At 43.9% G+C, this 257,953-nt stretch overlaps 5 protein-coding genes, 1 long non-coding RNA gene and 2 pseudogenes across 36 annotated transcripts; all 8 read left to right on the top strand.

Moving 5' to 3' along the window:
• The first annotated feature begins 24,872 nt into the window (after positions 1-24,872).
• LOC123993294 (protocadherin alpha-C2-like) lies at positions 24,873-252,961 on the top strand. Of its 26 annotated transcripts, XM_046295267.1 has the most exons (6): positions 53,461-53,987; positions 54,105-56,102; positions 130,946-131,023; positions 222,521-222,579; positions 230,551-230,639; positions 249,466-252,961. In XM_046295267.1, the coding sequence occupies exons 1-6, from the start codon at positions 53,622-53,624 to the stop codon at positions 249,765-249,767; spliced, it is 2,892 nt and encodes a 963-aa protein (XP_046151223.1). In that variant the 5' UTR covers positions 53,461-53,621; the 3' UTR covers positions 249,768-252,961. The 26 variants fall into 26 exon arrangements, with proteins under 26 accessions (XP_046151242.1, XP_046151227.1, XP_046151246.1 ...); XM_046295271.1 differs by lacking the exons at positions 53,461-53,987; positions 54,105-56,102 and adding an exon at positions 27,965-30,394; XM_046295270.1 differs by lacking the exons at positions 53,461-53,987; positions 54,105-56,102 and adding an exon at positions 38,016-40,490.
• LOC123993813 (protocadherin alpha-7-like) lies at positions 31,855-34,467 on the top strand. The gene is made up of 2 exons (XM_046296283.1): positions 31,855-34,340; positions 34,423-34,467. The coding sequence occupies exons 1-2, from the start codon at positions 31,980-31,982 to the stop codon at positions 34,465-34,467; spliced, it is 2,406 nt and encodes an 801-aa protein (XP_046152239.1). The 5' UTR covers positions 31,855-31,979.
• On the top strand, positions 34,882-36,828 carry LOC123993298 (protocadherin alpha-13-like). Its single transcript, XM_046295294.1, has one exon. It carries the CDS (start codon positions 34,958-34,960, stop codon positions 36,719-36,721), a length of 1,764 nt encoding a protein of 587 aa, XP_046151250.1. The 5' UTR covers positions 34,882-34,957; the 3' UTR covers positions 36,722-36,828.
• Positions 50,458-52,834, top strand: LOC123993812 (annotated as a pseudogene).
• LOC123993297 (protocadherin alpha-3-like) lies at positions 69,311-72,000 on the top strand. The gene has a single exon (XM_046295293.1). The coding sequence runs from the start codon at positions 69,498-69,500 to the stop codon at positions 71,871-71,873; it is 2,376 nt and encodes a 791-aa protein (XP_046151249.1). The 5' UTR covers positions 69,311-69,497; the 3' UTR covers positions 71,874-72,000.
• LOC123993811 (protocadherin alpha-7-like) lies at positions 72,670-75,063 on the top strand. Its single transcript, XM_046296282.1, has one exon. It carries the CDS (start codon positions 72,688-72,690, stop codon positions 75,061-75,063), a length of 2,376 nt encoding a protein of 791 aa, XP_046152238.1. The 5' UTR covers positions 72,670-72,687.
• Positions 85,596-92,958, top strand: LOC123993299. Of its 6 annotated transcripts, none has more exons than XR_006831430.1 (9): positions 85,596-85,907; positions 86,674-86,764; positions 87,777-87,910; positions 88,082-88,218; positions 88,335-88,426; positions 88,749-88,860; positions 88,991-89,186; positions 89,351-89,503; positions 89,600-92,958. It is a non-coding gene; the product is annotated as an uncharacterized LOC123993299 (long non-coding RNA). The 6 variants fall into 6 exon arrangements; XR_006831429.1 differs by having other exon boundaries at positions 88,737-88,860; XR_006831431.1 differs by having other exon boundaries at positions 88,317-88,426; positions 88,737-88,860.
• LOC123993810 lies at positions 161,295-168,411 on the top strand (annotated as a pseudogene).
• Positions 252,962-257,953: the final 4,992 nt, after the last annotated feature.

Below are 257,953 nucleotides of genomic sequence, written 5' to 3'. Positions count from 1 at the left end.
TTAACTCACCCTCTCACCTTCCCCCTACTCACAAGGCAGGCAATGACGTGGACCTCATCTTTACTAGATGCTGTTCTTCCACTAACCTCATTGCAACTCCCCTCCAAGTCTCCGAACTACCTTGTATCCTTTTCCCTCTCGCTCTCATCCAACACTTCCCACACTGCCCCTACTCGGATGGTATCGCGCCGTCCCAACCTTCGCTCTCTCTCCCCCGCTACTCTCTCCTCTTCCATCCTATCATCTCTTCCCTCTGCTCAAACCTTCTCCAACCTATCTCCTGATTCTGCCTCCTCAACGCTCCTCTCCTCCCTTTCTGCATCCTTTGACTCTCTATGTCCCCTATCTTCCAGGCCGGCTCGGTCCTCCCTCCCGCTCCGTGGCTTGACGACTCATTGCGAGCTCACAGAACAGGGCTCCGGGCAGCCGAGCGGAAATGGAGGAAAACTGCCTCCCTGCGGACCTGGCATCCTTTCGCTCCCTCCTCTCTACATTTTCCTCCTCTGTCTCTGCTGCTAAAACCACTTTATACCACTCTAAATTTCAAGCATCTGCCTCTAACCCTAGGAAGCTCTTTGCCACCTTCTCCTCTCTCCTGAATCCTCCTCCCCCTACCCCCTCCTCCCTCTCTGCAGATGACTTCGTCAACCATTTTGAAAAGAAGGTCGACGACATCCGATCCTCGTTTGCTAAGTCAAACGACACTGCTGGTTCTGCTCACACTGCCCTACCCTGTGCTCTGACCTCTTTCTCCCCTCTCTCTCCAGATGAAATCTCGCGTCTTGTGACGGCCGGCCGCCCAACAACCTGCCCGCTCGACCCTATCCCCTCCTCTCTTCTCCAGACCATTTACGGAGACCTTCTCCCTTACCTCACCTCGCTCATCAACTTATCCCTGACCGCTGGCTACGTCCCTTCCGTCTTCAAGAGAGCGAGAGTTGCACCCCCTTCTGAAAAAACCTACAATCGATCCCTCCGATGTTAACAACTACAGACCAGTATCCCTTCTTTCTTTTCTCTCCAAAACTCTTGAACGTGCCGTCCTTGGTCAGCTCTCCCGCTATCTCTCTCAGAATGACCTTCTTGATCCAAATCAGTCAGGTTTCAAGACTAGTCATTCAACTGAGACTGCTCTTCTCTGTATCACGGAGCGCTCCGCACCGCTAAAGCTAACTCTCTCTCCTCTGCTCTCATCCTTCTAGACCTATCGGCTGCCTTCGATACTGTGAACCATCAGATCCTCCTCTCCACCCTCTCCGAGTTGGGCATCTCTGGCGCGGCCCACGCTTGGATTGCGTCCTACCTGACAGGTCGCTCCTACCAGGTGGCGTGGCGAGAATCTGTCTCCTCACCACGCGCTCTCACCACTGGTGTCCCCCAGGGCTCTGTTCTAGGCCCTCTCCTATTCTCGCTATACACCAAGTCACTTGGCTCTGTCATAACCTCACATGGTCTCTCCTATCATTGCTATGCAGACGACACACAATTAATCTTCTCCTTTCCCCTTCTGATGACCAGGTGGCGAATCGCATCTCTGCATGTCTAGCAGACATATCAGTGTGGATGACGGATCACCATCTCAAGCTGAACTTCGGCAAGACGGAGCTGCTCTTCCTCCCGGGGAAGGACTGCCCGTTCCATGATCTCGCCATCACGGTTGACAACTCCATTGTGTCCTCCTCCCAGACTGCTAAGAACCTTGGCGTGATCCTGGACAACACCCTGTCGTTCTCAACTAACATCAAGGCGGTGGCCCGTTCCTGTAGGTTCATGCTCTACAACATCCGCAGAGTACGACCTTGCCTCACACAGGAAGCGGCGCAGGTCCTAATCCAGGCACTTGTCATCTCCCGTCTGGATTACTGCAACTCGCTGTTGGCTGGGCTCCCTGCCTGTGCCATTAAACCCCTACAACTCATCCAGAACGCCGCAGCCCGTCTAGTGTTCAACCTTCCCAAGTTCTCTCACGTCACCCCGCTCCTCCGCTCTCTCCACTGGCTTCCAGTTGAAGCTGCATCCGCTACAAGACCATGGTGCTTGCCTATGGAGCTGTGAGGGGAACGGCACCTCAGTACCTCCAGGCTCTGATCAGGCCCTACACCCAAATAAGGGCACTGCGTTCATCCACCTCTGGCCTGCTCGTCTCCCTACCACTGAGGAAGTACAGTTCCCGCTCAGCCCAGTCAAAACTGTTCGCTGCTCTGGCTCCCCAATGGTGGAACAAACTCCCTCACGACGCCAGGACAGCGGAGTCAATCACCACCTTCCGGAGACACCTGAAACCCCACCTCTTTAAGGAATACTTAGGATAGGATAAAGTAATCCTTCTCACCCCCTCCCCCCTTAAAATATTTAGATGCACTATTGTAAAGTGGCTGTTCCACTGGATGTCATAAGGTGAATGCACCAATTTGTAAGTCGCTCTGGATAAGAGCATCTGCTAAGTGACTTAAATGTAATGTAAATGTAAAACTGGTGCGGTGTGTATGCGTGGCATGAGTTGGTGTTATCTGGTGCGGTGTGAATGAGTGGCTTGAGTTGGTGTTAACTGGTGCGGTGTGAATGCGTGGCTTGAGTTGGTGTTAACTGGTGCGGTGTGAATGCATGGCTTGAGTTGGTGTTAACTGGTGCGGTGTGAATGCATGGCTTGAGTTGGTGTTAACTGGTGTGGTATGAATGAGTGGCTTGAGATGGTGTTAACTGGTGCGGTGTGAATGAGTGGCTTGAGTTGGTGTTAACTGGTGCGGTGTGAATGCATGGCTTGAGTTGGTGTTAACTGGTGCGGTGTGAATGAGTTGCTTGAGTTGGTGTTAACTGGTGTGGTGTGAATGAGTGGCTTGAGTTGGTGTTAACTGGTGCGGTGTGAATGCATGGCTTGAGTTGGTGTTAACTGGTGCGGTGTGAATGCGTGGTTTGAGTTGGTGTTAACTGGTGCGGTGTGAATGAGTGGCTTGAGTTGGTGTTAACTGGTGCGGTGTGAATGAGTGGCTTGAGTTGGTGTTACACTGGTGCGGTGTGAATGAGTGGCTTGAGTTGGTGTTACACTGGTGCGGTGTGAATTAGTGGCTTGAGTTGGTGTTACACTGGTGCCTTGTGAATGAGTGGCTTGAGTTGGTGTTAACTGGTGCGGTGTGAATGAGTGGCTTGAGTTGGTGTTACACTGGTGCCTTGTGAATGAGTGGCTTGAGTTGGTGTTAACTGGTGCGGTGTGAATGAGTGGCTTGAGTTGGTGTTACACTGGTGCGGTGTGAATGAATGGCTTGAGTTGGTGTTAACTGGTGCGGTGTGAATGAGTGGCTTGAGTTGGTGTTACACTGGTGCGGTGTGAATGAGTGGCTTGAGTTGGTGTTAACTGGTGCGGTGTGAATGAATGGCTTGAGTTGGTGTTACACTGGTGCGGTGTGAATGAGTGGCTTGAGTTGGTGTTAACTGGTGCGGTGTGAATGAGTGGCTTGAGTTGGTGTTACACTGGTGCCTTGTGAATGAGTGGCTTGAGTTGGTGTTACACTGGTGCTGTGTGAATGAGTGGCTTGAGATGGTGTTAACTGGTGTGGTGTGAATGAGTGGCTAGAGTTGGTGTTACACTGGTGCTGTGTGAATGAGTGGCTTGAGATGGTGTTAACTGGTGCAGTGTGAATGAATGGCTTGAGTTGGTGTTAACTGGTGCGGTGTGAATGAGTGGCTTGAGTTGGTGTTAACTGGTGCGGTGTGAATGAGTGGCTTGAGTTGGTGTTAACTGGTGCGGTGTGAATGAGTGGCTTGAGTTGGTGTTAACTGGTGCGGTGTGAATGCGTGGCTTGAGTTGGTGTTATCTGGTGCGGTGTGAATGAGTGGCTTGAGTTGGTGTTAACTGGTGCGGTGTGAATGAGTGGCTTGAGTTGGTGTTAACTGGTGCGGTGTGAATGCATGGCTTGAGTTGGTGTTAACTGGTGCGGTGTGAATGCATGGCTTGAGTTGGTGTTAACTGGTGTGGTATGAATGAGTGGCTTGAGATGGTGTTAACTGGTGCGGTGTGAATGAGTGGCTTGAGTTGGTGTTAACTGGTGCGGTGTGAATGAGTGGCTTGAGTTGGTGTTACACTGGTGCCTTGTGAATGAGTGGCTTGAGTTGGTGTTACACTGGTGCGGTGTGAATGAGTGGCTTGAGTTGGTGTTAACTGGTGCGGTGTGAATGAGTGGCTTGAGTTGGTGTTACACTGGTGCTGTGTGAATGAGTGGCTTGAGATGGTGTTACACTGGTGTGGTTGAATGGTGCGGTGTGAATGAATAGCTTGAGTTGGTGTTACACTGGTGCGGTGTGAATGAATGGCTTGAGTTGGTGTTAACTGGTGCGGTGTGAATGAGTGGCTTGAGTTGGTGTTAACTGGTGCGGTGTGAATGAATGGCTTGAGTTGGTGTTAACTGGTGCGGTGTGAATGAGTGGCTTGAGTTGGTGTTACACTGGTGCGGTGTGAATGAGTGGCTTGAGTTGGTGTTAACTGGTGCGGTGTGAATGAATGGCTTGAGTTGGTGTTACACTGGTGCGGTGTGAATGAGTGGCTTGAGTTGGTGTTAACTAGTGCGGTGTGAATGAGTGGCTTGAGTTGGTGTTACACTGGTGCCTTGTGAATGAGTGGCTTGAGTTGGTGTTACACTGGTGCGGTGTGAATGAGTGGCTTGAGTTGGTCTTACACTGGTGCGGTGTGAATGAGTGGCTTGAGTTGGTGTTAACTGGTGCGGTGTGAATGAGTGGCTAGAGTTGGTCTTACACTGGTGCGGTGTGAATGAGTGGCTTGAGTTGGTGTTAACTGGTGCGGTGTGAATGAGTGGCTTGAGATGGTGTTAACTGGTGCGGTGTGAATGAGTGGCTTGAGTTGGTGTTAACTGGTGCGGTGTGAATGAGTGGCTTGAGTTGGTGTTAACTGGTGCGGTGTGAATGAGTGGCTTGAGTTGGTGTTACACTGGTGCGGTGTGAATGAGTGGCTTGAGTTGGTGTTACACTGGTGCGGTGTGAATGAGTGAATGAGTGGCTTGAGTTGGTGTTAACTGGTGCGGTGTGAATGAGTGGCTTGAGTTGGTGTTACACTGGTGCGGTGTGAATGAGTGGCTTGAGTTGGTGTTAACTGGTGCGGTGTGAATGAGTTGCTTGAGTTGGTGTTAACTGGTGCGGTGTGAATGAGTGGCTTGAGTTGGTGTTACACTGGTGCGGTGTGAATGACTGGCTTGAGTTGGTGTTACACTGGTGCGGTGTGAATGAGTGGCTTGAGTTGGTGTTACACTGGTGCGGTGTGAATGAGTGGCTTGAGTTGGTGTTACACTGGTGCGGTGTGAATGATTGGCTTGAGTTGGTGTTAACTGGTGTGGTGTGAATGAGTGGCTTGAGTTGGTGTTACACTGGTGCGGTGTGAATGACTGGCTTGAGTTGGTGTTAACTGGTGCGGTGTGAATGAATGGCTTGAGTTGGTGTTAACTGGTGCGGTGTGAATGAGTGGCTTGAGATGGTGTTACACTGGTGCGGTGTGAATGAATGGCTTGAGTTGGTGTTAACTGGTGCGGTGTGAATGAATAGCTTGAGTTGGTGTTACACTGGTGCGGTGTGAATGAATGGCTTGAGATGGTGTTAACTGGTGCAGTGTGAATGAATGGCTTGAGTTGGTGTTAACTGGTGCGGTGTGAATGAGTGGCTTGAGTTGGTGTTAACTGGTGCGGTGTGAATGAGTGGCTTGAGTTGGTGTTAACTGGTGCGGTGTGAATGAGTGGCTTGAGTTGGTGTTAACTGGTGCGGTGTGAATGCGTGGCATGAGTTGGTGTTATCTGGTGCGGTGTGAATGAGTGGCTTGAGTTGGTGTTAACTGGTGCGGTGTGAATGCGTGGCTTGAGTTGGTGTTAACTGGTGCGGTGTGAATGCATGGCTTGAGTTGGTGTTAACTGGTGCGGTGTGAATGCATGGCTTGAGTTGGTGTTAACTGGTGCGGTGTGAATGAGTGGCTTGAGTTGGTGTTAACTGGTGCGGTGTGAATGAGTGGCTTGAGTTGGTGTTAACTGGTGCGGTGTGAATGAGTGGCTTGAGTTGGTGTTACACTGGTGCCTTGTGAATGAGTGGCTTGAGTTGGTGTTACACTGGTGCGGTGTGAATGAGTGGCTTGAGTTGGTGTTAACTGGTGCGGTGTGAATGAGTGGCTTGAGTTGGTGTTACACTGGTACTGTGTGAATGAGTGGCTTGAGATGGTGTTACACTGGTGCGGTGTGAATGGTGCGGTGTGAATGAATAGCTTGAGTTGGTGTTACACTGGTGCGGTGTGAATGAATGGCTTGAGTTGGTGTTAACTGGTGCGGTGTGAATGAGTGGCTTGAGTTGGTGTTAACTGGTGCGGTGTGAATGAATGGCTTGAGTTGGTGTTAACTGGTGCGGTGTGAATGAGTGGCTTGAGTTGGTGTTACACTGGTGCGGTGTGAATGAGTGGCTTGAGTTGGTGTTAACTGGTGCGGTGTGAATGAATGGCTTGAGTTGGTGTTACACTGGTGCGGTGTGAATGAGTGGCTTGAGTTGGTGTTAACTGGTGCGGTGTGAATGAGTGGCTTGAGTTGGTGTTACACTGGTGCGGTGTGAATGAGTGGCTTGAGTTGGTGTTACACTGGTGCGGTGTGAATGAGTGGCTTGAGTTGGTCTTACACTGGTGCGGTGTGAATGAGTGGCTTGAGTTGGTGTTAACTGGTGCGGTGTGAATGAGTGGCTAGAGTTGGTCTTACACTGGTGCGGTGTGAATGAGTGGCTTGAGTTGGTGTTAACTGGTGCGGTGTGAATGAGTGGCTTGAGATGGTGTTAACTGGTGCGGTGTGAATGAGTGGCTTGAGTTGGTGTTAACTGGTGCGGTGTGAATGAGTGGCTTGAGTTGGTGTTAACTGGTGCGGTGTGAATGAGTGGCTTGAGTTGGTGTTACACTGGTGCCTTGTGAATGAGTGGCTTGAGTTGGTGTTACACTGGTGCGGTGTGAATGAGTGGCTTGAGTTGGTGTTAACTGGTGTGGTGTGAATGAGTGGCTTGAGTTGGTGTTACACTGGTACTGTGTGAATGAGTGGCTTGAGATGGTGTTACACTGGTGCGGTGTGAATGGTGCGGTGTGAATGAATAGCTTGAGTTGGTGTTACACTGGTGCGGTGTGAATGAATGGCTTGAGTTGGTGTTAACTGGTGCGGTGTGAATGAGTGGTTGAGTTGGTGTTAACTGGTGCGGTGTGAATGAATGGCTTGAGTTGGTGTTAACTGGTGCGGTGTGAATGAGTGGCTTGAGTTGGTGTTACACTGGTGCGATGTGAATGAGTGGCTTGAGTTGGTGTTAACTGGTGCGGTGTGAATGAATGGCTTGAGTTGGTGTTACACTGGTGCGGTGTGAATGAGTGGCTTGAGTTGGTGTTAACTAGTGCGGTGTGAATGAGTGGCTTGAGTTGGTGTTACACTGGTGCCTTGTGAATGAGTGGCTTGAGTTGGTGTTACACTGGTGCGGTGTGAATGAGTGGCTTGAGTTGGTGTTACACTGGTGCGGTGTGAATGAGTGGCTTGAGTTGGTGTTAACTGGTGCGGTGTGAATGAGTGGCTTGAGTTGGTGTTACACTGGTGCGGTGTGAATGAGTGGCTTGAGTTGGTGTTAACTGGTGCGGTGTGAATGAGTGGCTTGAGATGGTGTTAACTGGTGCGGTGTGAATGAGTGGCTTGAGTTGGTGTTAACTGGTGCGGTGTGAATGAGTGGCTTGAGTTGGTGTTAACTGGTGCGGTGTGAATGAGTGGCTTGAGTTGGTGTTACACTGGTGCGGTGTGAATGAGTGGCTTGAGTTGGTGTTACACTGGTGCGGTGTGAATGAGTGGCTTGAGTTGGTGTTAACTGGTGCGGTGTGAATGAGTGGCTTGAGTTGGTGTTACACTGGTGCGGTGTGAATGACTGGCTTGAGTTGGTGTTAACTGGTGCGGTGTGAAGGAGTTGCTTGAGTTGGTGTTAACTGGTGCGGTGTGAATGAGTGGCTTGAGTTGGTGTTACACTGGTGCGGTGTGAATGACTGGCTTGAGTTGGTGTTACACTGGTGCGGTGTGAATGAGTGGCTTGAGTTGGTGTTACACTGGTGCGGTGTGAATGAGTGGCTTGAGTTGGTGTTACACTGGTGCGGTGTGAATGATTGGCTTGAGTTGGTGTTAACTGGTGCGGTGTGAATGAGTGGCTTGAGTTGGTGTTACACTGGTGCGGTGTGAATGACTGGCTTGAGTTGGTGTTAACTGGTGCGGTGTGAATGAATGGCTTGAGTTGGTGTTAACTGGTGCGGTGTGAATGAGTGGCTTGAGATGGTGTTACACTGGTGCGGTGTGAATGAATGGCTTGAGTTGGTGTTAACTGGTGCGGTGTGAAAGAATAGCTTGAGTTGGTGTTACACTGGTGCGGTGTGAATGAATGGCTTGAGTTGGTGTTAACTGGTGCGGTGTGAATGAGTGGCTTGAGTTGGTGTTACACTGGTGCGGTGTGAATGAGTGGCTTGAGTTGGTGTTAACTGGTGCGGTGTGAATGAATGGCTTGAGTTGGTGTTACACTGGTGCGGTGTGAATGAGTGGCTTGAGTTGGTGTTAACTGGTGCCTTGTGAATGAGTGGCTTGAGTTGGTGTTACACTGGTGCGGTGTGAATGAGTGGCTAAAGTTGGTGTTACACTGGTGCTGTGTGAATGAGTGGCTTGAGATGGTGTTAACTGGTGCAGTGTGAATGAATGGCTTGAGTTGGTGTTAACTGGTGCAGTGTGAATGAATGGCTTGAGTTGGTGTTAACTGGTGCAGTGTGAATGAATGGCTTGAGTTGGTGTTAAATAGTGCGGTGTGAATGAGTGGCTTGAGTTGGTGTTACACTGGTGCCTTGTGAATGAGTGGCTTGAGTTGGTGTTACACTGGTGCGGTGTGAATGAGTGGCTAAAGTTGGTGTTACACTGGTGCTGTGTGAATGAGTGGCTTGAGATGGTGTTAACTGGTGCAGTGTGAATGAATGGCTTGAGTTGGTGTTAACTGGTGCAGTGTGAATGAGTGGCTTGAGTTGGTGTTAACTGGTGCGGTGTGAATGAGTGGCTTGAGTTGGTGTTAACTGGTGCGGTGTGAATGCGTGGCATGAGTTGGTGTTATCTGGTGCGGTGTGAATGAGTGGCTTGAGTTGGTGTTAACTGGTGCGGTGTGTATGCGTGGCATGAGTTGGTGTTATCTGGTGCGGTGTGAATGAGTGGCTTGAGTTGGTGTTAACTGGTGCGGTGTGAATGCGTGGCATGAGTTGGTGTTATCTGGTGCGGTGTGAATGAGTGGCTTGAGTTGGTGTTAACTGGTGCGGTGTGAATGCGTGGCATGAGTTGGTGTTAACTGGTGCGGTGTGAATGAGTGGCTTGAGTTGGTGTTAACTGGTGCGGTGTGAATGAGTGGCTTGAGTTGGTGTTACACTGGTGCGGTGTGAATGAGTGGCTTGAGTTGGTGTTACACTGGTGCCTTGTGAATGAGTGGCTTGAGTTGGTGTTACACTGGTGCGGTGTGAATGAGTGGCTAGAGTTGGTGTTACACTGGTGCTGTGTGAATGAGTGGCTTGAGATGGTGTTAACTGGTGCAGTGTGAATGAATGGCTGGAGTTGGTGTTAACTGGTGCGGTGTGAATGAGTGGCTTGAGTTGGTGTTAACTGGTGCGGTGTGAATGAGTGGCTTGAGTTGGTGTTAACTGGTGCGGTGTGAATGAGTGGCTTGAGTTGGTGTTAACTGGTGCGGTGTGAATGCGTGGCATGAGTTGGTGTTATCTGGTGCGGTGTGAATGAGTGGCTTGAGTTGGTGTTAACTGGTGCGGTGTGAATGCGTGGCTTGAGTTAGTATTAACTGGTGCGGTGTGAATGCATGGCTTGAGTTGGTGTTAACTGGTGCGGTGTGAATGCATGGCTTGAGTTGGTGTTAACTGGTGTGGTATGAATGAGTGGCTTGAGATGGTGTTAACTGGTGCGGTGTGAATGAGTGGCTTGAGTTGGTGTTAACTGGTGCGGTGTGAATGAGTGGCTTGAGTTGGTGTTAACTGGTGCGATATGAATGCATTGCTTGAGTTGGTGTTAACTGGTGCGGTGTGAATGAGTTGCTTGAGTTGGTGTTAACTGGTGTGGTGTGAATGAGTGGCTTGAGTTGGTGTTAACTGGTGCGGTGTGAATGCATGGCTTGAGTTGGTGTTAACTGGTGCGGTGTGAATGCGTGGCATGAGTTGGTGTTATCTGGTGCGGTGTGAATGAGTGGCTTGAGTTGGTGTTAACTGGTGCGGTGTGAATGAGTGGCTTGAGTTGGTGTTACACTGGTGCGGTGTGAATGAGTGGCTTGAGTTGGTGTTACACTGGTGCTGTGTGAATGAGTGGCTTGAGATGGTGTTAACTGGTGCAGTGTGAATGAATGGCTTGAGTTGGTGTTAACTGGTGCGGTGTGAATGAGTGGCTTGAGTTGGTGTTAACTGGTGCGGTGTGAATGAGTGGCTTGAGTTGGTGTTAACTGGTGCGGTGTGAATGAGTGGCTTGAGTTGGTGTTAACTGGTGCGGTGTGAATGCGTGGCATGAGTTGGTGTTATCTGGTGCGGTGTGAATGAGTGGCTTGAGTTGGTGTTAACTGGTGCGGTGTGAATGAGTGGCTTGAGTTGGTGTTAACTGGTGCGGTGTGAATGAGTGGCTTGAGTTGGTGTTAACTGGTGCGGTGTGAATGAGTGGCTTGAGTTGGTGTTAACTGGTGCGGTGTGAATGCGTGGCATGAGTTGGTGTTATCTGGTGCGGTGTGAATGAGTGGCTTGAGTTGGTGTTAACTGGTGCGGTGTGAATGAGTGGCTTGAGTTGGTATTACACTGGTGCGATGTGAATGCATGGCTTGAGTTGGTGTTAACTGGTGCGGTGTGAATGAGTGGCTTGAGTTGGTGTTACACTGGTGCGGTGTGAATGAGTGGCTTGAGTTGGTGTTAACTGGTGCGGTGTGAATGAATGGCTTGAGTTGGTGTTACACTGGTGAGGTGTGAATGAGTGGCTTGAGTTGGTGTTAACTGGTGCGGTGTGAATGAATGGCTAGAGTTGGTGTTACACTGGTGCTGTGTGAATGAGTGGCTTGAGATGGTGTTAACTGGTGCAGTGTGAATGAATGGCTTGAGTTGGTGTTAACTGGTGCGGTGTGAATGAGTGGCTTGAGTTGGTGTTAACTGGTGCGGTGTGAATGAGCTGAGTTGAGTTGGTGTTAACTGGTGCGGTGTGAATGAGTGGCTTGAGTTGGTGTTAACTGGTGCGGTGTGAATGAGTGGCTTGAGTTGGTGTTAACTGGTGCGGTGTGAATGCGTGGCATGAGTTGGTGTTATCTGGTGCGGTGTGAATGAGTGGCTTGAGTTGGTGTTAACTGGTGCGGTGTGAATGCGTGGCTTGAGTTAGTATTAACTGGTGCGGTGTGAATGCATGGCTTGAGTTGGTGTTAACTGGTGCGGTGTGAATGCATGGCTTGAGTTGGTGTTAACTGGTGTGGTATGAATGAGTGGCTTGAGATGGTGTTAACTGGTGCGGTGTGAATGAGTGGCTTGAGTTGGTGTTAACTGGTGCGGTGTGAATGAGTGGCTTGAGTTGGTGTTAACTGGTGCGGTGTGAATGCGTGGCATGAGTTGGTGTTATCTGGTGCGGTGTGAATGAGTGGCTTGAGTTGGTGTTAACTGGTGCGGTGTGAATGTTGAGTTAGTATTAACTGGTGCGGTGTGAATGCATGGCTTGAGTTGGTGTTAACTGGTGCGGTGTGAATGCATGGCTTGAGTTGGTGTTAACTGGTGTGGTATGAATGAGTGGCTTGAGATGGTGTTAACTGGTGCGGTGTGAATGAGTGGCTTGAGTTGGTGTTAACTGGTGCGGTGTGAATGAGTGGCTTGAGTTGGTGTTAACTGGTGCGGTGTGAATGCATGGCTTGAGTTGGTGTTAACTGGTGCGGTGTGAATGAGTTGCTTGAGTTGGTGTTAACTGGTGTGGTGTGAATGAGTGGCTTGAGTTGGTGTTAACTGGTGCGGTGTGAATGCATGGCTTGAGTTGGTGTTAACTGGTGCGGTGTGAATGCGTGGTTTGAGTTGGTGTTAACTGGTGCGGTGTGAATGAGTGGCTTGAGTTGGTGTTACACTGGTGCCTTGTGAATGAGTGGCTTGAGTTGGTGTTACACTGGTGCGGTGTGAATGAGTGGCTTGAGTTGGTGTTACACTGGTACTGTGTGAATGAGTGGCTTGAGATGGTGTTACACTGGTGCGGTGTGAATGGTGCGGTGTGAATGAATAGCTTGAGTTGGTGTTACACTGGTGCGGTGTGAATGAATGGCTTGAGTTGGTGTTAACTGGTGCGGTGTGAATGAGTGGCTTGAGTTGGTGTTAACTGGTGCGGTGTGAATGAATGGCTTGAGTTGGTGTTAACTGGTGCGGTGTGAATGAGTGGCTTGAGTTGGTGTTACACTGGTGCGGTGTGAATGAGTGGCTTGAGTTGGTGTTAACTGGGCGGTGTGGTGTGAATGAATGGCTTGAGTTGGTGTTACACTGGTGCGGTGTGAATGAGTGGCTTGAGTTGGTGTTAACTAGTGCGGTGTGAATGAGTGGCTTGAGTTGGTGTTACACTGGTGCCTTGTGAATGAGTGGCTTGAGTTGGTGTTAACTTGTGCGGTGTGAATGAGTGGCTTGAGTTGGTGTTAACTGGTGCGTGTGAATGAGTGGCTTGAGTTGGTGTTAACTGGTGTGGTGTGAATGAGTGGCTTGAGTTGGTGTTAACTGGTGCGGTGTGAATGAGTGGCTTGAGTTGGTGTTACACTGGTGCGGTGTGAATGAGTGGCTTGAGTTGGTGTTACACTGGTGCGGTGTGAATGAGTGGCTTGAGTTGGTGTTAACTGGTGCGGTGTGAATGAGTGGCTTGAGTTGGTGTTAACTGGTGCGGTGTGAATGAGTGGCTTGAGTTGGTGTTAACTGGTGCGGTGTGAATGAGTGGCTTGAGTTGGTGTTAACTGGTGCGGTGTGAATGAGTGGCTTGAGTTGGTGTTACACTGGTGCGGTGTGAATGAGTGGCTTGAGTTGGTGTTAACTGGTGCGGTGTGAATGAATGGCTTGAGTTGTTACACTGTGTTACACTGGTGTTAACTGCGTGTGTGAATGAGTGGCTTGAGTTGGTGTTAACTGGTGCCTTGTGAATGAGTGGCTTGAGTTGGTGTTACACTGGTGCCTTGTGAATGAGTGGCTTGAGTTGGTGTTAACTGGTGCGGTGTGAATGAGTGGCTTGAGTTGGTGTTAACTGGTGCGGTGTGAATGAGTGGCTTGAGTTGGTGTTAACTGGTGCGGTGTGAATGAGTGGCTTGAGTTGGTGTTAACTGGTGCGGTGTGAATGAGTGGCTTGAGTTGGTGTTACACTGGTGCGGTGTGAATGAGTGGCTTGAGTTGGTGTTACACTGGTGCGGTGTGAATGAGTGGCTTGAGTTGGTGTTAACTGGTGCGGTGTGAATGAGTGGCTTGAGTTGGTGTTACACTGGTGCGGTGTGAATGAGTGGCTTGAGTTGGTGTTAACTGGTGCGGTGTGAATGAGTTGCTTGAGTTGGTGTTAACTGGTGCGGTGTGAATGAGTGGCTTGAGTTGGTGTTACACTGGTGCGGTGTGAATGACTGGCTTGAGTTGGTGTTACACTGGTGCGGTGTGAATGAGTGGCTTGAGTTGGTGTTACACTGGTGCGGTGTGAATGAGTGGCTTGAGTTGGTGTTACACTGGTGCGGTGTGAATGAGTGGCTTGAGTTGGTGTTAACTGGTGCGGTGTGAATGAGTGGCTTGAGTTGGTGTTACACTGGTGCGGTGTGAATGACTGGCTTGAGTTGGTGTTAACTGGTGCGGTGTGAATGAATGGCTTGAGTTGGTGTTAACTGGTGCGGTGTGAATGAGTGGCTTGAGATGGTGTTACACTGGTGCGGTGTGAATGAATGGCTTGAGTTGGTGTTAACTGGTGCGGTGTGAATGAATAGCTTGAGTTGGTGTTACACTGGTGCGGTGTGAATGAATGGCTTGAGTTGGTGTTAACTGGTGCGGTGTGAATGAGTGGCTTGAGTTGGTGTTACACTGGTGCGGTGTGAATGAGTGGCTTGAGTTGGTGTTAACTGGTGCGGTGTGAATGAATGGCTTGAGTTGGTGGTACACTGGTGCGGTGTGAATGAGTGGCTTGAGTTGGTGTTAACTGGTGCGGTGTGAATGAGTGGCTTGAGTTGGTGTTACACTGGTGCCTTGTGAATGAGTGGCTTGAGTTGGTGTTACACTGGTGCGGTGTGAATGAGTGGCTAAAGTTGGTGTTACACTGGTGCTGTGTGAATGAGTGGCCTGAGATGGTGTTAACTGGTGCAGTGTGAATGAATGGCTTGAGTTGGTGTTAACTGGTGCGGTGTGAATGAGTGGCTTGAGTTGGTGTTAACTGGTGCGGTGTGAATGAGTGGCGTGGCTTGAGTTAGTGGTTAACTGGTGCGGTGTGAATGCATGGCTTGAGTTGGTGTTAACTGGTGCGGTGTGAATGCATGGCTTGAGTTGGTGTTAACTGGTGTGGTATGAATGAGTGGCTTGAGATGGTGTTAACTGGTGCGGTGTGAATGAGTGGCTTGAGTTGGTGTTAACTGGTGCGGTGTGAATGAGTGGCTTGAGTTGGTGTTAACTGGTGCGGTGTGAATGCATGGCTTGAGTTGGTGTTAACTGGTGCGGTGTGAATGAGTGGCTTGAGTTGGTGTTAACTGGTGTGGTGTGAATGAGTGGCTTGAGTTGGTGTTAACTGGTGCGGTGTGAATGCATGGCTTGAGTTGGTGTTAACTGGTGTGGTGTGAATGAGTGGCTTGAGTTGGTGTTAACTGGTGCGGTGTGAATGCGTGGCTTGAGTTGGTGTTACACTGGTGCAGTGTGAATGAATGGCTTGAGTTGGTGTTAACTGGTGCGGTGTGAATGAGTGGCTTGAGTTGGTGTTACACTGGTGCCTTGTGAATGAGTGGCTTGAGTTGGTGTTACACTGGTGTGGTGTGAATGAGTGGAGTTGGTGTTACACTGGTGCTGTGTGAATGAGTGGCTTGAGTTGGTGTTAACTGGTGCGGTGTGAATGAATGGCTTGAGTTGGTGTTAACTGGTGCGGTGTGAATGAGTGGCTTGAGTTGGTGTTACACTGGTGCGGTGTGAATGAATGGCTTGAGTTGGTGTTAACTGGTGCGGTGTGAATGAGTGGCTTGAGATGGTGTTACACTGGTGCGGTGTGAATGAATGGCTTGAGTTGGTGTTAACTGGTACGGTGTGAATGAGTGGCTTGAGTTGGTGTTAACTGGTGTGGTGTGAATGAATGGCTTGAGTTGGTGTTACACTGGTGCCTTGTGAATGAGTGGCTTGAGTTGGTGTTAACTGGTGAGGTGTGAATGAGTGGCTTGAGTTGGTGTTACACTGGTGCTGTGTGAATGAGTGGCTTGAGTTGGTGTTAACTGGTGCGGTGTGAATGCATGGCTTGAGTTGGTGTTAACTGGTGCGGTGTGAATGCGTGGTTTGAGTTGGTGTTAACTGGTGCGGTGTGAATGAGTGGCTTGAGTTGGTGTTACACTGGTGCCTTGTGAATGAGTGGCTTGAGTTGGTGTTACACTGGTGCGGTGTGAATGAGTGGCTTGAGTTGGTGTTACACTGGTACTGTGTGAATGAGTGGCTTGAGATGGTGTTACACTGGTGCGGTGTGAATGGTGCGGTGTGAATGAATAGCTTGAGTTGGTGTTACACTGGTGCGGTGTGAATGAATGGCTTGAGTTGGTGTTAACTGGTGCGGTGTGAATGAGTGGCTTGAGTTGGTGTTAACTGGTGCGGTGTGAATGAATGGCTTGAGTTGGTGTTAACTGGTGCGGTGTGAATGAGTGGCTTGAGTTGGTGTTACACTGGTGCGGTGTGAATGAGTGGCTTGAGTTGGTGTTAACTGGTGCGGTGTGAATGAATGGCTTGAGTTAGTGTTACACTGGTGCGGTGTGAATGAGTGGCTTGAGTTGGTGTTAACTAGTGCGGTGTGAATGAGTGGCTTGAGTTGGTGTTACACTGGTGCCTTGTGAATGAGTGGCTTGAGTTGGTGTTACACTGGTGCTGTGTGAATGAGTGGCTTGAGATGGTGTTAACTGGTGCGTTGTGAATGAGTGGCTTGAGTTGGTGTTAACTGGTGTGGTGTGAATGAGTGGCTTGAGTTGGTGTTAACTGGTGCGGTGTGAATGAGTGGCTTGAGTTGGTGTTACACTGGTGCGGTGTGAATGAGTGGCTTGAGTTGGTGTTACACTGGTGCGGTGTGAATGAGTGGCTTGAGTTGGTGTTAACTGGTGCGGTGTGAATGAGTGGCTTGAGTTGGTGTTACACTGGTGCGGTGTGAATGAGTGGCTTGAGTTGGTGTTAACTGGTGCGGTGTGAATGAGTTGCTTGAGTTGGTGTTAACTGGTGCGGTGTGAATGAGTGGCTTGAGTTGGTGTTACACTGGTGCGGTGTGAATGACTGGCTTGAGTTGGTGTTACACTGGTGCGGTGTGAATGAGTGGCTTGAGTTGGTGTTACACTGGTGCGGTGTGAATGAGTGGCTTGAGTTGGTGTTACACTGGTGCGGTGTGAATGAGTGGCTTGAGTTGGTGTTAACTGGTGCGGTGTGAATGAGTGGCTTGAGTTGGTGTTACACTGGTGCGGTGTGAATGACTGGCTTGAGTTGGTGTTAACTGGTGCGGTGTGAATGAATGGCTTGAGTTGGTGTTAACTGGTGCGGTGTGAATGAGTGGCTTGAGATGGTGTTACACTGGTGCGGTGTGAATGAATGGCTTGAGTTGGTGTTAACTGGTGCGGTGTGAATGAATAGCTTGAGTTGGTGTTACACTGGTGCGGTGTGAATGAATGGCTTGAGTTGGTGTTAACTGGTGCGGTGTGAATGAGTGGCTTGAGTTGGTGTTACACTGGTGCGGTGTGAATGAGTGGCTTGAGTTGGTGTTAACTGGTGCGGTGTGAATGAATGGCTTGAGTTGGTGGTACACTGGTGCGGTGTGAATGAGTGGCTTGAGTTGGTGTTAACTGGTGCGGTGTGAATGAGTGGCTTGAGTTGGTGTTACACTGGTGCCTTGTGAATGAGTGGCTTGAGTTGGTGTTACACTGGTGCGGTGTGAATGAGTGGCTAAAGTTGGTGTTACACTGGTGCTGTGTGAATGAGTGGCCTGAGATGGTGTTAACTGGTGCAGTGTGAATGAATGGCTTGAGTTGGTGTTAACTGGTGCGGTGTGAATGAGTGGCTTGAGTTGGTGTTAACTGGTGCGGTGTGAATGCGTGGCTTGAGTTAGTATTAACTGGTGCGGTGTGAATGCATGGCTTGAGTTGGTGTTAACTGGTGCGGTGTGAATGAGTGGCTTGAGTTGGTGTTAACTGGTGCGGTGTGAATGAGTGGCTTGAGTTGGTGTTAACTGGTGCGGTATGAATGCATGGCTTGAGTTGGTGTTAACTGGTGCGGTGTGAATGAGTTGCTTGAGTTGTTGTTAACTGGTGTGGTGTGAATGAGTGGCTTGAGTTGGTGTTAACTGGTGCGGTGTGAATGCATGGCTTGAGTTGGTGTTAACTGGTGTGGTGTGAATGAGTGGCTTGAGTTGGTGTTAACTGGTGTGGTGTGAATGCGTGGCTTGAGTTGGTGTTACACTGGTGCAGTGTGAATGAATGGCTTGAGTTGGCGTTAACTGGTGCGGTGTGAATGAGTGGCTTGAGTTGGTTTTACACTGGTGCCTTGTGAATGAGTGGCTTGAGTTGGTGTTACACTGGTGTGGTGTGAATGAGTTGCTTGAGTTGGTGTTACACTGGTGCTGTGTGAATGAGTGGCTTGAGTTGGTGTTAACTGGTGCGGTGTGAATGAATGGCTTGAGTTGGTGTTAACTTGTGCGGTGTGAATGAGTGGCTTAAGTTGGTGATACACTGGTGCGGTGTGAATTAATGGCTTGAGTTGGTGTTAACTGGTGCGGTGTGAATGAGTGGCTTGAGATGGTGTTACACTGGTGCGGTGTGAATGAATGGCTTGAGTTGGTGTTAACTGGTACGGTGTGAATGAGTGGCTTGAGTTGGTGTTAACTGGTGTGGTGTGAATGAATGGCTTGAGTTGGTGTTACACTGGTGCCTTGTGAATGAGTGGCTTGAGTTGGTGTTAACTGGTGAGGTGTGAATGAGTGGCTTGAGTTGGTGTTACACTGGTGCTGTGTGAATGAGTGGCTTGAGATGGTGTTACACTGGTGCGGTGTGAATGAATGGCTTGAGTTGGTGTTAAGTGGTGCGGTGTGAATGAATAGCTTGAGTTGGTGTTACACTGGTGCGGTGTGAATGAATGGCTTGAGTTGGTGTTAACTGGTGCGGTGTGAATGAGTGGCTTGAGTTGGTGTTAACTGGTGCGGTGTGAATGAGTGGCTTGAGTTAGTGTTACACTGGTGCGGTGTGAATGAGTGGCTTGAGTTGGTGTTAACTGGTGCGGTGTGAATGAATGGCTTGAGTTGGTGTTACACTAGTGCGGTGTGAATGAGTGGCTTGAGGTGGTGTTAACTATGCGGTGTGAATGAGTTGCTTGAGTTGGTGTTACACTGGTGCCTTGTGAATGAGTGGCTTGAGTTGGTGTTAACTGGTGCGGTGTGAATGCGTGGCATGAGTTGGTGTTATCTGGTGCGGTGTGAATGAGTGGCTTAAGTTGGTGATACACTGGTGCGGTGTGAATTAATGGCTTGAATTGGTGTTAACTGGTGCGGTGTGAATGAGTGGCTTGAGTTGGTGTTACACTGGTGCGGTGTGAATGAATGGCTTAAGATGGTGTTACAATGGTGCGGTGTGAATGAATGGCTTGAGTTGGTGTTAACTGGTGCGGTGTGAATGAGTGGCTTGAGTTGGTGTTAACTGGTGCGGTGTGAATGAATGGCTTGAGTTGGTGTTACACGGGTGCTGTGTGAATGAGTGGCTTGAGATGGTGTTACACTGGTGCGGTGTGAATGAATGGCTTGAGTTGGTGTTAACTGGTGCGGTGTGAATGAGTGGCTTGAGTTAGTGTTACACTGGTGCGGTGTGAATGAGTGGCTTGAGTTGGTGTTAACTGGTGCGGTGTGAATGAATGGCTTGAGTTGGTGTTACACTGGTGCGGTGTGAATGAGTGGCTTGAGGTGGTGTTAACTGTGCGGTGTGAATGAGTGGCTTGAGTTGGTGTTACACTGGTGCGGTGTGAATGAGTGGCTTGAGTTGGTGATACACTGGTGCGGTGTGAATGAGTGGCTTGAGGTGGTGTTAACTGTGCGGTGTGAATGAGTGGCTTGAGTTGGTGTTACACTGGTGCGGTGTGAATGAGTGGCTTGAGGTGGTGTTAACTGTGCGGTGTGAATGAGTGGCTTGAGGTGGTGTTAACTGGTGCGGTGTGAATGAGTGGCTTGAGTTGGTGATACACTGGTGCGGTGTGAATGAATGGCTTGAGTTGGTGTTAACTGGTGCGGTGTGAATGAGTGGCTTGAGTTGGTGTTAACTGGTGCGGTGTGAATGAGTGGCTTGAGTTGGTGTTAACTGGTGCGGTGTGAATGAGTGGCTTGAGTTGGTGTTAACTGGTGTGGTGTGAATGAGTGGCTTGAGTTGGTGTTAACTGGTGCGGTGTGAATGAATGGCTTGAGTTGGTGTTAACTGGTGCGGTGTGAATGAGTGGCTTGAGTTGGTGTTAACTGGTGCGGTGTGAATACGTGGCATGAGTTGGTGTTATCTGGTGCTGTGTGAATTAGTGGCTTGAGTTGGTGTTAACTGGTGCGGTGTGAATGCGTGGCTTGAGTTGGTGCTAACTGGTGCGGTGTGAATGCATGGCTTGAGTTGGTGTTAACTGGTGCGGTGTGAATGAATGGCTTGAGTTGGTGTTAACTGGTGCGGTGTGAATGAGTGGCTTGAGTTGGTGTTAACTGGTGCGGTGTGAATGAATGGCTTTAGTTGGTGTTAACTGGTGCAGTGTGAATGAGTGGCTTGAGTTGGTGTTAACTGGTGCGGTGTGAATGCGTGGCATGAATTGGTGTTATCTGGTGCGGTGTGAATGGCTTGAGAAGGTTGCCACTTAGGGCTGTATTCCAGTGTTCCGTCTCCCTCCTCCTGACCCAGATGGATACTCCCACCCTGCCTATGCTGCCTAAATACCGCTACACTGCTGCTGTGTTGCTGTGAGCCACTAACACGCTAAGAACACACAGCCAGCAGCAAAGATCACAGGCTAATTGCAGAATACCTCACTTTGAGCGTCTCTCCTCACTCTACTTGAGCCTGTGTGGTTCTCCTCTTACTCAACCAAACTATACGGAAACCATTCATACACTAAATATACAAAATAATATTTCAAATGAGTGGATTCGCAATTTCAACCACGCTCATTGCTGGCAGGTGTATAAAATCGAGCACACAGCTAAGCAATCTCCATAGACAAACTTTAACAGTGCCTTACTGAAGAGCTCAGTCACTTTCAACGTGGCACCATCACAGGACGCCACCTTTCCAACAAATTTGTCAAATTTCTGCCCAGGCCAACTGTAAGTGCTGTTATTCTGAATTGGAAAAGTCTTGGAGCAACAACGGCTCAGCCGCGAAGTGGTAGGCCACACAAGCTCACAGAACGGGATCGCCGAGTGCTGAAGGATGCAGCGTGTAACAATTGTCTGTCCTCAGTTGCAACACTCACTACCGAGTTCCAAACTGCCTCTGGAAACGACGTCAGCACAAGAACTGTTTGTCGGGAGCTTCAAGAAATGGGTTTCCATGGCCGAGCAGCCTCACACAAGCCGTAGATCACCATGCGCAATGCCAAGCTTCGGCTGGAGTGGTGTGAAGAATGCCAGCTACCTTCCTGAATGCATAGTGTCAACTGTAAAGTTTGGTGGAGGAGGAATAATAGTCTGAGGCTGTTTTTCATGGTTCAGGCTAGGCCCCTTAGTTGCTAGGAAGGGGAATCTTAACGCCACAGTATACAATGATATTCTAGACGATTCTGTGCTTCCAACTTTGTGGCAACCCTTTCCTGTTTCAGCATGACAATGCCATCGTGCACAAAGTGAGGTCCATACAGAAATGGTTTGTCGAGATTGGTGTGGAATACCTTGACTGGCCTGCACAGAACTCTAACCTCAACCCCATCGAACACTTTTGGGATGAATTTGAAAGCCGACTGTGAGCCAGGTCTAATCGCCCAACATCAGTAACCGTCATCCATAATGCAATTCCACGCAGCAATGTTCCCACATATAGTGGAAAGTCTTCCCAGAAGAGTGGAGGCTGTTATTACAGCAAAGGGGGGACCAACTCCATATTAATGCCCGTGATTTTGGAACGAGTAGGTGTCCACATACTTTACATGCATTGTAATTTAAAGCCTCTTCAAGCACACCAAACACTAGTCAATATCCTTGTGTTCTATCCTCTGTGACATCATCGCACAGCAGGCCCACGATGCCTCCATCCACACTGCCTCTGTATCTATCTCCTGATTGCCACATATGAGCCTTCACACACAGGGGAGGGCTTGATGCTTAGGGCAGGGATCGAGTGACAGAGGGGGAAGTGAAGGTGGGATAGTGCAGGATAGAACCACAGGTCCCAGAATGGTGCGTTATGGGGGTTTATGGTAAGTCTTTGGTAGCTTGGGAAGGTTGTGTATGGTTTTAGTTTCATACATGAATAGCAAGGCCATCAAACATCTAGGCTTATACTGTGCTGAAACCTTGCATTGAGTTACACAAGCACATATTTATCTTCCCTTGGCCAAACAATAGCGGGATTCATTCTCCCTGTATCCAGGCGACGGCAGTATGTCTCTTAAAGTGCTAAATCTAAGCGGAGCGGAGGGGGGATATAAGAGAGTGAGTGGACAATTGAGGAATATTTTACACAAACCTTGTAACATTAATGAGGAGAAGCGTGAAAGAGAAAACATACCCGTAAATGTCATTGTCTACCGCAGGCATTGCCCCTTCATCCCTCTCCCTTTTTTCTTTCTCCCACCGGGCCTGCTTTCTTTCAGCACCAAGGACAGCGACCTGCCTCTCCGAGCTCAGTTGCCAGGGCAACGAGCTGCAGGGGCTGGTGGTGTGCTTTGAAGCAGCCTGTAATTTGATAACGTGACAAGCCTCAGCTCGCGATGTAGCATCCTGGTAACGCATATATCATCTGCAGAGCTTTCAGTGCAGTGATTTAACATTTAAATTCAGCAGTGTTGTTGAAAATAAGTATACAATCATTAACTGGCCGTTTCAAAATAGCAGAATACACACGTCATTGCAGTACTCTTTCGAAATGGCAGTGTTGAAGAGCTAGGGACAAAATAGAGAATAGAGGAGCGAGAGAAATGCAGACACCAGTGTGTGTGGGTGGGGGTTGAATTTGGGTTGTTCAGACTGCTATGGTTCAGCCATGCAGCCAGTTACTATACTGTCACACATGTGACGGGCAAGGAGACAGTCAATTGGCTCTACTGAACCTACCACTCTCAGCCATAGGGTGTCGCTGTTTACCGTTGCAAAAGCGGAACATGACAGGTGGCGCTAATAGCCCTGTCTAGAACAACACAACACAAACCTAGGGAAGTTAAGTGGCATTACAGCGATTGTAACATTGTGACTTACTGACTATATTTCTTGTCATATGACATTTAGATGTTATTTTGGCTATTATTTGAATATTAAGAGCAGTGATTGACTTCTTAAAGTCGTGGTATAAAGAGGCTACCCCCTACTCAAAGTATAAAATAAATAATGTATATTGTAAGAAGTGGTACAATTAGGTTGATCAGTAATGGAAAGCTTGTTAAATTCTAAAGTACTTCCAAGCCAGGGCATGCAATCCACGACATGCATCATGATATCCACGACATGCACCATGATATCCATGACCTGCATCATGATATCCACGACATGCACCATGATATCCACGACATGCACCATGATATCCACGACATGCACCATGATATCCATGACCTGCATCATGATATCCACGACATGCACCATGATATCCACGACATGCACCATGATATCCATGACCTGCATCATGATATCCACGACATGCACCATGATATCCACGACATGCACCATGATATCCACGACATGCACCATGATATCCATGACCTGCATCATGATATCCACGACATGCACCATGATATCCACGACATGCATCATGATATCCACGACATGCATCATGATATCCACGACATGCACCATGATATCCACGACATGCACCATGATATCCACGACATGCACCATGATATCCACGACATGCACCATGATATCCACGACATGCACCATAATATCAACGACATGCACCATGATATCCACGACATGCACCATGATATCCATGACCTGCATCATGATATCAGACACAGTGATGAAGGAGTTAGACGATACTCGTTGGTGTATTGTAATAATGACTTACAGTGTGGCAAAAAAAGTATTTAGTCAGCCACCAATTGAGCAAGTTCTCCTACTTAAAAATATGAGAGAGGCCTGTAATTTTCATCATAGGTACACTTCAACTATGACAGACAAAATGAGAAATAAAATCCAGAAAATCACATTTTTAACGAATTTATTTGCAAATTATGGTGGAAAATAAGCATTTGGTCACCTACAACCAAGCACGATTTCTGGCTCTCACAGACCTGTAACTTCTTCTTTAAGAGGCGCCTCAGTCCTCCACTCGTTACCTGTATTAATGGCACCTGTTTGAACTTGTTATCAGTATAAAAGACACCTGTCCACAATCTCAAACAGTCACACTCCAAACTCCACTATGGCCAAGACCAAAGAGCTTTCAAAGGACACCAGAAACAAAATTGTAGACCTGCACCAGGCTGGGAAGACTGAATCTGCAATAGGTAAGCAGCTTGGTTTGAAGAAATCAACTGTGGGAGCAATTATTAGGAAATGGAAGACATACAAGACCACTGATAATCTCCCTCGATCTGGGGCTCCACGCAAGATCTCACCCCGTGGGGTCAAAATGATCACAAGAACGGTGAGCAAAAATCCCAGAACCACATGGAGGGACCTAGTGAATGACCTGCAGAGAGCTGGGACCAAAGTAACAAAGCCTACCATCAGTAACACACTACGCCGCCAGGGACTCAAATCCTGCCGTGTCAGACGTGTCCCCCTGTTTAAGCCAGTACAGTGCCTTGCGAAAGTATTCGTCCCCCTTGAACTTTGCAACCTTTTGCCACATTTCAGGCTTCAAACATAAAGATATAAAACTGTATTTTTTGTGAAGAATCAACAACAAGTGGGACACAATCATGAAGTGGAACGACATTTATTGGATATTTCAAACTCAAATCAAAAACTGAAAAATTGGGCGTGCAAAATTATTCAGCCCCCTTAAGTTAATACTTTGTAGCGCCACCTTTTGCTGCGATTACAGCTGTAAGTCGCTTGGGGTATGTCTCTATCAGTTTTGCACATCGAGAGACTGAATTTTTGTCTGTCATAGTTGAATTTTTGTCTGTCATAGTTGAAGTGTACCTATGATGAAAATTACAGGCCTCTCTCATCTTTTTAAGTGGGAGAACTTGCACAATTGGTGGCTGACTAAATACTTTTTTCCCCACTGTATTTGTCACTTAGTAGGCTAATAATTTGTGGTTATAATTTCCCCTATTTGCTTTTAGATTACAATTCCCCTCTAAGAGCACCTGTGGTTGTGTTGGAATAGATGAAGCGTATGTTGGCCTACAGGTGATTGAACATTCAGAACCACACTGTGCTCAGACGCATGGTGGCGCTTTTACATCATGAGCGCGTTATAGAGGCGCGTAATAACACGGTTCTTGGAGGGGTGAGGTATTCAGTAGCTGCCAAGACACAGCAGCTTTAAGACGGATGTTAAATAGTGCTATTAAATGGCTAAACGATGGAAATAACAAACAGTTATAGTGGGATCCTATGAAACGGAAATCATTTGTGTTATTTAATATCTTGTCAGTTCTGCGTTTGGCCAATAGTTTTTCTGCCAAACAATGGCGATGCAAAACCGAAAAAGACGGTGGCTAAGCGGATGGGCATTTTGTCATTTAGCTCTTATTTTTATTAATTTGAAAGGAATCTCAGCGCAAATACGATACTCCATTCAAGAGGAATTAAAAGTCGGAACAGCAGTTGGGAATATAGCTAACGACCTGGGATTCGACACGTCGAGACTGGCGGACCGGAATCTTCGTATCGTGTCTGGAACAAAGCAGGACCTCTTCCAGGTAAACCAGAGAGATGGCGCATTGCTAGTGCACCACAGAGTAGACCGAGAGGAACTGTGCGTAAAAACGGCGCCGTGTTTCATCAACTTGAAAGCGGTGATAGAGAATCCGCTAGAAATGCACCAAGTCACAGTCGAGATAATGGATGTAAATGATAACTCCCCTACCTTTCCAGATGAAACCTATAACTTAGAGATACTAGAGTCTGCTACCACTGGAGCCCGACTCCAGTTGGAAGGAGCTCACGACCCAGACACTGGCGTATATTCTTTGCAATCGTATAAATTAAGCCAGAATCAATATTTTCGAGTAGAAATTGAGGACTTTGGCGAGGATGGCAAAATTCCGTTTTTGATTTTAAAAAGCCCTTTGGATAGGGAACACATAGCCCGATATGATTTGACGTTAACGGCCTTAGATGGAGGCAAGCCACCAAAATCAGGAACTCTTAATGTTACAGTTACTGTGTCTGATGTAAACGACAATACTCCTGTGTGTGATAAGCAGAAATATACCGTAACAGTAAAAGAAAACGTACCTAAAGGTACATTTCTATTGCGAGTTAATGCCTCTGATTCGGATGAAGGCGTGAATGGCGAGGTGGAGTATTCATTGCGAAGTAAATTCAGAGGTATGGCTGCTGAGCCATTTGAGTTGGACAGCAAAACAGGGGAGCTAAAAGTGAAGGGAGGCCTTGATTTCGAGGAGAAGCAGGTGTATGAGATGAAGATATTGGCCTCGGACAAGGGAGCAGTATCTCTCTCCACGCACTGCAACGTGCTCGTCAGAGTGGAAGACGTGAACGACAACAGGCCTGAGATTGACGTCACATCTCTGTCTAGCCGGATACCAGAGGACGCAACTCCCGGAACGGTGGTGGCTCTGATGGGGATGAACGACCTGGACTCCGGTGTAAACGGACAGGTAGTCTGTTCTTTACCGGAGGATTTACCGTTCGTTCTGAAGCCTTCTCTTGATGGAAATTTCTTTTCGTTAGTCACCAATGATTACCTTGATAAAGAGTCGATGCCTCGCTATGATATTACAATCACGGCTAAAGACTTAGGAATCCCTCCTCTGGTGTCAACTAAAGTCATTCAAGTGGAGGTAGTGGATGTTAACGATAATAGTCCGCTATTCACTGAAACCCCATATACATTTTATGTCGTTGAAAATAATAAGCCCGGTATGCCCATTTTCTCAGTAAGCGCGTCTGATGTTGATGATGCTGAAAATGCAGAAATTGTATATTCTCTGGACCGTGGGAGCACTGGACAACGCGTGACATCCTTCCTGAACATAAACGAAGGCAACGGTACCATTTACGCACTAAAGAGCTTTGACTTTGAAACCCTCAAAACGTTCCAGTTCTGCATCATTGCCAAAGACTCTGGAACTCCGTCACTAAGCAGCAACGTCACAGTGAACGTGTTCATTCTGGATCAGAACGACAACGCTCCAGTGATCTTGTATCCAGTCAGCGCTAACGGTTCTGCTGAAGGTGTGGAGGAGATTCCCCGCAATGTGAACGCAGGCCATTTGGTGACTAAAGTGAGAGCCTATGACGCTGATATAGGATATAACGGCTGGTTATTATTTTCACCGCAGGAAGTTACTGACCACAGCCTCTTTGCTTTGGACCGCTATACGGGACAGATACGGACACTTCGGTCATTCACAGAGACAGACGAGGCTGAGCATAAACTGGTCATACTGGTAAAAGACAACGGGAACGTTTCACTCTCAGCAACATCTACTGTGATTATCAACGTTGTGGAGCCCAAAGAGGCTTTTGCAGCTTCTGATGTTAAAAGTTCAGTAAAAGACGAGGAGGAAAACAGCGTTACATTTTATTTGATCATTACTTTGGGGTCCGTTTCAACACTTTTTCTCATCAGCATCATCGTGTTGATTGTAATGCAGTGCTCCAAAGCCACAGACTATTCCTCCAAGTATTTACAAGATACGAATTACGACGGGACACTGTGCCACAGCATCCAGTACAGATCCGGAGACAATCGGTACATGTTAGTTGGACCAAGAATGAGTATAGGTTCTACTATAGTCCCGGGCAGCAATGGAAATACTCTAGTGGTTCCCTCAGAACACAGGAGGAGAGCTTCTGGAGAGGTAAGAACTCTCTCTCTATTCTTTGCAGCCTATTAAGTCGGATAAAGAGAACTGTGTTGGATGAATTTGTTGCTTGTTGTTTTGTCTCCGCATAATGTCCGAGTGTGCAAACTCGCTGTGATGGTCGCTGTCCACGGCGCCGAATTACCACAAACTCACTGATTAGCATGCTAGGCTACTACCTCGGGTTTATTATCTGTTCTTTTGCGGTGTAACTCTTCAATTCAGTTTCTTCCTCTACCTCCCATATCTATCCATCTTCACCTTTATTCGTTCTTATGATGGTCGATTTGGATCATAATTGGTATATTAATTGGGTTTGATGCAACACGTAAACAACGAGTATCGCTTCCTCGGAGCGTTTGCAGTGTTTGTGACTTCCAGAATCCCGGACCACAGGGTGTCAGTGTAACACAAGGAGAATATCTGGTACTTTGTAGACTAGGCCCCTTCTCTGGTCTGTTTTGTTCCACACATTCAGAGAGAGTATTGCGGACATCAGAACAAGACGTGATGTGATCGTCAGAGAATAGTTGTATTCCTTTACAGTGCTGAAACGTTGGATTCGTTACGGATTATCATGAGTTGGTCATCTGATAAATAACATATATATTTTTTGGTCATTGAGGATTTTGCTTAACTTTCTGTCTAACCATGGGAGGAGGAGGACAAAGGCGCAGATGGGTGTACTGGTGGGTTGCTGTGCGTTTCTCTCTTCTGCTGTGCTTCGGAGAGCAGGTTTCAGCACAGATAAGGTACTCTATCCCAGAGGAGGTGAAAGAAGGATCCGTTGTTGGAAATGTTGCTAATGATTTGGGTCTTGACGTCAGTACTTTGGTAGAGAGGCGGTTTCGTATTGTTTCTGGATCCAAGGACGCTCTTTTCCAGGTAAATCAGAACAATGGCGTCTTGTATGTTCATAAGAATATCGACAGAGAGGAGGTCTGTGATGGTGATAGCGCCTGCTTGATTGACCTGAAAATGGTTGTTGAAAACCCTCTAGAAATCCATTACGTTGGTGTAGAAATTACAGATGTGAATGATAATTCTCCCAGTTTCCCAGAGATAGCCAAAGGGCTGGACATTTCGGAGAGCACACACGCTGGATCGCATTTCCAACTACCAGCTGCGCGTGATCTTGACTCTGGGATTAATTCCATTCGCTTGTACAAATTAAGTCAAAACGCTAATTTTGAATTGGAAGTTAGAGATAGAGGAGATGAAAAGGTACCCTTTTTAGTTCTACAGAAAACTCTGGATAGAGAGCAGAAATGTGAGCACAGATTATTACTGACAGCAATCGATGGAGGGAATCCGCCGAGATCAACCAATCTTAATTTGACGGTCACAGTGCTAGACATAAACGACAACCGACCTGTATTTAGTCAGGAGGTGTACACTGTAACGCTGGAGGAAAATGTATCTATCAACACCGTTGTGATACAAGTAAAAGCGATTGACTTGGACGAGGCTGTCAATGGTGATGTTGAATATAGTCTTGGCAGAGATCTGAACCGTAAAGTTTACGAGGTGTTTAATTTAGACGGTGTCACTGGAGAAATTCGAGTCAAAGGAGAGGTCGACTTTGAATCGACAGACGTTTATAGACTTGACGTGCAGGCTTCGGATAAAGGACAGCCTCCCATGACTGTGAGCTGTAGAGTTATCATTAAGATAATAGATGTAAATGACAACCAACCAGATATAGAGGTCACATCCCTCTCAAATTTAGTTCGGGAAGATGCAAAACCTGGAACTGTTGTTTATCTTATTAGTGTTACAGATAAGGACTCGGGTATAAATGGAAAGGTGTTGTGTAGTCTATCAGATACTGTACTGTTTGAGTTAAAACCCTCATACCAAGATAATATGTATTCTTTAGTGACCAAACAACGTTTAGACAGAGAACTCGTGTCCCATTATGACGTCACAATAACAGCCACTGACTGTGGTCAGCCTCCTCTGTCCACACTCAAAACTCTGAGTGTACAGATATCAGATGTAAATGATAACAGTCCAGAATTCTCCCAAAACCCCCTTCAGCTGTACTTAGTGGAAAATAACGCCCCTGGTGCATCTATATTCTCTGTAAGCGCTTCTGATAAAGACTTGAATGAAAATGCTGTGATTTCATATCACATAATTAGAGGAGAAGGGACACTGAATATGGCATCTTTCCTCAACATCAATTCGGATAATGGACATATTTCCGCGCTCAAAAGCTTTGATTTTGAATCCCTCAAAACGTTCCAATTCCAAGTTGTAGCTACAGACTCTGGAACTCCGTCACAAAGCACCAACGTCACAGTGGACGTGTTCATTCTGGATCAGAACGACAATGCTCCAGTGATCTTGTATCCAGTCAGCGCTAACGGTTCCGCTGAAGGTGTGGAGGAGATTCCCCGTAATGTGAACGGAGGCCATTTGGTGACTAAAGTGAGAGCCTATGACGCTGATATAGGATATAACGGCTGGTTATTATTTTCATTGCAGGAAGTTACTGACCACAGTCTCTTTGCTTTGGACCGCTATAGTGGACGGATAAGGACACTTCGGTCATTCACAGAGACAGACGAGGCTGAGCATAAACTGGTCATACTGGTGAAAGACAATGGGAACGTTTCACTGTCAGCAACAGCTACTGTGATTATCAAGGTTGTGGAGCCCAAAGAGGCTTTTGCAGCTTCTGATGTGAAAAGTTCAGTAAAAGACGAGGAGGAGAACAGCGTTACATTTTATTTGATCATTACTTTGGGGTCAGTTTCAACGCTTTTTCTCATCAGCATCATCGTGTTGATTGTAATGCAGTGCTCAAATCCCCCAGACAATTCCTCCAAGTATTTGCAAGATACGAATTACGACGGGACACTGTGCCACAGCATCCAGTACAGATCCGGAGACAATCGGTACATGCTAGTTGGACCCAGAATGAGTATAGGTTCTACTATTGTCCCGGGCAGCAATGGAAATACTCTAGTGATACCCGGACACAGGAGGAGAGCTTCTGGAGAGGTAAGAGCTGTCTCTATCATTTTCTGCCTGTTAAATCAGATAAAGAGACATGTTTTGAGGGAGTTTGTCCGAGTGTGCAAACCAGCCGTGTCAATCGCTGTCCATGGTGCTGAATTATCACAAACTCGCTGCTTAGCATGCTACGCTACTACCTCGGGTTTATTATCAAATCAAATGTATTTCAAATCAAATGTATTTATATAGCCCTTTATACATCAGCTGATATCTCAAAGTGCTGTACAGAAACCCAGCCTAAAACTCCAAACAGCAAGCAATGCAGGTGTAGAAGCACGGTGGCTAGGAAAAACTCCCTAGAAAGGCCAAAACCTAGGACGACACCTAGAGAGGAACCAGGTTATGAGGGGTGGCCAGTCCTCTTCTGGCTGTGCCGGGTGGAGATTATAACAGAACATGGCCAAGATGTTCAAATGTTCATAAATGACCAGCATGGTCAAATTATAATAATCACAGTAGTTGTCGAGAATGCAGCAAGTCAGCACCTCAGGAGTAAATGTAAGTTGGCTTTTCATAGCTGATCATTAAGAGTATCTCTACCACTCCTGCTGTCTCTAGAGAGTTGAAAACTGCAGGTCTGGGACAGGTAGCGCGTCCGGTGAACAGGTCAGGATTCCATAGCCGCAAGCAGAACAGTTGAAACTGGAGCAGCAGCACGGCCAGGTGGACTGGGGACCACAAGGAGTCATTATGCCAGGTAGTCCTGAGACATGGTCCTAGGGCTCAGGTCCACCGAGAGAGAGAGAGAGAGAAAGAAGGAATTAGAGAGAGCATACTTAAATTCACACAGGACACCGGATACGACAGGAGAGATATTCCAGATAGTCCCCACACCACTAGAGGGATATCTTCAACCACCGATTTCCCATCCTGAGACAAGGCTGAGTATAGCCCACAAAGATCTCCGTCATGGCACAACCCAGGGGGGGGGGGGCGTCAACCCAGACAGGAAGATCACGTCAGTGACTCAACCCACTCAAGTGATGCACCCCTCCTAGGGACGGCATGAAAGAGCACCAGTAAGCCAGTGACTCAGCCCTGTAATAGGGATAGAGGCAGAGAATCCCAGTGGAAAGAGGGGAACCGGCCAGGCAGAGACAGCAAGGGCGGTTCCTCTGTTCTTTTGCTGTGTACTCCTTCAATTCCGTTCTTCCTCCACCTCCCATATTTATCCATCTTCCATCTTCACCTTTACTCGTTCTTTGATGGTTAATTTGCGCTGGAATGTTATTTTGGGGGGGATTTGGATCCAAAACGTAAACAATGATAACAACTCTCGGGGGTTGTGTAGTTGTTGTGATTACCAGAATCCCGGACCGCGTGGTGTCAGTGTAACACAAGGAGAATGTCTGGTACTTTGTAGACTCGTCCCCTCTCTGGTCTGTTTTGTTCCACACATACAGAGAGAGTATTGCGGAGATTGGAACAAGACGTGCTGTGATTGTCAGATTTTTTATAATTATTCGTTGCCTAAACATTAGATGCTGTATGGATCATTACGAGTTGCCCATCTGATCCTCAGGATTGCATTCTTTCATTATTGATCGTGCTTATTTTTCTCTATTTAACGATGGAATATGGAGGACAAAGGCGCAGATGGGAGTACTGGTGGGTTGTTCTGCGTTTCTCTCTTCTGCTGTGCTCCGGGGAGAAGGTTTCAGCACAGATAAGGTACTCTATTCCAGAGGAGGTCAAAGAAGGATCCGTTGTTGGAAATGTTGCTAAGGATTTGGGTCTCGACGTCAGTACTTTGGTGGAGAGACGGTTTCGTATCGTTTCTGGAACTAAAGAAGATATTTTCCAGGTAAATCAGAACAATGGAGTCTTGTATGTTCATAAGAACATCGACAGAGAGGTGCTCTGTGATGGCAATATTGCATGTTTGATAAACCTGAAAATGGTTGTTGAAAATCCGTTAGAAATACATTACGCCGGAATAGAAATCACGGATGTTAATGATAACTCGCCCAATTTTCAAGAGAAATACAAACTAGTTGATATTTCGGAATCTACTCTTTCTGGCAAGCGACTCCAGTTACCAGCCGCGCGTGATCCTGATGTTGGCGTTAATGCAGTACGTGTCTATAAATTGAGTCACAATGAACATTTTGATTTGCAAATAAGAGAAAGAGGAGAAGATAAAATTCCCTTCTTAGTTTTACAAAAACCCTTGGATAGAGAGAAACAATCTGAACATAGACTAGTTTTAACTGCAGTCGATGGTGGAAGTCCACAGAGGTCAGGGACTCTTAATGTCACTATCACTGTTCTCGATTCAAATGACAACAATCCTGTATTTAGTCATGAGGTATACTCGGTCACATTGCCTGAAAATGTCCAACCCGGAACTATTGTACTCAACGTCAAGGCAACAGATTTGGACGACGGTTCCAATGGTGACGTTGAATATTTATTTGGTAGTGAACTTCTTCCCAAGATATATGACGTATTTAGTTTAGATAAAGCTACAGGTGCAATTCGTGTTAAAGGTTACGTTGACTTCGAGGACATTGACACATATAAACTAGACGTCCATGCCACTGACAAAGGGCAGCCCCCAATGAGTACGGATTGTCGAGTCATTATAAAGATACTCGATTTAAACGACAATAAACCCGAAATAGAGGTGACATCCCTCTCTAGTATGGTGGCCGAAGATTCAAAACCAGGAACTATTATTTCTCTAATTAGTGTGACAGATAAAGACTCTGGTATTAATTGTAAAGTTGTATGCAGTCTTTCAGACGATGTACCTTTCGAATTAAAGCCCTCATACCAAGATAATATGTATTCTTTAGTGACCAGACAACGTTTGGATCGTGAACTCGTGTCCCATTATGACATCACAATAACTGCCACTGACTGTGGTCAGCCTCCTCTGTCCACATTCAAAACTCTGAGTGTCCAGATATCAGATGTAAATGATAACAGCCCAGAATTCTCCCAAAACCCCTTTGAGTTGTACTTAGTGGAAAATAACGCCCCTGGTGCATCTATAATCTTTGTAAGCGCTTCTGATAAAGACTTGGATGAAAACGCTGCGATTTCATATCACATTGTTAGAGGTGAAGGGACACAGAATGATATGGCTTCTTTTTTAAATATCAATTCGGATAATGGACATATCTCCGCGCTCAAAAGCTTTGACTTTGAAACTTTAAAAACATTCAATTTCCAAGTTGTAGCTACAGACTCTGGAACTCCGTCACAAAGCACCAACGTCACAGTCAACGTGTACATTCTGGATCAGAACGACAACGCTCCAGTGATCTTGTATCCAGTCAGCCCTAACGGTTCCGCTGAAGGTGTGGAAGAGATTCCCCGCAATGTGAACGCAGGCCATTTGGTGACTAAAGTGAGAGCCTATGACGCTGATATAGGATATAACGGCTGGTTATTATTTTCACTGCAGGAAGTTACTGACCACAGTCTCTTTGCTTTGGACCGCTATACAGGACAGATAAGGACACTTCGGTCATTCACAGAGACAGACGAGGCTGAGCATAAACTGGTCATACTGGTAAAAGACAATGGGAACGTTTCACTCTCAGCAACATCTACTGTGATTATCAACGTTGTGGAGCCCAAAGAGGCTTTTGCAGCTTCTGATGTGAAAAGCGCAGTAAAAGATGAGGAGGAGAACAGCGTTACATTTTATTTGATCATTACTTTGGGGTCAGTTTCAACACTTTTTCTCATCAGTATCATCGTGTTGATTGTAATGCAGTGCTCCAAACCCACAGACTATTCCTCCAAGTATTTACAAGATGTGAATTACGACGGGACACTGTGCCACAGCATCCAGTACAGATCCGGAGACAATCGGTACATGTTAGTTGGACCCAGAATGAGTATAGGTTCTACTATAGTCCCGGGAATCAATGGGAATACTCTAGTGGTTCCCTCAGATCAAAGGAGAGCTTCTGGAGAGGTAAGAGCTGTCTCTAAACAATTGCACCTCAAAATATATGTATTGGCATGTTTTGTCCGTGGCTAACGCAACCTCTTTGCAGCAGCGGATGCTGGCCATGGTGCTGAACTACCAGCTCACCGATTAGTTTAGCTGGGGAAAGCATTATACTGCTAGGCTAACTACTGTACCTCAGGTTTATCACATGTTCTTCTGCTGTAGTCCTTCAATCCAGTCTCTATCTCTTCTGCTCACATCTACGCACCTTCATCTTCATACTAGACCTTCTTAAAGATTATTTACTGGAGTTTGTGTTTTTTGTTGGTTAGGATGCAAAACGTAAGTTGATAACAACTCTCTCGGTGCCTATCTAGTTGTTGTCGATACCAGAATCCCGGACCACATGGTGTCAGTGTAACACTAGGGTACTGGTGCTTTGTAGATTAGGCCCTTCCCTTCTCTGGTCTGTTTTGTTCCACACATACAGAGAGAGTGGTGCGGACGTCAGAACTAGACGTGTATGTTAGGGATAATCGTCTTTTATTTCGGTGCTGACTTCGCATGGATGAGAACGAGTTGGCCATTTGATCATTAGGATTGTGTTTCATTGAGGATTGTGCTTACTTTTATGTCTAACGATGGGAGATGGAAGACAAAGGCGCAGATGGGAGTACTGGTGGGTTGCTGTGCGTTTCTCTCTTCTGCTGTGTTTGGGGGAGAAGGTTTCCGCACAGATAAGGTACTCTATTCCAGAGGAGGTGAAAGAGGGATCCGTTGTTGGAAATGTTGCAAAGGATTTGGGTCTCGACGTCAGTACTTTGGTCGAGAGACGGTTTCGTATTGTTTCTGGATCTAAGGACGCTCTTTTCCAGGTAAATCAGAACAATGGCGTCTTGTATGTTCACAAGAATATCGACAGAGAAGCGATTTGTAACGGCAAGGTAGCTTGCGCGATAGACCTGAAAATCGTTGTTGAAAACCCGCTTGAAGTCCATTATGTAGGTTTAGAGATAACGGACGTAAATGACCACTCGCCAAGTTTCTCCGAGAAAAATCTACACATAGAGATAGCTGAAAATAAACCTGCAGGAGCTCGATTTGAACTCCAGCCTGCGCGTGATTTCGACTCCGGTATTAATTCTATACGTTCCTACAAGTTAAATCCAAATGAACATTTCGATTTAGAACTGAGAGATAGTGGGGAAGGGGATACAATCCCGTTTTTAATTTTACAGAAAGCCTTGGACAGGGAACAGGAGACCAAACATTCATTACTATTGACTGCATTGGATGGGGGGAATCCACCTGGAACAGGTACTCTAAACATCACTGTCACAGTCCTCGACGCAAATGATAATCAGCCTGTATGTAGTCAGGACGTCTATTCAGTTACATTACAAGAAAATGCTGATATCGGTAGGTTTGTAGTTAGAGTGAATGCAACCGATGCAGACCATGGGTCAAATGGCATGGTGGAATATACTCTCGGTAGAAATTTAAAGCGGAGAGTACATGATATGTTCCTATTGGATGGGATTACTGGGGCAATTGAGGTGAAAGGCCCGGTAGATTTTGAAGAAAATGAGATGTACAGTCTAAATGTACAGGCTTCTGATAAGGGCCAGCCTCCACTGACAACTGATTGCAGAGTTATTGTTAAGATACAAGACGTGAACGACAACAGACCACAAATAGAGGTTACGTCACTCTCCAATACCGTGTCTGAAGATTCTAAACCTGGAACTGTTATATCTCTCATCAGTGTGACAGATCATGACTCTGGTATTAACGGAAAAGTTATTTCCAGTATAACTGAAAACGTGCCATTTGAATTAAAACCCTCATATAAGGATAACGTGTATTCTATAGTCACAAAGGGACGTTTAGACAGAGAATTCGTGTCCCATTATGAGATCACAATAACTGCCACTGACTGTGGTCAGCCTCCTCTGTCCACATTCAAAACTCTGAGTGTCCAGATATCAGATGTGAACGATAACCGTCCAGAATTCTCCCAAAACCCCCTTGAGCTGTACTTAGTGGAAAATAACGCCCCTGGTGCATCCATATTCTCTGTAAGCGCTTCTGACAAAGACTTGAATGAAAATGCTGCGATTTCATATCACATAGTTAGAGGAGAAGGGACGCAGAATGACATGGCATCTTTTCTGAATATAAATTCGGATAATGGTCATATTTCCGCGCTGAAAAGCTTTGACTTCGAAATCCTCAAAACGTTCCAATTCCAAGTTGTAGCTACAGACTCTGGAACTCCGTTACTAAGCAACAACGTCACAGTGAACGTGTTCATTCTGGATCAGAACGACAACGCTCCAGTGATCTTGTATCCAGTCAGCACTAACGGTTCTGCTGAAGGTGTGGAGGAGATTCCCGTAATGTGAACGCAGGCCATTTGGTGACTAAAGTGAGAGCCTATGACGCTGATATAGGATATAACGGCTGGTTATTATTTTCACTGCAGGAAGTTACTGACCACAGTCTCTTTGCTTTGGACCGCTATACAGGACAGATAAGGACACTTCGGTCATTCACAGAGACAGACGAGGCTGAGCATAAACTGGTCATACTAGTTAAAGACAATGGGAACATTTCACTGTCAGCAACATCTACTGTGATTATCAACGTTGTGGAGCCCAAAGAGGCTTTTGCAGCTTCTGATGTTAAAAGTTCAGTAAAAGACGAGGAGGAGAACAGCGTTACATTTTATTTGATCATTACTTTGGGGTCAGTTTCAACGCTTTTTCTCATCAGCATCATCGTGTTGATTGTAATGCAGTGCTCAAAACCCACAGACTATTCCTCCAAGTATTTACAAGATGTGAATTACGACGGGACACTGTGCCACAGCATTCAGTACAGATCCGGAGACAAACGGTACATGTTAGTTGGACCCAGAATGAGTATAGGTTCTACTATTGTCCCGGGCAACAATGGAAATACTCTTGTGCTACCTGAACACAGGAGGAGAGCTTCTGGAGAGGTAAGAGCTGTTTCTAAGCATTAAACTTTGAAAGCATATTGGTGGATATTTTTAAGAATTTATCGTGCGTAATGAAATGTGTGACTGATGATGAAGCGGTTGCTGTCGACCCTGGTTGTGCTGAATTCGTCTTGCTTTTTTTTGGAGTTATATATGCATTAGTTATGATGACCTCTCTCAAATAGGTGGATAGTCATAGACCAGGCCCTTACAAGACTCATTAGTGTAATTCCCCTGTCTACAAACTGATTTTCTGTGCGTAATGGAGAAATTAACTCGTTCATGCGGTTGCTGTCCACTCTTGTGGTGCTGATTTACAAAGTGAATTGTTTTCCTTGCAATCGAGGTATTTACTATGTCAGTCTGTTACATATGTAGTCATCCAATCCATTTATTCCTAATTCATTTCCATGTACTCCCCCTCAACCTTTCCTCATCCCACGCCTGTAACTATTATATTGCGCTGGTACTTTTGCTGATGCTAATACAGTAATGTACAATCATTCTAGAGTCTTGTGTACTCGTGGCAAGCAGTAGTTCGGTCCGCATGGTGTCGGTGTCACACAAGGAGAATGACTGACTGTCTGGTGTTGTGTATATTAGGCCTTGCCCCTCTCTGGGTTGTTTAGTCCCCAAATGCAGAGAGAGCTGTGCGGACATCAGAACAGGACGTGCTATGATAGTCAGAGAATAATTGTATTCTTTTTCTGTGCTGAAACATTGCATTTCGTTATGGGTCATCACGAGTTGGTCATCTGATCATTAGGATTGTGTTTTTTCATTGAGGATTGTGCTTAATTTTCTGTCTAACGATGGGAGATGGAGGACAAAGGCGCAGATGGGAGTACTGGTGGGTTGTTCTACGTTTCACTCTTCTGCTCTGCTTCAGAGAGCAGGTTTCAGCACAGATAAGGTACTCTATTCCAGAGGAGGTGAAAGAGGGATCCGTTGTTGGAAATGTTGCTAATGATTTGGGTCTTGACGTCAGTACTCTGGTGGAGAGACGGTTTCGTATTGTTTCTGGATCTAAGGACGCTCTTTTCAACGTAAACCAGAACAATGGCGTCTTGTATGTTCATAAGAATATCGACAGAGAGGAGGTCTGTGATGGCAATATTGCATGTTTGATTAACCTGAAAATGGTTGTTGAAAACCCTTTAGAAATTCATTATGTAGGTGTCGAAATCACCGACGTCAATGATCACTCTCCTGTTTTTCCTGGAAATGAGCAGTATTTGGAAATAGCGGAACATACCATGCTAGGGACGCGCTTCCAAATCCAGGCTGCACGGGATCCAGATATAGCGTTAAACTCTGTCCGTTTGTATAAATTAAGTCAGAGCGATCATTTTGAAATTGAGATTAGAGACGATGAAGACAAAATACCTTTCTTAGTCTTGAAAAAAGCTTTGGATAGGGAGCTCAAAAACAAACACAGATTACTTGTTACTGCAGTTGATGGAGGTAGTCCACAAAGATCAGGGACGGTCAACGTCACTATTAATGTACTTGATTCGAATGATAACCGTCCTGTTTGTAGTCAAGACACCTATTCAGTGAGACTACGGGAAAATGCCGCACTTGGTACTGTGGTTGTTAGGGTAAATGCCACTGATTTAGATGAGGGTTCGAACGGTGAGTTGGAGTACACTTTAGGCAGAAACCTAAAGCGTAAGGTATATGATATATTTGAACTGGATAGCCTAACTGGAGAAATTAAAGTCAAAGGTGAGCTGGACTTCGAGGACACAGAAGTTTATAAACTAGATGTACAGGCTTCAGACAAAGGACAACCTCCCTTAACTGTGGAATGCAGAGCAATTATAAAGATAATTGATGTTAATGATAACCAACCAGAAGTAGAGGTGACATCACTGTCCAATGTCGTTTCAGAAGATTCAAAACCCGGAACAGTTATTTCGCTCATTAGTGTGACAGATAAAGACTCAGGTATTAATGGTAAAGTTTTGTGTAGCATCTCCAACAATGTACCGTTTGAGTTAAAACCGTCATATGAAGATAATATGTACTCCTTAGTGACCAAACACGGTTTAGATCGAGAGCTAGTGTCTGTTTATGACATCACAATAACGGCCACTGACTGTGGTCAGCCTCCTCTGTCCACATTCAAAACTCTGAGCGTCCAGATATCAGATGTGAACGACAACCGTCCAGAATTCTCCCAAAACCCCCTTCAGCTGTACTTAGTGGAAAATAACGCCCCTGGTGCATCGATATTCTCTGTAAGCGCTTCTGATAAAGACTTGAATGAAAATGCTGTGATTTCATATCACATAGTTAGAGGAGAAGGGACACTGAATGATATGGCATCTTTCCTCAACATCAATTCGGATAATGGACATATTTCCGCGCTCAAAAGCTTTAATTTCGAAACCCTCAAAACGTTCCAATTCCAAGTTGTAGCTACAGACTCTGGGACTCCGTCTCTAAGCAGAAACGTCACAATAAATGTTTTCATTCTGGATCAGAACGACAACGCTCCAGTGATCTTGTATCCAGTCAGAACTAACGGTTCCGCTGAAGGTGTGGAGGAGATTCCCCGCAATGTGAACGCAGGCCATTTGGTGACTAAAGTGAGAGCCTATGACGCTGATATAGGATATAACGGCTGGTTATTATTTTCACTGCAGGAAGTTACTGACCACAGTCTCTTTGCTTTGGACCGCTATACGGGTCAGATAAGGACACTTCGGTCATTCACAGAGACAGACGAGGCTGAGCATAAACTGGTCATACTGGTGAAAGACAATGGGAACGTTTCACTGTCAGCAACAGCTACTGTGATTATCAAGGTTGTGGAGCCCAAAGAGGCTTTTGCAGCTTCTGATGTTAAAAGTTCAGTAAAAGACGAGGAGGAGAACAGCGTTACATTTTATTTGATCATTACTTTGGGGTCAATTTCAACACTTTTTCTCATCAGTATCATCGTGTTGATTGTAATGCAGTGCTCCAAACCCACAGACTATTCCTCCAAGTATTTACAAGATGTGAATTACGACGGGACACTGTGCCACAGCATTCAGTACAGATCCGGAGACAATCGGTACATGTTAGTTGGACCCAGAATGAGTATAGGTTCTACAATAGTCCCGGGCAGCAATGGGAATACTCTAGTGTTACCAGAACAGAGGAGCAGAGCTTCTGGAGAGGTAAGAGCGGTTTCTATGCATTTCATTTTGAACGAATATAGATTGAGATTTTGAATGTCTCCAGTGCTTAAATTAAAGACTTTATGACTGACGATGGAGTTGCTGTCCACCCCGATGGTGCTGAATCGTTAACATCCTATTTGTGTCGTTGGCAGATATGCTCGTGTTTAACATTTATTTATTTATTTATTATTGTTTAGATAAGCTGATCTCTCTTTTTTTAATGTGTGACTTGCCAAAACCAGGTCCCAACAAGACTCATTGTTGTACGTGATTCTGATGTTGTACGACATTTCTGTGCATAATTAAGAACTGAACTCTGATGCGGTAGCTGTCCACCCTGGCGCTGTTTAATTACAAGCGCATTGTTTGATTTGAATAGCGTTGTATCTACTTTCTCAGTCGTCTACATTCCTGCTTCCCATGAACATATTAGTCTTGTTCCAGGTCCCTTTACTCTCTCTCAACCTTTTCTCCACGAGTGTCAATGATATCGTGCAGGTACTTTTGCTGATGCTAATACAGTAATATACAATCGTTCTAGAGTCTTGTGTACTCGTGGAAGGAAGTAGCTCGGTCCGCATGGTGTCGGTGTCACACAAGGAGAATGACTGACTGTCTGGTGTTGTGTATATTAGGCCTTGCCCCTCTCTGGGTTGTTTAGTCCCCAAATGCAGAGAGAGCTGTGCGGACATCAGAACAGGACGTGCTATGATAGTCAGAGAATAATTGTATTCTTTTTCTGTGCTGAAACATTGCATTTCGTTATGGGTCATCATGAGTTGGTCATCTGATCATTAGGATTGTGTTTTTTCATTGAGGATTGTGCTTACTTTTCTGTCTAACGATGGGAGATGGAGGACAAAGGCGCAGATGGGAGTACTGGTGGGTTGCTGTGCGTTTCTCTCTTCTGCTCTGCTTCGGAGAGCAGGTTTCAGCACAGATAAGGTACTCTATTCCAGAGGAGGTGAAAGACGGATCCGTTGTTGGAAATGTTGCTAAGGATTTGGGTCTTGACGTCAGTACTTTGGTAGAGAGGCGGTTTCGTATCGTTTCTGAATCTGATGAAGCTCTTTTCCAGGCAAATCAGAACAATGGCGTCTTGTACGTTTGTAAGAATATCGATCGAGAGGAGCTCTGTGGTGGCAATGGCCTGTGTTCGATAGACTTAAAAGTCGTTGTTGAAAACCCCTTAGAAGTCCATTATGTGGGTATAGAAATAACGGATGTAAATGACCACTCGCCTAGTTTTGCTGAGAAATATTTACATTTAGACATAGCAGAAAATACCCTTCCTGGGACACGCTTTGAACTCCAGACTGCACGTGATGCAGATGTAGGTTTGAATTCTGTGCGCATTTACAAGTTAAGTAGTAATGATCATTTTGAATTGGAGTTAATTGATAATGGGGACGAAGACAAAGTTCCATTTTTAATCATAAGGAAGGCCATTGACAGAGAACAAAATGCAATGCATTGGTTCATTTTGACAGCTATAGATGGAGGCAACCCCCCAAGATCAGGTACCATAAACGTCACAGTAACTATTCTTGATACAAACGACAATCGTCCCATTTGTGGGAAAGATATTTACACTGTAACAATCCAGGAAAATGCACCCATTGGAACACCTGTATTAACCATAAACGCCACTGATACAGATGAGGGACAAAATGGCGAAATTGAATATGCACTTGGTCGAAACATTAAGCGCAAAGTATATGACACGTTTCATTTGAACAGTCTTACTGGTGAAATTCGTGCCATAGGTCCAGTAGACTTTGAAGAGAATGAGTTTTACAAACTAACGGTGCAAGCCTCTGATAAAGGACAACCCCCATTATCAGTTGACTGTAGAGTTGTCATCACGATAACGGATGTAAATGATAATAAACCAGAAATAGTGGTGACGTCATTGTCTAGCATGATATCTGAGGATTCGAAGCCTGGAACGGTCATATCTCTAATTAGTTTAACGGATAAAGACTCTGGTAACAACGGTAAAGTCCTACTCAAAATATCGGAGAGTATCCCTTTTGAGTTAAAACCGTCATTTAAGGAGAATGTCTATTCCTTTGTCACAAAGGGGCGTTTAAATCGAGAACTTTTTTCTTATTATGACGTCACAATAACAGCCACTGATTTTGGTCAGCCTCCTCTGTCCACATTCAAAACTCTGAGTGTACAGATATCAGATGTGAACGACAACAGTCCAGAATTCTCCCAAACCCCTCTTCAGCTGTACTTAGTGGAAAATAACGCCCCTGGTGCATCGATATTCTCTGTAAGCGCTTCTGATAAAGACTTGAATGAAAATGCTGTGATTTCATATCACATTGTTAGAGGTGAAAGGACACTGAATGATATGGCTTCTTTTCTGAACATCAATTCTGAAAACGGACATATTTCAGCTCTAAAAAGCTTTGACTTTGAAGCTACCAAAACATTCCAATTTCAAGTTGTAGCTACAGACTCTGGAACTCCGTCACTAAGCAGTAACGTCACAGTCAACGTGTACATTCTGGATCAGAACGACAACGCTCCAGTGATCTTGTATCCAGTCAGTACTAACGGTTCCGCTGAAGGTGTGGAAGAGATTCCCCGCAATGTGAAGGCAGGCCATTTGGTGACTAAAGTGAGAGCCTATGACGCTGATATAGGATATAACGGATGGTTATTATTTTCACTGCAGGAAGTTACTGACCACAGTCTCTTTGCTTTGGACCGCTATACGGGACAGATAAGGACACTTCGGTCATTCACAGAGACAGACGAGGCTGAGCATAAACTGGTCATTCTTGTAAAAGACAATGGAAACATTTCACTGTCAGCAACAGCTACTGTGATTATCAAGGTTGTGGAGCCCAAAGAGGCTTTTGCAGCTTCTGATGTTAAAAGTTCAGTAAAAGACGAGGAGGAGAACAGCGTTACATTTTATTTGATCATTACTTTGGGGTCCGTTTCAACACTTTTTCTCATCAGTATCATCGTGTTGATTGTAATGCAGTGCTCCAAAACCACAGACTATTCCTCCAAGTATTTGCAAGATGCGAATTACGACGGGACACTGTGCCACAGCATCCAGTACAAATCCGGAGACAAACGGTACATGTTAGTTGGACCCAGAATGAGTATAGGTTCTACAATAGTCCCGGGCAACAATGGGAATACTCTAGTGATACCCGAACACAGGAGGAGAGCTTCTGGAGAGGTAAGAGTTGTTTTGAGAGTTGCTCTTTCAAGCTTTCACAAGTATTATATATTGTCTGTTTTTTTGTTCTGTCCTACCTTGTATCAGTAAAGATGAGTCATTTGTTGAAATGGCTCTCATGTTTATTGGAATGTTTTGTCCGTGCGTAATGGGGAAGGTTATTTTAAAATATCCAGGGGAAACAATAGCTGTCCACTGTAGTTGTGCTGAATTCTAGTCGGGGGGTTTTACGTTGGTGAAGTCATCCACTACGGTTGCCTAAATACGTTTGTTATTTTTGCCCTATACACTTCGGTCTTAGCGATGCAATACCATTGGTTTTTCCCATTCATCCTTTCACATTGTTTAGCTGGTACTACAAGTATAAGTGGCAGTGTTTTTACATATCTTCACATGGAATCTCTTAACAGTTAAATCTTCACGTAGATGTGGTAACCAGAACCTAGGTACGCAGGGTGTCAGTGTAACACAAGGAGACTGACGTTGTGGTATTGTGTAGAATAGGCCTTGCCCATCCCTGGGCTGGTTTGTTCTACGGATACAGTGAGAGTGGTGCGGACATCAGAACAAGACGTGCTATGCTGAACAGAGATGATTTTGTATTGTTTTCTTGCTGAAGAATGTGTTTGAGTATGGATCATAACGAGTTGGCCGTCCGATCATAACGAGTTGGCCGTCCGATCATAAGGATTGTACATTTGGGGATCGTGTTTGGTTGTTTTTACAATGGGAGACGGAGGACAAAGGCGCAGATGGGAGTACTGCTGGGTTGTTCTGAATTTCTCTTTGCTGCTCTGCTTGGGGGAGAAGGTTTCAGCACAGATAAGGTACTCTATTCCAGAGGAGGTGAAAGAGGGATCCGTTGTTGGAAATGTTGCTAAGGATTTGGGTCTTGACGTCAGTACTCTGGTGGAGAGACGGTTTCGTATTGTTTCTGGATCCAAGGACGCTTTTTTCCACGTAAATCAGAACAATGGCGTCTTGTATGTTCATAAAAATATCGACAGAGAGGAGGTCTGTGATGGCAATAATGCTTGCTTGATAAACCTCAAATTCGTAGTTGAAAATCCGCTTGAAATACACTACGTCAGCGTAGAAATAACGGATATAAATGATCACTCTCCTGTTTTCCCTGAAAAAGATCAGCATCTAGAAATGCCGGAAAATACATTTCCAGGTGCCCGATTCGAACTCCAGACTGCGCGAGACGTAGACGTTGGACTCAATTCTGTTCATTCGTATAAGTTAGGTCAAAATGCACATTTTGAATTACAGTTAATTGATAGTGGGGAAGGTGACAAAATACCATTTTTAATTTTGCAGAAGCCATTGGATAGAGAGCAAAACACCAAACATATGCTATTACTTGCAGCGCTAGACGGAGGGAATCCACCTAAGTCAGGCACCTTGAATATCACTGTTACAGTTCTTGATGTAAATGACAACCGTCCCATCTGCACTCAAGACGAATATTCAGTAACATTGCCTGAAAACGCTCGAAATGGAACTATTGTCATCAGAGTAAACGCCACAGATGCTGACGATGGCCAAAATGGAGTAGTGGAATACACACTAGGCAGAACTATAAAGCGTAAAATACATGACATCTTTGAATTAGATCACGTGACCGGTGAAATTCAAGTCAAAGGCCAGGTGGATTTTGAAGAAAACGAGGTTTACAGGTTAAATGTACAGGCGTCTGATAAGGGACAACCTCCAACAAGTGTTGATTGTAGAGTTATTATTAAAATAGGAGATGCTAATGATAACCAACCAGACATAGATGTGACTTCCCTCTCGAACACGGTGTCTGAAGATTCTAAACCAGGAACTGTTATTTCTCTCATCAGTGTAACAGATAAAGATTCCGGTATTAATGGTAAAGTTATTGCTAGTATATCTGAAGACATACCATTTGAATTAAAACCTTCATTTCAGGAGAATGTGTATTCTATCGTCACAAAGGGGCGCTTAGATCGAGAACTCGTGTCCCGTTATGACATCACAATAACAGCCACTGACTGTGGTCAGCCTCCTCTGTCCACATTCAAAACTCTGAGCGTACAGATATCAGATGTGAACGATAACCGTCCAGAATTCTCCCCAAAACATATTGAGCTGTACTTAGCGGAGAATAACGTCCCTGGTGCGTCCATATTCTATGTAAGCGCTTCTGATAAAGACCTGAATGAAAATGCTGCGATTTCATATCACATAGTTAGAGAAGGGACACAGATTGATATGGCATCTTTTCTGAATATCAATTCTGACAATGGAGATATTTCCGCGCTAAAAAGCTTTGACTTTGAAACACTTAAAACATTCAAATTCCAAGTTGCAGCTATGGACTCTGGAACTCTGTCTCTAAGCACGAACGTCACAGTCAACGTGTACATTCTGGATCAGAACGACAACGCTCCAGTGATCTTGTATCCAGTCTGCGCTAACGGTTCCGCTGGAGGTTTGGAGGAGATTCCTCGTAATGTGAACGCAGGCCATTTGGTGACTAAAGTGAGAGCCTATGACGCTGATATCGGATATAACGGCTGGTTATTATTTTCACTGCAGGAAGTTACTGACCACAGTCTCTTTGCTTTGGACCGCTATACAGGACAGATAAGGACACTTCGGTCATTCACAGAGACAGACGAGACTGAGCATAAACTGGTCATATTGGTAAAAGACAATGGGAACGTTTCACTGTCAGCAACAGCTACTGTTATTATCAAGGTTGTGGAGCCCAAAGAGGCTTTTGCAGCTTCTGATGTTAAAAGTTCAGTAAAAGACGAGGAGGAGAACAGCGTTACATTTTATTTGATCATTACTTTGGGGTCAGTTTCAACGCTTTTTCTCATCAGCATCATCGTGTTGATTGTAATGCAGTGCTCAAAACCCACAGACTATTCCTCCAAGTATTTACAAGATGTGAATTACGACGGGACACTGTGCCACAGCATCCAGTACAGATCCGGAGACAATCGGTACATGTTAGTTGGACCCAGAATGAGTATAGGTTCTACTATTGTACCGGGCAGCAATGGAAATACTCTAGTGATACCCGAACACGTGAGCAGAGCTTCTGGAGAGGTAAGAACTATACGTTTTGTAATTGCATAGCTCGTCTGTTTGTATGTTCCGAATTAATTGCATTCAATTTTGGTCTGTCTAATATGTTGCTTCGGTCGGAGTATGGATGTGGCATTAAGAACTGTACTCTAGGAGGGTTTCTCATAGGGGTAGCGCATCACTGCTTTTGTAAGTGATCGCTGTCCACGACAGTGGTGCTGAAACACTGTACAGTTCAACGTGCTGTTTGAGTTGTTGCAAATGTTGTGCACACGGTGTCGCCGCTCTTCAGTGTTAGAAACATGCATTTGGTTTATATCCCTCCCTCTCTTTGTCCTGTTGGCTCATTGCAAATCACATGAGTCTAGTGAAACGGGCACTGGCTTTCTGGAAGGGAGAATGCCCAACACATTAAAGGTTGCTTGGATATGTTTGGTGGATAATCTTGTCACCTTGATTTTTCTGGATAAATGGAATGTAAATGCTCGAAAATAACATAACTTTTCAAAATGGTAGACGGACAGAGAAGAGCGGCGCCTCTCCGGGCGATGCTGTTGTTTGTATTTTCGTTGTGCTTTTGCCGTGGAGCTTATTGTCAAATACGCTATTCTATCGCGGAGGAGTCGAAAAAAGGTACTTATGTGGGAGACGTAGCAAAGGATTTGGGGTTCAGTGTGGATAAACTGGCGGAACGAAGGTTTCGGATTGTATCGGGCTCCAAGGAAGGTTTTTTGCAGATAAACCAAGACAATGGAGTGTTGTATGTGGACAGAATCATCGACAGGGAGGAGCTGTGTGAGAAAAACATTGTGTGCTTGATAAACCTAAAAACCGTGGCCGAGAATCCGTTGGAAATACACTATGTTGAGGTAGAAATTACAGATATTAATGATCATTCTCCCAAATTCCCGGAAAAGGTGAAACATTTGGAAATATCCGAGAGCGTTATGCTCCAGGGGACGCGCTTTCCTCTGGACGCTGCGCGTGACCCTGATGTTGGAGCGAACAGTCTCCGTAAGTACACTCTCAGTCCTAACGAGAACTTTGAGTTAGATGTTAAAACTCGCGGCGAGGATAAAATCCCCTTTTTGATATTGAAAAAGCCGCTCGACCGAGAACAGATGTCTGAAATATTGTTAACCTTGACTGCGTATGACGGGGGTAAACCAGAGAGATCGGGCTCTGTCAATATAACCGTAAACGTTATCGATATGAATGACAATGTTCCCGTTTTCGACCGACAGGTGTATACATTAACATTAGATGAAAATGCTCCCTTAGGTACCTCTGTTTTGAGGCTTCACGCCACGGATCTAGATGATGGCGCAAACGGACAGGTTATATACACATTTGATAACAGCCTTAAAAACAGAGCGTTCGATTATTTCGAGATAGATGCGGTTACAGGGGAAATTACAATCAAGGGGTTAGTAGACTTTGAAGAGCAGAGTGTTTACGAAATTGACGTGCAGGCATCTGACAAGGGCCAAGTCACATTGACAGGTCATTGCAGTGTCGTTATCAACGTGAAAGACGTAAATGACAACGCACCTGAGATGGACGTTACGTCTCTGTCAGGTCAAGTCCCAGAGGACGCACGACCCGGTACAGCTGTAGCTCTAATCAGTGTGTCTGACATGGACTCTGGTGAAAACGGCTTGGTTATATGTACACTCTCGGACAACATCCCTTTCGAATTAAAACCGTCTTTTCAGAAAAATATGTATACTTTGATTACTAAAAGTGGATTGGACAGAGAGTCGGAGCCTATGTACACAGTGACTATAACTGCTACGGATAAAGGAGACCCATCATTGTCTTCCCACAAAACTGTCACGGTCCATATCTCAGACGTCAACGACAACAGTCCGGTCTTTTCCCAGAGTCCATATACCTTCTATGTACCAGAAAACAATGCTCCAGGCGAGTCGTTGTTTTCATTGAGTACATCAGACAGAGATCAGGATGACAACGCTCGTGTGTCTTATCACATTTGGAAAGGCGATGGTGACACTCCTATTGTATCCTACCTAAATATTAATTCTGATGGTAACATTTACGCGCTAAAAAGCTTTGACTTTGAAGCTACCAAAACATTCCAATTTCAAGTTTTAGCTACAGACTCTGGAACTCCGTCACTAAGCAGTAACGTCACAGTGAACGTGTTCATTCTGGATCAGAACGACAATGTTCCAGTGATCTTGTATCCAGTCAGCACTAACGGTTCCGCTGAAGGTGTGGAGGAGATTCCCCGCAATGTGAACGCAGGCCATTTGGTGACTAAAGTGAGAGCCTATGACGCTGATATAGGATATAACGGCTGGTTATTATTTTCACTGCAGGAAGTTACTGACCACAGTCTCTTTGCTTTGGACCGCTATACAGGACAGATACGGACACTTCGGTCATTCACAGATACAGAAGAGACTGAGCATAAACTGGTCATACTGGTAAAAGACAATGGGAACGTTTCACTGTCAGCAACAGCTACTGTGATTATCAACGTTGTGGAGCCCAAAGAGGCGTTTGCTGCTTCTGATGTTAAAAGCGCAGTAAAAGACGAGGAGGAGAACAGCGTTACATTTTATTTGATCATTACTTTGGGGTCAGTTTCAACGCTTTTTCTCGTCAGCATCATCGTGTTGATTGTAATGCAGTGCTCAAAAACCCCAGACGATTCCTCTAAGTATTTACAAGATGTGAATTACGACGGGACACTGTGCCACAGCATCCAGTACAGATCGGGAGACAATCGGTACATGTTAGTTGGACCCAGAATGAGTATAGGTTCTACAATAGTCCCGGGCAGCAATAGAAATACTCTAGTGTTACCCGAACACAGGAGAAGGGCTTCTGGAGAGGTAAAAGTTAAATACGTTTCTATTTACTAATAGTTTGCTGGTGCAGTCCCTGACATTGGAATATGCCTATAATATTATTTCATGGTGTATAAATGTGTCAGATAAAATGTTGTTTAGTTAAAGGGTAAGTATATTGGATGTAACATGATCTCATCACATCGCTTCATCGAAGTCGCTTGCCTGCTCTTTCGCAGCCACATGCTTTCAGTGCTTGTCGCTGTCCACGGCTGTGGTGTTGAAACGCCAGTTTGTTCAATGTCTGTTTGTCTGGGGAAGTTTTGCCAACATGTGATTGTGGTGTACATGCACCTCAAGTAGCTATCCTCTTTATTGAAACAAATATTTCTCAATCTTTATTTCTGTCTGGGTGGGACACTTGTTGAATACGTCAGTAAATGGTGTCCCTGGCTATGCATCATGGTACGCAGATCCCAGGTAACTGTATCCTTACTTTCTTCATCCACACAACTTCTTGAGTAAGATTTTCTGTTCGATATTTTCTGTGACAAAATACTATTAATCATTTTAAACTATAGTGTAATGTGAGGTATAATCACACGGTGTCAGTACACAACTAGAATAACGCTCCGGGTAGACATCCTCACGTCATACTTTTGAGTCCGCCCCCCTTGCTGGTTTCGTATCTTATTCAGTTGCTGGAGGAGCACAGTCGTGATCTTAATGAGAAGAATACAATCTCAAGTTTACATTCAGAAAACACGATTGGATAATGAGCTTTGGACATATTTGTTTATGTATTGGATAGACAACTGTCACCAATGAAGGAATAGTGGAAGTGCGGTGGATTATTGTTATTTATCTTGAAAACATGGAACAAAGAGGATGCGGGGCAGCTGGAGGGACGGCAGTGGGTTGTGTTCATGGTTGCTTTGGTTCTCTTTTGGAGCGGAGCTTCTGCTCAGATAAGATACTCCATATCTGAAGAGCTTAAGGAAGGAACTGTAGTGGGGAATATAGCTAAGGATTTGGGAATAGATCTGAGTACCTTGACTGAAAGGGGATTTCGAATCGTTTCTGGTTCCACCGAGCCCCTTTTCCAGGTAAACCAGAATGACGGCATCTTGTATGTGAATCGAAAAATAGACCGAGAGGAGGTGTGTGAACGGAGCAGCGTGTGTTTAATCAACCTGAAAACCGTTCTAGAGAACCCGCTGGAGATCCATTATGTTGCGGTGGAGGTGGTAGACGTTAACGACCATTCTCCCAGTTTTCCAGAGAAAGAAAAACGTTTAGAGATTTCAGAATCTGCATTACCGGGAGCGCGATTTCAGCTCCCAGCTGCGCGCGACTGGGATGGTGGCCAATTCTCTGTTCAACAATATAAATTCAGTCACAGTGAACATTTCCGTGTTGAGGTCAGAGACCGAGGTAAAGATGGTAAGATGCCGTTTTTGATTTTACAAAAGCAACTAGATAGAGAAGCCGTAAGAAGCCATAAATTACTCCTCACTGCCATTGATGGTGGAAATCCCCCGAGATCTGGAACTATTGAAATAACTGTAGATGTATTGGATGTTAATGACAACACACCTCTATTCACTAAAGATGTGTACTCTGTCATGTTAAATGAAAACTCTCCCTTAGGCACAACGGTTATTCAGGTGAACGCCACTGATTTAGATGACGGTGTCAACGGACATGTAATATACTTGTTCGGTAATGACGTGAACAGCAACATACAGAAGCTGTTTGATTTAGATGCCAAAACGGGTCAAATAACGGTTCGAGGGCAAATCGATTTTGAGATACAAGATAGCTATGAGATCGACATACAAGCGTCAGATCAAGGAGCTGCTCCACTAACAACAGACAAAAGTGTGATCATAAAGATAGTTGATGTTAACGACAATGAACCCGAGATAGAGGTGACGTCCTTTTCCAGCGCCATTCCCGAGGATTGTAGACCCGGAACTACTGTCGCATTAATCAGTGTTAATGATATGGACTCTGGTCTCAATGGGAAAGTGACCTGCTCTATAAATGACGAGGACGTCCCTTTTAAACTGATGCCGTCTTTACAGGATAACATATATTCCGTTGTCACCAAGTCACAGCTGGATAGAGAGAAACAGGCTCATTATGACGTTATAATTTTAGCTAAAGACTCAGGCCAGCCTTTCTTGTCATCTGTAACGACTATCAGCGTTGTTGTATCAGATGTGAATGATAACAGTCCAGAATTTTCACTGAGTCCCTATACTTTCTATGTCCTTGAGAATAACGACCCAGGAGGCTCAGTATTTTCAGTTAGTGCCTCAGATCGCGACATAAATGAAAACGCACTGATTTCATATCATATTCCAAGAGGCATCGAGGATGATAACAAATTGGCATCTTTTCTTAATATTAATTCTGAAAATGGGAATATATTGGCGCTAAAAAGCTTTGACTTTGAAACGTTAAAAACATTCCATTTTCAAGTTGTAGCTACAGACTCTGGAACTCCGTCACAAAGCAGCAACGTCACAATAAACGTGTTCATTCTGGATCAGAACGACAACGCTCCAGTGATCTTGTATCCAGCCAACCCTAACGGTTCTGCTGAAGGTGTGGAGGAGGTTCCCCGCAATGGGAACGCAGGCCATTTGGTGACTAAAGTGAGAGCCTATGACGCTGATATAGGATATAACGGCTGGTTATTATTTTCACTGCAGGAAGTTACTGACCACAGCCTCTTTGCTTTGGACCGCTATACAGGACAGATAAGGACACTTCGGTCATTCACAGAGACAGACGAGGCTGAGCATAAACTGGTCATACTGGTAAAAGACAATGGGAACGTTTCACTGTCAGCAACAGCTACTGTGATTATCAACGTTGTGGAGCCCAAAGAGGCGTTTGCAGCTTCTGATGTTAAAAGTTCAGTAAAAGACGAGGAGGAGAACAGCGTTACATTTTATTTGATCATTACTTTGGGGTCAGTTTCAACACTTTTTCTCATCAGTATCATCGTGTTGATTGTAATGCAGTGCTCCAAACCCACAGACTATTCCTCCAAGTATTTACAAGATGTGAATTACGACGGGACACTGTGCCACAGCATCCAGTACAAATCCGGAGACAATCGGTACATGTTAGTTGGACCCAGAATGAGTATAGGTTCTACTATAGTCCCGGGCAGCAATGGAAATACTCTTGTGTTACCCGAACATAGGAGGAGAGCTTCTGGAGAGGTAAGAAGTTAAATATTTTTCTAAATACTAACCGTGTGCATATATTTTGCTTGAGCTTGGAAATGGCCTATATAATTATTTTATAGTGTATACATGTGTCAAAAATGATGTCTTGTTAAAGGGTTAGCCTATTGGATGAAACATGATCTCATAAAATTGCTAATCGAAGTAGCTTTCCAACTCATTCTCAGCCACACGCTTGCAGTACTGTCGCTGTCCGCGGCTGTGGTGCTGAAAAGCTATATATTACAATGCGCTGTTTGTCTGGTGAATGTTTGCCAACATGTGATGGTGGTGTACATGCACGTCAAGTAGCTATCCTCTTTATTTATACAAATATTGCTCAATCTGTTTTCCTGTCGGGATGGGACACTTGTTGAAAACGTCAGTAAATGGTGTCCCAGGCTATGCATCATGTATGTAGAACCTAATCCACACAAATTCTTGAGTAAGGTTTTCTGTTCGATATTTACTGTGACAAAATACTATTAATACATTTAAACTATAGTGTAATGTGAGGTATAATCACACGGTGTCAGTACACAACTAGAATAACGCTCCGGGTAGACATCCTCTCGTCATACTTTTGAGTCCGCCCCCTTGTTGGTTTCGTATCTTATTCAGTCGCTGGATGAACACAGTCGTGAGCTTCGTGGGGAGAATAAGATTTCAATGATATATTCTGAAAACACTATTGGATAATGAGCTTTTGTCATGTTTGTTTATATAATGGACAGGCAACTGTCACCATGAAGGAATAGTGGAAGTGCTGTGGATTATTGTTATTTAACTTGAAAACATGGAACAAAGAGGATGCGGGGCATGGCGGGAGGGACGGCAGTGGGTTGTGTTCATGGTTGCTTCGGTTCTCTTTTGGAGCGGAGCTTCTGCTCAGATAAGATACTCCATCGCCGAAGAGCTTAAGGAAGGAACCGTCGTGGGGGATGTAGTTAAGGATTTGGGAATTGATCTGAGCGCCTTGAAAGAAAGGGGATTTCGAATCGTGTCTGGCTCGACCGAGTCCCTTTTCCAGGTAAACCAGAATGACGGCATAATGTATGTGAACCGAAAAATAGACCGAGAGGAGGTGTGCGAACGCAGCAATGTGTGTTTAATCAATCTGAAAACCGTTCTAGAGAACCCGCTGGAGATTCATTATGTCGCGGTAGCCTCCCACTCCTCTCCTCAGGACCGTAACAAATCCCAACTCCGCTAGGAAGTCCCTCTCCCCATAATCTTATCCCTCCCAGCTGCATGGGCTCCTCAAAGCCAAGGGAAACGGGTGGAGGTGTTAGATGTTAACGACCATTCTCCCAGCTTTCCAGAGAAAGAGAAACGGTTAGAGATGTCAGAATCTGCGTTGCAGGGGACGCGATTTCAGCTGCACGCTGCAGACGACCCAGACAGTGGCCAATATTCAGTTCAACAATATAAACTCAGTCAGAATGATCATTTCCGTTTGGAAGTTAAAGATAGAGGTGATGACCGCAAAACACCTATTTTGGTTTTACAAAAAACACTGGATAGGGAGGCTTTAAAAAGCCATAAGCTAATTCTCACAGCCCTTGACGGTGGGAAACCTCCTCGGTCTGGAGAAATTAGAATAACTGTAGACGTATCAGATGTTAACGATAACGCCCCAGTCTTTACAAAGGAGGTATACTCAGTATTGCTGAATGAAAACGCTCCTTTAGGCACCACCGTGATACAGGTTAATGCCACTGATTTGGACGAGGGTTCTAATGGTGAAGTGACCTATTATTTTGCCAATGACGTGCAAGGGAAGGTGCGGAAACGTTTCAATTTAGACCCGAAAACTGGTGAAATAATTGTAACAGGAGTTATAGATTATGAAGAAAATAAAATATATGAAATTGATATTCAGGCATCAGACAAGGGGACAGCTGCATTGACAACTGAAAAAAGTGTTATAATCAAAATAGTTGACGTTAATGACAACGCACCTGAGATAGAAGTGACATCATTTGCTAACGCAATCCCCGAGAATTCTAGACCCGGAACTACTGTAGCACTAATCAATGTTAATGACTTGGACTCTGGTCTCAATGGCAAAGTTCTGTCTTCTATAAGTGAGGGCGTCCCGTTCACTCTAACGCCGTCATTACAGGACAACATGTACTCTGTAGTCACCAAGTCACCACTAGATAGGGAGAAACAGTCTGAATATGATCTAACAATAGTAGCCAAAGACGCAGGGGAACCGTCCTTGTCATCTATAAAGACTATCCGCGTTGTTGTGTCAGATGTGAATGATAACAGTCCAGAGTTTTCACTGAGTCCCTATACTTTCTATGTCACGGAGAATAACGACCCAGGTGGCTCAGTATTTTCCGTCAGTGCCTCAGATCCTGACATAAATGAAAACGCTCTTATTTCATATCATATTATCAGAGACAGTGTCGAGGAGAACAAATGGGCGTCTTTTCTAAACATAAATTCTGAAAATGGGAACATATTGGCGCTAAAAAGCTTTGACTTTGAAACTTTAAAAACATTCCAATTCCAAGTTTTAGCTACAGATTCTGGAACTCCGTCACAAAACAGCAACGTCACAATAAACGTGTTCATTCTGGATCAGAACGACAACGCTCCAGTGATCTTGTATCCAGCCAACCCTAACGGTTCTGCTGAAGGTGTGGAGGAGGTTCCCCGCAATGTGAACGCAGGCCATTTGGTGACTAAAGTGAGAGCCTATGACGCTGATATAGGATATAACGGCTGGTTATTATTTTCACTGCAGGAAGTTACTGACCACAGCCTCTTTGCTTTGGACCGCTATACAGGACAGATACGGACACTTCGGTCATTCACAGAGACAGACGAGGCTGAGCATAAACTGGTCATTCTTGTAAAAGACAATGGAAACATTTCACTTTCGGCAACAGCTACTCTGATTATCAACGTTGTGGAGCCCAAAGAGGCTTTTGCAGCTTCTGATGTTAAAAGTTCAGTAAAAGACGAGGAGGAGAACAGCGTTACATTTTATTTGATCATTACTTTGGGGTCCGTTTCAACGCTTTTTCTCATCAGTATCATCGTGTTGATTGTAATGCAGTGCTCCAAACCCACAGACTATTCCTCCAAGTATTTACAAGATGTGAATAACGACGGGACACTGTGCCACAGCATTCAGTACAGATCCGGAGACAAACGGTACATGTTAGTTGGACCCAGAATGAGTATAGGTTCTACTATTGTCCCGGGAAGCAATGGGAATACTCTAGTTCTACCTGAACCCAGGAGGAGAGCTTCTGGAGAGGTAAGAAGTTAAATCTGATTCTAAATATGAACCGTTTGCTGGTGCTCTCCTTGAGCTTGGAAATTGTATATGTTATTATTTCATAGTGTATATATGTGTCAAATGACTCATTGTGGTCATTAAAGAGCCCATGGCTCTTATCATAAGAGTACTAACCCCGGTGTGGCGGCTAAACTTCCAATATGGCCCTTATACCATAATGGTCACCTAATCATCCCCAGCTTCCAATTGGCTTATTCATCCCCCCTCCTCTCCCCTGTAACTATTCCCCAGGCCGTTGCTGCCAATGAGAATGTGTTCTCAGTCAACTTACCTGGTAAAATAAACATATATATATTTTTTATGGCAACATGATATCACAGGAACACGTCATCCTGGAACGTTTTTAATAAAAAGGTAAATGTTTTTCTCAATACAATGCAGTCAATGTAAAATATGAGGTTCACAGGGTTGATGTTTATCTCATTACATCTCAACTGCAAGATCGTTGTGTACAATTGAGGTAAAAAATGCTTTTGGATCAATTGACTTGAAATTTCATATGCTGGGTCATGACAGTCCCCCAGACCTGACTGCCCTCGACCAGCACAAAAACATTCTGTGGCGGACTGCAATAGCATCGAATAGTCCCCGTGATATGCAACTGTTCAGGGAAGTCAGGAACCAATACACACAGTCAGTCAGGAAAGCTAAGGCCAGCTTCTTTAGGCAGAAGTTTGCATCCTGTAGCTCCAACTCCAAAAAGTTCTGGGACACTGTGAAGTCCATAGAATAGAAGAGCACCTCCTCCCAGCTGCCCACTGCACTGAGGCTAGGTAACACGGTCACCACCGATAAATCCATGATTATCGACTTCAATAAGCATTTCTCAACGGCTGGCCATGCCTTCCGTCTGGCTACTCCAACCTCGGCCAACAGCTCCACCCCCCCCACAGCTCCTTGCCCAAGCCTCTCCAGGTTCTCCTTTACCCAAATCCAGATAGCAGATGTTCTGAAAGAGCTCCAAAACCTGGACCCATACAAAACATCTTCAATCGAAAATCAAATCAAGAGTCGGCTTTCTATTCCGCAACAAAGCCTCCTTCACTCACGCCGCCAAGCTTACCCTAGTAAAACTGACTATCCTACCAATCCTCGACTTCGGCGATGTCATCTACAAAATGGCTTCCAACACTCTACTTAGCAAACTGGATGCAGTCTATCACAGTGCCATCCGTTTTGTCACTAAAGCACCTTATACCACCCACCACTGCGACTTGTATGCTCTAGTCGGCTGGCCCTCGCTACATATTTGTCGCCAGACCCACTGGCTCCAGGTCATCTACAAGTCCATGCTAGGTAAAGCTCTGCCTTATCTCAGTTCACTGGTCACGATGGCAACACCCATCCGTAGCACGCGCTCCAGCAGGTGTATCTCATTGATCATCCCTAAAGCCAACACCTCATTTGGCCGCCTTTCGTTCCAGTACTCTGCTGCCTGTGACTGGAACGAATTGCCAAAATCGCTGAAGTTGGAGACTTCACCAACTTCAAACATCAGCTATCTGAGCAGCTCGCTGCAGCTGTACATAGTCTATTGGTAAATAGCCCACCCATCTTCACCTACCTCATCCCCATACTGTTTTATTTATTTACTTTTCTGCTCTTTTGCACACCAATATCTCTACCTGTATATGACCATCTGATCATTTATCACTCCAGTGTTAATCTGCAAAATTGTAATTATTCGCCTCCCTCCTCATGCCTTTTGCACACATTGTATATAGACTCCCCCTTTTTTTCTACTGTGTTATTGACTTGTATATTGTTTACTCCATGTGTAACTCTGTGTTGTCTGTTCACACTGCTATGCTTTATCTTGGCCAGGTCGCAGATGCAAATGAGAACTTGTTCTCAACTAGCCTACCTGGTTAAATAAAGGTGAAATAATAATATATTTTTTTTTTTGTAAGTAGAGGATGCCTGGATATTTAAAAAAAATGCCTTCCTAACCATCTTAAATAAACATGCCCCATTCAAGAAATTTAGAACCAGGAACATATATAGCCCTTGGTTCTCCCCAGACCTGACTGCCCTTAACCAACACAAAAACATCCTATGGCGCTCTGCATTAGCATCGAACAGCCCCCGTGATATGCAGCTGTTCAGGGAAGCTAGAAACCATTATACACAGGCAGTTAGAAAAGCCAAGGCTAGCTTTTTCAAGCAGAAATTTGCTTCCTGCAACACTAACTCAAAAAAAGTTCTGGGACACTGTAAAGTCCATGGAGAATAAGAACACCTCCTCCCAGCTGCCCACTGCATGGAAGATAGGAAACACTGTCACCACTGATAAATCCACCATAATTGAGAATTTCAACAAGCATTTTTCTACGGCTGGCCATGCTTTCCACCTGGCTACTCCTACCCCGGTCAACAGCACTGCACCCCCAACAGCAACTCGCCCAAGCCTTCCCCATTTCTCCTTCTCCCAAATCTATGTTCTGATAGAGCTACAAAATCTGGACCCCTACAAATCAGCCGGGCTAGACAATCTGGACCCTTTCTAAAATTATCTGCCGAAATTGTTGCCACCCCTATTACTAGCCTGTTCAACCTCTCTTTTGTGTCGTCTGAGATTCCCAAAGATTGGAAAGCAGCTGCGGTCATCCCCCTCTTCAAAGGGGGGGACACTCTTGACCCAAACTGCTACAGACCTATATCTATCCTACCATGCCTTTCTAATGTCTTTGAAAGCCAAGTCAACAAACAGATTACCGATCATTTCGAATCTCACCATACCTTCTCTGCTATGCAATCTGGTTTCAGAGCTGGTCATGGGTGCACCTCAGCCACGCTCAAGGTCCTAAACGATATCTTAACCGCCATCAATAAGAAACATTACTGTGCAGCCGTATTCATTGATCTGGCCAAGGCTTTCGACTCTGTCAATCACCACATCATCATCGGCAGACTCGACAGCCTTGGTTTGTCAAATGATTGCCTCGCCTGGTTCACCAACTACTTCTCTGATAGAGTTCAGTGTGTCAAATCGGAGGGTCTGCTGTCCGGACCACTGGCAGTCTCTATGGGGGTGCCACAGGGTTCAATTCTTGGACCGACTCTCTTCTCTGTATACATCAATGAGGTCGCTCTTGCTGCTGGTGAGTCTCTGATCCACCTCTATGCAGACGACGCCATTCTGTATACTTCTGGCCTACTGCTGCCAAACATACCCTTGTAAAACTGACCATCCTACCAATCCTCGACTTTGGCGGTCATTTACAAAATAGCCTCCAATACCCTACTCAATAAATTGGATGCAGTCTATCACAGTGCAATCCGTTTTGTCACCAAAGCCCCATATACTACCCACCATTGCGACCTGTACGCTCTCGTTGGCTGGCCCTCGCTTCATACTTGTCGCCAAACCCACTGGCTCCATGTCATCTACAAGACCCTGCTAGGTATCTCAGCTTGCTGGTCACCATAGCATCTCCCACCTGTAGCACACGCTCCAGCAGGTATATCTCTCTAGTCACCCCCAAAACCAATTCTTTCTTTGGCCGGCTCTCCTTCCAGTTCTCTGCTGCCAATGACTAGAACGAACTACAAAAATCACTGAAACTGGAAACACTTATCTCCCTCACTAGCTTTAAGCACCAACTGTCAGAGCAGCTCACAGATTACTGCACCTGTACATAGCCCACCTATAATTCAGCCCAAACAACTACCTCTTTCCCAACTGTATTTAATTAATTAATTTATTTTGCTCCTTTGCACCCCATTATTTTTATTTCTACATTGCACATTCTTCCATTGCAAAACTACCATTCCAGTGTTTTACTTGCTATATTGTATTTACTTTGCCACCATGGCCTTTTTTGCCTTTACCTCCCTTCTCACCTCATTTGCTCACATTGTATATAGACTTGTTTATACTGTATTATTGACTGTATGTTTGTTTTACTCCATGTGTAACTCTGTGTCGTTGTATCTGTCGAACTGCTTTGCTTTATCTTGGCCAGGTCGCAATTGTAAATGAGAACTTGTTCTCAACTTGCCATCTGGTTAAAGAATCTTTTCCTATTGACGGCAATGTACTGAGAAACACGTCAACCCTGTGACACATCCTTTCCCATTGACTGCAATGTATTGAGAAAAACTTCAGCTGCCCTGACGGTTGACCTTTTTGTAAAAACGTGCCAGGATTATGTTTTCAGGCTGATAGTGGGCGGCAAATGTTATGTTGTCGATTAAGAGGGTTGTCCTAGAGCCCAATATAGAGAGAGTTAGGCCAATACGATTGAACGTTCCGAGAGCGCCACTTTCTCCTCCATAGATGTGGTAAAGGACTCTATGGAATGCAGACCTTTCCATTGACCAGATTGGCACACATTCAACAAATCTGATCTAACAAAGTAGATATTCCTCAAATCCATTATGATTGATGTGTTGTAACAGGCCCACAATGTGGTTACTTAAGTCTGATATGGATATATTTGGCTGTTTTCACTGCACAACATTTATATGTTGTCCCTTTTCAGGTTTAGAAGAAGTGACATGCTAACTACTGTTTGTATAAGTTGGTGAGCATGGCAATTCCCCAAACGTTTCCATTATAACGACATGGTTAGAGTTTCTGATATTTATTAATAGACAAGGGGCCGGCAATTTTTATTTTATTTTTTATTTTACCTTTATTTTACTAGGCAAGTCAGTTAAGAACAAATTCTTATTTTCAATGACGGCCTAGGAACAGTGGGTTAACTGCCTGTTCAGGGGCAGAACGACAGATTTGTACCTTGTCAGCTCAGGGATTTGAAATTGCAACCTTCCGGTTACTAGTCCAACGCTCTAACCACTAGGCTACCCTGCCGCCCCTGCAAGAGGCAGGTCGAGGACAGGCAGAAGTTTGTAAACTAGGTCAGAGTCAGATGGGTACAGGACGGCAGGCAGGCTCAGGGTCAGGGCAGGCAGAATGGTATGGCAGGCGGGCTCAGGGTCAGGGCAGGCATAATGGTATGGCAGGTGGGCTCAGGGTCAGGGCAGGCAGAATGGTATGGCAGGTGGGCTCAGGGTCAGGGCAGGCAGAATGGTATGGCAGGCAGGCTCAAGGGCAGGGCAGGCAGAATGGTATGGCAGGCGGGCTCAGGGTCAGGGCAGGCAGAATGGTATGGCAGGCAGGCTCAAGGGCAGGGCAGGCAGAATGGTATGGCAGGCGGGCTCAGGGTCAGGGCAGGCAGAATGGTATGGCAGGTGGGCTCAGGGTCAGGGCAGGCAGAATGGTATGGCAGGTGAGCTCAGGGTCAGGGCAGGCAGAATGGTATGGCAGGCAGGCTCAAGGGCAGGGCAGGCAGAATGGTATGGCAGGTGGGCTCAGGGTCAGGGCAGGCAGAATGGTATGGCAGGTGGGCTCAGGGTCAGGGCAGGCAGAATGGTATGGCAGGCAGGCTCAAGGGCAGGGCAGGCAGAATGGTATGGCAGGTGGGCTCAGGGTCAGGGCAGGCAGAATGGTATGGCAGGTGGGCTCAAGGGCAGGGCAGGCAGAATGGTATGGCAGGCGGGCTCAAGGGCAGGGCAGGCAGAATGGTATGGCAGGCGGGCTCAAGGGCAGGGCAGGCAGAATGGTATGGCAGGTGGGCTCAGGGTCAGGGCAGGCAGAATGGTATGGCAGGTGGGCTCAGGGTCAGGGCAGGCAGAATGGTATGGCAGGCAGGCTCAAGGGCAGGGCAGGCAGAATGGTATGGCAGGTGGGCTCAAGGTCAGGGCAGGCAGAATGGTATGGCAGGTGGGCTCAGGGTCAGGGCAGGCAGAATGGTATGGCAGGTGGGCTCAAGGGCAGGGCAGGCAGAATGGTATGGCAGGTGGGCTCAGGGTCAGGGCAGGCAGAATGGTATGGCAGGTGGGCTCAAGGGCAGGGCAGGCAGAATGGTATGGCAGGCGGGCTCAAGGGCAGGGCAGGCAGAATGGTATGGCAGGCGGGCTCAAGGGCAGGGCAGGCAGAATGGTATGGCAGGTGGGCTCAGGGTCAGGGCAGGCAGAATGGTATGGCAGGTGGGCTCAAGGGCAGGGCAGGCAGAATGGTATGGCAGGCGGGCTCAAGGGCAGGGCAGGCAGAATGGTATGGCAGGTGGGCTCAGGGTCAGGGCAGGCAGAATGGTATGGCAGGTGGGCTCAGGGTCAGGGCAGGCAGAATGGTATGGCAGGTGGGCTCAAGGGCAGGGCAGGCAGAATGGTATGGCAGGTGGGCTCAGGGTCAGGGCAGGCAGAATGGTATGGCAGGTGGGCTCAAGGGCAGGGCAGGCAGAATGGTATGGCAGGCGGGCTCAAGGGCAGGGCAAGCAGAATGGTATGGCAGGCGGGCTCAAGGGCAGGGCAGGCAGAATGGTATGGCAGGTGGGCTCAGGGTCAGGGCAGGCAGAATGGTATGGCAGGTGGGCTCAGGGTCAGGGCAGGCAGAATGGTATGGCAGGTGGGCTCAAGGGCAGGGCAGGCAGAATGGTATGGCAGGTGGGCTCAGGGTCAGGGCAGGCAGAATGGTATGGCAGGTGGGCTCAAGGGCAGGGCAGGCAGAATGGTATGGCAGGTGGGCTCAAGGGCAGGGCAGGCAGAATGGTATGGCAGGCGGGCTCAAGGGCAGGGCAGGCAGAATGGTATGGCAGGTGGGCTCAAGGGCAGGGCAGGCAGAATGGTATGGCAGGTGGGCTCAAGGGCAGGGCAGGCAGAATGGTATGGCAGGCGGGCTCAAGGGCAGGGCAGGCAGAATGGTATGGCAGGTGGGCTCAAGGGCAGGGCAGGCAGAATGGTATGGCAGGTGGGCTCAAGGGCAGGGCAGGCAGAATGGTATGGCAGGCGGGCTCAAGGGCAGGGCAGGCAGAATGGTATGGCAGGTGGGCTCAAGGGCAGGGCAGGCAGAATGGTATGGCAGGTGGGCTCAAGGGCAGGGCAGGCAGAATGGTATGGCAGGTGGGCTCAAGGGCAGGGCAGGCAGAATGGTATGGCAGGCGGGCTCAATGGCAGGGCAGGCAGAATGCTATGGCAGGTGGGCTCAGGGTCAGGGCAGGCAGAATGGTATGGCAGGCGGGCTCAAGGGCAGGGCAGGCAGAATGGTATGGCAGGCAGGCTCAAGGGCAGGGCAGGCAGAATGGTATGGCAGGCAGGCTCAAGGGCAGGGCAGGCAGAATGGTATGGCAGGTGGGCTCAGGGTCAGGGCAGGCAGAAAAGGTCGGAACCGGGAGGACAAGAAAACGGGGACTAGAAAAACAGGAGTACGGAAAAACACGCAGGTAGGCTTGACGAGGCAAGACCAACTGGCACCAGACAAACAGAAACCACTGGTATAAAAAGACAGGGGATAATGGGAACAAATGGGAGACTCCTGGTGGGGGGTGGAGACAAGCACAAGACAGGTGAAACCGATCAGGGTGTGACATCCGTGGCAATTCCATTGTTTTGGTCGAGTTCAATTGACCTCTTTACAACATCGATTAACGTTGCTAAGTGATAATTGACACTTCCGCGCTGTGCTGTTTATTTCTGAATGTTTTCAAAACCTATGGAGATGTCTACTGAAAGCAGATATGCAATTTGTTGACACTACAACACAGTGAAAACTTGGATACACATTATCCAAGTTTTCAAATGCTAATTTAAAAAAAACATCTGTTAAATTCGCTGCATTGTTTTGCATGTTTACAGCGGGTCATTGCTACATCACCAACATTTTAAGAATAAAGTTCTGTATGGGCGCTAATATGGAGGCCGTTCTAGCATATGTGGGAACTCCTTCAAGACTGTTGTAAAAGCATTCAAGGTGAAGCTGATTGAGAGAATGCCAAGAGTGTGCAACGCGCTCATCAAGGCAGAGGGTGGCTACTTTGAAGAATCTAAAATGTAAAATATATTTTGATTTGTTTACCACTTTTTTGGTTACTACATGATTCCATTTATGTTATTTAATAGTTTTGATGTCTTCACTATTGTTCTACAATGTAGAAAATCGTCTAAATAAATAAAAACCCTTGAATGAGTAGGTGTTTTGACCAGTAGTGTTTATGGTTGTGGGTTAGCATATTAGATAAAACATGATTTCACAACATCACTCATGAAAGTTGCTAACCGGCTCATTTGCAGCCACAGCTTAACCCTCCTGTTGTGTTCGTTTCATGTTAATTCATTCTGTGTTCCAGGGCCAAAATTACCATCCTATTATTGCTGATTACAAATCCATAATAATACATATACTATTACCTAATGTGGTGTTCGATCTTTTTATCAATTTAAGTTCTTGTGAACATTACAAGGTTTGAACTTCTTTTTGCGATTTATGGCCTGGTCTGTAGGCCTCTTTCACCTGAGCTAATACAACTCATTTTTTAGAAGAAAAAAAAAGCATAATGTATGGATTATTTTGACTATAACAAATACTCAGATGAAACATATTGTACTATTTATCACAGACTACTTCGTGTCAAAGTTTAACAAGGTCTCTCTCCTCCTCACCAGTGTCATGATCAAGGATATGATCAAGAGCCTCACATACAGTATATCGTTTGGTCATTGTGCTGCCACAGAATGAATTGTGAGCAAGGCCTCAAAAAAAGCTTTATATACCAGAGCTGCGAGAAAAGTTCTATATATTATTGAAACATGTTGCGATTGTTTGTGTGAATGCCAACAGGTGTGGTTCCCATGGGGGAAAAATTATATTGAGGAAAGGTTCCCGTGGGGGTCGCCATGGAAGCCAAGAAGGGGAGTGAGGTGTGTGTGTGTGTGTGTGTGTGTGTGTGTGTGTGTGTGTGTGTGTGTGTGTGTGTGTGTGTGTGTGTGTGTGTGTGTGTGTGTGTGTGTGTGTGTGTGTGTGTGTGTGTGTGTGTGTGTGTGTGTGTGTGTGTGTGTGTGTGTGTGTGTGTGTGTGTGTGTGTGTGTGTGTGTGTGTGTGTGTGTGTGCTCAAACACACATGCATGTGGGGGTCTGGGAGAGGAAGTGTGTCCATCTGATGAATGGGCATGTGCCCATTACATTTCATTACATTCTAATGTATTTTTTTCCCGGGAACACCACAGGTTTACAAAAGTTAAATAAAACACCCAAAATGTTATGAAAATCATCCAAAATGTATTTTGTGTGTTCAGATGCCCCGCGTGGACAAAGTCATGGAACCTTATGACAATCGTATTAAATGAACTACATTTTTCAGAGAGAGAACTTGTAAATCGGTTCAAACCACTGGTCATAGTCCACTACAATAGTGCTGAAATGCTGTTGATTTCCACGCGATGTGTGTCTGGTGAAGGTCTGCCAAAAAGTGATGACATATACGCCCACATGCATGTCAAGTAGATATGCTCTTCATCTCTATAAATATATCTCAATATTTACTTCAGTCGGGGTGGGACGCTTTGTTACACATTCCAGTAAATGGTGTCCCAGGCTATGCATCATGGTTTGTCGACCTCTGCATTCCGACTTTCTTAATCCACACAACTATTTCAGTAAGGTTTTATGCGATTTGTATTTTTACTATATACCATGAATAAGCTTGAACGATAGTGCACTCTGAGATAGAATCGCATGGTGTCAGTACACAACTAGAATAACGCTCCGGGTAGACATCCTCTCGTCATACTTTTGAGTCCGCCCCCTTGTTGGTTTCGTATCTTATTCAGTCGCTGGATGAACACAGTCGTGAGCTTCCTGGGGAGAATAAGATTTAAATGATATATTCTGAAAACACTCTTGATAACGAGTTTTGGTCCTATCCGAATATAATGGATAGACAACTGTCACCATGAAGGAATAGTGGAAGTGCTGTGGATTATTGTTATTTAACTTGAAAACATGGAACAAAGAGGATGCGGGGCATGGCTGGAGGGACGGCAGTGGGTTGTGTTCATGGTTGCTTTGGTTCTCTTTTGGAGCGGAGCTTCTGCTCAGATAAGATACTCCATCTCTGAAGAGCTTAAGGAAGGAACCGTCGTTGGGAATGTAGCTAAGGATTTGGGTATAGAGCAAAGCACATTGAAGGAAAGGGGATTTCGAATCGTATCTGGCTCGACTGATCCCCTTTTCCAGGTAAACCAGAATGACGGCATCTTGTATATGAACCGAAAAATAGACAGAGAGGAGGTGTGTGAACGGAGCAGCGTGTGTTTAATCAACCTGAAAACCGTTCTAGAGAACCCGCTGGAGATTCATTATGTCGCGGTGGAGGTGTTAGATGTTAACGACCATTCTCCCATCTTTCCCGAAAAAGAGAAAAGGTTAGAGATTTCAGAATCTGCGGTACCTGGGGCGAGATTTCAGCTTAATGCTGCTCATGATCGAGATGGAGGCATTTACTCTATTCAACAGTATAAACTCAGCCCCAATGATCATTTCCGTTTGGAAGTTAAAAATCGAGGCGAGGACCGCAAAACCCCTACTTTGATTTTACAGAAGGCGTTAGATAGAGAGGCCATACGGAGCCATAGATTATTTCTCACTGCTATTGATGGAGGTAAACCTCCTAGATCTGGAGACATGAGAATAACTGTAGATGTATTAGACGTAAACGATAACACCCCTGTCTTTACTAAGGAGGTATACTCTGTAACGCTGAATGAAAATGCCCCTTTGGGCACAACAGTCATACAGATGAACGCGACTGATTTGGACGAAGGTTCAAATGGCGAAATAATGTATTCTTTCGCCAACGACGTGGGCGGTAGAGTACGGAAACGTTTTGATTTAGACTGCATTACCGGGGAAATAATTGTAAAGGGTGTTATTAATTTCGAGGAAAATAACAGCTTTGAGATTGATATTCAGGCATCAGACAAGGGTACAGCTCCTTTGACAACTGACAAAACTATTATTATCAATGTAATTGACGTTAATGACAATGCACCGGAGATTGAAGTGACATCTTTCTCTAACGCAATCCCCGAGGATTCCAAACCCGGAACTACTGTAGCACTGATCAGTGTTAATGATTTGGACTCTGGTCTCAATGGCAAAGTTCTTTGCTCGCTACTTGAAGATGTACCTTTCAAACTAATTCCCTATTTACAAGATAACATGTATTCTGTAGTCACCAAGTCACCACTAGATAGGGAGAAAGAGACTGAATATGATCTAACAATAGTAGCCAAAGACGCAGGGGAACCGTCCTTGTCATCTATAAAGACTATCAGCGTTGTTGTATCAGATGTGAATGACAACAGTCCAGAGTTTTCACTGAGTCCCTATGCGTTCTATGTCACTGAGAATAACATCCCAGGCGCCTCAGTATTTTCTGTGAGTGCGTCAGATCCAGACATGAATGAAAACGCACTTATTTCATATCATATATTGAGAGATGGTGGCGAGGAAAACAAATGGACATCCTTTCTCAACATAAATTCTGAAAATGGGAACATATTGGCGCTAAAAAGTTTTGACTTTGAAACTTTAAAAACATTCAATTTCCAAGTTGTAGCTACAGACTCTGGAACTCCGTCACAAAGCACCAACGTCACAGTGAATGTGTTCATTCTGGATCAGAACGACAACGCTCCAGTGATCTTGAATCCAGTCAGCGCTAACGGTTCTGCTGAAGGTGTGGAGGAGATTCCCCGCAATGTGAACGCAGGCCATTTGGTGACTAAAGTGAGAGCCTATGACGCTGATATAGGATATAACGGCTGGTTATTATTTTCACTGCAGGAAGTTACTGACCACAGTCTCTTTGCTTTGGACCGCTATACGGGTCAGATAAGGACACTTCGGTCATTCACAGAGACAGACGAGGCTGCGCATAAACTGGTCATACTGGTAAAAGACAATGGGAACGTTTCACTGTCAGCAACAGCTACTGTGATTATCAACGTCGTGGAGCCCAAAGAGGCTTTTGCAGCTTCTGATACTAAAAGTTCAGTAAAAGATGACGAGGAGGAGAACAGCGTTACATTTTATTTGATCATTACTTTGGGGTCAGTTTCAACGCTTTTTCTCATCAGCATCATTGTGTTGATTGTAATGCAGTGCTCAAAACCCACAGACTATTCCTCAAAGTATTTACAAGATGTGAATAACGACGGGACACTGTGCCACAGCATCCAGTACAGATCCGGAGACAAACGGTACATGTTAGTTGGACCCAGAATGAGTATAGGTTCTACCATAGTCCCGGGCAGCAATGGGAATACTCTAGTTCTACCTGAACACAGGAGGAGAGCTTCTGGAGAGGTAAGAAGTTGAAAACTAACATTTCATTTTTAATTCTCCTCTACCCAGTGTTGACAATGCACGGGGTCTTGTGCTGATAGTGTACAGTATGTGTTACAGAGTTAAGCACGTAACGTAAGCTCACTCCACAGCTAGCTTGAAATGTTCCTTACAGAGCCATCCAATTGGTACAGTAACCCGTTGGAACGTTGTTAATAAGATTTGTCACGTGTGTTGCGAAGCAGAGGACCACTGGTTCGAACACAGTATGAGCAGTCGAAAGCTAGAGGAAACTAATTTGTTAGCAGCATGCTGGCCCCGTTACATCCTACTGGGCACGAACGTTAATTCAAATTCTATTCCACTTCGGTTCAACGTAATGCCATTGCATATATGTGGATTCAACGAGTGGGATAAGCTTGAGTTCTAAAATTATTTGGACTATTCATATTGCTTTTGGAAGTATTTCAGGTAATTGTTTTAATTTACCAAAATGGTAGTGTGAATTTGTAAATTATGTTTTTGGCAGTAAGAGATTTGTTGGCTGTCATATGATCTCACACCAGAAGTAGCAGGCTCATATACCAGCGCATTAGCCTGCCACTCCCAGCTGGTCGCTTTCCACGATAGTGGTGCTGAAATGTTTTGCTGTTCAACACCCTTTTGCCCTTGCGTATTTTTGCCAAAAAGGAATAACATACAAACGCAAGTGAAGTAGCTATCCTCTTTAAAAAAAAATCTTCCTTTTTCCTTGTGGGACACTTGTTGCATTCATGAGGAACGTTTTAGTTGCTCTTCTGAAGATATGGTTTGTCATGATTATCCTGATTTTATTTACCCATGCATCTGTTGCAGTGACCTATTCTCTGATATGTGTCATGTGTCAAGACAACATTCAATATTGAAAAAGGAAACATAAATACACTTGAACGATAGTGCAATGTGAGGGAGAGTCGCATGGTGTCAGTACCCAACTATAAAAATGCTACTTACAGATATGATTTTCATGCTTTTCAGTCCTCCCCCTTGCTGGGTTCGTTGCTTGTTCAATCGCTCTGCGAGGAGCAGTCATGCAGCATCGAGGAGAGAATAATATCTAAAATTGACATTCTTAAAACACTATTGGATAATGAGCAGTGATCCTACTCGGAATGTAATGATAGAAATGGCTTATCAATAGAGGATTAACGGAAGTGGTGTGGATTATTGTTATTTATCTTCAAAACATGGAACAAAGAGGATGCGGGGCATGGCTGGAGGGACGGCAGTGGGTTGTGTTCATGGTTGCTTTGCTTCTCTTTTGGAGCGGAGCTTCTGCTCAGATAAGATACTCCATCTCTGAAGAGCTTAAGGAAGGAACTGTAGTGGGGAATGTAGCTAAGGATTTGGGAATAGATCTGAGCACCTTGAAGGATAGGGGATTTCGAATCGTGTCTGGCTCGACCGAGCCCCTTTTCCAGGTAAATCAGAATAATGGCATCTTATATGTGAATCGAAAAATAGACCGAGAGGAGGTGTGTGAACGGAGCAGCGTGTGTTTAATCAACCTGAAAACCGTTCTAGAGAACCCGCTGGAGATCCATTATGTCTCGGTGGAGGTGTTAGACGTTAACGACCATTCTCCCAGCTTTCCCGACACAGAGAAACGATTAGAGATTTCAGAGTCCGTGTTACCAGGCGTGAGATTTCAGCTACAAGCTGCACTCGATCCAGATAGCGGGCAATACTCTGTTCAACAATATAAACTCAGTCATAATGAGCATTTTCGCCTGGAAGTTAAGGACCGAGGCAAGGATGCGAAAACTCCTGTTTTGAATCTACTGAAGCCGCTAGATAGAGAGACAACAGGGAGCCATAGATTACTACTTACTGCCATTGATGGCGGAAAACCTCCAAGGTCTGGGACTATAGAAATAATTGTGGACGTTTTAGATGTAAATGATAATATGCCTGTTTTCACTAAAGAGTCATACACTGTAAAACTGAACGAAAATTCTCCAATTGGCTCAAATGTTGTACAGGTAAATGCTACTGATTTAGACGAAGGTTCAAATGGTGAGATAGTTTACTCCTTCGGTAATAATGTGAATAGGAAATTACGTGAGCTTTTCGATGTGAATATCAATACCGGTGAAATAACTGTAACAGGAGGGATCGATTTTGAGATAGAAGACAGCTATGACATTGATATTCAGGCATCTGATAAGGGACCTGCTCCTTTTAAAACGGACAAAAGTGTCATTGTAAATATTGTTGACCTGAACGACAACGCGCCTGAGATAGAGGTGACATCATTTTCTAACGCAATCCCCGAAGATTCTAGACCCGGAACCACAGTCGCGCTAATCAGTGTACATGACTTGGACTCTGGTCTCAATGGAAAAGTTACGTGTTCTATAAGTGAGGGCGTCCCATTCACTCTAACGCCGTCATTACAGGACAACATGTACTCTGTAGTCACCAAGTCACCACTAGATAGGGAGAAACAGTCTGAATATGATCTAACAATAGTAGCCAAAGACGCAGGACAGCCTTCCTTGTCATCTATAAAGACTATCCGCGTTGTTGTATCAGATGTGAATGATAACAGTCCAGAGTTTTCACTGAGTCCCTATACTTTCTATGTCACGGAGAATAACGACCCAGGAGGCTCAGTATTTTCCGTCAGTGCGTCAGATCCTGACATAAATGAAAACGCTCTTATTTCATATCATATTATCAGAGACAGTGGCGACGAGAACAAATGGGCGTCTTTTCTAAACATAAATTCTGAAAATGGAAACATATTGGCGCTAAAAAGTTTTGACTTTGAAACTTTAAAAACATTCAATTTCCAAGTTGTAGCTACAGACTCTGGAACTCCGTCACAAAGCAGCAACGTCACAGTCAACGTGTACATTCTGGATCAGAACGACAATACTCCAGTGATCTTGTATCCAGCCAGCCCTAACGGTTCTGCTGAAGGTGTGGAGGAGATTCCCCGCAATGTGAACGCAGGCCATTTGGTGACTAAAGTGAGAGCCTATGACGCTGATATAGGATATAACGGCTGGTTATTATTTTCACTGCAGGAAGTTACTGACCACAGTCTCTTTGCTTTGGACCGCTATACAGGACAGATACGGACACTTCGGTCATTCACAGAGACAGACGAGGCTGAGCATAAACTGGTCATACTGGTAAAAGACAATGGAAACGTTTCACTGTCAGCAACAGCTACTGTGATTATCAACGTTGTGGAGCCCAAAGAGGCTTTTGCAGCTTCTGATGTGAAAAGTTCAGTAAAAGACGAGGAGGAGAACAGCGTTACATTTTATTTGATCATTACTTTGGGGTCAGTTTCAACGCTTTTTCTCATCAGTATCATCGTGTTGATTGTAATGCAGTGCTCCAAACCCACAGACTATTCCTCCAAGTATTTACAAGATGCGAATTACGACGGGACACTGTGCCACAGCATCCAGTACAGATCCGGAGACAATCGGTACATGTTAGTTGGACCCAGAATGAGTATAGGTTCTACTATAGTCCCGGGTAGCAATGGGAATACTCTAGTTCTACCTGACCATAGGAGGATAGCTTCTGGAGAGGTAAGAAATTGAAAAATACCCCGTATCCCACAAATGTTTTGTGCCAAGCATTGACCAATGACATTAACATGAACATTTCAGGCCAATACTTAATTGACCAAAATGATCCTGTGAGTGTGTCAAGAATGTTGTGTTTTAGTTAGAGGGTTGTATGCAATAACCTTATCTCCCACCTGAACTAATTCACAGCCTCTTCGGGATGGTCGCTGTCCATGGTAGTGGTGCTAAAACGTTGCGCATTGTACAGTATATTTGCCATAAAGCGATGAAGTCATAATCTCACGTAAAGTTAACGCATCACCCAAAAGCTTTCATCTTACTTTGTATGAACCTTTCTCGATGGTATATACTTGTGGACACTTGTTGCATTCTTGAATAATTATTTATGTATTGTAAATACCATTATGATTTGATTCCAAGGGTATCCATGTTTCCCATAGCCATACAACGTTGGAGTAACGTTTTCTCTCGTATGTAATTGTGTCAAGATAGAGTTCAACATAGGAGAAATACAATTTCAAGTTTTAAACGATAGTGTAATTTGAAGTGGAATCACATGGTGTCAGTAACCACCTAGAGTAATATCCCTGGTAGATATCTTCTCGTCATAGTTTGAACACTCCCCTTTGCTGGTTTTGGTAGCTTATTCAGTCGCTGGAGGATACAGTCGTCCAGCATCGTGGACAGAATAAGACCTGAAATGTACATGAATAAAACTAGTGTTAGCTTTCTAGTTTTGGTATTCGGCTGATATAATGGATAGACAAGGGTAACCAATGGAGGAATAGTGGACGTGTTGTGGATTATTGTTATTTATCTACAAAACATGGAACAAAGAGGATGCGGGGCATGGCTGGAGCGACGGCAGTGGGTCGCCATCATGGTTGCTTTGGTTCTCTTTTGGAGCGGGGCTTCTGCTCAAATAAGATACTCCGCCTCAGAAGAGCTCAAGGAAGGAACTGTCGTGGGGAATGTAGCTAAGGATTTGGGAATAGATCTGAGTACCTTGACTGAAAGGGGATTTCGAATCGTTTCTGGTTCCACCGAGCCCCTTTTCCAGGTAAACCAGAATGACGGCATCTTGTATGTGAATCGAAAAATAGACCGAGAGGAGGTGTGCGAACGGAGAAGCGTTTGTTTGATCAACCTGAAAACCGTTCTAGAGAACCCGCTGGAGATCCATTATGTCTCGGTGGAGGTGTTAGATGTGAACGACCATTCTCCCAGCTTTCCAGAGAAAGAGAAGCGGTTAGATATTTCAGAGTCCGTGTTACCGGGGGCGAGATTTCAGCTACTAGCTGCGCATGACCCTGATGGAGGTCCATTCTCCGTTCAACAATATAAACTTAGTCACAATGATCATTTCCGTGTTGAGGTGAAAGACCGAGGTGAAGATGGCAAAATGCCGTTTTTGGTTTTACAGAAGCCACTAGATAGAGAAGCTGTAAGAAGCCATAAACTCCTCCTCACTGCTATTGATGGTGGAAAACCACCAAGATCTGGAACAATTGAAATAACTGTAGATGTATTGGATGTTAATGACAACACACCTCTATTCACTAAAGATGTGTACTCTGTCATGTTAAATGAAAACTCTCCCTTAGGCACAACGGTTATTCAGGTAAACGCCACCGATCTAGATGGTGGTGTAAACGGGGATATAATTTACTCATTTGGCAATGATGTGAAGAGCAAGCTGAAGAAACTTTTTGATTTAGACACCTTAACGGGCGAAATAACTGTTAAAGGACCAATCAATTTTGAGGAAAAAGATAGCTATCTGATTGATATACAGGCATCAGATCAAGGACCCGTTCCCCTGACAACAGAGAAAAGTGTATTAGTAAAGATAATTGATGTCAACGACAACGCGCCTGAGATCGAAATTACATCGTTTTCTAACGCAATCGCTGAGGATTCTAGACCCGGAACCACTGTAGCTCTAATTAGTGTAAATGATTTAGACTCTGGTCTCAATGGGAAAGTTATCTGTTCTATAACTGAGGACGTCCCTTTCAATCTAATGCCGTCTTTACAGGACAACATGTACTCGGTAGTCACCAAGTCACCGCTGGATAGAGAGAAACAGGCTCATTATGACGTCACAATAGTTGCCAAAGACGCAGGGGAACCGTCCTTGTCATCTATAAAGACTGTCAGCGTTGTTGTGTCAGATGTGAATGATAACAGTCCAGAGTTTTCACTGAGCCCCTATAATTTCTATGTCAGTGAAAATAACTACCCAGGCGCCTCAATATTTTCCGTGAGTGCCTTAGATCATGACATAAATGAAAATGCTCTTATTTCATATCATATTCTGAGAGACAGTGGTGAGGGGAACAATTGGGCATCATTTCTTAATATTAATTCTGAAACTGGGAACATTTTGGCGCTAAAAAGCTTTGACTTTGAAACGTTAAAAACATTCCATTTCCAAGTTGTAGCTACAGACTCCGGAACTCCGTCACAAAGCAGCAACGTCACAATAAACGTGTACATTCTGGATCAGAACGACAACGCTCCAGTGATCTTGTATCCAGTCAGCACTAACGGTTCCGCTGAAGGTGTGGAGGAGATTCCCCGCAATGTGAAGGCAGGCCATTTGGTGACTAAAGTGAGAGCCTATGACGCTGATATAGGATACAACGGCTGGTTATTATTTTCACTGCAGGAAGTTACTGACCACAGTCTCTTTGCTTTGGACCGCTATACAGGACAGATACGGACACTTCGGTCATTCACAGAGACAGACGAGGCTGAGCATAAACTGGTCATACTGGTAAAAGACAATGGGAACGTTTCACTGTCAGCAACAGCTACTGTTATTATCAACGTTGTGGAGCCCAAAGAGGCTTTTGCAGCTTCTGATGTGAAAAGTTCAGTAAAAGACGAGGAGGAGAACAGCGTTACATTTTATTTGATCATTACTTTGGGGTCAGTTTCAACACTTTTTCTCATCAGCATCATCGTGTTGATTGTAATGCAGTGCTCAAAACCCACAGACTATTCCTCCAAGTATTTACAAGATGTGAATAACGACGGGACACTGTGCCACAGCATCCAGTACAGATCCGGAGACAAACGGTACATGTTAGTTGGACCCAGAATGAGTATAGGTTCTACCATAGTCCCGGGCAGCAATGGAAATACTCTTGTGTTACCCGAACATAGGAGCAGAACTTCTGGAGAGGTAAGACAGTAAATACGTTTCTATAATTACCGACCATTTTCTCATAGTGTTCCCGAGCTTGTAAATTGTCTTGATTATAATTGCATAGTGTAGGCCTATCAAGTAGTCAGATGGTTATTGGATGTATAAGACTATGCCTCAACTTCGTTCATGGAAGTACCTTTACAGTTCATTCGCATCCACTGCTCTCGGGCCTGGTCGCTGTCAATGACAGTGGTGCTGAAACGCTGTGCAATTCAACGCGCTGTTTGCCAGGTGAAGGTTGGCCTCTTTCATTGTATACATCTTTCTCAACACTATGTCCAATTGGACACTCGTTGCATACTTGAGTGTTGTTTTATGTTCTCATAAACAGGCGTTTTCCATAATGGTTTGTGATGTCTAGCCTAACCTCGTCCCCAGGCTATTACGCATTTCGTCGGAGGGTTCTGGGAATGAGATTACGTGTATCCTGACTTTCTATATTCATACAAGTGATGCTGTAAGCTAACGTTTCCTCCGATACGTCCAAATACCCGTAATACGATTGAATTACAGTGTAATGTGAGGTTGAATCGCATGGTGTCAGTACCCAACTAGAATAAAGCTCCTGGTAGAGTTCCTCTCGTCATACTTGTGAGTCCGCCCTTTTGCAGGTTTGGTGGCTTTTATTCAGTCGCTGGAGAAATACAGTTGTGCATCATCGTGAAGCGAATAAGATATAACATTGACATTATTAAACCACTATCGAATAATGAGTATGAATCATATTCTGGATGTAATGGATAGACAACAGTCACCAATGAAGAAATAGTGGAAGGGGCTGTAGATTTTTGCTATTTATCTTGAAAACATGGAACAAAGAGGATGCTGGGCATGGCTGGAGCGACGGCAGTGGGTCACCTACGTGGTTGCTTTGGTTCTCTTTTGGAGCGGAGCTTCTGCTCAGATAAGATACTCCATCTCTGAAGAGCTTAAGGAAGGAACTGTAGTGGGGAATATAGCTAAGGATTTGGGAATAGAACTGAGCACGTTGAAAGAAAGGGGATTTCGAATCGTGTCTGGCTCGACCGAGCCCTTTTTCCAGGTAAATCAGAATAATGGCATCTTGTATGTGAATCGAAAAATAGACCGAGAGGAGGTGTGTGAACGGAGCAGCGTGTGTTTAATCAACCTGAAAACCGTTCTAGAGAACCCGCTGGAGATCCATTATGTAGCGGTGGAGGTGTTAGATGTTAACGACCATTCTCCCAGCTTTTCAGAGAAAGAGAAACGGTTAGAGATTTCAGAATCTGCATTACCGGGAGCACGATTTCAGTTACAAGCAGCGCGCGACTCAGATAGTGGCCAATTCTCCGTTCAACAATATAAACTCAGTGACAATGACCATTTTCGTATAGAAGTTAAAGATAGAGGTGAAGACCGTAAAATACCGTTTTTAATTTTACTGAAGCAGTTAGACAGGGAAGTTACTAAGAACCATGTGTTATTATTTGCAGCCTTGGATGGAGGAAAACCAGTGAGGTCTGGCACCAGCGAAATAAAGATTGAGGTATTGGATGTTAATGACAATTCCCCCATTTTTACTAAAGACGTATACTCTGTAAGGCTTAGTGAAAATGTTCCTGTCGGTGCAACTGTCATTCAGGTAAACGCAACCGATTTAGACGAAGGTGCAAACGGTGAAGTTAGATATTCATTTGGTAATGAAGTAGATAGAAAGGTACGGGAGCTTTTTATTTTGGATTCGATTACTGGTGAAATAACAGTCAAAAATGTGATAGATTATGAGGAAAATAATATATATGAGATTGATATACAAGCATCAGACCAAGGACTTGCTCCCCTCACAACCGACAAAAGCGTCATAGTAAAGATTGTTGACGTCAACGACAATGCGCCTGAGATTGAGGTGACATCCTTTTCGAATGCAATACCCGAGGACTCTAAACCCGGAACCACAGTCGCACTAATCAGTGTTAATGATTTGGACTCTGGTCTCAATGGGAAAGTTATTTGCTCAGTACTTGAAGATTTACCTTTCAAACTAATGTCGTCTTTACAAGATAACATGTATTCTGTTATCACAAAGTCGCCACTGGATAGAGAGAAACAATCTGAATATGATTTAACAATTGTTGCCAAAGACGAAGGCCAGCCTTCCTTGTCATCTATAAAGACTATCAGCATTGTTGTATCAGATGTAAATGATAACAGTCCAGAGTTTTTACTGAGTCCCTATATTGTTTATGTCACTGAAAATAACGACCCAGGAGGCTCAGTATTTTCCGTCAGTGCCTCAGATCCTGACATAAATGAAAACGCTCTTATTTCATATCATATTCTGAGAGACAGTGGTGAGGGGAACAAATGGGCATCTTTTCTTAGTATTAATTCTGAAAATGGGAATATATTGGCGCTAAAAAGCTTTGACTTTGAAACTTTAAAAACATTCAATTTCCAAGTTGTAGCTACAGACTCTGGAACTCCGTCACAAAGCAGCAACGTCACAGTCAACGTGTACATTCTGGATCAGAACGACAACGCTCCAGTGATCTTGTATCCAGTCAGCGCTAACGGTTCCGCTGAAGGTGTGGAGGAGATTCCCCGCAATGTGAACGCAGGCCATTTGGTGACTAAAGTAAGAGCCTATGACGCTGATATAGGATACAACGGCTGGTTATTATTTTCACTGCAGGAAGTTACTGACCACAGTCTCTTTGCTTTGGACCGCTATACAGGACAGATACGGACACTTCGGTCATTCACAGAGACAGACGAGGCTGAGCATAAACTGGTCATACTGGTAAAAGACAATGGGAACGTTTCACTGTCAGCAACAGCTACTGTTATTATAAAGGTTGTGGAGCCCAAAGAGGCTTTTGCAGCTTCTGATGTTAAAAGTTCAGTAAAATATGACGAGGAGGAGAACAGCGTTACATTTTATTTGATCATTACTTTGGGGTCAGTTTCAACACTTTTTCTCATCAGTATCATCGTGTTGATTGTAATGCAGTGCTCCAAACCCACAGACTATTCCTCCAAGTACTTACAAGATGTGAATAACGACGGGACACTGTGCCACAGCATCCAGTACAGATCCGGAGACAAACGGTACATGTTAGTTGGACCCAGAATGAGTATAGGTTCTACAATAGTCCCTGGCAGCAATGGAAACACTCTAGTGCTACCCAACCACAAGAGGAGAGCTTCTGGAGAGGTAAGAAGTTGAAAATGACCTCGCATTTTAAAATGCAATTTTCTTTGAAAGCCTCTCTGGCTGATATTTCATCGACCAAAAAGGGTTATGTGGTAATGTGTGAAGTACTTTTTATTATTGAGCAAGAGATTTGTTTGCTACAACATGATCTCCCAGTTTCGATGATAGAGCCATTGCTCTCAGGACTGGTCGCTGCCCATGTTTGTGGTGATGAAACAATGTTTTGTTCAACGTGCTGTTGACTGGTAAAAGTTTACCAAAACGTAATAACATATATAATATAATACATGCTGGTTTAAGTGGATATTTTATTCTTCTTCATTCGTATTTGATTGTTTCGCTGTTGTTGCATACGTGAGTAGGCAACATTTTGCTCTATGGTCGCCTGAAGACAATGGCTTGTTATATCTGTGCTGACTTTTTTTTTAGACAGTACAACTTTTGTAGTCACGTTTATCTCGTCAAGATTCCATTAGTAAGCTTCAAGAATAGTGTAATTTGAGGTAGAATCGCATGGTGTCAGTACCCAACTAGAAAAACGCTACTGATAGAAACAATTCTCGTCATGCTTTTGAGGCCGCCCCCGTTCTGGTTTCGTAGCTTATTCCGTCGCTGGAGGAGGAACACAGTCGTGAGCTTCGTGTGGAGAATAACATTTCAATTGTATATTCTGAAAACACTATTGGATAATTAGCTTTGGTAATAATTGTTTATATAATGGATAGGCAACTGTCACCATGAAGGAATAGTGGAAGTCCTGTGGATTATTGTTATTTATCTTGGAAACATGGAACAAAGAGGATGCGGGGCATGGCTGGAGGGACGGCAGTGGGTCGTCTTATTAGTTGCTTTGCTTCTCTTTTGGAGCGGGGCTTCAGCTCAAATAAAATACTCCATCTCTGAAGAGGTTAAGGAAGGAACTGTCGTGGGGAATATAGCTAAGGATTTGGGAATAGATCTGAGTACCTTGACTGAAAGGGGATTTCGAATCGTGTCTGGTTCGACCGAGCCCCTTTTCCAGGTAAACCAGAATGACGGCATCTTGTATATGAACCGAAAAATAGACCGAGAGGAGGTGTGCGAACGGAGCAGCGTGTGTTTAATCAACCTGAAAACCGTTCTAGAGAACCCGCTGGAGATCCATTATGTCGCGGTGGAGGTGTTAGACGTTAACGACCATTCTCCCAGCTTTCCAGATAAAGAGAAACGGTTAGAGATATCTGAGTCCGCATTGCCAGGAGCACGATTTCAGCTACAAACAGCGCGCGACCCAGACGGTGGAATAAATTCTGTTCAACAGTATAAACTCAGCCACAATGATCATTTCCGTTTAGAGGTTATGGACAGAGATGAAGATGGTAAAATTCCTATTCTAAATCTACAGAAACCGCTAGATAAAGAATCAACGAGGACCCATAGATTTCTGCTCACAGCTATTGATGGAGGTATACCTCCTAGATCTGGTACTATCAACATAATTGTCGACGTTTTAGATGTAAATGATAATATGCCAGTTTTCAACGAAGAGTCATACTCTGTAATGTTGAATGAAAATGCCCCTGTTGGCACGACAGTTGTACAAGTAAACGCTACGGATATAGATGACGATTTGAACGGTGAGGTTATTTACTCCTTTGGTAATAATGTAAATAGTAAGTTACGTAATCTATTTGATGTTGACACTAATACTGGTGAAGTAATTGTGAAAGGACTGATAGACTTTGAGGTTAAAGATCGCTATGAAATTGATATACAGGCATCAGACAGGGGAGCCGTTCCCTTGACAACTTACAAAAGCGTAAAAATAAAAATAGTTGACCTCAACGATAATGCACCTGAAATAGAGGTGACATCCTTTTCTAAGCCAATCCCCGAATATTCCAGATCCGGAACCACTGTCGCTCTTATAAGTGTTAATGATTTAGACTCTGGTCTCAATGGGAAAGTTATCTGTTCTATACGTGAGGACGTCCCTTTCAAACTAATGCCGTCTTTACAGGACAACATGTACTCTGTAGTCACCAAGTCACCACTAGATAGAGAGGAAGTATCTCAATACGATTTTACAATAGTTGCCAAAGACGAAGGCCAGCCTCCCTTGTCATCTGTAAAGACTATTATTATTGTTGTATCAGATGTGAATGATAACAGTCCAGAATTTTCACTGAGTCCTTATACGTTCTATGTCACTGAGAATAACGACCCAGGAGGCTCAGTATTTTCCGTCAGTGCCTCAGATCGTGACATAAATGAAAACGCTCTGATTTCATATCATATTCCGAGAGACAGTGTCGAGGAGAACAAATGGGCATCTTTTCTCAACATAAACTTGGAAAATGGGAACATTTTGGCTCTAAAAAGCTTTGACTTTGAAAGGTTAAAAACATTCACATTTCAAGTTGTAGCTACAGACTCTGGAACTCCGTCCCTAAGCACCAACGTCACAGTCAACGTGTTCATTCTGGATCAGAACGACAACGCTCCAGTGATCTTGTATCCAGTCAGAACTAACGGTTCCGCTGAAGGTGTGGAGGAGATTCCCCGCAATGTGAACGCAGGCCATTTGGTGACTAAAGTGAGAGCCTATGACGCTGATATAGGATATAACGGCTGGTTATTATTTTCACTGCAGGAAGTTACTGACCACAGTCTCTTTGCTTTGGACCGCTATACAGGACAGATAAGGACACTTCGGTCATTCACAGAGACAGACGAGGCTGATCATAAACTGGTCATACTGGTAAAAGACAATGGGAACGTTTCACTGTCAGCAACAGCTACTGTGATTATCAACGTTGTGGAGCCCAAAGAGGCTTTTGCAGCTTCTGATGTTAAAAGTTCAGTGAAAGACGAGGAGGAGAACAGCGTTACATTTTATTTGATCATTACTTTGGGGTCAGTTTCAACGCTTTTTCTCATCAGCATCATTGTGTTGATTGTAATGCAGTGCTCAAAACCCACAGACTATTCGCCCAAATATTTACAAGATACAAATTACGACGGGACACTGTGCCACAGCATCCAGTACAGATCCGGAGACAAACGGTACATGTTAGTTGGACCCAGAATGAGTATAGGTTCTACAATTGTCCCGGGCAGCAATGGAAATACTCTAGTGATACCCGAACACAGTAGACTTGCGTCTAGAGAGGTAAGATGTTGACCACTTTGCCATGAGTAGCAACTATTTGGTTCTCAGTATTTTCTAAGTGATATTCCTGATGCTTACAGGATCTGTGCCTAAGGGGTTGAATGTATGAGTATAGCTTATGGAGTGTCAAATATGATTGCCAGTATTGTAGGTGACAACAGAACATGCACTTGTCTGTGTTATGACAATAATGGGTGTATTAGCAATATTCGTTTTACTTCAGAGGGTCCTGTCCTACGGTTTTTTCTCTTCTAAAGTCACTGCACTTTGTGGTTTCGCTGTCCATGGTGCTGAAACATTGCAGAGTTCATTCTGCATCTTCGTTTTGGCAAAATTCTCCTGGAATGGTTAACGATCATTTATAGATTCACTACGGCTATATTAGCAGCATTTTCTAAACGTCAACATACACACCCTGACTTCTCATAAAGATATTTCCCATTCATGTCTCATCTTTGCCTAACCAGAACAATGGTTTTTAATATTGTTGTATTTTATTGCACGTTTCTGTTTCGAAATAGCACTCGGTATTGGGGTAGTAATGGTTCGTAAAGGGTATAATTACCCTACGAAATCCTGCAATATGAGGTGGAAACGCATGGTGTCAGTGCGCAAGTAAAATAGTGCTTATGAAATAAATCTATTGGCCATACTTTTGAGTCCGCCCTTTAGAGCTGGTTTGCTATTTCGTCAGTAGCAGAATTCAGCCGTGAGCATCGAGGATACATTGTTATTTAAAACCTTTCATCGCCAACATACTGTAAGTTAACGAGCTGTGATCATATTTGGGACTGCAATGGATAAGATTAGTTTACCATTAGAGGCATAGTGGAAGTGTTGTGGATTTTTTTAAACCATAAAACATGGAACAAAGAGGACGCGGGGCATTGCAGGAGCGATGCCAGTGGGTCGCGTTCATGGTTGCTTTGGTTCTCTTTTGGAGCGGAGCTTCTGCTCAGATAAGATACTCAATCTCTGAAGAGCTTACGGAAGGAACTGTCGTGGGGAATGTAGCTAAGGATTTGGGAATCGATCTGAGCACCTTGAAGGATAGAAGATTTCGAATCGTGTCTGGCTCGACCGAACCCCTTTTCCAGGTAAACCAGAATGACGGCATCTTGTATATGAACCGAAAAATAGACCGAGAGGAGGTGTGTGAACGGAGCAGCGTGTGTTTAATCAACCTGAAAACCGTTCTAGAGAACCCGCTGGAGATCCATTATGTCGCGGTGGAGTTGTTAGATGTTAACGACCATTCTCCCAGCTTTCCGGAGAAAGAGAAACGTTTAGAGATATTTGAGTCAGCGTCACCGGGGGCGAGATTTCAGCTACAAGCTGCGCGCGACCCAGATAGAGATCCATTCTCCGTTCAACAATATAAACTTAGTCACAATGACCATTTTCGTTTAGAAGTTAAAGACCGAGGTGAGGATGGCAAAATGCCGTTTTTGGTTTTACATAAACCACTAGACAGAGAAGCAGTAAGGAGCCACAAACTCCTCCTCACTGCCATTGACGGTGGAAAACCTCCTAGATCTGGAACTCTTGAAATATCTGTTGATGTATTGGATGTTAACGACAATAACCCAGTGTTCACTAAAGATGAATATACAGTAAGGTTGACTGAAAACGCTCCTTTGGGAACAATGGTGATACGGGTAAATGCCACCGATTTAGACAGTGGTCTGAACGGGGATATAATGTATTCATTTGGGAATGACGTCAACAGCAGGTTAAGGAAACTGTTTAACTTAGACACCGTAACCGGTGAAATAACTGTGAAAGGACAAATAGACTTTGAGGAAAAAGATAGTTATCTGATTGATATACAGGCATCAGATCAAGGACCCGTTCCCCTGACAACGGACAAGAGTGTAAAAATTAAAATAGTTGACTTCAACGATAATGCACCTGAGATAGAGGTGACATTATTTTCTAAGGCAATCCCCGAAGATTCCAAGCCCGGAACGACTGTAGCACTAATCAGTGTTAATGATTTGGACTCTGGTCTCAATGGGAAAGTTACATGTTCTGTATTGGAAGATATACCTTTCAAACTAATGCCGTCTTTACAAGATAACATGTACTCTGTAATAACTAAGTCCCCACTGGACAGAGAGAAACAATCTGAATATGATCTAACAATATTTGCTACAGACGCAGGCCAGCCGTCCATGTCATCTGTAAAAACTGTGAGGGTTGTTGTATCAGATGTGAATGATAACTGTCCAGAGTTTTCACTGAGTCCCTATACGTTCTATGTCACTGAAAATAACGACCCAGGTGCCTCGGTATTTTCGGTGAGTGCGTCAGATTTAGACATAAATGAAAACGCGTTTATTTCATATCATATTCTGAGAGACAGTGGTGACGAGAATAAATGGGCATCTTTTCTCAACATTAATTCGGAAAATGGAAACATTTTGGCGCTAAAAAGCTTTGACTTTGAAACCCTCAAAACTTTTCAATTCCAAGTTGTAGCTACAGACTCTGGAACTCCGTTACTAAGCAGCAACGTCACAGTGAACGTGTACATTCTGGATCAGAACGACAACGCTCCAGTGATCTTGTATCCAGTCAGCGCTAACGGTTCTGCTGAAGGTGTGGAGGAGATTCCCCGCAATGTGAACGCAGGCCATTTGGTGACTAAAGTGAGAGCCTATGACGCTGATATAGGATATAACGGCTGGTTATTATTTTCACTGCAGGAAGTTACTGACCACAGTCTCTTTGCTTTGGACCGCTATACGGGTCAGATAAGGACACTTCGGTCATTCACAGAGACAGACGAGGCTGAGCATAAACTGGTCATACTAGTAAAAGACAATGGGAACGTTTCACTGTCAGCAACAGCTACTGTGATTATCAACGTTGTGGAGCCCAAAGAGGCGTTTGCAGCTTCTGATGTTAAAAGTTCATTAAAAGACGAGGAGGAGAACAGCGTTACATTTTATTTGATCATTACTTTGGGGTCAGTTTCAACGCTTTTTCTCATCAGTATCGTCGTGTTGATTGTAATGCAGTGCTCCAAAGCCACAGACTATTCCTCCAAGTATTTACAAGATGTGAATTACGACGGGACACTGTGCCACAGCATCCAGTACAGATCCGGAGACAAACGGTACATGTTAGTTGGACCCAGAATGAGTATAGGTTCTACAATTGTCCCGGGCAGCAATGGAAATACTCTAGTGTTACCTGAACACAGAAGAGCTTCTGGAGAGGTAAGATGTGTATTGGGCTAAGGGAGTTCAACACTGAGTATATGAGAGTCTTAATGTTGCCTTTTTTTGTACTGTTGTGTATGCCTCAATTAGTTGAACTTCTTACATGATTTGTGTAGTTGAGTGGATAGAGATAGCCTTTTACGTTATTGGGACATGACTGTCATACACTTACATGAGATTACATGGTGCTGAAATGTGAAAATAGTGAAGAGGGAATATGTCCATTGGTTAGTGTTGTGAGTTACTTACAATGTAATCAGAAACTGTTGAGTTGTCCTCAATTCCATAGGATCCTATTTCATTTGATATCTTCTCAACCAGTTGACACATCTGATTCAACCAATCAAATAACTATCAATACCTTTGTATTGGTCGTATGGTGGGTTGATTCTCTGGTTAGACGTCACTTACACTGGAGCTGCATTCAACAATGGAAATAGTTCGCAAACGTTGGCGAACATATTTCATTTGTTTTGTGAAGGTTAGCGAACAGTCTTTGGAGATATTGTGTGGCGAACATAAGTGTCTGTTCGGGTCTAAACTGCTGCTAAAAATAATAATGTGGCTATGTGGACTTTCTACTATTTTTTAGTAGGAATAGCTGAGTCCTTTTCAGTGTCAGCTAAAAAGCCACAGTAATCCTTACAAAAAGTAGCTGTTTGATGTTTCAGCGTAACATGTTAGAATATGAATTCAAATCATCGAATTGAAATTGTTACTCTGGCAACAAGTTCGCTGCAAACATAAGCCTTGTTGAACTCGCCTCTGGAGCGGCAAAGATGACATGGTCGCTACAATCTGCTCATTCAGGAGGGTCAGCCTGAGTTTGGCAATGTATTGATAATCCAATCTATCAAGCATACAAACAAGTTAGCATGAAATACTGTATATATGATTCATAGATTAGTGAACCAAAGGTACAGCTCCAGTAGGAGCCTGGCCCTCAATGCAGATCTACACAGTAAAAACTGGAGAGTGTTTTTTCTGGAGGTAAAGTGATTTTCCTCTCAAGTAGTGAAAATTAAATCACGTTAGAGTCTAGTTATTACCAGCAGCAGCTGGACTGGGAGCTAAAATAAAGATGAAATTCTATTGGAGTAAAACAGCATGACCACGCCCACTAATGTTGGTTAAATTTAGATTTCCCGCCATTTGTCTATTTGCAAGTGTCTCGTGAAAGGAAAGAGTGGACAGATCGAGAGCGTGGATCCGCCGAACATCCGTAGTCATTCATTGAACCACAGCATTTCTTCACTTCTGAACTTAATCAGAGTTCCAGGTAAGTTCACTGTTACTGGTTAACTTTGTGTGCAAATTCAAACTGTTGAGCATCATTACAGCTAGCTAGCTAGCTAGCATTGTAGTGTAGGCTTTCTGTTGCCACACTATTTGCGTAGTAAGATGCTAATGTGGGCATCTAGCTAGAGCTAATTAGCTAGCTATCTGCAGCAACATTAAGTTACACCACTTTTAGTGGTTTATGGACAGTATGTACGCCCAGTGGATCGATGCATTACCTGTTTTACATTTTCAGCAGAGCGGTATTAGCTATTATCTGTAGCTAGCGCACTTTACTGACTAAGTATCGGGCAACAGGTTAGTCGATGCAACATGTGTTTTACTCTGAAAAGCGAGCTGTTATTTGTTAGTAGACAGTATTAAGCGTCAGGCAGATCGATGAAACACATGATTTACTCTAAACAGAGCACTGCTCTGACAGTTAGCGGCAGTTGGTCTGTGTTACATGTGTGTTTCACTCAAGTTTAGGGCTATTAGACAGTTTTTAGCTGCAGTTTGGTCGGTGCAACACCCGCGTTTTACTCTGAACTCTAGAGCTAGACAATTTTTAGCTGCTGTTTTGTCGGTAAGACACGTGCGTTTCACTCTGAAAAGAAAGCTGTTAGCTGTTTGTTGTTAGTAGACAGTATTTAGCGTCAGGCAGGTCGATGCAACACATGTTTTACTCTAAACAGAGCACTGCTCTCTTGTAATTTGTGCATGTTTGTCTTAATGCAATTTAAATGAACCATTTTCTTGTCATCAAGGATGCAGGCTGTACACGAGTGAAGTACAGGGATTGTCAGAAGTACATTTGTTATGAGGTGCAACTGACCTTCAAATCCTTTTTGGATTGAGGTGAGTGAAAAGTTTCACATTTCACACAATATCCAATGGAACAACATACTTACACTTTAAATATACTTACTTTATATTTACTGTCAAATTGAATGCCAACTTCCTTGCTGATAATGAATACAAAAGCAAACATGCGCCTCCCCAAAGCACAGATCAGTCAAAGATTGGTTTATGTTTTGGGAGTTGTCTAATTATGCTCATCTGTAGCTGCGCTCATTGTCTTTGCCTGTCATGAATGGTTTTAAAGAATAAGTGATACTAACATTTGTATGCTGCCACAATATGTGTTGATAGCTATCTGTGGCGTATTGCAATAGTACTCAGACTGCTGTTATAATAATTCAGTACGTGGCTGTAGATGGCATATAATTGGAATTGACGTGGAAAGATGTGGCAAGGTGCATGAAGTCAGTTTTGGGGTTACGATGTTCACGTAAAGATGACCTCTTGATTTCTGTCTTCTGTTCTGGTTTTTCTCAAGAAAATACACAACATATTTAATCAATACGGTTGTGCAACTATATTTTGTCGTGACAGTTGCCAATAAATTTGACATTCCAACCTTGGACTTAAAAGTCTATGATGAATCGGAGACTGAAGTTGATGAGGAGGTGTTTGAGTTTCTTCTAAAGAAGCAAGACCTTGGTGTGCTGGAGATTTGTTTACCGCAAGACCCAAATCCTGATGGGTAGTTGCTTATTAGCTTAGTGCTTCACATTCATCCATACAGTCCTAGCTAGCCTAACACATGTTCTGAATATGTGAGACAAGCAGATATATCTGCTGATTTTCTTTTCTCATTTTGATATTTTAAAATGATCTTTGTTTCTGTGCTCACCTCTCCCACCCCGTTTAGAACAGTAGTGGGTCCTAATCAATTCAAAATGTTACATTTTTGCATTCCGCTTGTCATTAACAAATGTCCTCTAATCATAATAATGGATGTTTCCACCTAAATTGTGTTATAATTACAGTGTTAATCACACCAGTTAAATGTTAACATGATTGCTAGATTCGTTGAGCTCTTCTGCAAGCAGCTCCTTATCAAAATACAGTGGATACAATGAGGGGGACTCCAATGACACCATTATATTGCAGCAGAGTCCTGCTACAAGAAAGACAGCTGAGGATAATCGTCTATCTCATGTAAGTACTGCAAATTTCCAGTTTAAACAAATGCCAAACTTGAAGATTGAGTGATAAATTACATCAATGAAAGTTGTGAGATGGTGATCGTGGTGTGTTTTATTATACTTGCTATTTCATCACTGTTTTAGAAGTGTTAATGTGTTCCTTTTTTACATTTCTCCGACTTAGATGATTGAAGACATTCTGAACAACAAACCTGGAGGAGAGAGGATCATGATTGATTATGCTCGGACAAAAAGCCTAACAGATAGCAGAAGACGTGATATGGCCAAGATATTAGTTGCACAAATGACAAGTGAACATGGGTATATGTCATATACTCATTACATACCTTACCACCTAACACAATTTTTAGCAGAAGTTGTGATTTACACATGAATACTTCTGTTTGGATCTCAAACAGTAAAGTGTGTGTGTCTAGGACAAGTCCTTCAAGGCGTGTTAGAGGACTACGCAAAGGGCATCATTGCCTTGTTCCCATACCTGGCCAATCCTAGGAGCAAATTTGGTTATGTAAGTACATTAAAAACAATGTCTAACCTTTTAACTCTCTGCGACTGTTAAACCTTACAATTTTTCCAGAATGGCAATATTTACATTGTTTTACTGTTGGGTGATGTTTTTATTTAAACTATAGATCTGTTAACATGTCTGTATGCCCACCATCTCTGCCATCTCTCCTAAGCTCAACTCTGGTGGTATAAAAGCCCAGTTATGTTCTGCACTGCGAGGGTCAGACCTGTTGATCTTCATCTATGGGCACATCTGTAGTTTTAAGGATGAATATGAAGAGATTTTAACCTGCTCCGTCAAACTGAATTAGACTTCACTTTAGGAGCATTATTACAGTGCAGAAGATGGGAGTGGATATCTAGCATGGAGACTGCAATTTGTGCAAAGGGAAGAATCAGAGGGACGACAGAAGACCATGCATCAGTCACTGACGTGTAAGTGATTGTAGTTAGTCTCATTCATGACACATGACCAGAGAATAATTGTATCTGAACATCTGTATAAGCAAGGGTTTCTTAGTCTCTTACTCTTTTAATATTTCTTAGTATTAATTCTGTTTCTGAGGTGGTCCAAAAGCTGATGGGCAGTTTTCCTCTCTGAAGGAGTCTCTAACATACAGCTGAAGCATACAGCTGATGAAACAATTGTAAAGGAGAAGATGAAGCAGATGTTCGCTTATCGTCAAAATATGGTTCATGAACCAGTGAAGTCCTCTGAAATATTCACAGCGTTTCCAAGATTCCAAGACATAGCAGCGATGGTATGTGGATCTTCGACTGCCTTGCCTTAAAACTGTCAGGACAATTGTTTTCTGTTCTACGACAGTCTGATTAGGACTGTGATATATTACATGACGATAGTGCCACACCATAATGTTTACTGTTCTGTCTTGACTTGTTCCATCTTGTCTGCGGATTGAGCAAGATTTTAGTCTGATGTTTGGTGATGCAACCTCTGCAAAGTTCCTGGAGACGTGGCCTACTCTCTACAAGGAGAAAGTCATTGACCAAAGCAGTGGCCTCACACAGACAGGCGACCTGGTTCAAAATGCTGAATCCACAACAGAAGTGGAAAATGGTATGCTGGAATAAAATGATTATACTAATGGAAGGGAGCATTGTTTTTGAAAGCAAATGGGATGATGTAACTTTCAGTGAAAATGTGTACTTTCAGGATGGGACAGTGACATGTCCTCCATTTTGGTCCTTGTCCACCTTCTGCCACCGTCACCTCATGGCTGCAAGAGACCAGGAACAATCTCAGCCAGACACACCAGTGAACACATTGAAGTTTATCACGGTGTCATTACAGTTGACTGTTCTGTCCCCATTCCTAATCCTAATAACTACTTTTAAGATTATGGACAAATCATGGTAGGATCATGTGTAGCTGTAATTTACATTTTCACAAAATGTTTGCGAACCGTGAATAATTTTAATAGCACACTAATGAAGTCCTTGTGTCACAGACTGGGACCACGTCATGGATAGCCTTCAGCCCTATCCACTGGGATTCACATGTACTCCATTGTGATTGACAAACATGCAATACCTTGTAAGTCACCAGACTCTATTGCCTGTTTTGATGAGCTTTTCAAAGCTCATGTTTGTCTTTGGTACCTTGTACAATCAGGATCTGGTAAATGTGTACAACTTTTGCAAACCACAATTTATGAAATTGATGTTGATACCACCAAGGTTAATCCTAGGGCTGCAGAGTTGAGGGCTCGGATGCTGCATTGAGTTACTAAAAGTTTTGAAGTTGCAAAGGGTTAAAACGCAGCATAGGAAATAACCTTTTTCCTTTCACACAAACGTTTTCATATCATTCATCTAAAATGTTGTGTTTTGCTTGCAAAAGCCCACAGGCAAATGCCAATTCCTTGAGAAAACACTTAAAGTTGGTCCACGGACTTTGTCAAGGAAAGACACTTGGTCTTAAATGCAGTCAGGCTGGTTGTTCACAAGTTTATGGCACTTTGTCTGGGTTCAGAAAGGATCTTTATACAGCACATGAACCTTGTTCTGATCACGGTGAAGGCTCCTGAATATGTAGCAGTAAGTCATGTTGATGACCTGCCATCAACTAGTCCCCCTTCTGACTCAGTCTTTGCCAATATGAGTCTTGTCGACAGCTGCGCTGCAACCATAGCTGAACTTATAGTGGCAGGTGTAGGTGAAACAGCCATTAACTCTTTGGTCATTTCCAATGAAGAGATAGTTGATGATATTCATATTCAAGCTAATGGATCTGGGAAGAAGTGTCTGTCTATACAGGAGCCCATTAAAAGTGACATTGAGTGTAAAATTGATCAGTGTTTTGAAAAAATGTAAAATCCCTTTGGTGTATTAAATTCTGAAAGTAAGAGAAGGCAGTATTTTACAGAAAAGTGGGGAAGGGTAGACCCAGTTGAATGCGTTCTTGGTACAAGATTTGATACACAATGCAATCGGACTACGGGAGGCTACGATCAAATTATTGTTACTGATATATTTGTTTACATCCCAATTTTGAAAACATTAGTTTATTTACAAACACTCTAATATAAAGGAAATGATGCAGACTGATTCCAGTTCAAGAGAACTTTATGACTTATGTGATGGAGATCTGTTCCAAGAGCCATGCTCTATTTTCAAAACAGAAGCAATTCAGATACAGCTTCTCTGTGATGATTTTGAATCTGTAAATCCTCTTGGATCAAAACAGGGAAAACAAAATAAATTAGGAGCAATCTATTTCAACTTATGTAATTTTTCTCCCAAGTTCAAATAATTTCTGCTTAATAGTCATTAAAACATAAAACATATGGCTTTTCTAAAATACTTGATCCAATTGTGCAGGATATTAAAATTACTTGAGGGATGGATTTATGGTTCCCTTGTATGATCAACCAGTGTATGGAACTATTGTCCAAGTCACAGGTGACAACCTTGGTCTTCACTGTTTATTTGGTTTTGTCGAATCATTCATTGCCAGATATTGTTGTCCCTTTTGTCTTGCTGAGACAGACGACTTTCAGACTGAATTTGATGAAGATTCACCCAAGATAGTTATGCGAACTCGAGCACTCCATGCAGAACACTGCCCCCAAAAAAGGTGACAAATCCCAGTCTTCCCTATGTGATGGGTGTTAAACATTCTTGCGTTCTAAACTCCTTGCCGTACTTCAATACACGTGAGAACTTCTCTCTCGATACTATCAATGATATCTTGGAGGGTGTGGCACAATATGAAATGAAACTGCTAGTACTGCACTTGATAGTACACAACATCAAATGAAATAGACAGGAGAATAAAGAGCTTTAACTATGGTTACATGGAGCAAAACAACAAACCTCCTGCAGTGAAGTTAGGAGAGAACTCTAATGACTTGGGGTTAAATGCTATCCAGTCCTGGTGTTTACTTCGCAATCTACCACTTCTCTTTGGAGACTTAGTTTGTCCAAATGATCTACACTGGTATTTACTGTTGCTGTTGCTTCAGTGATATCTCCAATGATATCAAAGGGTGTTACAATTTTTTTTAAACACTTAATCGCAGAACACCACAGGTTATTCAAGCAATTGTTTCCAAAAAAGAGGCTGCTACCGAAGCATCATTTTATGGTGCATTACCCCACATGTATGCTTGATATTTGACCAATTTGACATAGCTGGTGCATGTGCAAAATGAAGCAAAGCATAATTCCTTTAAAAAACAATTAAAAAGCTTAAATGTAACAAACATTGGCAAAAAGAACACAAGTCAAACAGCATACAGTTGGTAGACATTTGACACCAACAGAGTCATGATTAGTCCAGGTAAAATGTTATCTTTAAATGTCATGGACTGGGACTGTAAGATGGCTGAGACTCTTCCGGTACCAATTAACACCACGGTTTTAAATGTTAAATGGACCAAACACCATGGAAATATGTATAATTTAGTTGTTTGTCTTAAAGTTCATTGTGAGATGCCAGTTTTTCAGAAAATCCACCATGTTGTTGTTAAAGATGAGTGATTATTGTTGGTTACTTTTGCCCTATAAATAATGTCTTTATGAGCATTTTAATGCAGATAGAGTTGGTGTGCAACAGAGGGACATTATGTAGTGGATGTTAAAGAGCTTTTCTGTTACAAAGCATTTGATATACAGATGTCTTACAGTTGTGGTGATTCAAGTTTGTTTATAGTCTCATACTGTTTCCCGTGACTCTAAAAACGGCACAGTAAGCTCTTTAAAACCAATATGTATTGTATTGCAATATTGGCTTTTTGAATTACTTTTAAAGGAGGGACAGATGCCAAAATGTCATTTTACAGAGGCCACAATTTGATTTGATCATCAGTGTTTTTGATATCTGAGATGCTAGTTTCACAAAATCCTCCATGTCATTGTTAGATGTATTGAATTGCAATATTGAGCTTTTCTATGTACATGTATTCAAGTGAACAGAGGCCAACATTTCATTTCAGTCCACAATTGTATTTTATTATCATCAGTATTTTGATGTATGTATTGCAAATGTCTTACATTTAAGAATAAAGTGCTTTGTTAAATACTGACTTCTGATTTATTGATGTTTAGTTGTACAAATGCTACTCTTGACTGATAATATTCAATTGCATATATTGAGTGAATTGGCAGAGTTGTTTCCATAATGATAAATATGGCTCGGTTCTGTGGCTCGGTTGGTAGAGCATGGCGCTTGTAACGCCAGGGTGGTGGGTTCAATCCCCGGGACCACCCATACGTAGAATGTATGCACACATGACTGTAAGTCGCTTTGGATAAAAGCGTCTGCTAAATGGCATATATTAAATAGAGTAAATTACAGTTTGTAGAAATAACTCTGAAAATTGATCTCTGCAACAAGAGTACGTTTTTACTCTATTTAGACTGGGACCAGTTTTACTCAGATAAATTTACTGTGTAGAACCAGCTAATCCTAAACCATCCATATCTTAACCATTAGGAAATGCAACGCTGATCTTAGACCAGTGGATTGGGGCAACTTCAGCCTTGTATTTACAGGGCCTTGTTACGTGTTTCCCTGTTGGGCTTGGGTTGTGGCCGTGAAGGAATCCATTTCAGCAGTTAGAGACTTTTCATAATCCTTATTTGGCGCTACACCCCATCAGAAAGACAGTCGGTCTATTGGCGATTGAATGCAACCTTAAAGCCCACGACACTGTCACATAGGACGACATTTCAGCCAGTCAAATTGTTTTCGTTTCTAACATTCTACATGTGCCCTTTAATAAGGATGTCAATTAAACAGATGGGTTGTCTTATGTTCATTGTTCATGTGTATGCCTACCTCTTTGACAAATGCAGGTTAAATAAAGCATGTGGTGTTTGCATGCATGCGTGTGTCTGAAGACCTGTGCACCATGGTGGTAACTAGTGATTGATTATGCGAGCCGCGTGTGGCTGAGGCTGAGAGAAGAGTTGCCTGTCTCTTGCACACGCTGACACCCGTCACCTAGCCAGTCCGGTGGTGTGAAAGTGCGCTGCTTGGCTTCGCTAGCGAGCTGCCATTCATTATTTACATGTTCCTTTCCAGTTCCCTCTCCGTTGTGTTCTAATGCTGCGGCTGCGCGGTTGACGTAATAAAGGTTAGCTCCGGTGCCCTTGTTTTGATTTTCACAAACGGCCTCATGTTATTGGCTAACAGATACCTTGTGTTTCATCCGCTATGAGAGTGTGGCTGAATGAGGCAGATTTTAGGCGATGATGCTGTTTCCCTAGCAACGCACTGGCAGAATTACCTCTCTGTATTCGCTGGTTTTCCACCGCATGTTGGAGAGTCTCGCGTGTAGTGCAGTGGTCTCAGCAACAGGGGTGAGGGAGAGGGAAAGGGAGGAGGATGGGAGGGGGAGGGGACGTCGTGTCTTTTGTATGGTTCCTCTTCTACCATCTCTCAGTATTTAATGAAAATGGGTTTAGTTTTGATTGAAACACGGATTATGTTAGCGAATTCCTCATTGTAATATTTGGTCAACAGATGGTGTCGACAGAGAAGCAACAGTATATGTGAAAATAGATCAACACATTATTAAATATATTGCATTATGGCAATTTTCTATTTTTACTCAACTAGGTCACTTCAGATTTCATACTTGGATAATTCCATAGGCTAGTAATAAGAGTGAGTGTAATTGGAACCAAGATAGCAGTGCAGTACAATAGATCATTACTATTCAGTGGCACTAATACTCATATAGAATGATTGAGAGGAATGTGAAACAATGCAGAAGATGGAGAAAGACAGTGAGATATCAGTACTCAAAAGCCTGAAATGGGTGGGTCGGTGGTGAGTGAGATGGACAGTAGCAACAATGAGAATGCTCCATGAAGATTTGATAGCAGCCTTCCCATTTGTAAACGGTGATGATATCCCCTTCAGTGTTTCTGTTCAATGTCCAATGCCTAATGCCCAGTTTGGTGATTAGTGTGTGTGTGTGTCTGTGTCTGTGTGTGTGTGTTAGTGTGTGTGTCAGTGTGTGTCAGTGTTGTGTGTCAGTGTGTGTGTCAGTGCATACACAGTGGCAGTGCCAAGCCATGCTAGGACAGCAGATGCCAGTGTGAGCAGCAGGTGCCAGTGTTACTGCTCTGATTGAAAATGGGAGTGTGTGTCTCATTTAGCCAACAAGTGCTGTCATGACTTCAACGGGTCGCATGGTTTTTGTTGTGAATATACATGGTTTCACTGGGCCACATTTGCTCCCTCCATCCATAGTGTGTGTGGTGTAGCTATTGGTGTCTATCATGACGTGTAAGTTAATCTATTGGGACTGTGGTTGGCACATTCCCTTTTGGAACAGAAGGTTGTGATTGTGAAACATGCAAACAACCTTGCTAAATTCACAACAGTATGTTGGTTGATGTGTCTGAGCATGTAGCCTACTTCATCATAGTACAATGTGCACAGCACTTCATTCACACATTGTATTTTTGGAGCCGTGGTATAGCTTTGCCTAAGCGTCTCTTTGTGTGTGCTTGCTTAGTCTGTAATTGTGTTAGTATGCCGAGTGTCTAAGATCAAGAATGCTCCAACTGTAATGCACCTTTGTGGTGTGTCAGTGTGTCGGTTGTCTTGGTTAATTGTGTGAGAGTGTTCTCCCTGTGAGAGTGTGGTCTGTGTCATAGGGAGAGAGTGTAGCAGAAGCAGGGAGGAGTATTATAGCCAGCCGCTAAAGCTTTTAAGCGGTATTGTACCTCATTTCAGCAGGCGGAGAATTGGCCTTATTTTAGATGGCTGCACACACACTACCTTCTCCCGAAGCTCCCTTCCGTCAACCCCTCACTTGTACTTTCTCTCTGTCTCTCTTTCTCTGTTCCTTCTACAAGTTTCTTTGGTTTTCAGACTGTGGCCTATCCCATTTGCAACTAGCTCCCACAGACTCACGTCAGAATTAGACGTTCATCCATGTTTCTCAAACATTACATGTAGAAGTTGTTGCAAATGTCATTTTTCAACGTGTTTAAGTTTAGGTGTTAACTCTGAATTTTTAAGGTTAGGGTTAACTCTCGATCGCTGGAATCGAACTTTGCAACCTTCCGAATTAGATGGCAGATGCTTACACCTATCTGCCATCCCTGTCCACAACGCCCTAGCAAAACTGAAACCTACATGAAGTTAACAGTCGCCGGTTTCCACGTAATCTCCTGACGTCCTCATACATGGATGGATGTCAAATACTGACTTGTATCACGGGTGACCTGGCTGCCCATTTGCCCCCTCCTCTCTTTTCTGTACTCTCCCATTCACTCCAATTTCCCCTCATCCCTTACCCCGCTCATTGTTCCTGCTCCCCATTTCTGTCAACTTCCCTTCTCCCCCTGTCTCAACGTCTTCCGTCTCCACCTCTGTCCTCTCTCACTACCACTCTCTCTCTGTCCTCTTTCTCTACATCTCTTCCTACACGTCCATCCCCATGTGCTGTTTCTCTCCCTCCCTCCTCCTGCCCCTCCCTCCCTCTCTCTCTCTCCCTTCCCCCATTTCCCCGCTCCCTTCCCTCTCCCTCCCCATCTCTCTCTGCCATGCCCCTGGGGTTGTGGTTGTGGATGGGGATGTTGTTCTGTATGTGCTGGAAGCTGTTGTGTGTCAGTAAGGCACACATTTTGTTCACTGTTTCTTTGTTAGTACTCAGTGTCACTCACATCCAGGTCAAAGCTGTGATGGTAATCTCATTTACACACACAGCCACTCAGAGCAGTGTACCGCAAAAGCGCACCCATCCTATATTGTACACACACACACACACACACACACACACACACACACACACACACACACACACACACACACACACACACACACACACACACACACACACACACACACACACACACACACACACACACACACACACACACACACACACACACACACACACACACACACACACACACACACACACACACACACACACACACACACACACACACACACACACACACACACACAAATGCATTTAAAATGGTTAAGGTAATCCAATTTATAGACAAGCACTCACACCATGTATCCACAGGGACACACACACGCACAAACACACAGATGACACAGGCTCATCAGCGTCACTCCCTCAGCTATTCAGTCATTCTGTGCAGCACCAAAGGAACCTATCAAACTAATGACAGTGCCTCTGAGACAACCCACTGCCCCACACACACACACAGCCAGAGGGTTAGTTATGCAACCGCCCCTCATGCCAAATGAACACACATTCAGCACCCAGAAATATCGACTCTCCCTAGCCTTCCCCCTGATCCTTCTGGGCAGATAAGGACAGGAGATGAGGGGAGAGGTTTGAGTGAATCTGGTTACACAGTGGAGCTGCCCAGTACTGGAATCAGGACTGCTTATTCCACTGTACTTCTCACGTATCAGTGAATTCTGCACGACGTGTCTCTGCAAGATGCTTATCTCATCTGCTGTGGCATCATTCTCTTTTCTCTGTATTTCTTTCTCTCTTCCCCCTCTCTTTCTCTGTCACAGTCTGTTGAGCTCATTAGTAATCACACAACGTTTATTCAACAAAGTTTATTCACCACAGTTATTAATAACATAAGACTTATTTCAGTGTGGTTGTGGTGCTATTGTGAAGACTTTGCGTTCAGTTTTGCAATGGTGCTGTGAGTGTGCCTGGACTCTGGCGTTAGGCCAGGCCTAGAAAACAGTGAGTCCTGAGCATACCCTGGCTGAGTACTGTTAGATTCAGCACTTTGTGGTCCTATCCAGGTGATGTGGGCGTCTATGAACTAGCAGGCTGTATTAGTGTTGACGTCAGCAGGCCTCGTTGGACACTGCGGCAGAGCTGAGGTGTTGGCCCACAGACCCACTGTGTTTGTGTGTGTGTGTTCTTCCCTACTGTAAACACACAGTATACAATCAATCATCAATCAAATGTATTTATAGAGCCCTTTATACATCAGTTAATGTCACAAAGTGCTGTACAGAAACCAGCCTAAAACCCCAAACAGCAAGGAATGCAGATGTAGAAGTTGTGTCATGGCAGAGATGGGCGACGAGTATGGACTAGTATTGACTGCAGAGTCATTCATTGTTGTAATCACAGAGAGAATAGAGCTGTAGCCTTATATGACTCAACATGTGAGGACATGCATTGACAATGGAATTTACACTGACTCAACAAGGAAAAACATTCAAGCTAAGTATCAATAAAGGAGTCTGTTTATTATCAGTTTATTATCTCAGTAATTACATTATGCCCAAGGAGCAGTTATACATTTTTTTTTATACCAAGTTGCTTTAGTTCAGGGTGGGTAGGTCCTTGTCCAGTTAGTTCTGATTCTAAGTGGGTCGACCCTGGTAGGTTCCACTGTGAAGGGTAATATCAGTTCTGTTTGGTTCCGCTGTGAAGGTCATGCCAGTTCTAGTTGTGTATCGGTCATTTGGCCGCCTTTCGTTCCAGTTCTCTGCTGCCTGTGACTGGAACGAATTGCAAAAATCGCTGAAGTTGGAGACTTTTATCTCCCTCACCAACTTCAAACATCTGCTATCTGAGCAGCTAACCGATCGCTGCAGCTGTACATAGTCTATTGGTAAATAGCCCACCCATTTTCACCTACCTCATCCCCATACTGTTTTTATTTATTTACTTTTCTGCTCTTTTGCACACCAATATCTCTACCTGTACATGACCATCTGATCATTTATCACTCCAGTGTTAATCTGCAAAATTGTAATTATTCGCCTCCCTCCTCATTCCTTTTGCACACAATGTATATAGACTCCCCTTTTTTTCTACTGTGTAATTGACTTGTTAATTGTTTACTCCATGTGTAACTCTGTGTTGTCTGTTCACACTGCTATGCTTTATCTTGGCCAGGTCGCAGTTGCAAATGAGAACTTGTTCTCAACTAGCCTACCTGGTTAAATAAAGGTGAAATAAAATTTAAAAAAAAAAAAATAAAAAAAATGTGACCCCTGACCCTGTTATCTCTCTACAGTTAGCAGTTAGCCAACACCCAGAGGTTAGTCTACTCTCTAAGCCTTCACTCTTACAGTCTCCCTCTGCCTCTCTCTATATATATATCTCTCTGCCTCTCACTCTGTCTGTCTCTCTTTCTTACATATTTTCTCACTCCATCATTATCTCTCTCACAATCTCCCTTGCTCTCATCTCTCTCATTCATCAGTATTGTGTCTGTTTCTCCTTTCATCCACTCCACTGACCGTCTCTCCTCCACTCTTCTCTCTGATATAACCTCTGGTTTCATTAAGTCTCAGTGGTTTGGGTGCATGGTAATGCGGGTGGGTTCTGTATGTTTGCCCTGCCACAGTCATGCCTGCCTGTCTCTCCACTGCAGCGGAATCACGAATCAGGGTCAGGGTCAGAGGATGCTCCTCAGGACTGGTGTATGTCCACTCTATTTGTCTACAAGAATAGTAATGCTGCATTTGTGAATGTATTAATGTAAATAAGGTATTTCTGTTTTAAATCTTTTATACATTTGCTAAAATTCCTAAAAACGTATTTTTGCTTTGTCATTATGGGGTATTGTGTGTAGATTGATGAGGAAAAACATTAATTTAATACATTTTAGAATAAGACTGTAACGTAACAACATATGGAAAAAGTGAAGGGGTCTGAATACTTTCTGAATGCACTGTAAATATACAAATGCTTGTGTATATAGTACCGTACCTATATTAGTACTGTATAATAATATTCAGATCTCTAGAGTATGTATTCCACAACTGTTCCTATACCAAGGGAGCAATGTGTAACGATGTGCGCTGAGAGTCGGGAAGCAAGTTCAGGGAGTGAATACATTTAATAAATACATGAAACAAACACAGACATGATACAGATACAGATACAATGATGACTGGGGAAGGAACCAAATGGAGTGACAAATATAGCGCAGGTAATCAAGGAGGTGATGGAGTCCAGGTGAGTATCATAATGCGCAATTACGCGTTACAATGGCGACAGGTGTGCACCATGACGAGCAGACTGGTGGACTAGTGGCCGGAGAGGGAGCACACGGGACACAATGTATAACGCTTTCTGAGTCAGCTGTCTATTTTGAGCTCATATGGGAGTGGAATGTGAGCGCAGATTTGCAGTAGCAGCCTTTACTCTTAGTTAATATTAAAGTAGTCTATACTCTCAGCTAATATTACAGTAGTCGTTACTTTTAGCTAATATTACAGTAGTCATTACTCTTAGCTAATATTACAGTTGTCGTTACTATTAGCTCATTTTACAGTAGTCTTTACTCTTAGCTAATATTACAGTAGTCTATACTCTCAGCTAATATTACAGTAGTCGTTACTTTTAGCTAATATTACAGTAGTCATTACTCTTAGCTAATATTACAGTTGTCGTTACTATTAGCTCATTTTACAGTAGTCTTTACTCTTAGCTAATATTACAGTAGTCTATACTCTCAGCTAATATTACAGTAGTCGTTACATTTAGCTAATATTACAGTAGTCGTTACTCTTAGCTAATATTACAGTAGTCGTTACTCTTAGCTAATTTTACAGTAGTCATTACTATTAGCTAGTATTACAGTAGTCTATACTCTTAGCTAATATTACAGTAGTAATTACTCTTAGCTAATATTACAGTAGTCTTTACTATTAACTAAAATCACATAAGTCGTTACTCTTTGCAAGTATTAGAGTAGTCTATACTTTTAGCTAATATTACAGTAGTCTTTACTCTTAGCTAATATTACAGTAGTCGTTACTCTTAGCTAATTTTAGTCATTACTAATAGTAGTCATTACTATTAGCTAGTATTACAGTAGTCTATACTCTTAGCTAATATTACAGTAGTAATTATTCTTAGCTAATATTACAGTAGTCGTTACTTTTAGCTAATATTACAGTAGTCTATACACTTAGCTAATATTACAGTAGTTCTAATTATTAGCTCACATGACAGCATTCTTTGCTATTAGCTAATACTACCGTAGTCATTACTCTTAGCTGTACTCTTACAGTCTTTATTACTCTTAGCAAGGATTACAGTAGTGTATACTTTTAGCTAATATTACAGTAGTATATTCTCTAAGCTAACATTGCAGTAGTCATTACTCTTACCAAATTTACTCTTAGCTAATATTACAGCAGTCTTTACTCTCAGGTAATATTACAGTGGTCTTTACTCTAAGCTAATATTACAGAAATCTTTACTCTTAGCTAATATTACAGTAGTCTTTACTCTCAGTAATTGTTACAGTGGTCTATATTCTTAGCTAACATTACAACATCCGTTACTCTAAGCTAATATTACATCAGTCTTTACTCTCAGCTAATATTGAAGTTGTATAAACTCTTATCTAATATTACGGTAGCCATTTCTCTTAGCTATAATAACAGAAGTCTTTAATCCTTGCTATTATTACAGTATTTTTTACTCTCAGCAAATACTACAGTAGTCATTAATCATTGCTAATATTACAGCAGTCTTTACTAGTAGCTAATATTACAGTACTCGTTACACTTAGCTAATATTTCAGTAGTCTTTACTCTCAGTAATAATTATGGTGGTCTATACTCTTAGCTAATATTACAGCAGTCTTTACTCTCAGGAATTGTTTCAGTTGTCTATACTCTTAGCGAAAATTACAGTAATCGTTACTCTTAACAAATTTTAGTGTTGTCTTTACGATTAGCTAATTTTCAGTAGTCGTTACTCTTAGCTAATATTTCAGTCGTCTATACTCTTGGCTAAAATTACAGTCATCGTCACTCTTTGCTGGGATAATAATAGTCTATACTTTTAGCTAATATTAAAGTTGTCTGTACTCTCAGCTAATATTAGAGTTGTATCAACTCTTAGCGAATATTACGGTAGTTGTTTCTCATAGCTAAAATCACAGAAGTCTTTACTCTTTGCTAGTATATGACAGTAGTCTTTACTCATAGCTAAAATCACAGAAGTCTTTACTCTTTGCTATTATTACAGTATTTTTTACTCTCAGGAATTGTCACAGTGGCCTATACTCTTAGCTAAAATTACAATGTTCTTTACGCTTAGCTGATATTAGAGCAGTCTTTACTCTTAGCTAGATTTACAGCTGTATAAACTATTAGCTAATATTACAGTTGGCATTCCTTTTAGCTACAATCACAGTAGCCTTTACTCTTTGCTATTATTACAGTAGTCGTTACTCTTTGCTAATATTACAGTACTCTTTGCTCTTTGCTAATATTATAGTAGTCTTTAATCTTAGCTTATATTACAGTAATCTTTACTCTCAGTAATTGTTACAGTGTTCAATAATCTTAGCTAAAATGACCATTTTTGTTTACTCTTAGCTAATATTACAGCAGTCTTTACTCTTAGGCAATTTTACAGTTGTATAAACTCTTAGCTAATTTTACAGTAGTCGTTACTCTTAGCTAAAATCACAGATGTCTTTACTCTTTCCTATTATTACAGTAGTCATTACTCTTAGCTAATATTACAGCAGTCTTTACTCTTATCTAATGTTTCAGTAGAATGTACTCTTTGCTTATATTACAGTTGTCTATACTCTCAGCTAAAATTACAGTTGTATAAACTATTTGCTAATATTACAGGAGTCGTTACTCTTTGCTAATATTACATGATTTATTACTCTTAGCTAATACTACAGTAGTTGTTAATCTTAGCTAATAGCAGTCTTTACTCTTATCTAATGTTTCAGTAGAATATACTCTTAGCTTATACTACAGTTGTTTATACTCTCAGATAAAATTACAGTTGTATAAACTATTTGCTAATATTACAGGAGTCGTTCCTCATAGCTAAAATCACATTAGTCTTTACTCTTTGCTATTATTACAGTACTCGTTACTCTTGGCTAATATTACAGTAGTCTTTACTCTTTGCTAGTATACGACAGTAGTCTTTACTCTTTGCTAATATTACGGTAGTCTTTACTCATAGCTATAATCACAGAAGTCTTTTCTCTTTGCTATTATTACAGTATTTTTTACTCTCAGGAATTGTTACAGTGGCTTATACTCTTAGCTAAAATTCCAATATTCTTTACGCTTAGCTAATATTAGAGCAGTCTTTACTCTTAGCTAGATTTACAGCTGTATAAACTATTAGCCAATATTACAGTAGGCATTCCTTTTAGCTACAATCACAGTAGCCTTTAATCTTAGCTAATATTACAGTACTCTTTGCTCTTAGCAAATATTATAGTAGTCTTTACTCTTAGCTTATATTACAGTAATCTTTACTCTCAGTAATCGTTACAGTGTTCAATACTCTTAGCTAAAATTACAATATTCTTTACGCTTAGCTAATATTACAGCAGTCTTTACTCTTAGTAAATTTTACAGTTGTATAAACTCTTAGCTAATTTTACAGTAGTCGTTACTCTTAGCTAAAATCACAGATGTCTTTACACTTTCTATTATTACAGTAGTCATTACTCTTAGCTAATATTACAGTAGTCTTTACTCTTAGCTAATATTACATTAGTCGTTACTCTTTGCTAATATTACATTATTTATTACTCTTAGCTAATACTCCAGTAGTTGTTACTCTTCGCTAATATTACAGAAGTCTTTACTCTTGGCTAATTTTCCAGTAAAATATACTCTTAGCTAATATAACAATAGTTGTTCCTCTTAGCTAAAATCACAGTAGTCTTTACTCTGTTCTATTACTACAGTAGTCGTTGCTCTTAGCTAATATTACATTAGTCTTTACTCTTATCTAATATTACAGTTGTCTATACTCTCAGCTAATATTGAAGTTGTATAAACTCTTTGCTAATATTACAGGAGTCGTTCCTCAGAGCTAAAATCACATTAGTCTTTACTCTTTGCTATTATTACAGTACTCGTTACTCTTAGCTAATATTACAGTCGTCGTTTCTCTTAGCTAGGATTACAGTAGTCTATACTTTTAGCTCATATTACAGCAGTCTTTACTCGTAGCTAATATTACAGTAGTCTTTACTTTTAGCTAATATTGCAGTAGTCTTTACTCTCAGGTATTATTACAGTGGTCTTCACTCTTTGCTATTATTATAGTAGTCATTACTCTTAGCTAATATTACAGTAGTCTTTACTCTTAGAATAGTATTAGCTAATATTACAGAAGTCATCACTCTTAGAATGTATTAGAGTAGCCGTTACTCTTAGCTAATATTACGGTTGTCCATACTATTTTCTAATATTACAGAAGTCATTACTCTTAGCTAGTTTTACAGTAGTCTGTACTCTTAGCTAATATTAAACAAGTCTTTACTGTAGTAATTACACTTAGCTAATTTTAAGGTAGTCATTCCTTTCAGCTAATATTACAGTTGTCATTACTCTTAGCAGTAGCCTTTACTCTTTGCTATTATTACAGTAGTCGTTACTCTTAGCTAATATTACAGTACTCTTTGCTCTTAGCTAATATTACAGTAATCTTTACTCTTAGCTTATATTACAGTAATCTTTACTCTCAGTAATTGTTACAGTGTTCAATAATCTTAGCTGAAATGACCATTTTTATTTACTCTTAGTTAATATTACAGCAGTCTTTACTCTTAGGCAATTTTACAGTTGTATAAACTCTTAGCTAATTTTACAGTAGTCGTTACTCTTAGCTAAAATCACAGATGTCTTTACTCTTTGCTATTATTACAGTAGTCATTACTCTTAGCTAATATTACAGTAGTCTTTACTCTTTGATAGTGTATTACAGTAGTTGTTACTCTTAGCTAATATTACAGCAGTCTTTACTCTTATCTAATGTTTCAGTAGAATGTACACTGAGCTTATATTACAGTTGTCTATTCTCTCAGCTAAAATTACAGTTGTATAAACTATTTGCTAATATTACAGGAGTCGTTACTCTTTGCTAATATTACATGATTTATTACTCTTAGCTAATACTACAGTAGTTGTTACTCTTAGCTAATATCACAGCAGTCTTTACTCTTATCTAATGTTTCAGTAGAATATACTCTTAGCTTAAACTACAGTTGTTTATACTCTCAGATAAAATTACAGTTGTATAAACTATTTGCTAATATTACAGGAGTCGTTCCTCATAGCTAAAATCACATTAGTCTTTACTCTTTGCTATTATTACAGTACTCGTTACTCTTGGCTAATATTACAGTAGTCTTTACTCTTTGCTAGTATATGACAGTAGTCTTTACTCTTAGCTAATATTACGGTAGTCTTTACTCATAGCTATAATCACAGAAGTCTTTTCTCTTTGCTATTATTACAGTATTTTTTACTCTCAGAAATTGTTACAGTGGCTTGTACTCTTAGCTAAAATTCCAATATTCTTTATGCTTAGCTAATATTAGAGCAGTCTTTACTCTTAGCTAATATTACAGTTGTCTATACTCTCAGCTATTATTACAGTATATTTACGCTTAGCTAATATTAGAGCAGTCTTTACTGTTAGCTAGATTTACAGCTGTATAAACTATTAGCTAATATTACAGTAGTCGTTCCTGTTAGCTAAAATCACAGTAGCCTTTACTCTTTGCTATTATTACAGTAGTCGTTACTCTTAGCTAATATTACAGTAGTCTTTACTTTCAGTAATTGAAACAGTAGTCTATACTCTTTGCTAAAATTACAATATTCATTATGCTTAGTTAATATTACAGCAGTCTATACTCTCAGCTAATATTACAGTTGTATAAACTTATCTAATATTATGGTAGTCGTTACTCTTTGCTATTATTACAGTAGTCTTTACTCTTAGCTCATATTACCGTAATCATTACTCTCAGCCAATATTACAGCAGTCTTAGATATAGCAGATATTAGCTAATACTACCGTTGTCGTTACTCTTAGCTGTACTCTTAACTAATATTACAGTCTTTATTACTCTTAGCAAGGATTACAGTCGTCTATACTTTTAGCTAATTTTACAGTAGTATTTTCTCTAAGCTAATATTACAGTAGTCGTTACTCTTAGCTGTACTCTTAGCTGACATTGATGTAGTCAATACTCTTACCAAACTTTACAGTAGTCTTTACTCTTAGTTAATATTACAATAGACTTTACTCTTAGCTAATATTACAGTAGTCTTTACTCTCAGTAATTGTTACAGTGGTCTATGTTCTTAGCTTACATTACAATATTCGTTACTCTTAGCTAATATTACAGCAGTGTTTACGCTTAACAAATATTACAGTTGTCTATACTATCAGCTAATATTGAAGTTGTATAAACGCTTATCTAATATTAGTAGTCATTTCTCTTAATTAAAATAACAGAAGTATTTTATTTTTGCTAATACTACAGTAGTCATTACTCTTAGCTAATATTACAGCAGTCTTTACTCATAGCTAATATTACAGTAGTCTATACTTTTAGCTGATATTGCAGTTGTCTTTACTCTTAGGTATTATTACAGTGGTTTTTACTCTCATCTAATGTTGCAGTGTTCTATACTCTTAGCTACAATTACAGTAGTCGTTACTCTTAGCTAATATTACAGCAGTCTTTACTCTTAGCTTATATTACAGCAGTCTTTACTCTTAGGTATTATTGCTTTGGTCTTTACCCTTAGGCAATATTACAGCAGTCTTTACTCTTAGCTTATATTACAGCAGTCTTTACTCTTAGGTATTATTGCTTTGGTCTTTACCCTTAGCTAATATTACAGCAGTCTTTACTCTTAGCATATATTACCGCAGTCTTTACTCTTAGGTATTATTGCTTTGGTCTTTATCCTTAGGCAATATTACAGCAGTCTTTGCTATTAGCTAATACTACCGTTGTCGTTACTCTTAGCTAATATTACAGTCTTTATTTCTCTTAAATAGGATTACAGTAGTCTATACTTTTAGCTAATATTACAGTATTATTTTCTCTAAGCTAATATTACAGTAGTCATTACTCTTAGCTGTACACTTAGCTAACATTGCAGTAGTCATTACTCTTGCCATATTTTACAGTAGTCTTTACGATTAGCTAATTTTCAGTAGTCGTTACTCTTTGCTAATATTTCAGTAGTCTATACTGTTGGCTAAAATTACAGTCATTGTTACTCTTAGCTGGGATTATAGTAGTCCATTCTTTTAGCTGATATTACAGTTGTCTATATTCTCAGCTAAAATTACAGTTGTATAAACTCTAATATTACAATAGTCATTTTTAATAGCTAAAATCACAGAAGTCTTTTCTATTTGCTATTATTACAGTAGTCTTTACTCTTAGCTAATATTACAGCTGTCATTACTCTTCGCTTATACTACAGTTGTCATTACCTTTACCAAATATTACGGTAGTATATACTATTATCTAATATTATCAGTATTCTTTATGCATAGCTAATTTTAGTTGTATTTACTCTTCGCTAGAAATACTGTAGTATATACTTATAGCTAATATTTTAGTGGTTGTTACTCTTAGCTAATATTACAGTAGTATATACTCTTTGCTAAAAATGAAGTAGTCGTTACTCTTAGCTAATATTACAGTTGTGGTTTCTCTTATCTAATATTACAATAGTCGTTACTCTTACAGAATTTCACAAAAGTCTTTACGATTAGCTTATTTTCAGTTGTCGTTATTCTTGGCTGATATTACAGTAGTCTCTGCTCTTTGCTAATATTACAGCAGTTTTTACTATTAGCTCATACTAACGTTGTTGTTACTCTTAGGGACCACCCATACGTAGAATGTATGCACACATGACTGTAAGTCGCTTTGGATAAAAGCGTCTGCTAAATGGCATATATTATTATTATTATAATATCTTAGCTGTACTCTTAGCTAATATTACACTCTTTGTTACTGTTAGCTAGGATTACGGTAGTGTATACTTTTAGCTATTATTACAGTAGTATATTCTCTAAGCTTATATTACAGTACTCGTTACTCTCAGCTATACTCTTAGCTGACATTGCAGTAGTTGTTACTTTAACAGATTTTCACAAAAGTCTTTACGATTAGCTTATTTTCAGTTGTCGTTACTCTTTGCTGATATTACAGTAGTCTCTGCTCTTTGCTAATATTACAGCAATTTTTACTATTAGCTAATACTACCGTTGTTGTTACTCTTAGCTGTACTCTTAGCTAATATTACAGTAGTATATTCTCTAATCTTATATTACAGTAGTCGTTACTCTTACCTATACTCTTAGCTGACATTGCAGTAGTCGTTCCTCTTACAGAATTTCACAAAAGTCTTTACGATTAGCTAATTTTTAGTTGTTGTTACTCTTGGCTGATATTACAGTAGTCTATCCTCTTAGCTAATATTACAGTAGTCTTTAATATTAGCTAATATTACAGTCTTCGTTACTCTTAGCTGGGATTACAGTAGTCTATACGTTTAGCTAATATTTCAGTAGTCTTTACTCTTTGCAAATATTACAGTATTTATTACTCTTAGCTAATACTACAGTAGTCATTACTCTTAGCTAATATTACATCAGCCTTTACTCTTATCTAATGTTTCAGTAGAATATACTCTTAAGCTAATATTACTGTAGTCATTCCTCTTAGCTAAAATCAAAGTAGTCTTTACTCTGTTCTATTTTTACAGTAGTCGTTACTCTTAGCTAATGTTACATTTGTCTTTACTCTTAGCTAATATTACAGCAGTCTTTACTCTTAGCTAATATTACAGCAGTCTGTACTCTTAGCTAATATTACAGCAGTCTGTACGCTCAGGAATTGTTACAGCGGTCTATACTCTTATCTAAAATTACAATATTCTTTACGCTTAGCTAATTGTAACGACGTTCGTCTGTTGTAAAAAGAGAGTCAGACCGAAATGCAGCGTGTAGGTTACTCATGACTTTAATGAAAGTATCGCGGTACATGAAATAACTGATATAAGAAAACAACAAACGAAACGTGAAACTAATTACAGCCTATCTGGTGACTACAACACAGAGACAGGAACAAACACCCACAAAATACAACGTGAACTCAGGCTACCTAAATACGGTTCCCAATCCGAGACAACGAGAATCACCTGACTCCAATTGAGAATCGCTTCAGGCAGCCAAGCCTAACTAGACACACCCCTAATCAGCCGCAATCCCAAATAATACAAACCCCAATACGAATACAACATATAAACCCATGTCACACCCTGGCCTACCCAAACATATAACAAAAACACAATATACAATGACCAAGGCGTGACAGAACCTCCCCCCTAAGGTGCGGACTCCCGGACGCACCTCAAGAGCATAGGGAGGGTCCGGGTGGGCGTCTGTCCATGGTGGCGGTTCTGGCTCGGGACGTGGACCCCACTCCATTAATGTCCTAGTTCCTCCCCTTAGCGTCCTGGGATCATCCACCTTCTCCGCCGACCATGGCCTAATAGTCCTCACCCAGATCCCCACATAGCTGAGGAGCAGCTCGTAACAGAGGGGCAGCTCGGGACAGAGGGGCAGCCCGGGACAGAGGGGCAGCCCGGGACTGAGGGGCATCTCAGGACAGAGGGGCATCTCAGGACAGAGGGGCAGCCCGGGACAGAGGGGCAGCTCGGGACAGAGGGGCATCTCAGGACAGAGGGGCATCTCAGGACAGAGGGGCATCTCAGGACAGAGGGGCAGCCCGGGACAGAGGGGCAGCCCGGGACTGAGGGGCAGCTCAGGACAGAAGCAGCCTGGTACTGAGGGGAAACCCGGTACTGAGAAGAAGCCCAGTACTGAGAAGAAGCCCAGTACTGAGAGGAAGCCCAGTACTGAGAGGAAGCCCAGTACTGAGAGGAAGCCCAGTACTGAGAGGAAGCTCAGTACTGAGAGGAAGCTCAGGCAGGTAGTAGGCTCCGGTAAATCCTGGCTGGCTGGCTGGCGGATCTGGAAGAGACTGGTTGTCGGGCAGATCTGGAAGAGACTGGTTGTCGGGCAGATCTGGAAGAGACTGGTTGTCGGACAGATCTGGAAGAGACTGGTTGTCGGGCAGATCTGGAAGCACTGGCCACGCTGGGCCGACTGGGAGCACTGGCCGCGCTGGGCCGACTGGGAGCACTCCGGCAGCACAGGAGAGGAGACAGGCTCTGGCTGCGCTAAACAGGCGGGAGACTCCAACAGCGCAGGAGAGGAGAAAAGCGCTGGCTGCGCTAAACACGCGAGGCGCACTGGAGGCCTGGTGCGTGGTGCTGGAACTGGTGGTACTGGATCGAGGACACGCACAGGGAGCCTGGTGCGGGGAGCTGCTACCGGAGGACTGGTGTGTAGAGGTGGCTCTGGATAGACCGGACCGTGCAAGCGCACTGGAGCTCTTGAGCACCGAGCCTGCCCGAGCTTACCTGGCTCGATGCCCACTCTAGCCTGGCCAATAGGAAGGGCTGGTATGTGCCGCAGCTGGCTCTGCACCCGCACTGGAAACACTGTGCGCTCCATAGCATAACACGGTGCCTGCCCGGTCTCTCTAGCTCAACGGTGAGCACAGGGAGTATGCGCAGGTCTCCTACCTGGCATAACTATTCTCCCTTCTAGTTACTTTCGGTTTTCGCTCTGCATCGCCATGCTTTCCTTTTCGACTCCATAAGTCTATAGCCCTCTTCGCATTGCTGTAGGGAATCCCAGGCGGGCTCCTGCACTCGCCCTGGGTCGGCCGCCCACCTGTCGATTTCTTCCCACGTCGTATAATCCATGCTTCTGCTGTCCATAACGTCCTCCTTTAGATCCTGCCAGTTCACACGCTGCTCGGTCTGTGAGTGGTGGGTGTTTCTGTAACGACGTTCATCTGTTGTAAGAAGAGAGTCAGACCGAAATGCAGCATGTAGGTTACTCATGACTTTAATGAAAGTATCGCGGTACATGAAATAACTGATATAAGAAAACAACAAACGAAACGTGAAACTAATTACAGCCTATCTGGTGACTACAACACAGAGATAGGAACAAACACCCACAAAATACAACGCGAACTCAGGCTACCTAAATACGGTTCCCAATCCGAGACAACGAGAATCACCTGACTCCAATTGAGAATCGCTTCAGGCAGCCAAGCCTAACTAGACACACCCCTAATCAGCCGCAATCCCAAATAATACAAACCCCAATACGAATACAACATATAAACCCATGTCACACCCTGGCCTACCCAAACATATAACAAAAACACAATATACAATGACCAAGGCGTGACACTAATATTACAGCAGTCTTTACTCTTAGCTGATACTACAGTTGTATAAACTCTTATCTAATATTACATTAGTCGTATCTCTTAGCTAAAATAACAGAAGTCTTTGCTCTTGCTATTATTACAGTAGTTTTTACTCTTTGCTAATACTACCATTGTCGTTACTCTTTGCTAATATTACAATATTTATTACTCTTAGCTAATACTACAGTTGTATAAACTCTTATCTAATATTACATTAGTCGTATCTCTTAGCTAAAATAACAGAAGTCTTTGCTCTTGCTATTATTACAGTAGTTTTTACTCTTTGCTAATACTACCATTGTCGTTACTCTTTGCTAATATTACAATATTTATTACTCTTAGCTAATACTACAGTTGTCGTTACTCTTAGCTAATATTACAGCAGTCTTTACTCTTAGCAAATATTACAGTAGTCTTGTAACGGCGTTCGTCTGTTGAAAGAGAGTCGGACCAAAATGTGGCGTGGTGGTTACTCATGTTCTTTAATGAAAAATGAACGATACATGAAATAACAATAATATACAAAACAACAAACGAAACGCGAAAACCTATACAGCCTATCTTGTGACAACAAACACAGAGATAGGAACAATCACCCACAAACACACAGTGAAACCCAGGCTACCTAAATATGGTTCCCGATCAGAGACAACGAGAATCACCTGACTCTGATTGAGAACCGCCTCAGGCAGCCATAGACTATGCTCGACAACCCTACTCAACCACAATCCAATACCTATTAAACCCCAATACAAAAACACACCACAAAATAAACCCATGTCACACCCTGGTCTGACCAAATAAATAACGAAAACACAAAATACTAAGACCAAGGCGTGACAAGTCTTTACACTTAGATAATAATACAGTAGTCTTTAATCTCAGTAATTTTACGGCGGTCTATAGCTAATATTACAGCAGTCTTTACTCTCAGGAAATGTTACAGTGGTCTATACTCTTTGCTTAAATTACAATATTCGTTCCTCTTAGCTAATATTACAGTAGTCTTTACTCTTAGCTAAAATTACAGCAGTCTGTACTCTTAGCTAATATTACATTCTTCGTTACTCTTAGCTGGGATTACATTAGTCTATACTTTTAGGTAATATTTCAGGAGTCGTTACTCTTAGCTAATGTTACATTAGTCATTTCTCTTATCTAATATTACGGTAGTCGTTACTCTTAGCTAATATTACAGCAGTTTTACTATTACCTAATATTACAGTAGTTGTTACTCTTAGCGAATATCACAGTAGTCGTTACTCTTAGGTGTACTTTTAGGTAACATTACAGTCTTCATTACTCTTAGCTAATATTACAGTAGTCATTACTTTTAGCTAATGTTACAGTTGTCTATACTTCTTATCTAATATTTCAGTAGTCATTTCTCTTAGCTAATATTGGACTCGTTTTTAAGCTTAGCTAATATTGCAGCAGCTGGACTCTAGCTAATTACAGTTGTCTATACTTCTAGCTAATATTTCAGTAGTCATTTCTTTAAGCTTAGCTAATATTGCAGCAGCTGGACTCTTAGCTAATATTACAGTAGTCGTTACTCTTATCTAATATTACATTATTCTTTACTCTTATCTAATATTACAGTATTCTTTACTCTTAGCTAATATTACAGCCGTCTTTACTTGGCTAATATTGCAGTAGTCTGTACTTTTAGCTAATATCACAGTAGTCGTTACTCTTACCTAATATTGCAGTAGTCGTTACACTTAGCTAGTATTACAGTAGTCTATACTTTTAGCTAATATTTCAGTAGTCATTCCTCTTAGCTGATATTACATCAGTCTTTACTCTTAGCTAATCTTTCAGTAGTCTATACTCTTAGCTAATATTACAGTAATCTTTACTCTTAGCTAAAATTACAGTATTCTTTACTCTTTGCCCAAACAGCAGCTGCTGATCCTGTGTCTGGCATGAGCTGGCTTGAGGTCACTTGGAGGTTGCATCCAAGTCACTGAGCCAGAAGAGCCACAGAGTACAGAGTTATACAACGTAAACACACTTTGTTGAATGCCCACTTGCAGAATGATGGTTGAAGAAAAAGAAAGTGATTGTATTTGTTGCAATATTACCGTGGTCTCTCATTCAAGAACCTGAAAATGGTTGTCCAACATTGCAACATGTTTAATTATCTTGAACTCAGCCCTCCTACGTTTCTTGACGCCACGTAGTGTAATCATGCAATCCCAATGCAGGCTGAGTAGATGTTGGAAGCCAAAAAATTGAATGTGGCCACAGTTGCTGCAAACTTCACTGATGAATCCATCCAATGTTTACTTTATTCATGGATGGAAGATTGAATTGAGAGTGTTTTTATGGCTGTTGGAGAGAGCAGAGAGCAGTGTCCCCATCTGCAGGGTTCTGACTCCCCTGGTGCCATTTGCCCCATAATGCTGGGCCTGTTATGAGCACATTCAGTTGTGTGTAAAATGTCCCATGTGGGCCAATGTCCTGTATGTTCACCCACACATAGGCTACACACATGTACTGTACACAGGTCTAAACTCACTCCACACACACACACACACACACACACACACACACACACACACACACACACACACACACACACACACACACACACACACACACACACACACACACACACACACACACACACACACACACACACACACACACACACACACACACACACACACACACACACACACACACACACACACACACACACACACACACACACACACACACACACACACACACAGGTGTTTCAGGCTGGGGTTATGCATGACAGCATGACATGTGTATTTCTAAAACCAGCACTCTCTGATATGCAAGAATGGGCCAGGTCTCCGATGACTCACTGCCTTTCTCTCTCTACTCCAATTGCCTGTACAGATAATTGCAATGCAGAACACTATATTCACAGGTTAATGGGAGGAAGACATTCCTGTGTTTGCTTCTTTTATCTAACTGTATCCTTTTAAGGGAACCAGCCTTGCTGGAAATCTTTCTTTGACACATTTTGAGCATTTTATACCTTTTTATTTGTCTGTCTGTCTGTCTGTCTGTCTTTTTTTTTTTTTTAGGGAGACCATCTGCCATAGAGGAGATTTTTTTAAAGATTTGGGAATTTTGGTGAATAATGGTATTATAATAGCTTAACGTCAATGAGACAACCATCTCCTGCACAGGGAGGCAGACCTGCTCAGGCTTTGCCTGTCAAACATATTTATCCACTCTTCGTTAGTGTATAGTATGTGTGTCTACATGTGTGTGTCTTTGTGTGCATGCAGGTTAAAGCTTCCCCTGCCTCTGCTCCTGTCAGTCAGTACTCTCCTCTCTTATATTTCCCGCCATCTTATCTACTGGGCTGTCCTGTATGAATTAAACAGTGGGATGTGAGTGTTACACTATTAGACTGAATGGCTGAGACACCTCTCTACCCCTTCTACCTCAATCTCTCACTCTCTCCCTCCATCTTTCCCCCTCCCCTCTTCATCTCCCTCCCCTCTCCATCCCTCGCCCTTATTCTCACAGCCACTCTGTTTCTTAGCTCGTCTATCTGGTTCCCTCTTCCTCTGTCCTTATTTTTCCATCTTTCTTTCTTTCTCCCCCTCTCTCTCTCTCTCTCTCTCTCTCTCTCTCTCTCTCTCTCTCTCTCTCTCTCTCTCTCTCTCTCTCTCTCTCTCTCTCTCTCTCTCTCTCTCTCTCTCTCTCTCTCTCTCTCTCTCTCTCTCTCTCTCTCTCTCTCTCTCTCTCTCTCTCTCTCTCTCTCTCTCTCTCTCTCTCTCTCTCTCTCTCTCTCTCTCTCTCTCTCTCTCTCTCTCTCTCTCTCTCTCTCTCTCTCCCTCTCTCTCTCTCTCTCTCTCTCTCTCTCTCTCTCTCTCTCTCTCTCTCTCCCCTCTCTCTCTCTCTCTCTCCCTCTCTCTCTCTCTCTCTCTCTCTCTCTCTCTCTCTCTCTCTCTCTCTCTCTCTCTCTCTCTCTCTCTCTCTCTCTCTCTCTCTCTCTCTCTCTCTCTCTCTCTCTCTCTCTCTCTCTCTCTCTCTCTCTCTCTCTCTCTCTCTCTCCTCTCTCTCTCTCTCTCTCTCTCTCTCTCTCTCTCTCTCTCTCTCTCTCCTCTCTCTCTCTCTCTCTCTCTCTCTCTCTCTCTCTCTCTCTCTCTCTCTCTCTCTCTCTCTCTCTCTCTCTCTCTCTCTCTCTCTCTCTCTCTCTCTCTCTCTCTCTCTCTCTCTCTCTCCATTTGGCCTTCTTTTTCACACACAGCGGATCTTGCCATCTCGACCTCCTCCCACACAGCCAGTTTCTCTCTCGTTCGTTCTCTCTCTCTTGTGCCCCCTTCTGTCTCCTAGTATGAGTGCAGTCGGATGTCAAATGTCTGAAACCTTCCTCTTTCTCTGTCTTCCTGTGCTTGCTGTATTGGATGGCTCCTCCCCTATATTCTATCTGTTTTTTTATTACTTCATAAATGTTTTCTTATCCCCCCCACCTCTTATTCTTCTGCTATCTGCATTCCTCTCCGTTTTCCTTTGATTTTCTTTTCTTTCTTTCCTCTCCTTTCCTTTCCGTTCCCTTTCTTTTCTTTCCTCTCTCCTTTCCTTTCCCCTTTGTAGTCTCAGTCAGTCTGTCTCTTTGTCTATAGGGACAGTCTTCACCCCACACACTTGATAATAAAGGGTTCCAAAAGGGTTCTTCGGCTGTCCCAATCCTGTAACCCTTTTTGGTTCCAGGTAAAACTATTTTGGGTTCCTTGAAGAACTCTCTGTGGAAAAGGTTCTACATGGAACTAAAAAGGGTTCTACCTGGGACTAAAATGGTTCTAGCTGGAACCAAGAAAGTTTCTTCAAAGGGTTCTCCTATGGGGTCAGCCGAAAAACCCTTTTAGGCTCTAGACCTTTTTTTTTCTAAGAGTGCACTGTCTGTCTGTCTGTCTGTCTGTCTGTCTGTCTGTCTGTCTGTCTGTCTGTCTGTCTGTCTGTCTGTCTGTCTGTCTGTCTGTCTGTCTGTCTGTCTGTCTGTCTGTCTGTCTGTCTGTCTGTCTGTCTGTCTGTCTGTCTGTCTGTCTGTCTGTCTGTCTGGATTGTCCTCTCCTCTCTACTCTCTTTCTATGTACCTCTGTCCTCTCCTCACCCCAACCTCTCTTCTCTCTTCGGGTAACTGGGGCTGTCAGCTGTGCTGCATATATCAGTGTGCCAGTCCCTCTCACATGTGTGTGTGGCTGTGACAGGAACAATGAGAGGGAAAGGGCTCCCGTTTCACAGTTTGTCTTAGTTGCTTTTTAGGCACTGATGCTGAAGTCTTGTACTGTATCTGTGCGGTGAGTTTTCTGGACTCTTTGTGTCATTCTGACGGAAGTTCTAACTAAGTAGTAGTTGATTGTTTGAGACAGTATGTGGTTTTTGACTATGTGATTCTGGGTAGGTTTTTAGACAATACTTTATGTGAGACACCCCTGTTTTCAATACTTTTTAATACCTCACCTTGCGAGGATAAAGGCACGGAGCCTTTTTCTAAAAGGATGAGATTGGAGAAGGGATCTTGGACCATGCCTCCATACAGAATCTTTCCAGATCATTGAGGAAAATAGAGCTCTTTGGCCACGGATATCAGTGGTGGGCTTTGCTTCGAAATAAATGGGCATATGTAGAACAGAACCCCATACCATAGTTACTGTAAAATATGGTGCTGGATCTTTGATGGTATGGGCCTATTTTGCTACCACTGGTCCTGGTGCCCTTGTTAACCCTTGTGTGGTGTTCATGTTTTGGTTTTTCACCCAATTGTTTCAGGTCTGATGGACCCACAACATTATTTGTTTTTTAAAAACAATACAGTCATAACAATTTACATAAAAATACTTAATTAATAGATGTTGACTTATTTCAATTACAAGCAATACATGGTTAATATTTGCCATTTACCTCTGCTAGAGGTAGATCACATTTATCAATAAAAGCGCTATGCAATTAAAAAAAATCAAATGTGATTTTTGTAAACAGAAATCAATTAGAATCAAGACATGGGTGGAATAAATCATGTTTATCTTGAACAAATATAAATTAAACAAAGTTTTCACCACTATTGATGTTGATTGCTTTGAACAGAACAAATTGGAAGGACACACTGAACACAAATTCAAATTTAGGCCGGTCTACACACAACATGAGGGACAGTTTCACTGTCTGTGGGTTGCAAATGTATTTCTTGCACTTGATGCATGTGTACTGTGTCTTCCTGTCCTTCTTGGGTCCACACACATTGCAGAGCTTCTTCTAGAATGATGAAAACACTTAGTTCAGGAATTTTACTAGCATCTCACTCACTCACTCACTCACTCACTCACTCACTCACTCACTCACTCACTCACTCACTCACTCACTCACTCACTCACTCACTCACTCACTCACTCACTCACTCACTCACTCACATGTTTATAGTTACAGCAGGCCAAGCAAGGTAAGAGAGTCAGACACACACACATGCAACAACATCACTCACACTTCTGGTATTGGAGTTGTAGGTTATGTGGGTCGGGCGGATGGGGAACCAGCATCCTCCTCAATCATCATTACGATGGCTGCAAAAGCTGGAGTGCTTGGGATATGTTGCCTCCTCTGGTTTTGAGGTCTTACCAATTCCTTGCCCAGCTCCAAGAGAAAGAGCCAGTCACCTCTGGAGCTTCCCTCTGTTCCAATCTGGGTTCAACGCCATCCAGATGACAAAGACGTTGTCCATCCAGATGACAAAGACGTTGTCCATCCAGATGACAAAGACGTTGTCCACCGAGATGTCCAAGATGTTGAAGAATATCACAAGTTTTTTTGCCACTGTAGCCAGTCACCAGCTTGTCTAAATTGTCTAAATTGGAGAGCTCCTGTCCCAGCTTGTGGCGAAGTAAAAAAGTTATTGCACGTGATGTTGTGGCCACGGAGTCCCTCTGTCACGTCCAGGACAACCCACATCCCTTGGTTCTTCTCAGGGGCTCCTCCATCTGGCTTCCCCGTATACACCTGCAAGTTCCAAACATATGATGAAGCAGCAACACAGGCAGCCCAGATCTTGATTCCATATTCCATATCCGGTTTAGACGGTATGTACTGCCTGAAGATGCAGCGGCCCCTAAATGGCATAAGCTGCTCATTAACAGTAACATTGGGCCCAGAGTTGTAAAAGAGGGGAAGGTGGTCCACCCATTTGTCCCACACTGACCTGATTGCAGCTTAGCTTGTCTCTCTGCTGCCGAGCTGGTCTGGTGTCTCGGTGTGTGCTACTCCCTTCACAGAACAGCGCAAAACGGTCTCTAACCAGAATAGAAAGAGGAGTGGGAGGCCCACTCTGAGCAAGAGGACAAGTACATTAGAGTGTCTAGTTTGAGAAACAGACGCCTCAAAAGTCAGCTTCATTAAATAGTACCCACAAACCACCAGTCTCAAAGTCAACAGTGAAGAGGTGACTCCGGGACTCTGGCCTTTTAGGCAGTGTTCCTCTGTCCAGTGTCAGTGTTCCTTTGCCCATCTTAATCTTTTCTTTTTATTGGCCAGTCTGAGATATGGCATTTCCTTTGCAACTCTGCCTAGAAGGCCAGCATCCCGGAGTCGCCTCTTCACTGTTGACGTTGAGACGGTAGTGTATATATAGATAGATTTATTTAAAATCAATTTTCCTTCATTATTTTCCCCTAACCCTACCACCCCTCACCTAATTAGAGTAAACTAATGGACAACAACACTTAGGCTTCTACTTCCAGCTTTTTGTTTTTAATCCCACCCTTCAGTTACTCTCAACCCCTCCCATCTATCTCTGAAGACTATCCCGTTTTGTTTTTAATCCCACCCTTCAGTTACTCTCAACCCCTCCCATCTATCTCTGAAGACTATCCCGTTTTGTTTTTAATCCCACCCTTCAGTTACTCTCAACCCCTCCCATCTATCTCTGAAGACTATCCCGTTTTGTTTTTAATCCCACCCTTCAGTTACTCTCAACCCCTCCCATCTATCTCTGAAGACTATCCCGTTTTGTTTTTAATCCCACCCTTCAGTTACTCTCAACCCCTCCCATCTATCTCTGAAGACTATCCCGTTTTGTTTTTAATCCCACCCTTCAGTTACTCTCAACCCCTCCCATCTATCTCTGAAGACTATCCCGTTTTGTTTTTAATCCCACCCTTCAGTTACTCTCAACCCCTCCCATCTATCTCTGAAGAGCATCCCGTTTTGTTTTTAATCCCACCCTTCAGTTACCCTCAACCCCTCCCATCTATCTCTGAAGAGCATCCCATTTTGTTTTTAATCCCACCCTTCAGTTACCCTCAACCCCTCCCATCTATCTCTGAAGACTATCCCGTTTTGTTTTTAATCCCACCCTTCAGTTACTCTCAACCCCTCCCATCTATCTCTGAAGACCATCCCGTTTAGTTTTTAATCCCACCCTTCAGTTACTCTCAACCCCTCCCATCTATCTCTGAAGACCATCCCGTTTAGTTTTTAATCCCACCCTTCAGTTACTCTCAACCCCTCCCATCTACCTCTGAAGAGCATCCCGTTTTGTTTTTTTGACATGTGTTTTTAACTGTGTTGTTTCACAAAAGTTCTGAACCTACAGTATATATATATATATATATATATATATATATATATATATATATATATATATATATATATATATATATATATATATATATATATATATATATATATATATATATATATATTGTCATGCAGGTGAAAGAGGACCCAAAAGCGACTTGGCGAAAACAGAGTCTTTAATCCAGTAAAGTGAATACAAACAAAAAAACACAACTTTCACTCGAAATGACGAGGACTAACTGGAGACTCGATCTTGAACAGCAGGTGAACAGCTGGTTGCCTCGGGAAGGCACTCGAACCAGACAGACTCAGACACCTGCTCACCACGCAGCATCTGAGGAAAACACGACACGACAGGGCGATACACAATCACAGCACGGTGAATTCTAAACAAGGAACCGACAGGACAGGAACGGAACACAAAGGAAGAAATAGGGACTCTAATCAGGGGAAAGGATCGGGAACAGGTGTGGGAAGACTAAATGATTGATTAGGGGAATAGGAACAGCTGGGAGCAGGAACGGAACGATAGAGAGAAGAGAGAGCGAGAGAGTGAGAGAGGGAGGGGAGAGAGAGGGATAGAAAGAGGGAAAGAACCTAATAAGACCAGCAGAGGGAAACGAATAGAATGGGAAGCACAGGGACAAGACAAGATAATAAATGACAAAACATGACAGTACCCCCCACTCACCGAGCGCCTCCTGGCGCACTCGAGAGGAATCCTGGCGGCAACGGAGGAAATCATCGATGAGTGAACGGTCCAGCACGTCCCGAGACGGAACCCAACTCCTCTCCTCAGGACCGTAACCCTCCCAATCCACTAAGTATTGGTGACCCCGTCCCCGAGAACGCATGTCCATGATCTTATGTACCTTGTAAATAGGTGCGCTCTCGACAAGGACGGGAGGGGGAGGGAAGACGAACGGGGTGCGAAGAAAGGGCTTGACACAGGAGACATGGAAGACAGGATGGACGCGACGAAGATGTCGCGGAAGAAGCAGTCGCACAGCGACAGGATTGACGACCTGGGAGACACGGAACGGACCAATGAACCGCGGAGTCAACTTACGAGAAGCTGTCGTAAGAGGAAGGTTGCGAGTGGAAAGCCACACTCTCTGGCCGCAACAATACCTTGGACTCTTAATCCTGCGTTTATTGGCGGCTCTCACAGTCTGTGCCCTGTAACGGCAAAGTGCAGACCTCACCCTCCTCCAGGTGCGCTCACAACGTTGGACAAACGCTTGAGCGGAGGGAACGCTGGACTCGGCAAGCTGGGATGAGAACAGAGGAGGCTGGTAACCCAGACTACTCTGAAACGGAGATAACCCGGTAGCAGACGAAGGAAGCGAATTGTGAGCGTATTCTGCCCAGGGAGCTGTTCTGCCCAAGACGCAGGGTTTCTGAAAGAAAGGCTGCGTAGTATGCGACCAATCGTCTGATTGGCCCTCTCTGCTTGACCGTTAGACTGGGGATGAAACCCGGAAGAGAGACTGACGGACGCACCAATCAAACGACAGAACTCCCTCCAAAACTGTGACGTGAATTGCGGGCCTCTGTCTGAAACGGCGTCTAACGGGAGGCCATGAATTCTGAATACATTCTCGATAATGATTTGTGCCGTCTCCTTAGCGGAAGGAAGTTTAGCGAGGGGAATGAAATGTGCCGCCTTAGAGAACCTATCGACAACCGTAAGAATCACAGTCTTCCCCGCAGACAAAGGCAGACCGGTAATGAAGTCTAGGGCGATGTGAGACCATGGTCGAGAAGGAATGGGAGCGGTCTGAGACGACCGGCAGGAGGAGAGTTACCCGACTTAGTCTGCGCGCAGTCCGAACAAGCAGCCACGAAACGGCGCGTGTCACGCTCCTGAGTCGGCCACCAAAAGCGCTGGCGAATAGACGCAAGAGTGCCTCGAACACCGGGATGACCAGCTAACTTGGCAGAGTGAGCCCACTGAAGAACAGCCAGACGAGTGGAAACAGGAACGAAAAGGAGGTTACTAGGACAAGCGCGCGGCGACGCAGTGTGCGTGAGTGCTTGCTTAACCTGTCTTTCAATTCCCCAGACTGTTAACCCGACAACACGCCCATAAGGAAGAATCCCCTCGGGATCAGTAGAAGCCACAGAAGAACTAAACAGACGGGATAAGGCATCAGGCTTGGTGTTCTTGCTACCCGGACGGTAAGAAATCACAAACTCGAAACGAGCGAAAAACAACGCCCAACGAGCTTGACGGGCATTAAGTCGTTTGGCAGAACGGATGTACTCAAGGTTCTTATGGTCTGTCCAAACGACAAAAGGAACGGTCGCCCCTCCAACCACTGTCGCCATTCGCCTAGGGCTAAGCGGATGGCGAGCAGTTCACGGTTACCCACATCATAGTTGCGCTCAGATGGCGACAGGCGATGAGAAAAATAAGCGCAAGGATGAACCTTATCGTCAGACTGGAAGCGCTGGGATAGAATGGCTCCCACGCCTACCTCTGAAGCGTCAACCTCGACAATGAATTGTCTAGTGACGTCAGGAGTAACGAGGATAGGAGCGGACGTAAAACGTTCTTTTAGAAGATCAAAAGCTCCCTGGGCGGAACCGGACCACTTAAAACACGTCTTGACAGAAGTAAGAGCTGTGAGAGGGGCAGCAACTTGACCGAAATTACGAATGAAACGCCGATAGAAATTAGCGAAACCTAAAAAGCGCTGCAACTCGACACGTGACCTTGGAACGGGCCAATCACTGACAGCTTGGACCTTAGCGGAATCCATCTGAATGCCTTCAGCGGAAATAACGGAACCGAGAAAAGTAACGGAGGAGACATGAAAAGAGCACTTCTCAGACTTTACGTAGAGACAATTCTCTAAAAGGCGCTGTAGGACACGTCGAACGTGCTGAACATGAATCTCGAGTGACGGAGAAAAAATCAGGATATCGTCAAGATAGACAAAAACAAAGATGTTCAGCATGTCTCTCAGAACATCATTAACTAATGCCTGAAAAACAGCTGGCGCATTGGCGAGACCAAACGGCAGAACCCGGTACTCAAAATGCCCTAACGGAGTGTTAAACGCCGTTTTCCACTCGTCCCCCTCTCTGATGCGCACGAGATGGTAAGCGTTACGAAGGTCCAACTTAGTAAAGCACCTGGCTCCCTGCAGAATCTCGAAGGCTGATGACATAAGGGGAAGCGGATAACGATTCTTAACCGTTATGTCATTCAGCCCTCGATAATCCACGCAGGGGCGCAGAGTACCGTCCTTCTTCTTAACAAAAAGAACCCCGCCCCGGCCGGAGAGGAAGAAGGCACTATGGTACCGGCGTCAAGAGACACAGACAAATAATCCTCGAGAGCCTTACGTTCGGGAGCCGACAGAGAGTATAGTCTACCCCGAGAAGGAGTGGTCCCCGGAAGGAGATCAATACTACAATCATACGACCGGTGAGGAGGAAGGGAGTTGGCTCGGGACCGACTGAAGACCGTGCGCAGATCATGATATTCCTCCGGCACTCCTGTCAAATCGCCAGGTTCCTCCTGAGAAGTAGGGACAGAAGAAACGGGAGGGATGGCAGACATTAAACACTTCACATGACAAGAAACGTTCCAGGATAGGATAGAATTACTAGACCAATTAATAGAAGGATTATGACATACTAGCCAGGGATGACCCAAAACAACAGGTGTAAACGGTGAACGAAAAATCAAAAAAGAAATAGTCTCACTGTGGTTACCAGATACTGTGAGGGTTAAAGGTAGTGTCTCAAATCTGATACTGGGAAGATGACTACCATCTAAGGCGAACATGGGCGTAGGCTTATCTAACTCTCTGAAAGGAATGTCATGTTTCCGAACCCATGCTTCGTCCATGAAACAACCCTCAGCCCCAGAGTCTATCAAGGCACTACATGTAGCACCCGAACCGGTCCAGCGTAGATGGACCGACAAAGTAGTACAGGATTTTGATGGAGAGACTTGAGTAGTTGCGCTCACCTGTAGCCCTCCGCTTACAGATGAGCTCTGGCCTTTACTGGACATGAATTAACAAAATGTCCAGCAACTCCGCAATAGAGGCACAGGCGGTTGGTGATCCTCCGTTCCCTCTCCTTAGTCGAGATGCGAATCCCTCCCAGCTGCATGGGCTCAGACTCTGAGCCAGAGGAGGGAGATGGTTGCGATGCGGAGCAGGGAAACACCGTTGATGCGAGCTCTCTTCCACGAGCCCGGTGACGAAGATCTACCCGTCGTTCTATGCGGATGGCGAGAGCAATCAAAGAGTCCACATCTGAAGGAACCTCCCGGGAGAGAATCTCATCCTTAACCACTGCGTGGAGTCCCTCCAGAAAACGAGCGAGCAGCGCCGGCTCGTTCCACTCACTAGAGGCAGCAAGAGTGCGAAACTCAATAGAATAATCCGTTATGGACCGTTCACCTTGGTATAAGGAAGCCAGGGCCCTAGAAGCCTCCCTACCAAAAACTGAACGGTCAAAAACCCGAATCATCTCCTCTTTAAAGTTCTGGAACTTGTTAGAGCAATCAGCCCTTGCCTCCCAGATAGCTGTGCCCCATTCTCGAGCCCGGCCAGTAAGGAGTGAAATGACGTAAGCAACCCGAGCTCTCTCTCTAGAGTATGTGTTGGGTTGGAGAGAGAACACAATCTCACACTGCGTGAGAAAGGGGCGGCACTCAGTGGGCTGCCCGGAGTAGCAAGGTGGGTTATTAACCCTAGGTTCTGGAGGCTCGACAGGCCAGGAAGTAACAGGTGGCACGAGACGTAGACTCTGGAACTGTCCAGAGAGGTCGGAAACCTGAGCGGCCAGGTTCTCCACGGCATGGCGAGCAGCAGACAATTCCTGCTCGTGTCTGCCGAGCATGGCTCCTTGGATCTCGACGGCAGTGTAACGAGCGTCTGAAGTCGCTGGGTCCATTCCTTGGTCGGTTCCTTCTGTCATGCAGGTGAAAGAGGACCCAAAAGCGACTTGGCGAAAACAGAGTCTTTAATCCAGTAAAGTGAATACAAACAAAAAAACACAACTTTCACTCGAAATGACGAGGACTAACTGGAGACTCGATCTTGAACAGCAGGTGAACAGCTGGTTGCCTCGGGAAGGCACTCGAACCAGACAGACTCAGACACCTGCTCACCACGCAGCATCTGAGGAAAACACGACACGACAGGGCGATACACAATCACAGCACGGTGAATTCTAAACAAGGAACCGACAGGACAGGAACGGAACACAAAGGAAGAAATAGGGACTCTAATCAGGGAAAGGATCGGGAACAGGTGTGGGAAGACTAAATGATTGATTAGGGGAATAGGAACAGCTGGGAGCAGGAACGGAACGATAGAGAGAAGAGAGAGCGAGAGAGTGAGAGAGGGAGGGGGAGAGAGAGGGATAGAAAGAGGGAAAGAACCTAATAAGACCAGCAGAGGGAAACGAATAGAATGGGAAGCACAGGGACAAGACAAGATAATAAATGACAAAACATGACATATATATATATATATATATATATATATATATATATATATATATATATATACGGAAACAATAGATTTGACATTAGTTCTCTTGTTGTTTTTAGTCCCGCCCGTCAGCTCCACTCACCCCCTCCCATCTATCTCTGAACAGCATCTTGTTGTTTTTAGTCCCGCCCGTCAGCTCCACTCACCCCCTCCCATCTATCTCTGAACAGCATCTTGTTGTTTTTAGTCCCGCCCGTCAGCTCCACTCACCCCCTCCCATCTATCTCTGAACAGCATCTTGTTGTGATTAGTCCCGCCCGTCAGCTCCACTCACCCCCTCCCATCTATCTCTGAACAGCATCTTGTTGTTTTTAGTCCCGCCCGTCAGCTCCACTCACCCCCTCCCATCTATCTCTGAACAGCATCTTGTTGTGATTAGTCCCGCCCGTCAGCTCCACTCACCCCCTCCCATCTATCTCTGAACAGCATCTTGTTGTGATTAGTCCCGCCCGTCAGCTCCACTCACCCCCTCCCATCTATCTCTGAACAGCATCTTGTTGTTATTAGTCCCGCCCGTCAGCTCCACTCACCCCCTCCCATCTATCTCTGAACAGCATCTTGTTGTTATTAGTCCCGCCCGTCAGCTCCACTCACCCCCTCCCATCTATCTCTGAACAGCATCTTGTTGTGATTAGTCCCGCTCGTCAGCTCCACTCACCCCCTCCCATTTATCTCTGAACAGCATCTTGTTGTGATTTGAAGAGGGTAGTCCATAAGTGCAGACGAAGGATATCAAGGATCTGAACCTTTTCTTTATGGAGGAATGGTCTAAGATCCCACCCAATGTGTTCATCAATCTCATTAAATGTTTTAGTAAAAGTCTCTGTGTCATTATCCTCAGGTGAGGGATTGAAAGGGATTGGAAAAGGGGTGCCAATACATTTGAGCCCTATCTTTTTGAGAAAAAAATATGACTTGTTTCACAAAATCTCTTTCTCTGAGCAATTGTATTAATATGAATAATATAATTTCCGTTGGTTTTGTAACCCATATAGCTCAGTATTTGAATCATTTATTCTTGACAGTCTTTTTTCCCGCTTATCTTAATCAAGGGTGCCAAAAACTTTGGACCTGAGTGTGTGTGTGTGTGTGTGTGTGTGTGTGTGTGTGTGTGTGTGTGTGTGTGTGTGTGTGTGTGTGTGTGTGTGTGTGTGTGTGTGTGTGTGTGTGTGTGTGTGTGTGTGTGTGTGTGTGTGTGTGTGTGTGTGTGTGTGTGTGTGTGTGTGTGTGTGTGTGTGTGTGTGTGTGCGTGTATGCCTGTGTACATGCCTGTGCGTGCATCTGTAGGGTCACGTACATGTGAGGTACACTGAACCCAGGCTATCCTATCAGTCATGCTCCATGTTTCATCAAGCATTCTGATGAGACCGGGATGGATGGTTTACATTTCAGCAGCGTGTCATAGCTAGTAATGATGGAGAGTTGATGGTTTAGAGATCCCCATGGGTCATCACACTAGATCAGCTACTTTGATAAAGTAGGCCAGATACCATATTATCCACAATGCATCACACTGGATAACGAGACCAAATTCGGACTCTAATAGGAGTTGTGTGTCAAAAGAAAAGATTATTTCCAAACAATCACACTAAAGACCAAAAAAAAAAGCACCCAAACATAACTTGTGATGTAATTCTGTTTCCCTTCTTGGCTGGTTGTGATTGTAGGAGAGAGTAGCGTGGTCATGTAGTTGCTTTGTTAATCTCCTGTTTACATCCAACTATCTAATCCTCATTCACTTTCCAGTCCCCTCTAACATAGTTCCATAGTTCTGAAGCAAAGTGTCTGTGGCCCCATGTGTCCTTCATCTGACCTTGTCTAGCTCTTGCTACAAACTCCCAAAGCTCCCAAATTCCTCCAAATCCCGTTTTGTGAATACCTCCATTCTGCCCGCGCTGTCAGTGTTCCCAGTTTTCCAGGATTAGGGCGGCCGTTAAAACCGTGTCTAAGTGACGATTCCACTTTGGTGCTTGCGCAATGCGATTATAGGGAACGATCTTCATGTCGCAGTGGATGTATAAAAGCAGAGGAGCGAGAACAAGCAGAGACGCCAGTCATTCTCAGTCTCAGGAGCCGGTGACTGCCGCCCGCCCGCCTTCCTCCTCTACTCCTCTACTCCTCTACTCCTCTACTCCTCTACACCTCTACTCCTCTACACCTCTACTCCTCTACACCTCTACTCCTCTACTCCTCTACACCTCTACTCCTCTACACCTCTACTCCTCTACACCTCTACTCCTATACTCCTCTACTCCTCTACTCCTCTACACCTCTACCTCTACTCCTCTCTACACCTCTACTCCTCTACTCCTCTACTCCTCTACACCTCTACACCTCTACTCCTCTACTCCTCTACTCCTCTACACCTCTACTACTCTACTCCTCTACTCCTCTACTCCTCTACTCCTCTACACCTCTACTCCTCTACACCTCTACTACTCTACTCCTCTACTCCTCTACTCCTCTACACCTCCTCTACACCTCTACACCTCTACACCTCTACTCCTACTCCTCTACCCTCTACTCCTCTACTCCTCTACACCTCTACTCCTCTACTACCTCTCTACCTCTACCTCTACTCCTCTACTCCTCTACTCCTCTACTCCTCTACTCCTCTACTCCTCTACACCTCTACTCCTCTACTCCTCTACTCCTCTACTCCTCTACTCCTCTACTCCTCTACTCCTCTACTCCTCTACTCCTCTACTCCTCTACTCCTCTACTCCTCTACCCTCTACTCCTCTACTCCTCTACACCTCTACTCTACTCCTCTACTCCTCTACTCCTCTACACCTCTACTCCTCTACTCCTCTACTCCTCTACTCCTCTACTCCTACTACACCTCTACTCCTCTACTCCTCTACACCTCTACTCCTCTACACCTCTACTCCTCTACACCTCTACTCCTCTACTCCTCTACACCTCTACACCTCTACTCCTCTACTCCTCTACACCTCCTCTACCTCTACTCCTCTACTCCTCTACACCTCTACTCCTCTACTCCTCTACTCCTCTACACCTCTACTCCTCTACTCCTCTACACCTCTACTCCTCTACACCTCTACTCCTCTACACCTCTACACCTCTACACCTCTACTCCTCTACTCCTCTACCTCTACTCCTCTACTCCTCTACACCTCTACTCCTCTACCCTCTACTCCTCTACTCCTCTACTCCTCTACACCTCTACTCCTCTACACCTCTACTCCTCTACTCCTCTACTCTACACCTCTACTCCTCTACTCCTCTACACCTCTACTCCTCTACTCCTCTACACACCTCTACTCCTCTACTCCTCTACACCTCTACTCCTCTACTCCTCTACTCCTCTACTCCTCTACTCCTCTACACCTCTACTCTACTCTACTCCTCTACCTCTACTCCTCTACTCCTACCTCTACTCCTCTACTCCTCTACTCCTCTCTCCTCTACACTACTCTACTCCTCTACTTCTCTACACCTCTACTCCTCTACTCCTCTACTCCTCTACTCCTCTACTCCTCTACTCCTCTACCCTCTACTCCTCTACTCCTCTACCCTCTACTCCTCTACTCCTCTACACCTCTACTCCTCTCTACTCTACACCTCTACTCCTCTCTACTCCTCTACTCCTCTACACCTCTACTCCTCTACTCCTCTACACCTCTACTCCTCTACTCCTCTACACCTCTACTCCTCTACTCCTCTACTCCTCTACTCCTCTACTCTACTCCTCTACTCCTCTACTCCTCTACTCCTCTACTCCACTACTCCTCTACTCCTCTACTCCTCTACTCCTCTACTCCTCTACTCCTCTACTCCTCTACTCCTCTACTCCTCTACACCTCTACTCCTCTACTCCTCTACTCCTCTACTCTACCCTCTACTCCTCTACTCCTCTACACCTCTACTCCTCTACTCCTCCTCTCTACTCCTCTACTCCTCTACTACTCCTCTACTCTACTCCTCTACTCCACTACTCCTCTACTCCTCTACTCCTCTACTCCTCTACACCTCTACTCCTCTACTCCTCTACACCTCTACTCATCTACTCCTCTACTCCACTACTCCTCTACTCCTCTACTCCACTACTCCTCTACTCCTCTACTCCTCTCACCGTCTTTTACTAGTCTTCTCTTTCTCCCTAGATTTTCCTGTTTTTGAGGGATTTTTCTCCTTTTTAAAATGTATTATTATTATTATTTTTACAGCGCTGTCACTCTCTCGTTATGTACTCCCCTCTTGCTCTTCGTCCTGTCCATCTCCTTCCTCACGTATATATCTCACCCCCCCCTCGCCGCCTTTACAGTCTATGCGAATGATACAGTAGATTACAAATGGCTGGAATAACTAGAGAAAACGGCACAGGTTAACAGAGTTTTTAGTACCTCTAAGGAGCTGTAATATATGGTAGACATGTAACCTCCACACAGGGCTACCAATGAAAGGGTAACATTAACACACACACACGTGCAGGCACGCGCGTGCACACACACACACACACACACACACTTAACTCGGTTCATCTGAAGTGGGAAGCATGTCCTTTTTTTTCATTTGCTTGTTGATGATGCATTTAGGTGACTACGTTTTGATGTTGAAAGTGGAAGATGATGCTTCATGTTTTCGAAGAACTACAGAGAAAACGGAGGCTTTGCCAACGGATGAGTTCTGGAAAGGGGAGCAGGCTGAGGAACTCTTTCAAACTGCTTCCAAAGTGTCTCACTCTGCAGACCAGAGTTCCACTGCATTATTCAGTCTTATTTAAATACGTGTGTTGAGGCCTCTTGCACCAGGGCTGGACCTGCACTGAACTCACTGCACTGCACACTCAGTAGTGAACACGGCTTGAATATATCCTGTTACATATGAAGGAGACTGGCATTACACAATGCATTTAGACCTTAGTGCCTTCTCCTATATCTATCTATGTATTGAGAGGGGGACAATGTCGTAGTGTAGTTGATTAGGGTTGTCCCTTGGAGAAACACGGTGTGCCCAGGGCTTTCGATTGCTGTGCAAATGCAGATTTGCTCTGTGTCTGCAACGAGTCATTGTGTTGATGACTATCTAGCTGAGCCCTTGCTTGGTGATACTAGGCAGGCACACAGCTGTGTACTCTATCTCTCGTTTCTTACATGGCGGGAGATTTCCTTTTTCATTTCCGCAGGGGGGAAAGACACATGCACGGCAACGTCCCAAACACATTTAATAACTGAACCACGGTTATTGTTTATGTGGTGTGTGTCTGAATGGCTGTGATTCGGGTGCATGTATTTATCAAGCAATATGTGGTTTTGTGGGGGTGGGTGGGAGTGTTTGTGTCATGTGTTGCGAATCAGTTAATCTCATCTCTAGTAGAGAGCCAGGATCCAGGGAGAACAAAGGAACTGAAGGGAAAATCTCCCCCTCCTGGTCAAAGGCTGAACTAAATCTATCTCTCTGTGTGTGTGTGTGTGTGTGTGTGTGTGTGTGTGTGTGTGTGTGTGTGTGTGTGTGTGTGTGTGTGTGTGTGTGTGTGTGTGTGTGTGTGTGTGTGTGTGTGTGTGTGTGTGTGTGTTAGCGCGCGTGTGTGTGTGTGCGTGTGTGTGTGTGCGCGTGTCTCTGAGCTCTATTGATATCTATTGCCAATGTGTTTCTGTGTTTCTATTCATTTAGATATAGATAGTGGGGCCCAGGCCATATTCCTTCACTTATACTCATATGTGTGCATGTGTAATATTTATTAAATGCTTTGTGAATTTCACCAAGTTTAAGCATGACTGCGTTCTTGGCCATACGGGCATGTTTCTATTTTTCCCTGCAAACCTAACAGATGGGGGTTGGAGGATCATAGTATTTGTGCGCTACAAATGTTTGTTGTGTTTCTCTTTTGGATACAGATGAGAAGTGAAACATTAAGGCAGGATCCTCGAAGTCGCCCCCAGTCTCTCTCACACACACAACCCAGAAAACTAACGGTATAGTAAAATCCCTGAATATACGTGTCTCAATGTGTTACGTAGCTATACATGTCGTCTCAGTCTCAGCGTCTCCCTATAAGTGTGTAACAGTGTGCCCCTGGCAATAGTGTCACTGACATTGTGTGTACGTAATAGGTCGTCCTTGTGGGGTCCCCGTCCTTGGTGCATGGTAGTGCTCGTCAGAATGGGGCAATGAGGGAGGGCTGGGGGGAATAGGAGAGAGGCAGCATGTGCGTCACCGTGGAGGGGGGGGGGTTGGTGAATCTATTATACTGTGGAGCTCTTACCCCGCTGGAGGTGGTCCCAAGGGGACTGTACATCTATCGGACACCGCCTGTGTCCCCAGCCACTCCGAGAGCCAATCAAAGAGCCTGTTATAGGCGTGGTAAAGGTTTGGACAGCCTATCAGAGTGATTACTGCCGATGCCTATTGTGTGGATATCCAATCAAACAGCCAATCATAGCCTTGGTTTAAATGGCATGGTTGGTTTCCTGGCCTTTATATTGCTAAAGCAATCCATTTGTTGGATTAAATGTAGTCGTTTTATGCAATAACTCAACTTATATTAGCCACACACACACACACACTCACACACACACACTCACACAGACATGCACGCAAGCACGCGCACAACACGCGCACACACCCCAGCTAGCACATAACGTTCTGAGAACCGCATGTTGCGTAGAGCTTGGTGAGAGCGTGGTTGTGCCTATGCTTAATTTGCACACAACCTTCCCCATAACGTTTCCTACAGGTTTCCCCATGGTTCTATTTAAAGTCATGCCCTCAACTTGTCCAGAGAACCTTAAGAAACAAAACGTTCTTCTGTGGGAATTCCAGGACTTCAGCATAATGTTTTCTGGCGGTTTTCTCATGGTTCTATTTAAAGTAATGTTCTCAGAAGATTCAGCCCGTACGGACACACAGGTGTAATAATTCTACAGTGGTCCCTGCAGCGTGCGCTCAGACCGGTGGGACTAGAACACTTATTGACAACGTTCAGTTAAGGCGGATGCAACAGTCAGCGTTTGAGCGGGACACTGTTTTTTTTTTTTTTTTTTACAGGAACATGTTGCATAAACACGGTCTTTACAGTGTGGTGCTCGTTCTGAAGTTCTGTTCTGACTGGAGATATGCAAATGTCTGCATACTTGATCTGGGGAAACACTGGGGAAGTGCTTGGGCCCTCGTCGATTAGAGAAGCTTGTCCGGCTCAGTAATACCTCAAACGGGAATTGTCGTCAACAGCGAAATTAGCTACTTCTATGTGAATTCATGGGGTGGCGGGAACACACCTCAATTCAAACTGTTGTTAGAAAATAAAACTTGTTAGAAAATCATTTGATATGGACAAGTTGAAACAGCCTATAGTGTAGATAATTAACAGGCAGCATGCCTTGGTTTGAGGGCTGTGTGAGTTAACTTTCCTATTGCATAACAATCACCTTTTGGAACAGTGAGTGCATTCTGACATCACGCACATAGAAAAACTCAAGCTGCGGTGACTGTTAGAGATATTTGGAACTCACGCAAAGGTTAAGAAATCAATCGCAGGGTTCAAAGTGTTAAGTTAAAGCACATACATTCCCTTCTCAGAATTAACAAAACTCTCTCTATCCTCTATCCTGTGATGTGTGTTCAGGTGTGTTGGCCCCGTCCACTAATTGGCCACACCTGATCTTAATGAGTGGTTGTTTCCTTTGAAATGGGGTCCATTTGAATGGACAAAAACCTTTACAGCTTTGTATGAGTTTTTAAAAAACATGCCATGGTAGCTCAATCCTGCTGGAGCAGTGGACTAATTCCATGGATAGAGAGCAGAAGACTGTAGGTTCAAATCTGCCATACAACACTGAAATAGAAATGTGTTTGCATGATTAATGCCGAATCAAATTAATATCCTGTCTGTGCTTAGTGTTCTAAACAGTTACCTTAAGCTAGCAGTGTTTTTGAAACATGTTCTCAGGAGGTTATTTAATTACCTTCAAATGGCCTATAATTTCTGATCTAAACATTAACAAAACCTGCCAGGAAGACTTTCAGGGAACAATAGAGAAGGGTTTTCAGAAACTACCTGCAACCTAAAAAAAAGAACCTTCCCAAAACTGCATAAATGTTAGGTTTTAACGGGCAGGCAAACGTGTGGCTTTGTTCCCAGAACCAATGGGAAACCAAAAACATACGTTCGCACAACTTCCAAGGAACCACATTTTCTAGCTGGGACACACACACACACTTTCCCATTCCCAAGTCAGCACGTATCTAGTCCAAGCACTCAGCCTCACTCCTGCCTGTGAGAGGGTTTTGTTGGCTTGTTTGTGTATCAAATCCTCCACATACTTTTCTCCCTGCAGCTAAACTAGTAACCCAGACACTTGCACGCATGCTGAATTCCAATTAGGTTCAGCACTGCAGCTACAATAACACACTGTTGTCCGTTTATTTGACTGATGATAGTGTGCCTGGTCTTTTCCCGAGAGGTCACGTGTCCTTATGCACGGTTATTCCGATATGAATATGATCACTATAATATTACTTTCATGTCTTTCTATCAATTTTACATAAGCCATGAACATAGATAGACACCAATTCACATACGTAGATCGACACCAATGTGGTTTCAGCCATGGTACGATGCTAGTTCTCATTCCAGTTATTTTGCTGTCACAGTGCAGAAGCTAATTATGTGATTCTGAGGCATTGCAGGCATTGTGTCATTGTTTTCCATGTTAGTGAGTGTTGAGTTTGGTTACTCTGTCTGCAGCTATATCAGCGGGGTGTTTGTGTGAGCGCCATGTCCTGGTTTTTGTCTTGTTCCTCTTCCTGTGCCTCTGGTCCCATCCCTGTCCTACTTACTCCAGAAACGAGGGGAGAGCAGAGCAGATTTGGAAATAAATTATTAAATGCTAGTTGGATTAAATACTGGGAGCAATTCATCTCTCAGAGTGGATAACTGTGTGTAGTTATGCTATCATGTGTGTGTGTTTGCACACGGGCGTGTGGTGAGTGTGTGCGTGAGTTTTAAGAACTCCTCCAATCTATCTCTGTGAATAATTTGTGGTTATGAAAAATATATTATAGGAACAGGCAATTGGCCCTGCATTATTACAAGAGTTATTGGTTTAGTCTGCATGACTTCCCCTCATACAGGAAGTATACTGTACATCCTTACTCATTTCTCACTGCTCACATTTCTCCATCCCCTCTTCCTCTCCCTTCCTCTCCCCATTTCTGCTCTCTTCCCCCTTTCTCCCTCTGTTGTTCTCTCTCCACCTCTCTCATTCTCTCACCCTTGCGCCCCTTCCCCTCTCTCATTCTCTCACCCTTGCGAACCTTCCCCTCTCATTCTCTCACCCTTGCGACCCTTCCCCTCTCTCATTCTCTCACCCTTGCGACCCTTCCCCTCTCTCATTCTCTCACCCTTGCGCCCCTTCCCCTCTCTCATTCTCTCACCCTTGCGCCCCTTCCCTCTCTCATTCTCTCACCCTTGCGCCCCTTCCCCTCTCTCATTTTCTCACCCTTGCGCCCCTTCCCCTCTCTCATTCTCTCACCCTTGCGACCCTTCCCCTCTCTCATTCTCTCACCCTTGCGCCCCTTCCCCTCTCTCATTCTCTCACCCTTGCGCCCCTTCCCCTCTCTCATTCTCTCACCCTTGCGCCCCTTCCCCTCTCTCATTCTCTCACCCTTGCGCACCTTCCCCTCTCTCATTCTCTCACCCTTGCGCCCCTTCCCCTCTCTCATTCTCTCACCCTTGCGACCCTTCCCCTCTCTCATTCTACTGTACTTCTCCCTCCCCTTTCTACATTCTGCCCCATTCTCTCACTCGACTCCCTCTCTCTCTCTCCCTCCCTTCCTGCCCCCTCTCTCGACCCTTGCCACTGTACCACTGTATCTTCGTCATTAGCGTGATGCTGCAGTAGGGTGGGGTTCTGTTAATAGCATTGTTATAACACGGTACTGCATAGTCGCTCTGTTACAGAAGCCCACAGAACGCTGTATCTCTGCTGCTCTGCTCTTACAGCAGGCATGGGATACATAGAGAAGGAATAGAGCTGGGGAAGATGGGTCACTATCTGGTACAGAAAGGGTATTTCTTCTGTTAGAAAAAGTACTGTCCATAACCGAGGCATAGTACTAAAGACAGCAAGGCAGCATTTACAGTCAGGGCCAACATTTTTGGCACCTTTCATAAAGATGAGGAAATAAAACTGTATAAAATAAATAATACAAATAATGAGCTATATTAATGGTCCACAAAATGTGAAAATATTATTTTGTACTAATACAATTGGTCAGAGAAAAAAATGAAGTAATAATTAAGTTTCTTTAAAAAAGATAGGTATCAAAAATATTGGTACCCCTGTTTTCAATACCTTTCAGTACTTCACCTTGAAAGGATAACAGCACTGAGACTTTTTCAAAAATGTTTTATGAGTTGAACACATTGGGAGGGATCTGAGATCCTTCCTCCAGATCCTTGATATTCTTCACCTGCACTTATGGACTGTGTTCTTCAATTCAACCCGCAGGTTTTCAATGGGGTTCAAGTCCGGAGACTAAGATGTCCACAGCAAAATGTTGATTTTGTGGTAAATGAACCATGTCTTTGTGGATTTTGATGTGTGCTTGGTTTATTTCTTGGTGGAAGAGCCACTTGCGGCCAAGTTTCAGCCTCCTGGCAGAGGCATCCAGGTTTTGGGCTAAAATATCCAGGTTCTGGGTAAAGTTCATGATGCTGTTGACCTTAACAAGGACCCTAGGACCAGTGGAATAGTGATGGCGGAAGAAATCGAAACAGTTACATATCGCAATATTATTTTGGAGAATATTATATTGATATGTTGACTCCAAGTATCGATCTGTACAAAAATAAATAAAAAGCAATGCTTTTATTTTGCTAGGTAGCGTTAGCCAGTGCTAGTCGGCTGCACCTGAGCCAAAACGCCGGTATTTTTCATCTTATAGCTTGTTCTCCATCTTCTTTTTAAAAACTGAGCCAACATGTTTTCAGCACTTTCAGCACGTGAATTTCCATGATCAAAACAAATTCCCAGCCCTACAGTGGAAACAAAATAGCTCCATAACATTAAAAAAAACCACCATATTTTACAGTAGGAATGGGGTTGTTTTCGACATATGCTTCCTTTTTCCAAAGCCAAACCTACCACTAGTGTGCGTGGCCAAAGAGCTCTATTTTCATGTTATCTGACCATAGAACTGGTTCCAATCCAAGGGCCAATGCGGTTTAGCGAACTCCAGAAGTTTGCATTTTTTGAGAGCTTGGGACTATAAGGTTAAATCTGCATTTTTGTCAAACTTGACTTATTGACATAGCCTTGTTTCTGTTCATTGTTCTCTAGCTATACAGTACTCTAAATACACCCAATTCATGTTGTTGATATTGACACCATTCAAACCAATGAGGGTTCAGAACTTCAAAGTCAATGACCTCACAATCAGATTTTTTTTGCAGATGGAACCCATTTTTTTCCCTTTTTTTTTCTTCTCTCGTTTTTGAAATATTTTTTTTACATGTTGAATAATCTGTATACATACAAGAAGTATACAGATAGTCAATGATAACATATGCTAGGGGGTAGAACAAATGACAGATTATACAAAGACCTTAAAAGAAACACACACGTATTGATTGTTTTAACAGCTTTCTTACTAGAAGAATGTTGAACGGTCATAATGTACTGCTAGAATTCCTTATAGAAAACACGGAAGAGGGTTTCTTTATTACTGAATTTACATTTATGAACATGAAATTTTCCATTTAGAACGATTAGATTTGAAACCGAACAGCACATTCTCTCATAACAAACAAAAGTCATCAAGAATATTAACAATGATAAAACCTCTGAATATCTTTCCATAATTGTTTTACATGACGACAAATGCCAAAAGAAATGTGTCTGGATGCTCAACACAAAAAGTACAGTCAATGTTCATGTCTTTTTTGAGTTTCATCAGGTAATGATTCGCAGGGTAATACTTATGGATCATTCTGAAAGAGACCTCTTTGACCTTGTTAACAAGCAGGTATTTGTGTGGTAATAACCAGACTTTTTCACAACAGATATTAGCGACCAATGTATTCCAGTAAATTGTGACATAAGGAATGCATACAATATCCCTTTAAAATAAAGCACGTACAGCTTTTCGCTACACTCGCATTAACATCTGCTAACCATGTGTATGTGACAAATACAATTTGATTTGATTTGTCCTGATGGAGCAAAGAGGAACCTATTTTCCCTCAACTGGATTAAGGAGGGTCGGTCAAGAAGGTGAGGTCTGGCTACACCTCTAAATAACATGAGAGTTCCAGATGGAACAGCATCAAAGACTATGGCGAACTCTCTAGGTGTTACAGGGATATTGTAACGAGATAAAAAAAATGTACTCATAATTGAGTAACAATCCTTCTGCATTAAAAAGTTGACTCACCAGTAGGATATGATTATTGAGCCAGTTCTGTCACGACTTCCGCTGAGGTCGGTCCCTCTCCGTTGTTCGGTCAACGTCACCGGTCTTCTAGCCATCGCCGATCCACCTTTCATGTTCCATTTGTTTGTCTTGTTTTCCCGCGCACCTGGTTTGCAATACCTCATTACTCGTCTTGCATATAACCCCCTGTTTCCCCCCATGTCTGTGTGTGGAATTGTTATGTGTAAATGTATGTGTACTCCAGGCTGGTTTGCGCTGGGTTATTGTAACCCGTGTGTGTTTAGTTTTCTGAGTACCGTGTTTTGTTCGCCTCAATAAAGGGCTCCGTTTGCTACCCATTTCTGCTCTCCTGTGCCTGACTTCCCTGCAGACAGTTACTCACTCCTTTACAGAATTCCACACCTGTTTTTGCATGTTCCTTTTCCTGAGTTTTCCCCCGCATTCCCAGCATAAGGCGCTCGTCGATTCAGGCGTGGCTGGGAATTTCAAAGACAAAACAAATGGAAAATGAAAGGTGGACCTGCAACGGCTAGAGGACCGGTGACGTGTACCGCCGAACGCCGCCTGAACAAGGAGAGGGACCGACCTCGGCGGAAGTCGTGACAGTTCTTGAAAAATAAAGACTTGTTTCTATACAAAATGTCCTTATTGTTCCAAATTAAATACCTATGCGGGGAAAAATAATGTTTGTATATTAACGACCACGCTAAGAATACTTGTCTATGAAACGCAGATAATTTTGCAGGAATTGTATCAATGTTATAGCTACACAGTAACATAAAATTGAGGCCACCAAAACGGGAGAAGATATAAGGAAGGATGAAATTCCAAATTTGAAGTTGGATTCTTTAAGAAATGTTTAGCCCAATGTATCTTAAAAGTATTATTCATAGTAGGAAATCAGATCAAACCAAGTCCCAAGCTCTCGATATGTTGGACGACATTAAATAGAGCTCCCATACTTACTGTAAAATATAGTGGTGGAGCTTTGATGTTATGGGTCTATTTTGCTTCCACTGGTTCTGGGGCCCTTCCTAAGGCATCATGAACTTCACCCAGTACCGGGACATTTTAGCCAGAATACCTGGTTGCCTCTGCCAGGAGGCTGAAACTTGGCTGCAAGTGGATTTTCCAATAAGAAAGTAACCCCAAGCACACATCAAAATGCACAAAGAAATTGTTAATTGACAACAACAAAAAATCAACATTTTGCTATGGCCATCTGTCTCTGGACAAGAACCCCTTTGAAAACCTGTGGTTTGAATTGAAGAGGGCAGTCCATAAGCGCCGGTGAAAGATACCAAGGATCTGGAAAGATTCTGTATCTGTGAATGGTCTAAGATCCCACTCAATGTGTTCTCCAATCTCAGAAAACATTGTACAGTGACATTATCCACGCAAGGTGAGGGATTGAAAGGTATTGAAAACAGGGGTGGCAATCATTTTGAGCCCTATCTTTTCGAAAGCAAAATAATATTTTTCATTAAACAAAATATATTTCTCAGAGCAATTCTATGAGTATAAAATAATATAATTTATATTTTTTAGCGTAAAGTATAGCTCAGTATTTTCTGAGTCTTGTTTTTTAAGGGTGCCAATACATTTGGACCTGGCTGTATTTATATATCATGTAGATGCTGCTCCTACATACTGTGATAACCTGGAGAGAAATACACAGACAAAGTAGTGTGTGTCTGTATCAGTATCTGGCCTCATAAAGGGATATGGTTACTGTATGGTGGGGCGTCTCTGGTGCCTTGGCTCAGTGAGGGTGCAGGGGGCAGGGGGCTGGGCAGGCGGAGTGAGCAGGTCAGCCTCTCTGATGGGGTGTTGGGGTGGTGAAGGAGCTGCTAGCTTCTGCTGCCATAGCGAATATGCTGCTGCGGAGCTACATTACCTATGCTTGAGCAGTCCAGCTGCAGCTGTGTGTGTGTGTGTGTGTGTGTGTGTGTGTGTGTGTGTGTGTGTGTGTGTGTGTGTGTGTGTGTGTGTGTGTGTGTGTGTGTGTGTGTGTGTGTGTGTGTGTGTGTGTGTGTGTGTGTGTGTGTGTGTGTGTGTGTGTGTGTGTGTGTGTGTGTGTGTGTGTGTGTGTGTGTGCGTGCAGTATTTTGTATGCGGTATCTTTGGGTGTGTGTGTGTGATCGTTCATGTTCGGGTGTGACGTCGTGGCGAGAATGCTTTGTGCTCAGAGATGACAGGGTGTTGTGAATATGAACAGAAGCAGATAGGAATCTCACTCTGAAAAGGAGAGCTGTGTAAAAAGGAGGAGATCCAGAAGGAGTTGTGTTTTCATTCATCATCTTCTCTGCCCTGAAAATAAGCCTTCAGCTGTATGTGTTACTGTGTGTGTGTGTGTGTCTGTGTGCGGAGACTCGGAAGACCAGGAAGTAGCTGGTGGCACGAGACGAAGACTCTGAAACTGTCCTGAGAGGTCGGAGACCTGAGCGGCCAGGGTCTCAACGGCATGACGAGCAGCAGACAATTCCTGCTCGTGTCTGCCGAGCATCGCTCCCTGGAACTCGACAGTAGAGTAGAGAGAATCCGTAGTCGCTGGGTCCATTCTTGGTCGGATCCTTCTGTTATGCAGGTGAATGAGGACCCAAAAGCGACTTAACGGAAACAGAGTCTTTATTCCAGTCTTAGACAAAAGCGATAATCCTGGATATTATCAAGGCAAATGCAAACACAGGAAAACTGAAATCCACTCGTCAGTAGAGAGGAATGACTGGAGACGCGACCACAGACTGCAGGTCGTTTCGGGAAGGCACCGGCCGTAGCTGACTTTGACACCTGCTCACACGCAGCATCTGAAGAAGGTAAAACACGACAGAGCGGAACAAGGACACAGAACAGCGAACATCAAGCAAGGATCCGACAAGGACAGAAGCGGAAAACAGAGGGAGAAATAGGGACTCTAATCAGAGGGCAAAATAGGGGACAGGTGTGAAAGAGTAAATGAGGTAGTTAGGAGAATGAGGAACAGCTGGGAGCAGGAACGGAACGATAGAGAGAGAGAGAGAGAGAGGGAGAGAGGGAGGGGGAGAGAGAGGGATAGAAAGAGGGAAAGAACCTAATAAGACCAGCAGGGGGAAACGAACAGAAGGGGAAGCACAAGGACAAGACATGACAATATATGACAAAACATGACAGTGTGTGTGTGTGTGTGTGTGTGTGTGTGTGTGTGTGTGTGTGTGTGTGTGTGTGTGTGTGTGTGTGTGTGTGTGTGTGTGTGTGTGTGTGTGTGTGTGTGTGTGTGTGTGTGTGTGTGTGTGTGTGTGTGTGTGTGTGTGTGTGTGTGTGTGTGCGTGCAGTATTTTGTATGCGGTATCTTTGGGTGTGTGTGTGTGATCGTTCATGTTCGGGTGTGACGTCGTGGCGAGAATGCTTTGTGCTCAGAGATGACAGGGTGTTGTGAATATGAACAGAAGCAGATAGGAATCTCACTCTGAAAAGGAGAGCTGTGTAAAAAGGAGGAGATCCAGAAGGAATTGTGTTTTCATTCATCATCTTCTCTGCCCTGAAAATAAGCCTTCAGCTGTATGTGTTACTGTGTGTGTGTGTGTGTCTGTGTGCGTGTGCGTGTGTGTGCGTGTGCGTGTGCGTGTGCGTGTGTGTGTGTGTGTGTGTGTGTGTGTGTGTGTGTGTGTGTGTGTGTGTGTGTGTGTGTGTGTGTGTGTGTGTGTGTGTGTGTGTGTGTGTGTGTGTGTGTGTGTGTGTGTGTGTGTGCGTGCGTGCGTGCGTATTTGAGTGTGTGTGCTCCCTCATGGTGAGATGGGGTTGCCATGGAGACCAGAGAGCTGTGCAGAAGGAGAGCGGAAGAGAGGGGAAGGGGGGGAACTCGCCTGTGAGTGTGTTCTGCTTACACCCCTCCCCCATCCCACCTTCATGTGCTTACACAGACACACTCTCTCACACACAAATGCACACACCAACATACACGCTCAAGCACAAACATCCAAAGGAAGAGAAGTGCACGCCCAAACACTCAGCAGTATGAAACAGAGGGTTTTTTGTTCACAAATGAAAATCAACATTAATAGGCTACTCATCCCCCTTCTCCTCCCAGACACGCCCCAATGTCAAGATGCACAGGCACACACTCATTAACCCCCCCAAACCTCCCCTCATACCGACCCTCTAGCTTTATCTCTCTCTGCCCCCTCCTGGTTAATAAGATAGAGAGACAGAAAGAGGCAGAGTTAACCACTAGATTCGACATGCACCACTTGTCTACATTCTGGAATGCAAACATTAAGTCTCCTCATTTACCAACTGTTTACTAGTTATTCATAATGTAGTAGCGCATTCAATTATCATGCCCTCCGCAAATGTGAGATCTCATCAAAGGAAGTGTAATGAGGAATTAGGAATGAAATGTGATTTATAGTTTGGGTGATTCCATGAAGCAGAGTTTCAATGTCATTGGTTTCTTATACCCATGTATTGTGTGTATTAGCAAAGACAGTAGAGTATGAAAATAGGCTAAAACTGCTTCTCCAGTGGAAATCCCCGGTCAGACTTGTAGATGATGTCATGGCGACGTTGGCTAGCTAAGCTCATGCTTAGAAACACATAAGTGCCAAACTGCGTATGTGCAGGCCGTCAAATCAAAAAGCACTCCTTCGATATAAGGTTGTTCTGGATGACAATTTAAACGTGTCCGTTTATTACATTCACAAGGTTGGAGTAACAACACGTTCAGCTACTTCTGACATTGGCCCGAATCTAGGTTGTGCCTTTAGATTTAGAGAAAATGAGCGACTAAGAAATACTTTTTTAAACTTCTCTCATTGACTTCTCAAATCCCAAACCCCAGCCTGGTCTGTTTGGTCTGTTTCGCAAGCTTTTCCCGGAAGTCTTGTGATGTTACGCCTCTGGGTTTAGAAACTCTGTGGTATTAGTTTAGGAGTGTTTGTGTTTTTGCTTGTGTGCACGCCTCAGTTTTTAATAGTGTGTGTGTGTGTGTGTGTGTGTGTGTGTGTGTGTGTGTGTGTGTGTGTGTGTGTGTGTGTGTGTGTGTGTGTGTGTGTGTGTGTGTGTGTGTGTGTGTGTGTGTGTGTGTGTGTGTGTGTGTGTGTGTGTGTGTGTGTGTGTGTGTGTGTGTGTGTTAATTGCTAATTACTTCATTGACCCCTCTGCGGATCCTCTACCGGCCCAGCCCAGCAGTAGCCAGCACTGGGAGAGGAAGTGATGTGGTTGGTCTGTGACATCAGCATATTTCACACCTCGGAGGAGCAATCAATCTCACATGGCACAACCCTACGGAGCATGCTCTGTTGAGGACCTGACACTGCACTCAGGGTGGCTCAATGGCAGAGATGGATACGGGCCTCCAAGGCCATCTATCGGTGGATATGACTGGATATGGGTCAGCTAGCATTTCGTTTACCATAGTGGGTTAATCGAAACATCATTAGTTACATTTGTCACTTCTTGAAGAGCAATGATAGTGTGTGCAGCTTGCCATTTAGCATAATTTTGCTGGAATGGTGTTTAAACTACAAGACAGACAGATAGATCTCTAAGAGCTATGTAGATATGAATATGAAACCCCTTTTCCCTGGTAAACCGCTACAACTTCATAATACGCGCTCATTATTGGCTTTCAGGACATGCTATTGTTTGTTCCCTCTGTGCATCTGAACGTGGGGTATGAGAAAATCTCTTCTTCTTTGAGTTTCATTTGTTAGAGTGCAGTTCAGCTGTGTGTAAGCAGTTCAGTTTGGTTTTAGCTGTGTGTTTGTTAGAGTGCAGTTCAGCTGTGTGTAAGCAGTTCAGTTTGGTTTTAGCTGTGTGTTTGTTAGAGTGCAGTTCAGCTGTGTGTAAGCAGTTCAGTTTGGTTTTAGCTGTGTGTTTGTTAGAGTGCAGTTCAGCTGTGTGTAAGCAGTTCAGTTTGGTTTTAGCTGTGTGTTTGTTAGAGTGCAGTTCAGCTGTGTGTAAGCAGTTCAGTTTGGTTTTAGCTGTGTGTTTGTTAGAGTGCAGTTCAGCTGTGTGTAAGCAGTTCAGTTTGGTTTTAGCTGTGTGTTTGTTAGAGTGCAGTTCAGCTGTGTGTAAGCAGTTCAGTTTGGTTTTAGCTGTGTGTTTGTTAGAGTGCAGTTCAGCTGTGTGTAAGCAGTTCAGTTTGGTTTTAGCTGTGTGTTTGTTAGAGAGTGCAGTTCAGCTGTGTGTAAGCAGTTCAGTTTGGTTTTAGCTGTGTGTTTGTTAGAGAGTGTAGTTATGCTGTGTGTAAGCAGTTCAGTTTGGTTTTAGCTGTGTGTTTGTTAGAGAGTGTAGTTCTGCTGTGTGTAAGCAGTTTAGTTTGGTTTTAGCTGTGTGTTTGTTAGAGTGCAGTTCAGCTGTGTGTAAGCAGTTCAGTTTGGTTTTAGCTGTGTGTTTGTTAGAGTGCAGTTCAGCTGTGTGTAAGCAGTTCAGTTTGGTTTTAGCTGTGTGTTTGTTAGAGTGCAGTTCAGCTGTGTGTAAGCAGTTCAGTTTGGTTTTAGCTGTGTGTTTGTTAGAGTGCAGTTCAGCTGTGTGTAAGCAGTTCAGTTTGGTTTTAGCTGTGTGTTTGTTAGAGTGCAGTTCAGCTGTGTGTAAGCAGTTCAGTTTGGTTTTAGCTGTGTGTTTGTTAGAGAGTGCAGTTCAGCTGTGTGTAAGCAGTTCAGTTTGGTTTTAGCTGTGTGTTTGTTAGAGAGTGTAGTTCTGCTGTGTGTAAGCAGTTCAGTTTGGTTTTAGCTATGTGTTTGTTAGAGAGTGTAGTTCTGCTGTGTGTAAGCAGTTCAGTTTGGGTTTAGCTGTGTGTTTGTTAGAGTGCAGTTCAGCTGTGTGTAAGCAGTTCAGTTTGGTTTTAGCTGTGTGTTTGTTAGAGAGTGCAGTTCAGCTGTGTGTAAGCAGTTCAGTTTGGTTTTAGCTGTGTGTTTGTTAGAGAGTGTAGTTCTGCTGTGTGTAAGCAGTTCAGTTAGGTTTTAGCTGTGTGTTTGTTAGAGAGTGCAGTTCAGCTGTGTGTAAGCAGTTCAGTTTGGTTTTAGCTGTGTGTTTGTTAGAGAGTGTAGTTCTGCTGTGTGTAAGCAGTTCAGTTTGGTTTTAGCTGTGTGTTTGTTGGATAGAGTAGTGATTTTTGTCTTTAGCTCAGCCAGAGTGGGTCAGGGTTCAACAGGATGGTCAGTAGACTTTGACCCATAACCTTTGTCCCAAATCGGTGGATTCTGCACTGTCTAGGAGAGCAGGTAGTGTGTCTGTTGTGTGTATGTGTTTGTGTAAGAGAGAGTGCATAGGTGCGTGCAAACAGTATTCATTCCTGTGCATATAACCCTACACTGTTATGTTTTTGCTCTCATCACTCCTATTGTGACCTAGAAATCCTATTTAAGAATAGCAAAGCTATTCTTGTTATTGGGCATAGGGGGAAGACGATTATGACTCAGAATCTGATGATTATTAATATTTCAGATCATGCTTCCCACTGAATGGAAATGGGACAGGAGGCACACAGGGCCTAATCCTGGGATTACAAACAGCCCAACGTCCGTAAGCTCATAACCGCTGTCTCCGTGGAGATACAGGGTTACACCAGAAAAATCTACCAAAATACCCAGAAATCTGTAGGAGAGCAGAGCACAGTCGGAGTGCAGAGCACAACTGGCCCTGCATCAATGAACAGAGTATCACAGAGTATTGTGTGTGTGTGTGTGTGTGTGTGTGTGTGTGTGTGTGTGTGTGTGTGTGTGTGTGTGTGTGTGTGTGTGTGTGTGTGTGTGTGTGTGTGTGTGTGTGTGTGTGTGTGTGTGTGTGTGTGTGTGTGTGTGTGTGTGCATTCGTGTCTCTAATGCTAATTACTTCATTGACCCCTCTGCGGATCCTCTACCGTCCCAGCCCAGCAGTAGCCAGCACTGGGAGAGGAAGTGATGTGGTTGGTCTGTGACATCAGCATATTTCATATCTCAGAGGAGTAATCAATCTCCCACGGCACAACCCTACTGAGCATGCTCTTTTTAAGGCCTGATGCTACACTGCACTCAGGTGGGGTCAATGCCAGGGATGGATATAAGCCTCCAATGCCATCTATTTGTGGCCGGACATGGGTCAGCTAGCACTTAGTTTACTGTAGTGTGTGGATCGAAAACATCATTAGTTATTAGTGATTTCTTGAAAAGCAATGCTATATTATTTCCATTCATTTATCCTATTTTTGTTGGGATAAAAAGCACAAGAGAGGGCTTTAATGTCGATAGGTCACTAAGCACTGCATAGAATTGAAGACAGATGTAAGATCCTAATTTGCGCCAGTTTGCCACGGCAGGAAATTAATCCAGCCACAACAGGAAAGTTATCCTGCAACATGGCGATCACAGTAAGATCCTACATCTGTATGAAATCCCTTTTCCCTGGTGAGGTGCTACAAAGTACTCATTATAATTTTTTTAGGGCCAACTATTGGTCGCCCCGCTGTGCGTCTGGAAGTGTGGATATGAAAGCAGCTCTTCTCCATTAAATTCCATTTGTTGGAGAGTGTAGTTCCGCTGTGTGTAAGTAGTCGATTCCGACTGTCCTACGTCCATCTCAGTAGTTGGTATTCAGATATACCTTATGAGGGAGTGTAACAGGCTTTGCAGGTGTGGTTCCCTTGTGCGTGCTGAAGGAGTGTAATGAAAATGGCGGAAACCCTCCCACTTGCTGGCCAACATTCAGTCGTGGTTTCAGTACATTTATCTTCGCCATTTTGATTCACTCTGAAAATTGCCACATTCAATTCTTTAACCCATGGTAATGGTGCAAGATTACTGTACATAGAATATATAATAGGGACAATAGTGTACAATAGTAGTCTATACCCTCCTTTATTATCTGCACTAAACATGGAACTATATGATGACAGAGCCAAGTATTGTGCCATACGTATGGTTCAAATGCTAGGGCTTATTCTGCGCTCCGCCCCATAGTAATTTAATTAGCCTACATGTATTTTGTTCTATGTTATCGAACTGTTACTAATGAAGCTCAGCAACAACCCCATGGCTGTAACGGCGTTTAGGGGAAGCAAAGGAAGGTCAACGAAGCAATGTGATTCAATGGAATGATAATGTAGGCCATACCAACTGAAGGGAACTGACAGGAAAGTGGCAGTGTAATATTTGCTGTTATTAGGCCTACTGAAGGTCGACACTGATAGTGGCTAATATTTAACGTGATAGAAATAGGAAACAGAAAAGTTCAGGGCAGCCTATAATTAAGTCATTTGAGAGTAAAACAAGCATCATTTATGTCTACAATTCCTTTATCCAAACGGATTACTTATTGTCCAAGCTCTTATCAATAGCTCTTATTCAAGTTGTAAATTACAGTGTGTGGAGAATGGTGATATTTTTTTCCGGAAGAAATCAAGTAGGCGCTTTTTCTACTTGGAAACGGCAGGTTCGCTTGACCTTCCTCATGGTTTCCTCACGTGTAAAGGTGGTGTAATTATGAGGGAATGAAGTCCAGGTCAGAATACGGTGTAGCTGTAGACACACCTCCGCCACGTCTTCATTTATTCCATCTCCACCCAAAACGAATAGTGGGTGAACATCACACTAATCTAAGTTCAAGGTCAGAATATGCGGAGAGTGAAAAGTGCGTAAAGAGGTTCCATTTACACAACGCTTAACTCCTGTCGGAATCGGGCCCATAGGTTTAAGCTGTGTTTCTGTTTGTTAAATAAGAGTAGCATGTAAGTTCAGTGCGTTTGGGGTCAGGGGTCAATGTGTGTGTGTCATGCACACACACACACACAAACACACACTCACACATCCAGACTTTTGTTTTTCCATGCAGCTTAGCTGAGTTTTTAATTATTATTAGTAGTAGTAGTATTACTATTTATTACACTTCTATAGTGCTTGTCATAACAGAAAAAGTTCTCAAAGCGCTTCAAAGGTCAAACAAATCAAAAATAAGAATAAATACACATTATGAGTAGCATAGCAAAAGCTAGCTAGGTCAACCGATAGAGGCCAAGTCTTTGAGGGCATGTATCCTCCAAAGATGGAGAGAGACAGTTCATGGCTTGATCAGAGGAAGGTGATCAGGGATATGATTGATGTAGATTGATTGTCTGGTGACAATCATGTAGAGGGCTACTCTGGGAACCAGCCTGAGTTGTGTAGCCACTGGCCTTCTCCTTCACAATGTATGGCACCCACTTGGGTGATGCCTCAGCAGCTCTGGGCATCAGAGAGCTCACCACATACAGTTCAGAATAGTAGCCGGCCCTCCTCACTATGAGCCCTCTGCCTCAGCACTGCATTCTTCCACTACATCTCCCATTCCTCTCAAGCCAAGCGACTGGTCAAATAATGTTCTCAAAAGAGGAGGAGCTAGCAGCCAGGTGAACCAAAAAATGCTGGTACTGTGTCCAGATGCATCATTCAACTAAAACATAAGCCGCAGCCAAGCCAAAAAGAGTTGACCTGCCAATCAATCTGTGGGTGAAAATATACGGTGTCTGTCAAATGTTTGGACACACCATCTCATTCCAGGGTTTTTCTTTATTTTTACTATTTTCTATATTGTAGAATAATAGTGAATAAATCAAAACTATGAACTAACACATATGGAATCGTGTAGTAACCAAAAAAGTGTTAAACAAATCAAAATATATTTTATATTTGAGATTCTTCAAAGTAGCCACCCTTTGTCTTGATGACAGCTTTGCACACTCTTGGCATTCTCTCAACCACCTTCATGAGGAATGCTTTTCCAACAGTCTTGAAGGAGTTGCCACATATGCTGATCACTTGTTGGCTGCTTTTCCTTCGCTCCACGGTCCAGCTCATCCCAAACTGTCTCAGTTGGGTTGAGGTTGGGTGATTGTGGAGGCCAGGTCATCTGATGCAGCACTCCATCACTCTCCTTGGTCAAATAGCCCTTACACAGTCTGGAGGTGTGTTTGGGGTCATTGTCCTGTTGAAAAACAAATGATTGTTCAACTAAGTGAAAACCAGATGGGCTGGCATATTGCTGCAGAATGCTGTGGTAGCCATACTGGTAGCCAAATGTGCCTTGAATTCTAAATAAATCACTGACAGTGTCACCAGAAAAGCACCATCACACCTCCTCCTCCATGCTTCACGGTGGGAACCACACATGCGGAGATCATTCGTTCACCTACTCTGCGTCTCACAAAGACACGGTGGAACCAAAAATCTCAAATTTGGACTAATCAGACCAAAGGACAGATTTCCACCTTTCGAATATCCATTGCTTGTGTTTCTTGCCACAAAAAAAGTATATTTTACTTATGGGTGTCCTTTAGTAGTGGTTTCTTTACAGCAATTCAATCATGAAGGCATGATTAACACAGTCTCCTCTATACAGTTAATGATGAGATGTGTCTGTTACTTAAACTCTGTGAAGCAGTTATTTGGGCTGCAATCTGAGGTGCAGTTAACTCTAATGAACGTATCCTCTGCAGCAGAGGTAATTTTGGGTCTTCCTTTCCTGTGCCGGTCCTCATGAGAGACAGTACCATTATAGCGCTTGATGGTTTTTTCGACTGCACTTGAAGAATCTTTCAAAGTTTTTGAAATTTTCCACATTGACTGACCTTCATGTCTTAAAGTAATGATGGACTGTTGTTTTTCTTTGCTTATTTGAGCTGTTCTTGCCATAATACGGACTTGGTCTTTTACTAAATAGGGCTATCTTCTGTATACCACCCATACCTTGTCACAACACAACTGATTGGCTCAAATGCATTAAGAAAGACAGAAATTCCACAAATTAACTTTTAACTTCTTGCGTCGAGCCAACCCGGATCCGGGATCATGACTACAGCCTCAAGCCCATTACCATAACGCAACGTTAACTATTCATGAAAATCGCAAATGAAATTAAATCAATATGCTAGCTCTCAAGCTTATCATTTTGTGAACAACACTGTCATCTCAGATTTTCAAAAATATGCTTCTCAACCATAGCAAACTAGCATTTACCATTTAGCGTTAGCATTTAGCATTAGCATTTAGCATTAGCATTAGCAGGCAACATTTTCACAAAAACCAGCAAAGACATTCAATAAATCATTTACCTTTGAAGAACTTTGGGTGTTTTCAATGAGGAGACTCTCAGTTAGATAGCAAATGTTCAGTTTTCCTGAAAGATTATTTGTGCAGGAGAAATCGGTCCGTTTTCTGCGTCATGTTTGGCTACCAAAAAAAAACTAACATTCATTCATCCAAACGCCAAACTTTCTTCCACATTAACTCCATAATATCGACTGAAACATGGTAAACGTTATTTAGAATCAATCCTCAAGGTGTTTTTCACATATCTCTTCATGATATATCATTCCTGGAAGTCTCCTCTCTGTCTCAATCACATGGATGAATGCGAGCAGCTTGGAGATTACGCAACAATTTCAACAAAGGACACCGGGCGAACCCCTGGTAAATGTAGTCTCTTATGGCCAATCTTCCAATGATATGCCTACAAATATGTCACAATGCTGCAGACAACTTGGAGAAACGATAGAAAGGGCAGGCTAATTCGTGGGGCTTTCACAGACATATAAGGAGACAATGAAAAACAGAGCCTCAAAAATCCTGCTCATTTCCTGTTTGAAGTTTCATCTTGGTTTCGCCTGTTGCATCAGTTCTGGGGCAGTCACAGATAATATCTTTGCAGTTTTGTAAACGTCAGAGTGTTTTCTTTCCAAAGCTGCCAATTATATGCATAGTCGAGCATCTTTTCGGGACAAAATATTGCGCTTAATACGGGCACGGTTTTTATCCAATAATGACATAGCACCCCCATAGGTCGAAGAGGTTAACAAGGCACACCTGTTAATAACTTCTTGATACACCCATCCCTTTAGCGGGATCATTTTCATCAACACCTGCCGAATTGCAGCACGCAAAATTATAATTAAATTACTAAAAATATTCATTTTCATGAAATCACAAGTGCAATATAGCAAAACACAGCTTAGCTTGTTGTTAATCCACCTGGTGTGTCAGATTTCAATACAGCTTTTCGGCAAAAGCATAACAAGCATTTATGTAAGAACATCTCTCTCATAAGACAAAATATTTCATACACTAGCAGCCAAGTAGATTGGTCACGAAAGTCAGAAAAGCAATAGATTAAATCGCTTACCTTTGATGATCTTCGGATGTTTGCCCTCACGGGACACCCAGTTACACAATAAATGTTCCTTTGTTCCATAAAGATTATTTTTATATCCAAAATACCTCCATTTGTTTGGCGCATTATGTTCAGAAATCCACAGGCTCGAGCGGTCACGACATCGCAGACGAAAATTCCAAATAGTATCCGTAATATCCTCAGAAACATGTCAAACGTTTTTTATAATCAATCCTCAGGTTGTTTTTAAAATATAGAATTGATAATATATCAACCTGGACTGTCGCTTTGTCAATAGGAGAGTGAGAGACAATAGCTGCCCCACTCAGTTGCGCAAGCAAAACTCTGCGAACACCGATATATCCACTGATGCGATGTTATCTTTCTCGCTCATTTTTCAAAATAGAGCCTGAAACTATGTCTAAAGACTGTTGACACATTGAGGAAGCCATAGGAAAAGGAATCTGGTTGATATCCCTTTAAATGGAGGCAAGGCATCCAACAGAGTGCTTTCAGGAAAAACAGAACTTCCTGGTTTGAATTTCCTCAGGTTTTCGCCAGCAATATCAGTTCTGTTACACTCACAGACAATATTTTGACAGTTTGGGAAATTTTAGAGTGTTTTCTATCCTAATCTGACAATTATATGCATATTCTAGTTTCTGGGCCTGAGAAATAGGCAGTTTCAAATGGGTACGTTTTTTAGCCAAAAAAGAAAATTCTGCCCCCTACACTCAAGAAGTTAATTGAAATGCCGGTGACATGCAGGTGTCTATCTCATGAAGCTGTTTGAGAGAATGCCAAGAGTGTGCAAAGCTGTCATAAAGTGGCTACTTTGAAGAATGTCAAATATAAAATACATTTTGATTTATTTAACACTTTTTTGGTTACTACATGATTCCACATGTGTTATTTCATAGTTTTGATATCTTCACTATTATTCTACAATGTAGAAAACAGGAAAAATAAAGAAAAACCCTTGAATGAGTAGGCGTGTCCAAACATTTGACTGGTACTGTATATAAATATAAATTCAATAAAGACTCAATGTTATCAAAAACAAAACAGCTGATTAAAAACAACACTTCAAAATAACAAAATGTGTACATAATGTATTGATAGGAGCACTATTTAGTCTGCCAATAGGGCGTCATGGCAACTGTATGGGCTACTGGTGCTGTAAGCTATTCAATATCGCCTGAAAAATACACTTCACTTCCAGATATTCACGTTCATGGTTGTTATTTGTTCAGATTTGATTATTGGATACGTGCTTTCTGGAACTTGCGTTATACACTCTATCCGCTGGGTTTTGAAGGCACTTGAATGTTGCCTTTTTCACCACTTGTCGTCACTGTTGACCGTTAGTGTGAGAAATGTTCACCTATCTTGGTCCCTCCCGGTTTCAGAGGGTGGGGAGATATTTTGTGGCTTTGTTACAGAGACACAGGGCGTGAGAGAGACTAGTCGGAGAATAGATCAGTCTGTTTATACCGTCTATAAATGTAGTCGGATTTGACAAATACCTTATTCAAAACCTTGATTTTTAAACATAATTTCATCTCTTTGGATCTATGCTTGGCACACCTTCGATGCAAATATGTCTTTACCGAATAGAAGGAGCTCTATTGTGACGTTTTTAGTGCTTGTGCTGCTGGAGTGTTACTGGGAAGCAGTGTCCGGGCAGCTCTCCTACTCCGTCTCAGAGGAGGTAAACCCGGGGACTTCCGTGGGAAATATCGCTAAGGATCTAAACCTCAATGTCCAGGATTTGGAGTCGCGTATGTTTCAGATTATCACCGGGTCCAAGAGAAAGTATTTCGCGGTAAATCTAAAGACTGGTGTTCTCTATGTGAATGAGAGAATAGACAGAGAGGAGCTCTGTGCAAATGCTCCTAAATGTACAGTCAGTGTAGAGGCCGTTATCAACAATCCGTTGAAGCTTTACCGTGTAGAAATTCATATTTTAGATACAAATGATAATTCACCGACTTTCACTGCTAAATCACAAAGTATAGACATTGCAGAGAGCACGTTGCCTGGGGTTAGATTCCCCCTACTATCGGCCTACGATGCTGATGTGGGGAAGAACGGTATCAATACATACAAGCTTAGTTCTAATGAGCATTTTTCCTTAGCGGTGCATAAAGGAGGAGGTAGTGTGTCTGTCGAGTTAGTGCTGCAGAAAGCTTTAGACCGAGAGAAACAGCCTGTGATCCAGCTCACACTGACCGCTGTAGATGGAGGAAATCCTCCGAAGTCTTGTACTTCAGACATAATAATGAATGTGCTGGATAATAATGACAACACCCCGGTGTTTACAAAATCGTTGTATAAGACTCTAATTTTGGAAAATGTTCCGATTGGGACAACATTATTAACTCTTAACGCGACAGACGCCGATGAAGGAACGAACAGCGAGATAATATATTCTCTGAGCAACAAAGATCAGGACCATATTTTAGATGTTTTCCATCTTGACCCAAATACAGGGACAATAACAGTTCAAGGCGAAATAGATTTTGAGGAACACCCTGCCTTTGAGATCCGTGCCCATGCGAGTGACAGAGGCCAGCCCCCGATGGCATCTCATTGTAAAATATTGGTAGATGTGGTGGACCTCAACGACAATGCCCCTGAGATCACTGTGACGTCACTCTTAGACAGAGTGAAGGAGGATGCGAAGGTTGGCACTGCCATTGCTCTCGTGTCTATTCTCGATAAAGATGGTGGCAAAAACGGAGTGGTTCATTGTAAGGTTGAGAATGAGGTCCCTTTTAAGTTAGAAACAAACTATAACAATTATTATTCTTTAGTGGTCGATGGGCCTCTTGACAGAGAGAGTGATTCTCATTACAATGTCAACATAATAGCTACGGATGATGGGACCCCGCCTCTCTTCAGCACCAGCGTTATTACTGTGCACGTTTCTGATGTGAATGACAACGCTCCTCGCTTCTCAGAACCCGTGATTAATGTTTATGTGAAAGAGAACAGTCAAATAGGAGAGATAATCACAACAGTGTCTGCAGTTGATGTTGACGTCAATGAAAATGCCCATGTGACCTACTCATTCTTAGAGAGTAACAGCAACTCAGTGCTGCTGTCTACAATGGTCAATATAAACTCAGATACTGGAGATCTAGTCAGCCTGCAGTCTTTTAATTATGAAGAGATACAAACTGTCCATTTTAAAGTTCAGGCCACAGACTCTGGTGTTCCTCCTCTCAACAGCAACGTGACTGTGAACGTTTTTATTCTGGATGAGAATGACAACAGTCCTGGGATTCTCGCGCCCTATTCTGATCACGGCTCCGTTAACTCTGAGAACATTCCCTATTCTGCTGAAGCGGGCTACTTTGTGGCCAAGATCAGGGCTGTAGACTCCGACTCTGGCTACAATGCGCTGCTTTCTTATCACATCTCTGAGCCCAAGGGAACCAACCTCTTCCGAATCGGAACCAGCACCGGGGAACTAAGGACTAAGAGGCGAATGAGTGACAATGACCTGAAAACTCACCCGTTGGTGGTGTTGGTTTCTGATAACGGAGAACCCTCACTGTCAGCGACTGTGTCTATTGATGTAGTGGTGGTTGAAAGTACAGATGAAATCCAGACTGAATCCAGAAACGTACCAAGAAAGGAGGAGAGCTTCTCTGATTTAAACTTGTATTTGCTGATCGCCATTGCCTCGGTGTCAGTGATATTTTTATTGAGCTTGTTCAGTTTAATAGCTGTAAAATGCCACAGGACAGACGACAGTTTCAAAAGGTACAGCGCCCCAATGATCACCACACACCCTGACGGGAGCTGGTCTTACTCTAAATCTACTCAGCAGTATGACGTGTGCTTCAGCTCAGACACACTGAAGAGTGACGTAGTGGTTTTTCCCGCGCCGTATCCACCTGCAGATGCAGAACTGATTAGTATTAATGGAAATGACACGTTTGGCAGGACTCAAACATTTCCCAACAAAGAGAAGGTAAGAAATTAAGTTTTCAGTTGTACCAGAAATGTGTTTTTCTCCTATCCTTAAAATACACATTTGCTTTGATGTGCTTCTCATTGTGTTTGGATGATGTAGTCTTTTGATTCGCTGTCTCAATGAAATTATTTGTGTGAAATAGACAACATCTTACTGCCTTCACAAGTTGAAATAAACTCCTTGCTTTTCGCTCGCTGTCAAGAGAAACATACGTGCTCTGTCCAAGGTGCTGAAACATATTACGGTCTTTCACTGCCTGTTTTTGCCAGTTGTTTGAACTAATGTCGTGGATGCGCTTTTTTTTTGCCTTTACTCCATTTACAACTTTTCATATGAAGAAGAACATGGCCTACATGTGCTCAGATATTATGGTCTTCATTCAGATTTAGTGTGTGTGTGTCATGGCGTGTAGGCAAAAAAAGAAAAACGGAGTTAGTGTAAGCTCATACATTCCCCACGTGGCGTCACTGTTGACCGTGGCATTGAGATATTGTATTTTGTGTCTTGAGGCCCCTCCCCGTTTCACAGGGTGAGGACATTTCTCGGGGCTTTGTTACAAAGAGACGCAGGATGAGAGAGAGAGAGACAGAGACTGGTCGGAAGCCACATCAGTGTTTACCGTGTAAAAATTCTGGATTGGAAACATATTTCTCGAAGCTTTGATTGTTTGACAGATATTCGTATCTTTGGATCTATGCTTGGCTCACCTTCGATGGAAATATGTCTTTACCGAATAGGAGATATGTTGTGACGTATTCAGTGCTTTTGCTGTTGGAGTGTTTTTTCTGGGAAGCGGTGTCCGGGCAGCTCTCCTACTCGGTCTCAGAGGAGGTAAACCGGGGACTTCTGTGGGAAATATCGCTACGGATCTAAACCTCAATATCCTGGATTTGGAGTCTCGCATGTTTCAGATTGTCACCGGTTCCAAGGGAAAGTATTTCGAGGTAAATCTAAAGACTGGTGTTCTCTATGTGAATGAGAGAATAGACAGAGAGGATCTATGTGCGAAGGCTCCGAAATGTACTGTCAGTGTAGAAGCTATTATCAACAATCCTTTGAAACTCTACCGTATAGAAATTAACATTTTAGATGTTAATGATAATGTCCCATCTTTCAGTGCTAAATCACAAAGTAAAGACATTGCAGAGAACGTTGCCTGGGGTTAGATTCCCCCTACTATCGGCCTATGATGCTGATGTGGGGAAGAACGGTATCAATACATACAAGCTTAGTTCTAATGAATATTTTTCCTTAGCGGTGCATAAAGGAGAGGTAGTGTGTCTGCTGAGTTAGTGCTGCAGAAAGCTTTAGACCGAGAGAAACAGCCTGTGATCCAGCTCACACTGACCGCTGTAGATGGAGGAAATCCTCCGAAGTCTGGTACTTCAGACATAATAATTAATGTGCTGGATATTAATGACAACACCCGGTGTTTACAAAATCGTTGTATAAGACTCGAATTTTTGAAAATGTGCCGCTTGGGACAACATTATTAACTCTTAACGCGACAGACCCAGATGAAGGAACGAACAGTGACATTGTATATACTCTGAACAATGAAGATCAGGACCATGTACTAGATGTTTTCCATCTTGACCCAAATACAGGGACTTTAACAATTAAAGGCAATATAGATTTTGAGGAACACCCTGCCTTTGAGATCCGTGCCCAGGCGAGTGACAGAGGCCAGCCCCCAATGGCAGCACACTGTAAAGTATTGGTGGAAGTGGTGGACCTCAACGACAATGCCCCTGAGATCACTGTGACGTCACTCTTAGACACAGTGAAGGAGGATGCCAAGGTTGGCACTGCAATTGCTCTCGTGTCAGTCCTCGATAAAGATGGTGGGAAAAATGGAGTTGTCCGTTGTGAGGTTAAGAATAAGGTCCCTTTTAAATTGGAGACAAACTATAACAACTATTATTCGTTAGTTGTAGATGGGCCTCTTGATAGAGAGAGTGATTCTCATTATAATGTGACCATCACAGCTACGGATGAAGGGACCCCGCCTCTCTCCAGCAGCCGTGTTATTACTGTTAACCTTTATGACGTGAATGACAACGCTCCTCGCTTCCCAGAACCCGTGATTAATGTTTATGTGAAAGAGAACCGTCCGGTAGGTGGGATAATCACAACAGTGTCTGCAGTTGATGTTGACGTCAATGAAAATAGTCAGGTGACCTACTCATTCTTAGAGAGTAAAAGCAGCTCAGTACCGCTGTCTACAATGGTCAATATAAACTCAGTGACAGGAGATATAGTCAGTCTGCAGTCTTTTAACTACGAGGAGATAAAAACCTTCCAGTTTAAAGTTCAGGCCACAGACTCTGGTGTTCCTCCTCTCAGCAGCAACGTGACTGTGAACGTTTTTATCCTGGATGAGAATGACAACAGTCCTGGGATTCTCGCGCCCTATTCTGATCACGGCTCTGTTAACACTGAGAACATTCCCTATTCTGCTGAAGCGGGCTACTTTGTGGCCAAGATCAGGGCTGTAGACTCCGACTCTGGTTACAATGCGCTGCTTTCATATCACATCTCTGAGCCCAAGGGAACCAATCTCTTCCGAATCGGAACCAGCACCGGGGAACTAAGGACTAAGAGGCGACTGAGTGACAATGACCTGAAAACTCACCCGTTGGTCGTGTTGGTTTCTGATAACGGAGAACCCTCACTGTCAGCGACTGTGTCTATTGATGTAGTGGTGGTTGAAAGTACAGGTGAAATCCAGACTGAATCCAGAAACGTACCAAGAAAGGAGGAAAGCTTCTCTGATTTAAACCTGTATTTGCTGATCGCCATTGCCTCGGTGTCAGTGATATTTTTATTGAGCCTGATCAGTTTAATAGCTGTAAAATGCCACAGGACAGACGACAGTTTTAAAAGATACAGCGCCCCAATGATCACCACACACCCCGACGGGAGCTGGTCTTACTCTAAATCTACTCAGCAGTATGACGTGTGTTTCAGCTCAGACACACTGAAGAGTGACGTAGTGGTTTTTCCCCCACCATTTCCGCCTGCAGATGCAGAACTGATCAGTATTAATGGAAATGACACGTTTAACAGGACTCAAACATTACCCAACAAAGACGAGGTAAGGAACATAGTTTTCACTTAACCCAGAAATCAATTAGTCTCATATCCTTCAATTATACTTTTTTTCTGTCTTTTTTGTACTTCTTAATGTCTTTGTATGACGTTGACCTTTCTTTCTCATTTGAATGTTCAATTAAATAATAGATGTCTTGCTGCCTGTAAAAGTTCAAATGTTTTACTGTTCTCGCGCTGTGAAGTGAAGCACACGGGTGCTGTCTATGGTGCTGAAAATCATCAAAGTCTTCGGCTGCGTGCTTTTGCCAGTTATTTGAAGTAATGTTGTGAATACGTTTTTTTTTGCTAAAATTAGCAGACATTTTAGCAGACATTTTCATATGAAATAGCACATAAATGTGTCGTCGTCATGCTTATATTGTGTTTGGATGGGTGTCATTGTGATATTCGGAGTTGGTGTATGCTTGTGCATTCACCACCTGGCGTCACTATTGACCATGGCATTAAGATATTATATTCGAGTCTCGAGGCCCCTCCCAGATTCAGAGGGTGGGAAGACTTTTCAGCTCTTTGTTACAAAGAGACCCAGGACGAGAGAGAAACGGAGTGGTCGGAAGCCACATCAGCGTTTACCGTAAAAAAATATTCAGCTGGATTTTAAACATAATTTTTCGATGCTTGGATTAATTGACGCATAATCGTTTTTTTGGATCTATGCTCGGCTCACGTTCGATAAAATGATGTCTTTGTCGAATAGAAGGAGCTCTATTGTGACGTATTTAGTGCTTGTGCTGCTGGAGTGTTACTGGGAAGCGGTGTCCGGGCAGCTCTCCTACTCCGTCTCAGAGGAGGTAAACCCGGGAACTTCCGTGGGAAATATCGCTAAGGATCTAAACCTCAATGTCCTGGAGTTGGAGTCTCGTATGTTTCAGATTATCACCGGGTCCAAGAGAAAGTATTTCGAGGTAAATCTAAAGACTGGTGTTCTCTATGTGAATGAGAGAATAGACAGAGAGGAGCTCTGTGCGAAGTCTTCGAAATGTACAGTCAGCGTAGAGGCCGTTATAAACAATCCGTTGATGCTTTACCGTCTAGAAATGAACATTTTAGACGTTAATGATAATGATCCGTCTTTTAGAATACATTCTCAAACTTTAGACATTGCTGAGAGCACATTACCTGGACTTAGATTCGCTCTGTCGGAGGCCTCTGATGCTGATGTGGGTAAGAATGCTGTAAGCACATACAAGCTTAGTCCGAATGAATACTTCTCGCTTGATACACACAAAGGGGGAGGCAGTGTGTCTGCTGAGTTGGTGCTGCAGAAAGCTTTAGACCGAGAGAAACAGCCTGTGATAAAGCTCACACTGACCGCTGTCGATGGAGGAAACCCTCCGAAGTCTGGTACGTCACAGATTATTGTTCATGTTTTGGATAACAATGATAACGCTCCAGTTTTTAGTAATTCGTTATACAAGACCCGAATTTTGGAAAACGTGCCCCTCGGCACAACGATCATCACCTTAAATGCCACCGATGTCGATGAAGGTACAAATAGTGAAATTGTGTACTCTCTTAGGAGCAAGGAACAGGACCATTTCTTAGATATCTTTCAAATAGACTCTAAAACAGGTATCATTACAGTTAAAGGGAAAATTGACTTCGAGGAAATACCTGCGTTTGAGATCCGTGCCCAGGCGAGTGACAGAGGCCAGCCCCCGATGGCAGCGCACTGTAAAGTGTTGGTGGAAGTGGTGGACCTCAACGACAATGCCCCTGAGATCACGGTGACGTCACTCTTAGACACAGTGAAGGAGGACGCCAAGGTTGGCACTGCAATTGCTCTCGTGTCAGTCCTCGATAAAGATGGTGGAAAAAATGGTGTTGTCCATTGTGAGGTTAAGAATAAAGTCCCCTTTAAATTGGAGACAAACTATAAAAACTATTATTCGTTAGTTGTAGATGGGCCTCTTGATAGAGAGACGGCTTCTCAGTATGATGTCACCATCACAGCTACGGATGAAGGGACCCCGTCTCTCTCCAGCACCAGCGTTGTTACTGTACACGTTGCTGATGTGAATGACAACGCTCCTCGCTTCTCAGAACCAGTGATTAACGTTTATGTTAAAGAGAACAGTCCGATAGGCGAGCTTATCAAAACAGTGTCTGCAGTTGATGCTGACGTCAGTGAAAATAGTCATGTGACCTACTCACTCTTAGAGAGTAACAGTAACTCACTACCGCTGTCTACAATGGTCAATATAAATTCAGATACTGGAGATATAGTCAGCCTGCAGTCTTTTAATTATGAGGAGATAAAAACTTTCCAGTTCAAAGTTCAGGCCTCAGACTCTGGTGTTCCTCCTCTCAGCAGCAACGTGACTGTGAACGTTTTTATTCTGGATGAGAATGACAACATTCCTGGGATTCTCGCGCCCTATTCTGATCACGGCTCGGTTAACTCTGAGAACATTCCCTATTCTGCTGAAGCGGGCTACTTTGTGGCCAAGATCAGGGCTGTAGACTCCGACTCTGGCTACAATGCGCTGCTTTCTTATCACATCTCTGAGCCCAAGGGAACCAACCTCTTCCGAATCGGAACCAGCACCGGGGAACTAAGGACTAAGAGGCGAATGAGTGACAATGACCTGAAAACTCACCCGTTGGTCGTGTTGGTTTCTGATAACGGAGAACCCTCACTGTCAGCGACTGTGTCTATTGATGTAGCGGTGGTTGAAAGTACAGGTGAAATCCAGACTCAATACAGAAACGTACCAAGAAAGGAGGAAAGCTTCTCTGATTTAAACCTGTATTTGCTGATCGCCATTGCCTCGGTGTCAGTAATATTTTTATTGAGCTTGTTCAGTTTAATAGCTGTAAAATGCCACAGGACAGACGACAGTTTCAAAAGGTACAGCGCCCCTATGATCACCACACACCCTGACGGGAGCTGGTCTTACTCTAAATCTACTCAGCAGTATGACGTGTGTTTCAGCTCAGATACACTGAAGAGTGACGTAGTGGTTTTTCCCGCGCCGTATCCACCTGCAGATGCAGAGCTTATCAGTATTAACGGCAACGAAACGTTTAACAGGAATCAGACATTACCCAACAAAGAGAAGGTAAGAAATACCGTTTTTTTAAACATAGTAATAATTTTCTATTCTTTACTGAACATGTTTTCCTTGTTTCATGCTTCTCAATGTTTTGATGACGTTGACATTTACTTCACTGTCTCATTTGAATGTTCAGTGAAATAACTGACTTCTTAATTACTTTATAACTTTTAAATACGGCTTGGTTTTTACCCGCTGTAAATTCAAACTTTGGTGCTCTGTCCATGGTGCTGAAAGCCATCGTGCTCAAACATTGGTTGTTTACTTGAGCGAATAGCTTTTTTGTCGTTTTGTAGGCCTGTATTTTGTAGACGCTGACATGTAGTGCAGAACTTAAATTAAATTATCGGATATATTATTGTTCAAATGCACAGGTTTTGCCTTTGTGTCGTAGAATAATGTGATTTTCTGAATAATTATTGTAAGCTCGTTCCGGTGCCACGTGGCGTCACTATTGACCGTGGCTTTGAGCTTTTATATGTGAGTCTCTAGGCTCCTCCCAGCATCAGATGGTGAGGAGATTTCTCGGGGCTTTGTTACAAAGAGAGGAAGAAAGAGAGAGATATTGCTGTCGGAGGCGACATGGTGTTTACCGTGTAGAAATTCGATTTGATGAATATATTGTTTTATGCTTTGATTAATTAAAGGATACTCATCTCTTTTGATCTATGCGTGGCTCACATTGGATGGAATTATGTCTTTACCGAATAGAAGGAGCTCTATTGTGACGTATTTGGTGTTTGTGCTGCTGGAGTGTTACTGGGAAGCGGTGTCCGGGCAGCTCTCCTACTCCGTCTCAGAGGAGGTAAACCCGGGGACTTCCGTGGGAAATATCGCTAAGGATCTAAACCTCAATGTCCAGGATTTGGAGTCGCGTATGTTTCAGATTATCACCGGGTCCAAGAGAAAATATTTCGAGGTAAATCTAAAGACTGGTGTTCTCTATGTGAATGAGAGAATCGACAGGGAGGAGCTCTGTGCAAATGCTCCTAAATGTACAGTCAGTGTAGAGGCCGTTATCAACAATCCGTTGAAACTCTACCGTGTAGAAATGAATATATTAGATGTTAATGACAATGCTCCATCTTTCCGAGCGAAATCACAAACTATAGACATTGCTGAAAACACTTTTCCAGGGGTACGATTTCCGTTGTTAGACGCATCTGATGTAGATGTTGGAAAGAATGCTCTCAATACATACAAACTGGGCCATAGCCAGCATTTTTCCTTAGCGGTGCACAAAGGGGGTGAGAGTGTGTCTGCTGAGTTAGTACTGCAGAAAGCTTTAGACCGAGAGAAACAGCCTGTGATCCAGCTCACACTGACCGCTTTAGATGGAGGAAATCCAGCAAGGTCAGGTACATTGGAAGTAATAGTTCATGTTCTGGATATAAATGATAACGCTCCAGTTTTCACCACGTCTTTGTACAAGACACGTATGATTGAAAATGCACCAATAGGAACGACTGTCATAACTTTAAATGCGACAGACTTTGATGAGGGTACGAATAGTCACCTTGTTTATTCTATCAGCAAAAATGAGAAGGATCATATCCTCCAGATGTTCGATATTGAGCCAAAAACGGGGATAATTACAGTTAAAGGTCAAATTGACTATGAAGAACATACTGCATTTGAGATCCGTGCCCAGGCGAGTGACAGAGGGCAGCCCCCGATGGCATCTCATTGTAAAATATTGGTAGAAGTGGTGGACCTCAACGACAATGCCCCTGAGATCACTGTGACGTCACTCTTAGACACAGTAAAAGAGGACGCTAAGGTTGGCACTGCCATTGCTCTCGTGTCAGTCCTCGATAAAGATGGTGGCAAAAATGGGTTGGTACATTGCGAGGTTAAGAATAAAGTCCCCTTTAAATTAGAGATGAACTATAAAAATTATTACTCTTTAGTAGTCGATGGGCATCTTGACAGAGAGAGGGCTTCTCAGTACAATGTCAACATCATAGCTACGGATGATGGGACCCCGCCTCTCTTCAGCACCAGCGTTATTACTGTGCACGTTTCTGATGTGAATGACAACGCTCCTCGCTTCTCAGAACCAGTGATTAATGTTTATGTTAAAGAGAACAGTCCGATTGGAGATGAAATTAAAACCGTGTCTGCAGTTGATGTTGACGTCAATGAAAATAGTCATGTGACCTACTCATTCTTAGAGTGTAAAAACAAGTCAGTACCACTGTCTACAATGGTCAATATAAACTCAGTGACAGGAGATATAGTCAGTCTGCAGTCTTTTAACTACGAGGAGATAAAAACATTCCAGTTTAAAGTTCAGGCCACAGACTCTGGTGTTCCTCCTCTCAGCAGCAACGTGACTGTGAACGTTTTTATTCTGGATGAGAATGACAACAGTCCTGGGATTCTCGCGCCCTATTCTGATCACGGCTCCGTTAACTCTGAGAACATTCCCTAACCTGCTGAAGCGGGCTACTTTGTGGCCAAGATCAGGGCTGTAGACTCCGACTCTGGTTACAATGCGCTGCTTTCTTATCACATCTCTGAGCCCAAGGGAACCAACCTCTTCCGAATCGGAACCAGCACCGGGGAACTAAGGACTAAGAGGAGAATGAGTGACAATGACCTGAAAGCTCACCCGTTGGTCGTGTTGGTTTCTGATAACGGAGAACCCTCACTGTCAGCGACTGTGTCTATTGATGTAGTGGTGGTTGAAAGTACAGGTGAAATCCAGACTGAATCAAGAAACATACCAAGAAAGGAGGAGAGCTTCTCTGATTTAAACCTGTATTTGCTGATCTCCATTGCCTCGGTGTCAGTGATATTTTTATTGAGCCTGATCAGTTTAATAGCTGTAAAATGCCACAGGACAGACGACAGTTTTAAAAGATACAGCGCCCCAATGATCACCACACACCCTGACGGGAGCTGGTCTTACTCTAAATCTACTCAGCAGTATGACGTGTGTTTCAGCTCAGACACAATGAAGAGTGACGTTGTAGTTTTCCCCGCACCGTATCCACCTGCAGATGCAGAACTGATCAGTATTAATGGAAATGACACGTTTGACAGGACTCAGACATTACCCAACAAAGAGAAGGTAAGAAATAAATGTTTTATTTCACACAGAAATCAGATTTCATCCATCCCTTTGCCAAAAATGTGTATGCTTTGGCGTGCTTCCCATAGTCTATCGATGACAGCGTTTTTGAATAATCAGTTAAATAATTGGGATCTTACTGCTTCAACAAGTTCCAAAAATGTTCACTATCCGCTGCCTACACTATCCGCTCCCTATCTAGAGGATCATGTGTCCGCTGTCCATGGTTCTGAAGCCCACCCGTTTTTGTCCTGTTCTCTTTTGCCAGGTTTCTTAGCCAAAAGAGGTTTTTGTTTGCTTTTGTATGTTTAGCAGACCTTGCTATAGTAAACAAAACTTACACAAGAGCACAGATATACACTGAACAAAAATATAAACGCAACAGGTAAAGTGTTGGTCTCATGTTTCATGAGCTGAAACAAAAGATCCCAGTAATGTTCCATATGCACAAAAAGCTTATTTCTCAAAAATGTTGCGCACAAATTTGTTTACGTCCTTGTTAGTAAGCATTTCTCCATTGTCAAGATAATCGATCCACCTGACACGTGTGGCATTACAAGATGCTGATTAAACGGCATTATCATTACATAGGTGCACCTTGTGCTGGGGACAACAAAAGGCCACTTTAAAATGTGCACTTTTGTCACACAGCACAATGCCACATACATCTTAAGTTGTGAGGGAACTTGCAATTGGCATGCTGACTACAGGAATGTCCACCACATCTGTCTTCAGAGAATTAAATGTTAATTCCTCTACCATAAACTGCCTTCAATGTCATTTTAGAGAATTTGGCAGTAGGTCCAACTGGCCTCACAACCATATAACCGCATGTATCCACGGCCTCACAGGACCTCCACTTCTGGCTTTTTCACTTTCATGGTCGTCTGGTTAGTGTGTGGTGGTGGTGGTGGTGGGGGGGTTTGGCTCGGCCTAGCTCCCCAGTGGGTGGGCTTGGCTGCTAAGTGACTTGGCCTATGCTCTCCATGGCTGCAGGCTGCACCCCTGTCCGGTCATGTGAAATCCATAGATTAGGTCATAATGAATTTATTTCAATTGACTGATTTCCTGATATGAACTGTAAATCAGTAACATCTTTGACATTGTTGCATGTTGCGTTTATATTTTTGTTCAGAATTGTATTGTCATCATGCTTAGCTTGTGTCTGAGTGTCATGTAATTTTATGTGATTTTCTGAAGCTCGTACATTTACCACTTGGCGTCACTGTTGACCGTGGCATTGAGATATTATATTTGGTCTCGAGGCCCCTCCCAGTTTCAGAGGGAGAAGTGATTTCTCGGGGCTTTGTTACAAAGAGATGCAGGGCGAGAGGGAGACTGGTCGAAGCGGAGTACACATAGGTGTAAATAATAAGCTGAATTTGATACGTATATTTTTCGATGCTTTGATTGTTTGACGGATATTATTCTCGTCGGGTCTATGATCAGCTCACTTTCGATGGAATTATGTCTTTACTGAATAGAAGGATATCTATTGTGACGTATTTTGTTATTGTGCTGCTCGAGTGTTACTGGGAAGCGGTGTCCGGGCAGCTCTCCTACTCCGTCTCAGAGGAGGTAAACCCGGGGACTTCCGTGGGAAATATCGCTAAGGATCTAAACCTCAATGTCCAGGATTTGGAGTTGCGTATGTTTCAGATTATCACCGGGTCCAAGAGAAAGTATTTCGAGGTAAATCTAAAGACTGGTGTTCTCTATGTGAATGAGAGAATAGACAGAGAGGAGCTCTGTGCAGAGGATCTGAAATGTACAGTCATCGTAGAGGCCGTTATCAACAATCCGTTGAAGCTTTACCGTTTAGAGCTGAATATTGTAGATGTTAATGATAACGCTCCGTCGTTTAGTGCGAAATCCCAAACTATAAACGTAGCTGAGAACACTTTACCTGGAGTTAAATTCACTTTATCAGATGCTTCTGATTTGGATGTTGGTAAGAATACTGTTAGCACATACAAGCTTAGTCCTAATGAATACTTCTCTCTTGACATACACAATGGAGGAGACAGTGTGTCCGCTGAGTTGGTGCTCCAGAAAGCTTTAGACCGAGAGAAACAGCCTGTGATACAACTCACACTGACCGCTGTCGATGGAGGAAATCCACAGAGGTCTGGTACGTCACAGATTATTGTTAATGTTTTAGATATTAATGATAACCTTCCGGTATTTACTAGCTCTTTGTATAAGACTCAAATTTCCGAGAATGTGCTCATAGGAACAACGGTATTCACTGTGAACGCGACTGATGCTGATGAAGGTACAAATAGTGAGATTGTCTACTCTCTTAGGAATAAAGATCAAGACCGTATTCTAGATATATTCGATATCGACCCCAACTCTGGCGTTATAACAGTAAAAAGCAATATTGACTTTGAGGAAAGAAAGGCGTTCGAGATCCGGGTAGAGGCAAGCGACAGAGGCCAGCCCCCGATGGCAGCACACTGTAAAGTATTGGTAGAAGTGGTGGACCTCAACGATAATGCCCCTGAAATCACTGTGACGTCACTCTTAGACAGAGTGAAGGAGAATGCGAAGGTTGGCACTGCCATTTCTCTCGTGTCAGTCCTCGATAAAGATGGTGGCAAAAACGGGGTTGTACATTGTGAAGTTGAGAATAAAGTCCCCTTTAAATTGGAGACAAACTATAAAAACTATTATTCGTTAGTTGTAGATGGGCCGCTTGATAGAGAGACCGCTTCTCATTATAATGTCACCATCACAGCTAAGGATGAAGGGACCCCGCCTCTCTCTAGCACCAGCGTTATTACGGTGGAGGTTTCTGATGAGAATGACAACGCTCCTCACTTCTCAGAAAACGTGATTAATGTTTATGTGAAAGAAAACAGTCCGATAGGAGATGTAATTAAAACAGTCTCTGCAGTTGATGCTGACGTCAGTGAAAATAGTCAGGTGACATACTCATTAGAGATTAACAGCAACTCACTACCGCTGTCTACAATGGTCAATATAAACTCAGATACAGGAGATATAGTCAGCCTGCAGTCTTTTAACTATGAGGAGATACAAATATTCAGTTTTAAAGTTCAGGCCTCAGACTCTGGTGTTCCTCCTCTCAGTAGCAACGTGACTGTGAACGTTTTTATTTTGGATGAGAATGACAACAGTCCTGGGATTCTCGCGCCCTATTCTGATCACGGCTCCGTTAACAGTGAGAACATTCCCTATTCTGCTGAAGCGGGCTACTTTGTGGCCAAGATCAGGGCTGTAGACTCCGACTCTGGTTACAATGCGCTGCTTTCTTATCACATCTCTGAGCCCAAGGGAACCAACCTCTTCCGAATCGGAACCAGCACCGGGGAACTAAGGACTAAGAGGCGAATGAGTGACAATGACCTGAAAGCTCACCCGTTGGTCGTGTTGGTTTCTGATAACGGAGAACCCTCACTGTCAGCGACTGTGTCTATTGATGTAGTGGTGGTTGAAAGTACAGGTGAAATCCAGACTCAATCCAGAAACGTACCAAGAAAGGACGAGAGTTTCTCTGATTTAAACCTGTATTTGCTGATCGCCATTGCCTCGGTGTCAGTGATATTTTTATTGAGCCTCATCAGTTTAATAGCTGTAAAATGCCACAGGACAGACGACAGTTTCAAAAGGTACAGCGCCCCAATGATCACCACACACCCCGACGGAGCTGGTCTTACTCCAAATCTACTCAGCAGTATGACGTGTGTTTCAACTCAGACACACTGAAGAGTGACGTAGTGGTTTTCCCCGCACCGTATCCACCTGCAGATGAAGAACTGATCAGTATTAATGGAAATTACACGTTCAACAAGACTCAAACATTACCCAACAAAGACAAGGTAAGATGAATTTGCTTCACGAATGTGAAAAAGTTTTAAAACCCCAGCACAGTTTGATATAGCAGTTTTTGGCAAAATTACAGACATTTGTCAAATGTAGTTGTATCATGGCTTCAGAGTTATAGTCCTCCACGTGTTTGCATGGTCAATGTTGTTTTTGATATCTTATGAGAATATATATTGGCATACATTGCGGGAACAATATTTCAAGGCTGTATCACAACCGGCCGTGATTGGGAGTCCCATAGGGCGGCGCACAATTGCCCCAAGGTCGTCCGGATTGTTGTCATTGTAAATAATCATTCTTATTAACTAGCTTGTCTAGTTAAATAAAGGTTACATTTTTATATTTTTATAAAACAACGTGGACAATCACATCGCTGTGAAAGTACAGACGCTGTCCGTGGTGCTGAAACGGTTAGTGTTCTTTCGTTTCGAGGGGCAGAGGCCTTTTCGAATCAATGCCTATCATCGTTGAAAGTGGAATGGATTCATTCAAGTGGTAGAGAATTAATTTTTATATCCAATGTTTCATCTCTCTGCTTTGTCTCCCCCGTTAACATTCTATCTGGCAGTTTCTATGGGCGATCAAATAACGACAGCTGTCCTTGTATCTAAACTGTATTACCACTATTTCTAACTGACTATAATAATAACTCATTTTAAATGTTCCCATCTTTATCATTTCACGCTTTTGCACATGTCATGAAGTGTATTCGGTGTGGTTGACTCTATCATGTAGTTGATTCAGATTTGAGACGACATTGGTCGCTGGTTATACACAGTGATCTTTGCTACTTTGCTCACTACTATCACAAGAGGTCAACTATGTATTATATACAATGACATGAAATCGAACACGCAACACAGGGTGTCACTATAGACCACGGAAAGCAGCGAGGTCAAATGTGTTTTTATACTCCTCCTCTGAAGGACAATACAGAATAGCGTCACTGTCGGAGGGGCGTTGTGAAGAGAAACGGTCGATGTGATGAGACGGAGAGGACTGAGCTGTGTACAGAATGTTCGACATTTAACGGAATACTTCGGGTTTTTTTTTGACGGATACATGACCCTTACTTATTGGATTCAGTTGTTTGTATACAAGCAGCGATGGATCGTCGAAGACAAAGAGAAAGCGTTTGGATTCAGTGCGTCGCGTTGCTTTGTTTATTTGACTGGTCTGCAGCGCAGGTCTCTTACTCCGTTTCAGAGGAGGTGGACAAAGGCACGTTTGTGGGGAATCTCGCTAAGGATTTGAACCTTAATGTACAGGACCTGGAGTCGAGGGGTCTAAGGATTGCATCGGGACATAGTAAGAGGTATTTTGATGCGAATCTGAAAACAGGATTACTGTTAGTTAACGAGAGAATAGACAGAGAGGAGCTTTGTCCGAATACGATAAAGTGCTCTTTGAATATCGAAGCCATATTAAGCCATCCTGTGCTTCTGCATCGTATTGAGGTTAATATTTTAGATATTAATGATAACACACCATCTTTTGTTGAAACATCCCACACATTTAACATCTCTGAGTCTTCAACGCCGGGCGAGCGATATATGCTACCGATAGCAAATGACGCAGACATAGGAGCTAACTCGGTAAAGAGCTACAAGCTGAGCCCGAATGAACACTTCTCCCTGGATGTACAGAGCGGTGGAGAGCAGAGTGTGTCTGCTGAGTTAGTGCTGCAGAAAGCGTTAGACCGAGAGAAACAGCCCGTGATCCAGCTCACACTGACCGCTGTAGATGGAGGAAAACCTCCACGATCTGGGACATTGCTGATAGTAGTGAACGTAATTGATGTTAATGACAATTCTCCAGTATTTTCTAAGCCGCTTTATAAAGTTCGTGTTCATGAAAACGCGCCTTTTGGGACAAATATATTAACTCTCACTGCAACAGATTTAGACGAGAGCGTAAATGGTGAGATCGTGTATTCTTTCTTAAAACGTGGAAATCTGGACCCCTCAAACATGTTTGCCATCAATTCAGACACGGGTGAAATTACAGTCAAGGGAAATTTGGATCATGAAGATAGTCCTGCATTTGAAATTCGAGTTCAGGCGATGGACCGAGGGCATTCACCTCGCAGTGCACATGGTAAAGTGCTAGTTGATGTGATTGATGTCAATGACAATGCCCCAGAAATCTTAGTGACGTCTCTCATGAGTCCAGTGAAAGAGGATGCCGAGATGGGGACAGTGGTCGCCTTGGTGACAGTAACTGATAACGATGGAGGCCAAAATGGCCTCACTAACTGTGAACTTGTAGGGTCTGTTCATTTTAAACTAAAGTCGAACTACAAGAACTATTATTCGTTAGTGGTCGACGGGCCTCTTGACAGAGAGAAGGCTGCTCAGTATAATGTCACCATCACAGCTACGGATGAAGGGACCCCGCCTCTCTCCAGCACCAGCGTTGTTACTGTACAGGTTTCTGATGTGAATGACAACGCTCCTCGCTTCTCAGAACCAGTGATTAATGTTTATGTGAAAGAGAACAGTCCGGTAGGTGACGTCATTAAAACAATATCTGCTTTTGATCCAGATTCAGATGAAAATGCAAAAGTGACGTATTCATTATTAGATAAAAGTGTTTCAATATCATCATCTGTAAATATAAACTCAGATACAGGAGATATTGTCAGCCTACAGTCGTTTAACTATGAAGAGATAAAAACCTTCCAGTTTAAAGTTCAGGCCACAGACTCTGGTGTTCCTCCTCTCAGCAGCAACGTGACTGTGAACGTTTTTATTCTGGATGAGAATGACAACAGTCCTGGGATTCTCGCGCCCTATTCTGATCACGGCTCCGTTAACTCTGAGAACATTCCCTATTCTGCTGAAGCGGGCTACTTTGTGGCCAAGATCAGGGCTGTAGACTCCGACTCTGGCTACAATGCGCTGCTTTCTTATCACATCTCTGAGCCCAAGGGAACCAACCTCTTCCGAATCGGAACCAGCACCGGGGAACTAAGGACTAAGAGGCGAATGAGTGACAATGACCTGAAAGCTCACCCGTTGGTCGTGGTGGTGTCTGATAACGGAGAACCCTCACTGTCAGCGACTGTGTCTATTGATGTGGTGGTGGTTGAAAGTACAGGTGAAATACAGACTGAATCCAGAAACGTACCAAGAAAGGAGGAAAGCTTCTCTGATTTAAACCTGTATTTGCTGATCGCCATTGCCTCGGTGTCAGTTATATTTTTACTGAGCCTCATCAGTTTAATAGCTGTAAAATGCCACAGGACAGACGACCGTTTCAGAAGGTACAGCGCCCCAATGATCACCACACACCCCGACGGGAGCTGGTCTTACTCTAAATCTACTCAGCAGTATGACGTGTGCTTCAGTTCAGACACACTGAAGAGTGACGTAGTGGTTTTTCCCGCACCGTATCCACCTGCAGATGCAGAACTGATCAGTATTAATGGAAATGACACGTTTGACAGGACTCAGACATTACCCAGCAAAGAGAAGGTAAGAGGAACTCTCCTCCGCAGATGTTTAAATGTGTCTGCACTTCCAGTGTCAATGTGTTTTGTGTTGTGCGGAAACAGACAGAGATATGTGGCATTGGGAAATATGAAGATATGCTTACATCATGGCAGGTTTCAGATTGATATAACGTGTCCCCATTTTCAGCCTACGGACGCATAATGTATCAACGATTTATAGGCTACCGTGAATACTTGTTTCCAAATGACTGTGTTCACCAAGCGGTGAAATCGTTTTGGCTGCTCTATATGGGGCTGAAATCGTTTGTGCTTTGTGCTTACAATGTCCAGTGATGTTTCTAGACCGATAATTGTCACTGGTTAAATGGAAAGTATGCAAACCGTGGTATTTCGCTTTTCAGAGTTGTCTTTGCGGCCTTTGACAGCATTACAATGTCGGTAACCCTTGAGCTATCCGTATCAATGCTCTGCTACTCGTCCTAGATTTGTATAGCTTCTGCCATCGACATCAGGATATAATCCACACATGGTTTATTGTTCAACGTGGCTAGACGTTTTGGCTCCTTTCCCTGTGTGTTTCATTTGAACAAACACGTTCGTGCTTTTACATACATGCACCTTTCGCTGAGTGAATTACGAACACGAGTTTGATTACTTGAAGTTATCTCTGTAGGCCTATTCTAACACATCAGAGAAATCTCTCCATTCCAAACGAGTCATGTATTAAAGCAACACACGGTGTCACTATAGACCACGAACGGAAGATGCATCATTGACAAACTCCTCCTTTCAGAATGAAAAAAGAACAGTATCACCAGTCCCGAAAGCTTTGTGAAGAGAAACACCATTAGACGGAGGCGGGTGGGCTGTATTGGATCTCTGATATACATATAACGGATCGTTTTGTGGTTTTAATGGATATGCGATTTTGACTTGTGGATTAATTTCTTTTGTACACGCAGCGATGGGTCGTCGAAGACAAAGAGAAGGCGTTTGGATTCATTGCGTCGCCTTGCTTTGTTTATTTGGCTGGTCTGCAGCGCAGATCTCTTACTCCGTTTCAGAGGAGGTGGACAAAGGCACGTTTGTGGGGAATCTCGCTAAGGATTTAAACCTCAATATACAGGAAATTGAGTCGAGGGGTCTAAAGATTGTTTCCGGACAGAGTAAGAGGTATTTCGAGGCTAATCTGAAAACAGGAGTACTGTTCGTTAACCAGAGAATAGACAGAGAAGAGCTCTGTCCGAATATGGTAAAGTGCTCTCTAAATATACAGGCCATATTGAGCCATCCTGTGTTTCTTCATCGCATTGAAGTAAATATTATTGACGTAAATGACAATGCACCGTCATTCCTTGAACGGTATCATACATTTAACATTTCAGAATCTTCTTCACCCGGTGAGAGATACCCTCTACCGATAGCGAATGACGCAGATACCGGCAGTAACTCGGTAAAGAGCTACAAGCTGAGCCAGAATGAACACTTTTCCCTGGATGTACAGAACGGCGGAGAGCAGAGTATGTCTGCTGAGTTGGTGCTGCAGAAAGCTTTAGACAGAGAGAAACAGCCCGTTATTCAGCTCACACTGACCGCTGTAGATGGAGGAAAACCTCCCAGATCTGGGACGTCACAAATCATTGTTCACGTAATAGATGTCAATGATAACTCGCCAACATTTAGCAAATCACTCTACAAGGTCCGTATTAATGAAAATATATCGTTAGGGACACAACTATTGAAGTTAGAGGCTACAGATTTAGACGAGGGTCCACACGCTGACATTTTATATAGCTTTATGAAGCGTGGAAATGTGAACTATGCAGACATGTTCTCCATAGATTCACAAAGTGGTGCGATTACTGTCAAGGCGAATTTAGATCACGAGGAAAATGCAGCATATGAGTTACGTGTGCAAGCGACGGACCAAGGCCCCACGGCCCGCAGTGGTTATTCTAAAGTGTTGGTTGAAGTTACTGATCTCAATGACAATGCTCCCGAAATATCTGTGACGTCATTAATAAACCCAGTAAAGGAGGATGCTGATATAGGGACCGTGGTTGCCTTGGTGACAGTTACAGATAAAGATGGAGGTAAAAATGGCTTCAGTAACAGTAAACTTGTAGGGTCTGTTCCTTTCAAACTGATGTCGAACCACAAAAACGATTATTCGTTAGTGGTAGACGGGCATCTGGACAGGGAGAGTGCTACTCAGTATAATGTCACCATCACAGCTAAGGATGAAGGGACCCCGCCTCTCTCCAGCACCAGAGTTATTACTGTAGACGTTTCTGATGTGAATGACAACGCTCCTCGCTTCTCAGAACCAATTATTAATGTTTATATTAAAGAGAACAGTCCGGTAGGTGCCGTCATTTATACGATGTCTGCTTTTGATCCTGATTCAGATGGAAATGCAAAGATGACGTATTCATTATTAGATAAAAGTGTTCCAATATCATCATCTGTAAATATAAACTCAGATACAGGAGATATAGTCAGCCTGCAGTCTTTTAACTACGAGGAGATAAAAACTTTCCATTTTAAAGTTCAGGCCACAGACTCTGGTGTTCCTCCTCTCAGCAGCAACGTGACTGTGAACGTTTTTATTCTGGATGAGAATGACAACAGTCCCGGGATTCTCGCGCCCTATTCTGAGCACGGCTCCGTTAACACTGAGAACATTCCCTATTCTGCTGAAGCGGGCTACTTTGTGGCCAAGATCAGGGCTGTAGACTCCGACTCTGGCTACAATGCGCTGCTTTCTTATCACATCTCTGAGCCCAAGGGAACCAACCTCTTCCGAATCGGAACCAGCACCGGGGAACTAAGGACTAAGAGGCGAATGAGTGACAATGACCTGAAAGCTCACCCGTTGGTCGTGTTGGTTTCTGATAACGGAGAACCCTCACTGTCAGCGACTGTGTCTATTGATGTAGTGGTGGTTGAAAGTACAGGTGAAATCAAGACTCAGTTAAAAAATGTACCGAGAAAGGAGGAGAGTTTCTCTGATTTAAACCTGTATTTGCTGATCGCCATTGCCTCGGTGTCAGTGATATTTTTATTGAGCCTCATCAGTTTAATAGCTGTAAAATGCTTCAGGACAGACGACAGTTTCAAAAGGTACAGCGCCCCTATGATCACCACACACCCTGACGGGAGCTGGTCTTACTCTAAATCTACACAGCAGTATGACGTGTGTTTCAGCTCAGACACACTGAAGAGTGACGTAGTGGTTTTCCCCGCACCGTATCCACCTGCAGATGCAGAACTGATCAGTATTAATGGAAATGACACGTTTAACAGGACTCAAACGTTACCCAACAAAGACAAGGTAAGAGTAAAATCCGTCACGAATGTGTAAATGTTTTTTAAACTCCAGCTTTGTTATTGCAGTTTTTGGGATAATGACAGACATTTATCAAACGGTTTCAGAGTTGTCATTCAAATGTTTGCATGGAAATTGAGTTTTTGGTATCGTATAAGAATATTTCTGGGAATAAATGGAGAAGAAATGTGCAAAAGAACATCACTTTGAAAGCACAGACGCTCTCCGTGGTGCTGAAACAGTTTATTTGGTTTCGAGGTGGCAGAGGCCTTTTCGGGACGATACTTTTAATCGTTGAAAGTGGAATGGACATTTTCAAGTGATGTAGAAAGTTGGTTTTGAATTTTTTTTTTTTTTTATCTCTGCTTTGTCTTCCCCAGGAACATTCAATCTGACACTTTTCGATATGGGCGATCAATAGGACCTCCTGTATTTGGTTACTTGACTCTTCGACAGCTGTCCTCATTACTAAATTTTACCTTTATCACCACGACGTTAAATGACTATTGATACTCCTTTGAATTGTTCCCCAGTGTTTGCCGTTTTTCGCGTCCCAACCTGAGCACCTGTATTCAAACTGGACTCTAACATGTGGTTGATTCATAGTTGATACAACGTTGGCCACATGATACGTACACAGTCATGTTTGCTATTTGCTTGCTACTATCACAGTAAGTTAATGATGTGGTATAAAATGTTGAATTAAATCAAACAAGTAACACATGGTGTCGCTATAGACCAGGAATGGGAGAGTGGTCACTTATATTCTATGACTCCTCCTCTCTGACAAAAAAAAAAAACGTCACGTGTCCGGAGCGCTTTGTCAAGAGAAACACTCTAATGGTGGTGAGAGGAAGAGGGCTGGGTCGTGTGGATCTCTTACTTTACGGATTTCTGTGGTTTCAATGGACATGCCACTTCTATTTCTGGGATAATACGTTTCGTACAAGCAGCGATGGGTCGTCGAAGACAAAGAGGAAGTGTTTGGATTCAGTGCGTCGCGTTGCTTTGTTTATTTGACTGGTCTGCAGCGCAGATCTCTTACTCCGTTTCAGAGGAGGTGGACAAAGGCACGTTTGTGGGGAATCTCGCTAAGGATTTAAACCTTAATGTACAGGACCTGGAGTCAAGGGGTTTAAGGATTGTATCGGGACAGAGTAAGAGGTATTTCGATGCCAATTTAAAAACAGGGGTTCTGTACATTAACGAGAGGATAGACCGAGAGGAGCTTTGTTCGAATGTGATAAAGTGTTCGGTAAACATACAGGCCATATTGAGCCATCCTACGCAGCTCCACCGCATTGAGGTGAATATTTTAGACGTTAATGACAATGCACCATCTTTCCTTGAAAAATTATATTCATTCAACATTTCTGAATCATCATCCACCGACGAGCGATATCTTTTACCGATAGCAATCGATTCAGATACCGGCAGTAACTCGGTAAAGAGCTACAAGCTGAGCCCGAATGAACACTTCTCCCTGGATGTACAGAGCGGTGGAGACCAGAGTGTGTCTGCTGAGTTAGTGCTGCAGAAAGCGTTAGACCGAGAGAAACAGCCCGTGATCCAGCTCACACTGACCGCTGTAGATGGAGGAAAACCTCCACGATCTGGGACATTGCTGATAGTAGTGAACGTAATTGATGCCAATGATAATTCACCCACGTTCAGTCAGCCGCTGTACAAGGTTCGCGTTAAAGAAAATGTTCCATTCGGAACTAAGGTGATTCAGCTAAATGCCACAGATGTAGATGAGGGAGTCAACGGTAAAGTTGTATATTCCTTTATCAAACGTGGTAATGTGAACCCCTCTGATATGTTTGATATAAATTCAGACACTGGAGCAATCACAGTTAAGGGAAATGTGGATTACGAGGAAAGTCCTGCATATGAAATTCGTGTGCAGGCGACGGACCAAGGCTCATCACCCCGTAGTGCACACGGGAAACTGTTAGTGGAAGTTATTGATTTGAATGACAATTTTCCAGAAATATATGTGACGTCACTCGCGAGCCCCGTGAAAGAGGATGCTGAGATAGGGACAGTGGTCGCCTTGGTGACAGTCACAGATAAAGATGGTGGTAAAAATGGCCTCACTAACAGTAAACTTGTTGGGCCAGTGCCCTTTAAATTGAAATTGAATTATAAAAACGATTATTCATTAGTGGTTGATGGGCCTCTTGACAGAGAGAGTGCTACTCAGTACAATGTCACCATCGTAGCTACGGATGAAGGGACTCCGCCTCTCTCCAGCACCAGCGTTATTACTGTACATGTTTCTGATGTGAATGACAACGCTCCTCGGTTCTCAGAACCAGTGATTAATGTTTATGTTAAAGAGAACAGTCCGATAGGTGACGTCATTTATACGATGTCTGCTTTTGATCCTGATTCAGATGAATATGCAAAGATGACGTATTCATTATTAGATAAAAGTGTTTCAATATCATCATCTGTAAATATAAACTCAGATACAGGAGATATAGTCAGCCTGCAGTCTTTTAACTACGAGGAGATAAAAACTTTCCAGTTCAAAGTTCAGGCCACAGACTCTGGTGTTCCTCCTCTCAGCAGCAACGTGACTGTGAACGTTTTTATTCTGGATGAAAATGACAACAGGCCTGGGATTCTCGCGCCCTATTCTGATCACGGCTCCGTTAACTCTGAGAACATTCCCTATTCTGCTGAAGCGGGCTACTTTGTGGCCAAGATCAGGGCTGTAGACTCCGACTCTGGCTACAATGCGCTGCTTTCTTATCACATCTCTGAGCCCAAGGGAACCAACCTCTTCCGAATCGGAACCAGCACCGGGGAACTAAGGACTAAGAGGCGAATGAGTGACAATGACCTGAAAGCTCACCCGTTGGTGGTGTTAGTTTCTGATAGTGGAGAACCTTCACTGTCAGTGACTGTGTCTATTGATGTAGTGGTGGTTGAAAGTACCATTGAAATCCAGACTCAATTCACAAACGTACCAAGAAAGGACGAGAGCTTTTCCGATTTAAACCTGTATTTGCTGATCGCCATTGCCTCGGTGTCAGTGATATTTTTATTGAGCGTCATTAGTTTAATTGCTGTAGAATGCCACAGGACAGACGACAGTTTCAAAAGGTACAGCGCCCCTATGATCACCACACACCCTGACGGGAGCTGGTCTTACTCTAAATCTACTCAGCAGTATGACGTGTGTTTCAGTTCCGACACACTGAAGAGTGACGTAGTGGTTTTCCCTGCGCCGTATCCACCTGCTGATGCAGAACTGATCAGTATTAATGGAAATGACACGTTGAACAGGACTCAAACATTACCCAACAAAGACAAGGTGAGATTTCTACATAAACTAACCTATACATCTTATGTAGAAGCATCTTTGTATACTCCTCTGAACTCTCAGTCAAATAATATTGCTTTCAAAGTTGCTATTACGTTGAAAACATCCATCCACTCAAGAGTTTTTATCTTGGCTTTGTTTTTCACTGTGTGAATGGCCTCCTGGCTTCATAAAGGGAGTTTTGCTGTCCATGGTTCTGAAAGTGCGCTAAACTTCAGAGCTGGGCGTTTAAATGTGCCTAACCCCAAGCAAAGTCGTAAGTATGCAGGGTAGAGTGAGAAAAAAGACAGGAACGTATTCAACGTATGGGAAATATACAGATGCATCATTTTTCAGATTGATGATATAGGCTACAAAACCGCTATTGACATTATCAGCGTAAAGGTACATATGCCTATTGTGTATCCATGTCAACCGAATTAGTTTCCAACGGACAGTAAGCGGTGAAAGCGGTGAAAGCCTACCGCGTGCTTTCCATGGTGCTGAAACCGTTTTTTGCTCTCCGCTAATGGGAGCAGTGTTCTCTTTAGATGCATGCTTGTTACTGGTGTAATGGAATGGATGCAACGTTTTTCTCACTTTGCAGTCTATAGCGCATCACACTGTTAACCCCTTGAGTTTTGAATGTCGATATCCCCTCGGTCTTTACTTCCTCGTTGATTGTTCTAGCTTCTGTCAATGTTATCAGAACAGGACCATCTGAGCATTTGTTTCATTATATTGGGTTGACCTTTCGTGAACTACGTTCCCGTGTTTTGCATTGAACAGAACGCTTGTCCTTTAAAGACATGGGCATTTCGTCTAGCGGATGTCCCAACACGAGACTGCCCACTGGAGTTTACCTCCGTATTCTAACTAGTCAAATAATATACACTCTTATATTACATGAGTAATATAGTCTATAAACAACACACGATGTCGCTATAGACCACAGAATTTGATCTTCTATGACTCCTCCTCTCTGAATGAAAAAGAGAATAGAGTCACTAGTCCGAGCGCCTTTGTCAAGAGACGCTCGAATGGTGGTGAGACTGAGAGGGCGGGGTTGTGTACAGGATCTCTCTAACGGATTTATTTTTATTTTTTAGGTTTCATCGACATGTGAATATTTTCTATTGGATTAATTTACTTTGTACAAGCAGCGATGGGTCGTCGAAGACAAAGAGAAGCCGTTTGGATTCATTGCGTCGCGTTGCTTTGTTTATTTGACTGGTCTGCAGCGCAGATCTCTTACTCCGTTTCAGAGGAGGTGGACAAAGGCACGTTTGTGGGGAATCTCGCTAAGGATTTAAACCTTAATGTACACGAACTGGAGTCAAGGGGTCTAAGGATTGTATCGGGACATAGTAAGCGGTATTTTGATGCGAATCTGAAAACAGGAGTACTGTTCGTTAACGAGAGAATAGACAGAGAGGAGCTCTGTCCGAGTACGGTAAAGTGCTCTCTAAATATAGAGGCCATATTGAGCCATCCTATTCTTCTCCACCGCATCGAGGTGAATATTTTAGACATCAATGACAATTCTCCGTCATTCATTAAAAAGGTTGCTACTTTTAACATAACTGAATCTTCATACCCCGGTGAGCGATACCCACTGCCAATAGCGAATGACGCAGATACGGGCAGTAACTCGGTAAAGAGCTACAAGCTGAGCCCGAATGAACACTTCTCCCTGGATGTACAGAGCGGTGGAGACCAGAGTGTGTCTGCTGAGTTAGTGCTGCAGAAAGCTTTAGACCGAGAGAAACAGCCCGTTATTCAGCTCACACTGACCGCTGTAGATGGAGGAAAACCTCCACAATCTGGAACGCTGCCTATTGTTGTAAATGTCATAGATTCAAATGATAATTCACCCTCATTTAGCAAGCCGCTGTATAAGGTCAGTGTGCCTGAGAATATACCTTTTGGGACTACAGTCTTAACACTTAGTGCTACTGATTTAGACGAAGGACTACATAGTGAACTTGTGTATTCATTCGTTGAGCGTGGGAATCTGAATCCTGCTGATATGTTTGCCCTGAATTCAGACACTGGGGAAATTACTGTAAAGGCGAATTTGGATCATGAGGCAAATGCTGCGTATGAAATCCGGGTGCAAGCAACTGACCAAGGTCCCTCACCCCGCAGTGGTTATTCTAAAGTGTTGGTAGAAGTTATTGATGTCAACGACAATGCCCCTGAAGTCTCGGTGACGTCACTTATGAGCCCAGTGAAAGAGGATAGTGAAATGGGGACGGTAGTCGCCTTGGTAACTGTGATAGATAAAGATGGAGGGAAAAACGGCCTGACTACCTGTAAACTTGTTGGCTCTGTTCCTTTTAAACTAAAGTCGAACTATAAAAACTATTATTCGTTAGTGGTAGATGGGCCTCTTGACAGAGAGAGTGTTTCTCGGTACAATGTAACTGTCACAGTTACGGATGGAGGGACCCCGCCTCTCTCCAGCACCAGCGTCATTACTGTGCGCGTTTCTGATGTGAATGACAACGCTCCTCGCTTCTCAGAACCAGTGATTAATGTTTATGTCAAAGAGAACAGTCCGGTAGGTGACGTCATTTATACGATGTCTGCTTTTGATCCAGATTCAGATGGAAATGCAAAGATGACGTATTCATTATTAGATAAAAGTGTTTCAATATCATCATCTGTAAATATAAACTCAGATACAGGAGATATTGTCAGCCTGCAGTCTTTTAACTACGAGGAGATAAAAACTTTCCAGTTCAAAGTTCAGGCCACAGACTCTGGTGTTCCTCCTCTCAGCAGCAACGTGACTGTGAACGTTTTTATTCTGGATGAAAATGACAACAGGCCTGGGATTCTCGCGCCCTATTCTGATCACGGCTCCGTTAACAGTGAGAACATTCCCTATTCTGCTGAAGCGGGCTACTTTGTGGCCAAGATCAGGGCTGTAGACTCCGACTCTGGCTACAATGCGCTGCTTTCTTATCACATCTCTGAGCCCAAGGGAACCAACCTCTTCCGAATCGGAACCAGCACCGGGGAACTAAGGACTAAGAGGCGAATGAGTGACAATGACCTGAAAGCTCACCCGTTGGTCGTGTTGGTTTCTGATAACGGAGAACCCTCACTGTCAGCGACTGTGTCTATTGATGTAGTGGTGGTTGAAAGTACAGGTGAAATCCAGACTCATTTCAAAAACGTACCGAGAAAGGAGGAGAGCTTCTCTGATTTAAACCTGTATTTGCTGATCGCCACTGCCTCGGTGTCATTCATATTTTTATTGAGCCTCATCATTTTAATAGCTGTAAAATGCCGCAAGACAGACGACAGTTTCAGAAGGTACAGCGCCCCAATGATCACCACACACCCCGACGGGAGCTGGTCTTACTCTAAATCTACTCAGCAGTATGACGTGTGTTTCAGCTCAGACACACTGAAGAGTGACGTAGTGGTTTTCCCCGCACCGTATCCACCTGCAGATACAGAACTGATCAGTATTAATGGAAATGACACGTTTGACAGGACTCAGACATTACCAAACAAAGAGAAGGTAAGATCTCTACATAAACGAGCCTATTTGTCTATTGAATTATTGCTTCATGAATTACTCCTTTGAACTCCCCATAGTTAAAGATAACTGTTTCCAAGGTTCCTCTTAGCTTGAAAAGAGCCTTCCACTTCAGAGTTATCACATTTGATTTGTTTCGCACTATGCCTTTGGCCTCCCGGCTTCATAAAGCGAGATTTCCTGTCCCTGGTTCTAAAGGTGTGCTGATCTTCTGAAATTAAGATTCGCGCGACGCGCTGAATGCTCTCTGACGTATGAATGAATGGCTGCCCATGACACTTATCAATAGTGTTTAATCTTCACGAATTTGTGCAAATGTCTCACCCTAGCATTTGTATACGTAGAGTATTGCGAGAAAATAAGGTGAAACATATGGAAGATGTAAGTATGCACCATATTGCAGATCGATGATATAGGCTACATAATTATCATCAACATTGAACGCCTAACGTTGCATACTGTCGTATATTTGTCCATTTCAACCGCGTAGACCTATATTTGTTTCCAAATGTCTATCTATGTTCAGTAAGCGGTGAAATCTTACCGAATGCGGTCCATGGAGTTGAAACCATTTTTGATCTCTGATGATTGGGACACTGGTTTTTAGGTAAAACTTGTCACTGGTGTAATGGAGGAGATGCAATTTGGGATTTCACGTTTGAGGAGTGTTTCTTTGCAGTCTATGAGAGCGTCACGATGTTAACCACTTGAGCATAGCATAGCAATATCCAGTGGGAGTCTTTATCATGACTTCTGTCATTGTTATCAGAACATGACGGTGTGAACATTTATTTGACTATATGTGGTTGACTTTTCTTTAGCTACTTTCCTGGGTTTTGTATTGATCAGAACGTTTGTCCTTTTAAATACATAGCTAGGCATTCCGGGCAGTAAATGTCCAACACGAGTATTCTCAGTATTCTAACGTAAGTGAAATTCTAACAACAAGTGCAATATTTACGATACGATCTTATTTTACATGAGTAATATAAGCAATGTATAACAGTAACACACGGTGTCGCTATAGACCACAGAAATTAATGTCGTCGCTGATATTTTATGACTCCTCCTCTCTTAATAAGAACGAGAATGGCGTCACCACTACCGAGAGCTTTGCCATCAGAAAATCTCGAACGGTGGTGAGATGGAGAGGGCTTGGCTGTGTACAGGATCTCTCCAATAGGCTTTTTGGAAATTCATGGATATGTGACTTTTCTACTGGGATAAAAAAAAAATACACGCAGCGATGGGTAGTCAACGACAAAGAGAAATCGTTTGGATTCATTGCGTCGCGTTGCTTTGTTTATTTGACTGGTCTGCAGCGCAGATCTCTTACTCCGTTTCAGAGGAGGTGGACAAAGGCACGTTTGTGGGGAATCTCGCTAAGGATTTAAACCTTAATGTACAGGAACTGGAGTCGAGGGGTCTAAGGATTGTATCGGGACACGGTAGGCCTAAGAGGTATTTCGAGGCGAATTTGAAAACAGGAATTCTATATGTTCAGGAGAGGCTAGACAGAGAGGAGCTTTGTCCGAATACGGTAAAGTGTTCGCTAAACATACAGGCCATATTGAGCCATCCTACGCAGCTCCACCGTATAGAGGTGAATATCTTTGACATAAATGACAATGCACCATCTTTTCGTGAAACCGTGAAATTATTAAATATTTCAGAATCCTCATATCCCGGTGAGAGATACCTTCTACCGGTAGCTAATGACGCAGACACGGGCAGTAACTCGGTGAAGAGCTACAAGCTGAGCCCGAATGAACACTTCTCCCTGGATGTACAGAGCGGTGGAGAGCAGAGTGTGTCTGCTGAGTTAGTGCTGCAGAAAGCGTTAGACCGAGAGAAACAGCCCGTGATCCAGCTCACCCTGACCGCTCTAGATGGTGGAAATCCTCCAAGATCCGGAACATTACAGATTATTGTTAACGTAATGGATGTAAATGACAATACGCCAGTATTTAGCCAATCCCTTTACAAGGCATGTGTTTCTGAAAACGTTGCCTTTGCGTCATCTATATTAACAATCACCGCCACTGATTTAGATGAGGGGGTAAATGGTGATCTTGTTTATTCTTTCATTGAACGGGGACATTTTAACCCTGCCGATACATTTTCCATAAATTCAGACACAGGTGAAATTAAAGTTAAAGGAAAGTTAGATTTTGAGGAAAACGCTGCATACGAAATTCGTGTGCAGGTGTCAGATCGTGGGCACTCTCCTCGCAGTGCCCACGGTAAAGTGTTAGTGGAAGTTATTGATGTCAATGACAATACACCTGAAATATCAGTGACGTCACTTATGAGCCCAGTGAGAGAGGATGCTGAGTTAATGTCTGTGGTCGCCTTGGTCACAGTAAATGATAAGGATGGAGGTCAAAATGGCCTCACCAACTGTAAACTTGTAGGCTCTGTCCCTTTCAAACTAACGTCGAACTACAAAAACGATTATTCTTTAGTGGTAGACGGGCCTCTTGATAGGGAGAGCACTGCTCAGTACAATGTCACTATCACTGCTACGGATGAAGGGACCCCGCCTCTCTCCAGCACCAGCGTTATTACTGTAGACGTTTCTGATGTGAATGACAACGCTCCTCGCTTCTCAGAACCAGTGATAAATGTGTATGTGAAAGAGAACAGTCCGGTAGGTGACGTCATTTATACGACGTCTGCTTTTGATCCAGATTCAGATGAAAATGCAAAAGTGACGTATTCATTATTAGATAAAAGTGTTTCAATATCATCATCTGTAAATATAAACTCAGATACAGGAGATATTGTCAGCCTGCAGTCTTTTAACTACGAGGAGATAAAAACTTTCCAGTTCAAAGTTCAGGCCTCAGACTCTGGTGTTCCTCCTCTCAGCAGCAACGTGACTGTGAACGTTTTTATTCTGGATGAGAATGACAACAGTCCTGGGATTCTCGCGCCCTATTCTGATCACGGCTCCGTTAACTCTGAGAACATTCCCTATTCTGCTGAAGCGGGCTACTTTGTGGCCAAGATCAGGGCTGTAGACTCCGACTCTGGCTACAATGCGCTGCTTTCTTATCACATCTCTGAGCCCAAGGGAACCAACCTCTTCCGAATCGGAACCAGCACCGGGGAACTAAGGACTAAGAGGAGAATGAGTGACAATGACCTGAAAACACACCCGTTGGTCGTGTTGGTTTCTGATAACGGAGAACCCTCACTGTCAGCGACTGTGTCTATTGATGTGGTGGTGGTTGAAAGTACCATTGAAATCCAGACTCAATTCAAAAACGTACCAAGAAAGGAGGAAAGCTTCTCTGATTTAAACTTGTATTTGCTGATCTCCATTGCCTCGGTGTCAGTGATATTTTTATTGAGCCTGATCAGTTTAATAGCTGTAAAATGCCACAGGACAGACGACAGTTTCAAAAGGTACAGCGCCCCTATGATCACCACACACCCTGACGGGAGCTGGTCTTACTCTAAATCTACTCAGCAGTATGACGTGTGTTTCAGCTCAGACACACTGAAGAGTGACGTAGTGGTTTTCCCCGCACCGTATCCACCTGCAGATGCAGAACTGATCAGTATTAATGGAAATGACACGTTTGACAGGACTCAAACGTTACCCAACAAAGAGAAGGTAAGCTATCTCCATAAACCGGCCTTTACATTTCATATTGAAATCATATATGTTTTACTCCTTTGAACTCGCAGTCAAAGAATATTGTTTTCAAAGTCGCTCTTACTTTGAAATCAGCTACCTCTCCAAAGTTTTCACATAAGCATTGTTTTGCACTGCGCGTGTGGTTCATGAAGTGGGCGTTGCTGTCCATGGTTCTGAAGGCGCGCTAAACTTCGAAGCTGAAGATACGTGCCAAGCCTGCAATGCTTTGTAATAATATAATAATAATATATGCCATTTAGCAGACGCTTTTATCCAAAGCGACTTACAGTCATGTGTGCATACATTCTATGTATGGGTGGTCCCGGGGATCGAACCCACTACCCTGGCGTTACAAGCGCCATGCTCTACCAACTGAGCTACAGAAGGACCACATGTTGTGACTTGTGATTGGCTTTCTATGATGCTATAGGCTACAGAAATGTTGCATTTCTCAAATGTGTAAATGTGTCAGTCCCCAGCAAAGTGTAATGTGTGTATAAGATATTGTGAGTAAATAGGAAGTAACGTATACAACGTATGGGAAATATACAGCTTATATCTCCCGAGTGGCGCACCGGTCTAAGGCACTGCATCTTCGTGCTAGAGGCGTCACTACAGACCCTTGTTCGATTCTAAGTTGTATCACGACCGGACGTAATTGGGAGTATCATAGGGCGGCGCACAATTAGCCAAGCGTTGTCAAGTTTAGGGTTTGGCCGGAGTAGGCCGTCATTCTAAATAAGAATTTGTTCTCAACTGACTTGCCTAGAAAATAAAGGTTGAGCAAAAATAAAAATGAGGCAACATTGATATTAGGCTATATAATTGATTATGACTTTGTCACCCTCAAGGTGAGTTCTTGAGCAATGTCTACCGTGGCTTTTCCTTTCAAAGGTCTATGTTCAGCAAGTGGGGAACTCCTAGCAGAGTCCATGGCACAGAAACCGTTTGCGCTCTGATTAGGGGCAGTGTTCATTTAACATTGAATGCGGTTACATGCACATAATAATGCTATTATTGTGTATAGTCAGATTCATATATTAGTTTGATTAAAACGTTTATATGCTTTGCAAGAATAACGATTTCCCTAATAATCTTGTTTCCATGAACACATTTGAAATCAGGCCAGCTGGTGGCACTCTGATACGTGCAGAAAATCGTCAATCAAAATAAACGTTCTACCACAGCTAACATGTTATTTTTGGGAAGCATATTTGATTCTGAGTTCAAACATATAAAGTTGGTATGTTAAAACTACCTCTAAGAAGAGTACATTCAGTTGATCTGAACTCACTTCACTCGAAATAAATTGGGAGGCTCGCTCAGCTGGTGCTAGCACATGCGCAGATCAAACACACAGCTGGAACGCCAATTCGGGTGTTTACATGTCCTAATAAATCAAAGATCGCTCAGGAAACCAACCAATCGGCGCATGCTTACTTCCGATTTTGACATACACTCATTAACATACGTCTTTACATGACGATTGCATAATCTCCCGACTGCCATAATCAGTTTCATATCGAATGATTAGTGTGTAACGCATGTAAACGACTTGATACCTTTCACTGGTGTAATGGAATAGATGCAAACGTGGACATTTGTTCATGAGTATTGTGTATTTGCATTCTCGAGAGCATTAGGTAGCCTAGTGGTTAGAGCGTTGCACTAATTAATAACCAAAAGGTTGAAAGATCGAATCCCCGAGCTAACAAGGTAAAACTCTTTCGTTCTGCCCCTCAACAAGGCAGTTAACCCATTGTTTCTAGTCCGTGATTGAAAGTAAGAGTTTCTTATCGACTGACTTGGCTAGTTAAATAAAGATTAAATAGTATGGTAGACCCTTGAGCTTTCCGTGTCAATGCCTTGAGTTTTAGTCCGCGCTACTCCTTTTTGATTGCTTTATCTTCTGTCGTTGTTATCAGAACCCGACGATTGTGAAGATGTATTTCTTTAGATTAGGTTACTTTACTTGCATGTAGCTACGTTCCCTGTGTTTAGCATGTGACAGCACATGTGTCCTTTTTAACACGTGGGCCTTTCGTTGAGTAAATGTCCAGTGTGATATTGTCGACTTGAGGTCATCGCAGTATTCCAAAAACAAGTGAAATGCAAGTGGCACACGGTGTCACTACAGACCACAGAAGTAAACGCAGTCACTGATATTCCATGACTCCTCCTCTCTGAAAGAAAAAGAGAAAAGAGTCACCAGTCTCGAGAGGTTTTCGATGCGAAACACTCGAATGGTGGTGAGACGGAATGGGCTGGGTGGGTTTTTAAAAACATTTGACCGGTTTTTAGGTTTCGTGGAAATGTGAATATATTCTGTTGGATTCATTCATTTTGAAAAAGCAACCATGGGTTGTCGAAGACAAAGAGAAGGCGTTTGGATTCATTGCGTCGCGTTGCTTTGTTTATTTGACTGGTCTGCAGCGCAGATATCTTACTCCGTTTCAGAGGAGGTGGACAAAGGCACGTTTGTGGGGAATCTCGCTAAGGATTTAAACCTTAATGTACACGAACTGGAGTCGAGGGGTCTAAGGATTGTATCGGGACATAGTAAGAGGTATTTTGATGCGAATCTGAAAACAGGATTACTGTTAGTTAACGAGAGAATAGACAGAGAGGAGCTCTGTCCGAGTACGGTAAAGTGCTCTCTAAATATAGAGGCCATATTGAGCCATCCTATGCTTCTCCACCGCATCGAGGTGAATATTTTAGACATCAATGACAATTCTCCGTCATTCATTAAAAATGTTGCTACTTTCAACATATCTGAATCTTCATACCCCGGCGAGCGATACCCACTGCCAATAGCGAATGACGCAGATACGGGCAGTAACTCGGTGAAGAGCTACAAGCTGAGCCCAAATGAACACTTCTCCCTGGATGTACAGAACGGTGGAGAGCAGAGTGTGTCTGCTGAGTTAGTCCTGCAGAAAGCTTTAGACCGAGAGAAACAGTCCGTTATTCAGCTCACACTGACCGCTGTAGATGGAGGAAAACCTCCACAATCCGGAACGCTGCCTATTGTTGTAAATGTCATAGATTCTAACGATAATTCACCCTCATTTAGCAAGCCGCTGTATAAGGTCAGTGTGCCTGAGAATATACCTTTTGGGACTACAGTCTTAACACTTAGTGCTACTGATTTAGACGAAGGACTAAATAGTGAACTTGTGTATTCATTCGTTGAGCGTGGGAATCTGAATCCTGCTGATATGTTTGCCCTGAATTCAGATTCAGGTGAAATGACTGTCAAAGGACATTTGGATCAGGAGAAAAACGCAGCATATGAAATACGTGTACAAGCAACTGACCAAGGTTCATCACCTCGCAGTGGTTATTGTAAAGTATTAGTTGAGGTTGTTGATGTTAATGACAATGCTCCCGAAATATCAGTGACATCATTAATGAGCCCAGTGAAAGAGGATAGTGAAATAGGCACGGTAGTCGCCTTGGTGACAGTGATAGATAAAGACGGAGGGAAAAATGGCCTAACTAACTGTAATCTTGTTGAGGCTGTTCCTTTTAAATTAAAGTCGAACTATAAAAACTATTATTCGTTTGTTGTAGATGGGCCTCTTGACAGAGAGAGTGTTTCTCAGTACAATGTCACCATCATCGCTACGGACGAAGGGACCCCGCCTCTCTCCAGCACCAGCGTTATTACTGTGCGCGTTTCTGATGTCAATGACAACGCTCCTCGCTTCTCAGAACCAATTATTAATGTTTATGTTAAAGAGAACCGTCCGGTAGGTGACGTCATTTATACGATGTCTGTTTTTGATCCAGATTCAGATGAAAATGCAAAAGTGACGTATTCGTTATTAGATAAAAGTGTTTCAATATCATCATTTGTAAATATCAACTCAGATACAGGAGATATAGTCAGCCTGCAGTCTTTTAACTATGAAGAGACTAAAACGTTCCAGTTTAAAGTTCAGGCCACAGACTCTGGTGTTCCTCCTCTCAGCAGCAACGTGACTGTGAACGTTTTTATTCTGGATGAGAATGACAACAGTCCTGGGATTCTCGCGCCCTATTCTGATCACGGCTCTGTTAACACTGAGAACATTCCCTATTCTGCTGAAGCGGGTTACTTTGTGGCCAAGATCAGGGCTGTAGACTCCGACTCTGGTTACAATGCGCTGCTTTCTTATCACATCTCTGAACCCAAGGGAACCAACCTCTTCCGAATCGGAACCAGCACCGGGGAACTAAGGACTAAGAGGCGAATGAGTGACAATGACCTGAAAACTCACCCGTTGGTGGTGTTGGTTTCTGATAATGGAGAACCCTCACTGTCAGCGACTGTGTCTATTGATGTAGTGGTGGTTGAAAGTACAGGTGAAATCCAGACTCATTTCAAAAACGTACCGAGAAAGGAGGAGAGCTTCTCTGATTTAAACCTGTATTTACTGATCGCCATTGCCTCGGTGTCAGTGATATTTTTACTGAGCTTCATCAGTTTAATAGCTGTAAAATGCTTCAAGAATGAGGACAGCTTCAGCATGCACAGCGCCCCAATGATCACCACACACCCCGACGGGAGCTGGTCTTACTCGAAATCTACTCAGCAGTATGACGTGTGTTTCAGCTCAGACACACTGAAGAGTGACGTAGTGGTTTTCCCCGCACCGTATCCACCTGCAGATGCAGAACTGATCAGTATTAATGGAAATGACACGTTTGACAGGACTCAAACATTACCCAACAAAGACAAGGTAAGGGTTACAGGTCAGTTAAAAGTGAAATATGTTTTTCTCCCTTTGTTTAGGCCTACCAAGTTATCTGCATTGGTTTGCTTATGCTGGTTATTATGACGTTGTTTTGTTACTCGTTTGAATGATCCGTTTAATTTTAGAACGTTCTGAAGTTGTAACATTGTGTTACCAGTTGTACCAGTTGTAACATTTGTACCAGTTGTAACATTTGTACCAGTTGTAACATTTTCTTGCTATTTGCCTGCATGGTTAAAGCGAGAGCGGTCTCGCTCTCCATGGTGCTGAAACGCATCACGCCCGTTTGCGAGAAGTTTGTCTGATGAAGTGGCTGAACATTCGGGTTCTGGTGTCTGTGTTAACTAGGCCGTATCAAATTGAGTAGGTTTTACCTCATCACATTTAAAATACTGTAGAACTCACCAATATCATCGGAAATTAACAGATATTGTGGTCATGACCCGTAGCTTTTATGGTCACTTTATGTGTTTTGGGGGATTGCTGATTTTGCTCTTCACTTCCACAGAAATCTATAGCCGAGTTGTTCCGTTTTCTCTGTCGATATCCACGCGGTGTCGCTATCTGCTCACACAGTGTAAATCCTCGCTCGTTGTTTGAGACTCCTCCCTTTACAGGGGCATTGTTCGGTGTCGAAAAAAAAACGCTTTGTTTGCCCGAGCAGCAGAACATCGTGGATCTCGTCTGGGTCTGTTTTGGATTTTAAGAAATTACGCAGCTATGTGGACGACAGCTGCTTTTGGTAGCTGGGGGTTTAATAAGCATAATACTGTCACAATGACTCACCAAGCGTTTATTTTTCATCCGTGGATGTACTACCTTCTGCCGTTGTCCCATCTTTGGAGCATCGCATCAGCACAGACTGTCTATTCCATATCGGAGGAATCTAACCCGGGCACTGTTGTCGGACATTTCGCGAAGGATTTGCATCTTAACGTGCAGGACCTTGAATATCGTGGCTTTGAGATTTCGGGACTCAATAAGAGGTATTTCGATGTAAATACAAAGACTGGAATTTTGTCCGTGAGGGAGAGAATAGACAGAGACGATCTCTGTACTCGGAGCACGAAGTGTTCCTTAACGCTAGAAGCCATTGTGAATTCGCCATTGAACCTATACCGCCTTGAGGTGAATGTTTTGGATATAAATGACAACTCGCCATCGTTTAGGTCTCCTAAAACCTATTTGAATGTATCGGAGTCTGCATTTCCAGGTGAGAGATTTCCTTTGGACAGCGCCTACGACGCAGACATAGGAGCTAACTCGGTAAAGAGCTACAAGCTGAGCCCGAATGAACACTTCTCCCTGGATGTACAGAGCGGTGGAGAGCAGAGTGTGTCTGCTGAGTTGGTGCTGCAGAAAGCTTTAGACCGAGAGAAACAGCCCGTTATTCAGCTCACACTGACCGCTGTAGATGGAGGAAAACCTCCACGATCTGGGACATCACTTATTATTATAAATGTAGAGGATGTTAACGACAATATTCCTATTTTCTCAAAGCCCCTCTACAAAGCTCGTATTCCTGAGAATAATCCTCCAGGTAGCTCCGTGATTATGGTTCAAGCGAAAGATTCAGATGAGGGGCTAAACGGAGAAATAGTGTATAGTTTTATCAACCAAAACAATGACAATAGCATTGATGCATTCGCAATTAATTCCGTAACTGGAGAAATCACCGTGAAAGGCGTGGTTGATCACGAGACCAACAACGTTTTTGAAATCCGTATCCAAGCTAAAGACAAAGGCCACAAGCCAAGAGCATCTCACTGTAAAGTGCTGGTTGAAATTACCGACGTGAATGACAATCCACCAGAGATATCTGTCACGTCTTTAGTTAACGTTGTAAAAGAGGATGCGTCATTAGGGACAATGGTTGGCCTGATAACAATAATTGACAATGACGCAGGCAAAAATGGCGCTGTACAGGTTAAAATACTAGACTCCGTACCATTTACGATAAAGAGCTCTTATAATAATCATTATTCTTTAGTAGTAGATGGGCCTCTTGACAGAGAGGGTGTTTCTGAGTATAATGTCACCATCGCAGCTACGGATGAAGGGACCCCGCCTCTCTCCAGCACCAGCGTTGTTACTGTACACGTTTCTGATGTGAATGACAACGCTCCTCACTTCTCAGAACCAGTGATTAATATTTATGTTAAAGAGAACAGTAAGGTAGGAGACGTCATTTGTACGACGTCTGCTTTTGACCCAGACTCAGATGAAAATGCAAAAGTAACTTATTCTTCATTAGATAAACGTGTTTTCGTATCATCTTCTGTAAATATAAACTCAGATACAGGAGATATAGTCAGCCTGCAGACTTTTAACTATGAAGAGACGAAAACTTTCCAGTTTAAAGTTCAGGCCACAGACTCTGGTGTTCCTCCTCTCAGCAGCAACGTGACTGTGAACGTTTTTATTCTGGATGAGAATGACAACAGTCCTGGGATTCTCGCGCCCTATTCTGATCACGGCTCCGTTAACTCTGAGAACATTCCCTATTCTGCTGAAGCGGGCTACTTTGTGGCCAAGATCAGGGCTGTAGACTCCGACTCTGGTTACAATGCGCTGCTTTCTTATCACATCTCTGAGCCCAAGGGAACCAACCTCTTCCGAATCGGAACCAGCACCGGGGAACTAAGGACTAAGAGGCGAATGAGTGACAATGACTTGAAAACACACCCGTTGGTCGTGTTGGTTTCTGATAACGGAGAACCCTCACTGTCAGCGACTGTGTCTATTGATGTGGTGGTGGTTGAAAGTACAGGTGAAATACAGACTCAATACAGAAACGTACCGAGAAAGGAGGAGAATTTCTCTGATTTAAACCTGTATTTGCTGATCGCCATTGCCTCGGTGTCAGTGATATTTTTACTGAGCCTGATCAGTTTAATAGCTGTAAAATGCTTCAAGACAGACGACAGTTTCGGCATGCACAGCGCCCCAATGATCACCACACACCCTGACGGGAGCTGGTCTTACTCTAAATCTACTCAGCAGTATGACGTGTGTTTCAGTTCAGACACACTGAAGAGTGACGTAGTGGTTTTCCCCGCACCGTATCCACCTGCAGATGCAGAACTTATCAGTATTAATGGAAATGACACGTTTGACAGGACTCAGACATTACCCAACAAAGAGAAGGTAAGATCTAGGTTATACATGAATGGGCATTTTATTCTATTGAATTATACCGTTATGGCTCCTTTAAACTTCTTGCAGTCAAGAATATTGTTTTCAAAGTTTCTCTTACTTTAGAAAACAACCCTTAACTCTAGAGTTGTCACCTTTTGCTTATTTTCAATGAGCGTGTAGCCTCATGTCTTGATAGAGTGAGTGTTGCTGTCCATGGTGCTGAACTAGTTAACATCTGTGACGTTCGAATGCTTCTCTATGACGCTGTGGAAATGTGTTCCTAGTCACTTTTGTATTTGATTCAAGGATCCAAAAATGTGTTGTTTCAATGGATGAATGAGTTTCAGCCTAATTGAAAAACGCAAATTGTGAGCTTTTTAATGGCAGCAGAATCAGAACGTCAGCTGTTGTTTTTTTGATGGATTCTGTTTTTTTTCTTCATGATTGTGCAACAACCAATACTTTCTTTCATATGATGTAGTTTTATTTCCATTTTCTATTTATATAATGTTAACATGTCAGCGCATTATTCTAAGTCCGTAGTCTCTCGCTCTCTCTCTTGCATCCACAAGATCGATTCATTGATGGTGATTGCATGTTGTTGAATCTTTTACAAACCACCACTGAGGTTCAGTGAAATATAAATTGAAGCAAACAGACAGTCATTTAAATTGAGTGTAAATGGAGGAGTCTGCGTTGCTGTGTATGAGTGAGCTGGCTTGGCACAAGCAGGGGCCTGCCTATCTTTTTGAGTCCCCAGGAGGTGTGTGGATGACAGGATAGGCCTCTCTCTCACTCTCATGCCTTTTATTCTGCTGTTCCCTCAGCTTGGAGGATTACTGCTGTAACAACCTTTTCTTTCACATCGGAGTGCATGAGTAATCCTTCTCTTTCATTCTCTCCCTTATCCTTTTTATCTATCCCCTCTGTTTCTCACCCCTGCTGTTGCTTTGTACATTTCCCTGACTCACTGTGCATTTCTCTCAATCTCATGGTCTCTCTGCTCCTTTTGCATTCCCATCCTTTAATCGATTTCCCTCAAACCCTCTGCCCCTTTCCCTCAGCCACTATCCCTGCCTGTCTTTCTCGGTCTATGTTCCCTTTTCTATTTCATCATTTCTCTTTCCTCCAGTCTCACTGTTTCTCTTGCTTTCCCACCCTTCAATGCCCTCTTTGCCCCTCCCCCTCCCACCTTTCCCCTCAGCCCACAGGCCTTGTTCCATCCCTCTGATTCTCTCTCCCCTTATTTCGCTCTCTATACAACATTTTCCTTCCATTTTCTCAGCCTCAGTGTTCCGCTCGATATCAATTCCTATCTATCTCTTTGTCTCCCTATCACCCTCTCCCACCCTCCTTCCATCTACCCTCCCTCCTTCAGTCCACCAACCTTGTTTTCATGTGTGTGTGTCTGTGTGTGTGTGGGGGGGGAGCAGCTGAGAGGAATAATGGTGAATTAGCAGCAGGTCTCCCCAGACACGCATGCTATCAGCCTGAGCATGCTGTAAACAGGATTCTTCTCATTTTCATTAACATGTGCTAAGTGTGTCAGGGCGGCTCGATCCGCTCAGCGTGTAAGCTGCTCGGCCCCTTTCTGTTGGACTACACAGACTGTGTCTATCAACAGCAAACGCAATCTACTCATGCGGATTGAGCATTCTTTTGGCCATTTAAAGTGGTGCTGTTCGTAACCAGTGGCATTCAAGTGGGCTTTGTAAATATTGTGTAGTCTAGGCCTCAATGTAGTTCTGTCCCCCTTGGTCTCTGTATCGCACAAAGCTCTATGATGTACTTCTCTTTGATAATAAGTTCTTTAATACTCTTTCATAATACACTGACCTATTTGTTTTTGTGAGTGGTCAGTCAGTAAAAACAACTAAATAAAATACCAGCTCAGAGCCACTGTATGATCATTTGGTTGGTTCAGAATGTGTTCTTATCTATGTGGTCTGCTTTGGGGGGCTCTCTATGATCACACGGGGGTTCTGAATATTGCAATGCATGTGTAAGTGGGTCAGTGTGTGTCAGGAAGATTGCAGTGCCCTCTGAGCTCAATGCGAGTCAGTATGTGTTTACTAGGTGTCTGAGAGTCACACAAAATATACTCTCTATGTCGCCACGCTCTCTCTCTGTGCTGCGTTTGGCCCGGTGTGGCTCCAGTAACAATGCCTGAGGCTGTCTCTTTGCATTTGAGTGGTTCAGAATGCGCTCTGTAGGCTGCAGCTCTGTGTGTGTGTGTGTGTGTGTGTGTGTGTGTGTGTGTGTGTGTGTGTGTGTGTGTGTGTGTGTGTGTGTGTGTGTGTGTGTGTGTGTGTGTGTGTGTGTGTGTGTGTGTGTGTGTGTGTGTGTGTGTGTGTGTGTGTGTGTGTGTGTGTGTGTGTGTGTGTGTGTGTGTGTGTGTGTGTGAGAGAGAGAGAGGCTGTGGTAATTTTCCGCTCTGCTCTGCAGCAGAAAGGATCTCTCAGAGCCTTGGCGTCTCGGCGAGCTGCAGCCTGGGCTGGGCGGGGCTGACGTTACCGGCAGCAACTCAGCAGTCAATCACAGCTAAATCGGGGAGGCGGGACAACGGGTTAGGGGAATGAGGTCGCAGGGCTTATCCCTCCAGCTCAGGTCACCACCATGTCTGTGTGTGGGTGGGTGTTTGTCAGTGTGTTCTCTGTGTATGTGTGTTTATTTGAGTGTGTGTAATTTCCTAATATCAACAGATTCATGTTGGTGTATTAAACAGTATTGCACTTAGTGTATGAGTTTCTTTGTGTGAGCAGCAGTGTGTGTAGTCCTGTATTTAGCTGAGTGTGTGTTATTCAATAACGTGTTTATTACATTGGCTGTGTGTTAAGTGTGTGTTGGCTAAAAGCCTCTTCCTCTGCTCTGCGGGCCCCAGTGTTGCAAAAAGCATTACATTATTGATTATCTAAGTACATTATCCCTGGTGAGGTAGCCAGCTAAGTGCTTCACAATTTTACTGGATTGTATTTCTACAGCAGGGGGCATTCATTCACCTACTGTAAGTCATTTAGGTTCAGTAACCATCCAGATGGGGTCAACTATTGTTACCCAAAGAGACACCCTTACCCCCAGCTCTCTGGTTCAGATTTAGGTTGCATCATGGTTGACATGATAGGGCCAAAGATAATGCGGCACCTTGAGACGCCTGCTCTATGTCCTGGCTTTGTTCCAGCGCCCTTTGTTTAGCACACAGACATGCACGCATGGACACTCGGGTGTGAACACGTCACTTCCTGGTTTCCTCCCTCCTGGGTGTGGCTCTTGGCACGGGGAAGGGAGCTCAGCTAAGGTTGCCATGGAGGTTGCCATGGAGATGATCCTCATTGCTGACGTGCACCAATCTGTTTCTCAGAGAGAGAGAGTGAGAACTGCAAATGTAAATCCACCCCACTCAAATATGAAAAAAGAGAGAGTGGAAAGGCAGAGGGAGGGAGAAAGGTGTGAGAATACAGAGAGAATAATGGATTGAGAGAAAGAGGGAGGGAGATGAAGACAGCAAAAAGGTGACAGATTAGAACAGGGAGTGTGAATATGAAATCATGTGAAAGGGAGAGAAGGAGAGAGCCTTGATGAGGCAGACGAAACAAATTCAACAACTACAGGTGTCTTGCAGCTAAGTGGAAATACAAGGGGCTGAGAATTGGTCACAGATAAAGACTGAACACACACACACACACACACACACACACACACACACACACACACACACACACACACACACACACACACACACACACACACACACACACACACACACACACACACACACACACACACACACACACACACACACACACACACACACACACACACACACACACACACACACACACACACACACACACATTATGGCATTAGGCTGCTGTTGCAGTCTATAGATTAGCTTTGTCATGTTCAGAACCACAGGGTTCTTCCATATCCATCCACCCCCGTCCATCCAGCGTGGCTACTAAGCCAGGGGTCCTGAGTGGAGGGATAGACGGGATCGGGCGCCTGCCTGCTGTCTCAGATAGCTTTGTTTACCACAACATGAATCTGTTTAATTTTATGTTCAGGCAGAACGGGGACAGCCCACACAATGTCTAACCCCTCCAGGACCCCGGAGGAGAGATTTACTTCCACTTTCGTACTGTCAAGCCCATTACACAGAAAGGAGGATACACTGGGGAAGGCATAACCAAACGCTCCCAGCACAGTCTCTCCATCCAACCCTTTATGCTGAACGGGAGGTACACTTGGAAAGGCACAACCAAACGCAGGCAGAACAGCCTCTCCACCTCATCCTACATACATGGGAAGGGGTCATCATCTCTACTGAAACCAAGATGTTATATCTGAGATTGAAAAGGTTCTAAAGCATGTTATGAACCAGTTCAACACGCAGAGGTAAACCTGCGCACCCCTTTCAAACAGGCCCTTCGATCTATGAGTCTTTAGATGGAGATTCTCGGTAGAAAGGTGTGCAGTCTTTCATTATACATTGGTTTGACAAAGTTAGCGCTGATGGCGCTAGTGTTAGCATGTTATTAATCGGACGTGAAACAAAATGCAGTTAAGAGTTTTGCCGCACGGTAGCCTTTGATCTCTGTTTGCTGGAAGGTCTTTACGATATCATGGTTCGTTTCTGGATTCATTAACAGGGAAAGGGGTATACCTCGTCAGTTGCACAACTGAATGCAGTCAACCGATATGTGTCTTCCGCATTTAACTCGAAACCTGTGAAGAAGAGAGGTGCTGTGGGATGCCTTAATCAACATCCATGTCACCGGCGCACTGGGAGCAGTTGTTGTCGGGGGGTTAACTGCCTTGCTCAAAGGCAGGACTGCCGTTTTTCCTACCTTGCCGGCTTGGGGATTCAAACCAGCGACCTTGTGTTTATTGGCCCAATGCTCTTAACCGCTGGGCTACCTGACAGAAATACCAGATATGTTATCTCTTAGTTATATCTGGGGGTTTTTGTGCTTACGGGTGTGGTTGATCACGTTTACCACAGAGTGCTCTGATCAATCTGTGAGATCTGGCTTGTGTGATTTGTAATGCCTTGTTGCAGATATGTATTCTCTTGCAGGCTGAGGGTGTTGTCATTGGAAACAGATGCTCTCGTCAGCATCTTTTAGTTTCCTTCTCTCTCCTCTGGAGGGGGCCTGGCACTGTCCTTCACAGCCACACTGTCAGACGCGGGAGGAGAGGAAAGGAGGAGAGCTGCGGATTGAGACACACACACACACATTGTAGAGACCATGCTGAGTCTGTCCTTGCAGTATCCTCTTACACCAATAGAGGTCCCAGTATTACTGTTTCTCCCTCTCCCATCCTGTCCTGGCTGCAAACTGCAGTGCTCTTGGCACTGAGACAGAACACCGCCCCTTAGATTTTTTTCTCTCTCTCTCGCTCTGTGGCACAAATCTTAAAACGCTTAGTTCCAGAAAAACAAATCTCTCAACCCACACAATATGGCAGATATTGTAGTTAGCAATTGAAATGGATGAATCTCCATCATTTATCACATCCCTCCAATAAGTGGTGCAGCCTGATGCAATGGGCTCTCTCTTCACCTAAATGATCAGGATTTGTTCTCTACACTTTAGGAAAAATAAGAGTAAAGTATCAGCCTGCAGGCATTTTCTTTTTTTTTGAGAGAATGAGAGACAGACAGAGAAAAAGAGATAGAGAGAGAGAGCTATTTTGTTTTGTCATGATTATTTTTAATGGATTTCCTAAATGCAAGAGTCCTAGAAAACCAGGTGGCCATTTTGTGTGCTGTACCCTATTTTAGCAGTGTAATATGGTGCCAAGATTTGTGCCATGCAGAAGTTCTGTATAAGAGGTCTAAATCCTGTAGTTACATATAGGCACAGTGTAACTACACATAATGTTTGTGTCTCTTCACGATGAACAGTAGGTGGCGCGGGGGAGGGAGGGGGGGGCATCTATGAGGTCATCACTCCTTGCCCTGAGAACACCAGACGAGACAGCAGCTGACGATAACAAAGAGACGAGACACTCTCAGAGCCCAGATGCTCATTCAGTCTCTTCACCCAGGGCTAGAGTCAGTGCTGGTCCCAGTCCCTTTGTGTGTGTGCATGTGTGTGTGTGACAGAGCGACTGAGGCTTGATTCACCCAGTACCGTCCATGACCCATCTCTCTGACGAGCTCTCCTCCAGCTGGGACATCTGACTCAGAAACGGAGGGCTTCCACATGGCATAACAGATGCTGAGGGGGGCTGGACGAATGGCTTTTAAACCGGGACAATTCATGTGTCTCAACAGAGAGAGTGTTACTGGAGAGCCTGTTATTAATATGTCCGCCATCTTGCATAATGGATGGAGAGGGTCATTAATATTATGTCTCATCTCGCTCCAAAAAGAGAGCACAGGAAGTGCACTCAGAGCTCTGCACCTTTTTCACTCTCCCAGTCACTGCTCCATCTCTCCTCCTGTCAGTCTCTCTCCATTCTTTACCCCCTCTGTTTCTCGTCTCTCCCCTCCCTCTCTCTGTCCCGCTCCCCTTCTCTCTCTGGGGTGGTTTTAAGAGAGGACATGACAGTGGAGAGGGAGAGGGAGAGGGAGAGGGAGAGGCAGCAGCAGCAGAGACATTAGCTCCCGTGTTTCCACTTCAGACATTCTGGTGGCCCTGGGCCACAGCTCTCCCAGCTGGAGCAACGGATGTCACAGACACACAGCACAGCTGGACCAGAGAGGAGGGAGGGAGGGAGGTGAAACAGGAGAGAGGAAGGATAGAGGCACTGAGAGGGGAGAGTATGAGACAGTTGGTAGAGGGCAAGAGAGGGGGTGGTGAGATTGAGACGAGTAGGGGAGGATTGCAGGAAGAGAGGAAAGAGACAGTAATGGTTGGTGAGGAGTGAGATGGGATAGAGGGAGACAGAGAGGCAGAATAGATGATTTCACCCTTCAGTCAGTGGTGAAAGGACAAGAGCAGAGAGAGGGAGCCATTGAAGAGAATTGGGACATGTACTGTGTTTGTTCTGGCGAGACAGACATCTGTTTGTCTAGCAGAGGAGGCATTTAGATACTTAATCTCGAGCCCCTTGAGTGCAAATGAAACAATGCACAGATCTGTGGCGTGCAATTAACGGCGGAACAGATGGGTGGATTCTAACAGGTACAGTGAGAGAGATGTCAGTTACCTGCCCATGTACCATCAGCCCAATAGACAGAGAACGAGAGGAGAGCAGAACACGATAGAGAGCGAGGCAGACAACGGAGCGAGGTGGAAAAGGCCAGGTGTAAAATCCCGCGGTGTGTGTAATTGGCGAGATAACGGTTGCCTCTTTTCATTGCTGTCTCAAATTGCCGTAAACATGGAGCTTGGGCGCCCCGCTGGGAGAATCTTCTGAATGTCAGGGGTAAGCGCTGCGGCTCGCATGCATCTGAGACTCACGAGTACGGACCGACACGAGAGCCCCGCTGTGTCATCTCCACAGCTCAGTTAAATTGGTCATTGGAAAAAAAGAAAGGAGAGCGGATGTATAAAATAGAAAATAACATTTAAAACTCTGTCCAATGAAAAAACTTCCCTCTCGGTCCATCAAACCTAACTCAAGTCCCGTTGCACCTCCATCTCTGTTCTCTTCCGTTGCGTCTCTCCAGCTCTCCAGTTCGCCACCCCCCCAGCCTCGCTTGGAGTGTGAAGAAGAGTCGCTCAGCTATCTATCCATCTACTTGTAGCATCGGAGTGACTCACTGCTCAGCGCCCCGTCTTGCGGGCTGCCAGCGCATGTCATTGCCGTGGGCAGAGGGTTCAGTGGAGGAGAGCTGGAGCCGCACCGGGAGAGGGGAGGGTTGTGTGGGCGTGTTGCGTGCCTGGGTGAATCAGACTGGCACTAGTGCTCTCTGAGGTCACACAGTCCCAAATAAACACAGAACAACAACGTGATGCTCAGTCTACCATACTGATATAGGCCTATAACTCAGACTATGTTTACTGTGGGATTTACCCAGAGATAGACATATAGACCAATGAATGACCACTGGCTGAGACAATTTTGTAATTGATGAAAACTCAATTTAGTTTGAGTCATTTTTAAAAGTAAATGAGCTCCAGGCTATGCTAGTAGTTTCCCTTTTTGATTAAATAAATCAATAGGATGAGGTCAGCATTCAATAACATTACTGTTTAGGCAAGCCTGTCTCCAGGATGACTCGTCTGAGGGGTCATTTTAAATCCATACAACAAGTATTGCTTTAGGTCCCTGATAACACAAGGCACAGTCAAATTTATCTGAAACGAGGCCCTCCGCATTAACAATGAGCTATCGTCGCAATTTGTGCCTACCAACACGCACAGATCCGCTCGACACTGTCAAAGATTCTTACAGGCTTCGTAGCTTAAACTTCAATAACTAGAACTAAAGGCTACATTTCTGTTGAATTTGTGGCACTATGCAATGACCGTAACCAAGCCACCACTTCTCCAGGTGCTCAATGTTTTCTGTGTGGGAGAGTTTCAGAAAAGCTCAAAACTAAAATAAGTGCATATTCTATAGTCAATTTGAATCTGCCGCAAACAAGATGAAATGCTCATTCCCGAGAGCAACACACACACACACACTATAGCAAGAGAGCAGGGAGGGGGCGAAAAAGTAGTCTAATAGGCTAACATTAGTTGTGTCATAGTAACCTATCACAACATGAACATGAATGAATCACAACAGAGTGAATGTTTGCCTACTTACTTCAGTAAACTAGACAAGGTATTGGTCCAACTACTGCGACATACAGCATTTACAAAAATGGAGGCCTATCTGAAATGCAACCATATGCACTGTCATTTTGCACACAAGAAAGCAAGCAATGTTGAAGAGAAGCCCCAGGAAGAATGGTAGCCCAAGGTGCGCTCATTATGGCCAGGTGGGACAGTTGCGTCCCACCTGGCCAACATCCGGTGAAATTGCAGAGCGCAAAATTCAAACTACAGAATTATAAATATTTATCTTTCATAAAATCACAAGTGTAATACATCAAAATAAAGCTTACCGTCTTGTTAATCTAGCCATTGTGTCAGATTTCAAAAAGGCTTTACGGCGAAAGCAAACCATGCGATTATCTGAGGACAGCGCCCCGCATACAAAAGCATGAAAAACATACACTGCTCAAAACAATAAAGGGAACACTAAAATAACACATCCTAGATCTGAATGAATGAAACATTCTTATTAACTACTTTTTTCTTTACATAGTTGAATGTGCAGACAACAAAATCACACAAAAATGATCAATGGAAATCAAATTTATCAACGCATGGAGGTCTGGATTTGGAGTCACACTCAAAATCAAAATGGAAACCCACATTACAGGCTGATCCAACTTTGATCTAATGTCCTTAAAACAAGTCAAAATTAGGCTCAGTAGTGTGTGTGGCCTCCACGTGCCTGTATGACCTCCCTACAACACCTGGGATGCTCCTGATGAGGTGGTGGATGGTCTCCTGAGGGATCTCCTCCCAGACCTGGACTAAAGCATTTGCCATTTTCTGGACAGTCTGTGGTGCAACGTGATGTTGGTGGATGGAGCGAGACATGATGTCCCAGATGTGCTCAATTGGATTCAGGTCTGGGGAATGGGCGGGCCAGTCCATAGCATCAATGCCTTCCTCTTGCAGGGACTGCTGACACACTCCAGCCACATGAGGTCTAGCATTGTCGTGCAGTAGGAGGAACCCAGGGCCAACCACACCAGCATATGGTCTCACAGGGGGTCTGGGGATCTCATCTCGGTACCTAATGGCAGTCAGGCAGTCAGCCCCCCAATGAAATGCCATCCCACACCATGACTGACCCACCGCCAAACCGGCCATGCTGGAGGATGTTGCAGGCAGCAGAACGTTCTCCACGGTGTCTCCAGACTGTCACGTCCGTCACGTGCTCAGTGTGAACCTGCTTTCATCTGTGAAGTGCACAGGGCGCCAGTGGCGAATTTGCAATCTTGGTGTTCTCTGGCAAATGCCAAACGTCCTGCACGGTGTTGGGCTGTAAGCACAACCCCCACCTGTCTCCTGGTAGCGCCTCCATGCTCTGGACACTACGCTGACAGACACAGCAAACCTTCTTGCCACAGCTCGCATTGATGTGCCATCCTGGATGAGCTTCTCTACCTGAGCCACTTGTGTGGGTTGTAGACTCTGTCTCATGCTACCACTAGAGTGAAAGCACCGCCAGCATTCGAAAGTGACCATAACATCAGCCAGGAAGCATAGGAACTGAGAAGTGGTCTGTGGTCCCCACTTGCAGAACCACTCCTTTATCAGCCAGGAAGCATAGGAACTGAGAAGTGGTCTGTGGTCCCCACCTGCAGAACCACTCCTATATTGGGGTAATTTCCACCTGTTGTCTATTCCATTTGCACAACAGCATGTGAAATGTATTGTCCATCAGTGTTGCTTCCTAAGTGGACAGTTTGATTTCACAGAAATGTGATTGACTTGGAGTTACATTGTGTTGTTTAAGTGTTCCCTTTATTTTTTTTTGAGCAGTGTATTTCAACCAGGCAGGAAAGTCAGAAATAGAGATATAATAAATGCCTTACCTTTGATGATCTTCTGTTGGTACTCCAAAAGGTCCCAGATACATCACAAATTGACTTTATGTGTGATAATGTCCTTCTTTATATTCATAAAAACTTTGCTGGCGCGCTTCATTCAATAATCCACCCAGTTTCCCTCCATCAAAATGCATACAAAATTAATCCCAAACGTTACTAATGAACTTTTCCAAACAAGTCAAACAACATTTATAATCAAACCTTAGGTACCCTAATACGTAAATAAACAATACAATTTAAGACGGAGAATCGTTATTGTCTTTACCGGAGAAAAATACAAAATAATGCACTCTCTTCCACGCGCTTGAAAACACTACAGCCAAAATGGGAGCCACCTAGAAAAACTACAATTTTTGGGTCATTTTTCCAAAAACCAGCATGAAAATATTTCCAAAGACTGTTGACATCTAGTGGAAGCCCTAGGAACTGCAAGTTGGGAGGAATTAGCCTTATAATATAAGTGACAGCCATTGAAAACAATGGTAGGCTGAATTTTTATTTTTGTTGGGATGGTTTGTCCTCGGGGTTCGCCTGCCATATCAGTTCTGTTGTACTCACAGACATAATCTTAACAGTTTTAGAAACTTTAGAGTGTTTTCCATCCAAATCTCCCAACTATATGCATATCCTAGCTTCTAGGATATGCATATAAAGGCTCACCTCGGAGCACAACTAATAAGTTACATTGGTCATTGTCCCTATACCCATCAAATAACGCAAACATGTATAGAGTCCTTCTGAAAGTATTCAGACCTCTTGACTTTTTCCACATTTTGTTACATTACAGCCTTATTCTAAAATGGATTAAAAAATATATATACTCAATCTACACACAATACCCCATAGTTGGCAGAGCATGTCAGAGCAAAAACCAGGCCATGAGGTCGACGGAATTGTCCTTAGAGCACCGAGACGGGATTGTGTCGAGGCACAGATTTGGAAGAGTACCAAAACATTTCTGCAGCATTGAAGGTCCCAAAGAACACAGTGGCCTCCATCATTCTTAAATGAAAGAAGTTTGGAACCACCAAGTCTGGCCAAACTGAGCAATCGGTGGAGAAGGGCCTTGGTCAGGGAGGTGAACAAGAACCCAATGGTCACTCTGACAGAGCTCTACAGTTCATCTGTGGAGATGGGAGAACCTTCCAGAAGGACAACCATCTCTGCAGCACTCAACCAATCAGGCCTTTATGGTGGAGTGGCCAGACGGAAGCCACTCCTCAGTAAACAGCACATGACAGCCCCTGCTTGGAGTTTGCCAAAAGGCACCTAAAGACTCTCAGACCATGAGAAACAACATTCTCTGATCTGATGACACCAAGATTGAACTATTTGGCCTGAATGCTAAGCGTTACGCTTGGAGTAATCCTGGCACTCTCCCTACGGTGAAGCATGGTGGTGGCAGCATCATGCTTTTGGGATGTTTTTCAGCGGCATGGACTGGGAGACTAGTCAGGATCAAGGTAAAGATGAACAGAGCAAAGTACAGAGAGATCCTTGATGAAAACCTGCTCCAGAGAGCTCAGACTGAGGGCTGGGGGCGAAGGTTCACCTTCCATCAACACAACGACCCTAAGCACACAGCCAAGACAGCGCAGGAGTTGCTTCAGGACAAGTCTCTGAATGTCCTTGAGTGGCCCAGCCAGAGCCTGGACTTGAACCCGATCGAACATCTCTGAAGAGACCCGAAAGTAGGATCTGCAGAGAAGAAGACTCGAGACTGCTGTAATCGCTGCCAAGGGGGCTTCAACGAGGTACTGAGTAAAGGGTCTGAATACTTATGTAAATATAATAGTTCTGTTTGTTATTTTGAATAAATTAGCAAACATTCTAAAAACCTATTATGCGTTATTCGGTGTAGATTTATGAGGGGATAAAAACGATTTAATCCATTTCAGAATAAGGCTGTAACGTAACACAATGTGGAAAAAGTCAAGGGGTCTGAAAACTTTCCGAAGGCGCTGTATACACAGTATATATCAATTGGACCCGTAAAAGCAAGCAATGACATTAAGAATCACAGATAAATCTAAAATATACTTTGAAGTAAAAAGCAAAGGCCTAAACTATACATTACATAAAAATATATGCCAAATAACCAGTGGTCTTAATTAAATGACGGAAAACCATTGAATGAATCATTCTGGCACGACGGCCAGGGAAGTCTTGCAGCCTCCTCCATGCTGTTTTGAACCTTGTGACATTTTTGATTCCATTTTCCTTCCTGGCGAAACGTACTTGTCAGGTCCTTCTCAAATGCCAGCTGGACGAGCAAAGGCTTTTTGTTGATCTCATGTAACATGCCGTGTCTGTGTTTACTGAATACGTTCTTTAGGGTGGAGCAGGGATTTTCGCACATTGCTGTAGATGTCCCAAATGTTAATCGGGCTGGCTCCAGGGTGACATGCCCGTAGGAGCATTTTAAATCCATGTGTCCGTGCCAACAGCACAGTCGACGTTGCTGACAATGGCCCGCCGTATCTTTGAAGAACACTGAGTGAGCTCCATTTGTTGTCACTGCCTGTGGTTGTGATTTCACTTTGTAAGAATGTGCGAACAACAATACACTCTGCTTCCACTGGTTCACGTTTGGTTCGATGCAACAGCTCGTCAGTTGCTAGTGGCTGGGGTAACGGATGTGCAGGTGCTTGTTGTGATACTGAAGCTACTGGACACTATCTAGCTTATTATTAGGTGTAGATGTCTGCATAATTTGACCCCGCCCTGAGTGGAATCCAATGAGCTTCCTAAACAAGGTAATGAAGGTGTCACCTTATGATATTGCGTGACTAGGTGCCCAATCAGAATGCATTTTTTTTATTTGAACTGCTAAATATTAGATTATTACACCCCCCCCTTTCTCCCCCTTCCTCAGATCACAAGAGCGAGCACACCTGGCATATCAGCCTGGTGTCATAGACTAGACGTAACATAGTAAATGTAAATCCGGGACATCAAATGAAAGGGGGAAAGGGGAAAAGGGGAAAAGCGGATACCCAGTCAGTTGTACAACTGAATGCCTTCAACTGAAATGTGTTTTCCGCATTTAACCCAACCCCTCTGAATCAAATTAGTATGATATGTTGTGTTTGGTATGGTTACATAAGACAGACGGTTATGTCTCTGCAAGCCAAAGGTTGGGAGTTCGAATCTGATCACAGAAACTTTAACATTTTCACTAATTAGCAACTTTTCAACCACTTAGTAATTTTTAGCTACTTTGCAACTACTTAGAATGTTAGCTAACCATTCCCTTAACCCTAACCATTACCTTTAACCTAACTCCTAAACGTATCCCTAACCCCTAGCCTAGCTACCATTAGCCAGCTAGCTAACATTAGCCACCAAATTCATAACATATAATATGAGTTGTAGGTTGTAACGTATCATAGGCCTTGAGGCCAATATGTAAAGATTAATAAAGGGCAGTGATTATAGCAGAGCAGTGTGCGGTTTCTTCTATCATATGAAATAGGTGATGGACAGCCACAAATGAATACATGCCAAAACGTAGCATATTGTACTAAATGGAGTGTCTCGGATTTACATACAAAATAATATGAAATGCTCTGAGAACAGGTTGAGGATTTGCCACCCAGTGGAGCCTCCCCTGCGTTTAGGTCGCAATGGGGTGTATGTCCCGGTGGTGCGTTGAATGGCACTGCACTCACTGTATGGCTCAGTCAATTTGACTGTTATAAAAGCCGATTGTCTAGCAAACTGGTGCCTGAGTGTCATCCAACTTTTGAGAGCTCTTCAAGAGGTAAAATGATCGAAGATGAGACGAGAGCCGGGATTCAATTCATTATGAACCGCTGTGTGCTGTTGGTATAGAAAATAAATTAGGCAGTGTCGAGACATCCTCCCCCTCACTTTGTCGTACTGATTGCGTTAGGAGTAAGAGGCCCCTCTTAATTGAATTGAATCTGATTTTAAATTGGATTCTAATAGGGGTACATGGGTTCAGACTGTACTAATTAGGAGGAAAGTCTGAGCGGGAAGATGTGGGCATTTTACTCCACTACCAGACCGACCACCTGCGGTCAGATTTGCGCAGTGAGCCACCTCGGGCCCATGGCCAGATGTTTGAGGTGTTTGAGATATTGAGTCGAATTTAAATTAGGAACCAGCTTAACCCTAACGCAACCGTAGATGTCGGCCTACCAATGGCTGTGGAATTATATGCATTCTACACTTACTACAATGTCGTCTAATATAGCCAGACAATTTTAATAAATGAACATATGTCACGATCGTCTATAAACTTGAGGTCCACTTTTAAAGAAAGTGTAACAAGTCGCCAGGAACCACTGTAGTGTGTGTATATTCATGCCTGCCAGGCTATTAAATGACTATTGCTTGTTGTAAACTGCCCCCAAAGCTATCTCTAAAACTGACAGGGGTTAGTCTATTTGTGTGTGAAATCGTTCCCAGTACTCAGATAGATTCTAGAATAGGGTTTTGTGAAAAACAGCTAAATGATTTTGGTCTTGTACGTCAGGTGGAAGATTAAATTCGTTTATTTGTAATAGGATATATCTTAGCTAGGTGTTTGGGGAAGGTGAGACTGTCGAAAGGAAATGCAGAGTAACTAGTCAAGTGATGGAAATTCGTCTAAATTCTTCGTGCCCACGCTTTCTACATCTGCAATTTGCGCTCTATACTATTTCAGCAATTTGGGTCTGACAGGAGAGGACATGTTAGCTTGTTTTGACAGCTTGGCGGAGAGGCAAGTCTCGAGCATCTTGTTGATGACCTGGTTCGTTTCGCCCGCTCACCCGAAGTGAACATGCTTCATATGACGACATATTTGGGGTTGGGGGCTGGGGGGGATCCTGTGTACTGCGAGGAATATGATGTGAAACTGGAGCGGCAGCCAAGTACCCCTGTAATTTTAATATACTGTATCATCAACCCAGCTGTCACTCTCCGGGCAATAAGTGAGAGGAGATCGCGAGCAGCCAATGACCAATGACGTCTGAATTGTCTTTCATCTCTAGGGCTCGTGGACAGCGACAGAGCGCTGGACACAGATCACTTTGCTTTGAGAGCTGCAGAACGAGTTCAAATAGAGTAGAGGAGAACGATGGCGAAAAGGCATTGAGTAAAATCCTATAACGCATTCTTAGGTAGGATAAAGCTTTTATTAATTTACTTCTGTGTTGTTTTGCTCGTTCTATTGTCTCTGCACTCTTAGAATAAAAGGTTCCCCATAGAACCAAAAGGGGTTAAATCCCTTGCTTCATATATGGAACCCCTAAAAGTTGTATATAGAACCCTTTGATAGGAATGTAGAACCCTTTTGATATAATGTTTAAACTTTATTTATCTAGCCTATAGTTTATCATATGACTCTGGTTTCATATATTTGAATAAAATAATCAACTTTGCTTACCTTAATTCATTGAAACTTGGTAACGTTAGGCTACTTGCAAGTTGGTTCAAACACCGTCCTCAAGCGTCGTCATGCAGGAATGTCAAATTTTGAATTGACCAGAAGGTTATATATTTTAAAAACGTCTTCTTCTTTTTTAACCTAGGAGTGCATGCTTTTATTAAGCACATTATGTCCTGTTGTTTCTAGCTAACATTTAGTTTGCAACAACACAGGTATGTTTGCCACTCAGACCTCAGCAACAATGTTGCAAAACAGGAATTCGATCTTTCTGCTGCCATAGAGAGGTAAGGATGTCGGACGTCAACTAGACATTTTTCTGACCAGGCGAAATCATGCAGCAGCAGCATCATTAATATGGACATAAAAGTCAATGCAAAACAGCTGAAACAAATGAAAAGGGAAAACCGGTCAGTTCAGAGTTTGATGTGACTGGGTTATCTTGTGTTAGCTGTTGTTTTCTAAAATCCCCATTATACTTTGGGGTAGGCTATAAGGATATAACCCTCAAGGTTCATTGCCTTCACTGGGTATACAGTGCATTCATAAAGTATTCAGACCCCTTGACTTTTTCTACATTTAGTTAAGTTACAGCCTTATTCTAAAATTGATTATATCGTTTTTTTCCCTCATCAATCTACACACAATACCCCATAATGACAACACAAAAACAAGAAATATCACATTTACATACGTATTCAGAGCCTTTACTCAGTACTTTGTTGAAACACCTTTGGCAGCGATTACAGCCTCGAGTCTTCTTGGGTATGACACTACAAGCTTGGCACACCTATATTTGGGGAGTTTCTCCTATTCTTCTCTGCAGATCCTCTCAAGCTCTGTAAGCTTGTATGGTGTGCCTTCACCCCAGTCTGAGGTCCTGGGTGCTCTGGAGCAGGTTTTCATCAAGGATCTCTCTGTACTTTGCTCCGTTCATCTTTGCCTCGATCCTGACTAGTCTCCCAGTCCCTGCCGCTGAAAAACACCCCCACAGCATGATGCTGCCTCCACCATGCTTCACAGTAGGGATGGTGCCAGGTTTCCTCCAGATGTGACACCAAGAGTTCAATCTTGGTGTCATCAGACCAGAGATTCTTGTTTCTCAATGTCTGAGGGTCTTTAGTTGCCTTTTGGCAAATTCCAAGCGTACTGCCATGTGCCTTTTACTGAGGAGTGGCTTCCATCTGGCCGCTCCACCATAAATGCCTGATTGGGGAGTGCTGCAGAGATGGTTGTCCTTCTGGAAGATTCTCCCATCTCTGGAACTTTGTCAGAGTTACCAGTTACCTCCCTGACCAAGGCCTTTGTCCCTCAATTGCTCCGTTTGGCCGGTCGGCCAACTTTAGGAAGAGTCTTGGTGGTTACAAACTTCTTCCATTTAAGAATGAAGGAGGCCACTGTGTTCTTGGGGATGTTCAATGCTGCAGAATTTTTAGATCTGTGCCTCGACACAATCCTGTGTCGGAGCTCTATGTACAATTCCTTCGACCTCATGGCTTGGTTTTTGCTCTGACATGAACTGTCTACTGTAGAACCTTATATAAACAGGTGTGTGCATTTACAAATCATGTCCAATCAATTGAATTGACCACAGGTGAACTACAATCAAGTTGTAGAAACATCTCAAGGATGATCAATGCAAACAGGATGCACCGGAGCTCAATATGGATTCTCATAGCAAAGGGTTTGAATACTTGTGTAAATCAGGTATCTGTTTTTCTCTTTTGAATACATTTGCTATGAAACTCTAAACACATGTTTTGCGTTTTGTCATTTTTTTTTATTAAATCCATTTTAGAATAAGGATATAACGTAACAAATTGAGTAAAAATCCAAGGGGCCTGAATACTTTCCGAATGCACTGAATGCACTAGATGATCAAACGTATGTGGACACCTGCTCATCAAACATCTCAATGCAAAATCATGGGCATTAATAGGGCGTTGGTCCCCCCTTTGCTGCTCTAACATCCTCCACTCTTGTGGGAAAGCTTTTCACCAGATGTTGGAACATTGCTGCGGGGACATTCTTCCATTCAGCCACAAGAGCATTAGTGAGGTCGGGCAATGATGTTGGGCGATTAGACGTTCCAATTTATCCCAAAGGTGTTTAATGGGGTTGAGGTCAGGGCTCCGTGCAGGCCAGGCAAATACTTTGACACCAATCTCGACAAACCATTTCTGTATGGACCTCGCTTTGTGCGCTGGGCCATTGTCATGCTAAAACAGGAAAGGCTTTTCCCCAAACTGCTGCCACAAACTTGGAAGCACAAAATTGTCTCGAATGTCATTGTATGCTGTGGCTTTAAGATTTCCCTTCACTGGAACTAAGAGGCCTGGCCCAAATCATGAAAAACAGCCCCAGATCATTATTCCTCCTCCACCAAACTTTACAGTTGGCACTATGCATTGGGGCAAGTAGCGTTCTCCTGGCATCCGCCAAACCCAGATTCGTCCGTCAGACTGCCAGATGGTGATGTGTGATTCATCACTCCAGAGAACGCGTTTCCACTGCTCCAGAGTCCAATGGTGGCGAGCTTTACACCACTCCAGACGTCGCTTGGCATGGTGATCTTAGGCTTGTGTGCGTTGCTCGGCCATGGAAATCCATTTCATGGATCTCCCGACAAACAGTTCTTGTGCTAATGTTGCTTCCAGAGGCAGTTTGAAATTCGGTGGTAAGTGACGCAACTGAGGACAGATGATGTTTACGCGCCATGCGTTTCAGCACTCAACGGTCCCGTTCTGTGAGCTTGTGTGACCTACCACTTTGCGGCTGAGCTGTTGTTGCTCCTGGATGTTTCCACTTCACAATAACTGCACCTACAGTTGAGCAGGGCAGCTCTAGCAGGGCAGAAATTTGACAAACTGACTTGTTCTAACGGTGGCATCCTAAGACTGTGCCAAGTTGAAAGTCACTGAGCTCTTCAGTAAGGCCATTCTACTGCCAATGTTTGTCTATGGGGATTGCATGGCGGTGTGCTCATTTTTTTTTTTACACCTGTCAGCAACGGGTGTGGCTAAAATTGCCGAATCCACTAATTTGAAGGGTTGTCCACATACTTTTATATATGTATTGTATGTAGCTCCTTTTTTAGGAATCTGAAATGTTCTTTAATCTCATCCAGGGAACCGAAACGTTATTGGTAGCCTATGTAGAACCAAAAATAACACGTTTTTTTTTCCTGAGAGTGTGTGTTGATAACTCCATCTTTTAATGCTCAGCCCTAACTAGATTTGCACTGCCCTGTTGAATCCATCGACGCATTTCAAGGACAGATCCCCTCTTTACTGGGAGGATGTAGCGTAAATGTTTCCAAAGCTGCTGTGCTTATACTTAAAGTTAAACGATACATTGTATGATGATAATTGCTGAACAAATACAATGAAGAAGTTATCTATTTATATATTTTAATTAAGGGGTTTATGAACCGTATTTCCGTAGCTTATTTTATTCGATTAAATATCCGTTACTCGTTTTATTTCTATTTCTTCGATTTTTCTTCGAGCTTTGGCGTAATTGCTCGTTTTGGATCAATGAAGAGAGAGAGAAGTAATCGCTTGGGCGTACTGAGAAAACAGATCGTCTATGTATCCCAGCACACAATGAAAAGGGCGGTGGCACTCGCTCGCTCTCCTTCGGATAAAGAAAAACTACTAGTCTGCTCAAATACATTCTCTTAGAAATGTCAAAAACGACCGACTGTTGAAAATAATGATACAAATTAGTATTCGTATTCCCGAGGTGTGAATGGCATTTTTATTTTTATTTGACGTTGTTTTCAACCGGAGGTGCTGAAATGCAGCCAGCACCGATTGAGAGCAAGGCTCCCCCCTCCCCCGCTGCCCACAGACACCATCGCACAGAGAGAGGGAGGGGGAAGGAGAGAGAGGAGAGATAGAGAGAGGGAGAAAGCGATAGGCAGCACCCGTGAGAGGGAAACAAGAGTCAGCCGCGCGGAGGAGAGAGAAGAGAGAGAAAAAGCAGTAACCAAACAGACAAAGGAAAACATGGATGTAACGGAAAGACGTCCTTTTAAACAAGCACATGTACAGGAGAGGACGCTTTGGTCGTTCTGCACATAGTAGGGGGTAACGCACGGACTCTTCCCCAGTTTTTAATGTGGCGGGTGGGGACGCACGGCAAGCTAAAAAGGCGGAAAGCTTTCTCTAATCCGTCTGCGGATCCTGCCTGCTTGCGATGGCTGTGGCGGCGCGATGCTGTTGCAGCATAACGCAGAATGGGCCTTTTACTTTGTATTTGGTCATTTTTCTACTCAGTGGCCTTACAAATGCACAAATACGATACACCATTCCGGAGGAGCTGGAGAATGGGGCTGTGGTCGGAGACATTGTTCGCGATTTGGGTCTGGACCTGCGAAAGCTCTCCTCCCGACGCGTCAGAATCACCTCGGACAGCGCACGGAGATATTTCAACATAAATCATAAAAACGGCAAGCTGTCGGTGAGCGACCGCATCGACCGGGAGACGCTGTGTGAATTCAGCGGCACATGTTCCCTCAACCTAGAGGTGGTGGTTGAGAGCCCGCTCGAGGTGCACAACGTGGAGGTGGAGATTCTGGATGCGAATGACAACTCGCCACAGTTCCCCCGGGACGAGTACCAGCTGGAGATCTCGGAGTCCGCTATAACGGGGTCCCGGTTCCCCATCGAAGGCGCGCAGGATGCAGACGATGGCTCAAATTCGGTTCGGCTCTATCGGCTCAGCAACAACGAGCACCTCGCGCTGGACTCCAACAAGCCCGTGGCAAACAGCAAGCAAATCGAGCTCGTGCTCAAAAAGCCATTTGACCGCGAGCATACACCGTCTCATCAGTTCATACTGACTGCTGTCGACGGAGGCACCCCTGCGCGCACGGGCACAGCCAAAATCAACGTTCATGTCCTAGATTCCAACGACAATGTGCCCGCGTTCGACAACTCCGTGTACAAAGTGAAACTGTTAGAGAACTCGCCCAAGGGCGCTCTGGTGATAAAGTTAAACGCCACAGACCCAGATGAAGGCACAAACGGGGAGGTGTTTTACTCTTTCAGCAGTTACACCCCAGAGAGGGTGAGACAAATGTTCTCCATGGATACAGATACAGGAGAGATCCGAGTGAAGAACAACATAGACTATGAGGAGACTAACTCCTATGAGATGTACATACAAGCTATGGACAGGGGCCCTTCTGCAGTGGCCGTCCACTGTAAAGTGGTTGTAGAGGTTTTGGATGTGAATGACAATATCCCAGAGATCGTGCTGTCCTCTCTGTCCAGCCCAGTCCGTGAGGACGCTCGGGCAGACACGGTGGTGGCCTTGATCAGCGTTAATGACCGGGACTCTGCACAGAACAAACAGGTGACCCTGGAGATCCAACCTGGCCTCCCCTTTAAGATCAAGTCCTTCCGGAACCACTACACCTTGGTCACCTCCGCCTTCCTAGACCGGGAAACCATCTCCACCTACAATGTCACGGTAACCGCCATTGACGGAGGGACCCCGGCCCTCTCCTCACACATGACCATTAAAGTTGACGTGGCGGATGTCAATGACAACCCTCCTCGCTTCGAACAGACGTCCTACACAGTGTACATGACGGAGAACAACGCGCCCGGGGCCTCAATGTGCGTGGTGAAGGCTCTGGATGCTGACGCCGGGGAGAACGCTCGCATCACCTACACCGTCCTCAATGACAACAACCACGGCATCCCCGTGGCGAGCTACGTCAGCATCAAACCCGACACGGGCGAGGCCTATGCCCTGCGAGCCTTCGACTTTGAGAAGCTCAGAGAGTTCCACTTCCAGGTGAAAGCCCAGGATGGTGGTGTGCCGCCCCTCAGCCGCGTGGCAACCGTCTATGTTTACATCATGGACCAGAACGACCACTCCCCCAGGATAGTCCATCCTCCAGCCAATGGGACGCGGACCACTGAGACGTTGATGAAGAATGCGGAGGCGGGGGCTCTGGTGACCAAGGTGGTGGCGTGGGACGGGGACGCTGGTCAGAACGCCTGGCTGGTGTACGCCCTGGAGCAGACCACCTCCGAGCTGGACCTGTTTAAAGTCCACGAGCACACGGGGGAGATCCGCACCACGCGGCGCGTCAGCGAGGACAACTCCACCTCCTTCCTGCTCACCGTGCTGGTCCGTGACCATGGACTCCCGCCGCTCTCCTCCACCGCCACCATCAACGTGCACGTCATGGAGCTGCCGCCCAAGCTGACCCCCGACCCCAAACGTATCATCAGGCCTCACAGCCCACTACTGTTCTCCAATGTGACCCTCTACCTGATCGTGGCCCTGAGCGCCACCACCTTTGTGTTCCTGGTCACCATTGTGGTGCTGGCCATCGTCCGCTGCCACGCCTACTGCACCCAGCCCGGCTCCTGCTCCCCATGCTGTGTGTCCCAGAAGAGAGTCCCCGAGGGGGGCACCTCGGCCGGCGGGGGTGGAGGGTCATTGGGTCGAGGTGGAGGTGGTGGGGGAGGTGGAGGTGGGGGTCAGGGTCAACCCAACAATAACGTTGCTCTGCGGAGGGACCTGAAGGTTGAACCTCACTACATCGAGGTGCGGGGGAACGGCTCCATGACCAAAACGTACTGCTATAAGACATGTATGACGGCCACGTCGGGGAGCGACACCTTCATGTTCTATAACACGGGCCGGCCCCACAGTGGCACCTGGGGCTCCGGGGGATACGTTACCAGCCAGAGTGGACAGAGCCAGATGTTTGTGCGCAGGCTCAGCATGCCAGACGCAACCGCGATACAGGTGTGTGTGTGTGTCCCGTCATCTGATCCCAACAACACATCCCAACTGACTGGAAAGCCGTTTCATACGTTGTTTCTTCGGGAGATGTATTATTTGGGTTTTCCCCTAGGCAGTGTTTTGTGGAACAGTGTTTGGCATTTACAATTTTCATGCAGGGAGGGGTGTAGAGGAGTTGTCATCTTTTTTGTTGTGTTTATAGTAAACTCTTCATATGCTCTTTTTTAATATATCTTTTTTTGCAGATATGGTCAAGTTTGAAATCACCTAAATCATTTATACGCTCTTGTGTCACAGGCCTTGAGAATCGAACACTTGAAAATCACAGTGCCCCTCCCAGTTCTTTTAAAAAAATCCTTTGTTTATTTTTGTCAAAAGGTTACCTGGGTTACCTGGGTTACCTGGGTTACCTGGGTTACCTGGGTTACCTGAACTGATTGCATTGTGTTGCAGTAGTAAAGGTGTTTTTGCTGTGCAATGCTCTGTTGTGAGCTCTGTCTGTACATTACGTACATGCATGCAGTGTCGGAAAATATGCTCTCTAATTTCTCCAGTGCTTTGGGAATGTGTTTAGATTTGAGCTGTGCGGGGTGCAGGCAAGCTCAGAGCTTCTTTGTGGGAGCTGTGTGCTTGTGTGCATGTTTGTGTTGGCGGGTGTATACGCTCCTGTCTCCGTGTTGTTTGTGTGTGTGTGTGTGTGTGTGTGTGTGTGTGCGTGTGTGTGTGTGTGTGTGTGTGTGTGTGTGTGTGTGTGTGTGTGTGTGTGTGTGTGTGTGTGTGTGTGTGTGTGTGTGTGTGTGTGTGTGTGTGTGTGTGTGTGTGTGTGTGTGTGTGTGTGTGTGTGTGTGGTGCTCATGAATCATCAGAAACATATGGCAGCTATCAGATGTTTATGCGCCTCGCTCATCTGTGGTCGTTTAGGGAGCTGTTACAGAAATACCCGTATTCAGTGAAAACATCTCTCTCTCCATAGCTCACTCCACCTTCTTCTCTCTGTTGTGTGCTGTACTGCTACAACCTGTGGCAGTAGTACGACACTCAAGAGACAACTGCAACATATCATGGTTATTTGCAATGATATTGTTTTGGAAATGATATGGGTTCGATGGTTTAGAAACGGACAGTGGGATTGCTTTGATCGCTTTATTCTAGAACATGTCTGTACAGTTGAATAGACTTTTGTAAACTTGATTGTAATGCTAGGTTTCGTGTGTAAAGGGTTACTGTGAATGACTGGGTGAGGTCGCACTAGGCCAATCTGATTGGTCCTCTAGTTCTGGTTCAATGGGCAAAGACTAGTCTGGTGTGGTCTCTCTGAACAGAGAAATAGTCTGGGCTTTAGTGTTGCTCTCTCCAACGTAAATAGTCATGGGTCTTACTCTATTACAATCCCCACAGGTCAGTCACGCTCAGGGCAAATGCCGTGAGTTTGGTTTAGTGGGTTAGCAATGGAATTTGAGAGAGGCAGACAGACTCTGCTCGGGATTAATGTTCCCATCTTTAGGTCACTGAGTTTTCTCATTCACTTGGCATCGTTTGAGAAGCAGGGGAAAAACCGAATCAAACTCTTCGTAGCTATGTGTCTGGTGGCTTTTACATCATTAACGGAGTGGTTCATTCCACGTGTAAAGTGGAATCTGGTGACTGTTCTGACTGCATGGTTGTCGTAGAAAAACACAGTAGAGAAAAGGACAATTATGACAAAAGAAATATGTATGTTGTCGACACGGCTCATTTTAAATGAAGAGAACATGTAAGCCTTCAAAGAGATGGATTGGGATCTGAAGCACTTTAAACACATTGTGTAGCTTCATTTACCAATTGGAATTTGTGACGTATCATACGAATCGCAAGAATTTAAGCATTGTTATTTCGCAAAACAAATTCAGGACGTAGCATATACATTTACATTTACATTTAAGTCATTTAGCAGACGCTCTTATCCAGAGCGACTTATGGAATACGTTTTGCACAATTGCGAAATGTTTTCGGGGATCGTTTTTTTTGTTGCTCATGAGCTCTATTTTCAAAACTACTGGCTGAAATTATACACAATAAAAATGAATGAAGAAGAAATGAGGTAGGAGGGGTTAAAGGGGTTGAAAAAGGGTGAAATAATGAGGTCGGGGAGTGAAAGAGGATGAAAAGGGTGAAATAAAACAATGTTCAGGTAATTGCTCCTCTCTCCTTGGTGGTTTCCCTCGTTAAATGCCAGTCATGTTTGCTCCAGCCTTGTAATTAACTGTCGGCGACGTGTGGTTCCCAATACCACGGTGGGATTGATCGGGTTCCATGAGGATGGGGAAAGCAAGGTGATTGGACCAAGGCGTTCCATGGTGGAGGTGCGAGCGCTGTATCCATGCGAGGGGTGTCCACTCAGAGGCAGAGAGAGACAGAAAGAAAAAAAACAGGGCCCTATTAAGTCCCTCATTTGTGTGCACACAGCAAGGCAGGGAGGAAGGGAGTGCACAGGAAACCCATAGGGATAAAAACATTCTCTCTCTCTCTCTCTCAGATACAGAAACCAAATTCTAATTCACAATATCAACTCTCCACCATCGCGCTATGTCCTGTGTGTATTGCTGATAGACTCTGTATTGCTGATAGAGCCTGTCTGTGTGTAGGGCTGCATCAGACTGCAGACGTGTTTTAGGGTCCAGATGCTCCTCTCTAACCTACGGTGTTAGTGGGAGTCTGTTCTAATGTACACACACACACACACACCGTAAGGACGGCCAGACCACTCCCCCAAACAGTTACTCCAGGGCAACTGCTTCGTGATGGCGTTTTTATTTGGAAACTACCCTATTTTTGGGGATGAATCTGTCTCTCTTGTTTATGAGAGTTACAGTGTGGAGTGTTAAGTCTCTCTTATTTATCAGAGTTACAGTGTGGAGTGTTAAGTCTCTTGTTTATGAGAGTTACAGTGTGGAGTGTTAAGTCTCTCTTATTTATCAGAGTTACAGTGTGGAGTGTTAAGTCTCTCTTGTTTATCAGAGTTACAGTGTGGAGTGTTAAGTCTCTCTTATTTATCAGAGTTACAGTGTGGAGTGTTAAGTCTCTTGTTTATGAGAGTTACAGTGTGGAGTTTTAAGTCTCTCTTGTTTATCAGAGTTACAGTGTGGAGTGTTAAGTCTCTCTTATTTATCAGAGTTACAGTGTGGAGTGTTAAGTCTCTTGTTTATGAGAGTTACAGTGTGGAGTGTTAAGTCTCTCTTGTTTATCAGAGTTACAGTGTGGAGTGTTAAGTCTCTCTTATTTATCAGAGTTACAGTGTGGAGTGTTAAGTCTCTTGTTTATGAGAGTTACAGTGTGGAGTGTTAAGTCTCTTGTTTATGAGAGTTACAGTGTGGAGTGTTAAGTCTCTTGTTTATGAGAGTTACAGTGTGGAGTGTTAAGTCTCTCTTGTTTATCAGAGTTACAGTGTGGAGTGTTAAGTCTCTCTTGTTTATCAGAGTTACAGTGTGGAGTGTTAAGTCTCTCTTATTTATCAGAGTTACAGTGTGGAGTGTTAAGTCTCTTGTTTATGAGAGTTACAGTGTGGAGTGTTAAGTCTCTTGTTTATCAGAGTTACAGTGTGGAGTGTTAAGTCTCTCTTGTTTATCAGAGTTACAGTGTGGAGTGTTAAGTCTCTCTTATTTATCAGAGTTACAGTGTGGAGTGTTAAGTCTCTTGTTTATGAGAGTTACAGTGTGGAGTGTTAAGTCTCTCTTGTTTATCAGAGTTACAGTTTGGAGTGTTAAGTCTCTCTCATTTATCAGAGTTACAGTGTGGAGTGTTAAGTCTCTTGTTTATGAGAGTTACAGTGTGGAGTGTTAAGTCTCTTGTTTATGAGAGTTACAGTGTGGAGTGTTAAGTCTCTCTTGTTTATCAGAGTTACAGTGTGGAGTGTTAAGTCTCTCTTATTTATCAGAGTTACAGTGTGGAGTGTTAAGTCTCTCTTATTTATCAGAGTTACAGTGTGGAGTGTTAAGTCTATCTTATTTATGAGAGTTGGAGTGTGGAGTGTTAAGTCTCTCTTATTTATGAGAGTTACAGTGTGGAGTGTTAAATCTCTTGTTTATGAGAGTTACAGTGTGGAGTGTTAAGTCTCTGTGGTTTATCAGAGTTACAGTGTGGAGTGTTAAGTCTCTCTTGTTTATCAGAGTTACAGTGTGGAGTGTTAAGTCTCTCTTATTTATCAGAGTTACAGTGTGGAGTGTTAAGTCTCTCTTATTTATCAGAGTTACAGTGTGGAGTGTTAAGTCTATCTTATTTATGAGAGTTGGAGTGTGGAGTGTTAAGTCTCTCTTATTTATGAGAGTTACAGTGTGGAGTGTTAAATCTCTTGTTTATGAGAGTTACAGTGTGGATTGTTAAGTCTCTGTGGTTTATCAGAGTTACAGTGTGGAGTGTTAAGTCTCTCTTATTTATCAGAGTTACAGTGTGGAGTGTTAAGTCTCTTGTTTATGAGAGTTACAGTGTGGAGTGTTAAGTCTCTCTTGTTTATCAGAGTTACAGTGTGGAGTGTTAAGTCTCTCTTGTTTATCAGAGTTACAGTGTGGAGTGTTAAGTCTCTCTTGTTTATGAGAGTTACAGTGTGGAGTGTTAAGTCTCTTGTTTATGAGAGTTGGAGTGTGGAGTGTTAAGTCTCTCTTGTTTATCATAGTTACAGTGTGGAGTGTTAAGTCTCTTGTTTATGAGAGTTACAGTGTGGAGTGTTAAGTCTCTCTTGTTTATCAGAGTTACAGTGTGGAGTGTTAAGTCTCTCTTGTTTATCAGAGTTACAGTGTGGAGTGTTAAGTCTCTCTTATTTATCAGAGTTACAGTGTGGAGTGTTAAGTCTCTTGTTTATGAGAGTTACAGTGTGGAGTGTTAAGTCTCTTGTTTATGAGAGTTACAGTGTGGAGTGTTAAGTCTCTTGTTTATGAGAGTTACAGTGTGGAGTGTTAAGTCTCTCTTATTTATGAGAGTTGGAGTGTGGAGTGTTAAGTCTCTCTTATTTATGAGAGTTACAGTGTGGAGTGTTAAGTCTCTCTTGTTTATCAGAGTTACAGTGTGGAGTGTTAAGTCTCTCTTATTTATCAGAGTTACAGTGTGGAGTGTTATGTCTCTTGTTTATGAGAGTTACAGTGTGGAGTGTTAAGTCTCTCTTGTTTATGAGAGTTACAGTGTGGAGTGTTAAGTCTCTCTTATTTATCAGAGTTACAGTGTGGAGTGTTAAGTCTCTTGTTTATGAGAGTTGGAGTGTGGAGTGTTAAGTCTCTTGTTTATGAGAGTTGGAGTGTGGAGTGTTAAGTCTCTCTTGTTTATCAGAGTTACAGTGTGGAGTGTTAAGTCTCTCTTGTTTATGAGAGTTGGAGTGTGGAGTGTTTAAGGCTTTGGAGTGTTAAAATGTGTAGGCTGTTCAGGTGTGAAGCCTATTTCCATCCTTGGTTGTGCCAACAAAGTCTATTTTAGCTTTAGAGTTTGTCACTGCTTCATAAGGTGTACTTCTTCATGGATTCGACGCAACTTCAACACAAATATGGTTTCTCTGAACCGCTGAGATTTATACTGTGTCCCTGCTGCAGTGCTGATGAGTGTGTCCATGTGTTGCTGTGGCACGTTGAGCCATCTGTTTCCCTGTGGATGTAGATGACGTGATGGGATGTCTGACTCCTGGAGGAACACCAGGTTTTTCCTCATTTTGGCCACATATTGGATTCCAGGGTGATGAATGTGCTGCGTGGAGAGACTACGGTCGATCCCCCCCCCACCCACCCATCTCCAGGAAGTTAACATCTGTCCTGTGGACAGCACAGGAAATGGGTCACCACTGGGAAGAAGGTAGAGCTTGTTCCTACCACTGATCTAGGATCAGATGTGTTTTTTTTTGGTGTTGTTGCCCCGTAATGGTTAAGGTTAGGAATAGGTAATCTGATCCCAGGCCCATACTGTGATCATCCCTGTTTCAGAACATTACAATGAGTCTCATATTATATGGTTTCACTATGTGACACAAATACATTTCCATGAACTTTTTACAGTAAGACTTGTGTTTTTTTAAAGCATGTTATCAACTTGGATACATCCCCAAGTGTTGGCTGGTATTCAGAGTTCACCTGATGATGTCACTAGAGACAGAGCCTCCAGACAGAGGTTATGGCCGTTTCACACGCCTCTCTCACGGCTCTGTTATGATGGGGATGTCACATTTATTCTCTGTCCAGGTGCAGGCCTGAGGGGGTAAAGCTGATATCGCCTCCCCCTCACCTCACCTCTCCTCCTCCACCTGTGACCTGAAACAGAAGGAGACGAGGAGAGATGGGGTAGGGGGGATCCATGTGGTTACCATGGTGAGGCCTGTCGGGCCAGCTCAGGCTGATACTGTGACACACAAGGTTTTGATCAGAAGGGGAAAGGAGAATAAAATGAAAGAGACGGAGCGACAGCTGGATATAAAATGGAGGATATAGAGATAGGAGAGCACTGAGATGAATGAGGGCGGTAGATTGGGGCTAGCATTTTTTCCAGATCCTTAAACCACGCCTAATACATAAAATACAAATAAATCAAATATGAAAATAGTAAGAAGGACATTCCGAGCGAAAGAGTGATAGAAAGCGAGGGATAAAGAGGAAGGGTGGAGAGGTGGACAGCTCTGATGGAGCCCTTAGACAAAAACAGTGATGTGAGAATTCCGTCGGGTCGCCATTGTAACGGAGCGTATCCCCTGAAGCTGAGTGGTTTGACCCAGGAAGGGGGTGGCCTGAGGGACTGTGGCAGAGAGGCAGGGTCAGGGGTCCGGTCTGGTCTGGGCACTCAACAGGCATATCTCTCAAAGTCGTCACTCTCAGTGTGCATATATGTGTGTGCATGTACTTCTAGTTCACGCCATGACTTATTCATGGGAAGATATTGGGTTTTTGCCTGTGTGATCTCTTTCAGTACCTAAGACTCCAATCCATTTCTCTCTCTGTCTCTTTTGCAGCCCAAGGTGCCCAATTCAGACTGGCGTTACTCTGCTTCACTTAGGGCTGGGATGCAGAGGTAAGCACATATCACATTTTACCATACCTCAAAAGGTGTCCACTGTCCATTAGAATGTTACTCCAAGATTCATAATTCACCGGCGTTCCATTCCTTTTAAACCCTCATAAATCCTATGTTACTTTACCCATTCCCCTCCACTATACGTACTACTCACATTGCTGCTTGTTTAATTCAAATGGATGCCAGACCCTACAGCACAACAGAAGAATTTCCTTAGGAGTCAGCCACACTCCAAAAAAAAGCTAGTTCCGCAGGCTCTAGTTTTGTCTAAACTTGATTACTGTCCAGTCGTGTGGTCCAGTGCTGCAAGGAAAGACCTAGTTAAGCTGCAGCCGGCCCAGAACAGAGCGACACGTTTGGCTCTTAATTGTAATCAGAGGGCTGATATAAATAGCTAGGAGTTGAGGAGAGACTGACTGTGTTACTTCTTCTTTTTATAAGAAACAATAATGTGTTGAAAATCCCAAATGGTTTGCATAGTCAACTTACACACAGATCAGACACACACTTATCCCACCAGACATGCCACCAGGGGTCTTTTCACAGTCTCCAAAACCAGAACAAATTCAAGAAAACATACAGTATTATATAGAGCCCGTATTGCATGGAACTTCCTTCCATCTCATATTGCTGAAATAAACAGCAAACCTGGTGTCAAAACAAAGATAAAGCAACACCTCGCAGCACAAAGCCTCTCCCCTATTTGACCAGATAGTTTGTTTGTATTCATTGATATGTAGGCTACGTGTGCCGTTAAAAAATATATATATATATCTAGTTCTGTCTTTGATGTTCTGTATTATTTAATGTTCTGTGTGGACCCCAGGAAGAGTACCTGCTGCTTTTGCAACAGCTAATGGAGATCCGAATAAAATACCAAATACCAAAATACATTACTATTAAACCAGATATTATGCTATTTATATAGCATCTGTTCTACAGTATTCTTTTAGCTTGGTTGTTAGACAGTAGTAGATAGAGAGCGAGGGGTAATCAGGGGGTCAGTGATAGACTGAGGGGACAGACGGAGGGATGGAGAGAGAGAGAGGGACAGAGAGGGGGCTGGAGAGAGAGAGAGGGACAGAGAGGGGGCTGGAGAGAGAGATGGAGGGGAGGGCAGTTAGGCAGAAATATGGCATTGGGAATGCGCAACACAACACAGGGATCACATTACCCATGAGCCATTGGGCCACTAGCTGCTCTGGGATTGTCTGGGCTTGACCCAAACGAGGAGCATGCTAATGAGAGGGAGGGGCTAAGTTAACGAGCAGAGCCAGCCTTAATGAGCCAGGGGTAGCCAGGCGAACCACATCACCAAATGCACTGCACTGCGGCCAGGTAATCTCATAGTACACACACACACACACACACACACACACACACACACACACACACACACACACACACACACACACACACACACACACACACACACACACACACACACACACACACACACACACACACACACACACACACACTGCTCTGCTGCAGTTCCGATCTCATGAACTGAGGATGACTGACGGACCAGTCCCTCCATCGGGGAAAAACAGAAGTAGGTCATCTGCCACCGCCCCTCACACACACACACACACACACACACACACACACACACACACACACACACACACACACACACACACACACACACACACACACACACACACACACACACACACACACACACACACACACACACACATAGAGGTCTATCCCTCCGGCCATGACAGACAGCACTGCGGCAGTGATGAGGGACATGAGAGATGACAGAATGGACAACGCTTTCACAGCTCCCTGTAAACAACGTCTGTCTGTCTGTCTGTCTGTCTGTCTGTCTGTCTGTCTGTCTGTCTGTCTGTCTGTCTGTCTGTCTGTCTGTCTGTCTGTCTGTCTGTCTGTCTGTCTGTCTGTCTGTCTGTCTGTCTGTCTGTCTGTCTGTCCAGAGACATGGTTCATCAGGGTCAGTGTGTGTATTTGTCATTGTTTTATGGCTTATCATTTATTGTTTATTGTGTCTGTCTCGTGTGTGTGTGTGTGTGTCAGATTAATACAAGTTTAATACAAGTTTAACATCTGAGTGTCATTGGTGTTACACAGATTCCCTCATAATTACAGCAGGGTTTAATGAGAGTTAATGTGCTTGAGCAAATCATTCTAATACATTAAATCGCTCTTGTCACTTTAGCATGGAGCCCTTTATCATCCCTCCTCCTCTCTCTTCCCCTCCCTCCCTAAATCTGAGCTGTTGACTGATCTATTTATACTCTACTGAGATTACAGTTTGTTTGAAACATTTTGAGACATTTTGAGTGTATACCCCAAACAGCAATGCACTTGAGTAATGATTTTGACCTAGTTAGTTTTACAGCCCTAAATATATTTTCTGTAATTATGAACCCCGCTAAGCTAGAGGCTAGCATGTCTATGGGTTCATTTTTACTGCACTGGTTGTAATAATGACAGGCAAAGAGAGAGAGAGAAATGTTTGCCAATTTTATTTTAAAAAGAAAAACATGGGCCTCCCGGTTGGCGCAGTGGTCTAGGGCACTGCATCGCAATGCTAGCTGTGCTACCAGAAACTCTGGGTTCGAGCCTAGGCTCTGTTGTAGCCGGCCGCGACCAGGAGGTCCGTGGGGCAACGCACAATTGGCCCAGCGTCGTCTGGGTTAGGGAGGGTTTGGCTAGTAGGGATATCTTGTCTCGTTGCACACTGGCGATTCCTGTGGAGGGCCGGGCACAGTGCGCGCTAACCAGGTCGCCAGGTACACGGTGTTTCCTCCGACACATTGGTGCGGCTGGCTTCCGGGTTGGATGTGCACTGTGTTAAGAAGCAGTGCGGCTTGGTTGGGTTGTGTTTCGGAGGACGCATGGCTTTCGACCTTTGTCTCGCCCAGCCCCGTACGGGAGTTGTAGCGGTGAGACAAGATAGTAACTACTAACAATTGGATACCACCAAAATGGGGTCAACTTTAAAACATGTAAAATTAAAAATTTGAAGTCACTCAGAGCTCTGAGACAGGATTATCTCGAGGCACAGATTTGGGATTTGGGAAAGGGTATCAAAACATTTCTGCAACAACACATCATTCTTAAATGGAAGAAGTTTGTAACCACCAGGACTCTTGGTCAGGGAAGTGACCAAGAACCCAATGGTCACTCTGACAGAGCTCCAGAGTTCCTCTGTGGAGATTGGAGAACCTTCCAGAAGGATATCAATCTCTACAGAACTCCACCACTCAGGCCTTTGTGGTAGTGTGGCCAGATAGAAGCCACTCCTCAGTAAAAGGCACATGAGAAACCTGCTTGGAGTTTTCCAAAAGGCACCGAAAGGACTCTCAGACCATGAGAAACACGATTCTCTGGTCTGATGAAACCAAGATTGAAAATCTTTGGCCAGAATGCCAAGTGTCTGGAGGAAACCTGGCACCATCTCTACAGTGAAGCATGGTGGTGGCAGCATCACACTGTGGGATGTTTTTCAGTGTCATGGACTGGGAGACTATTCAGGATCGAGAGAAAGATTAACCGAGCAAAGTACAGAGAGATTATTGATGAAAACCTGCTCCAGAGTGCTCAGCACTTCAGACTGGGGTGAAGGTTCACCATACAACAGGACAATGACCCTAAGCACACAGCCAAGCCAACGCAGGAGTGGCTTCAGGACAAGTCTCAGAATGTCCTTGAGTGGCCCAGTCAGAGCCCGGACTTGAACCCGATCGAACATCTCTGGAGAGCGTAAAATAGCTGTGCAGCGACGCTCCCCATCCAACCTGACAGAGTTTGAGAGGATCTGCAGAGAAGAACGGGAGAAACTATAGATAGATAGATAATTACATGGTATTTGCAGGGTACAGTGATAACCTTATGCTCTTGGCTCCAACAGAGCAGGTTAAATAAAAAATTAAGATACATTTTTTAAAAAGTGAATGAGACATAAGAAAGATAATAATTCTATGCACATTTACACCTGTGGGGACAGGGTAAGAGTCCGTTTGGGAAAGTCCATGGGGGAGTGAGAAGTGATGGGATGAACTAACCATCAGCCAGACAGACAGACAAGCAGGCTGATTGTCTTTCAGAAAGACAAAGAGACATTTCTATGGACACAAGGAGAAGGTGGGACAATGAGCAAAAGCGGTGCGTGTGTAAAATCACTGGGGAAGCCAAACCAGGGGGGAAAAGCCATATTACAACCTACGTGTTGTGATAATTGCATTGTTTGCTCTATAGCCTGTTAGTTCCTAAGCCTTGACATCATGATGTATATAGGCCTAAAGGCCGAGACAATAAGAAGCCCCATTGGCAGAATCAATTTAACCACACCTTTATTTCGTTACAAAGCCAGAGTACAACCTCTGTCCTGTGAAGTCCAGAAAACACATTGCATGTAACTATCAGTTACATGAGATGCAGCATGGTCAAGCAAGGTAATGTTTCCCACATTTTCAGACCACTAAACAACTATTGATTTTAGAACCACAGAGAGTTACCGCAAGTCGAAAAGAAAACAGGAGATGCCTCCACTATTCCAGCACCATTTCATCTTCAAAATTTCAACATCATCAAATCACCTAGGCTTGGTTGAATTTTTTATTTATTTTTTATTTTACTAGGCAAGTCAGTTAAGAACAAATTCTTATTTTCAATGACGGCCTAGGAACAGCAGGTTAACTGCCTGTTCAGGGGCAGAAGGACAGATTTGTACCTTGTCAGCTCGGGGATTTGAACTTGCAACCTTTCAGTTACTAGTCCAACGCTCTAACCATTAGGCTACCCTGCCAGTGACAAATTAAAGATACCAAAAACAATGTAGTCCAATTAACGTAAGATAAATATGATGTGGCTGTCCTTGGATCTGATTTGTGTGTGTGTGTGTGCAAGTAGAAAAAACATGTTGGCTCACCCTACACCCTCCTCTTTCATGTTGACTAAACGGTCTATCACTTTATCATACAGTAAAGCTTTTTTTTGTTTGTACTAGGCTACCTGGCTAAAATGCTTGCTCGCTAGCCTAACTTCCTTTCATGGGCAACGTTAGCTAGTTAACATTAGCCTTCTACATCTAGCTACATATTGAACTTCCATCCTCTCAGTCCAGGGGCACAATATGAATATATGGTTGGATCAAAATCACCGTTATAATCATTGGCTAGCAGGGAAAATGAAGTGAAACCACATGTCCAAATCCATATCCATCCATTGCTAAATTCAGAAAAGGACCATTTTAGCTAGCTAGCCACCGGAGGACAGCAGCACAACAAGATGTAACAATTCAAGTTGTTTCTGTCAATTACGGATTTCTCTTGATGCGATGTGATGAGAAAGAAGCCAAATCAAAACGGTCTTCCCTTGACACTAGCTCAGTTTAGCTCAGCGATGATTGGCTATAATTAATTTTTTTATTATTATCAAGGGAGGCCAAATGCTCGCTGGCTTCCCTGCATTCAGTGCTACCGGCGGCAACAATGTGGTACTCTTTATGAACAGACAGCATCACAGAGATGACCTACACATACAGAGACAGAGGGGCGCTGTTTCGCTCGATCGGATCCTTTCTCCGGTGAGATACATTCAACCTCTTGTGAATTGAAGGAAAGTTATGAAACACAAAGAGAAAAAAGATACATTCTTTTGTATCTTTTTTTTCTTGGTCATTTTTTTGGGGGGAAGCCTGGCTTCCCTTGGCATCCATGAATACACGTCACTGACAACGAGAGAGAAACAGATACAGGCATTAGCTGTAGGAACATGCTTTAGATCCAGTGTTCCCCTTTAATAATTGATCAGTGAATCTGGATGACTCCAGCTCTACACAGCACTTAAAATGGCCACCCTGCCCAATCTCTATTCATCTCCTTATACCACTACAAAAAGACAGGAGGACCTTTACACACACACAACACACACACACACATTTCAATACAGCTGATGGAATAGAGATGACGGAGGCGTGAAAAATTGCAAAGAAAGAAAGGGAGGGAGAAATGAATAAAGAGAGAATGGGTGAGGGACAGAGGGTGAATCAGATGGCAGAAGAGCGAGGAGAGGATAGGGACTGAGCTGTGATTGCCTGACCTTGGGGGTGAACACGCTCACACATACACTCGCACACATACACGCACATGCACACGTGTGCACGCGGACGGCCAGACAGTGTGTGAAGAGCCTGGAGAAGAAGTGCAACTAAAATGGTGGCAATACTGCTGCCTCCTCCCACACGCTTTCCTTTCCTCCTGTCTCTCTTAAATGTTCAACTATTATTTATTTCAATAGCTTCACTTTTACCCTATGGAGAAAATATCTTTGTGTTCCACCTTTGACATTTTGCAGTATATTGTGGTATAGGATCGAGTATTCAATCGCATATTGGGCACTTTCAAGTATGTGTGTGTGGGCCAGAGAGAGAAATACAGAGAGAGAGAGATACGGAGAAAGGGACTCCAGCTGAAGTGGGGGAATGGTTCTCTTCTCATCTGACCTCTGTGAGACTAAACTTTGCGAGACCCAGTTTTCCAGGCAGGGTCGAAGGGAAGGAGAGAAGAGAGGGATTAAACATGGAATAGTAGCAATGCAGGAGGATTGAAAGAGGGAGAGCACCATATTGACGGGTTGATATCGGGAGACTGTTTGCATTTAGCATGTACACGCGCACACACACAGCGCTCTGCGCATTGTTAGCTCTGCCTGCTGGTTTCAGTCGCCCCTGGTTCCTCTCTAGGTTTCTTCCTAGGTTTCTGCCTTTCTAGGGAGTTTTTCCGAGCCACTGTGCTTCTACATCTGCATTGCTCACTTTCCTGGGTTTTAGGCTGGGTTTCTGCCTGTGTAAAAAAATACATTAAGAATACATTTGATTTGATGTAATATCTGCTAACACAATAAAGAGAAAGTCTAGATAGAGAGTGTTTTTCTAATCCTCAATGAAAACCCTGCTCTGCATCTCACTATGGTAAAAGGTGCTGCCCTTATTGGATAAATGATAGTGGAACATGCAGATTGTTTCAAAAGCGACATGAAACGGAGCTGAACCCTTTTCATGATTAAAACATTTAACCATAGTTTGAATAGAGGACATTAAGATTTAGTGGAACCTCATACCTTACATTTATGGCGAGTGTGTGTGTGTGTGTGTGTGTGTGTGTGTGTGTGTGTGTGTGTGTGTGTGTGTGTGTGTGTGTGTGTGTGTGTGTGTGCGTGCGTGCGTGCGTGCGTGCGTGCGTGCGTGCGTGCGTGCGTGCATTTAAGGTTCTGTTTATTTGCTGTATTTTGGCAGCAGCCCGTCGCTGTTTTAACACCGCAGAGCTCAATACATTTTAGTTAGGAGGGTTTCTGAAATCCCTGGGGTGGGTGTGAAAATGTTAGAGCACCCATCTGTAATCCCTAATCCAGGGAGCGGTGTGAATATGCAGGGTGACTACTGTTTAATCCTAATCCAAGGGCCCATTTGAGTTCCTGAGATGGAATTGGTCTGACCCCCCTCCTGAGACCCCTGCTACTGACTGTGTACACACACACACACACACACACACACACACACACACACACACACACACACACACACACACACACACACACACACACACACACACACACACACACACACACACACACACACACACACACACACACACTGTGGTTTCCTACCATGGCTTAATTTAGTAATAGTATTATAGGAAACTTGTGGAGCGAGAGACGACTGCATCCACAGAAGCTTATAGCTGCTGCCTTATGGCCCTGTGATAGAGAATATAATGGAGTTCACCCAGAAAGCAACGTGTGTGTGATGTGTTTGAGAGTGAAAGGGTGTGTTTGTGTGTGTATTTATGAGAGAAAACTCTCTCAATATATTCTGTACCATCAGACTGTGTGTGTGTGTGTGTTATATTTCTCTAGACTCTGTAACCTCTGAAAATGTGTGTGTTGGGATGTTTCTCCAGTGTGTAACCTCAGAGTGTGTGTGTTGTTTTCCAGCTCAGTGCACATGGAGGAGTCGTCGGTGATGCAGGGAGCGCAGGGGGTTCTGGTCCAGAACTGGCCGACCGTGTCTAGCGCCGCCGGAGGTAAGAGCCAGGCCACTACACCCCACACTGAACCGCTCTGACCCTGACCAGACCAGACCAAAGCGGAATACAATCAGACTAAGACCCTGAGCAACCCAGGCCAATGCAGAACAACTCAGACTACCTCCGACTTTGACTGGCACAGTGTAATCCAGACCAACTACGACATAACCAAAGGGAGAGACTAGGTTCTCCATCACCCTGACTCCTGCTCACTGCCCTTATCCACTCAGAGATTAAATGACACTGTCCTGTGGGTGGAGATTGGTATCTGTGTGTGTGAGAGAGAGAGAGAGAGAGAGAGAGAGAGAGAGAGAGAGAGAGAGAGAGAGAGAGAGAGAGAGAGAGAGAGAGAGAGAGAGAGAGAGAGAGAGAGAGAGAGAGAGAGAGAGAGAGAGAGAGAGAGAGAGAGAGAGAGAGAAGACTGTGTGTGTGGGCAGTTAGTCAGGTTGTCTATAATGGACAGAGAGCCGGGTCATTCTCAGCATACCTTAATTACAACAAATCACCTTTCTATCTACTCAGTAAATTGCACTGTCATCCTTCTCTTCTCTCATCTCTCTCCCACTCCTTTCTATCTCTCTGTACTCTGTATCCTCCACAATGTCTTCACGTTCCACTCCTCTCTCATTACTCGCCCCTCATTCAATCTCTACTTCCCCCTCCCCCTCCCCCCCCTCCCTCCCTCCCTCCCTCCCTCCCTCCCTCCCTCCCTCCCTCCCTCCCTCCCTCCCTGGACCCTGCTACATAAAACATTCCAGCTGAGTTCCACCCAAACACGTCTGTTCCGGAAGGTACTGACCTTGAGTCAGATGTTAATGATTCTTGTGCGGTTATAATGAGTATGCTAATGAGGTAGAGAGCATCCGAGAGCAGCCAAGAGCGGGAAGCTACGGCCCGTTTCATCATCACGAGAAGTACAGAGGTGACAAGAACAGTCACCAGGGTTACGAGACGTGGGGGACGAATGTGATTTTTGCAAAAAAATATATATAAAAAAAGGCAAGTTTATATTGCATCACATTAGGGTGTGTATGGGAGAGCAGAAGAGACTGCAGAGAGGAAGAATGTAATCACAGTTGTATTCATGGTTAATATGGGTCTGTGTTGATGTCTCTGAGTCTCAGCTCTCTAAGCCTCTGTAGACTCTTTCTCTCTCTCTCTCTCTCTCTCTCTCTCTCTCTCTCTCTCTCTCTCTCTCTCTCTCTCTCTCTCTCTCTCTCTCTCTCTCTCTCTCTCTCTCTCTCTCTCTCTCTCTCTCTCTCTCTCTCACACACACACTCTGCCTTCTCCGCTTAGCAATCGATTTCTTGCCCAGACTGAGGAGTTGCAGCCTTGAGCAGGGTGGTGGTGAGTGGAGGGAAACCGAATGGGTGGAGATGCCAGTCTTCATGGGTCGGGTTGGCTGGAGTTGACTAAGGGGTTGTGGAAAGGGGTGACAGGATGGGGAGGGTGTATACTGGGATCGACAGAGTAAGAGGTTGGATGGAATTTTAATGGGGGGGGGGGGGGGGGGGTGGAGTTAAAGTAAGGAGATGGATGCTAAATGAAGCAGTGCCGTCTGGGCATGAACGTTGGGGGTTTGGAATAATGGGGATGGAGTCCAAAAAAAGTCTAATGGCAAATTTTAGGATGTAGAAGGATTCAATTTTGCAGATTTGAAAAAAGAAGTTGTAACGGTGAAGATGTAGACAGGGACACAGCTGGATCTGTCCAGTCAGCCGGTATGACGGCACTCATTGAATGAGTCGTCTCCTGGTCTAATGATCAGCGAGTCAGTCGTTGCCTGTCGGCTTTCTGCAGGTTTAGGACCTGAAGTCACTTTAATGCATTGCTGCAGCGTGAGAGATGAGAGGTGTTGTGTCGAGTGTTACAACTGCAGGGTGGGTTTGTGTGTGTCGTCTGACAGAGTCTATTTGTTCGATGTGAGACAAAGAGCCACAGCTGGAGACTACGCCCCTGTTCCTTCCCCCGTGTTTCCATCAGGGTGGTCTGCTGCGGAAATGTGTGTTTGTTTAGGAGTTTGTGTAAGAGAGACTGTGTGTGTGTGTGTGTGTGTGTGTGTGTGTGTGTGTGTGTGTGTGTGTGTGTGTGTGTGTGTGTGTGTGTGTGTGTGTGTGTGTGTGTGTGTGTGTGTGTGTGTGTGTGTGTGTGTGTGTGTGTGTGTGTGTGTGTGTGTGTGTGTGTGTGTGTGTGTGTGTGTTCGCTCCCTGCTTTGTGTGCAGCTCCTGGTATGACAGATGGAGTCCAGCCTACGCCCAGATTAACAGACTCACATTAATGAAATCAGGATTCTGCATGCTGCCTAACTCTATCACTCTCTCCTCTCTGCTTCCATCCGTCCCGCCATTTCACGGCTATGTTTCTAAAGAAGGGGCACGCACAGGGATTCACAGAGGGCTGTGCTGGATCTGAACAATCCCCTGGGGAGAAATTGGTAGAGGGAAGAAAAGAGAAGGAGAGGGAGAAATGCAGAGCCAGAGAGCGAAAGGAAGGAGAGGAGAAATGGAGAGCAGTGAGAGGGAAGAGAGGGAGAGAGGAAAGGAGGGGAGAGAGGGATGGGGGGACTGGTAGAGAGGGGGGAGAGTGTGACAATGAGTTGGAAAAAAGAGACAGGCAGAGAGTGAAAAGGGGAGAGAGGGAGAGGGGGAGGGAGAGAGGGATGGATGGCTGCTGTTGCTAGGGGAGAGTGTGTTGCTAGGGGAGAGTGGTTGACTCGGAGAGCGAGAGAAAATGAGGGAGAGAGAGAAAGCTCACAGCATTATTCTCCATCAGCACCGTCGCTGTGACGCCCAAGTCCTACCGCTTCACTGGAGGATGCAGTTTCCACGGCAACCATTCATAGCCCTGAACTGAGTGTCGAGAGAGAGAGAGAGAGTGAGAGAGAGTGAGAGAGAGTGAGAGAGAGAGAGGGGGTGTAAGAAGAGTGTTACGGAGGGAGAGAGAGATGGAGATGGAAATGTGGGCTGTGAGGTTGAAGCAAATAGAGAGAAATAGGGAGGTGGCTGCTGTTCAAATAAAAAACAAGCATTGGATAGAAAGGAGGAAGAGGTTGTGTTGGTCTGAGGAGGACATGGCGAGGAGAAACAAGGAGAGAGGGAATGAGAGAGGGAAGGAGAGAGGGAGAGAGGGAAGGAGAGAGTTAGAGAGGTAGACTGACCTACATACACAGGGCCGTGCTGTACTGCAGAGGTGGAGGCAGGTTTATTGCAGGTCTTTATGCATCACTGCTCTATTTGATGACAGGGACACACACACACACACACACACACACAAGCTTGATTTGATGAGGGGGGACAGGAGTCAACAGCAGCTTGCACCTGACGAGGCATAACGGAGGACAGTGGATGAGGGAGAAGAGGTAGAAAGGGCAAGAGAGGGGGAGGAAGGGTGAAAGCAGGAGAGAAAGGGGTTTGCCCTGCCCTCCTCTGGAAATAAGCTCCACGGCAGGTGGTCCATCCTGTGTCCCTCTCCCTTATTCAACCTTCTGGAGTCCAACCATATGACCACAGCATGTTGTTAGACTAGGGGAGGGTGGAGGCGTAGAATTCTAATTTGATGAATGCAGAGATGGAGAGTTGAGGTTTCTGCGTTCAGCTGCTCAAGCAGAGGCTCTGTGGTGGTAGTACTGTTATGTGAGTAGGTCTGCTGGATAGAACTCTCTGGAACCTGCCTGGGGCAGAGAGCCAACTCAGGAGGGGAAGCCTAGACCAAGTTGTTCCTCTCTGCTCATCCAAAAATGCCTCCCCTCTTCCTTTTATTCCTCCTCTCCTCCACCTCCTTCCTTCCGATCTTCGCTGACTTCTGTCTATCTCTGTCTGTCCTTCTTTTTTGTTTAATTTCTGCCCCTCACCATTTCATTTTCTGCCTCTGTTTCTTTTGTCCTGTTTCACCCTCATTTTCTCACCCTCCCTCTCTCCTGCCCCCCCTCTCTCTCTCCCTTACTCTTTTTCTCTCTATCTCATTCCCACTCTCTTTCTCACCCTTTCTCTCTCTCGCGCTCGCTCTCTCTCTCTCTCTCTCTCTCTCTCTCTCTCTCTCTCTCTCTCTCTCTGCTTCACTTAGAATAAATCCGTTTCTAATAGTCTGCTAACAGTCATGTCACTATTAATGACTATACCATCCTCATTAGAAGCACTGCTCTCATTTAGATGACACACACACACACACACACACACACACACACACACACACACACACACACACACACACACACACACACACACACACACACACACACACACACACACACACACACACACACACACACACACACACACACACACACACACACACACACACACACAGAGTTGGCAGTGGCACCTCTTTGTGAGGCTGTTGAGGACGGTCTCTTGGGAGAGCTTGTCTCCACCATCTGTCACATGATCCGTCTGGGCATCACACTTCAAGGTGTGCACACACACACATACACACACACACAGTGAAGAAAAACACACGATCACTGTCACCAACAGATACTGTAATTTCTCGTTTAAAAAAAAACAACACACACAACCAGTCGCCATAGTTTATTTTTATACACACAAGTACACTTGCTCCTTCATGTTGCCGTTATCAGTCAGGGGAATATATGGTGATTCATGCAGACACACATATACTCCTGTCACTACCCAGGCACAGGCAGAAAAATACAGATGCATGAATAACAATTAGGTTTTGAAGAGACAGCAGTATCGCTAAGGGTTTCAGTCCTCATAATACACACTCGCACACACACTCACGCATGTACCCGTATGCACACACACACGAAGCGCAGGTGTTTTGATAGAGAAGGGTGTGGTCCCAGCCAAGAGAGCTGGGACCAGCTCTCGTGAGTTTCACGAGAGTTTCACTACACCCGCAATAATAATCTGCTACATATGTGTATGTGACCAATACAAATCATTTGATTTGCTATCACAACAACCCATTATCTTCTAGCACTGCAGTGCCTCTCCCTCTCTAAAAGAAATCTGCACCTTCAGGATTTTTAGTAGCAGTTTTTCTACCTTTCTGGGTAGATCGCATTTCATACCCGCATCCCTGTACTTCCTCTCTCTCCTCTTCCTCTCTCTCTTCCTCCTCGTCATCTCTCTTCCTCCTCGTCCTCTCTCCTCCTCCTCGTCATCTCTCTCCTCCTCGTCCTCTCTCCTCCTCCTCCTTCCTTCATTATGTCAGCCTGCACTGCGCTCCACTGCGCTTCTGCTCAAGCGGCCGATGGATCGTGGAGCTTCTGGATGATTTAAGTCACTGTGAAAACCTTGGTCAGCAGAGAGACAAAGAGAGAGACAAAGAGAGAGACGGAGAGACAGACAGACAGACGGAGAGACAAACAGACGGAGAGACAGACAGAGAGAGAGAGAGAGAGAGAGACAGTCAGAGAGAGACAGACAGTCAGACGGAGAGCCAGACAGACAGAGAGAGAGACGGAGAGAGAGAGAGCCAGACGGAGAGAGACAGTCAGAGATACAGACAGACCGACTGAGAGAGACAGTCAGAGAGAGACAGACAGACGGAGAGAGAGACGGAGAGAGAGAGAGAGAGAGAGAGACAGACAGACAGACAGACAGACAGACAGACAGACAGACAGACAGACAGACAGACAGACAGACAGACAGACAGACAGACAGACAGACAGACAGACAGACGGAGAGAGAGACAGACAGATGGAGAGAGAGACGGAGAAAGAGAGACTACAGTAGAGGAGTGTATTGCTTTGGATATTTGAGTTCTGAAATACTTGGAGTGTGTCGGGCTATGATTCTGATCTTTGGTAAAGACAGAGAGGAAGAGGAAGAGACTCAGAAATGTAGAAACACAGCAGAGAGAGATACACATACAGAGAGGGTGTTATGCTGTGGTCATCCCAGTGTAAAATGAATCCTTCACATCACTAATGTGCCTCTTAATGATCAGTGATTGACAAGCTGTTTAATTTCCAATCATAATAACGTTGCCATAACAGTGATGGGCATAATTAACGCTCTATCAATCACTGGAAGGGACGGGTGTTTGCTGGACCAGGTTTCACGCTAGATTAGACGAAAGGTCAGAAGAAATGAGAGACTTCGAGCTGGAGGAAGGGTGAGTAAGGGAGGCAAGTAAGAGAGAGAGAGATTTTTCCAATGCAACAGCCATTGACAAATCAGACTGTGCTCAGGCCCCTCCTGTACTCCCTGTTCACCAATGACTGCCTGAGTCTCCAACTCAATCATCAAGTTTGCTGTCAACACAACAGTGGGAAGCCTGATTGCCAACTACGACGATATAGCCTACAGGGAGGAGGTGAGAGACCTGGTGGAGTGGTGCCAGGAAAGTAACCTCTCTCTTGACATCAACATAACGATCGGCTAATTGTGGACTTCAGGAGACAGCAGAGGGAGCACGCCCCGATCCACATTGACAGGGCCACAGTGGAGAGGGTCAAAAGCTTCAAGTTCCTCTGCGTGCACATCACTGACAACCTAAAATGGTCCACCCACACAGACAGCATTGTGAAGAAGGTGCAAATGCTTGGCCACTAAGACCCTCACAAACTTCTGCAGTTGCACCATTGAGAGCATCCTGTCGAGTAGTAGCACCGCCTGGTACAGCAATTGCACCGTCCGCAACCGCAGGGCTCTCTAGAGGGTGGTGCGGTCAGGCCAACGCATCACTGGGGGCACACTGCCTGCCCTCCTGGATATCTACAGCACTCTGTTTCACAGGAAGGCCAAGAAGATCATGAAGGACCTCAGCCACCCGGACCACGGGACTATACCCGCTACCATCTAGAACAGGGTAGCGGGTGATTGGTGTCACATTTTTGCCCCAGCTAACACGCCTGACTCCAAGAATCACCTAATCATGATCATCAGTTTACAATGTCATTTGATTAATCAGCTGTGCTTGCTAGGAATGGAGAAAAAGTGTACACCAATCAAGCCCTCGAGGACTGGAGTCGCCCCCCTGATCTAGAAGGAGGAGACAGTAGAGGTGCATCCAAGGGACCAAGAGACTGAGAAACATCTATCTCCAGGCCATCAAGCTGTTAAACAGTCACCATTATTATTATTATTATTATTATTATTACCACTAGCCTGCCTCCGCTCAGTACCCTGCCCTGAACCTTAGTTAGTGCTCTAGCTGGCTACCACAAGGCTCTACCCTGCACTTTAGCGACTGCTGCCCTATGTACATAGTCATTGAACACGGGTCACCTTTAATAATGTGTACATACTGTTTTACCCACTTCATATGTCTATGCTGCATTCTAAGTCAAGGCTCATCCTATATAACTACTGATGTACATCCCTTTTCTTTCTTTATATACTGTCCATACTGTCTTTCACCATTTATATGTATATATATTTAAAACATAGTATTGCCAGGTATTACTGCACTGTTGGAGCTAGAAACACAAGCGTTTCGCTGCACCTGTGATAACATCTGCAAATCTGTGTATGTGACCGATAAACTTTAGGGGGGGGATTTGATTTGGAGGTTGTGGTTGTGTGTGGATCTGTGCTGGTCGAGGCAGGTGCCTTTGTTGCCATCCTGATAGGTGAGAGAGAGGAAGAGAGGGTGTGAAGAGGGGGGAGAAGGGAGAGTGGAATGGGTAGAGGGAACGAAGGGGGAGTAGAGAAAGAAGGTCACAGAGGGATGGAGAGATGCTGGGAGGGAGGGGAAAAAAGATGATTGGAGCACAGACAGATTTTCTGTTCCTGTTTGATTGTCATGGCTCAATCAAAACAAAGAGGAGGAAAAGTGGGGGTTCCCACTTGTTGAATTCTTGAGGGCAGAAAGCAGTATGCATCAAAATATATAGACAAGGAAGCATTAATGGATTTAGAAAGTTTAAGAAGAAGAGATGGGAGGGATTTATTCTGACCAGGATTTTGACATGCAGTCAGACCCAGTCAGAGCCGGTCCTGACCTCCCTGGGGCCCTAAGCAAAATTCTGCTAAGGGGCCCTCCTACCTGACCCGTGAGCCATGTAAACCATTTTCCATTGGCACATAGTTACACCTGACACCCAGTGCCCCTCCCTCCTTTAAAACAGTTTGCTCCATCCATCTCTCTAAGAATAAGTAGACCTATACAGAACAGAATGAGGTGTAAACAAACAATATTTATTGAATATAATATTTTCTACAGAATCTTAACATAAGTGAATATTAACATGAACATAAATAAGAAATTGTAGAAAATATCAAATATAACACTGAGCTTTGGCTCTGCTGCCTGGTAATTAGTCCAGTTCTCACAATGTTATACAATTAGCTTTGTCTGTACAATGTAAACCTAAGCCTATAGGCTATGGCTGCAGCTATATGTCTTAAAATAGTCCAATAAAACCTATACAGCTGTGTGTTTAACTGTGGTTCCCTCTACAGCCTGGGCATTTACTGCATCAGCACCAGCACCAGTCTATCTGGACTGTCTGGAAGAAATTGAGAAAGTATGTCACATAGTTAGTTAAAACTTCTTATGGTATAGGGGACGCTTGCGTCCCACTTGGCCAAAAGCCAGGGAAAATGCAGCACGGCAAATTCAAATTAAATGATATAAAAATCAAACTTTCATTAAATCACACATGTAGGACACTAAATTAAAGCTACACTTGTTGCGAATCCAGCCAACATGTCAGATTTTAAAAAGGCTTTTCGGCGAAAGCATAAGAAGCTATTATCTGATGATAGCACAACAGTAAACAAAGATAGTAGCATATTTCAACCCTGCAGGCGCTACACAAAACGCAGAAATAAAATATAAAACATGCCTTACCTTTAACAAGCTTCTTTTGTTGGCACTCCAATATGTCCCATAAACATCACAATTGGTCCTTTTGTTTGATTAATTCCTTCCATATACAGTATATCCAAAATTTCCATTTATTTGGCGCGTTTGATCCAGAAAAAAACAGCTTCCAAATTGCGCAACGTCACTACAAAATATCTCAAAAGTTGCCTGTAAACTTTGCCAAAACATTTCAAATTACTTTTGTAATACACCTTTAGGTATTTTTAAACATTAATAATCGATCAAGTTGAAGACGGGTCTATCTTTTTTCAATAGAGGACGAGAGGAAACTAACGCTACTTTTCAAGTCTTGCGCACTCTCAACAGTGTTACCCATTTCCTAGATGGTCGTACTTCTTCATTGCACAAAGGAATAACCTCAACCAAATTCAGAGGACTGGTGACATCCGGTGGAAGCGGTAGGAATTGAAAACAAGTGCCTAGAAAATATCGTTTCCCAATGAGAACTCACTGAACAGACAGAGACCTCAAAAGAAAAATCGGAACGATTAGTCCTTAGGGTTATGCATAACTTATATTCTTGGCATGAGTAGCAGGAAGTTGAAATTGGGTACACTATTTATCCAAAAGTGAAAATGCTGCCCCCTATACCTTAAGAAGTGAAGAAGTTAAGCAGTCATTTACACAAATGCACTTCTGCCGTACAATGTTAAATGTTACTAAGTGCATAAACACTTAAATGTTTGAATTAAAATCTTACCATCAAAACATTCCTCTTCTGCACTTTCTTGAGAAAGTGCAGAAAAGCCACCAATGATGTCATCATAGGACATGTGTTTCCCCCATGTCATGATATATGCTCATGATGGCCAGACCACTCACACACGTCCCTGTGACATGGAAGACCTCAGGTAGCTTTTGAGGAGCTTTCATTTTGACAAGCTCCTCCCCTGCCGATGCTACTGTTGCTGGTAGGGTGACTGCAATTCTTAGGGCCGTCCAAAAGGTTAGGATATAGAGTTCCTCCGGGTATTTCTCACAGAGAAAGGAGAGCAGCTCAAAGGCACTCATCTTACCTGATGGCAGATCATGTACATTCTGAATCTCGTGTGCCAGATCCATTCCACTGGTGTCACAGTCGTCTCTGAAGGTTTGAGTGTTTTCAACTTCCATACAGTGAGCCTTTAAAGATTCACTGGACATCTGAGAGGCAGTGCTGAAGTTCAGCAGCACTCCATATTTGGCGTTTCAGATCTCTCGTCCATGGACGTCACAGCAGAGTCGACCGCAATGTTGAAGTAGTCGACTTCAAGGTTTTTCAGTGCATCAGTCACTGGTTCATCGGGAGTCTTATAGCTGAAATGCTTCTTGCTGATTCTCAGTCTCCTCTCTTTCAGAACAGCCTCCACATTAATTTCTTCACAAATGCTTTTTGGCTGTTGTCTGGGCCTCAGACAATCCAGTTTCCCCGTATGTAGTGAAGGAGGCCTTTGCATTTGAGGTTAAATTCACTGCGATATCCAACTGCATTGAGGCGGATTAGAGGAGCATGTTTACCTTGTTTGTCATTGTCAGTATCTCACACCATTCGATACAGCAAACCAAGAAGCGGTAGGACCCAGCTTCCTCTGCAAGTGCTTGTGCCTCCACTTTGGCCACAGGATTGTTGATCGTCTGTCTGGCTTCCAGTAATGCCTCCCGAACCTCAGAAGCCTGATACCTGATTGCATGAACACTTTGGAGCCGACTCTCCCGTCTTGTGTCATTCCATGACTCCACGGTTATGTTCACGTGTTTCTTCAAAACACTCCATCTTTGTGTGCCAGCCGAAAAGAAGGTGAAGAGCTTTTGCACACGCCCAAAAAACTTGACTGCAGCTTTTAAAGATTTGGCAGCGTCTGCAATGACAAGGTTTAGAGTGTGTGCTCCGCATGGGACGAGCAGGCTCTGGGATTTTTTTTGGAGCAGTCTGGCTTGTACTCCTTGGTGCTTGCCCTTCATGTTGGCCCCATTATCATAAACTTGCCCTCTGCAATCTTCATGTGAAGTCTTCAGCTCGTTCAGTTTATCTAAGATAATAGTGGTGGACAGATTCAAATATGTTGTAACTTCAACATTCACAAAGCAGATGTAGTGCTCCTTGAGCTCTGGCTTTCCCTTTAAAACCACGCTTTTCAGAATAATGGACATTGGCTCCTGGTGACTAATGTCAGGTGTACAGTCCAAGATAATGGAAAAGTACTTTGAGTCTCTTACTTGAGTCACTATTGCTTCCAGAGTCTTGTCGCTCACAATCTGTATCAGCTCATTCTGTGTGCGCTTCCCAAGGTAATGAGCATGTGTCTCTCCATCTTTAGTTTTCCTGAGAAGGGGGTCAAATTCTTCCAGTGATACAACCTCTTTTAGGACGTTTCTATTATCTGGTTGGAAGAGTTTGTCTGATGAACGGAAAGCATGCTAGGTTTCTTTCAGCCAGGGACTGGGTGATACTTATGAAACGTGTAAGGACATCCCGCCATCTCTTTCTTTCGGCCTCCATAAATTGTCATTTTTTATCTGGTCAAGAGTCTGTCCTCGACTTAGGCGCAGATCAAGTTCTCTCCACTTAATCATATTGTTGGTGTGTTCAGGACTACCCTCGTAGGATTTCAGAATGGCGTTGATATTTGACCACTCATTCACGCCTTCCTTTATTGTTTTGTAGTCTTTTGTAGAAAAGAGCTCACAGCAAAAACAATACACAGCCTTGTTTTTGATTGACTGTGAAAGCCAGCTCAGAACAATCCAGTCCTGGTTTGAATGGACCTCTGTGCACCAACTCAGTCCTCATACAGTCTGTTAAGACTGGGGGACAATCTGCTAGGTCATTTAGTGGAGCAGTAACTGTTCTAATAGTGTCTTAGCTGCTTGTATCTGATACTGGCTGTACACCTCTGGTTGTGCTAATACTGGCTGAGGCTGCCTATACTTCACCTGGGTCTGTGTTACTACTTGCTGAAGACGGCTGTATTGGATCTGTGTTATTATTTTCTGAAGCCAGCTGTACTGGGTCTGTGTTAGTACTTGCTGAAGCTGCCAGTACTGGGTCTGTGTTAGTATTTGCTGAAGCCCGGGTGTACTGGGTCTGTGTTAGTACTGGCTGAGGCTGGATGTGGATCAACTGAGTCTGTGCTTGTACTGGCTGATGATCCAGCATCTCCTCTACCGACAAATTTAAGCATAACACTTGTAAATTATAGATAACAAAACTATTATTAATTTCATCAGCTGCATCAGGCCCATTCAAACGGTCTCGCCCAGATTTCGAAATGATACATTTTCACATTTTAAATATTATTTATACTATGGCTTGGCTGAATACTTGATGGTTATTATTTACTGAGAGATGTACATCCATATTGCCCAGTATGCCTAGCTAATCAACATTTTAAATGTAATATATAAATCAATAGTCAATGTCAATGTAACGGTTGTCTCCTCTGACGAGGAGGAGTAGTAGGAAATATCGGAGGACCAATGCGCAGCGTGGTAAGTGTTCATCTTGGTCTTTAATAAGAAACGTGAAACAAAAATAATTAACGACAACGTCAAATAACTAAACGGAAACAGTACCATGTGGACCAAACACTGACACGGAAAACAAACACCCGCAACTCAAAAGTGAAACCAGGCTCCCTAAGTATGATTCTCAATCAGGGACAACGATTGACAGCTGCCTCTGATTGAGAACCATACCAGGCCGAACACAGAAATCCCAAATCAATAGAAAAAAGAACATAGACAACCCACCCAACTCACGCCCTGACCATACGAAAACAAAGACATAACAACAGAACTAAGGTCCGAACGTGACAGTCAATCCATTGCTTTCCATCTTGCATTAGTCCAGAGTTGTAACTAAACCTTGACTGAGAGACTAGATAATCATTGTCTTGTTTTAAAATTGTGTGTCTCTGAGGTGTGTCATCACCTCCCATATATTGTCTGGACTGGTCCCCACAGAGGTTGCTGCTGGAAAGGACGCGCAACGCTGTTATCTTTTCCCGAGCTGCAGTTTATAAACCCCGTTGCCCGTTGCCGTTTATCAAACGTAATGAATAGTTGTATTTCACTCTCACTTTTGTCAGGCACAAAGTCACAGAACACAGCCCTGGAAGTGGCTGGCAAGCAAGACACAGACAGACCAACAGATGCACTGCCCAGCTAGGTTAGCAAGACAGTCAGCCTAGAGAGAGATGCACTGCAAGTTTGCACATCAACTTAACGTTACTGTTATTTGCTGACATCAACTCGGAGGGGAGAGGACACAAGTTTACCTGATTGCTGTTCCCGCAATTCACTCTCATGGTGTTTTTCCTCTCTTTTTCATGACCAGAAGGATAGTTCCGCTTCATCCTCTCATCCACGTTGTAAACATTGACACCCGCTTTGACACAATGGGAAGGCGGGGCCCTTGTGTAATTTGCGGGGCCCTACACAACTTGCGTAGTGAGTGTATAGGGCCGCCCGGCTCTGGACCCAGTCATGGGGCTTTTGACTCGTTCATGATATGTCAGAGACAATCAAAAGGCTCTTCTACCCAGCTGTAATGTCTTTGACCCGGTGTGATGCTGCTTCTCTCCTCTGCCCGGCCCTATCAGGTCCTGCTGCATCTGTCTGATTTCCATCACAGTGACTCAGGGCCGGCTGCGGGCATAAGAATATACAGTATACAGTGCCTTGCAAAACTATTCAGCCCTCTTGGATTTATTCACATTTTTGTGTGTTAAAAAGTGGTTTTATTTGTATTTTATTTTTTACAATCTATACAAAATACTCTGTCATGTCAAAGTGGATGGAAACAGATGAATACAAATTAAATTAAATAACTAAAATAGAGTCGTTGCATAAGTACTCAGCCCCATATGTTTAGCAAAGCCTAAATTAGTTATGTGATCAAATTTGACTTACGAAATCACATAATAAGTTACATGGACTCACTCTGTGTGAAATATTAGCGGTTGACGTGATTTTTGAATGACTAACCCTTCCTCTGTCCCCCATCCATCCATACAACATCTGTAAGACCCCTCGGTCAAGTATTGCATTTCAAGCACACATTCAACTACAAAGACGACTACAGAGAGCTTTTCCAACGTCTCATAAAGCAGGGCCGTGTTTGGTAGATGGGTAACAATAACAAATCAGACCATGAATACCTCTTTAATCATGGTCAAGTTAATAATTATTGTATAAAACCACCCAGACACATTCAACTGGACTGCAGGACAGGAATGAAACTGCTCAGAGATTTTACCATGATGCCATTTGCGATTTTAAAACAGCTACAGAGTTCAATGGCTGTGATGGGAGAAAACTGAGGATAGATCAACAACATTGTGGTAGATCACAATCATGTTCTAAATGACAGCATGAAAAGAAGAATACAAATATACAGAATACAAATATTCCAAAACATTCATCTTGTATGCAGCAAGGCACTAAAGTAATACTGCAACAAAACCACGGCAAAGGAAAACACTTTTTCTCTTAAATGCAAAACGTTATGTTTGGGGCAAATCCAACACAACACATCACTAGGTAACTGTCTTCTTATTTTCAAGCATAGTTGTGGATGCATCATGTTATGGGTGTGCTTGTCATCGGCAAATACTGTGGAGTTTTTTAGGATAAAAACAAACGGGAAGGAGCTAAGTTCAGGCAAAATCCTAGAGGAGAACCTGCTTCAGTCTGATTTACACTAGACACTGGGAGAGGACCACAACCAACAACACAAGGCCAAATCTATACTGGATTTGCTTACCAAAAAGACAGTGAATGTTCCTGTGAATGTTCCAAGTTACAGTTTTTACTGAAATCTAGCCACGATCCCCAACATCATGACAGAGCTTGAAGATTATTTTTTTTAATAATGGGAAAATATTGTGCAATCCAGTTGTGCAAACCAAACTTTTAGAGACCTCCCTGAAAGACAGCTGTAATCGCTCTCAAAGCAGCTGAATATTTATGTAACGACTACATTTGAGTTATTACTTGTATTATTTTTTATTAATATATATATATAATTTTTTTTCACTTTGACATTTACAGAGTAGTTTGTGTTGATTGTTCACAAAAAGAATGACAATTACTTTAATTGTAATCCCACTTTGTGGAACTCAGTCGCGGTCTTCATTTACTGTTAATGGCATACACAAGGTGTAGTTTTGAAATTTGGTTGTGCATCAGCAGTTCTTCTTTTGTCATTCAATGACAGTCACTCAACTGTCACTCACTAAACATTTTTAGATTGGTAAATTAGTCTTGCCAACTACCAAAACCTTGAGTAATCATGGCCGAATTACCGACCGGACATGAAGGGCATTTGCCCAGGGGTCATGACCTCCAGGGGGTCCCCATTAATTTTTTTTAGCAATTGTCACTCAGATATAATTTTAACATGGCATAAGTCATTGCAAAATGTGTGGAACGTGTTGTAAAATTGCTCATTTTTCTCTCCGCCCCATGGCAACTAAAAAAACAACTTGCATAAAATGAGTTATAAACCTGCAACCTTTTCACTACGCTCCATGGCAAAATGTGTAGAATTTCAGGAAATTAACTTTAAAACCAACTCTAGCTTAGGGCCCCCAAAGGGCTGGAGCCAGCCCTGCAGTGACTCATCACTCTCTGGGGTCCTATTTGTTTATGACTTTATGTTTGCATCAGGGGCACGGGTATCTCTTTATCTGCCTGCATTGTTTTAGACAGGAAATTACCCAGGGACAGCATAGCTGAGCAAATGCATTTTAGAGTAAATACCCTACCACTTTCTAAGATTGCTGTCTTTCCCTTTCCCCTCTCATTCCTCCTCTCTTTTATCATTTATCCCTTTTAAAGAGCAGAATTGGATCACAGTGTTGGCTGGGAGTCAGATAAGGGCAGTAACCCCTCAAGATTGATACAGACTCTCCCACTGTCTCCATGTCAGAGAGAGAGAGAGAGAGAAAAGATTGTATCTCTCTCCTACTCCTCTCTCCCTCTTATCCTCATCCTCTGTCTGAAAATAAAAAATCATCCTGAACCAACACTTCCATTTGACTCCCCCCTTTGCTGATAGCTACTTTATTGAGGGAAAGTGTACTTACTAGGCCTGTGATAGGTGGTTGTCTCAGCTAGCTATCTTAAGATGGATGCACTAACTGCAAGTGCTGTGGATAAGAGCGTCTGATAAATGGCTAAAATGTTTTTAAAAAGTCAATGTACGTGTGTCCGACTCTATCTCACTGCGCTGATGTCACAATCAGCGGAGGTCAGATAACACTCCTGGCTTGAATGGGAAGTAAAAAGGAAGACTATGTGACTGCTGGAACTCTTTGTCCGTTTCAATCGGCCAATCTGTGCCCTCTTACAGAGTAGGCAAAATGGCTGCTGGTAATGAGGATATTCCCTATAATCTTTCCCATGCGTCCCAAATCTCTACCTTCTGGCATTGGCTAGAGACAGATGTGGCCATATTCTTACACCACTCATTTCCTTTTAAGTCCACGAAGGGAAGTGAATAAGTGCACACTTTAGGGCAGAAGGGTAAAGGATTGGGACGTAGCATCTGTATCTATGAGAGTGGGAATAGGATGGCGTCCCATCATCCAGAAAGGCTTGCTGCAGTGTTTGACTCCATAAGAGAGATTAGGAGTGTGTGCAGTGCAGGGGACATCACACTCTCCTGATGCCCAGCCTGGATTTACTCCCAGAATCCATCACTCTGAGCAGCTCCAGCAGAGAGCCCGGGCCAGTACAGAGGGGGGAGTAGGAGGAGAGAGGCTGGGAGAGAAATAGGGCTGCAAAGAGAGGGGAGGGAGAGAGATGGAGAGGAGAGAGCAAAGTCGGGTAAGGAAAAAGGGTGGGGGGGGAATAGAGAGGGAGGAAAAGAGAGAGGAGTCAGTTAGGGAACGGAGGCGGAGGAAGGAAGGGAAGGAAGGAGAGAAGAGGTGATAGGGGAATGGGAGAGAAAAAGTGGGGATAAGGAGCTTCATAAAAATCTGCATATTCCATCGTTTTTATCGTTTTTTTAATGGTCTCTAATTGCCAGAGGAAATGTTTTTGTTTATTCCCTCTACTTCTTTTTATAGTACTTAGAAATGTTTTTGGCAACAAACAAAAAAACTATTTTGGTTCCTTTTGAATTGAGAGAGGAAGCGGGAGAAGAGAGGAGTAGTGTGGCGCTAGAATAGATCAGTGATCTAGCTCCGTCTTGTCGTCCTGAGCTCTGCTTGGTTGTTATTGAGGCAGACTACATTTGTGCCGCTATTCTTGTTCCTTGAAGCCGTGTAACAATGCCTCCCCCTGGCCACTTCAATCACTACCTGCTGAATGAGACGTGTACTGGCTGATCACAACCGACCTACTGAACTCTTGCCCTGTGCCAAATGATGGGTCTCTTTCCCATGGGGTGCTTCATACTCAAAAACGTTGCCCCCCCCCCGTATATGTTTGTGTATTCAGGATGTCTTTAGCTTTTTCTTGACAGATAGACTATGTTCATGGGAATTTGAGCTGAAAGTACTACCAGAGCTTGTCCTCCTAACTCTCCAATAGAGGCAAGGTTGGTGAGGACAGGGACTGGGGCGATGGCCTTCCATACCCTGGGTGTTATATGAGGCCAGTCCTCCCTCTTCCAGACACTGTTCCTTCTGCTTGGATGAACTCTGTGTTGTTAAACTCCCCTTTGGAGGTGAAGTCAAAAACAAGAGGGACAAATAAAAAGTCTAATGTGTGAAGGAAGTATCGCAACTAGGTCATAGCTGTGAGGAATGAGGCAAAGTGGTGTGGGGTGTGTTTTGCTGGTGGAGTGTGTATGTGCGCACAGTTTGTGTGTGTACTGGGACTGAGTAGTTAGAACAGTCCCCTCGGGATCCCTGGGTTGTCAGGGTGGGGTGTGAGCTCTGTTACATGCACTCCGGCTCATCAACCCACACACGCCTTTTGAACGCAGAGTCACGGTGAGCAGGCTGTTTGACTGACCGGGCACCTCTACCATCCCCTTTAATGAGGAGTTATTTATGATAGCGCCCCTACCCTTTTAAGGGTGTTGTTTATGCGTTCTCTCTCCTTGGGCAGATTGGATGGGGTCGGGTTGGGAGGGGAGAGCTGAGAGCTGAGCCAGGTGTCGATCTACTCTGCTCTGCTGCAGTGAGTCCTGACGTGTGTCGAGAGACTGAGGGAGAGCTGACAGTTTATCGAGGTTGTTTCACACCTGCCTTTCTCAAAGTACTGAGTACAGACTCTTTAACTAACTGGAGACCACGTAAAATGCTGAGCTTTTGAGATGGTTTAGGTCGCCGTTGTTTGGGCTACTTACTCAGACACATGCACACGCACACGCACACGCACACACACACATAAGGTAAACACTTCTATTGAACAGACACTATCTCCATTTACCTTTTTTCTTCTTAGCGCTTCAGTGGCGATCTGTGATGGAAGTTGAAAGCGCAGTCATCTCCCAGAACTAACGCTCAGCGTGTAAACGGCCTGTTGACTTCCCGTTTAAATGCCATGTCTTTATTCCCTGACCTTTCCCCGCCTCTCCCTGTGTGACGGAGCGCTTCATGTCTTGTCCCACAGCGCCGACCGAGGGCCCTAGCCGTGGCGAGGGGCGACAGAATGGACTCTTTGATTCTGTGCTGCTTATCAGTGGACCGTTTGAATGCTTGCATTCTGAGTCGCCACCCCTTCCTTTTGACTAGTGTTATGGCTGTTTCTGTGGATTAGTGACCGATTAGTGACATCACAATGGGAGTCAGGGTGATCAGAGAACTCCTGTGGGTGACGCTTCAGCATGGTGTTGACTGTGTGCTACGGGGGCATCACCAATGGATGCTATGTGGGAAGAGTCTGACATGGCAGAGGTTTCCAAGTCTTTTCAAGAAAGTGTCCAAGACTATGACACCAATGACAACATTGACAGTTGTACCAATTACATTGTTGTTTACAACCATCTTACAACCCCTCTATATAGACAATATTGATGAAAATGGTTGTGAGAGAGATGATTCCAGTACAACATTAATAACCCTTCGTTGTTCTCTGTCTCTGTCTCTAGATGCTGAGGGTGGAGAGGTGTCCCCACCCATGGGAGCCGGAGTGGACAGTAACAGCTGGCACTTCCGCTATGGCGCCGGCGGTCCCGGAGGTCCCCCCCAGCATCTGAAGCCCGGCGAGGTCCCCCCCGAAGCCTTCATCATCCCTGGATCGCCCGCCATCATCTCTATCCGCCAGCAGGGAGGAGAGGACGACAAGAGCGACTTCATCAGCTTCGGAAAGAAGGAGGAGGCCAAGAAGAAGAAGAAGAAGAAGAAGGAGAAGAAGGATAAGAAGGATAAGGGGAAGGATGACGATGAGTAGAGGAGGAGGAGGAGGAGGAGGAGGAGGAGGAGGAGAGAAGGAAGGGGAGCTGTTGAAACAGAGGTACCAACCAAAGTCCACCGGGAAACAAAAATACAATTATTTTAGACCACAGGTGAAAAGAGATTCCCAATTCTACTTCATAATCTCTGGCTCAGTAACACAGACAGGCAGACGAAGTCTGCTGCAGTCTGCTCTATACCCACCCCTGCAACAAAGATAAAAGCCCAAATCTCTCTGGTAAAAATCGGGCTTTACCAAGATTATTGTAGATTACTGTCGCCTCAAAAACCTCTTACTGGGGTAATTGATTAATCATCCCTTGATGAGAAAAAAAAACAGATGAATAAATGTTCCACCATGCCCCCAGGTGCCTATACACCTTGAGCCAAACAATTCCCTCCCTACTCTTCTCAGCGAGGGGACGAGAGCCACGGTCTCCCCTCACCCTCTGCTTTTCACCCTCCCACCCACGGATACGTTGGCACCTCTGTCTTACCCCTTCCCACCATGTTGTAGAATTCTCTCTCTTTGAGAGGAAAAGAAAATCCAACAGCCAGAAGAAAACAGCTCTGTGCCTCGGAAAGAGAGCAACAAAAAAAAGAAGGAAATGACGAGAAGAAAGTAAACTGAAGACTACACAACAGAAGACGAGTTAAATGTTGGTGATTTAAGAGCTGGACACTCACACTTGTAAATAGCTCGGGAGAGAGTTGCTGAGGCTAAAGGCTAAAGGCTAAAGGCTAAAATCTAACACGGCACTGCTGCTGCTGCGGCTTTCTATCGCGCTCTCTAGCTGTCAGTGTTCCCTGTGACGGCAAGGAAAACATGTCCGTCAAGGACGAAACACATACACGCTGACACACACTCGCTGTAACAACCCGGACACTGAGAACACCTGAGAACTGGAGAGAGGTCAAAAAAATTAAAAAAAATACAGGAGCAGCCAAGAAAACGACATTGTGTTTAATACTGTACAAGCTGTACAGAACGCAAGCTTTTTCCTAAGCAGTACACATGTGTACAGTAGATCTACTCTCTCAGGGTTGGCACAGCAGCATCCCCTGCAGTTACTCCTGATGGGTTCGCTCACTACTCTCTTTTGGGACGACGAGATCCTTCTCTCGCCCATGTGTACAGTAGATCTACTCTCTCAGGGTTGGCACAGCAGCATCCCCTGCAGTTACTCCTGATGGGTTCGCTCACTACTCTCTTTTGGGACGACGAGATCCTTCTCTCGCCCAATGCAAACAGATAGAACGAGGGATGGAGAGAAAGGAGGAACACTCTTCAGAGTCTCCTGAGAACGAAAGAGAGAAGAGTCCAGTTGAGTTGGCCTGTGATCCAGCTTGTTGATCTGAGCTCCGTTGGAACCTTGTAAAATAGCAGGAGCGTCTCTAGCTAAAGATGATCTCTTCTACTCTCCCCCTGCCACTCAGCAAAAGCCTGAGGCTTTCTGCTCTGAATGTTTGGTAGCAACCATCACTTACCTGATATCCAACCTGATCCCCCATCCTCCACATCCCCACCCCGCCCTTTCCACTCCCTGCCCCTGCCCACACAGATTCTCATCCCCACCCTTACACCAACCACAGACTGCTTCTTCACATGATGATGATGATGAATTTGTGAAACTTTTTCACTTTCTATTTGTTCTTGGAGAAGACCCTCGATTTCCTACTCTGTTTAGTTAGCTTTAACTGATCTGCAGCGCTTCTGCTTGTCCCACCCCCCTTGCCTTCGGCCTTTCTCTTTTCTCTGGCCGTGGACTCCCCTTCTAGCCCCATGTTCTTTCAGGATGAACTGGGAAGGCTGAACATTGTGGTGTGCTGGGAACAGCATGGAGTAATGTGGAAGAGGCCTGAAGAACCCAGTCGGGACCGGGGGTCCATTATTCTGAGTTCTATAACGCCAGCTGTCTCCAAGTGCAAAACGGTTGAGTGCTTTTAACTTGTGAATACTACACTGTTCATTCCTGTTTGTGGTCACTGGCGAGAGGGGACGAGGTGGGATGGGGACAGGGATGGGGTGGATGTCTGGGACATGGATCTGAGAGCTAGGCTTATCCTCCATGTTCCTGGGTACACATATATCCCGAAATTGATTGATTATGATTGGTGAATCAAAACAGTAGGTCATCCATTGGCTTTTATGTACACGATAAATGTAGAGTTAGACTTGCTTTTTATATATGTGGCCTGTGCATTAATAAATGCAGTGTATACTGCTAATTATGACATTATTAATGAATAAATAAGGGCATCTAAGGATTCCCACCCCACATCTCTATCCCATCAATCCCCTCTCGGGAGGTTTTGTAATCAGCCCTGCTTCGATTGGTTCCCCGTTCCCCTGCCTGTATGTTGTTGCAACGCTCCACCCCCCTCCCTCCAGGTTTTGCGGCTCAATATGACGTCACTCCACTAAAGCGGCTGCTGCATGTTCGTCTCAAAGGAAACTCAAACAATATAGAGATACAATATATATATATATATATAGAAATAGATGGCTTTGATTTTATTGTTTCGTATTATAATTTTACTTTATGACTCCCACAGGAGATATGTGTATGTACCGTCTCTGTCATGCATCTTCTACATATTACACCCTCCGCACTCCACAAGACAGTGGTGTTGTATGACGTTAACTAAACCTTTTCGATATTTGTAAATGCTGTTGTGTGATGCCCTTGATCTCAACTCTGTTCATTTTGTTTAATGGAAATAAGATTTTCGTTTTTGAGAACAAGCAACAACAACAACAACAAAAAACGTTTTGTGTCCGGCTTTGACATGATGATCTAACTAACACTGTAATATTGTAACTGAAATATGTATGATCCTGTGATGAGCTATCTCTTCCCTTTCAACAGAAAAAAATGAAAAAAAATAAACACGAAAAAAGAAGACAATTCCTATGTAAAAATTGTATATGTAGTGTATGCTTGTGTTTAGTGAGCGTTCACGCTGTCATTCTTTTATCAGCGTATGATGGTGACCAATGGTGGCGCTGTCCTGGCCTACTGATCAGTACAGATCTGTTGTGAAACCTTTTTTGTACACCTGCTCATCTACTGTGACGGTGAAGTAGTGACATTTAATTTCTTTCTGTTTTTTATTTTATTTGACCTAAATGGATACAGTGGTAATGTGTTTTGTTTATAAATCACTAAATAAAAAATTTCTTTCATAAAATGAGACTGACGTTGTCGCCTTGGAGCTTGCTTGGAAACAGGCACTCTCTCTCACACACACACACACACACACACACACACACACACACACACACACACACACACACACACACACACACACACACACACACACACACACACACACACACACACACACACACACACACACACACACACACACACACACACACACACACACACACACACACACACACACACACACCTTCTCCCTCTTTGCATGAACAGCACAGTTGCAATCAGTACACTGTAAAAAATATTGTGCCCCTTTTACTTAAACATTTTTTGGTAACTATTTGCATCAGCCTTTTAAGTAAATCCAAAAAGGAGGATCATTTAAGTATAATATACTTCACTTTTAGTGCATCACAAACTCAAATATATTAAGTGCAAACAACTAACAGGATCTCAATAATTCCTTTCATTCAACTTAATTTTATCACATTCAGAACATTTTTTTGTTTGTTTGTCCTTCAAGTCCCAGAACTAATGTTATACGTTTGATATACATAATGTAATCAGTTACAGAACTAACATTGTAAGGTTAATTTGCTGAATTTACTCCGTATCGTAATTGATATTCTATGTTTTATCTACAAATTATTTGGCTCAGTTACTTATGATACTCGGGTTCGTAAAATGTATTTAATCTTACTACTCAAATATATATACTCACAAATATACTTAAGAAGCTGATGCAAATAGTTACCTCAAAAGACTTGGGAAAATGGACTAAAAATGGAATTTCTATACAAGGGAATATGCTAAAAGAAACAACAGTGTTCAGCTTCAAACTTCAACACATTTATTTTGAATAAAGGTTTTCTTCAAACATCAATTGCCTCTTATACCCTACTCCTTAAGCATTTGTGGAGAGCTCATTACTTTGTCATCTTTAATCATTCTGACTATAAATCCACCTTGCCTCCTTAGGTAAAGTTACATCCAGATAGCTTGCACCTGACTACGAATATGTTCAGATCTTCACAACTGCATGAAGTTTAGGTGATCGTTTGGGATTAGCACTTTGACCTCACATCTTGTAGAGTTTGGCAAGAATTCTCTGGTGTCCTGTGTGCCCCTTAACAACATAGCGATGTTTTAACAGAAACGTAAATGAAGGATTTATCTTAATAGACTTCACACAAAGCACAATATGAACTTTAGCTCAAATACAACCTCATTCAATATTATTTTGACAGGTATAAGCATTCTGGGTATAACTCCACCTTGCCTCCTAAAGTTACATCCAGATATCTTGCACCTGACTACAAATATTCTCAGAAATCCACAAGTGCATATGGAGTAAATTTTAAAACAAAGCTGTTTTTTAAACATGAATTGACAATGTCTCTTATGACTTCACCTGACAAAAAGCATCATGTAAACTGTAGTTCCTATACCACCTAGCAACTAGCCTTTCAGCTTACTGAGTAGGGTTTAGACTACAGTTGGTGAGTGGCCCTTTGAGAGTTCTCATAGATATCTTTAGACATCTCTGAAAACAAGTAACTTCATCTTTAGAGCTTGGACCCGTAGGGAGGTCCTGAGATCACCAAATTCCAAGAATACTTTTTGGAACACCTCAAAGGTATCTTTCAGTTCTTTGGGGTACCTTAGATTCAAGTCATAGATGAGGCCCATATACAAGGTACGTGACTGCGTAACACCACAAATACCAGACAGGACCTCTGCTCCTTCGATGCAGATCCCATGCTCTATATTCTGGTGCAGATCCTTCACAGTGAACACCTTCATCACCTGCTGAACGAGGTCCTCTCGGATCACGGTGTCGTTAGCAACCTGAGTGAAACAATTAAGAAATAACAGGCTAGGCTATTACGTTAACTGTGCCACATGAGGGGGAGAGGGAAACAAAGGAAGATACCTCATTTAGAGCTAGATAAGGATACAAAAATAAAAACCTTTACCTTGTGTTCTGTAATAAGGTCTTCAACCCTCTCGTCGAGGTATATGATCAGAGCACGGATCACACCGTCTCTTCTTTCCTGGATGGTGTCGCATTGTAATATGATCTTATACAACTATTTGCATTTAATACCGGCAACTAAATACATTCAGTATAACCTATATACTATTGTGAAGGTGTTCCAGAGCAACAGTTGCAATTCTTCTGAACCCTTCCTTAATCAGAGAGAGAGAGAGAGAGAGAGAGAGAGAGAGAGAGAGAGAGAGAGAGAGAGAGAGAGAGAGAGAGAGAGAGAGAGAGAGAGAGAGAGAGAGAGAGAGAGAGAGAGAGAGAGAGAGAGAGAGAGAGAGAAAACATCTTCTGAACAGATAAGGACAACGGGTGATCTGAGAGACAGAATGCTGTTGGGAAACTCCTCCCAAGGCATGTGCAGAGTGAGAATGTTCAGACTAATCTGTAATGCATATACAATTGTAGATTAGAATATTAGGTCAAGATAACACAAAATATTTAAATGAATATTTTTTTTAAATGGACCTACATTTACCATTTTCATTCAGCTGTATTTTGTACCTGGTTGGGTTTAAAAAGGGCTGACCATCTTTCTTTAAAGTCCTCACAGGAAGGGCCTGAAAACATCTTGTCTTCGATATTAGAAGGTCTTTGCCATTTTGACACTCCCAATGTTGTGGTTGTCACGTATTTGTACTTGAAAGCAGCAAAACTGCAGCTCTTACATTGCATGTGCCGCCTGATCCCTACGGAATCAAAATATAATCCATTCATTTGTTTTTGTGTGTACATCAGCACCAACATATATTATTACTTTGTGTGTGTGTACATCAGCACCAACATATATTATTACTTTGTGTGTGTGTACATCAGCACCAACATATATTATTACTTTGTGTTTGTGTACATCAGCATAAACATATATTATTACTTTGTGTGTATACATCAGCACCAACATATATTATTACTTTGTGTGTGTATACATCAGCACCAACATATATTATTACTTTGTGTGTGTGTACATCAGCACCAACATATATTATTACTTTGTGTGTGTGTACATCAGCACCAACATATATTATTACTTTGTGTGTGTGTACATCAGCACAAACATATATTATTACTTTGTGTGTATACATCAGCACCAACATATATTATTACTTTGTGTGTGTATACATCAGCACCAACATATATTATTACTTTGTGTGTGTGTACATCAGCACCAACATATATTATTACTTTGTGTGTGTGTACATCAGCACCAACATATATTATTACTTTGTGTGTGTATACATCAGCACCAACATATATTATTACTTTGTGTGTGTATACATCAGCACAGATATATATTATTACTTTGTGTGTGTATACATCAGCACAAACATATATTATTACTTTGTGTGTGTATACATCAGCACAAACGTATATTATTACTTTGTGTGTGTATACATCAGCACCAACATATATTATTACTTTGTGTGTACATCAGCACCAACATATATTATTACTTTGTGTGTGTATACATCAGCACCAACATATATTATTACTTTGTGTGTGTATACATCAGCACCAACATATATTATTACTTTGTGTGTACATCAGCACCAACATATATTATTACTTTGTGTGTGTATACATCAGCACCAACATATATTATTACTTTGTGTGTACATCAGCACCAACATATATTATTACTTTGTGTGTGTATACATCAGCACCAACATATATTATTACTTTGTGTGTGTACATCAGCACCAACATATATTATTACTTTGTGTGTGTGTACATCAGCACCAACATATATTATTACTTTGTGTGTGTACATCAGCACAAACATATATTATTACTTTGTGTGTGTGTACATCAGCACAAACATATATTATTACTTTGTGTGTGTGTACATCAGCACCAACATATATTATTACTTTGTGTGTGTGTACATCAGCACAAACATATATTATTACTTTGTGTGTGTGTGTACATCAGCACAAACATATATTATTACTTTGTGTGTGTGTACATCAGCACCAACATATATTATTACTTTGTGTGTGTATACATCAGCACAAACATATATTATTACTTTGTGTGTGTGTACATCAGCACAAACATATATTATTACTTTGTGTGTGTGTACATCAGCACAAACATATATTATTACTTTGTGTGTGTATACATCAGCACCAACATATATTATTACTTTGTGTGTGTATACATCAGCACCAACATATATTATTACTTTGTGTGTGTATACATCAGCACAAACATATATTATTACTTTGTGTGTGTATACATCAGCACAAACATATATTATTACTTTGTGTGTGTGTACATCAGCACAAACATATATTATTACTTTGTGTGTGTATACATCAGCACAAACATATATTATTACTTTGTGTGTGTATACATCAGCACAAACATATATTATTACTTTGTGTGTGTGTATACATCAGCACAAACATATATTATTACTTTGTGTGTGTGTGTACATCAGCACAAACATATATTATTACTTTGTGTGTGTGTACATCAGCACCAACATATATTATTACTTTGTGTGTGTATACATCAGCACAAACATATATTATTACTTTGTGTGTGTGTGTACATCAGCACAAACATATATTATTACTTTGTGTGTGTATACATCAGCACAAACATATATTATTACTTTGTGTGTGTATACATCAGCACCAACATATATTATTACTTTGTGTGTGTATACATCAGCACCAACATATATTATTACTTTGTGTGTGTACATCAGCACCAACATATATTATTACTTTGTGTGTGTACATCAGCACCAACATATATTATTACTTTGTGTGTGTATACATCAGCACAAACATATATTATTACTTTGTGTGTGTGTACATCAGCACCAACATATATTATTACTTTGTGTGTGTATACATCAGCACCAACATATATTATTACTTTGTGTGTGTACATCAGCACAAACATATATTATTACTTTGTGTGTGTATACATCAGCACCAACATATATTATTACTTTGTGTGTGTATA

This window comes from Oncorhynchus gorbuscha, linkage group LG13 (genome assembly GCF_021184085.1).
Source record: "Oncorhynchus gorbuscha isolate QuinsamMale2020 ecotype Even-year linkage group LG13, OgorEven_v1.0, whole genome shotgun sequence".
NCBI lineage: Eukaryota > Metazoa > Chordata > Actinopteri > Salmoniformes > Salmonidae > Oncorhynchus > Oncorhynchus gorbuscha.
Note: the sequence above shows the minus strand (reverse complement) of the source record. Positions and strands in the feature narration are given on the sequence as shown.

Coding starts and splice junctions, on each gene's coding strand:
- LOC123993813 (XM_046296283.1), top strand. CDS start 31,980: ATGGAATATGGAGGACAAAGGCGCAGATGGGAGTACTGGTGGGTTGTT. Junction 34,341..34,422: donor AAAGGAGAGCTTCTGGAGAG/GTAAGAGCTGTC, acceptor ACCTCTTTGCAG/CAGCGGATGCTGGCCATGGT.
- LOC123993298 (XM_046295294.1), top strand. CDS start 34,958: ATGGGAGATGGAAGACAAAGGCGCAGATGGGAGTACTGGTGGGTTGCT.
- LOC123993297 (XM_046295293.1), top strand. CDS start 69,498: ATGGAACAAAGAGGATGCGGGGCATGGCTGGAGGGACGGCAGTGGGTT.
- LOC123993811 (XM_046296282.1), top strand. CDS start 72,688: ATGGAACAAAGAGGATGCGGGGCATGGCTGGAGCGACGGCAGTGGGTC.
- LOC123993294 (XM_046295265.1), top strand. CDS start 212,998: ATGGCTGTGGCGGCGCGATGCTGTTGCAGCATAACGCAGAATGGGCCT. Junction 215,572..222,520: donor CAGACGCAACCGCGATACAG/GTGTGTGTGTGT, acceptor TCTCTTTTGCAG/CCCAAGGTGCCCAATTCAGA. Junction 222,580..230,550: donor CTTAGGGCTGGGATGCAGAG/GTAAGCACATAT, acceptor GTTGTTTTCCAG/CTCAGTGCACATGGAGGAGT.